General features: G+C 37.0%; 36 protein-coding genes and 4 long non-coding RNA genes across 80 annotated transcripts; 22 read left to right on the forward strand and 18 right to left on the reverse strand.

The window, feature by feature from the left end:
• Positions 1 to 10,940: 10,940 nt before the first annotated feature.
• On the reverse strand, positions 10,941 to 15,877 carry LOC105684265 (protein charybde-like). The gene is made up of 4 exons (XM_012397492.3): positions 15,612 to 15,877; positions 14,614 to 14,797; positions 14,331 to 14,486; positions 10,941 to 14,173 (listed from the first exon to the last, which is right to left on the reverse strand). The coding sequence occupies exons 1-4, from the start codon at positions 15,658 to 15,660 to the stop codon at positions 14,083 to 14,085; spliced, it is 480 nt and encodes a 159-aa protein (XP_012252915.1). The 5' UTR covers positions 15,661 to 15,877; the 3' UTR covers positions 10,941 to 14,082.
• A 4,844-nt stretch (positions 15,878 to 20,721) lies between these two features.
• On the forward strand, positions 20,722 to 25,245 carry LOC105684244 (general vesicular transport factor p115). 2 transcript variants are annotated; one of them, XM_048654398.1, is made up of 12 exons: positions 20,722 to 20,882; positions 21,090 to 21,318; positions 21,401 to 21,657; positions 21,747 to 21,948; positions 22,065 to 22,216; positions 22,322 to 22,512; positions 22,620 to 22,792; positions 22,877 to 23,304; positions 23,388 to 23,568; positions 23,652 to 23,839; positions 23,930 to 24,209; positions 24,280 to 25,245. In XM_048654398.1, the coding sequence occupies exons 1-12, from the start codon at positions 20,805 to 20,807 to the stop codon at positions 24,282 to 24,284; spliced, it is 2,364 nt and encodes a 787-aa protein (XP_048510355.1). In that variant the 5' UTR covers positions 20,722 to 20,804; the 3' UTR covers positions 24,285 to 25,245. The 2 variants fall into 2 exon arrangements, with proteins under 2 accessions (XP_048510355.1, XP_012252874.2); XM_012397451.3 differs by having other exon boundaries at positions 23,930 to 24,205.
• Positions 24,817 to 28,937, reverse strand: LOC105684245 (NADH-ubiquinone oxidoreductase 75 kDa subunit, mitochondrial). 2 transcript variants are annotated; one of them, XM_012397452.3, is made up of 10 exons: positions 28,712 to 28,937; positions 28,294 to 28,461; positions 27,885 to 27,992; positions 27,415 to 27,780; positions 27,078 to 27,299; positions 26,825 to 26,960; positions 26,406 to 26,758; positions 26,074 to 26,259; positions 25,467 to 25,967; positions 24,817 to 25,386 (listed from the first exon to the last, which is right to left on the reverse strand). In XM_012397452.3, the coding sequence occupies exons 2-10, from the start codon at positions 28,456 to 28,458 to the stop codon at positions 25,240 to 25,242; spliced, it is 2,184 nt and encodes a 727-aa protein (XP_012252875.2). In that variant the 5' UTR covers positions 28,459 to 28,461; positions 28,712 to 28,937; the 3' UTR covers positions 24,817 to 25,239. The 2 variants fall into 2 exon arrangements, with proteins under 2 accessions (XP_012252875.2, XP_012252876.2); XM_012397453.3 differs by lacking the exon at positions 28,712 to 28,937 and adding an exon at positions 28,547 to 28,696.
• Positions 28,938 to 29,135: 198 nt separating this feature from the next.
• Positions 29,136 to 30,697, forward strand: LOC105684246 (elongation factor 1-beta'). Its single transcript, XM_020851309.2, has 3 exons — positions 29,136 to 29,431; positions 29,979 to 30,412; positions 30,494 to 30,697. The coding sequence occupies exons 1-3, from the start codon at positions 29,352 to 29,354 to the stop codon at positions 30,646 to 30,648; spliced, it is 669 nt and encodes a 222-aa protein (XP_020706968.1). The 5' UTR covers positions 29,136 to 29,351; the 3' UTR covers positions 30,649 to 30,697.
• A 999-nt stretch (positions 30,698 to 31,696) lies between these two features.
• On the forward strand, positions 31,697 to 49,937 carry LOC105684227 (histone acetyltransferase KAT6B). 4 transcript variants are annotated; one of them, XM_048654389.1, is made up of 6 exons: positions 31,697 to 31,792; positions 34,897 to 35,661; positions 40,271 to 40,743; positions 41,012 to 42,537; positions 43,959 to 44,341; positions 44,479 to 49,937. In XM_048654389.1, the coding sequence occupies exons 2-6, from the start codon at positions 35,110 to 35,112 to the stop codon at positions 48,853 to 48,855; spliced, it is 7,311 nt and encodes a 2,436-aa protein (XP_048510346.1). In that variant the 5' UTR covers positions 31,697 to 31,792; positions 34,897 to 35,109; the 3' UTR covers positions 48,856 to 49,937. The 4 variants fall into 4 exon arrangements, with proteins under 4 accessions (XP_048510346.1, XP_048510347.1, XP_048510345.1 ...); XM_048654390.1 differs by lacking the exon at positions 31,697 to 31,792 and adding an exon at positions 31,853 to 31,873; XM_048654388.1 differs by lacking the exon at positions 31,697 to 31,792 and adding an exon at positions 31,916 to 32,373.
• A 1,058-nt stretch (positions 49,938 to 50,995) lies between these two features.
• Positions 50,996 to 52,558, reverse strand: LOC105684224 (group XIIA secretory phospholipase A2). 2 transcript variants are annotated; one of them, XM_048654417.1, is made up of 4 exons: positions 52,419 to 52,558; positions 52,012 to 52,324; positions 51,806 to 51,873; positions 50,996 to 51,616 (listed from the first exon to the last, which is right to left on the reverse strand). In XM_048654417.1, exons 2-4 carry the CDS (start codon positions 52,244 to 52,246, stop codon positions 51,326 to 51,328), a joined length of 594 nt encoding a protein of 197 aa, XP_048510374.1. In that variant the 5' UTR covers positions 52,247 to 52,324; positions 52,419 to 52,558; the 3' UTR covers positions 50,996 to 51,325. The 2 variants fall into 2 exon arrangements, with proteins under 2 accessions (XP_048510374.1, XP_012252841.2); XM_012397418.3 differs by having other exon boundaries at positions 52,012 to 52,537.
• A 124-nt stretch (positions 52,559 to 52,682) lies between these two features.
• On the reverse strand, positions 52,683 to 53,924 carry LOC105684226 (glutaredoxin-C4-like). 2 transcript variants are annotated; one of them, XM_012397421.4, is made up of 3 exons: positions 53,771 to 53,924; positions 53,128 to 53,246; positions 52,683 to 53,013 (listed from the first exon to the last, which is right to left on the reverse strand). In XM_012397421.4, exons 2-3 carry the CDS (start codon positions 53,224 to 53,226, stop codon positions 52,816 to 52,818), a joined length of 297 nt encoding a protein of 98 aa, XP_012252844.2. In that variant the 5' UTR covers positions 53,227 to 53,246; positions 53,771 to 53,924; the 3' UTR covers positions 52,683 to 52,815. The 2 variants fall into 2 exon arrangements, with proteins under 2 accessions (XP_012252844.2, XP_012252843.2); XM_012397420.4 differs by having other exon boundaries at positions 53,128 to 53,265; positions 53,771 to 53,914.
• A 317-nt stretch (positions 53,925 to 54,241) lies between these two features.
• LOC105684222 (Golgi-specific brefeldin A-resistance guanine nucleotide exchange factor 1) lies at positions 54,242 to 62,080 on the forward strand. 3 transcript variants are annotated; one of them, XM_012397409.3, is made up of 16 exons: positions 54,242 to 54,549; positions 55,001 to 55,199; positions 55,332 to 55,559; positions 55,621 to 55,727; positions 55,837 to 56,329; positions 56,416 to 56,819; positions 56,943 to 57,120; positions 57,215 to 57,330; positions 57,491 to 57,679; positions 57,775 to 58,110; positions 58,195 to 58,403; positions 58,466 to 58,711; positions 58,789 to 59,287; positions 59,386 to 61,527; positions 61,659 to 61,765; positions 61,842 to 62,080. In XM_012397409.3, exons 1-15 carry the CDS (start codon positions 54,433 to 54,435, stop codon positions 61,758 to 61,760), a joined length of 5,565 nt encoding a protein of 1,854 aa, XP_012252832.2. In that variant the 5' UTR covers positions 54,242 to 54,432; the 3' UTR covers positions 61,761 to 61,765; positions 61,842 to 62,080. The 3 variants fall into 3 exon arrangements, with proteins under 3 accessions (XP_012252832.2, XP_012252836.2, XP_012252835.2); XM_012397413.3 differs by having other exon boundaries at positions 54,245 to 54,549; positions 55,837 to 55,968; positions 56,032 to 56,329; positions 61,659 to 62,080; XM_012397412.4 differs by having other exon boundaries at positions 54,246 to 54,549; positions 56,419 to 56,819; positions 61,659 to 62,080.
• On the reverse strand, positions 61,871 to 66,101 carry LOC105684223 (zinc finger CCHC domain-containing protein 24-like). Of its 3 annotated transcripts, none has more exons than XM_012397416.3 (4): positions 65,627 to 66,101; positions 64,453 to 64,698; positions 63,334 to 63,498; positions 61,871 to 62,927 (listed from the first exon to the last, which is right to left on the reverse strand). In XM_012397416.3, exons 1-4 carry the CDS (start codon positions 65,849 to 65,851, stop codon positions 62,814 to 62,816), a joined length of 750 nt encoding a protein of 249 aa, XP_012252839.2. In that variant the 5' UTR covers positions 65,852 to 66,101; the 3' UTR covers positions 61,871 to 62,813. The 3 variants fall into 3 exon arrangements, with proteins under 3 accessions (XP_012252839.2, XP_012252838.2, XP_048510373.1); XM_012397415.3 differs by having other exon boundaries at positions 63,262 to 63,498; positions 65,627 to 66,098; XM_048654416.1 differs by lacking the exon at positions 65,627 to 66,101 and adding an exon at positions 65,111 to 65,246 and having other exon boundaries at positions 63,262 to 63,498.
• A 1,495-nt stretch (positions 66,102 to 67,596) lies between these two features.
• Positions 67,597 to 73,098, forward strand: LOC105684217 (cyclin-dependent kinase-like 1). Of its 4 annotated transcripts, none has more exons than XM_048654406.1 (9): positions 67,597 to 67,738; positions 67,835 to 68,033; positions 68,117 to 68,182; positions 68,696 to 69,366; positions 69,500 to 69,694; positions 70,360 to 70,651; positions 70,739 to 71,120; positions 71,191 to 72,605; positions 73,072 to 73,098. In XM_048654406.1, exons 4-8 carry the CDS (start codon positions 69,154 to 69,156, stop codon positions 71,504 to 71,506), a joined length of 1,398 nt encoding a protein of 465 aa, XP_048510363.1. In that variant the 5' UTR covers positions 67,597 to 67,738; positions 67,835 to 68,033; positions 68,117 to 68,182; positions 68,696 to 69,153; the 3' UTR covers positions 71,507 to 72,605; positions 73,072 to 73,098. The 4 variants fall into 4 exon arrangements, with proteins under 4 accessions (XP_048510363.1, XP_020706973.2, XP_048510362.1 ...); XM_020851314.2 differs by lacking the exon at positions 68,117 to 68,182 and having other exon boundaries at positions 68,226 to 68,845; positions 69,017 to 69,366; XM_048654405.1 differs by lacking the exon at positions 68,117 to 68,182 and adding an exon at positions 68,226 to 68,270.
• Positions 72,464 to 76,139, forward strand: LOC105684252 (bifunctional methylenetetrahydrofolate dehydrogenase/cyclohydrolase, mitochondrial). Its single transcript, XM_012397467.3, has 5 exons — positions 72,464 to 72,605; positions 72,898 to 72,988; positions 73,072 to 73,256; positions 73,363 to 73,731; positions 75,508 to 76,139. The coding sequence occupies exons 2-5, from the start codon at positions 72,915 to 72,917 to the stop codon at positions 75,855 to 75,857; spliced, it is 978 nt and encodes a 325-aa protein (XP_012252890.1). The 5' UTR covers positions 72,464 to 72,605; positions 72,898 to 72,914; the 3' UTR covers positions 75,858 to 76,139.
• A 46-nt stretch (positions 76,140 to 76,185) lies between these two features.
• On the forward strand, positions 76,186 to 77,751 carry LOC105684251 (glyoxylate reductase/hydroxypyruvate reductase). Its single transcript, XM_012397465.3, has 4 exons — positions 76,186 to 76,520; positions 76,593 to 76,913; positions 76,996 to 77,453; positions 77,535 to 77,751. Exons 1-4 carry the CDS (start codon positions 76,330 to 76,332, stop codon positions 77,654 to 77,656), a joined length of 1,092 nt encoding a protein of 363 aa, XP_012252888.2. The 5' UTR covers positions 76,186 to 76,329; the 3' UTR covers positions 77,657 to 77,751.
• A 124-nt stretch (positions 77,752 to 77,875) lies between these two features.
• On the forward strand, positions 77,876 to 79,556 carry LOC105684253 (thioredoxin domain-containing protein 15). The gene is made up of 4 exons (XM_012397468.3): positions 77,876 to 78,150; positions 78,332 to 78,606; positions 78,694 to 78,920; positions 79,005 to 79,556. Exons 1-4 carry the CDS (start codon positions 78,126 to 78,128, stop codon positions 79,363 to 79,365), a joined length of 888 nt encoding a protein of 295 aa, XP_012252891.2. The 5' UTR covers positions 77,876 to 78,125; the 3' UTR covers positions 79,366 to 79,556.
• A 646-nt stretch (positions 79,557 to 80,202) lies between these two features.
• Positions 80,203 to 84,530, forward strand: LOC105684254 (zinc finger protein 557). Of its 2 annotated transcripts, none has more exons than XM_012397469.3 (7): positions 80,203 to 80,460; positions 80,554 to 80,656; positions 80,755 to 81,104; positions 81,353 to 81,715; positions 81,798 to 82,152; positions 82,301 to 82,599; positions 82,692 to 84,530. In XM_012397469.3, exons 1-7 carry the CDS (start codon positions 80,260 to 80,262, stop codon positions 83,241 to 83,243), a joined length of 2,223 nt encoding a protein of 740 aa, XP_012252892.1. In that variant the 5' UTR covers positions 80,203 to 80,259; the 3' UTR covers positions 83,244 to 84,530. The 2 variants fall into 2 exon arrangements, with proteins under 2 accessions (XP_012252892.1, XP_012252893.1); XM_012397470.3 differs by having other exon boundaries at positions 80,755 to 81,089.
• Positions 84,531 to 84,546: 16 nt separating this feature from the next.
• Positions 84,547 to 86,657, forward strand: LOC105684211 (neuropeptide Y receptor type 2). 3 transcript variants are annotated; one of them, XM_012397395.3, is made up of 5 exons: positions 84,547 to 84,907; positions 85,017 to 85,420; positions 85,565 to 85,790; positions 85,914 to 86,116; positions 86,223 to 86,657. In XM_012397395.3, the coding sequence occupies exons 1-5, from the start codon at positions 84,554 to 84,556 to the stop codon at positions 86,524 to 86,526; spliced, it is 1,491 nt and encodes a 496-aa protein (XP_012252818.3). In that variant the 5' UTR covers positions 84,547 to 84,553; the 3' UTR covers positions 86,527 to 86,657. The 3 variants fall into 3 exon arrangements, with proteins under 3 accessions (XP_012252818.3, XP_048510360.1, XP_048510359.1); XM_048654403.1 differs by having other exon boundaries at positions 86,324 to 86,499; XM_048654402.1 differs by having other exon boundaries at positions 84,690 to 84,912.
• Positions 86,658 to 87,283: 626 nt separating this feature from the next.
• Positions 87,284 to 92,361, forward strand: LOC125500710. The gene is made up of 4 exons (XR_007278152.1): positions 87,284 to 87,904; positions 88,315 to 88,396; positions 88,507 to 88,611; positions 88,697 to 92,361. It is a non-coding gene; the product is annotated as an uncharacterized LOC125500710 (long non-coding RNA).
• A 10-nt stretch (positions 92,362 to 92,371) lies between these two features.
• LOC110116899 lies at positions 92,372 to 107,843 on the forward strand. The gene is made up of 4 exons (XR_007278149.1): positions 92,372 to 92,527; positions 92,655 to 92,806; positions 107,253 to 107,415; positions 107,638 to 107,843. It is a non-coding gene; the product is annotated as an uncharacterized LOC110116899 (long non-coding RNA).
• On the reverse strand, positions 93,116 to 97,629 carry LOC125500707. The gene is made up of 5 exons (XM_048654408.1): positions 97,313 to 97,629; positions 95,737 to 96,086; positions 94,744 to 95,304; positions 94,340 to 94,667; positions 93,116 to 94,255 (listed from the first exon to the last, which is right to left on the reverse strand). The coding sequence occupies exons 2-5, from the start codon at positions 95,935 to 95,937 to the stop codon at positions 94,131 to 94,133; spliced, it is 1,215 nt and encodes a 404-aa protein (XP_048510365.1). The 5' UTR covers positions 95,938 to 96,086; positions 97,313 to 97,629; the 3' UTR covers positions 93,116 to 94,130.
• Positions 98,016 to 105,390, reverse strand: LOC105684240 (protocadherin alpha-2). Of its 2 annotated transcripts, XM_012397443.4 has the most exons (17): positions 104,908 to 105,390; positions 103,835 to 104,088; positions 103,686 to 103,745; positions 103,233 to 103,547; positions 102,952 to 103,086; positions 102,750 to 102,846; positions 102,553 to 102,668; positions 102,331 to 102,460; positions 102,056 to 102,250; positions 101,671 to 101,967; positions 101,265 to 101,608; positions 100,680 to 101,173; positions 100,400 to 100,591; positions 100,222 to 100,299; positions 99,795 to 99,839; positions 99,452 to 99,616; positions 98,016 to 99,253 (listed from the first exon to the last, which is right to left on the reverse strand). In XM_012397443.4, the coding sequence occupies exons 1-17, from the start codon at positions 104,978 to 104,980 to the stop codon at positions 99,172 to 99,174; spliced, it is 3,072 nt and encodes a 1,023-aa protein (XP_012252866.2). In that variant the 5' UTR covers positions 104,981 to 105,390; the 3' UTR covers positions 98,016 to 99,171. The 2 variants fall into 2 exon arrangements, with proteins under 2 accessions (XP_012252866.2, XP_012252867.2); XM_012397444.4 differs by lacking the exon at positions 99,452 to 99,616 and having other exon boundaries at positions 104,908 to 105,386.
• Positions 105,643 to 109,292, reverse strand: LOC112694789 (H/ACA ribonucleoprotein complex subunit 4). Its single transcript, XM_025745941.2, has 8 exons — positions 109,151 to 109,292; positions 108,690 to 108,814; positions 108,231 to 108,563; positions 107,701 to 108,111; positions 107,465 to 107,585; positions 107,077 to 107,303; positions 106,639 to 106,860; positions 105,643 to 106,517 (listed from the first exon to the last, which is right to left on the reverse strand). Exons 1-8 carry the CDS (start codon positions 109,164 to 109,166, stop codon positions 106,443 to 106,445), a joined length of 1,530 nt encoding a protein of 509 aa, XP_025601726.1. The 5' UTR covers positions 109,167 to 109,292; the 3' UTR covers positions 105,643 to 106,442.
• Positions 107,982 to 116,227, forward strand: LOC105684241. 5 transcript variants are annotated; one of them, XM_048654396.1, is made up of 12 exons: positions 107,982 to 108,123; positions 108,290 to 108,537; positions 108,656 to 108,851; positions 108,971 to 109,626; positions 109,743 to 110,034; positions 110,358 to 110,631; positions 110,710 to 110,903; positions 110,993 to 111,472; positions 111,587 to 111,724; positions 111,868 to 112,237; positions 112,355 to 112,548; positions 115,347 to 116,227. In XM_048654396.1, exons 5-12 carry the CDS (start codon positions 109,759 to 109,761, stop codon positions 116,052 to 116,054), a joined length of 2,634 nt encoding a protein of 877 aa, XP_048510353.1. In that variant the 5' UTR covers positions 107,982 to 108,123; positions 108,290 to 108,537; positions 108,656 to 108,851; positions 108,971 to 109,626; positions 109,743 to 109,758; the 3' UTR covers positions 116,055 to 116,227. The 5 variants fall into 5 exon arrangements, with proteins under 5 accessions (XP_048510353.1, XP_048510354.1, XP_048510352.1 ...); XM_048654397.1 differs by having other exon boundaries at positions 108,974 to 109,626; XM_048654395.1 differs by having other exon boundaries at positions 108,621 to 109,626.
• Positions 116,228 to 117,992: 1,765 nt separating this feature from the next.
• On the forward strand, positions 117,993 to 119,389 carry LOC105684212 (zinc finger protein 239-like). Its single transcript, XM_048653738.1, has 5 exons — positions 117,993 to 117,999; positions 118,136 to 118,306; positions 118,416 to 118,585; positions 118,662 to 118,827; positions 118,930 to 119,389. Exons 1-5 carry the CDS (start codon positions 117,993 to 117,995, stop codon positions 119,175 to 119,177), a joined length of 762 nt encoding a protein of 253 aa, XP_048509695.1. The 3' UTR covers positions 119,178 to 119,389.
• Positions 119,232 to 122,638, reverse strand: LOC105684213 (pseudouridylate synthase 7 homolog). Its single transcript, XM_020851310.3, has 5 exons — positions 122,198 to 122,638; positions 121,578 to 122,084; positions 120,120 to 121,503; positions 119,849 to 120,000; positions 119,232 to 119,747 (listed from the first exon to the last, which is right to left on the reverse strand). Exons 1-5 carry the CDS (start codon positions 122,409 to 122,411, stop codon positions 119,254 to 119,256), a joined length of 2,751 nt encoding a protein of 916 aa, XP_020706969.2. The 5' UTR covers positions 122,412 to 122,638; the 3' UTR covers positions 119,232 to 119,253.
• Positions 122,639 to 122,773: 135 nt separating this feature from the next.
• Positions 122,774 to 131,515, reverse strand: LOC105684219 (X-linked retinitis pigmentosa GTPase regulator-like). 2 transcript variants are annotated; one of them, XM_048654400.1, is made up of 13 exons: positions 131,497 to 131,515; positions 130,676 to 131,440; positions 129,427 to 129,552; positions 126,568 to 126,660; positions 126,388 to 126,450; positions 125,661 to 125,984; positions 125,291 to 125,443; positions 124,989 to 125,153; positions 124,743 to 124,864; positions 124,586 to 124,666; positions 123,507 to 124,500; positions 123,361 to 123,452; positions 122,774 to 123,248 (listed from the first exon to the last, which is right to left on the reverse strand). In XM_048654400.1, the coding sequence occupies exons 2-13, from the start codon at positions 130,704 to 130,706 to the stop codon at positions 123,225 to 123,227; spliced, it is 2,268 nt and encodes a 755-aa protein (XP_048510357.1). In that variant the 5' UTR covers positions 130,707 to 131,440; positions 131,497 to 131,515; the 3' UTR covers positions 122,774 to 123,224. The 2 variants fall into 2 exon arrangements, with proteins under 2 accessions (XP_048510357.1, XP_048510356.1); XM_048654399.1 differs by lacking the exon at positions 131,497 to 131,515 and having other exon boundaries at positions 130,676 to 130,873; positions 131,224 to 131,484.
• An 875-nt stretch (positions 131,516 to 132,390) lies between these two features.
• Positions 132,391 to 155,806, reverse strand: LOC105684243 (carbonic anhydrase 2). 2 transcript variants are annotated; one of them, XM_012397450.3, is made up of 8 exons: positions 155,382 to 155,806; positions 144,778 to 144,978; positions 142,987 to 143,108; positions 140,998 to 141,093; positions 136,900 to 137,014; positions 136,452 to 136,547; positions 135,942 to 136,123; positions 132,391 to 135,131 (listed from the first exon to the last, which is right to left on the reverse strand). In XM_012397450.3, exons 1-8 carry the CDS (start codon positions 155,419 to 155,421, stop codon positions 135,063 to 135,065), a joined length of 921 nt encoding a protein of 306 aa, XP_012252873.1. In that variant the 5' UTR covers positions 155,422 to 155,806; the 3' UTR covers positions 132,391 to 135,062. The 2 variants fall into 2 exon arrangements, with proteins under 2 accessions (XP_012252873.1, XP_012252872.1); XM_012397449.3 differs by lacking the exon at positions 136,452 to 136,547 and having other exon boundaries at positions 155,382 to 155,805.
• LOC125500709 lies at positions 139,798 to 144,258 on the forward strand. Its single transcript, XR_007278151.1, has 3 exons — positions 139,798 to 140,060; positions 140,939 to 141,164; positions 144,026 to 144,258. It is a non-coding gene; the product is annotated as an uncharacterized LOC125500709 (long non-coding RNA).
• LOC105684260 (ubiquitin-like modifier-activating enzyme 5) lies at positions 152,267 to 163,203 on the forward strand. 3 transcript variants are annotated; one of them, XM_048654410.1, is made up of 9 exons: positions 152,267 to 153,117; positions 153,221 to 153,373; positions 158,097 to 158,195; positions 158,270 to 158,385; positions 161,563 to 161,698; positions 161,788 to 161,984; positions 162,068 to 162,254; positions 162,341 to 162,677; positions 162,846 to 163,203. In XM_048654410.1, the coding sequence occupies exons 5-9, from the start codon at positions 161,570 to 161,572 to the stop codon at positions 163,028 to 163,030; spliced, it is 1,035 nt and encodes a 344-aa protein (XP_048510367.1). In that variant the 5' UTR covers positions 152,267 to 153,117; positions 153,221 to 153,373; positions 158,097 to 158,195; positions 158,270 to 158,385; positions 161,563 to 161,569; the 3' UTR covers positions 163,031 to 163,203. The 3 variants fall into 3 exon arrangements, with proteins under 3 accessions (XP_048510367.1, XP_048510366.1, XP_012252908.2); XM_048654409.1 differs by lacking the exon at positions 152,267 to 153,117 and having other exon boundaries at positions 153,127 to 153,373; XM_012397485.4 differs by lacking the exons at positions 152,267 to 153,117; positions 153,221 to 153,373; positions 158,097 to 158,195; positions 158,270 to 158,385 and adding an exon at positions 161,041 to 161,308.
• Positions 163,122 to 164,808, reverse strand: LOC105684259 (actin-related protein 6). Its single transcript, XM_012397483.4, has 3 exons — positions 164,572 to 164,808; positions 163,421 to 164,392; positions 163,122 to 163,307 (listed from the first exon to the last, which is right to left on the reverse strand). Exons 1-3 carry the CDS (start codon positions 164,745 to 164,747, stop codon positions 163,178 to 163,180), a joined length of 1,278 nt encoding a protein of 425 aa, XP_012252906.2. The 5' UTR covers positions 164,748 to 164,808; the 3' UTR covers positions 163,122 to 163,177.
• A 3,325-nt stretch (positions 164,809 to 168,133) lies between these two features.
• LOC105684250 (casein kinase II subunit alpha) lies at positions 168,134 to 175,918 on the reverse strand. Of its 3 annotated transcripts, XM_048654414.1 has the most exons (9): positions 175,731 to 175,918; positions 175,395 to 175,475; positions 173,746 to 173,983; positions 173,361 to 173,472; positions 172,966 to 173,178; positions 172,562 to 172,756; positions 172,100 to 172,451; positions 171,760 to 171,853; positions 168,134 to 170,576 (listed from the first exon to the last, which is right to left on the reverse strand). In XM_048654414.1, the coding sequence occupies exons 3-8, from the start codon at positions 173,838 to 173,840 to the stop codon at positions 171,768 to 171,770; spliced, it is 1,053 nt and encodes a 350-aa protein (XP_048510371.1). In that variant the 5' UTR covers positions 173,841 to 173,983; positions 175,395 to 175,475; positions 175,731 to 175,918; the 3' UTR covers positions 168,134 to 170,576; positions 171,760 to 171,767. The 3 variants fall into 3 exon arrangements, with proteins under 3 accessions (XP_048510371.1, XP_012252886.1, XP_012252884.1); XM_012397463.4 differs by lacking the exon at positions 175,395 to 175,475 and having other exon boundaries at positions 173,746 to 173,955; XM_012397461.4 differs by lacking the exon at positions 175,395 to 175,475.
• On the forward strand, positions 171,145 to 171,853 carry LOC125500708. Its single transcript, XR_007278150.1, has 3 exons — positions 171,145 to 171,428; positions 171,521 to 171,547; positions 171,625 to 171,853. It is a non-coding gene; the product is annotated as an uncharacterized LOC125500708 (long non-coding RNA).
• A 322-nt stretch (positions 175,919 to 176,240) lies between the features above and the next one.
• On the forward strand, positions 176,241 to 184,189 carry LOC105684214. 3 transcript variants are annotated; one of them, XM_012397399.4, is made up of 5 exons: positions 176,241 to 176,769; positions 177,094 to 177,277; positions 177,528 to 177,721; positions 179,751 to 179,960; positions 180,077 to 184,189. In XM_012397399.4, exons 1-5 carry the CDS (start codon positions 176,601 to 176,603, stop codon positions 183,094 to 183,096), a joined length of 3,777 nt encoding a protein of 1,258 aa, XP_012252822.2. In that variant the 5' UTR covers positions 176,241 to 176,600; the 3' UTR covers positions 183,097 to 184,189. The 3 variants fall into 3 exon arrangements, with proteins under 3 accessions (XP_012252822.2, XP_020706970.2, XP_048510351.1); XM_020851311.3 differs by having other exon boundaries at positions 176,725 to 176,845; XM_048654394.1 differs by lacking the exons at positions 176,241 to 176,769; positions 177,528 to 177,721 and having other exon boundaries at positions 177,146 to 177,277.
• LOC105684238 (carbohydrate sulfotransferase 11-like) lies at positions 176,931 to 180,465 on the reverse strand. Of its 4 annotated transcripts, XM_048654411.1 has the most exons (5): positions 180,327 to 180,459; positions 179,148 to 179,514; positions 178,654 to 178,973; positions 178,400 to 178,583; positions 176,931 to 178,316 (listed from the first exon to the last, which is right to left on the reverse strand). In XM_048654411.1, the coding sequence occupies exons 2-5, from the start codon at positions 179,190 to 179,192 to the stop codon at positions 177,774 to 177,776; spliced, it is 1,092 nt and encodes a 363-aa protein (XP_048510368.1). In that variant the 5' UTR covers positions 179,193 to 179,514; positions 180,327 to 180,459; the 3' UTR covers positions 176,931 to 177,773. The 4 variants fall into 4 exon arrangements, with proteins under 4 accessions (XP_048510368.1, XP_048510370.1, XP_048510369.1 ...); XM_048654413.1 differs by lacking the exon at positions 179,148 to 179,514 and having other exon boundaries at positions 180,327 to 180,465; XM_048654412.1 differs by lacking the exon at positions 180,327 to 180,459 and having other exon boundaries at positions 179,169 to 179,743.
• LOC105684236 (solute carrier family 2, facilitated glucose transporter member 10-like) lies at positions 183,636 to 188,301 on the reverse strand. Of its 2 annotated transcripts, XM_020851312.3 has the most exons (7): positions 188,027 to 188,301; positions 187,632 to 187,699; positions 187,129 to 187,543; positions 186,481 to 187,032; positions 185,987 to 186,348; positions 185,680 to 185,908; positions 183,636 to 185,567 (listed from the first exon to the last, which is right to left on the reverse strand). In XM_020851312.3, the coding sequence occupies exons 3-7, from the start codon at positions 187,472 to 187,474 to the stop codon at positions 185,320 to 185,322; spliced, it is 1,737 nt and encodes a 578-aa protein (XP_020706971.2). In that variant the 5' UTR covers positions 187,475 to 187,543; positions 187,632 to 187,699; positions 188,027 to 188,301; the 3' UTR covers positions 183,636 to 185,319. The 2 variants fall into 2 exon arrangements, with proteins under 2 accessions (XP_020706971.2, XP_012252859.2); XM_012397436.4 differs by lacking the exon at positions 187,632 to 187,699.
• A 28-nt stretch (positions 188,302 to 188,329) lies between these two features.
• On the forward strand, positions 188,330 to 191,877 carry LOC105684237 (minor histocompatibility antigen H13). Its single transcript, XM_012397439.4, has 6 exons — positions 188,330 to 188,670; positions 188,953 to 189,063; positions 189,158 to 189,240; positions 189,301 to 189,475; positions 189,538 to 190,031; positions 190,105 to 191,877. The coding sequence occupies exons 1-6, from the start codon at positions 188,479 to 188,481 to the stop codon at positions 190,175 to 190,177; spliced, it is 1,128 nt and encodes a 375-aa protein (XP_012252862.2). The 5' UTR covers positions 188,330 to 188,478; the 3' UTR covers positions 190,178 to 191,877.
• Positions 191,868 to 193,077, reverse strand: LOC105684239 (proteasome subunit beta type-2). Its single transcript, XM_012397441.4, has 3 exons — positions 192,855 to 193,077; positions 192,206 to 192,562; positions 191,868 to 192,129 (listed from the first exon to the last, which is right to left on the reverse strand). Exons 1-3 carry the CDS (start codon positions 192,943 to 192,945, stop codon positions 191,954 to 191,956), a joined length of 624 nt encoding a protein of 207 aa, XP_012252864.1. The 5' UTR covers positions 192,946 to 193,077; the 3' UTR covers positions 191,868 to 191,953.
• Positions 193,078 to 193,101: 24 nt separating this feature from the next.
• Positions 193,102 to 203,089, forward strand: LOC105684257 (microtubule-associated protein RP/EB family member 1). 6 transcript variants are annotated; one of them, XM_012397481.4, is made up of 8 exons: positions 193,225 to 193,456; positions 194,096 to 194,378; positions 195,882 to 196,113; positions 196,608 to 196,664; positions 197,405 to 197,490; positions 197,614 to 197,769; positions 198,644 to 198,734; positions 200,775 to 203,089. In XM_012397481.4, exons 2-7 carry the CDS (start codon positions 194,112 to 194,114, stop codon positions 198,683 to 198,685), a joined length of 840 nt encoding a protein of 279 aa, XP_012252904.1. In that variant the 5' UTR covers positions 193,225 to 193,456; positions 194,096 to 194,111; the 3' UTR covers positions 198,686 to 198,734; positions 200,775 to 203,089. The 6 variants fall into 6 exon arrangements, with proteins under 6 accessions (XP_012252902.1, XP_012252904.1, XP_012252900.1 ...); XM_012397479.4 differs by lacking the exons at positions 193,225 to 193,456; positions 198,644 to 198,734 and adding an exon at positions 193,102 to 193,218; XM_012397477.3 differs by lacking the exon at positions 198,644 to 198,734.
• Positions 203,090 to 203,734: 645 nt separating this feature from the next.
• Positions 203,735 to 209,720, forward strand: LOC105684247 (transmembrane protein 214-A). Its single transcript, XM_012397457.4, has 9 exons — positions 203,735 to 204,002; positions 204,377 to 204,585; positions 204,701 to 205,384; positions 205,548 to 205,758; positions 205,832 to 205,974; positions 207,428 to 207,551; positions 207,676 to 207,941; positions 208,046 to 208,158; positions 208,362 to 209,720. Exons 1-9 carry the CDS (start codon positions 203,876 to 203,878, stop codon positions 208,486 to 208,488), a joined length of 2,004 nt encoding a protein of 667 aa, XP_012252880.2. The 5' UTR covers positions 203,735 to 203,875; the 3' UTR covers positions 208,489 to 209,720.
• On the reverse strand, positions 209,691 to 212,302 carry LOC105684249 (deoxyribonuclease TATDN1). The gene is made up of 5 exons (XM_012397459.3): positions 212,155 to 212,302; positions 211,524 to 211,703; positions 210,990 to 211,383; positions 210,671 to 210,874; positions 209,691 to 210,598 (listed from the first exon to the last, which is right to left on the reverse strand). The coding sequence occupies exons 1-5, from the start codon at positions 212,192 to 212,194 to the stop codon at positions 210,493 to 210,495; spliced, it is 924 nt and encodes a 307-aa protein (XP_012252882.1). The 5' UTR covers positions 212,195 to 212,302; the 3' UTR covers positions 209,691 to 210,492.
• Positions 212,303 to 212,738: 436 nt separating this feature from the next.
• Positions 212,739 to 215,313, reverse strand: LOC105684248 (dolichyl-diphosphooligosaccharide--protein glycosyltransferase subunit 1). Its single transcript, XM_012397458.4, has one exon. It carries the CDS (start codon positions 215,201 to 215,203, stop codon positions 213,389 to 213,391), a length of 1,815 nt encoding a protein of 604 aa, XP_012252881.2. The 5' UTR covers positions 215,204 to 215,313; the 3' UTR covers positions 212,739 to 213,388.
• A 79-nt stretch (positions 215,314 to 215,392) lies between these two features.
• LOC105684262 (ATP-dependent RNA helicase DHX30-like) lies at positions 215,393 to 222,283 on the forward strand. 2 transcript variants are annotated; one of them, XM_012397489.3, is made up of 12 exons: positions 215,393 to 215,688; positions 215,808 to 215,970; positions 216,150 to 216,787; positions 216,886 to 217,274; positions 217,388 to 217,674; positions 218,925 to 219,920; positions 220,060 to 220,401; positions 220,751 to 220,995; positions 221,123 to 221,339; positions 221,489 to 221,678; positions 221,802 to 221,884; positions 221,983 to 222,283. In XM_012397489.3, the coding sequence occupies exons 1-12, from the start codon at positions 215,544 to 215,546 to the stop codon at positions 222,197 to 222,199; spliced, it is 3,912 nt and encodes a 1,303-aa protein (XP_012252912.2). In that variant the 5' UTR covers positions 215,393 to 215,543; the 3' UTR covers positions 222,200 to 222,283. The 2 variants fall into 2 exon arrangements, with proteins under 2 accessions (XP_012252912.2, XP_048510350.1); XM_048654393.1 differs by lacking the exons at positions 215,393 to 215,688; positions 215,808 to 215,970 and having other exon boundaries at positions 216,178 to 216,319; positions 216,402 to 216,787.
• Positions 222,284 to 222,538: the final 255 nt, after the last annotated feature.

Here is a 222,538-nt window from a genome sequence, read left to right on the forward strand (position 1 = left end):
AAAAAATTGATTTTTTAGTCTATATTATTGTAGTTTGAGCTCAGGAATCTGAATTTGGAAGAAAAATTGATCTATCTTCAAAAATGACCGAATTATCCCCATTTTTTTGCATTTTTTGGTACAAATTTGAGGATATCTCGAAGGGAAAAAATCGTAGCTCAATTTGGACGACGGATTCGTGTTCCTGAGGTCAAAATACATAAGAAAAGTGCCATACGATCGATTTTTAAAAATAAAAAATTTTGGTCAAAATTTGAAAAAATCGTAAGGGGTACCCCTTGGAAAAATCTCAAATTTTGGCCAAAAATTTTTATTTTTTAAAATCGATCGTATGGCACTTTTCTTATGTATTTTGACCTCAGGAACACGAATCCGTCGTCCAAATTGAGCTACGATTTTTTCCCTTCGAGATATCTTCATTTTTCTGCTCCAAAAAGCGAAAAATCGACGATAACTCGATCAATATCATAGATAGATCATTTTGACTTCCAGATTCGGGTCCCTGGGGTCAAAATACACAAGAATAGCATATAAAATAAAAAAAAAATTTTTGGTCCAAAATCGACAAAATTCCAAGGGTACACCCCTTTGGATTTTTCCAATTTTTGAGCCAAACATGAAGTACCTATTATAAAAATCGATTGCAGGACACTTTTCATACGTAATTTGACCTCAGGAACACGAATCCGATAGTTAAATTGAGCTACGATTTTTTCCCATCGAGATATCTCAATTTTTCTGCTCCAAAAAGTGAAAAATTGGCGATAACTCGATCATTTCGGCAGGTGGATCAATTTGGCTCGCAGATTCGGTTCACTCCGCTCGAAATATACCAGAATCCACTCGGGCCAACGATTCGAATTTGCGGTCCGAAAATTAAAAAAAAAAATCAATGGCAATGCTATAGTTATACCATGGTATTCATTGCAAGAGATAACTTTAAACAAGCGAGTTGTTTGTCTTCTTCTGTTCATTGTATCAAGTGGTATATTCCTGGACGTATCACTCGAGCTTTTAGTCCACATATGTTTCCAGTTCCGAAGTACATTATATGTATCTGCGATGTTCCGCGAAACGTTGTAGAATTGCAATAGCGAGTAATTCTCGTTTACCAAACGCTCGTAACTAATGGGAGTACACGGTGAGTTTACTTGAGACAATTCCAGCCCTGTCTAGAATTCTAGAACACATAGTTTCGCACAACTCAAGTTATAACTCATCCCATACTTTACCCTACATCCCTCTCTCTACGTCTCTACATAGGTATACGCGAATACAACAAACAAACAAACGTTTATTGACGCACATTTAAACACCCACCGCAGCACAACCACATTTCCATGTAGTTTCCTGCACAACTACCACCGTTGTAATATCTGCGGTACTCAACTGTATAACTAATAAATTTCCCCTTATAAATCCTACGGGTTTCCGGAAAATGAGACAAAATAATTCTCACCGATGAATTACTCTTCCATCCCTGCAAACGTACACGTGGAGCGACGCATTATGATAATAGGAAAATGCAAACTCGTAACCAAATTTCGATGAACAAGCCCAGGTGTTCTTCTGTTACCTAAATATACGCACAGGTATTCGTTATATGTGCTTTACAACCTGTCGTCCATATTTACAAGTTAATGGCATTACTGTTCCATTATTGTTGCGGGACCATAATTTTTTTTTTCAACCTTCAATTTATGCGACTTCGTTCAATTAACTGTGAATATAATCGTCGAAGGAAAGCGTGGACGTCGCGGCCCTTCGAATGGAGAGAATTTATTTGACTACCTGCCACCTTCGATGCTTCGGCAAGTACAAAAAAAAAAGCACAAAATTCATCCCCAACACGTGTTCGGGATAAGCATGATCTTTTGTCAAATTTATTAGCAAGGATTCATCCGGCTTTGAAGAAACTAAGATATTCGGAGAAAATGACATCGACTAGTTGCTACCCAGTGGGAGAATGTATCCTCGTGATGTTATACCTGTAAGATACGCGGTTAAATTTCCACCTGAAAGCACAACGAAATCGCGTGTGCCTCCGCATTTAATTAACCGCTCTACTTACCTGGAGCAGTACATCTGCATCTGTCTGACTGACCGTCCGTTTTAAAAGTTCCGACAAAATACAGTCGCACATATTTTTCTATTCGAAGGTTGAATTTATCTTGTTTAACGTGTAAATAAATTTACAGATAAACACTCCCCATACAAATGTTACAAAAATATATAAGCGCAATTTAAAATAGACGAGTAAGGTGATCTTGAGATTAGATTTCGATTCAATATTAGTACATGCATCAATAATATAAGAACAAGCGATCGAGCGATAAATTTTATTTATAGAATTAAGCTTTGACTCGGTATCGAGAGCTGGTCGACCGAACAAATAAAAAATGGAAAGGAAAAAATATTAAATCGAAGACTGTGGTACTTGACGAGCTTTTTTTATTAATAAAAAGCTATCGGAAAGCGTACCTCGGATACACAAGTATCGCGCACTCAAAACTTTTATCGTTCTTTATTTTTCGTTTTCCAATTGGGATTTATGAAACGAACAATGATTCGTCGATTTTTTTCTTCCGTTCTCAAGAAAGCGAATGAATTTTTTCATCTGCTTTGCGAGCTCCTTCTGCCACGTGTACTCGCTTTGGGGGAGAGCGGCGAAGGAAAGGGGTTGTCGTATACGTATCTCATTTTCCGTAAATAATTTTCAACCAGATATCGATCTTGATAAGTATCCAGTGTCAGTTGAGAAGATGTACAGGCGAACCGTATCGTGCGACGTTCTATACCTCGCAACAACAAAAAAAAAAAAAAAAAAAACAAGAAAAAGAATCAAATGACGAAGGCCATCGTCGTCGAGCGCTGAGACATTTTCTTCGATATATCGATCCCGTGTCATCCATATTCCAAATTCTTATCTTTACATGCAGACATTTTCTCATTCATTTCTATCATTCGAGAACAGAAAAAACGAAAGAAAAAATAAATATATATATATATATATATATATATATATTATTAATTCAACGGCTGCAACTCGTTCCAACGAAAAAATGGAAGAAAAAGAATAAAGGACCAAATAAAATGCCTATGAAGGAGAATTGATTTTCAGCACGAATCACGTTCCGATACGAAGAGAGAAAGAAGAAAAGAGAAGGCAAAGAGAAAAATCGTGGCCTGTTACGTAGGTTTATTCATATTCGCCCGGAGACCACCAAAGAGGGTGTTATGAAAGCGTTATTATACGTTCCCCGTACGTGCGTACACTTAATCAGAATATAATATACAGAAATTTAATCGTCCCGATATACATAAATACGGTATAGTATATTTATTATACACGTTTCTTATCAATGAAGTTCTATGGGGTGTTACGACCTTCTGCAGACTTTAACGCGTCGATTTAATTTGTTTGTTAGAGATAAGTAGTTAATAAGTTTCTATTGTTTCTTATCGCTGTTAAACAACCTCATATTCCATGTATACGGTGCATAAGTTTAACTATGCGCGCATGTACAATAGGTACATTATACATATATGTATATACCGAAAGCCACGTCGCTGATTTCTTCTTCTCCACGCGACAATTCATTCGTTCACGCAGACACGCGCGGTTCGAGGTACGTGATATGTATTTCGTACTTTTATATACTCATCGTTTTTCACATATGTGTGCACTACATTTTATTTATATATATATATTATATACATATTCCCTCGATTTTTCATTCGCTACAGAGGCTCCGCACATCGGGCCACAGACGTTGTCTTTAATAAATACACCCCATGTACATACGTAGGTATACATATGTGTATATATATATATATATATATATATATATATATATATATATATATATATATTCACTCGAAGCTCAGAATAAAGTCGGCGACTCATTGTCAGAAGCCTCCAAGAGAGTTGCTGCTGCTGGCGAGTCAAAAAGCGAGTCACGATCAACGAACGCGACTCGTGCACACCGCGAGGGGGTAAGACGCGCCTTCGCTACAGAATCTTTTTCTTTCTTTTCGTCATTTTATTTTTTTGCATCTTTCAGATCTCTTCCTCGCTTCTTCTTTTATTTTCTTCATCCTCCTCCTTCGTTTTTTTTTTTTATTCTTACTCTTCGTTCTCGCTTCTTTATTTCCATCTCACTCGCTCGCGGGTCCGATTTTTCTTGGGCCTCGGGTCCCGCGAGAGCGTCAGCTGTTCCAAATTATCTCAAGCAGAAACTTCGCTTTCCAAACGACCATGGCGAACTGGTCATTCTCGAGTCTAAGGTCAGTACGGACTCTGGATAAAAATTAAGTCAGTCTCCGTGCCCATTATCCACATCGTCATTGTTGGTTGTTTGCTAATGGTTTTTCTAACGTCAAAATTCTCATCGTCTCAATTACAACTGTTGTACGCTAAGGAGAGAAAACTTTGGATTTTTAATTGTAACTCCGATCGAAAGATACGATTATTACAGCTGGTAGAGTACAGTGGAACATGTATCGAGAAGCGACAGCGACAAAACGTCTCGTAAATCGACTTCTATACGGAGTAGCTGACTCATTCGGCTGTTTGCGTAACGCAAATATATATATATATACATATATTTGTATCTATGCGCGTGTATTTCGCATGCACGTATCATACCTTACACCTTGTGCGCTACCCAGTCGTATCTTACACGTACGTATTTATACTTGCAACTTCGCGGTATATTCGCACGTGTACCGCGAACCTGCCCTCTCGTATCTTCTAGAAAACTTTGCGAATATATGACGGCGTACACATGTATTCCAGTGCACACAAAATGTTACATATTTATCTAAGATCGAATGGAGATATACGCGTGCAAAGATTATTACGAAGTTTTAGAGGAGTAATTTGTTTATTTCATAGATCGTTGTGTACACAGATGTAATTGGAAGCTTACGCAATTTTCATTTTTCTTTAATTTTTTTCGGTTTCTTTTTCTACAGAAATAACAAAATTAAACGGATATAATTGGCATCCGATACTGCAACGTGTTACGAAGTTACTTCCTATATCGATCGAACATCGTCTAGGGCGGGTATAACATACCTTATGGTATAATGCATTATTAGCAATTATTTCTTCCATCAATCGAATCGTTCGGAATAACGTAGGTACGTACGTACGTATAGCTACGTGCGGCGTACGTGCAGATTGCAGAATAATGTTACCTATCACGGAAGGGGAACGGATTGCGAACGTATTTTATAGGTATTCTTTTTTGCAAATTTTTTTTCTTTCTTTCCTTCCACTTTTCAGACGCTCCGTATACCCGGGTGTATCACATTGGCGCATCGTGTACGTACATAGGTAGATAATACATATATGTATTTCTGAATGAGGAGCGTTGACTGCCGTGGCCGTGACCCATATCCGCATGTGAGGCTCATCTCCATAGTCGGTATAAGACCGGGAAAGGATAAAAGTAAGCTCCGAAGAACGTCGCTGAGATTTACTCAGGTATACGGGAGTAAATTTCATGTGTGCGACGTATGTACGAAGCATGTACATGTACGAGAGTGCACGTTCGTTGCTTTTATTTCGTGACGTTATATTATTCGATGATCGGTTGAAAAGTCTGCACGAGACGCGTGCCCCGCGGTGTCGATATTATACGTACGTACGTTTACATTTACATTTTCGATAGAGGTATTGCGCGCGCGTCTACGTACGTACGTATGAAATATGAAATGAAACTAGAAAATTTTCAATGCTCCCGGAACTAGGTGTGTTTCTTATTATTTCCTGCATCAATTTCCTACCGTAACTCGCGTATAGGTGGTATACATTATTGTATGTATATACTTTTTCTCAACGACCGAAGAACGACGGACCAAACCTTCGTCTCAACTCCCGTAACGTGTATATATACTTTTGCCCTATAGGTATACATATTATTCACGTTTCACAGTATAAAATAGACTTTCGAATTGGCTTCGTAAAATAAATTAAACAACCGAGCGAACGAACCGAGAGAGCGAGCTGTACACGCCGGCGATTAGGGATGCTGTTTTATACACGGAGAGCTTGGTGTAGAGCTCGCGCGCTCAAGAGACGTATATTATTTAAACCGAGGAATATATAATATAAGGTTTATCGCTTACAGAAACGCGATCTTAATACTTCGTCCAATTTTATTTGATTTTATTTTTATTTTCATAATCATCGGTTTCTTTCTCCTATTTTTTTTTTTTTTCTTTTCTCTCCATTTCCATTCTATGGTTCGCTTTGGTTAACTGCAACGGCTTTTACCGACTCGTATGGGTACACCGGCGGATAGAACGGGATAGAATAGAAAAATAGATGAAAAGAAAAAAAACGAAAAAAACGAACTTTTCGCTATTAGTTTCGCACAGTGAATTTACTGCATATCGTAGTCGTTCCTCTGCAGTCAAAACATCGCCATTATCTTTATGGATTATACGTTCTTTACCGATAACTATCGAGGCCTTCGTATATTATATGTTACGTATACGTATGTATATTGTTGAAAAAACATTCTACCCGGGACCTCGCCAACGTTTAACTTTATTCAAGAAAAATACGTAGGAAATAGTCAAATATAGAGGGAAGAAATAAAAAAGAGATAATGAAAATGGGGGAGGAATTATACAAACGGTGAACTCGCGCCAAGGGATTTAGATAAATTTACGGTCGATTTGCGACTGTATACAGGATATTTGTTTCGCACACTCGCTTGCAACATTATATATCACGCGGTTTGGGTACATACATCGATGTACTCGCGGCGTACATAGCCATGATTGCACTTTATTTATACACACGTGTTTGAACGGACAGAAATATCTATGGGACTAATAATAACCGTGTAATTCTGTACCGAGAGATGCTTATACATATATCGAAAGTATGTATATTTATTCGGTTGTTTATTCAACGTACAGATACATACCTTTGACAATTGCATGTACATAAATATGTGATAAATATCGTACCCCGCCGCCGGTTCTCTGATCTTTGGCAAATTGAACCAAAATTTGTTATCGTTTTGTTTATCAGAAGTATACACGGATTGAAAAATTTTCCACTCACCGCAACGCGATTATTTACTTACCTTTTTTTTTGTTTTTTTTTTTTTCAATATACATCCATGTGCATTTACATGTTTTATTTTTACATGAAATTTTGTAATACGTACCAATATCGGGGAGAGTTATTTTTTTTTTTTGTTTTTTTTTCAATTTAATTACCTGTAGATTATGGATGGATCGATAAGATTATGAGTGTTCGATGTTTCCTGTTTTCGTTCCTCTCACCTTCTCCCGGGTTATCGTCGTCGTCTAAGATTTCTGGAGATAGAAAATTATACCTGAAATCAGTCATTATTCAATCAAGATTCTTTCATAGAATCGTTTGTTGAAACGATGTTTTATTTTCGAACGATAACCACCGACGATTAACGGCTGTATCCGTGCACACGAGAGCTTTATCTGTCCAGCGCCAAGAGAATGAACTCCAAAGTTCTTCGGATGAGAAACTCTCGCAATAATCGATTTCTTTCGTTGTTCTTCCCACACGGTGAATGTATCATTCCCTCCTCAATTTAATCGCGCCGTATGAACGTTGCGAGAATAAAATTATCGGAGCTTTTATCACATCGTTTCAAATTATTTCGACAGGTAGGCAAGCAATTTGTTTGTAAATTTTATCGACCGACGATAAAATGAGGAAATCTTGCACCTTTCTATTACAAAGAAAAAAAAAAAAGCAAATTAAATTCACGCACCGTATGTGTACGTCTGGACGATTAATTAAAAATTCTCCACGCTTTCACGATGCGGAGACTATTAAAAAAGCGCAGCTCCGTTCTGCTGCATATTGTCTTCGATGTGTATTTTTATTTTTTTTTATTGTCTTACACGCTTCTCGTATTCGGATGTTACAATTACACGCCAGACGATGTTCAACCGTAAGTGACGAAAGAAACCGAGTAGATTCGTCTACGTAAATATGAATCACTTAATCATTGTGGCGATAAAAATTTTATCGATCAACTCGTAGGTATCTCACTTGTTAGGTCTACGTCTAGAAGCGTGTGTTGCAAATTGTTGCGTGACGCGAGTGAGATATTTATTGATAAATATAATACTCGAAGATTCGATTTGACCGAAAAGACAATTTTTATTTTTTTTTTTTTTCTTCCTTCTCTTTTGGCTTGCACTATTTTTTCCGATGTGCCAAAAGCTGCGGCACTCGCACGTTCGTCGTACCAGGTATACCTATACGTTCACGTTAAATAACGTTGTGTGGAAAAATCTACGCACGCGTACGTATAAATGGCAAAATTTAAAATGGTATTTTACTCGTGACATCAGTCAGATGTCAGAGTGTGGCCCCAACTGTTAGAAGTTGAAGGTATACCCGGTACTGGTTTAGAGATACTGTATACCTGGCCATACCATTTTCGTTCCGAGTACCTGTTTTCGTGACAGTCGCTCCATCAATCACTCGACAAAGATATAATTAATGATACGATTAAAAAGTTGAAAAACAGACTTTTCAACCTCGACTACGGGTTATTAGGTACGTACAAACTCTTTTCGACCATTTGAAATACACTCGATTCATTTGAACTACGTGCGCGTGTACCTGTTGGGATATTATTCCACCGCGGATAACTCGAGCGTAGTTTTTGTTCTTGAAATCTGCGTGAATTTCCGACGGATCGTGAACTAATTAGTGACTCGAGGATGAACTTTGGCGTTTCTTTCATCAATCTCACTTAAGTTTTATTATATGAGAAACTTGAAACTCTCAGCGCGAAATATTGATCTGGAATACGGCGCGGGGTATACGGGAGACTCCTTTTCCAGCCAATTGAGACGTATCCTGCAACGGTTTTACTGCGGGATTTCGATTTCCGTCTTACCAACCTTTTTCCGGTTTTATACATATATGTACGTAGATTTCAAAGCTCATTCCAGAGGAGATTGCAAGAATATGCGCGGGGCTTATGCCGAGCAATCAAAGGGAATTCGCACGCGAGATTTTATATATCCATTCTCGACTCCGACCCCCTTCGTTCCGTTTAATACTTATACCTGCGTTTGCGGATTAGATTTTGTAAAATTTTTACACATCGAGTAGAGATTTCCGGTTTCCGGTTCACTGAGAACAATAGGTCACCGTCCAAGTTTTGCATTGTCTCCGAGTACGGAATATCCCTTCGGGCCTTGGAGGTTTCGATCGCGATTTTACAACTCGGTAATCTCCATTGTGTACACAATATTTCCCCCCATCCCTACCCCATCTTCCCTTCCCCTAACGTTACCTTCAGCTTCGCACTCCGGTAGATCCACACCTATGTAGATATTACGGGTGTATAGTTATACATGGTTATAAATATGGTTAGGGGTGGTCCACAATCAGAAAACCCCAGGGGCAAGGATTTTATATGGATATACAATTTATATTTATGTACCGGGTGTCGAAAAGGAGGCAGTCAATTTTTGGAACGTTTTTTTTTTTTATGAAATTCATTCCGAGGGGAGTATGTATAATTTGCAAAAAAGGAGAAGAAAAATTCGGTAGGAAAAGTTTGGAGAAACGTTTTTGTTCCGCAAACTTTGATTCGATCGTGAAATCGCTTTTTTAGCTTTTTTCATTCTCTCTCGCGGCGGATCTATTCGTAGTTACGATGCGAACTGGGATGGATCGTGATAAATATGAGTTGAAAAATTCGGGGAGAGCAACGTCGAGTGAGATGACGTTACGCGTTGTACCCACTTCGTGAAACAAAATGAAAAATGAATGTACGTGTTGTACGTATATCCTACGTGTTTAACGTACATACATTTTGTTTTACACGTATCGCGTTTACAACCAGAGCTATTCGGCGAGGTGGTAAGTTAAAAGGGTCTCGGAGGACGTAAACGCAGAAAAGCTATAAATTCGAATGAATTTCAAATATTAAAAAGCCCCAGGCGAATGCAGATCAGAAAAGATTGTTGTAACTATAGCATGTATGAAGTCAAATGACATTAATACAGTTTCATATATATACATACCTGTACTAAATCAAAGTTACACGTGCAAGCAGCGGCAAACAAACTAAATTATTCAAATATATTCAAACCGTAGGTTCGTGCGCCTGTGTAAAATTATTTCAATAAGGTTACGCCGTATCATTTTTATAAAATGAAACCATTTTCTATAGCAATAATACTTTCATCCCGAGCAGACCTTATAGGTTTTTTTTTTTTAATCGTTCACTCGGATAATGAGCAGAAAATATGCATGAAACCACCATGAGAAACGGTGAAGTTTGTGGGGCCGGTCCCTCAAATTCATGGTCAGTGAATCATTGGAGAAACTTTCTGGCAACGCGATGCACCGCGGAGAGGGACGATTCTCCTCTTTCCTTTCTCTCTTTATTTTTTTCAAAGGTGAACGAATTACAAAGAAGACGAATAAAGAGCCGTACGACGCGTACGACGAGATTCAAAAAGTTAATGCACTCGAACTATTGCAAGCCTAATTTATGCGCAACAATTATTTTTAGACTCGCGGGTACAAGTTACAAGAGGCTCATCAATTATGCAATACAAAACCCCGTCGTAACTTTTACAATGTACACTTATACGCGTGTACATAGGAATAAGTAGGTGTATATGTGTATGTATAATACGCGGTCATACCTATGCATTATTTATAGAAGCTAATGTGACAGGTTATCTTTCATTGTTAAAGGTGCATGACTGTTAACGCAATGCACGGTATATAGGATAATTCAAATTATGATGAACTGCACATTGCGAGTACATTGCGAACGTATATGTACATATTTATATAATAATCACCGATATTTATGCATCCGCACTGAAGGGGAGTGTGAGTTATGGTAGGATAAGGGGGAGGATCGAACGAGAAGAATAATTTTTAAACAAAATTATTATTAAACTTTGTTTTTTTATTATTATTTTTTTGTCACTCCTACTGTAAATATTACAAATTAGAAATAACATCACATATATATAATATATAGTATAATAGTACTAAATACGAAAGATATTGCGAAGAGTCAAGTGATACTAGACCTATATAATATTGTTTATAGAAAATTGGATGCGATCGGATAACACCGAATCGAATTTTTTTTTTTTTCTTTTTCTCTTTTTTCTTTTTACCGGTTCGAACCGATGACAACATTCATTTAAATATTAGATATTACATATTCTATTTAATTTGTGGCCCGCGTTAGCTCTACTTATTCATTTTTCCTTTTTCTCTCTCTCTCCCTCTCTATCGCTCTTCAAACGTTTATTCATTTTACATTGATATACGCGTGAGATCGTGTTGTCTCTTTGGTGTTTTCCCGAAATATTTCTCAATCATCCCCCCATAGACTGAGAGGATTTCATGAGAATTATACTTCATTAAAACACCTCTAACTTATGATGTGACTTTTGCTCAAATTTCTTCACTCAGAAACTGAGGAACAGAAAAATTTTGGTGAAGATATTACAATACTGTCATGAACTTTTTTCTTTTTATTATTCTAGTACCAATACTTTTGACATATTCATTAGAACTAAATTTGAACAAATAAAAAACGAAAGAAAAGTAAAAAAGCTATATTGAATTGAAGAAAAAAAAAAAAAAAATTAATAAGAACGATGAAATAAAATACAAAAAAAAATTATCATGTATTAACATAAGTTAGAAGTGCGATTGTAAAATTGATATTCTATACTTTTCGTTAATATTAAATGATTTATCGAAAAATACGGAATTCACTTCATCTCTTCTTTTTATTTTTCTTCATATAAACTTATTGAAGAGCCTGCAATGCAAACCGACAGAAGTTTCGATCGTCTGAAAGAAGATATCCAACAAGTGATCTTTGCGCTAGATCAGGTTCTGTCCGATTTTAATATCCGTAAATCTTACCGAAGGTTTTAGGGATATACGTCGAACTTTTTAATTTATTATGAACCGATCGAATATATGACCACGCAAAGATCCAATGTGCGGGACACTCAAATTTATCGTAACAAATTCTGATTTCGCTTCTTTTTTTACTTGCGTGCTATGCAGATTATAAATACTTTATCGTAATATCGTTGTGTGAAAAATTAAATATTTTACATATAGATTTATACATTACATATATGTGTGCACATATGTATATTTATATAATATATATATGTATACATATATGAATGGGTTATCTGTGCTCTCATATATACGTATATATTCCATAGAATTTGTATTTTTTATTATTTCTTTTTCTTATTTTATTTCATAGAACTTTTTTTGTATTTTTCTTTTCTTTTTTTTTTTTTGTTGCTTTCAACTCACTAGAGAACATACAGCGGCGCTTATTTCCGAATTCAAGATGAAAATTGATGATTGAAATTTCATTTTTTTCTTTGCCTGAACGGGAGGAGTTCGGATTGACACCTCGGTGTGTTCTCTGTCAGTATAAAAATATATATAGACGATAGCATTTCTAAACGCTATTTCTTTATAATCATAGTAATGATATAAGATCACATGTATTGAAATTCGAAGGCCATCGGTCTGATCTGATCAATGTTAACAAACCAAATCGACGGGGCACCGCGATGGCCAACTGCTAGAATCATGTACGGGAAATCGGTAAACAAAAATCTCTTAATCGTTATTGAGAAATTTTTCTATGCAATTCATGGATTTCAAAATAATCGTTGCTGTTGATCGAATGAAATTTAAGAGGTCGTGAAATTCTGTACGTAATTAAACCCGAGAATATCTTTTTTTCTTTTAAAGCCGCACATTCATCGCGCAGCTCCGAGAAAGTAGACAAAAAATGGACTTAAAACTTATATTAATCACACTTGCTTTTTTTTAATATCACAATACCACCAGCGGGTCGGTATCAACTTTTCCCAACGGCAGATAATATATGTAAAAAAATCCGAGATTATCGTAGTGATAAGTATAAAAAAAATTGAAAAAAAAAACGAAAATGATTGATTGATTGAACAAAAAAACCATCTAAAGCATTCATTCGTTCGTTCGTTTGTTCGCTCGCTCGATCGAACACCTCGAAATTGTTTTTGACACTGGTTCGTTTTACTGAATCCACAGGTACGGTTTTAAAAACTACGCTAAGAACAGCTGTCTACACATCTAATTGAAGAAAAATAAAAAATTAAATTAAAAAAAAAAAAAAAAGAAAGAAACCGTTAATTAAATGGAGAAAATTTAATGAAAACTCTTAACGACCAACGTGTATCAGAAAAAAAGAAATCCGACAAGTCGAGAAAATTATTGAAATTTGGATGTCAGTAATTAATATGCGCGAGATAGCGGATGCTGGGATTTTTAGCAGCCGTAAAAATATTTTTTTTTCCAATAGAATGAACGATAGATATCATGGTCCACGACCTGCACTTGAAGTAACTAAACCTAGCCTACTTACACGACTAAATATATATATATATATAATAAAACATCACTTTTACACTACATATCACGTGAAATTTGTTAAAAGTCTTTAAATGATGCATCTTCTAAACGAAGACATTAAATCTCTTCTCAGAAGAGCTGCGCTACTACTATAATTTGTTTTCTCTATCACAATATTATATTCCTAATATTAGATTAAATATGTTTCCCCATACCATTGCAGTGGATCATCATTATCATTATCTCCAACGTTATCATTATCAGAAACTACTGATAATACACATCTTTATACAACGTGTTTTGCGGTGTTGACAGACGGTTATCTTTTTAACCCTTACGAAAATATCATATTAAGACGAGTTTCAAAATGTTTATACCGTCAAACTCCAGCTGCAGTCTCCTTCCTCTCTCTGTTCACTCTTCTCCCCCCTTTGTTTATGGATCCATCGTTCTTCTCTGCCTGGATTTGTATGCTGCCCGTGATGGTGAGAAAATCTTCCAATGGTTAGACGTGCATGCGTGGGCTGCCTCAAATAGGCCACCGACTGGCGCGCGTTAAGTTTGTAATCCATTGTTGATCCTGCTCACTCAGAGTAGTTGTTCATTTTACTCAATCCAAACGCTGCGTGATTGAACGCTCAATGATCTTGCTGGTACGATCGGTACAGCTTCTTCTTCTCCAAAGTGAAATCCCTGCTGATCATTATTGTTCCACCTCGGGTCAAGTTTCTGTAATCACAAAAAAGAATATCTTCGATTAGGAATATGATCAATAATCTCAACAATTCGGCCTCTATCTTCAGAATCATGGAATCCTGATTCTTCAATTTTTTTCGACATCTTTTTTTCGCAAAAAAATAGTGAACGATTTCAAAAAAATACTTACTTAAGAAATTGTGGCAATAAGATGTGCCACGACGTGTGATCTTGTTTGAGAGTAAGATAAAGCTCGAATGTAGAAACTGCACTTGGATCGCATTGGACTCTGGAGAGCCTTCGGCAAAGACTGTCTGTCTCAAAGCTTATGAATAGTGTACAGCCTCTGTAACAAAAAAAAAAAGCAAATTCATTAGTTAAAGTATTGATGTAATTGTAGACTATGAAGGGGTGGGGCAATGACAGGTCACAATTGGGGTGAAAAAATTTTTTTAAACTGGGAAAATAATTACCTAAGACCACAGGGTTCGTTCTCTGCCATAGCTAGTACATCCTCAGCAATTCGGGGAAGAAGATCTGCAGGTAGCAAAACTTCACCACAAGCAAGCTGAGCATGTTTAGCTGCCCTGAGTTCGACTTCCAACCGTCGTGCCAAAGCTTGGCAAGCACCGTCTAATTCTTCGGTTGCATATCCAGCTGCAATGAAAGAATTAAAAAATTTCGTTAGAAATAATTAATCGTGATTGTCTTCAGATGAAGTTGAATACTGACGGTGATGTCCGATAAATCAAACGAAATAATTAAATAAGATAGAAAAAGAGGTTTGATCTCGCGGAACAAAGACTATTGACCAGGCTTTTCAATTCGTTAATCAAAAATATCGAAAATTAACGCAAGTATATTTGAAAAACTTCTGAGATGATGGCTATTGTATCTTCGCATCATTACGAGGGGGTAAATTCTGTCTTTTTTTCCGAAATATTTCCAAGTTTTTACAAAATCATTTCAAACTTTTGCTCTGACCTCAAGGAATTAATACCAAAAACTGGTTCCCAAGCATCAATTGGTAAATACCAATAAGTTATTTACAAATATAGGCCGGTTCGCCGGGACACAAGAAGGTCAAAGTAGCATGATGCAACCAACTCACGAGTGTACACAGAAAAGCAATATAAACACTTTATCAGCGAGTTGAATACTAAAAATCAGATAATTTTGCCGAATCCGGGTAGAGTTTAGAGAAAATCGTTAAAGACTGCGCGAGAAAATACCCGATCAAGTTCATGTACCACAGCTGATCCCGGAGATCAGCTGGTGCCGGCCGGCGAACAAGGGATCCTATGCTAAAAAGCGTCAAAAAGAAAAATATCCGGTAATTTCTGTTTCAGGCAAGTTTGAAGATTAATGCATAATATCGATATTTATGCCCGGAAAAATTTTACACGAATAAAAATCCAACGGATAGAATATTTGTTTTTCGGATATATTGAAAATCGTCGTTATAACGTACCTCTATTGTTGCTGAAATTCACATTTACGGGACACGGTAGCACCTCCATTATTAATGAATTAAAAAATATATCTTTTATATACACTTTTATAAAAGAAAATCCACTATTAATCGGTAGACTACCGATAAACTATGTAAATGTAGTACGTGGTGTGATCTTGGTACGTTAAAACGGAACAAAAGATTACGTTATATGAGCCGGTGAAGCTTTAAAGAAGCTACACGACCACCACTCCACTCGTCCTTCAAACAACTGATTCGCCGGCACAGATGACGCGGTTTATATACCAGTGGTGCCCCCTCTTCCGTTCCCCACCAAATCGCCTAGCAACACCGGCTACGTGATGTCGCGCTCGCCTCGCACTTACTTCCCTTCGAGAAACGTCGGACCATTCCGGTTTAACTCGGGCTAACAGGGAGGCTCACCCATGCCCATCGCCCTACTAGTTTTCTGAAACAAACCAACCAACCTACCTACCTCCATGCCCTTTCATTTTGTGCGTACGATCAATTTCAATTCTCATTTTATCAGGCTACGAACTTATCTACTAACCATATCACTTGCTCCTTTTCTAGGAACATGTTTCACAGATCACGAACGATTTCAAACCGCGATCTAGGTTTCCGACTACAACAGAAAATGTATCACAAAGAACACCTCAGGTGAGATACGCTAACTCGAGCCCCTCTGAGACACCTGAAAAGTGACGATGTATAATCATTTTGCCTCTACTCCGCATGTCGCATAAGCTTGGCTGTTTCTTTGTCTGATGTACCCGATGCGTTCCACATAGACACACCATAAGTCTGGTAATATGGTCTACACCATATGTATACATAGATCTAACATAAGTATATACATAGTATACACATATGTATACCGGTATAACACCCTGCGCGCGCTCGATGGTTGAAATTGCTGGTGCAATAACGATTTAGGATTACCTACTATCCAAGTTTCTTTTTCATCATCCTTTTGCGAATATTGCTGTAGCTGACGATGATTGTTTCGTAGCAGGTTTGTTGGTAAAAATAACATGAAATCGTATCTGGTGATCCGAAGAGAAGAAGAGGAGAAAAAAAATGGACAAAAAATACATAAGAACAGAAAAAAGATCATCTTCATTTATCAAGAAATTCATTCCACGTACAACGAACGCGCCGATTATTTATGTACATTATAATTTATAATGCAGCTGTGTTCGCGATACAACACCTTATATATTTTCACGCATTATAATATGTGTGTTCGGTGATTGCGGACTATTTCATTGTTCGTGCAAACCGACGTGAATATACGTGGTATATATAAGTATAGGTACATATATACAGCATTATGTACAGCACTGCACGTATGTAACTTCTATTATATACATGCGGTGCTGTGCAAATGGGCATTATGTACAGTAAATACTTATGTATGCCGGTATAACAGCAACAGCTGTACATATAGGTACATAGGTATATATCGGTAGTATATAGTTATATACATAGGTTTACGGTCGGGTCTTTCGATTCAATGTCGATTCTGACTAATCGCGACTCCGCGATATACAAATATGCGTATGTAGGTATAACATACGTGTACGTATGTAACGTGGAGCATGCACAAGTCACACCATCACCATCGGAACTACCACTTGTACAATTGAAAATTGCTAAGTTTCGTTTAACATACGAATCGATGCGCTGTCATCATGTTGATATAGACGCTTATTACCATACAGGTATATCTCGTATCGATCAGCACATACTAATGCGGGGAGGCCATATATTTGTTTGTTTGAAACTTTCAAAAAATTCTTACTTTTGGAATCGGACTCCGGTGATAAACATGTGAATCTGTAAAATTGATGTACCTCGCATATCTCGCTCTGCTAGAATCCCAAAAATTCGAACCGAGTCTATTAAACCTATAGCTTGAAAATATTTTACAAGAGATTTCAGATGAAGAATCTACAGCTTCTGGGCTTTCAAACACTCTCCCTCCCAGGAAGTTCTCGGTCGTATTCGGCAACAAGATCAGACCGGTCTCAGCATGCGGTGATCTCGTTTGTGCTCGCAACACTCCTCTGTGAGTGGCGACCGGGTCTTAAGACTCGCTCAAGATATAATAACAATGATAATACCGATTTAATATATCGCCTCGTAGAAATATAATATAAAATATCTTATACGAGTGTGTAACACGCATCTCTATGGGATTAGAATTTTGAATGTTTTCCAGCGATGAAGATTTCGATTACGAAACTACGGTATGTAGGTATACATGCGTAGCCACCATTTGCGTTGTATAACATGCGTGTATAATAAATTTCAAGTAAAGTTAATTACGTCGTTGATATGATAAATATATCCACCATAAGATCTCTAATCTCCTGGCGGTTATATTGATTTTCTTTTGTCCACATAAAAACCTTGGCCTTTCATTGTATGCGTGTCGTTTGAGAATATTCATATACGAATAACAAAAGTGATCGTTATTTAAACAATTGTTAATCAAAGATGATGGCCATATCCACACTCATCGCGGTACACATCGCGTGATTACACCATGCATGTACGATTTCCCCCTATTTCTTCATAAGTATTCGTCATTCATACATAGGCAATATCTTCTTTCATCCGTAGTAAATAGTTCTTAACTATTACAGGTCTAGATTTTCCTTGTTTTTTATAAGCAACCCGCAGACAAAGAGGCAAGCGTAGATAAAGGATGAAATAAAATTGACGAAAAAACGTACGACAAAGCGCGAATACTCACTATGTGTATGTCATCCAGGTCGCAAATTAGACCCTGGTTTTGCGTAAGATTTATCAAATAGCAAAGTAGAAAAAAATTCATCCAACTTATGCGATAAGCTCGATGCCCAGGAGTCCTGTTTCTTATTCCAGTCGTTTTATCATTGCGTCAGATTTTGCTAATTTTCACTAAAGCTAAGGTCACACCGAACCGTGAGTCACGCTGGGATATAACGCTATAGGATATGTCACAATAATTTTTTGATAATCATCGGAAGCGGCGGTTTCATATTTCTGGAACGTCTGCTCATACTGACAATCATGATGACGTATTATAAACCTAATCATATCAACACTACGTGTACGTTTATAGAGATATACATATGATACACCTTATATGTATACACATATGCGAACGCGTATATCTACACAAATTACATAGGTCGTTTATTTCTCGTTAAGAATCTACTGGAACGTGTTATAACAGAATCGATTGTAACGATAACGTATACATATATGTATGTATTTACAGGTATATACATATATACAAACAGCTGCTCGGCGAAATGTAGATATTTTGAAAGGAAGGCGAAGAACCCACCGCATTTGGGGGTTTCGTTCCCAGCCCATAGGGTCCATAGCTGCAGGTAGATATCCATTTTTTTAGAGTCGAGAGGTCAGATATAGTCAAAAGCAAGGTGAGGTCAGTGACTGTCCGGAATGATGCAATGGTATCAATGGGGTCAAACTTTCGGAATATAACGAGAACCCCACCGGTAGGCGGTAACTGTAATACTTCTCTATCATAGATGGTTCTGGTTTTTTTTAGAATCACCAACGGCACCGCGGATTGCGCTTACACAGACTAGTATACGTATGTTGTCTATATGACATTCGCTATCAAGAGTTTGTTTTAAAATTAATTACTATTTTATTCTGTCAAGTGTGACCGGGCTGACTGTAAGAAGCTTTCATGCAGATATTCGCCTTGACAAGTATAAATAACAATTTTAGCGCAGCGGCTTATATTATAACAAGGTTGATTAATTCATCGTTTTGCGGGGACATTAGCATAGTTATAAAATAGGTAAATCGTGTGTATTAGTGTGTATTTGTGGCAGCAAAAGCTACACCGACCCCCAAAAATTTGAAATAGGTGTTACGGTATAGAGTATGTAATATGGATAGTTGAACACACTAGAGCTACCGAATTAGCATACACTTTTTTTTACATTTTGGCGGAACCTTGTCTGCAGAAATAATAGGAAGACTCGATATTATTAGTAGCCTGAAGATTTCGGAAGACACGTAACAGATTGAACAAAAAATCTGTGGTACTGGTAAAAATAATATTCATGAGCTCAATCGGTAGTCGCTCGAATAACTTATAATGATTGAAAAAACAAATATATTAACGACCATATAGTTTCTCATCTGAAATAAAAATACAATTCAGGTTTTTCGGATTAAATAATTTACTGCAGAGTATAATTAACTAGAAAATCTTATAAAATTAAATTATACAGGCGATGACAACTGCTGTTACTGTCAGTAATATCGTTTCTCGCATTGCATATACTACTCTGTGTTATACGCTATAGGCATGATAAATTCTCACAGTATTTTGAAAAGGTCCTATGAGATCTGAACAATCATTTAGAATTTCAACATTACACATATAGCTGACAAATGTTAGTTTGCTGACTGATATTTATCTGCGTGTCACAATCATTCGCAAGGCATGATTCGTCTCACGCGTTCAGATAAAAGCGTCTATCGTAACTGATGAATAAAGAATCATTTGTAAAACGATGCAAGTCTTAATGCATGTTTGTTAAACATATTTTACAGTGGGTTCGATTTCTCTGCTGCGAAACGAATCCAAAGAATGGAAATTAGGAGCCAAACTTGGGAGCTTCGAATATTCGCAAGCTGTGAACGGAATTATGCATCAGCTGTGTGCTTTCAAAAACAGCTGGGGGTGCAGCTGATGAGCCGGGAATGCATTTTTCGCGGACTGCTAGCGACATCTTTTGAAAGTTGTTAAATGTTATATAAATTGTTGGTAAGAATAAACTTTGTTTACCTTACCCTGTAGGTTGCTTATCTTCTTATGATAATGCTTTGTAAAAGAATTTCGGCACTTTCGAATCTTTTAATTCTGTCGATAAAGAGCAGGTGCTCTTGACTCCAGACGGTCATTCATTAATTTGCCAAGATTATTTTATTTTCTTCTATGATCAAAGAAGTGCGAACAGCGGTTCTCATTGACAGCTATCAGCTGTCATTCACAACAAACACATGGCGCGGCATCTATCTGTCATGTAGACAGTAAAAGCAAATTTTGCAGTCGAAATTGTCCACTACTATTCATTATCTGAAAGACAGTCTTTCAAAATGTCTGTGCTGTGTGACGTGTAGTTTACTTTGAACTACCAAACCTCCTTGAAGATGGAATATTTCAAAAGTGGGCTGAAATCTGTACTCGGTGCCCCGCCGCCTGAGAATCAACCTACTGGGGCTGATACAGTGAGTTTTATGTTCAGATCTTTGCATTAGTTACTCTAATAAACGTCCAGACAATATGTGTTATCAACATGTCACAGCTTTTCATTTAGGATTACGTCCTCGTTACTTCAGAAACTTTGCAGTTCCTGTACTGTATGCGCGACTTTGTTGCAATAAAAAAGATAAATTTATATCGACATCCAAGTGTCATTTCCTTTTCCACAATAGGTAGAACGCCTGGTGGATCGTTTACAATCGTCAAGTTTATTGGATGACAGAAGAGATGCATGCCGTGCTTTAAAAGCACTGTCACGACCATATCGAGTAGAAGTCGGAACCCAGGCTATGGATCCACTCAGACAAGTCCTTGAAATGGATAGAACTGATTGTGAGATCGTTGGACTGGCTTTGGAAACTCTATGTAACATAACAAACCCTGAAACATTTGACGCAGAAGGTAAGAGACCGGGGAGCGAACTTGTTCAAATGAGATTTGTTATGATGCAACTGAATGTCACTTTGTAATTTTATTTCTGCAGTTGAAAAATATGGGCCAAAAAACAAAATTGGAGAGCAATTCACTGAAATATTTATAAAGCAGCCAGACAGCGTTAGTCAGGCATTAGCATTTCTAGAAGAATTTGACTTCAGAGTTAGATGGCCTGCTCTGAAGCTCATGACACACTTATTAGCAAATAGACCAAAAGACATTCAAGATATAATTCTCGTTAGTCCAATGGGAGTTTCAAAATTAATGGACCTTCTCAGTGACAACAGAGAAGTTATACGCAATGATGTATGTGCAATTGTTATTTCTGGTGTTGAGTATACTGGAAGCATGCCTTTTTATCACTAATAATACCAGCCGCACTGCGTTTATTGTAGGTTTTATTATTGCTAATTCAATTGACCAAAGGCAATGCTAATATTCAAAAAATTGTGGCTTTCGAGAATGCATTTGATCGGATTTTTGATGTTATATCACAAGAGGGTTCAGCTGATGGTGGCATCGTTGTTGAGGATTGCTTAGTTCTCATGTTGAACTTGTTGAGAGGCAATATCAGCAATCAAAACTTTTTTAAGGAAGGTGAGATTTTGTAAGGGTCTTCGACATAATCAAATGATTATAAAACTATCTTTAATAAATTTTGCATCACATCTGATATTCAACTAGGCTTTCTATTTACTCTCATTATTCGATAGGTAGCTACATTCAGAGGCTAACACCAATGTTTGAATTACCACCAGAAGTTGATGAAAATCCTCTGGGTGGGTGGAGTTCACAAAAAGTTTGCAATGTGCACTGTATGGTGCAAGTGGTCAGAGCACTTGTTGCACCTGGTGGTCCAGCACAGGTAATTTAATGTAACTATTAATCAAAGAGTTACCTCAAAATTGTCCAACTTGTTGAGATCGTATCAAGATAATTAAATTACTGGAAAAATTTATCATTTCTTGAGGCGACAGCAGCTTGTCAACGAACAATGAGGGGATGTGGGTTATTGCAAGCCTTATGTGATATATTAATGGCAAGCGGAGTTCCTGCTGATGTTCTAACTGAAACCATTAACGCAGTTGCTGAAGTGATCAGGGGTAATGCAAGCAACCAAGAATTCCTAGCTGGTTTAATGGCACCTAGTAGCCCTCCAAGGTTCGTTTTTTTTTTTTTTTATCAATTAGCTAAAAGAGTGAAAGTGATGAACTCAGTTTTTGATTTGAGCTATGTAATTTATAAAAATTAAATTTCCTTACCTACAGGCCAGCAATAGTTATATTGCTTATGTCAATGGTGAATGAGAAACAACCATTCGTTCTACGTTGCTCTGTTCTCTATTGTTTTCAATGTTTTTTGTATAAAAACGAAGTAGGACAGACACACCTTATCCAGACCCTTTTGCCACAGGGTAATGAAGCACCAGCTCTCACAACTGGTAAGAGAGATCAAAATCACATCCTAATATTGATCTTTCTCTACTTTTTACGTTTGCAAATCATATATCCCCAATTTTTAACAGGTCAGTTATTGTGCGGTGGTCTATTTTCGTCGGATCCATTATCAAACTGGTTTTCCGCAGTCGCTCTGTCTCATGCATTGATCAACAACTCCACTCAAAAAGAGCAGTTGCTGAGGGTACTACTGGCAACAAATATTGGCAAACCTCCGGTTACATTAATGCAACAATGTGTGATGCTTCTCCAACAAGGCAACAAACCTCAGTGTAAACTGGGACTTTTGATATTGCTTTGTAGATGGGTTTCGTATTGCCCGACTGCTGTGAAAGCTTTTTTGACCATGGAATCATCAGTTGCTTACTTGACAGCACTCCTGTCAGCTCAAGAAAATACAGATGATCTACAAGAAACTATACTTCAAAGCATGTGCGCCTTGTTACTAGGTTTATGTGTACATTTTAATGACGACAGTGTGCCTAACTATACAAAAGTAGGTTTCTCACAATAAATACTTATAACAAATAGCCACAGACAACAAGTACCTCCGGGAACCTCACGATATATTTCTTGCAGGAAAAATTATGCCATTTGATAGAGAATCGACTTGGACTAGACCGATTTCAAGATGCGATTGGTGGAATAGCCAGACATGAAATTTATTCTAGAACTCTCAAACATCCTCAACCTTCAGCAAAAGATCCAGCTGATTTACTTTTGGATCATGAGTTTTGCAGATTACTGAAAATATTAGAAGGTAATAACTGATATGGTCCTTGCAAGGACCACTCTCCCTGAGCGATTTTTTGAAATTTTTGTAATTTTTTATGATCAAAATAGGTGTTATAGTAAAGTCTGTTCTTGATGAGAGCAATCCTCAAGAGGGTAAAGATACGATGACAACGTTATCACCGGCAGATTCTGCTCTTGTATCGCAATATAAAGAACTCATTAGAGACCAAGATGCACAAATTCACGCGCTCACTCAAGCAAATGAAACTTTAACGAAGGAAAAGCGTGATTTGGAGGTATGTATCAAAACAAATTCAAAAATACAATTACCAAATTTCATGATGAAAAACTATAAATTAATGTATTGAATCCACACGCCATTATAGTCTCAAGTGAACGAACTGCAATCAACTATCAGTCATTTAAAAGATCAGAATCTCGTTCTGCGTGCCGCCCAAATAAATTCAACAGAAACTAAAGAACAGGCACCAGCTGTTAACGATACAGATTCTAGCTATAGTGAAATTCAAAAACGATTAGCAGAGACAACAGCAGAACTTGAAAAATTGAAAATTGATCAGGAGGATTTGTTAGTACTTTTACTTGATCAAGACACCAGGCTTGTACAATATAAAGAAAAACTGTTGGGATATGGTGAAAAAGTAAGTTAGAGTTGCTGTGAGTTTTTGATTTCAGATGGGGTGAAGACTTGTACCTATTTTGCATTGTTTTCTAGATTGAATCGGACGAAAGTTCAGGAGAACTTGATGCTAATGAACAACCCGAGTCTAGTAACTAGCACTATTACTAATTGTTGAGTTTGGTCGGCGGAATAAATTAACAATCTACAATATCATACCATCACTTTCCCCAATCAACATATCTAGATTTAAGGATGCATCAACCGGAGTATCCCACATCACATGCAGTTTGTAAATAGTAACATGAGCACATGCATTCATATTTGTATAATTTGATGAAGTGGATATGAGGATGTAAGCACAGTAAAATAAGCTGGAGACACAGCTTGCTGTGTTTCTGTATAGTCTTGTATAAACAATTAAACAAATTTTCTCAACAAACGTTGGTCACTTTAGCCAAATAGTGAGATTTAAATTATGTTGTTACAGAAAACATTCCAGTATAGAGCTGTTCTATTGTCTTCCACGATAACTTCTCAAAAATTCGTCTTGACCTCTGTGCCATCCTCGGATTTTCCCGAATATCGCATAAGATTTATAAATTGTTAAGACTTATGATTAAAAAACAGAACTTCATGTTGTTTATTAAATTTAATTAACCTCGAGCTTTACAACAATACTTCACAATTATTCAGTACAAGCTTTATGTTCCAAGATCTTAGTCTCACCTCGGTGTAACTGAAATAGTACAAGTTCGAGCGAAAAAATAAATCCTGGATGTATTTAAGCGTTGACTGTCAATGAGTCAACGATACAGGGTTGTATTGAATTGTAACATTGTAAAGAGTAATAATTTATTGACCTATGATAAAATTATCGCCGCTAGTAGGATGACTGGTGTAGAATTCTGTTACAATGAATTGTGTTACGTTTTTCATTCATAGGTCTTATAAGTCCCAGATGCAGTTTATACTAATAATAATAAGACAATTCTATTTAAGTGTTTTTATTATAACAGAATCCTATACTATGTACATAAATAAATGAAGTCAACTCTATAATTGCGCCTGACGTTGTTTTAGAACGGCTTGCACACATTTAGCCATCGTTGGTGATGCCCGTGATACTACATCCGTCATGAAAAAATCATCGAGTACTTTCTGTTTGACTTCAAGTGGCTCTGACGTAAAACTTCCAGATTTCTATAAACAATCAAGTAATATTAGCATTGGTTTTTACACCATCGACGTTTTGCATCTACGGTAAATAACATTTGACATACCTTTGACAATTCTAGAGCCTGTGCAAAGAAGTTTGCAGGTTCAATATCTCCGTACCTAACCAGGTGTGGGGCTACCTGCTCTAGTCTATTACGAACAGCATAGATATCATCATAGGGGAGTCGAGCTCCAATAAACTCTGACAGCGCTCTGATGATCTTCCAATCCGGACGCGCCATGCCTGGCGGGGTTACCGCGGTTAACGTCTCTTGAGCTCGTCCTTCTGTGTTCACGTAACTGGCTTTCTTTTCTGTGTAAGCAGCTCCAGGCAAAACAATATCTGCAATACTAGCTCCTTGATCACCGTGACTTCCAAGATAAATGATTACAGTATTTGGAAAATCTTCTCTTTTCAGATTAGAATCATCTGCTCCCAATAGGAAAAGAACCTCTGGCTTTTGATCCTTTACTTCTGCTAGACTAGATCCATAGCCAAGATCTAAGGCAGCAACTTGCGATGCGTTCGTGTGAAGTACGTTCAACACTTTCCAATCTTCCGGGGCCTGTGACATGTTTACAAAATTAATATTAATTGAATAAGGATTTCCTGTAACTAAAATAACATAGGGAACTTAAAAATCCAGAAAAACTAGGTCTCAACACACATACCTGAACGGTTTTCCCCAAGGCAGCAGCCAATGCCTGTGATTCAGCCAGGATCTTACCACCATCGCTACGACCTAGTTGCTCGGCTCCCAGGATGATAAGAGGTGCCTTGGAGTTTTTGAGGGTTGCGCAAAATGGATGTGTGCCACTTTTCAGCTGTGAGATGACTTCTGCTGAATCTCCAAGGTGCTGGAATCAATGATAGGATTTAATAAGGTACCGAATCTAGTAACGTAACGTAATGCTTGGTATGTGTCGGCCATAATAATAAGTGGCGAATTAGAGAAAATTAATCTAATGAATCAATGTGAAAGTTTGCCATAGATTTTACATACCTCATATTCATATGTCAAATCCACCTGTGGTCCGATCAGGGCTATGGTTTGTTCACGGTGGAGATAACTTTTCCTAAGACGGGTGTTCACCAATGGTGCCTCGAATCTCGGATTTGTACCAATCAGTACAACAACATCAGCTTCCTCAATACCAGCAATGCCATTGTTAAGCAAGTAGCTACTCCTAAGATCGATCCCTGCACCGTCTTTTGGAAAAGTTTGTTCTGTTGCCAAGGTCTCACTGCCAAGTTTATTCAGCAAGTCCTTCAATGAAATTAAAGCCTCAGCATCGGCAAGTTTTCCAGCTATTCCAGCAATCTTGTCTCCACTAGCTTTTTGTAGAGCGTTGCTTGCTATTTTTCATAAGGAATTCAAAAACTTGCAATTAAATTCATAGACTCTGCTTGCTCTTTACTCACCAGCAATTAGTGCATCTTCCCATTCGATAGGCTGTAACTTGCCATCTATTTTTGACATAGGAGTAAGGAGACGCTGGCGCTTCAGACCATCACAAGCAAAGCGAGACTTATCTGATATCCACTCTTCATTAATTTCCTGCAGTAACGCAATGGTTTCACAAAAGACAAACATAGGTATAGTAGTGATAGATGCTCACATTAAAACTGCCAACTTCAATAATGATTCGGTAACGAATTTACAACTACTGCGTACCTCATTCAGTCGCGGCAAAACACGGAGAACTTCGCCACTTCTCGTTGATACAACAATGTTGGAGCCTACGGCATCCAAGACATCAATACTATCTATGCGACGAGTTTCCCAAGGACGTGCCGTAAAAGCATACGGCTTGCTGGTCAAAGCTCCAACAGGGCATAAGTCAATAATATTTCCAGACAGCTCAGATAGGAACATTTTCTCGACGTAGGTGCCAACCTATAATTTTATTTCCAATACGCTTGTATTAATTATAAATATTGGAACCATAGAAAGGACATGAAATTTCATCAAAGTGTTGTTTACCTGCTCATGAGATAAAAAGAAAATCTACCTGCATATCAGAGCCACGACCGGTAGTTCCTAGATCATCAACACCAGCAACTTCAGAAGCAAAACGAATGCACCGAGTACAGTGAATGCATCGGGTCATGACTGTCTTAATCAAAGGGCCGACGTCTTTGTCCTCAACAGCCCTCTTTCCACTGAAGTTAATATCAACAAAACGACTTCTGTCGTTACCAAACGCCATACTCTGATCTTGTAGATCACATTCACCACCCTGATCACAAATGGGGCAATCCAATGGATGATTCACTAATAGAAATTCCATAACACCTTCACGAGCCTTACGTGTCAAGTCTGAGTTAGTTTTTACTCGCCAGCCCTTCATAACTGGCATTGCACAAGCAGCTACAGGCTGAAATAGTGAGTGTTATTGTAGATGTAGAGTAAATTGGTCAACATTGCTGATTTGAGGATCACCTCAAATTTACTTATTCATTGATTGAACGATAATCTCACCTTGATTTGCTTCTCAATTTCAACCAAGCACATTCTACAATTTCCAGCTACCGCAAGACGCTCATGGTAACAAAACCGAGGAATCTCAACCCCAACTTTAGCAGCAGCCTAGGAAAATAGAGAATGCAAATGATCCAGGTGTCAAAAAGTAGGCAAAGCACTGTTATGTAAGAGAGAGCCAACAACTACCCCAATTACTAATTACGTGCCAAAATATCTGTCAGCTCAATGGATATTTGACAGAAGGCTGTACACATGAAATATTTGCATAACATTGAAATAAGGTGAGCTAAGATAATTATAATAAGTTTACCTCCAGGAAAAAATAGAACAAAATTAAATTTTTGTTTAGGTAATCACAAGGAAATTATAAACAAGTGTAGAAGAAAAATCATAAAATTATCTGTACCTGAAGAACTGTAGTTCCAGGATCAACGAGGACAGGGATGTCATCAATGAAAACCTCGATCTGTTCAGGTGGGGCTTGGAGCTTAGCTGCTGTGGTGTGGAGTGCAGCGCTTCCAAGCCTGCATCCTGACAGACCGGCTGCCTTTATTAATGGAAGCCTCAACATCTTCTAAAAATTAATTAATGAATTATCTGAATTTTCGTTATATAATAAATACCATTTGGTTGCAAAGGCATTGAGCTGATACGTTAACCTAATTTCAGATGCTGTTTCGACTGGACTAAAAGTCAATTGCGGATTGAGAAATTACACGTTGGATGATAAATCACCACGGTCTAATTATTGAATGGGATTTTAGACAGCAATAACTAATAATCAGTAGGGAAATGACAAAAGGAAAACAATCAGCTGCACTTACGAGAAACGTAGCCCCTTGCCTTTAGGTGTCGGGACTGTCGCCTCACAGTAGACAGCGTAAAATCATTAAGGGCAAAATTATCGAAAGGATTTGGAATGATCTATAGGGCAAAGAGGTAAAATTTATTTATAGTAATCAATAAACGGCGAAGTTAAAGACTTATAAACTAGATGTAGACTTATAGACATAAATATGAAATTAACTGCGCAAAATAAAAATTATAGAGCCAAGGTACAGAAGTCGATTGAGGACTTGCGATTGATCGCTAATTCGTTTATGGTTGCGTGGATGCGCATCATTTGAAAGGTACCGGTTTGGCTGTATTTACTAATTGAAAATTAGATTTGTGGTTTAAGTAATTAGATCGATGTTTGAAATTTTTCATTCAATAATTCTTTGAGTGCATTGAAAATTTGTATGCAAGAACCAGGGACAAGAACGGACAACCTACGCTATCCAACCTCGAACGGATCGTAACCCGATTGGTAGAGCTTTGCCGGAAATGCATGACGTATAAGTCTTCGTCGCTTGGTCAGATGAGACTTTTTCGGCTCGTAGCTCTCTCTTCCGGCGAGTAGACTAGAGGGGCCGACTGCCGACAATTTTCGTACAATATTTATTAAATAAATACGCGCTCACAATGGCCATTGGTGACCTCAAGACTGAAGAGGGGTTGAAGGAGTTGAACCGTTACCTAGCTGACCGTAGCTACATCGAAGGGTGAGCATATTTTAATAGTTTTCTTTATACTTTTCAATACACGTGTTCCACTTGTCGGCATGTTGAGACAACCTATCTTCTCCATCTCAACTTCCAATTTATCGCGAAATATCTCTTGTTTTGCAATCTGCATTTCTACAAATGTCATGTAACGTCGTCTGCCATTTGTTTACGCAACTGTCAAGCATTTAATCCTATTAAAGGGCTAGCCTTTTAAGAGTCATGTCTGATTCTCGGCCGGTATTGTCAAACTGATTGGAATTCACTAGTCGCGAAATTCTTTTTTATCTTGCCGGATTCATGCTTCCAAAATAGATTCCTTCCTAACTCCTCATCTGACAGGTTCATCCCATCTCATGCAAGTATGTGATGAGTCATGTCATATATGTAGTCCTATTTGATTATATATGTATAACGGTGATCACGTTTTATAGTCAGAGGTAAACGAAAATTTTACTGCTAGTAATCCTGGCGCACCATATGTTTACGCGTCTTTCGATAAGCTACTTTCCAGACATTTCATGTCAATGTTTCAACTTATTGATAGATGGCAACCTTCGCAAGAAGACGTTTATGTATTTGAAGCGTTGGGAAAAGCTCCGCCAGCATCACATCCTCATGTCCTGAGGTGGTTCAATCACATCAAGTCCCACGATCTTAAGTCTCTTCCAGGCGTGAAAAAAGCACCCGCTATTTTGGGTGATATTAAGGCAGCTGCTCCTGCCAAAGCTGCTCAACCTGCCAACAACGATGACGACGACGTAGATTTGTTTGGATCCGACGAAGAAGAAGATGCAGAAGCAGCAAAAATTAGAGAAGAGAGAGTGAAGGCGTATGCCGCTAAGAAATCTAACAAACCCGCTCTCATTGCCAAATCTAGCATTATCTTGGACGTCAAGCCATGGGACGACGAAACAGATATGAAAAACATGGAAAAACATGTGAGATTGATTGAAATGGATGGTCTTGTCTGGGGTGCTTGTAAGTTATCTAGTTTTATACAAACTAATATTTATTGAACTATCGTGTATCTGTGTTGACTAAAATAATTTATATTTGTAGCTAAACTCGTACCAGTGGGATATGGAATCCATAAGCTACAGATCATGTGTGTCGTAGAAGACGACAAAGTTTCTGTTGATTTGTTAGTTGAGAAAATCCAGGAATTCGAGGACTTTGTACAGTCCGTCGACATTGCAGCCTTCAACAAAATCTAAATTTCGTCGATTCTTTCAATATCGAATTAATAAATATTAATTGTTTGTACATGCAAATCCTCAATTTATAAACCCAGTGAATTCCATACTCCATGCTCATTCAGTTTATACTGAACATTGAACGTATCATTTATTTAATTTCATTCAATATCATTCGACTCACAAATTCCCATCTTCATTTATCAAATTATTGATCCAAATTTTTGAAAATGAAAGCGATTGAATTGTATTTAATCACATCATTATAATTGCCTATAATTATTCCAACAGAAATATTCATTTCAGAAGCATAATAATAGTTGTGACAAAAATGGTTTTCTACAATTCTGTGAATGTGTGTAGCTGTATGGGCATCATATTATTGATTTAGAGTATACAAGCATCAACTACTAGTGATATGACGCAGGACAATATCCACCAACGATGTTGTCTATATGTATATGCAGTGGTATCCTCTAAAAGTATCAGCCACTCGATTCCATTTGAAAAATTCTAGGGCAATCAGATCTGGCTTTTACATTACTTGCAACATCGAAAAATATTATTCTCAACAGAGAATATTGCTATAAAAAAACATAGGATACATATCGCTCTGACTTGGCTAGAATAAATTACAAGAACGGTAACCCTCTATGATAAGTTTTTTATTCTTCATTCAATTATTAAATAGGAATTAAGTTTTTAAAATTTTTACACCTTTTACTTCGTTTGCCTTGGGTTAGAATAACTGGTAACAAATATCTATTCCTACTCCTATAGGATTAAAGCATTAAAGTTCGTTGACCCCTGTGCTTCGCAATTCCCGATGTTATACTATACATTCGAGTCATATTAGCTATTATGGTAAGTTGATAAACGCTCCAAATAAACCTTTCTCTACCTACATATTCCATTCTCCAGTAGTTATAATCTGTCGGAGGAGAAGGGATCTGAGGGATCATCGGGACGCCAGGAGAATCTGGGATTCATGGTGGGGGATTTGTTACGACTTGCGCAGGCTGGTGGCGTTCGTGTTGAGTTGAGAACAGCGAACAGTTTACCCTGAGGGGTTCGGGGAGACAGGCGAATGATCAATGATGATTTGAATAAGCGTATGGACTGATTGAATAACAGCTGGAAACGGACAAGGAAAATCGGACTGATTGTGAGTTGAACATTTGTTCCTGTGTCAAATTCTCGAACTGCGACTGCATAAAAGCGCCGACGTGTTTTTATAAAATTACAAGTACGTTATTATTTATTATTTATGTGATTTCTATGAGGGCATCATAAAGTATAGAAAGCTTGACACCAGTATGCGCCAATTATTTGATAGAGACTACTCTTAACAGATGTTGTTGACATCGGATTACAGTTATCATTATCAAATCATGATAATATGTAACCATTAAGTGTTGAGATCATTTTTTTTTCTTATTATTCAAGTTTATGGCATAGCGCGGTAAAATGCCCAGTTTCGAATTTGACGCGTGTGACGTTATAAAATACCAGTCGAGTCGCATAACCTCCTGGTTGGCCGATCGGTTTCTAGTTTCTCCTAACCGGCGCAGAGGGATCCCCTCCCGTTTGCGCAGTAATACATCAGCCATCTTTGTCAAGTGGTAACCTTTGTTGATTTGTGAAATGTGACGCTGTTTTATTAAATAATTAGTGTTTGTGATATCGTGCTTATAAAGTTACAGTGAATCAATAACTATTGGATTACACATGGACCGTATGTGACAGGTAATATCTTACGATATTAATCTACAAATTATGAAAAACGTAACATTTGTTTCCGACGCATACAGGACAGCGGGGATAGCTAGCTCTGCCCGTACGCAAAGTGTCCACGTTTAGTTTTGAAACGCTTAGGAGACTTTCGTCATAATTTCCCTGGCAAATTATACGACTTGATAAAAGTGGAAAGTACAGATATAACGCAGGAAACGTCTGATCTCCAATAACCGCTGAAATATTTGTTTCAAACTAGCTCGAAACATAAATTTTACCATTATGCCCAAGATGGCTGCCCGTCGGGCTTCGAGAATGTTGTTCACATGCTCAACTACATTGGTAATTGCATTGTTAAACATTTCCGACATCGTCGAGCGGTCACTTTGCCAGTTGAGGCGCAAATTTTGTACACCTTGGAATAATTTTTCAGCCTTCGAACCCTTCGGAACTAGACTCATCAAAATCTTCTCCTTTTGGTAAGCGACGGATGGCGGTTGGTCGTCCCGGTCAGGTTGGGCTGCCTTGCGGCAGCTGCACCTTCGGTGAGAGCCTGAGAGGGGCCAAACACCCGGCCTGTCTTACCGGACGGACGCAGAGACAGATAGATATACAGGCAGGCAGGCAGGCAGGCAGACAGACGGACAGACGTTCAGCCAGTATTTTATTTTACTTAATAAGCTAAGCGTACACAAGGTACGCGACGTGGATCAATTTATTGTCGTTTGGGTATGCTAGTGCGGTTTTGCGCGCTGAGTCCTAGGTCAAGGTGCATCTCGTATTTGTTGGATAGTTAATTCCATAGTTAACTAATTTGCATTTATCCTTGTGATTGGTTAAGCCGAACGTTATGTAATATATCGAGTATTATTAGAGATTTTGATACTGGCAATCCAGCAGGTGTCCATAATTTATCATATACAACATCGGGGTAAGAACATTTATAAGGTCCATGACTAACCCGATTAACGAAAAAAAAATCGTACTCATAGTTCAAAAGTTATGAATCAATTGAATTTATTTTCTCCCATTTTTATTCGTTCGTTTCAACAAATTTACTGACAGTTTGGCGTTCACGCTTTTGGCGGGAAAGTTTAGCGCCAGATCAATCACCTCGGTATCGTAATCATCTTGCGATAACGTTGTTTAATTATTAATTACGTATCGCCCCACCGTGGCACCACCGAACGAAGCAGATTATGTTAAAAATGTTATCAAATATTTTATTAATATCTACCGGTGATTGAACAATTTGTTAAACGTTCCGAAACTGGCTTCTAGACAAAGTAAATGTCAGTTGCGATGGCAACGTCGTTACTTAACACATGTTTTACATCCACTCATGCGCCCGATAATGACATAATCAGGAATAATTAAGCACGTTCAGATATAAAATAATCTAAGCGAGGACTGCAGTATGTAATAATCAAGACATCCGAATTAGTTAACAAATCAAAACTTCCTATGTCAGGTTGTTCGTTGATGATCAATTTTCTCTATGAGCTGATCAAAATTTTCTTCAACGACATTCATCGTCTGCCTGTGCATCGTTACATCTGTCGATTGGCGTGTTAAAATATTATAAATAAGTTACGCAAAAGTTGGTCGTCACGAACACGTAGATTGGTCAACTCGAATTAGTATGGAACTCGTGGAAACCATTTTCCTTTATCGAACGAAGAGATTTACGAGCGGGATGAATTAGCAAGAATCTTCGCATCACAAATTATTTGTGCTTCAGATTGATTAGTCTCTAGGACAAGCCGAGTGGCGGACGTAAAATGATACGCCGGATGTGATCATAATTTCTCAGCTGCAAGTATACATAACATTTAATCGAATGTGTTGACTCTTCCTATCCAATTAATATTTTGGGCGCGGTAAATCTAGAAGGTATATTCCCCCGCGAACATAATATATGGTGTATAAATTCTTTGTTTATAATATCTGCGACTGAATCGATGCTGTGCTAATTGAAATTCCGTCTCTCTATCGCTCATGCAATTCGAAACGAGTTATTTAAATCCAATCTTTAACAACTATCTTAACGCGGAATACGCCCATGTATTAGTACGCAGAGAAACTTTGTTATGTATTATTATAGCGCGTAAAATTTTATGTATATTCCGTATTCTCGCAACTATACATATGCGTAAATATAGTGGCTACCTCGCCACACGACGTTATTACGGCGCACCAAAAAAATCGATCAATGTCACGTTACTGCAGGTCGTTGAAAACTACGTATGTACTATCGAGTTGTAACGCCGGCTAAAATCTCAAATACTTCACTTTCACGTACAACTAATCAAAAATAATCCTCGATCACGTCGTGGCATATCACTGTTTTTATCATTTCAAATTTAGGAAATCTCATACAAACGCACGCACGTGCTACCGGGGTCCTCGTGTGTTACTCTGTCGTTGAATAACTAAAGAGTGAAAAATAAACCGGTCCGGAAAGAATCTGACCACAACTACGATTATAGTTTCAATGTTTCAAGATACTAAATATTCCTAATTGTTTTCTTGCAGCGTGCAGAGAGAAGAGTGCGCGGTGATCACGTTACTAATCAAATCGACGGGCCAACGTCGTCGTCATCGTCGTCGAAGTTGAGCAGGTCGTTCGAGGTGGGACTCGCGAAACAGAATGTGAAATGTGAATGTTATTGAGTGAATGCGGGACCCTGACTCGAGAGTCGAGTCAAGTGATTCGCGAGGCATTCGCGACTCACAATCAGTTCAGAGATGGGGGAGACCGAGTCCGCTGACACTTGGTCGGCGTGGTTTCTGGACGCAATACGGAAAATTCGAAGCCAGAAACAGCGGCCAAGTGTCGAGCGGATTTGTCACGCTATACGCCAGCACCACAATTACCACGAAGAAGAAATTGGCGAACACCTTGAGGTCGCGGTTAAACGCGGCGATGTCCTCAAGGTGTTTAACAAGGGACAATCCTCGTACAAAGATCCGGGTGGTCTGCAGTCGAGACCTCTCAAGGTTTCAAAGTCGACGGACCTCAGCAAGGTCTTCGGAAAGGCGGTACGCGAACTTGGAGAACGGGAAGGCTCGACCCTGAAGAACATCGAAAAGTACATCAGGCAGAGCCACACCGTCGAAGAAGATGGAGACGGAGATCTTAGAACGGCTCTGAGATTGTCGGCAAAACGTGCCGTTGACCGGGGCTTCGTCTTGCAGGACGGGAGGCTGTTCCGGCAACCGGACAGACCGCCGAACACGGGGAAAAGACTCAGCGAATCAGCAGCGCACAATTCCTCATCGGATTCGAGTCCGACAAAAGTGAGTATAATCTCCTCCTTATGGTACCGCCTGTGCTTCGTTGAAATAATATTTATCACATAACGAAACCTGAACACGAATCAAACGTTACGTTTACTTTTCAGTCGAAAAAATACCGAATTCTTCTCATCACCATTTGTCTTATTCAACCGCGGAATTATCCGTCAGCAAACCGCTGGTTCGTTCCCCGGTTAATTTATTCAGTCACATCGCTCATGTACTGGGTATAATATGTGTGAAAGTCAATTCACGAATGTAAGAATATCGTGAGCTTGCAGTGGAAGAAAATTTATGAGTTGTACCTATTACGCAATTAAACATGTTGCCACACTCGTATATGCGATACAATGATAAAACGCGCGACTTTAGTCTCAACACGTTTCCCGCTAAAATATTCAAGCTAATAGAAATGAAAAATTCATGTGCATAAACATGAAAAGAATTGCAACTGCAAACTTTTATTCTCTTTCCTTTGAACTAACCAAAGCTCGAATTTAAAAAATATAAACGCCATCTTTACGCACGCTATCATCATAACAAGAGTTGTGTAGATTTGTTGAATAATTGCCCGATTCATTAGCGAACGCACTGACTGTATCATTGACAATCGGGTTCAAGAACCAGGAAATATATCTTATCGTTAAACAGATACCCTGCAACTGTACACTTTGCCGTTTATTTTTATAGGAGCGCACGCTTCGAATTCAAGTTAAGTGTGTTTCTCGTCACTCGCCTCTGACTAACAGAGAAGAAATTTTCAAAAGAGTTTACCCTTTCTTTTCTATCGGTTTTAATTTATTGTACTCTGAAGAATTTTGATTCTTGGGCGATAACCTGTGGACAATTGCGATAAACCAGACTACACAATGTCATAGTTGAATTTATTGTTGAACTTTTTAAAGTTCTCGTCTACTTCCACTCTATATCTCACAATGACGTCATAAATATCTATCCAAGGAATATGCCGAGTATACATAGCTATATCCTATACTCCTACAATATAACATAGATGTTACGTACGCCGATCTCTTCAACTCACGATCGTATTTCAAGCCATTAAATTGCTCCACACCACAATAGTTCAACTACCGTTGTCCAGCCAGCACAGTTTGCTTTCTATCGTGATTTTGTTGCAGGTCATATAGAGAGACAAAACGTAAAACTAAGGAAATAATTACGTGGTATGCATTATTCATTACCGTCGCGGTGCAACGATCGACAAATATTCAGAAAATTGATTACCTTGTCTGTATTGGAAAAAAATTTTGATCAAATTTTCTCTGATTTGACACCCCTAATAGATCAATGAATAAGATCTATTTTATTATTTTTTTTTCAATTAAGAAGTTTTAATCTTCGGTCCTATACAAGGTGAACGTCTCAGAGAGTCACATTATAACAGGTTGTATTCTTGGCTCGTTGTAAGCTAACGATACGGACAAGTGATCACCCCAGTGGCTGGTCGCTCTTGCACCTTCCGTTAGCCTTCTTTTGATCCTATCGCGTTTCTTTTGAGTGTAGAACGAAGCGATAGAGGGATAATTCTGTCTTTATCTATAGTTATAATTTATATTCTTGCTAGGGGGAAATGTAGCGTAGTTACAGCAGCAGCAGCAGCAGCTTGTCTGCAAACGCGGTGGGGACTTGGGAATTCTATAAAATAGACCTAGAGCACAAGCTATATACACCTATAAAACTTACGAGGTTTAGTTAGGTGGGTATACATAACTTGTTCCGCGTATGTGCACGCAGCCATGACGAGCTACCAAATTGACCGGATTATGTGGCTTCTTTAAACATACTTGTATAGAGAATCAGTGTGGATATTATACTAAGTACTTCGGAATACCTACTTATAGCATTCAGGTTAAACGCCGTTTCGTCTCGTAACTCTTGCAGCATTGAATAATAATCTCGAGAAGTATTCAGTTTGCAGAGGACCTAGTTTGCGGTACATACATGTTGAGAAGATCGACGAATAATTTTCAATCTAATTATCATTCTGTAAAACATGCCCGTTACACGCAATGTATGTAAGAAAAAATTAACTCTCCCGATAAATTTTTAGGAAAATAATTATGTTCACTTCCTAATTATATACGTGGACGGTGATCAATGATATTACGAAAAAGGAACAAATTTATGCAGGACTTATAAGGAACCTGTAATAGATTTTTCAGATACACTTTTATTTAATTATGCGCTGGAGTAGTATATCTGGATACTATATGAATAAAATATCGTTTCTCCGTCTGCACTGGCAGATGAAAACTAATTTGTCCTCCTTTAATCGTTAGCCATGTTAATTTGATCTCGGATGTTTTTATTCCCATTCTTTTTGTTCAATTTTTTTCAACCAGATCCTCATTAGCGAGACTTACATTTCAGAAAAATTATTCCAACGAGAGATAACGAATTTGTATGTACGTGTAGACCACGCCTTCTGACACTGAAATATTACTCGATAATTCCCATGGGATGTCTTTTATGCACATGCACTTCCCTTGCTACTTAATTAATACAAACGAATGCCGATGTAACGATTCCGTCCCCATTTCTTGCTTGTACGTTAAAAAGCCGGGCATCGTAAATTGATTAGTTCAAGAGTTTCTCATTATTTTTTCTCTTCACTCGCGTTACAATTACATGTAAGGCGGATGCTCTTAGCTCGATAGCTTAGGATTTATTTTTCAAAAGTCTCTGGATATTAGATTAAGTTGTAGGGCACGATTATTTAGAATCAACGTTGCATATAGTGTCGAAAATTTTAATGCCTCGACGAAACAACGCGACACAGAAAAATGATGGGTGTGCCCCGGACAGCTTCCGCGTGATCGATTACCTCCAGCAGTCCGATATTACGTATAGAAAATAACACGCGCCATGTAGTCTATCTCGTGATCAATTAGAGACCCTTGAGGATTTTAACGACTTTACACAGACCTATACTCTGAAACTCATTGTCACATTAATCTCATTCTCCTTTGCGTGTTTAAAGAGAAATAAATCGTTCTCGTTTTGTGCTTTTTGAAGACATAATCAGAAGTGTGAGGCCGATGGCTACAGGGACGAATATGATATCTGGATGATGTCTTGAGCAGAATTATAGCATTGTTTTCGCTATACTAGCTTTTATCGTCAAAAGGTTTTTAACGTTATCTCAAAACCTTTCTCGACGTTAATCCTTTCTCATTCAATTTATCATAGTTTTTTCTTCATCCGACATTTGAAATACGTGATTTCTCAACAACTGCAGTTTGCATTCGAGATATAGGCTGCACGATGAAAATGCTGAACGAGTTCAAACTACGTGTAAACCACATGGTGGAAAATAACCCGTCTAGATACGTGTTACAATATTGCTGTTAATTATTATCATTATTTTTTCCTTGTATATTTTAAAGTCGACTTAAGATCGGAGTCACATTGAGTCACGCCGACTGCCCACGCCTCGATGGGCCAGGGGTATCTCGGCCGACTTCCGGTCCCTCATTTACATATCATTCCCTTTATTGATCCGTACACTTGCAAACAACACACCATTTTTTTTCTTTTTATTATTTCTCTTTAATCCCCCTTTATCTTGTGTCTTATTAATGTATTTTTTTCCTATTTTTGTACCCACGTTTCACTCAGGTTATACACTGTTCTGAGCCAGTCTAGAAACATTTCAGATGTACATTTCATTCATTGAATTAACACTTTTCTTCAAACACTTCTCTTCGATGTGGTAATTATATGGAAATCGAAACATTGAATATTTTTTTTCTTCATTTTTTTTCCAAGTACATTTTTGTCACTACTCATGTGTACGCGTGAGAATTACGACCAGATTGTATGTACTGTAATTCGTGAGCGAGGAAAGTGGATCCGGATTGATCGAGACTCGGCCAACGAGCCTCTTTTCCTTTTTTGTTCCTGATCATATGCCCTATGGTTTCTCATAGCTACAGAGATGCAACAAGTAGAAAAATTTAAATTCGAATTAACTGGGAACCTATCATAACTACGTTTGTTTAAAGGTAACATACTGCACTTGTGTATGTATCAAGTATCACCCCGAGATTGGCCAGCTTCGATCAAATTCGACTACCGACTTTTCTATCAAAAGGAGATATTATCCTTCTTCCTTTTCTAATCAGTTCTATAGCGCCAATAAGTATATGGAGAAATTAAATACATACATACGTCGGAAAAGCGTCATACGATCGATTTTAAGGATTCTTAATTTTTGGCCCAAAAATAATTATTGTTATTCATCAGGGTTTGTAGCTAAAATAAGATTTACAGAAATGTACATTGAAATACTTTTCCTAATACATGATGTGATTGCTGTCGTTATGGGGGAGTGAAAGCGGTTACTATCGTATGAAACTTTAACTTGCTTATGTGTGCGATACTTGATATCTACAATAATTAAATAGCTCCAAGCAAAAATTTTAAGTCTGGGCAGTAATTTATTCAAATCTTGATCGGACTGATTTTTTAAGGAAATGTAATGTGAACAGTTTCACTGTTTGCTGAATTTCAGAAGACTCATAGACAATACTGATTAGTCTGTCCACCCTCATCAAGTTTATTAATTCGATTTGGTATCACTTTTTTGCAGCCCCCAGCACCTCTGCCAATCTGTAAAGAATGTCTGGGAACTACGACAGCTGGAAACAACAACAACAGTAAACGTAATGCCGCAGAGAAGTTGAGCAGATGTAGTGTATGTGGTGCAGCGCTTCACAATTCGTGTGCTCCCTCAGAACTGTCTATTCTTGTGGACAGAGGTACGACGTGGTGCTGTGATGATTGTTCTCCTACATGTGCTGGCTGCAAATTGGAACAAGAGTCTCAGAATTACTTAGTGAAATGTGCTGGGTGCATCAAGTGCTATCACCCAACGTGTTTAGAGCCTGCTTTGGACAAAAAAAATAAAGCGCCCTGGAGGTGTCGACATTGCCAAACCGCGCACGCACCTAATGCACCAAAAGAAGACAGTAAAAAACATAAAACACAGGACACATCTACTCCTGGATCAGGGACACCTACGAGTACAAGGAAAAAACTCAGCAAGATCCGTGAGAATAGAAAGTGCGTTTGGATTTTAATTCACAAATTTACGTCTATCATATAACAACGCTAAGATTCACTTTGCTTCAAGTCGATTACTATTAATGCATAATTCAGTTAGAAAATTGATTTTAATATCCAGTCACTCAGTTTGGCTGATTAGAAGTACAGAGTCACGCCTACCGTTATCGACTAGTAGAATAGTTTTCGAAACTACAAAACAAATTTGAGTTGAAGATTTTCTCGCAATTTGAACTATTAACATCTCAAGGATTTGGTTGAATTACAGATTAGGAGTGTCACGGAAGAGCTTGGCAAGTGCGACACCAGCGAAGAAGAATACTACGGTTGCAGCTCTGGTGGAGAGCTGCTCGGACGGTAATGCGGGTGTTGTCTCTCCCTGTCAACCAACCCAAAATCCTTCTCCATTACCACAACCCCCCACCCCACTCGCAGGCCAGGGTAGGCTGCTTGAAGAAAAGAACGACAGGATCTCTAAAGAGAAGCAAAAGTTCTTTAGATCAAGCGCGTTCAATGCGGATCACAATAAGCTGAAGCGGGTGGGGGGCGGTGATAAGTCTAGGTCCTCTCAAAGTCTAAGTCCTAAATCATCTCAAAGCAACGTTGCCCCTAAAAAAGTCACTCCTCATAGAAGGGTGCCACCAGTGTCTAGCAGCAGCGGCAGCGAGGTTAGCGAAAGCGATAGTTCTGACGATACAGATAGTTCGGATGACCAGGATAACGACGATGCCGAAGGTAGTACGAGTAGTTCGAGTGAATCTAGCAATTCATCTTCCTCGGAAGATGAGGAGGAAGAACAAGAAGAACCCCCTAAATCGTCAGGGCCCTTCTCTTGCGATCTGAACGAGGATAAACCTTGGGGCTTTGCTGCAGCTGCTGCTAAACTAAATGTAGAATCACCATTCTTTAGCAACATCACAAATACCTTTGGCGCGTCACTGCCCAAACTCGATTTGAGTAGTAAGCCTACTTTTGGATTGAATATACAACCAGCTGCAAGTCCCTTGGAAAGCAAAAAGAAACAAAAAACTAGCCATGAAAATTCTAGTTTTGCTGCATCCGACAGTAAAATCAAACCGGGTGTAAGTCAATTGAAGGGTCTGTTTGATGGTCTTAGCCACTTCTTTTCAGCACCGACAAATAGTAGGGCACGATCGGGTGCTCAGGCTCCAAATTATGCGCCTGATAGAAGAAAAAGACCTATTACCGAAGAGCGAACCATGGTCAATGTCAAATCGACTAAAATTTCAAAAGGGAGCCAGAAATGTAAGCATGATGAGCCAACAGCAAATGTCGGCAAAACTGAAAAGAGAAAGACTGAAAAGGTGGCAGAAACCCTTAGAGTACCTAGACCTGGTATATTTACACCTTCTGACGAAAGCTGCTTTCGGTCGGATTCGCAAGATTCACAAGACTCACAAGATTTTCAAAAACCGCTTAAAATGACACCCTCGAATTTAGTGAAAACTGCAGTTAATAGCAAGCGACACGAACAAGATAGGAAGAAACTATTGAAAGGTGTCGATGAGTCACGATACGTAAAATATGGGGACATGGTATCACCTTGTTCATCACCCTCCGGGTTAACCAGGAACGAGCAGCACTCTCGAAAGAAACAACTGATTACGGAGGCCACCCAGACTCGCCACCCTGAGCCCGCTATCTTGAAACATACCCCAGGCAGCAATCCTAGCCCAAAATCAAATCCAAAACCCAACCTTCGAGCCTGTACTAGCGCCACCACCACCAACACCACCACGACACCCCGCGCGACACCCTGCTCCACCAAGACGGGTAAGAGTCCAACCTGCCCATTCACAATCCAAACCTGAAAAATGCACCCATTCGCGACTTCCCTTAATCTAATCCTCGCTCACCACCGTGGATGTGTTGGCGGTGTGGTGTGGTGTGATGTATGCGTGTGTATGTGTGTCTGATATTTTTTAGGATAACGTGATTGTTCTAGGGTTGAATTAAATGAATTTTCAAGAAATTCTCTTTCTCACGTTGGTAACAACCTGAGTCATTCCAAATTTTCAATAACTGAATCTGTACTGACTTTCTCCAATCGAACAATCATGTTTTTGCAAATGCTTAACAAATCCATGGTGTAATCTGAGCAGAGGTGTATGTATTGGAATTAATTAAAAAATAGTACACAACTTTATTGACAATCTTACGATACATGAGATCTTTTGGGAAAGTAAAATTTGCAAATTATAATATTATATACCTCTTATCACTTTACACCATGAGGAAACCTTCCATATTCACTGCACGTTATACTCTATTATTCTTGGCACTTGGTCTCATTGTTACATTTTTTTGATTTGTTTTGTAGACAGTATAGCATGTCTTTAGATACATGAGCTTCCATTGAAAACAGTCTTTAGCTAATTTCATGTGCAAATATTCGAGTGACATTGAGTATGATTTGACCTTCATTCACTAAACTCTCTATAAGCAACATGCTTCATCAATTGACACAGTGATCCAAAGTGTAATAAGTATATCAATAGGAGACAATAAAATAAGAAACAAGACAAGTAATTGCTTTAACTTAGCACTGCCGTAGTGTGCAAGCTATGTATCTTTCCTGGTGATGTAAGAAACTCCCATCACATCCCCTTCCTCATAACATGGCAACCATTAATCCTGCTTCCAAATAAAAGGCACTGGGTGGCAGCTCACTCATTACTACTACCATCACCCATTCTTCATCAATGGGGCTATCTGCGGTTGCTGATATGTGTCAGGCGTAATTTACCACTCCTCAGTAATATCCCTTTGCTCAGAACCCTTAGTACTCGACACACTGCCAACACGTTCCCAACTTCCAAAAGCTTAGCTTTGTTACTCACAATTAACACCTATTATGATTATTTGCACCATTTTTTTTTGAATTTTTAATATTCTGATTTCTACAATGATGTGTTTGTTTCATTGTGTTGCATATATTTTGAGCAGTGCATAAGACTTTTCCTAAATTCACTAGTATGGAAAAATTAAAAGATTCAATTCATCCTCTTGATAATACACCATTGCTTGTAAAAAAATCTTTTATGACTACTTGCAACTCAAGTGATTAAGACTTGAGTGGAAATTTACTATCAATGAAAACTAATTACACATCGTTTGGAAGTTTTATAAATTGATGCGAAAAATTATTTTTTTGTTTAGCGTATTTAACAACAAAAATCATTCATGTTTTGCAGATGAACCTATCACAATTCAGACACTACCCCCTGGTGTTACACAAAAAGATGTGGATCTGTTCAAAGAGGCTAGAGAACGAGCTAACACTTTGACTGTGACATCTGATGAAACTACCGAATTATTAGTGAGTCCTGGTGGTACAGGACCTGGAGCTGGTAGCCGCAATCCTGCAGCAATCGTTTTTGGTAGATATGAAGTAGAAACCTGGTATTCCAGTCCATTTCCTCAAGAATATGCAAGATTACCAAAGCTATTCTTCTGTGAATTCTGCTTGAAATATACGAAAAGTAGGGCAGTACTAGATAGGCATATGGACAAATGCCAATGGAGACACCCACCTGCTACTGAAATCTACCGATGTAATGGCTTATCTGTATTTGAGGTAAGTCCTAATTTTATTCTCTGATTTCTAATCAAAATTATCATGGAATTGAGATCTCCAATGAATCTCTTATAGATTTCCTACACAACATATGTTTCGGATTCAGCTCATGAAATTGTGTTTTGCTTCTGTTGCAGATCGACGGTAACGTTAACAAAATCTACTGTCAAAATCTATGTCTACTGGCCAAGCTATTTCTAGACCATAAGACGCTCTATTATGATGTTGAACCATTTCTATTTTATGCAGTCACAAAGAATGACAAGTACGGTTGTCATTTAGTAGGATATTTCAGCAAGGAGAAGCATTGTCCGGCGCAAAGGTACAATGTTTCATGTATAATGACTCTACCCCAGTATCAGAGACAAGGATTTGGCCGATTTCTAATCGAGTTTAGTTACCTTTTATCTAAAGTGGAGGGCATTCCTGGTACACCTGAGAAACCATTATCCGATTTGGGAAGGGTATCTTATCATTCTTTTTGGAAGAGCGTTGTGTTAGAATATTTAGATTCGCACAGAGAGAATAAAGATATTAAATTAGGTGATATCACAAAAGAAACTGGAGTTTCAGCTCATGATATTGCCATGGCAATGCAGCTTCTTGGTTTTATTAGATCAGTTCATGCACCAAAAGAGGATAAACCAAAGGTTGTGATAGCAGTTGATTGGCATAAGGTTGATGTGCATATGGCCAAGGTCCGCAAAAGTTCGCGAATAAGTTTGGATCCAGAATGCTTAAGGTGGATTCCACTACTCAGTCAAATTCCTAACCCATACCAAAGTCCTGAAGAAGGTGGAGAAACTGGTTCAGAAGGTTCACCAATACTGGAGCATAAGCCTATGCCAACCATTGTGGAAAAAATTCAGAGGGTGAAGATAAAGAAAAAACCAAGAGGCAGGAAATCTGGCCATCGGAAATCGTCTCCTCTGAAACCAAAGTCGCCCCAGAAAGCATCTCATCAAAAAGTGAAAGATAAGGACAAAATTTTAGCAAAAGACAATCGGAAGGTTATTGAATCTGAAAATCTCAAGACCAATATGGAAGTGGATAGTAAAGAAATTACCGCGACACCAAATAGTACCAAGAATTTCACTGCAGTGAAAACTACTCCCGTAACTAGTACCCCTAAGATTACCCCGATATCAACGTCCAGAAGACGGATCAGAACCTCTAAAACTGTTGTAGTTGACACCCCAGTTTCAACTCCTTCGAGAAAACGAAAACATTCCGAAAAGACTGAACCTGAAGAAAAAGAAGAAAAGCTTGTGAGTATTAGAAAACGAACTCGCGAATCGATCAGAGAAAAAGAAAAGGAGAAAGAAAAGGAAAATGAAAAGGAAAAGGAAAAGGAAAAAGAGAAGGAGAAAGAAAAGGAGAAAGAAAGGGAAAAAGAAAAGGAAAAAGAAAAGGAAAAGGAAAGGGAACAGGAAAGAGAAAGAGAAAGACAAAAAGAAAAAGAAAGGGAAAGAATGAGGGAAATGGAAATGGAAAAGGAGAAACAGAAGGAGAAAGAGAAAGCAAAAGAAAAGGAAAAGGAAACGGAAAAGCAACTTTTCCTAGAGGAGGAAACTATCTCAGAAGCTCCGAAAAGTCCTCCCAAATCCATGACTCCACCTTCTCCTGTACCTACTACAAGGCCTACGAAGAAACAAAGTAAATTGGATGACATCCTATTGAAGGTGACTAGTAGGCAAACAAAAAATCTCCAAGCAAAGCAAGCCAGAGAAAGAAAGGCTCTGGAAGACGCCCAGTGTAATGGAAAAGAAGAGATCAAAGATTTGAAATGCCCACCATTGTCAAGGCGTAGTAGAGCCAAGGCTCCATCAGCTGAAACTCTAAAGATGCCAGAGTTGAAACCTGAGGCACCCACTAAGGGTAGAACAGAAAGCCCTGTAGTCCCACCTCCTTCTTTATCACCTCCTCCCGAAGAAGTACAAACTAGGACAACCAGTAAACAAATGACAATTCCTGAAATGTTCCCATCGAGACCAACCATCACAAAGGATGATAAAAGAGATCAGATTGAGACACCAATAGTTACAGATCAGACAGAAAGTGAAATACCGACCGGAAGTCCAGGTGAATATGAAGGGGGCGACGAAGATGAGGGGGAAGAGGAAGAACCTCCTCCAAAGCCAAAAACGATTCTGCAACAACCTCCTCTGACACCACCAAGTCCAGTGAAAGAAAAAATCGACAAGCCTGAGAAAGTCATTGAGAAGGAATGTCCAAAGGATAAAGCCACTAAAGAAAAGGAAAAGATCAGTCCAAGAAAAACGGAACCAGAGCGTTCTATTACAGAAGAGCGCATTGATCAACCCAAAGAGTTTATAAAAAATTCGGAAGTTTGTGCCAAAATTCCAGAAGTTATTGCTCCAATTCAAACTGTATCACCAATTAAAGAAAAACTTCCGGAAAAAGTTGAAAGAATAGATCAAGAACAATCTATTCCTCAACAGCATAATATGTGGGAAAAGCCTAAAGATCTTAAGGATAGTTTGTCGCAAACCAAAGTGGATGCCCCTCCCCTTGAAAAGAGGGATGTACCACCAAGTAATATTGTGATGATGGAAACAGAGCCATCCACACCTCAGGAGAAAATGGTGCCTACCACTGAGCAGGATACAACACATCTGCAAGCACATCAAGAAGAAAAACAGCATTCCCCAGATAGTGGCAAAACTACTCCACACTTGGAAAATCCTGGATCTGTTAAAAGAACACCTCCATCCCAGCCTGACCTACCTTCAATGGGTGTTTATACTCCAGATTCTACAACTAATTCTGTACATTCATTGCACTATGGACAATGCGACCTGGATGTCAGCCAGCTCGGTTTAGAATCTCCGACATCGATAGCTAGCGATTTAGCATCACAGAACAGTGTAGAAAGACCTCCAAGCGCTTTACCATCTATGCCTCCGTCCGCTCCAACTTCTATGTCAGCTTCTGTGCAGATCACAGCACCTCCGGTTTTGATAAATATTCCACCACAAGTGCATTACTCTGATTGTTCAATGCCTCAACATACACCACCAGCACATGTGGCGATACATCCTATGCATCAACCTCACACACCACAACCATTGCAGCAGCCACGCACGCCTCAATCACATACTCCACAAAGTATTCCAACGCAAAGTCCCCAACCAATTCCACAAAGTCATACACCACAACCTCTTTCTCACACACCACAGCCAATACCTCAGTCTCATACGCCGCTAAGTATACCCATACAAAGTCCACAGCCTATGCCACAGAGTCACACTCCTCAACCACTTCCAATACCACAGTCACACACACCCCAACCGATGCAGTTGTCTCTGGGTAGTCAACAACAGGCTCAGAATCAAAGCATGGCTCACAGCCAATCACAACAGCAACAGCAATCAGCACACCAACAACAATCTCAGACTCATGGTAGCAAAAGAGCAAGTGGATCACAGACGCATAGATCGAGATCTACTCAACAAAGATCTCATCGAGCCACTCCACCAACTTCCCACTCTCAAAGTTCTCAACATTCGTCAACACATGTCAGTCATAATACAATTGCCCATACGCATGGTGCACATCTACCACCTCAGTATCAGCAGTCTTCCATGACCGTACCACCTATGCCTCATCCACACTCTCATACACATGCAGCACATTCTCATAACATGGCTGTTATTTCGCAAGGAAATTATATGGCTGTGGCTTCACAAGCGTTTCCTACGCAGAATACATACGTTATTCAACATCGTGGTAGCCGATCTGGTGCTCCAACACCTTGCACAACGGCCACGAATTTTTACATTCAAACAAGTGCAATGCCACCTCACTCGCACACACCTGCTCCACCATCATTGACAGGATCCAGTAATCATCAAACAACGAACTCTTGTAGTTTAGCGAAGTTACAACAATTGACAAATGGCTTAGAGATGATACCTCCAACTCCTCCACCAGCTATGAATTTAACTCCACCTCCACCGATTCCTCACACTATGACACCGCCACAGACTTCGCGACAGCTACCTACACCCCCTCAGGTACCCCTGGGTTATGCTAAAAACTATTATAATGTAAATACTGCACCCCCTGGTACTCCTGGTCCATCAAGCAGATCTGCTTCAAGACCATCAGCAAATGCAAACATGACATCTTTGAGTCAACCCTATGCAAGTGAAAGTCTTTATCGACAGCCATTGGACCCAAGTAGTACTTGCCCACAAATGCAGAGTGCTGCTTCTCGTGTTAGTCCTAATGTTGCATTAAATCCAAATTTAATGGCAGCGCAGTATGGCTATAGAGTTACTCAACCAACGACCGGTTACATGAACCAAGCTGCACAGCTTGGTGGGTTTATGAATCAGGCGAGTCAGTTACCAGTAGGCGTGGTGAACGTGCCTGCACCGTATTCTCAAGACCCGCACCAACAGAACTCAGCAGCTGTATACACGACGTATCATGGCTACATAAATGGGGGCCTTATGCAACCCCTTAATGGCACAATGAGACCACGTTAGCCTTGATTTTTGACTTCTAACATTTTGTTGTTATAAAGAGCCTGTCCCTACAGAAACAGTATCAAATATGTTGTGATAATCAAAGTTGAAGATAGATTAAATGCCTAGACTTGATTCCGGATTGTCAGCTTGGAAATTTTAATAGATTTAAACTCACATAGACAACCCACTGTCTCATTCGGATTGACTTTATAGGCGTGTTGAAATAGATTTTTTTGCATAATCATGATTCGTGAGGCTTTAAAGAGTAGTTGATATTCACGGATGAAATTAGTGTAATTGTTTATCTATCAACTTGGAGTATCACATGATTCGCCGAGGGAGACCCCACGACAGAGTGAATGCCTATTTTAATTAGGGCATTTTTCTCAAGGTGTTACGTTTGTGTATCATAATATTTATATATACTTATGAATAATATTCTGTTTGATATTATCGATTGTTGAGCATTGTTGTTTACGTTTCGGGGCACACTGTACTTCATGTATCATAAACTACTTATTATTATTAACACTACACACCATTAGACACACATAATTATATTTTATTCTTATCACACACTCACTCACAATCGCTATCGTATGTAATTTCATTAATTAATATCGCGAGGGCACACTAGTTCCGAAAGGATTGTGACTGTATAGTTAGGGCTATTCTGCAAATCGTCATAGCCTGCTATAGAAATTATTTTTTGTATTATTGTGAAAAGTCTATTTCATATTTTAAACTTTGAATGTGTGGTGCTTGTCCATATGTTTTAAATTTGTATTATTTCCATTGATACTTTGCAGAACAGCTCGACAAATGTATTTATAATATACATTCAAGTTAATTTTTTCAGACAACGGACAGCGAAAGCAAATCGCTAATGTTAGTTTAACTTTAAGTAATAAGGAAGGTCTTTAAAATATAGTGTAAAGATACATCAATATTTATTGTACATAGATATAAAAAATACTAACAAATAAAACTAAAATCGTAAATAGTTTACACAGAGTATTTCATGTATTAGTTCTCAAGTTCTTCGTGACTTGCTCCATGATCAAAATGAATGAATATATGCCCTGGTTATTTAGTTTTAATTTTGTATTCAAATTATTGTCAAACCATCATTCTCGAAGATCTACTTGGATCATTGAAGATGGTATCCAAGTCATGCAGCATTAGAAATAACACGTTTCCTCGTATAAAAATAGTTCAAAATCAAGGGTAGATAATGATGATGTACTGAAAGGAGCTGGGAAAAAAGATATTCGTGAAATGACCACTCTGGTGAACAAATCAAGTAATTTTTTTACAAGATTATTCTTCACACATGTGTTACAACATAAGAGATTTCACAGATATTTTAGTTCAAAAATGAATTTCAGATGATATGGTGACATTATTTAAACTTGTGGCATTTTCGCTTATGTTTTCTTGCTTCCTTTCGTTTTCGTTCAGCTTCAGCCATTACAATGTATTTTTTTCTTTGATTAATGGACATTTGACACCATAATTTTCCAGCTTTACGGGCAACCTGGACCACTGGCATTTTGGGTCTCTTCATGTGCATTCGCAAGAAGAAGAGAATAAAAGGGTTGCTAGATCGGCCGCGCTTTGATTTACCACAACGCCCACGTTTCTTGATTTTCTTCATGCACCTACGACCACGTTTTTTTAACTGGTTTTCATCTGCCCTAAAAACAGAAACCGTAAAAGATGTTTTTCTGTGGGCAAATGTATTCACCTTACCCATGAGGACCTTTTTTGTCAACTTTGCATGGTGATGATGTATTACAACCCATTTTTGTTCCTTTTTTCATGAATTTGTGGGACCATTGGAAACAGGTATGCTTTACTCTATAATTTTTTTCTGACTTGCAGAAATTTGTAGGACTATAAAATTTGGTTTTGACTTTCGGATTACAAAAGCGTTTTTCTCTTTTTTAATTCAACAAAAGAAAAAAAAACATTTGCTATATCCTGTTTCCATGAAAAGAGATTTCTTCTTTCTCTGTCAACACGACCATCGTTCAAACATTTCGGTAGTACAACGAAATTGAAAGTATAAATAATTTTTTTGACTGTGCCTACAGAAATCTTTCAATACAGATGCAGTACGATAAATTATTACGTCATTAATAATCGATACCATTAATAAGGTTTGATAAAAAACTTCTATTTTTTCACAGACTTACATAAAAATAGTTTATCATGTACAGGTACAATAAGTACAGTTATTGAAAATGATGAACACCATCAAAAACTTGGCTTACAACCCTTGGATATTGCTTACATACTCCTGTTTGTTGTAAAAGACAATTAATAATGACATGGTCAATACTCTGATCTCATAATTGTCATAATTAGTCTCCAGTCTTAATACAGTTTATACAAATTTCTATGCTTTAATTACTACAAATATCCTCGCAATTAAATTGGTTACCTAATGCAAATTTACTCAAACAGTTCATACATTTTCCTTTGGTTATTTGTATCTAGAATTCCATTTTTCATTGCAATAGCACGCTTGCTTCTGAGAATCAAGAAAACTTTTACATCCAAACGTTGTGGTGCCAGCAAAATACAGTTTTGCTGCAGCTCTGCAAGCTCTCATTACATTTATACTGGTTGATTCCAAGGTATCACAATACTTGTACAGACATCGTTTGAAATCCAAATCGCATTTTTCTTTGTCAGAGTTGCAAGTATCGTAGCAGATGTCATGGTTGTCACAGCAAATCTTGATCTCATCATTGGTAAAAAATTCTTGAAATTGCTGAAATAGGGCATTGCTTTTAGTTCTTCATTTACATATACAAAACAATAGAGATTAATTCTCCTGAAATAACTTCAGCTTCTACTGTGATTTCAGATTCTGAACCAATATTGGAAATTATCCAGCTGTGATGCATTGAGTAGTAGGAAAAATTTAGTCCATGGGTAGATAAATATTGGAGTCAGTTACCTCTAATCCCATTGCTCCGCATCCATTGCTCTTTGGTTTGTGATTCCAATTTGGCTTTGGTAATGCACCTGCAATATGTGGCGAGAGAAGTATACTATATTTTGTTTTGTCTATATTTGATCTCCGATGAACTAACAGTTCAGCAGGTTAGGGCTGTTGAGAGTTCAGGTGAGATTAAAAGTTATTATAGGATTGTTAAAGTTTACCTCCAGGGCATCGGTAAATGCATGAATCCTCGGCTGCAGCATCAATGACTTCATGAACATCTCTGAATTTTTTGGCAACAGTCACAGCATTTTGAAAAAAATCACCAAATATGCTTTCAGCAGATAAAACTGCGTCCCGAATATTTCCCAATAAATCAGCTCCATAGCCCGACCAAGCGTAAGCTAAGAATGTGACAGCATAGACAAGAATCTTTCTGTACTTTGAGAAACGCATTATTGCGAATTGCCGCGTATGCAAACTTGTTGTAAACTGAATCAAAATCGATTCTAAACGTTTACTCAGTTGCCAGAACTGAAAAGATATTTTTAGTCCACAATTGTCTAAACGTGGAAATTATGGATAAGTGCATATTTTTCATACTGATACCAAAGTATGTGTGACACACCTTTCCTGATCTGTCAGAATTTTTTTAATATACCCTTGATACATTGTATGTGAAGCTTATGACGCTTATCGTTATGATTACGCGATTAATATCAATATGCCACATCTGCTAATCCGGACTTGGTATCCTTGATGAGCAATGCTCTATCTTTATTAGCTTAATCTTAGTCATAAAGTTATATAAGAAAACTTGATTCCAACATAAGAAAAGTAATTGAAATTTAATTTGAAGCAATGTTGTGGTCATTGATCAAGTGGACTTCAATAACAAATTATAATATTTTCCTTTATTAGGGTTCACAAAAATTGAATTTACACATCGAAATTGCTAGAAATATTGAATATTGGTGATCTTTAAGCGTAAAAATTTGTGAATTGCAGCATAGAACATTTCCAAGTTAAAGTTTCTTCACAAGTTCTCCACTTTCGAACAATTGCTTAACGTCACTACCTCCACCTATGAATTCCCCCTTCACAAAAACCCTGGGTACAGTTTTTGCCCCAGTAATTTCTCCTAGAATTGCCTGAATTTCATCAGCATCATCCCGATTATCAAGTTCAACTGCTGTATACTTCTGTTTGAGCTTGTCAAATACCTATAAAAACATATGAAATAACATTTCAAATATCTACAGATCAGAAATTTTAAATCATATTATGCACATAATTGAAGATTATGGACACAAAATAAATTCCAAAATTCTATTTACCTGTTTAGCCATTGTACAATAGGGGCAGTATGTCTTAGAGAAAATCACAACAGTGTCAGAGCCGATGAGTTCTTTAACAAATTCTCGTGTCACTGGCATAATTTGCTGTTTGCTGGAACCTAAACCCATTGCATTGAGCTAAAGAAATTTTAAATGTCAACTTTCACCTCTACTTATGGTTACATATTTAATCACATCTTTGCTCTCATACAATAAACAGCATAAAAAAAACATTTACGGATCAATATTTGAGGCACCTAAATCATCAAGTAATTCGTCATACATGTAGTCTGGACTATCAATACTCATATCATCGAAGTCTTCCATTCTATTTGGTATAATATCTGAGAATATTTGGGTCTACGTGGGATGTACAACACATGTAAATTATTGCTGTATAGTTTTTAACTTAAATCATTTGATAGATATCAATAATTATATTGCAAAAAATGTCCACTAAAAATATTTAAACGCTATACTATTCCCAAAATCCAAATGCAACCATGAGGTTGACAAATGGTTTTCTTTTGTCAATGGTTTCAATGTACTGAAATTTAAATAATTTTGATAAAAGAAAATCACCCACCATTATTAAATTGAAACATTGCTATCTACAACTGTCTACAACAATTACGATTCTTACCTGTTATACTGAACTTGACGTTAAGACCTCTTAATAAACGGCAAAGAATTTTAGAGTATGAAAATAAGACAGCTCCTGTAGTTCTGAAAACGTGAAGTATTAGTGATATTGCTAGGAATTATTGACCATATGATTGAAAGACTTGATGGTTGGTGAAATCGCGAAGTGCGAGGTAAAGGGGTATGCTAGCTTTATCACTGGCGCTGGTGCTAGAGCTTTTCTATTTTGTCACCCAACAATTTGCCAGCTGCCAATAATCATCTCCTGCATCCAAGATTTTCATGCACAATATTAGTCGCTCTTTAATTGTGCGAACGGTGAATGAAGCTAGAAAGATTCTGCAAAATGTGTAGTTCCAAATATACACCTGGCAAGGATATATCCCCATGGAGATTAAATGACAGTAACTAAATATAAAACATTGTTGTCTTCGATTTGTAATTTTTTTTTTACTTCTTCCATTGGAGAAAAGGTGGCGTGCTGGTCAATGACATCATGGCATCAATATTGACACGTAATGATCGAGGTATTTCTACATGATAGTCGCTTGGTCCACGGTATCGTGTTGGAAGTCTTGACGGTCTTGACGTTTGGCAATATTTTATCGAGCTGTGTGAGAGGATTCTGTGAAAAATGATGTAAATTCAAGTATAAAATCAAAGATGAGTATCGGTAAGATGGCCTGTCCTGGAGGCGGCCTGTACGTTGTCGAGGGTGAAGTCAGCCTGCTTATGACAGCTATGCGCCGAGGTGCCCGATGGTCTTCACATTCTCATCAGGTTAGACAGATCACATCAGCTGGTCTACTTTTTCAAAAATTTTCGGTCCCTGGAATATTTGACTGCTTCACATGGCAATAAAAGTTATTATCTTCATTCTGAATAGACAACAATGCACCGTCATTGGAAACTCAATCATGAAAATTTTAGCTAAAGTCACAATATTTTTGCCAAACGATGAGCAGTTTTATTTTATCCCTCACACCAGATGATCTAAATCAATCACAGCTGACTTAGATTATAGAGAATACAAAGAGAATTTTTTGTCTAATTCTTTGATACTAAAGCAGATTTAAAATGTCCAATTTTGACTTGTCCAATCAAGTTTGGTGATATGAAATCTATACCTCTCATGCTTTAGAGGATCTGAGTAAACTTGAATTTTGATTTGACCCAGAAATAATTTATTGTTGATATGACTTTGTTTACACTACAAATTGACTTAACACAGGATGAAGATCAGGATACACTAATGAAAGGATTAGCATCTTTGAAGGAAGCGCTGAATGATGCAGACAATCTAGCTCAGCTAGAACCTGGTGTATTTTTAGCCCCATTTCTTGAAGTCATCAGATCTGAGGAAACAACTGGCCCTGTCACTAGTCTAGCACTATCGGCAGTTAACAAGATTATCTCATATGGCCTCATTGGTAAGCATGTGATATGAGCACATATCGTCTGCATTGATCAAGGATATCCTTGTGTTGTACAGCAATTCAGACTCTTCAATGATCAAAGAGCTGTATTACGTAGGATATGGGTTTAAATTATGGTAATCGTAGATCCTGACCATGGTGCAGTTGCTTCCTGCGTTGAGTCTGTTGCTGATGCTGTTACTCATGCAAGATTTGTGGGAACAGATGCATCAGGAGATGGGGTAGTTCTCATGCGAATTTTGCAAGTCCTCAGAGGTCTTATGTTGGCTCCTGCCGGTAACTTTCTCTCAAATGAGAGTGTATGTGAAATTATGCTCAGCTGCTTCAGGATATGCTTCGAAACAAGACTCAGTGGTAAATTTTGATTTCATATCGTTGCATAATTTTTATTGACAAAGGCTCCACATAATTTCAGAGCTGCTGCGACGGACTGCAGAGCACTGTTTGAGGGACATGGTACAGCATTTGTTCACCCGACTACCACAATTTGTAGATGATACAAGAGTCCTTTTAAATATGAAAGTTAGTATTTAAGTAATGATTATCATTCCCATCTATTTATTCTGACACCAAAACTGAAGATTCTCAATCAACATTGGCTAATTGCTTCATTCATTTTATCTGGCACCAGAAAATGAGAACCAATGGCATGGAAAATACTCGCACTAAGAACAGAAAAAATAAGACCTATGCCAAACAAAAATCGAAATTAACTCCTGATGACGATGAAAGTGAAACTCAACTTCTTAGTCCTGTTGAAAGAGTGAGAGCTGGTCATTTAGCAACTACGCCTGTTACACCGAGTAGTAATATCGTTGACATGCAGGGATCGCTAGATCGTGGTACTCCAGACCGTGCAGATGAAGAAAAAAATGAGAACAAAGATAATTCCAGTAAAACTGAAGAGCCAGATAAAAGTCAAATAATTACAGAGGCTAAGGAACAAGATAAAGCAAACGATCCGACCAAAAATGAAGAATCTGGTAAAGTTGAAAATAAAGAAAGCTTAGAAACCGGAAAAAGATTACCAAACGATGCAGTGATCCATAGTGAAGATAAAATAGAAAAGCCCACTGAGTTGGAGCATAAACTTTCATCCCCACAGAATCAAAGTGATACAGAGGGTAAATTTAATTGATGATTACTTTCGTTAATCCTCTAATTGCATAACTATCTACTACATACTAATTCTACTGATCCCTGGTTTTAGCAGTAAACTCAATTGAGGAAGAAAACAAAACTTTGAATTTAGTACAATCTCCAACTGGAAGCATAGAAGATTTGTCGGTAGACGATAATGGTAATACCAATAGAGAAGCAGGATTGCCAAAGATAAAGGTTGAAGCTGATCCCCCAGAAGAGTACGTAAATACTCAAGGAGTGAGATTTACGCCTCTTCAGCAATTGGCACCGTATGGATCTCTGTGCGTTCGGGAGCTCTTTAGATTTTTAGTTTCCCTTTGCAGCCCTCTTGATAAGCAGAACACTGAAGTTATGATGCACTTAGGGCTCAGCTTGCTTCAGGTAGCGCTGGAGGTCTCCGCGGATGCTCTTGCTAATTTTCCGTCTCTACTGTCGCTTGTTAAAGACGACCTGTGCAGAAATTTGATTCTGGTAATTCAGCACTCATATATGTATTATTATTCAAGAATCGTCTTCCGTGATTACATCATCCAACCTTAGCTGAGTATTAATTTTATACTAATTTTTATTGACATTTGATATATGTTTAATCAGTTACTAGGTTCAGACAGGCTGTCAATCCTTGCAGCAGATCTTCAAGTCTCATTTTTATTATTCGAATCACTACGAGAGTATCTGAAATTTCAAATGGAGTATTATTTCATGAAATTGATGGAGCTGGTTAATTCAGATTCGAATAGGATAACGTATGAACAACGCGAATTAGCATTAGGTATGTATATTTGGCAGGTAATAATGCCTTTGAAAATATTACTGACTTTCTTTTGAGAGTAAGCTCATGATCTCAAACATGATTGTGCTTGCAGAAGCAATAGTAAGATTGTGGAGAATACCTGGTTTGCCAGCAGAATTATATCTAAATTTTGACTGTGGTCTGTACTCTACAAATCTCTATGAAGATCTCACGAAACTACTTTCAAAGGTACATTTGATCACTCATTAAATCAGCGACATACTTGTCGATCATAAACGTTTTACTCCTCACCGCATTAGTCCCATCTGAACCAACCAAAGCTGAATCTTTGACAGAATAAAATTACATCACTTGATTAATTTTTTATTAATCTAACATTTTATTTTAGAATGCCTCAGCACTATCTGCTGGCATCCACAGTATGCAGTTAATATCCCTAGATGCTCTAATAATGTTGATTGAAGGAATAGAGTCTCGATGTAAAGGAGTAGAGGAACAGAGAAAAGCTCCAAGACATCCACCATCACATAATTTACCCAATAGAGAAGAATTATTGGCTACTAAGGCTAACAAAAGAGTAAGTCAGATCACCACCAGCTTATGTCAATATGTTATCAATTTATCCTAGATGAAAGTAATTGTTATATATCACACAAATAATTTGATCTACAGTGGCTGGTTCTCGGGACTGAGCAATTCAACGAAAAACCAAGGTCTGGAATTAATATCTTGTCAGAACGTGGCTTATTAGGAGGTACACCAGGGCACCCAGACCCACAGATGATCGCAAAGTTGTTGAGAGAAAATCCAGGTCTGGATAAAAAAGAAATAGGAGAATATATTAGTAGACGAGACAACAGAGCGGTTTTAGAGTGCTTTGTGAAAAGTTTTGATCTTCGACAAACACGTGTTGACCAAGCATTACGGCTCTATCTAGAATCGTTTAGATTACCAGGTGAAGCGCCGCTCATATCCCTGCTGCTGGAACATTTTGCTGAACATTGGCACGTAGGTATCACACAGTCAAATTGATGGTGAAAAGTTTTATCATCATTTCCTGTCATGCCGTTATAAGTTGACGCAATTTTGCAGACCAGTAATGGAGAACCATTTGCATCTGCGGACGCAGCATTTACATTAGCCTATGCCGTAATTATGTTGAATGTTGATCAACACAATTATAATGTGAAACGTCAGAATAATCCCATGACACCAGAAGAGTTCAAAAAAAACTTGAAAAAAGTCAATGGTGGTGCTGATTTTGACCAAGACATGTTGGATGAAATGTACACCGCTATCAAGTGAGTGTTGCAAGATTTAATTGTACCCATTCATTGTGACTGATATAATTTATTGTATACAGAAACGAAGAAATAGTCATGCCAGCTGAACAAACTGGATTAGTAAGAGAAAACTATTTATGGAAAGTGTTATTACGTCGAGGTGCTGGGCCAGAAAGTAATTATTTGAGAGTTGGACGAGGAGGAGAACTTGTAGACAGAGATTTGGCAATACATGCTTGGGCACCAGTTGTCACCGCTTTGTGTAGGGCTTACGACAAGGCCCCTGATAGACCATTACAACGCAGAGTCGCTCGAGCCTTTCTGAGGTGAGTTGACAGCGTCTTCTCGTTTTTCTTTTTTAAAACCTGATCACGGTAACAGAGAACGTTTTTGAAATTTATAGGTGTGCCTCGATCAGCGCCCACTACGGAATGAGTAGTGATTTAGATACTTTGGTAGTTAGCCTGTGTAAATTTACAGGTCTTGCTACAGGTGGTGAACTTGAACAGCTTGTTCTGCAATTAGGGGGTAGTGGCCGTAGCCAATTGGCTGCACGAACATTATTTGAGGTCACTCATCGACACGGAGATGCACTTAGAGCATCCTGGAGAAATGTAGTAGATTGTTTGCAAGCAGTGTACAGAGCTAGGCTACTACCAAGGATTCTTACAGAAGGAGAAGACTTTCTTGATGTTTCGGGAAAAGTATCCCTTATTCGTGAACCTGCTACCCCCAGAGCACCCCCTGCTGAACAGAGTATTTTATCTAGTTTATATTCATATATCGCGCTGGATGCACCTCGAGTTCCACATCCAGCTGAGGCTACAGCTCGAAGAAGAGCAACTCAATGTGTTACAGACTGCCGACTTGAATTGATTATCGCCGAAAGCAAATTCCTACAGGTAAACAGGTTGCCATTGATGACTTAAAAAATACTGTCCTCGTGTAGCTAGAAAATTATATCTCAGATCTTCAATATTCCCTCCTTGTTTGCTGCTAGGTGGAGTCACTTCGGTCCCTAGTAGGAGCCCTGGTTGCAGCAAACCCCCAAGATGAGGATCTTTCGGTGTTTCTATTAGAACTTCTACTTAAAGTTACGATTCAAAATCGCGATAGAGTAATGTGTATCTGGCCGATTGTTCAAGCGCATATCGAAGGGCTTTTAACTACAGCAGCTCGGGAAAATCACGCTTACCTTCTGGAAAGAGTTGCAGTTGGAATGTTGAGATTAGCTATCCGGCTGTTACGTGGAGAAGAATTAGCTGGTGCTGTCTTACCACCGTTGACACCATTGACCCATCTACCCTCAGCGACTACTGCAACCTTGGCAAGGCAACTTGCATATGGATTATTCGAACTTTTAAAAACAGGTGCTGCAAACATTCATACGACAGAAGATTGGAAAGTTGTGTTTAGCCTATTGGAATGTGCTGGTGCTGGAGCATTAGCTCCCAAACATTCGAATACCGTTTTAGACGATGTACCAAGCAGGACGTCGGTTTTAGATCCAAGACCTGTTAGTCCAGTGCCAGAATGGGTATTGGTCTCTCCAACTGGTACAGAAGCACCTCTGCCAGTCACTGCGGATATAATTATTTTGGACCGAGATCTACACGATCATGATCCAGCTGCACTTGTTAAATGTTGTGAAAGCCTTGCATTTCTAGTAAGAGATGTTGCTCATGTGACACCGTTCAACTTTGAATTGTGTGTACGATGTGTCAGAACTTTTGCAGAGGCTGTATTAATTGGTGCTGGAAAGCGCCACAGAGCCCAGAGTACACAGGAAGAACCGGCTGGGTATCAACAAACGCCCATTCAATTGCTCGATTTAATGCACACACTGCATACTAGAACAGCGCAAGTATTTCGGTGGTGGGCTGAAGAGGGAGGTGCTGCTGAGGGAGTTTCTTTGTGGCCTCAGGGGTGGCGACCGTTGCTGCAGGGAATAGCGAGACTGTGTTGTGATGCGCGAAGGTCTGTCCGAACATCTGCTGTAACTTACCTGCAGAGAGCTTTGTTAGCTCATGATTTAGCTCAATTAGCCGCGGCGGAATGGTCGCAATGTCTGGAACATGTTTTATTTCCATTGTTGGCTCAGCTTTTGGGTCCAATAGCCCCAAACGACCCCATTGGGGTAGAAGAAACCAGAGTTCGAGCTGCAACCTTGCTTTCAAAAGTATTCCTGCATCACTTAACTCCGTTGCTGACACTGCCTGGATTTTTACCGATATGGCTCACTGTTCTAGATTTACTAAAAGCATATATGCATGCTGATAATAGTGAATTGTTATTTGAAGCTATTCCTGAGTCGTTGAAGAATATGTTACTTGTAATGGCATCGGCGGGAGTATTAGCTTCAAGTTCGAATTTGTGGTTACCAACGTGGCGAGCAATTGATACTTTCCTTCCCAATTTGAAGATTGAATTATTCCCAGAGCCAGCGCCACAACCACCTCAACATTCTAAGCCACAAGTTGTGACTCTAGTCGGCCATCAGCAACCTTCATTTCCAAGTCCGATTGCACCTCAACCAGAAATGTCTTCTCCAACGCATTCTCCACCCCAATCTGAACCAATCAGAGAAATTCCAGTTACCGATGCGCAAGTAGCTCCTGCATCGCCAATCACAATTAAATCAAATTCCGCAACGACAATGCCAATTCCAGTATCAGTGCAATCTCTCGCGCTTGAGAACAAGGAACCTCAACAAGTCATTACGCTCGTTAATCAACCAGCTCCAAGCGTAGCTAGCCCTGTAGCTGTCCAACCAATGGCCCAGCAGGTATTCGAACTTCCTCGTGGATTAAATCAAGAAACAAAATTCGAAGATGAAGAACAGCCACAAGTTGATTTTGAACAACAAAGTCACCAAAAAATTCATCAACATCCAACAACGGATATAGAACAGCCATATCCTGCACCGCAGCCGGCGGAATTCGATAACGATAAATCTCTTGGAGAAAATGACCAACATAAGCTTGTTAAACAGCAGAATGAAGCGCAAATTTTTGTGGTTCAACCGCCACAACCACAGCACCAATATTTGCATCTACACCAACAACAAGCGCATCAACAACAGCTCCAGTATCCGGGGGTGGCTAGTCCAGTTCATCAAGTACATCTGTCTTCTTCTCCGGTCGTAAGTATATCGTGATTGCCGAAATAAAAAAAACTTTATCACAGGTATATCGATAATGGAATACCGAGTGTTAACAGGTGATTCTGTATATACTCAAATTATTTCAAGGTGAAATATATATCTGATTTCAGATGACTACTGAGGGAACCTCGTCGGCTACTGTCTTTAACTCTGCAGCATATTTCTCAGAAGATCCGGCGGCGGACCGACTTTTCGCAGTCACCACGCCGTGACAACTGTACATTCTTTATGTATATTGTATCATATAAATTTTATTCTTAAGTTTTATCAAACTCCTTATTAAAAATTTACAGGTATGAAAAAAAATGAAACGAACAGGCACTCCAGTATCTTTGGCTTGTATGTTTGGTACAGCGATATAATAATAACAATATTAATTATACAATAATAATTCTTTGTATATAAAGTTCTCTTTGTCATGGCACCTGGTGAGTAAATAATTATACAGAATATGATTATAACATATACAACCTGAAATATATATAAATATATATGTATAAAATATTGAATAATACGAATTTATACAGATTAAGTGACCCGCGGACTGGACCCAGTTTATACAGAACACATAAATCCGCGGGATATAGGCTTCATTTCACCGGTCTCACCTCTGGTATGAATTTTATAATTTAAAATAATGAATTTTTCTTTGAGATTCCGATCTGGATCCACAAATAGGAAGAGATATAGGTGTGTTGGTAAATATGTTTTTCTGCAAATCATTGAAAATGTAGGCGCATATAACGTAATTCCTTTCTATCTGATACGATCCAGTCAAACGTAAATAGCTTGGCGAAGCACCTTGCCTCCTCTCAGGAGTTCCTATGGTTCTCTAAACTTAGCCAGGCTACAAATAGCGCGAGAAACAACAAATATAAGATCAACCGCCCCTTCGCACCATGTTTAAGTTAGGCGTGGATTTATAACTTATATCAGTAAAAGGGACAGATAACTTTCATTGGTGCGATAGAACGGTTTCTGTTTTGCATTCTTCGAACAAACGATCTACGATTACAAACTTAGCTTTGACTTTTTTCCCATTATAAACAACTCAACTTCCAACTCGTAAATTTGAATATTCTGATGAAATAAATCTTCGGACTTATTTTCATAAAACTTATAGAGTAATTTTGGCTTTTTTTTCGAAAACTCTAAAGTTATTATGACATTAAGTTACTTATCCTTCGTAAGTATCGCAACCCATCGTTTAAGTACACGATCGTTAAAGTACGAATATAAGGCGTGTGTAGAATAACGCAATTTATTTATTGCACACGTCTGCAATAATATCCTAATGTCTTGCATTTTTCGCAGAGATGTTGCGGGTGTACTTTGCTTTGATCGGATACGTCCAAGCCATCTGGTTTTTCCAGCGGGCGCTGAAAATAAAATGATTATTATTTATTTGTTTATTTGTCTCGGTTTCAATCATCACAGGCCTTGATCTTCATAGATGAATGTCCCAAAATGTTTCCCTTTATTTTCTCATTAAAAAAAAGAATTTCCGAATTTTAACGTTATTTATATCAGGTCCAAATTTAGTATTCCTCGAACTTTCATTCGGGCATGCATCACTTACGTTGAAATCTAAAGAAATCAATTGCGATCATTCCAGTTAATCTTATAATATTTATGATTGAAGCGTGTTAATTATAATAACGATACTAATAATAATTATTATTATAAGTTGAATGGGGATGTTTCGAAACTTACATATAGGGAGGGCGAGGGTGAGAGCAGCACGTGAGACGGGGATGTAGCTGCAGATGCGACCCCAAGACTCACCTGCTTGTGTGGATAGACGTTAATGTGACACTTGATGCATTCCTGCCCCATATTCGCCCAACTGTTGCCTGACATCCATTTGCGTTTACATTTCGGGCATTTGTACTCCCCGAAGCATCTCTTCTTACCCTGGTAGGGCGTTAAACCCTCGCCCTTCGGACGCGCCTGAAACACAATTGGTTGCGGTTAAATGATATGATTATACAGAATCTTGGGAGAAAATATAACGAATCACGGTCACAGTTGTTTTTCCTAAAATTGGTGAGGCGTGAAAAATAGAACTTGGCTCGGAAACGACGAGTTGTTTTAATCTAGCTCAATCGAATCTGGGAGATATCAATGTTATAGGTATACCTATACCACAGCTGGTAAATTTGGCATTCGAAAAGCGACGTCTTGTTAAAGCCGATCATATAGTACGGGGTCATACAAATCTGGAAACAATTTCAGAAAAACTCTACGTATCCCACAAGCGTGAGCAAGACATAAAAATTTACACGGTTGTTCAAATAATTACGACGCGGCAAGGGTTTTAAAAAATTCCAATTGAAATTCTTATTTTCCTTGATACACTCTTCTGATACTGAGCCGCGATATACACAGCTGTACATTATATGGGCCAGCCGAGCCTTTTTCATGTACGCTAAACATATCCGATTGTACTAATACATTTAGTCCGTCGAAATGGATAGAATGTCGCACAATACTCTGGTATAAACGGTAATTTAGAGTTAAGTTTGTGGATGTAAAATTCTGAAGAATATATACATATATGATGGCTCATCTATAGAAGTCTAAATAAACGCGTGCAGGGTATTATATGCGTGATGTAATATAGGGTCAACGTTTTACTTTCAACTTGTAAAAGGTTCGGGATGCACGCGTGGAGCGAATCATCTCACATCATTTAGTAATTGATCGCGAGATATTTCACCCAATTATAAATGTAATTTTGAAAGAATAATAATGACGTAATATATGTACATACCGCTGTTATATACTTGACGTGGATCTTATTCTTTAAACAATTACAATATTTCAAGCATACAGAAAAACCCCATCGCATATATGAAATTCAAATGTGCGAGTTACAAGATGCAGAAATTATTTTAAATTTACCTGAGGGCAGTCTTTGATGTAATGACCTTTTTTAAAGCACAAGTGACATAAATATGTTGAAGGTGGTCGTTTTGTGGGCTTTCGTTCCAAGAGACCAAGTTCCGTAAAGTGTTCCGCTAAGTCTCCTATACTGTCTGCCAAGCTTCCTGGTCCTATGGGTGCCACTGGACTTACATTGTTCTGGTGCAAGTAAGTCTGAGACGAAGCTGTTGGAAAATTTCCCCATACCGCTGGAAGAAGTTTGTTCTGAAAGTAAAGGGAAAATTATCCGTGCAATTATAATTAGCTCGGGATTACTATAGCTGGTAGCATTGATAGCGGTTTGTAAAAATGCTGAACCAGCCGAAACTGAATGATATTTTTTAATTCAGAGCTCATTCAATGACAATTGATAAACCCCAATGATGCAGAATTATTGGCAAGGTATTAGATTCGCATTATCGAAGAATCAAATTTATGCCCCATCAACTGATTAGAGGACGAAAAAGAAATTCAAAGAAATGATGATGGAAACGCGCGTGTCAACCACAATAAAAAGATACAATATAATAATAATCTGTGTCGTGGGAGATGATCTCACCTCCTGTCTTTTTATTGTAAAGACGAGATGAATATATTCCTCTGCGCGATTGGTATGTACTCGACATAAAATACATACCCATAGTACGTACATCTAGAGTCGTACGCTTCTGGGAGGCAGTTTGTTTACATTGTAAACGTATACAGAAGAATCAAAAGATGTACAAATCGAAGAAGTTAAAAGGGCTTGCTTTGTGTGCAGGACGAGCAAAGAAATCGTATACTGGATGACGTTGCGTTGGGAACATTTGCGAGTTTGCATGCTTACTCGAGCCAAGAATTCAGGAGTTTGCCCAACTTATTTTTACCACCTTTATCCCAGTCTACTGCTTCGGATTTGTACGAGAGACTAAATTTCGTTCAAACTGTAAGAGTTCATTTACAACGAATTCTAACTCGGACCCGTAATTTTCCACTGCAGGACGTACGGCAGATCATTCAAAGAGAATTTGGACCAGAAATCAAATATTCGGGAGATTGGCAATCAACTGTTACAGATGACAAATTTACACCGTGTAAACGAAGTAAAAAAAAATGAAGAGAATAAAAAGAGAAAAGGAAGAAGATTCGAAAAAAGAGATGAAACATATCTTACGCTTCTTGTCTGATCTGGAGGTTGAGGAGGATTCTGATCGGCGATGGCTAGGTAAACCCAGTTTAGAAGATGTGGAGGGTAGTGAGATTGTTGGGATGTAACCTGGGACTGAGTACCGATATTTCCTAGGCCAAGGCCGACGCCAACAGCACCGACGCCGTTCGCCTCCTGCAATTGTGGATGCTGCAAGTGTTGTAAGGGTGGTCGGGGGTGGCATGTGGCCATTTTTCTTCAGCCGATCAAGACCGAGGTGATCGGCACCGCTGACTGATTAAATTCAAATCCTTGTATTCACTTTTGAGCATTTCCTCTGCAGACCATGTGAAAATGCACCAAAGATGAAGGAGGATGTTTTTCCGGGTCGTTTTGAGTTATTATAAAAATTAAAATTCGAACAAAAAAGTGCACCAAAAATCAAAATTTTAATTTGACGATCCACACCACACAACTCACTACCCAAAGAACGCGCACCCGACAGGGCCGGGAGCGGAATGATCGCGTTGCTCTCAGAAACACGCAGCTTGTTCACACATATTCACGCGTTGAACTCACACGTGGATACCATACATCGTCGGCAATTCGTGCGTGCCCTATATGTTCTTATTACTCTACACAAAATGCTGCAGTAAAGCATCGTCAACGAAAGTTACAAGCTACGTTTGAACCGCCATAAGAAACCGCACTTTGACCCCCACATCTCGGGTCTTTGCCAAGTCCCTATTGCAAGGCAATGTACTCCAAAAAGTCCAACCACTTGCCAGATTCCACTGCAACTCAATTGTAAGTCAGGCCGCGCTGACCCATTTTTAGCAGATTCAATTGCAACGTGATTCGTAAAAAAGGAATACCATCCGATAACGCAAACTATAATAAATAATTCGCAGATTGAATGCAATGAAGAGAAGCATAAATTTGAAAGAGGATGCATGGGATGAAGAAATCCTCTCACGGTACAACGTTGTGAACGGACAAATTAAGTCCGGGGATTTCTTTTTTCGTTTTTTTTTTACGGGTAGGCTCTGTAGCTTGACTTTAATGTGAGAGCAAGCAAAGCAAAGATCCCCGCCATGTGGTGCGTCTATTTCAGTGCATGCTCACCGACAGGCAGACATACCATCGAAAACCCTCTGCAGCAGCTTAACCGTTCAACGATTCCTGACATTGCTTGCTTGCTTGCGGACAGAATTCCCCGTTTTCGAAACGCGAGCCCCTTAAAACTGAACTACAGCACATTACGTTTGTATGGATATACGCATAATCCCTGCACTGTCTTCGATGCTTTGAATCAACGTGTCTCTGAAGGTCCAGATGTTTTCACCCAGCTTTCTAAGCTCTAGTTTTTTCACATGATGACTTATAGAAAACTAGGGAAAAATGTAGTACGCTGCTCAAGCGGCCGCGTTTTACCGAAGTATTATCCTGCAGGGTAAAAGGATTTTACAGCAAAGGGATAAAATCAACCCTTTCTTTTTCTCGTCCGCAAGAAGCGAAAGAGCAATTAATTATAGTTAAGTGAGAAATAAAGGAGTACGATCCCTGAACAAAAGTGCCCAGAAAGATTACTCTACCTACACTCCCTTGGTATAGTGATGCAACAACCATTCAATTGAACTTGATTGATTGTTTGTTGCGATATACAAACGCCTCGGCATTTCCAACGGTCATTCTTCTATTATTATTTTTTTATTATTTCTATCATGATTGTTAGCTTTATTAAAACGAGAGTGTGTATAAATATGTACTTTTTTTTTTATCCATTTTCATAAATCGATGAAGCAATTATATCTATAAATATTTATGAACATAGGTATACGTGATCAATGGTGGATTCGGCTATACTGCAGCGGGGATCTCACGAAGTGGCTTCCGAAGATCAATTCATTTTAATTGTATCTCATTTGAAAAAAGCCCTTCTTACCTCATACCCATATCATTATGTCTATGTGGGAAGTCGTCTTCAACTGTGAAACGAGAAAAACACTCAGATCCGGGCTTCATATGTAGTAGTCTCATTGTATAATAGAAAACGCAGATGATCATCATCCACACTTGTCTAGATTTCTACTGCTAGAGATCTCACTTTGCGTTGAGCGTATTTAAATCTGAAAAATGGTGCGTTATTGGTATATTATACGGGATGTAAAAATGAGAAAGAGAAATACGATGTTGCCGAAAATAAATCATGTTAAAGTCAATCATTTTTTACAGCTATGGGAATAAAATTAATGGTATCATGCAAGGGATGGAGGACGTAGTCGTAGGTCGCGACTTAATTCCTGTGTCAGCCGGTGAGCTCGAAAAGTCTTGGTACAACCTTTCTCTGCGACCGCGTTTAATCGGACAACCCTCATCCCCTATTCCTGCCAGTTCAGGAATAAATTCGCAATCATTATACCAAAGAATCCCGGTAAATGGCTCTCCGTAATCTATTAAAATACGATCAATTCTTTTTTCTTACAAATATAAAATTGCAAATTGTCCTTCGTTCAGTTTCCAATAATGTAACGAGGAAGGGAATCGGAAGCTGCCGCAACTTTTATAGATAATTTCCGCCAGGTATTCTTTTATGTTTTCTGATTTTATTTTCGTCTTTTTTCAGCCCTTGCGTTCCGATCAACGATCGTGATAGCAGCCGTTGAGAGGGGTTTGTTAATTAACAGTAAAATCGATAGTTATCGAAGGAAGTTGCATGGCATTTGTCGTGTATACCAAACCAACATCGACAGAGCAAGCTTGGGGACCTCCTTCTCCACTCTATTCCCTATATCCTATACTCTAACTAACCTGTTTACAATCGATAAATTTATTTTGGTGACGTGCGCGTGACTCTGGCTGGCCCCTTATTCTCCGGTGAAAGAAGAAGTCAAAGTTCACCCCTGACCGGATCGGCAGAGTTCCGCGGGTAGAATTCGACTAACACTTTCAAAAGTTGACTATAGTCAGACAACTCCTCCAGCACGAGTTGAGAATTGCGACCTTTAAACTTTTACTTATAATTTCTGACCTTGACAAACTTACTTCTCACCCCTACATTGGGGGTATTATTTACACTATAATACAATTTTGCAGGTGATGTGAATTCCGCGCGGTTAGTGTCTACCGATACTTCCAGAGAAACGAAACTCTACGTGAATACAATTTGTGTTGAACATTGTGCCTAATCAATTGTGAATAAATATTTTATCACCGTTGATTAATCCAATTGACCTAACGGTACGGGTGCGTACACGTGTTTTTCCCCCCAACGAAATTTCCTACGACTTGGTGTTCGTTTCTATTTGGCTAAAAATAACATGAAAGTCTCCAAGAATGGGGATTGTTAAAAATAATTCGCAGATGAATATTCTTTTTATTGAATTTTGCGGATTAATTCAACCGTAAATTTTCTAGATGTAAAAATGTAGCGAGCGAGCATTGCCTTTGAAATGTAAGACTTTTTGAAGCTCGAGTGTAACACTTTACCGGTGAAAATATGAGTAGAAAATACGAACGCATTTCTGATCACGCCTCCCACGAGAAATTTTGAGATGTCCAATTGTAAGTCGAACATCCTCACAAGAATTACGAGCGGAATGGAAAAGTACGAAAGTTTGGAAGTCGTTGGCGAAGGGAGCTATGGCGTCGTTATGAAATGCAGACATCGAGATACCGGACAGATTGTGGCGATAAAAAAGTTTCTGGAGACCGAAGAGGATGTCCATGTGCGAAAAATGGCTCTGCGAGAAATTCGTATGCTCAAGGTATAAACGTTTACAGAAAAAATTTTAATTTTTGAGAATATTTATTCAATTATTCTATTCAGACCCCAAAATGATATAATTACAGAATTGATGTATTGAAAAAAATTTATTCTCAATTCGAATTATCTTGTAGAAACTGCGTCATGAAAATCTAGTGAACATGATCGAAGTATTTCGTCGCCGGAAGCGGTTTTACCTGGTTTTTGAATACTTGGACCATACTTTACTCGACGAATTAGAAGCGGTCGGTACCGGCCTCGGAGTAGATGTTTCTCGACGTCACATTTTTCAGGTTCTTCGAGGACTGAACTATTGTCACATGAACCACGTAAGTCTCAAATTATCTCCACACCCTGTGCTGTTTGATTATGTCTGCAATATTTTATAAACTCGTACTGGCCGCATGAAGTCGGACAAAAATTATTTGACGGTCCCACAGAAGCTGCAGTTTTATATAATGATGCATAAGAAGCATCAAATTATGTTCATGAGCCAACTGCATTAGAAGCTGATGCGACTGTAAAAATAAACAGGTTTATTTGTATCGTGGGTTGGTTTACATTTCCATCCCACGCCATTAAACAAACTAGGCAGTGAAGCTGAGATGAGTTGAGATGTTTTCACCTTAAATCCAACCGGGCGATTTAACACGTGGGGTTCACATTTGAACTTACACACATCTGAGTCGTGACAAAGACGGACTTGTATTTTATTCATATAAGTATACGTTACAACACTGCGATATAGGTATATGCAGGCTCGAACATAAAGCCTTCGTTGTGATCAAGTGATACAGAAATGCTTGGAAGAGCTAGCTATTCCGTGAAAATAAATTATACGTAATATACAGTCGATGGATCATATAGCTGATACATTACGATCCCCCCATACAACAGACGATTGTGATGTTCTTCGTCATCGCGAACCACAAGAATATATGCGAATCAATTTTATCTTATTCATGTATGCAGCGTTTATTACAATTCATTTTAGATAATGCACCGAGATGTTAAGCCTGAAAATGTCCTGGTATCACCAAACGGGATAGTAAAACTCTGCGATTTCGGTTTCGCTCGAATGTTGTCTGGACCAAATGAATCATGTACGGATTATGTGGCGACCAGGTGGTACCGAGCTCCTGAACTACTTGTCGGCGATTCTCGTTATGGTAAGGGTGTCGACGTTTGGGCTGTCGGCTGTCTTTATGCAGAAGCTATAAGCGGAGATCCATTATTCCCAGGGGACAGCGACATTGACCAACTTTATCAGATTATGAAACTCCTAGGTGAACATATGTGTTGAATAAATATTTATGCCTTCTATAAAATGAAAACTCTTCAAAGTATATCGATAATTTAATAATTTTTTACAGGCAATCTTTGTCCAAAGCATCAAACAATCATGGCACGCAGTAATAACATGCGTGGAATAAAACGAGTGACAACGGATATCGGTATGATCGGTAGTATTCGATCTCTCCGATCAGTTTTTCCATCATGGCCAACAACCACGATAGATTTCTTGGCGCAGTGTCTGAGAATGGATCCCGAAACGCGTTCGAGTTGCACCACATTACTAGATCATCCCTTATTTACTCAGGATCATTTCTCTGAACGTTTTTTATCTGAACTGCAACATATCATAGCAAAAGAAATGATGGAATCTCCTTTTACTCAACAACGGCTTGAGTCTCGGAGGCTCAGTGCCATGCTACCCGAAAGACCAGCCAGAATTTGTTACAGTAGCAACGGAAGGTACGCGCAGAATTGATATTTTATGCATTTTTTTTCTGTATAATTTGATTCATAAGCAACTTTCATATAGATGGCAAATGACGTTGATACGTGGTGGAGGGACATGTAACGCTATGTGTCAACCGGAAATGGAACAAGCAAGGGAATCTGTAGCCTCGATTGAAAGACCACCACTTCTGACGATTAATCGGACAAAAGAGCCTTGCCATTTTGGGCCAGTTTCTGTAATTCCGAATACGACATATATACGGCGACTTGAAAACCGGGGTATCCTGGTTCCGAAAACAAAGGGATGTTCTCTGCCAGCTTTAGCTTCGAGGGAGTCCAGTCATGCTAAGGAAAATACGAAAAGGAAAAGAGTTGATCTTCCGCATGTGGACCGCTGACGCCACTAACACAGCAATCTGCGATTGTTTTATATAATTTTTTTGATTTGTACCGATGTCGTATATTGCATTCGCTAAAGTCTTAACGATGCTTTGGACAGCTGGAATCTATCGACTGGTGACTTTCCGTGAACTGATACGTACACCAGCGTTTTATCTACGTTTAATTTATTAGAAGTGCTGAAAAGATGAACGACATTCTCGCTTATGAAATAGAGACTGCTGCTATTTGGGATGAAAGCAGTATGCAGGCCATGTAGACTCTTGAGGATTTAGGTATTTATACATCATACCTAGGTAGCTATGGTAAAATTTTCAATCAAGTTCTTCTTAGCTGGAAGTTTTATGCAATCTGGAAATAATGTTGCTGGATAACGGATTTATTAGTAATTCCATTATTTTTATCATGCCTATTTTAATTAAACATCGACAGAGTTATAATGTAAATCTTTGCAGCAACCCATAGCAAGTGCAAATGATACTGTATTATCTATACAGAATAATATAGACATGAAATTAATATAATGCTACTGTATGAATGAATTGTTCATTGAGTTTCAGATATGTATAAAATTTCAACGAGATATATTCATTGAACATATTTTTTACAGCTCATTCCAAGCGAAACGATGTATTCTGAAATCTTTCCCCTCTTTATTATTTTGTTACATCGATAATTACGAGGATGGTTATAAATTTTCAGCTTCTCAACGAACGACTAATGACCCAAATATGGTAATACTTTAATATGAGAACCACAGGATTTATTGTATAATAAGTATCCCCTGTTTATATGTAGAAATAACATTTATTCCATTCTGTCGCATCGATTTAACATTTCAAATCGCGACGCCCTGCCTTGTACAGGCCTCTCGCGGCATCCGATGCAACTCCGTTGATCAGCTGGTCTTTAAAACCGTCTGCATTTTTCGCATGTACATACTTTCGAATGCAGTACGATACAATACGGTATATTGTGGTATATGCAGAAATTATGAATCCATTCTACAGGAGCCAAACCGGTCCTGACCACTGATATGTATAATACAAAGTGGTCCTGACATAGTCCATATGTTAGGATAACTGTGCTTCAATTGAGGTAAGTAGCAACAAAACGTCAAATTTCACTCTGTAAGTTAAATAACACATGTGCTTATATTGTTAGAAATTGATTGAAAACGATACTTCATTCTATAGTTTATGTGTCTTTAAATCTTCAGGCTGTCACGTTACAGCATAATTGCAGTTGTGTACTTGGAAACACGACCTGTGGTGTGCTATTTCATTACACTATGTATGGAAATATTTCGCAGAATCCTTTATCACTTAATATCATATTACGATCATGCAACCAGTTATCACTAAGCAAACGTTTTACTATCTATTCATAGGAGCTTCTGGTGCTAAGATGTTGCGTCGTTGGGTCGTCTCATTCATTAATCCGTCACATACTAATCGGACTTTTCATACGTCAAAACTACTGTATGTTCAGGTGTTCTGAAATGTGAAATTATAACAATGTGTTACACTTAGTTATGGTCTAATTTGTACTGTCTTGTTTGTAGAAGGACAGCACAGATTATCGATGGCAAGAAAATAGCTGGAGACATCCTGAACGAAGTAAAACAGTCTGTCGAATCTTGGGTTCAAGCTGGAAACCGTAGGCCAAAATTGGTGGCAATACTTGTTGGACATAATCCAGCTAGCAAAACCTATGTGAGCAATAAGGTCAAAGCTGCTAAATCAGTTGGTGGGTACATAATGTAATTATTGCATGAATAAAAAATGTGCGCTGTTTTAATTATTATTGAATCAAAGATTAGAGGAAAAATAAATAATATAGAAATTCTTTTCAGGTATAGACAGCGAGACTATATTGTGTTCGACAGATATTACACAAGTTTCATTAGTAGAAAGGATTCAATCTTACAATACAGACCCGTCAATTGATGGCATTTTAGTACAATTGCCTTTGCCAAAAGGCCTTGATGAAAAGAAGATTTGCCACAGTATCTCACCATCAAAAGATGTTGATGGATTTCACTCGGAAAATATAGGAAACTTGAGTTCAGACAAAAGTGGTATAATACCGGCAACAGCTTTAGGTGTAAGAGAATTGATAGTCAGAACTAAAATAGATACTTTTGGTAAAAATGCTGTCGTCATTGGAAGATCTAAGCATGTGGGTTTACCGATTGCCTTGTTACTCCACGCAGACGGCAATGGTATTAAATTTTAAATCACGTGATAAAGAATTTATATTTGTTTTTTGATGACCTACACTAGAGTGGGTTGGAAATTTTTTTTTTTTTTTCTTAGCATGGAGGATTGTTTTTTACTCGTTCACTGTTCAAAATTTTTTTCCTATTATTTTTGTAATTCAAGGATAAAATCAAGAAATGACATGCTCTTTTTTGACTTAAAATGCATGCGTCGAAATATTCGAATTTCTCGGTCTACGAGGGAGCCCGAGCTTAGTTGGAGTCAGGTAGCCACGGGCGCGGGGGTTTGTTGTGGGGCGTCACCTCTGCTCGGCCTCGAAGGTGACGTCTCACAACAAAGCGCTACACTGCTGGCTACCTGACTCCAGCAAAGCTCGGGCTTTCTCGTAGACCGAGAAATTCGAATATTTCGACGCATGCATGGATTGCGATGAATCAAAGTGGGTTTACGACTAAAACCAATCGATATGTCTTGTAATTTTTCTGCTCCCAACAGCAAATAATTGATGATTACTTGATCGATTGCATGAGTAGATGATTTTGGCTTTCAGATTTGGATTCCTGAGCTGATTATAGGTGAGATTACTCTTGAAAAACCAAACAAAAATTCGATTTTTGAGCGAAAAATAAATCATTGTTTTAATTGGGTTTAATATGCTTTTCTGACGTATTTTGACCTCAGGAATCCAAATCTGGAAGAAAAATTGATCCATCTCTAAAATTGACCGAGTTATCGCCAATTTTCAGCTTTTTGGGGTCAAAAATAAAAAATTGATTTTATAGTCTATCTGAATGTAATTTGAGCTCAGAAATCCGAATCTGAAAGAAAAATTAATCTATCTTGAAAAATGACCGAGTTATCCTCATTTTTTCGTATTTTTTGGTACAAATTTGAGGATATCTCGAAGGGAAAAAATCGTAGCTCAATTTGGCTTTCGGATTCGTGTTCCTGAGGTCAAAATACATAAGAAAAGTGCCATACGATCAATTTTAAAAAATAAAAATTTTTGGCCAAAATTTGAAAAAATCGTAAGGGGTACCCCTTGGAAAAATCTCAAATTTTGGCCAAAAATTTTTATTTTTTAAAATTGATCGTATGGCACTTTTCTTATGTATTTTGACCTCAGGAACACGAATCCGTTGTCCAAATTAAGCTAGGATTTTTTCCCTTCGAGATATCCTGAAATTTGTACCAAAAAATACGAAAAAATGAGGATAACTCGGTCATTTTTCAAGATAGATTAATTTTTCTTTCAGATTCGGATTTCTGAGCTCAAATTACATTCAGATAGACTATAAAATCAATTTTTTATTTTTGACCCCAAAAAGCTGAAAATTGGCGATAACTCGGTCAATTTTAGAGATGGATCAATTTTTCTTCCAGATTTGGATTCCTGAGGTCAAAATACGTCAGAAAAGCATATTAAACCCAATTAAAACAATGATTTATTTTTCGCTCAAAAATCGAATTTTTGTTTGGTTTTTCAAGAGTAATCTCACGTATAATCAACTCAGGAATCCAAATCTGAAAGCCAAAATCATCTACTCATGCAATCGATCGAGTAATCATTAGGTGGAAAATTTTTTTTTGCTGGAAGTATCCCACTTGATTAATTATTTATTCAAAAAACGAGTGGGCTACCTCAAAATATTAAGTAAAAAATTTCTTCCACATTTGAAAAATTTTCTATTTTTATCAGGTACAAATTCTGCCCCCATGCTAAGAAAATAAAAAAAAATTTTTTTCAATTCACCCTCACCTACACTTGCCTTTTGCAGGTGAAACTGGTGCTTTGGATATGACCACTACAATATGCCATCGACACACCTCTCACATGGACTTGCAAAAGTTTACATTATTAGCTGATGTATTGGTAGCAGCGGCAGGTGTGCCTGGGTTGATAACAAAAGAAATGGTGAAGCCTGGAGCATGTGTTATAGATGTAGGAATAACTAGAGTTAAAGACGCTCAGGGAAAATTTAAATTAACCGGTGATGTCGACTTCAATGGAGTCAAAGAAATTGCTGGATTCATTACACCTGTCCCAGGTGGAGTTGGACCAATGACTGTGGCTATTCTGATGAAAAATACTCTTTTCGCGGCTCAGCACAATCCAAAACGCACATAATACTGAGTGTAAAACTAGAAGTTTGCACCAGTAATGTCAATGTGAAGATAGATATTCATAACTTTTTAGAGTATCGAACGTGAGGAACAGCAGAGTTTTAATGAGTATGTTTTATTAGCACTTTCTATGTGCAGCATATCTAAATAGATTATATCTCTTGTATTATTTCTGACAGTATACTTACACTTACGCGAAAAAATTGAAAAATTACCATATAGTTATTAATTAGTTTATCAGATAATATTTATCAGCAATACACGTTAAAATTGTAATCACGCAAAACATCTCATATTTAACTTCACTCCTCCCACATCCACAAATATAAATAATGCAAATATTCTTCATAAGCATTAGCTGATTCGAAATTTTCGATTACTCGATTTTACTTTCTAGTGATGTTTCAGTCAATGCAAGCTGTCTTTTGGTTTGAGGACCACTGGTTCTATCTACTTGAGGTCAAGTCACTGATGAGATGCGGAATCTTACAGTGTTGTTGCTCAAAGCCAAGAAATATACAGTAATCAATTCTCACAGGACTAATTTTAAAAGACTCAAATCAACACTCTCTTATACCGTTGAAAACGATTTGGGGAATATGTCACCAAAAGTTCTTGTCACCCGGTCCGACATACCTACTGTAGGGTTAGAGCTTCTGAAAAAAAGGTTAGTATATGAGCACAGGTCTTCCTTGTCCCTGATAGAAACATGTGCAACTTTTGTATTGTTAAATCACAGCTGTACTGTAATTGTTTGGGATAAAGCAGCACCTATTCCACGAGATATGCTGTTGGAAAAAATTGCTGGGGTCGATGGGCTTTTTTGTATGCTGACAGATAGAATAGATGAGGAGGTTTTGACTACAGCTGGACCACAGCTTAAAGTAGTTGCTACAATGTCTGTTGGGTTTGATCATTTAGACCTCAAGGCTTTGAAAGAGCGGAACATAAAAGTTGGATATACCCCTGGAGTGCTCACTGATGCTACTGCAGAATTAACTGTGGCCCTATTATTGGCAACCTCTAGAAGACTGTTGGAATCAAATAGGGCCATACTTAGGTACTCTATAGTCAAATGTATTTAAGCTGTATACATACCCTGTCTTACAAAAATTTTCAATTTTTAATCAAGTCTTTTAAAGAGGTGAGTGGCAGTCCTGGGCACCAACCTGGATGTGTGGACCAGGCTTGAGTGATTCTACTGTGGGTATAGTTGGACTTGGTCGTATAGGGATTCAAGTAGCCAAGTGCCTCAAGAGTTTCAACGTTGCAAATATTGTTTATACAAGCAGAACTGAGAAAAAGGAAGCAGAAGAATTCGGTGGGCGAAAAGTTTTGATAGATGAATTAGTTGCAGTCAGTGATTTTGTGGTAGTCACATGTGCCCTTACACCAGAGACACAAGGATTATTCAATAAACAGATGTTTGAAAAGATGAAGAAAACAGCCATATTCATAAACAGCAGTCGAGGTCCAATTGTAGATCAACCAGCATTGATAGAGGCTTTGAAAAATGGAGCAATAAGAGCAGCTGGTCTTGACGTTATGACTCCTGAGCCTATACCTTTGGATAGTGAGCTTTTGAAATTGGATAACTGTGGTATGACATGAGCCCAGTAAATAATTGTCCATCTTTCAATGTATGTTCTGTGACAAAAATTTAATTTTCAAATTCTTTCAGTTGTTCTACCACACATAGGAAGTGCAACCATTGAAACAAGGGCTGAAATGGCCAAAGTAACAGCACTCAATATCTTGGCTGTGCTTGAGAATAAACCAATGCCCTTGCCCCTTGATTGGTAGTTCTTGAGTATAGGGTGCATCTAACCAAGCTACATCTATGATGTATTTCATCATCAATATTGTACAGTGAATAAAGTTGTATAATCAAATTACGATATTGGACTTACAATTAGTCTCCCTTTCTGTGTGTAGATTTAAAAATGCACTGATTAAAATCTAGCGCGCCTGAAGGCCTAGAAAAAAATTCACTGCTCCGAAGTACAAGTTGCGCACCACTGCGCGTAAGTACGTAAATACATGATTTTACATATCGTATGTCAGCATGTTTTAGACAATAAGCGTAAAGCACAAACAAAACTATATTTCCTACGTTGTGATAGTGGCACAAAGAATTCAGAGAGTGTTGAAGATGGATAGTAGCATGCCTTAATGAAGTCCATTCAAGTTCCAGTCATTCAAAGTTGTACTTTACTATCGAGGCAACGGATACTTTTTAGGTTATCAGCAAAAACTGTTTATCTTCAATAAAATGCATAAATTTATATTTATATTAGGTAAGTAATCGTTCATTATATTTCTTTATTAAATGAAATCTATAATTAACACATTGAAAATCTAATGGAAATACAACTAAGGCTTCTGTCAAACATCTTTATTGTATAAAATGATCTTGTGGGTGGTATTCAATCGACAATCTTAATAAACCTGTCAATTTATTATTATCATTATCAACAGGTGTTATATGTGTTGCTGCAGTAGCTCAGGAAATCTCCAATGAGCCTGAAGTCTCAGAGGTAGCTTTAGAGTCAGAAGTTGAGACGATTGTAACTGAAAGTCTTGTACCAGAAGAAGAGGAAAATAATAAGACAGTAGTAGATGAAAATGGACAGAATCTTGTAACCGTATCAAGCGAGATGGATGAGGGGAAAGCAAATGCCACGACTAAGTCAGAAACTCAAAGTGCCATTAAAGTGAACTGTCTGATGAACAAGGAATATGGGCCAGTTGAGGTATAATTATCCCATGAAAATTTTTTACATCGTTCTGCATGACATATAATGAGTATCACTCAAATATTAAAAGAAATTTACTTCTAGTTGGTAAATGCTAGCCGACTAATGGAATTATTAATTCTCGAGCCTGGGCCAGGCAATAAAACTAGAACAGCAAAGGAAGGAAGACAAGTGCCCGGTACTTGTATACTTGTACTTTTTTATGCTAGTTGGTGCATTTTCAGCAGCCAAACAGCACCCCATTTCAATGCTATGGCTAGATTTTTTCCAAACATGAAAATGGTCGCTATTGATGCCATCAAATATCAAAGGTTAGCCTTGGATCATTAGAATCTCCTTTGCATGTTCTTATGAACTCAATATCCTGAAACGCATAATGATATTTTATCTTGCAGTTTCAATACACAATATGGTATTGTTGGCGTTCCAACATTGATGCTTATACACAATGGCAAACCAATATCAAAGTTCAATGGTACTGAGTATAATGTAGTTAAATTTGCTAGATTCATCATATATTTGACAAATCTTCCACTGGGTCCAGCTGAGCAACTCTATGTTAAATCTACGGATTATGCAGGCCCTGTTCCAAGTACGCCTTCGGATGAGACTGATTATTTTCTCATATTTTCATGGACATTTATAGTTGCATGTTCGTTGTACTTCACGTCAAAGAGTCGATGGTGGCGGCAGTTTGTTGAGTTAGTGCAAAATACATGGCGTGAAAGTGCAGCTCAACATGAACACGCCGATTAGATCAGACCTTTATCTAAGAATCCAAATAGTGTATGATATGATAATTGGTGTAACGCTTAGAAGATTATCCAACTAGTTCTGCAGAAGGGGAGGGAGGGAGGGAACATTTCTAAGATTTCAAGATCATCTGCAATACAATATTTATTATTATCTATGTATTGATACGTTTCTTTAAAATGAGATTGGTTATATATTTATTGAATTTCAATATCGTGGAAATTGTGGTGGTTCTCATTTGCGTTGGTGCGCCGCGTCTAACATACTTGTTTAAAAGCAGCGCCCCACCCAACTTCTGAAAGTAGTACTACACAAGTCGTCTCGAACATCATCAAAAACACTTATCATTAAGACAGCACTTTATTGTGGTCTAAAACGCACACAATGAAGAAATAATATAAATTGTGAGATCCGTATCAAAATACTTATCTCGGATTTCTGATGATATAGATTAGAGGCGAATCATTAAAAAATTGTCATTTGACTAGAACGGTTTCGTTATATCTCGCAGAGCAATGGCAGACTTCGCAGTTCACTTATCATTTCCCTAACTTCAGGATTGTTGTGCGCGGCATTTGTTTGTGCTGAAGTTCGTCTCCTATGAAGAAATTTCTATCGCTGCGATAAATCGGCAATTTAAATTCATTAAAAAAATAACCATCCCTAATTGATTGTTTTCAAATAATTACTATTTCATATTCAACAACATGACTCAATTCATTACATTGATACACTCACAATATAACACTGATTTTTTAATATTTTAACGACACGTTGGGCTTCTTTCAAAGAAGTACACAACCAAATATTCACCAACTTTTCATTAGGTTAAGCAAATCGGGCGCGTTAGGTTAGAAAAAATCACCCCTCTTCTTTGGCTGAAAACCTCAGGAAGATATGGGATCATTGAGCCTGGTTTGCCCGATGTGCTGCGGTGAAACTTTTAACAGCCCGCAGTCCTTGAAGTATCATTTATTAAGCATTACTGACAATTTGTATTGTCCAAGTTGTTCGCAACGTTTTGATTCTGTTCTGGCTTTGATTCAACATTTGGATCGATGCGGACAGTCTCCGGAGCCAGAAACGGAAGTTTTTATGGTAAGTATAATAGTGAGCAAATTATTCTACCATGGAAAACAAAACTGCATAGTTGTAAGTCTTAATTCAATTTTATTTAAATAATAATTATAGGAGGCAAACGTTCAACAAATTAACCATAGTTTCTTGGCTGCTGTTAACAACAAAGATATCATGATCGTTGGAGAGACAAGATCTATTGAAGTTGGTGATAACGGTCAGAATAATGTTCAGTACATCTACAAACTGATTTTCATGCTTTATCCATAAGAGTGAGGCATGATTTCCACAATATGTCATTTTGTTATATTTTAGGAGAAATAAATGTAATCCGTAAAATGGAGGCTGAGGAAGGACAAGTTAGCCCTGTACCACCTGTATCGGAGGATGGAAGAGATTTTTCAGTCTTAGACGATAGTTTGGAACATAGAGCTCCAAGTCCAGAGCCACTGGTAGAACTTACCGCTATGGATGCTGACCACACAGTGACAGATAAAAATATCCTCACAATTTTACCTGGGAGTCCAGAACTTCTAGATAATGAAGATAGCAATTTAATGGATACTCCTCATACGCTTATGGAAGGTGTTGATGATGTTGACGACCTGAGTGAAGCAAGACTTCTTCAAGTGAAGCAAGAACTCTGCGAGGTAAAACTTGAAGAGGTAACACGTCAATTTTTATTCTCAAAGCATGTCAATTGTGACTGCTTTACTGACTTCCCTGTCACCTGAGCTCTCCGTTTTATTGGTAATGCATGCTTAAATTTTTCGAGTAATCCTGGTATCCTGGACTGAATAACAATGATATCAACACAATAATCCATTATTCTGCTTGTGATTATTTGGTCCTCTTGTATTTCTCTACCATGTAAATTCGTGTCATTAATGTAGAATTGTTTTTCCTTTTTTAGTTAGAAGCTGAGGCATTATATAGCTGTAGTAGTTGTGGAATGAGTTTCAACTCTGTTCTGGAGCATATCAAACAATTCCATGATGGACAAGAAGTTGTCTTAGAGATGGCAGAGCAACAGTTAGACGATTTACCGACACCTGCCTCAGTTAGTCCTCCTGAGGAGCAAACTTCGGTAATATCCAATCGACAACGTCAAATGATGAATACTTTACGAACTGAGGAATGTGTCGACAGCGAAGGTCGATTATATACAAGAAAAGTTGTACAAATAGAAAGATTCTGGGATCGACCAACAGCATCGCTTCAACCTGCCAAAGCACCAATGATTGAAAAATTTTTCTCCAATGTGGAAGGCCTGAAGGTCAGAAATGAATTTGTTTTATAAATATTTTACCTCCATGTTTAATAACTTGACCGTTCTCTGATCACTAATAATCCTTCAGGTTAGGGACAAGAATTCGCCGACAGGACCTACCCGGATGTACCGATGCAACCAGTGCCTTGAACATTTTGCAAAGTTGGGAGATTTTCGAGTTCATGTCTGCCTCCATGGCAATAATCAATGCAGCCATTGTGACCAAGCATTCGCAACTGCCAGGGCGTTACAACTACATATGAAGGTACACGATAACGAAACTGATGGGATGCAGCGTATGTTTGTCTGTTCTACATGTGGCACCGAGTTCTCGTCTCATAAAAGTCTACGGTTACATTCGCGAATGCATGCACCAGTGAGGGCTAGGCATGTTGACGCTCCCGAAGGCACTCACAGTGCCACCTTTACTTGCCCTGAATGTGGTATGGTTATTGAATTTCATTTAAGTGTGCAGTCTTATGCCATATTTTGCTTGCTATCTAAATATGAGGTGTAGGCGGTAACTAGTATTTGGGTTGTCCCATTGTTAGTTCTATTTGATTTTAATCTCATGTTGACATGGACTTACAGGAAAGACTTTATCTGAGTCATACCGAGTAGCACATATGGCTCTGCATTCGGGTGGTTCGGTAACCTGTACCGTGTGTAATCGTAAATTCGATTCCGCGGATAGTTTGGCGATGCATGCGGCAGTACATATGGAACCAAGTCATTCTCACTCACCGACTCCCCCACGAGGTGAAGGCAGTGATAGCGTAGATGCTCAGAAGCCTTATCAGTGCCAGCATTGTGGTCGTCGCTTTGCTAGACCCCATGAAAAAGTCAAGCATGAGCGTATACACACCGGTGAAAAACCGCACGCCTGTGAAGTGAGTGAAAAGCACTATAAAGAATAATATTAGCTCAGGAAAGTCAAGTTGCAAATTATATACATAATTTAATAAAATCCACGTTTTCGTAGGTATGTGGAAAGACTTTTCGAGTCTCTTATTGTCTGACTTTACACATGCGAACTCACACTGGAGTTCGTCCATATGTCTGTCAGCATTGCGGCAAAAGATTCAAAGCGTCTTCTGTGTACAATCACCACTTGCTTACTCATGGAGAAGAAAGAGCATACACATGTCCGTACTGTCCAAAAACTTTCAAGACTCGAGTCCAACTCGCTGGGCATAAAAATAGCCACACTAAACCGTTCAGGTGCACTGAATGTTCCAGACCATTTGCCTCATTATATGCGGCACGTGCGCACATACAAACTCATAAGAAAGACAATAATCTTAAATACAGTTGCTATATATGTGGGGCTTCATATGGTAGAGCTTTTGCTTTAAAAGATCATTTGAAACAGCATGGTCAGGACGTGTTAGCCCCTCCTGAACCTGCTAGGGAAGAAGAAGTTCCTGAAGGAGAAGATTTCTTGCTCGCCGAAGAGGAAGTTGAGGAAGACGAGCTAGTAATCCCTTCTCCTTTGCCACCGGCCAATTCTTCTGATGTGGAAGAATCGGATTAAAAAAGGTGTGTGGTAGCTATTATCAAGTTCGTTTACGTTTTCTTTGTCTTTATTACCAGATAATACCTGACGTGCTGCATAGTGATGTGCACCTTTCTAGCAAACGTCAAAAAGTTTTTGTCTATATAATGTAACAAAAACTTTTATCTACGTAACTCTGGTAGATAATTCAATACTAGGGTTTCTATCTGCATGTGTACTTCCGATACTATCTGGTCACAAAAGAGATAAAAAAATCTCACATTGCTGAGTTGATGTTTCGATTTCGTCATAAAATAATTGATGTAATGTGATAAAGTTCTGTTGTTGACAAAGATGTTTTGCAATTTCATCATTCGAAATGGCTAACTCTTTATAAACTGAGTTATTTCCTGCTGTTTGATCATTACTACAGCGCTATGCATTGCTGATTGGTCATGTATCTATTCGAACGGAATTCTTTCTTTGGGTTAACTGTTTTTTTCTATGTTGCTACATCATTTGACATCGAGATTATATAATCGAATCATTACTCAAATTGAGCGATTCTCGTTATATGATTTGCGTTTGTCACACATAAAAAAAAATTAATTAACATTTTTTCATTTTAAATTTCGGATGCTTGATGCATTTTTAACACGCATTTGATGAAAATAACCCAGATTGAACGACACTACTAATAATCGTACTTTGATAGTTTGAGTTGCATAAGATTTGCAATGGATTACTAAGTCAAAATTTGAGGATAAGTGAAATAATTGACCTACATTAGTAGGACTGACTGATTATCGCATAATCTTGAGTACAAAAAGTACATAATTCTAAAGTAGTGCAATAGTAGGAATTAAAAGATATTATTTATTATAAATAACAACCTGCTGTTGTTGCGATATTAATTTAATTATTTAAAAGATTTTCGATTTATCAGGGGAAAGGACAAGCTGTATAATTCAGAGTAAATATACTGTGTACATGTATCAATATACATATATCTGTAGTTATGTAAATACATGTATGCTGAACATAAAGTACCTTAGTGTACCCACTAATCCGCCAAACGAAATACTCTAGTAGTATTACCACTTGAAGTGACACTTAAATAATTAAGTAAACAAAAAAGGTGTAACCTGTGAAGTTCAATATAGATAAATATACTTTGTTGGAAGTTTGACACTATTCTTGACACAGTAAATTGAACAAATGACTTTGAATATTCTATTCTACGGAGTTTCTATGCCGTTCAATTATTGTTACTTGATTACAGTGTGCTACTGTAAATGAGAAATAAAAAGGTTTTTAAGATTTGTATATCCAGAGGAAATTTCTGAAAGATGACTGTATTGCAGGGTGATGATAGATTATCGTATCATTTTGTATATACGTTGTCAAATAAATCATGTCTGATGATGATGAGCCTGATATGCACCTTTCAACTAGCATATCTAGTGCAGTGCAAACAATCGCTCTATCAATGGCTGATGTGCCACCTGCTGCAATATAATAGATTCCCCTATATTATAATACACAACTACTCTGTCTGCCGCTTACCTGGAAGAACATTGAACTGTGATTGCGCTGTTGTGATAAATTTGGAGACTGTAAAATGCGGAATAGTACAGTGCCTTGGTTTCATGAACGATCGAATTTTGAAGATCAAGGAATTGCCAGTGAAAAAAACAGCAATTGTAAGGTGTGAGTTATTAATTATTGTTGAAATTATTTGCGAAACATTGATCTCATTTTTGTTATCATTTTGTTATGCTACATTGAGAATTTAAATTCAAAAACTTCCAGAACATTGACACGTCACAGGTATTTTTTCCTAACGAGATTTGGGTGGTTCGACCAGCTTGGGAAGTCACCATCAAAGTAGTGACCCTCATCCCCATCGTGCTTTTGGGACTGCTAGGCAATAGCAGTCTGGCATATATTATTATACGAACACGGTCTTTGCATACAACAACGAATCTTTATATTGCAAACATGGCATTAGCTGATTTGGGAGCATTATTATTCTGCCCGTGGATGCTTCTTTCAGTTGACCTGTTCCAAAATTACATCTTTGGAACTATAGGTTGTCATATGGATGGATTCCTAACACATTCACTAACACTGGTTACTGTGTTCAGTTTAAGTATTGTGAGCTATGACCGGGTATCTGTTATCGTGCTAAGCTGTTATGGAAAGCTATCTAAAAGGTAACAGTTCATTTTGAATATTACAGTTCATTATATAGCTGCATATCAGCTACCTTGAATAAACTCCATGATTATTATATCACACTATGATGTTTATCTGTGACCTACATTGACTTGAAAGTATGATCTATTTATTGTTTAAAGGGTAGTTTGTATATTAGCGGGTGCTACTTGGGTAACAGGACTGGCTATTGCAGCACCCTTAGCATTTGTTCGTGATTACAGAACAAGACAGTGGGTTGATTTCTTGGAATCTTATTGTACTGAAAACCACTTATATTTTATACCCTATTGGGATATTTTTGTCGGTGTTAGTGTATGGGCTCCACTGGCTATTATGGCTGTATGCTATTCTGCTATTCTCATTAAAGTGGGTATTTGCATTTTATTAGGTTTTTCTATGTTTTTAGCTGAGTCCTTTGAAGGGGATGAGAAATTCTATTAAACATTAAAACACAATTGAGATTATTCTAATGGTTTTCTAATATTTCAGCTGGGTAGACATGAAAAACTTGTTACGAAGAGCAACAATCCAATTCCAGTCAAGTACAGAAGTAGAGTATCGCGAATATTAGCTCTAGTAGTATTGGTATTCGTAATATGCAGAGTACCATTTACAGTTCTTGTTCTACAACGGGCACAACTCTTGCAGCAGCCGGCCAAGCAGCATCAAGCAGATGCAATTTATGAGTTATGGTAAAAATGTTTCAAAATTCCTTCTCACACTTCTCTGATTACTTTCTACCGAGTCCATGCCATCGCAAATAATAAATGACTTGACTGATTTTATTTATCAATATAGGTACGTCAGTCGCTATTTAGTGATTCTCAATGCTGCAGTAAATCCCGTATTATATGGTTGCACAAGTGGATCATTGAGGAAAGCCCTAGCTTCATTTTCAGGTACAGCTTGGATATTCCGTATCAAAAAAATTAAAGGTGTGCAGAAATCTACTGTTCTCCAAAATACACCTGATCCAGTTGGAATTTTAGAACCTTATGCTCTTTGCTCACAACCAGATCATAATCAGAGCCATGAACAGCAAGCACTTCCCAATATTTCGTCGAAAATTAGTGCGCTCTCCTATGATGCGATATACGTATAGGTATCTCTCCTGGGCCTGAGTTTAATTATAGAAAAACATAGCTTGATTGTACTGGCACCAGAAAAAAAAAAGAAAGAAACAAGAAGAAAGATGATTTAGAATAAATAGAATGATACCGTTTTAAATATTAATTCTGTGATCCCGCTTTTACCAATGCTCATTAGAGCGCTTGCGCTGCACGCCATTTACTTGTCATTTGAATCGTCAGGTTGATCTTCACGTAACCTGTTTGAATTTAACTGCACTAGAGATATTCCAAACTTAAAATAATCAATTGAAGAATCCCACCTTATTTACGTGTATAAAGCTACTAAATTAAACGTATTAAAAATACGGAAGCCCGTTGGGGATATCTAACTGACTAGAGACTCTTTACCTACAGTCAGGAAAGGGTCTGGTCTCAACTGCATAAGCACCGATCGCTTCATTAGCGCCCTATTTCCCCGATGGCGCCAATGTACATCATCGACATACGGCGCTCGTTGCCATTTGCTTGTCGTACTTCGAATCGTCTAGTTGATCTCCGCATAAGTTGTGAATTTAACTGTCCCTATGATTGAAGAATTCTGAAACTTGGGATAATCTACTGAGATATCATAACTCATGTAAGTGCATAACGCTGCTAAATTAAACGCATCAAAAATGATGATACATCGTATCAAAGTCAGTAAAAGTCGCAAGCTCCAGCGCGCCTTCACGTTGCCCCTGATTGGTGCGGCCATATTGTAATATTAATACCAAGCTTTTGCGCGGCGACGCCATTCCTACGTTGAATTTTGAGAAGTCTAGTTGTTCTCCGTATCTCGCTGTGAATTTGACTGTACCTGAAAATACCGAATCTCGATTCTTGTCATGAATAACCAAAGGATTCTGCCTCAATCCCGTGTATAACGCCGCTGAATTAAACGCATGAAAAATGGCGGTATCTCGTATTTGTCGGTGCAAAGTCGCGTGATCCAGCGCGCCGCTACGCGGCCCCTGATTGGCCCGCTTAGTAGAACGAGGGAGCTAGTATCAGTACGGAGCGCTTCCCCACGACGCCAGTTCAACATTAAACTTCGGACTATCTGCTTCGTCTCCGCTAAATTCGTTGCTAATTCTAATCATGCGCTGTAATATCAGATCTTAAAACCAGTGACAAATGGGCACACAGTGACTTAAACAATCCTATCTCATCTGGGTGTAAAATTGGCTTAATAAAACTTGTAACAGTGGCGATGCAGGACGCAACAAGTCGAACCGGTAGCCATTGTGAATCATTTTTGAATTCTTGTCGCAACTCGAGTATCTCCGCCGTGTACTTAAAGTGCATAATCAGTGCATACAGATAGCTGGAAGCATTAGCACCAGATCTCCACTCTTCCGGCTACATGAATTAGTGAGTTTTGATCTTATTAATTTTTTCTCAATTTCTTTGCATCGGAATTGTATGCCGCTAGAGGTCGGGCGCCCTTGACTCGACTTGTTACGATTGGTTCACCCGTTCAAACTGCTTCAAAACAAAAACTAGCGCGTCGCGTAAATATTTTGAATTGGGGTTAACATTCTTTTGTTTCTAACCGTTCGTTTTCATATTTGTTGGCGTCTGTGGTGCAGTTGTTTTCGCTTATTCGGAGTTTACTGCGCATTAGTGGACCGAATAGAGTAGAAAATATTAATTTTTGCTCAGTTCCTTGCGGTAATTAGAAGACCGGGCATAAATACGACGGCGGTATATGCGACTTTTATTCTACTGACTAATTTGATTTAGAACCGCAGTATTTATATGTTTTTTATTATGCATTACAGAACCCAGAGTCCGCAGGACACAGCAGGGAAAAATCTCAAAGCTACCTAACCTGTTCAGTAGACTTCGGAAAGAAAAATGCAGGTGAGTCTAAAATTTGATCGTTTTTAAACTAATTGTTACGGAATTCCTTGATTCGTGTTGCTTGTGTATGTAAAGTGAGTTATAACGAAAGTTTCAACATTTTGTTTTAGATAATACTGTTCTCGCTGGGTGATCTCGGTAATTGGAATTTTCCGAAAGAATCCGATAGTTAGTCCAACCGGATGTCTAATATTCGCAAGACACAGGAAAAATTGGTGAGTTTGATAGTTGAATATTTTTATCTCATTTTTTCAAAATTTTGAAAATCTTTATTCTGATTTTTGAAATTCGTTATTACAGACAATCGTTTCTACTGCATCCGATGTAGTCACCTCGTCCATAGCTGATCATCGATCATCCACATAAAGTGGAAAATCTTGGTAATTAAAATTTTCCACAACTATTTATTTCCTTTGATTCACAAATTTTTGATCCTCATTATTCATGGTTTTTTCCTTGCCATTTTGTAGCATCGTTCTTCGTGGGAGCATCTCATCCATACAACGTTTCAACCTACTACACAGCTATAGCCATCAGGGAGGCAGAGACATCCAGGTAAAATCCAAGACCCCCAAGACCTGGGAACCGGCTAGGGTCCGGTCTTGGTGCTGGCAGCGATGGTGAGTCCCAGCACTCAAAGTTCCTCGACTTCTTTGCCAGCTCACACGATGGTGAACGCTGGCATCGGGTCGTTGTATTTTATATTGTGTCATTCCTCTGTTCCCTTTTTGTAACATGGCGTGGCGGTACCCTGAATTGCAATTTTATTAGATCAGGTAATTGTAGGGTTGGTTGCTGTTGAGCATAGCGCACGTGCACCCTTTAGCGTCAAACATATAAAACTCTTCCTTGAAATTAATCAGTCAAAAAGCCAATGAATGATTAAGTCAGTCAGTCAGTTTATTAATTAGTCAATCAGTTATTTGAGCCATCAGTCAACTATTAGTTCATCGAATATGAACTATTCAGATAAATCACATCTTAGATAAATTTAAGTGCAAGAGTGTGCAGCTCATAGGCAACGGTAAAGGCCGTCGTTCAATCGACTCTCGCGTTTTATAAATTTTCTATAATTTTCGGTGACCGATCTCGTTTGCGTCGATCACTGATCGGTATTAAAATTTTGTCGTGCGAATGATGGTCATTACCATAGATTCAGCTTTTTCAGGTACATCAGGAATTGACTTGGATAGCTTCCGCGAAAAGTCAGAATTCATTTAGTCTCAATTTAATGATCAGCCATCAGCTGAATCAATTTTGAATTTGATCTCTATATTTGCTTATCTATTTGCATGTTTAAAATTTCAATTCTTTCAACTCAATTGTGATCAAACTTGAACCCGTCTTTAGGTACCGATAAGTAAATTCACTAGAACTATAACAGGATGTCTAATCATTTCAGGAATTTTCTTCCCTTACACACAATTTTCAGCCCATAACTTTTTCTTGCTTAATGAATATTATATGAGATTAATTAATCTCATTTTCTTACTGATGATATTTACTCAAGAGTAAATTTACTAAATTCATTTAAAGATCATTGATGTTTTTTAAATTTCGGCCAGATAGCAAACACACCTTTTCTCAAAATTTAAATAAATTACGGCTTCGGCCGGGGCATGGGCAGCCTTTATATTTCTACACACACAACAGGTCAACAGTAAGTTTTTTGAACGAGATACCACGGCAATGAATGTGAGATGTGAGTGAGACGAAATTCTCGGTGCGCCGGCGCAAGTATGAATTGGGGTTTTCGTCAGTAAAATCATTTCTTGGATAATTATAGGTGAAAGGCAGGTATAGGTAAATTCATGCATCGCGAGGGCATTTATAAGCAGTGTGTATGTGAATAATAGTTTTAACCGTTGGGTGGGATGTGGGCTCCACAAAATGGGTAGGCAAGAGATCGGAAGCGCAACTTTTCTTTCCACAGCAATTCCAAGTGATCAATTGAGTAGAGTTTATCAAATTCCGTTAATTAATTTTATGTAACATTTAACTCCATATTTTTCAAATAATTCTTTTCATGCGGTCTTTTAGGTCTCTTTGCTGAGATCTGATAGACCCTTTTCCTTCCCAACTAAATAAATTAAATTAGATTGAGGTTTTCTTTCTTCCCTGTAATATTTGGGGTCACTTGGAATGGGCAAAATGCGTCCGCCTTGCTCTCCGTACCAGCCGTGGTGCATGGAAGCGAGGTGGACGTTGAGCTCGAAGACTTCGCGTCGAAGAGGATCGCCGACCGCCACGCCAAAAATTTGTATACCTTTCCCCTTTCCTCTCCCCAATGCTAATTGGAATAGGAGGATGCGATTAAAAATTGCATTTCTTCGATTTCCATTAGCATGAATATTCCAACTCCGACGCTGCTCGCGCGGGTATAGCGCGAGGACGAGGAATCGCATGTTATGTATTAGTATATGTATGTATTTCATTTTTTGTATGCGTGACTTGCCATCTTGCAAGGCGCATTAAAAACTTGACTTGAGAGATTTTTTTTCAGGGATTTAAAGTGAAATAAAAACCCAAGTTTCGTCGCTGCTGCTCGTATGCGCGCGAACTTGGCGCTTAAAACATTCATTGCAACGCTTTATGCGTTTTAAACCCAACAACCGAAAAATTGTAAGGAATCAAGTACTATCGCACCTTTTTGTGCGTGGTACTTGACTTCCACGGGACTATTTGTCAGATACTAATCAACATTTTACCTTCCAGATTAATAAATTTTCTTACAGGTCCTAATCATTACTTTTTGTTTTCAGTTCCATTACTAATGAAAATTTTCTTACAGATGTTAGGTTTTAGTCTTTACTTTTATTGTTAATCAGATCTTATTCACAGGCTGTCCCTGGCTACTAATATGCAGTTTGCTTTCTGATTTCAGGGATCCGAAGTCTCGGAAAACTCTCCAAGTTTTTTTACAGATCCTGGATGTCATCGTACTAATCAAGTGTTGTTCGCAGGCTGTCCCTGGCTACTAATATGCAGTTTGCTTTCTGATTTCAGGATCCGAAGTCTCGGAAAACTCTCCAAGTTTTCTTACAGATCCTGGATGTCATCGTACTAATCAAATTTTGTTCGCAGGCTGTCCCTGGCTACTAATATGCAGTTTGCTTTCTGATTTCAGGAATCAGCACCTCGTATACCTTCTACTTCAATATCTAATTTGGGAAATCGGACGGATCGTCATCGCCTCAAAGGGTTCATAACATTTTAAATTTCTGTTTCAGTAATCAGAAGAATACTTCTCGGATTGTGGAGGTCGTGGCGTACATCAGGATCCAGAAATTTTGGCAGCTGAAATTATTTTACCTAGCAACGATCATTTTTTATCTTTACAGAAACTTTCTCTCTATATGCTAATGATATGTTTGTTACACTTGTTTGTATGTTTCAGATCTCGAGTTTAATCAATTAATTGACAAATGATTTCTCTCTTTTCAGCAATGGTACCGTTGCAACCCATATATTTCTTACTGTTTTATGCTATTGATTATTTGTTTGATAATGATGTTTACTTATAAGATGATTGAGAATGATGATGTTTATGTATTTGTCTGTTGTGTTTCGTGTTTCATGTCATTTATGTAGTGTTTCATGTACGTACATGTTTTGTGTGTAACTTTGTGTAATTGACTTGCGCAAGTTTTAATTGGCCATATATCCATAAGATTTTTATTCATGCAATGTTCGTCTATCTGTGTCATTCATAATGCAAATGCCATGTCTAAATTTAAGACCACTGTGTATTACCACGTCTTTATTATGATATAAAGTATTTGTTATATCTTTTTTTTTTCTATTTGTATGTTCCAGATTTTTCTTTGCCACATGCGGGAAGCTGAGCTGCTAGTGGTTTGCATAGGGCTCTCGGCACAGTATGTAGAATATATAATGTATTACATATTCTACAAACTGTACTTTTGGCGATCGTTCCACTTGGGAAAAAAATCGAAACGAGCCGAGGACGCTACCTCATTTAAGGTGGTTTGGAAACGCGTCATTTCAGGTGGTTCTAATTGCTGATACTATGCCTCTAAAAATTGGATCTCATTACAGAAATAAATTTTTTTACTCAGGTGTAATGTAGCAATGTATATTCAATCTTCACATAATTAAATTATCATGCAGGTGTGTTGGAACATGAAGCAAAAAGTCACCAATTGATTCATACAACTGCGACTCTTACACAAGGATTGTTCCAGAGGACGATCTTTTTTTTTTTCAATTATCTGTGAAAACTTTTCTGATTTTCCAGAAGTGGAGTCAATCATTTATTCACCGTCACACAGAGTTAACGTATAACAGTAGGAGCTGTATGCGTATATCTCTGCTCTCATCACCGCTGCACCGCCGAAAAGTGGCGCCGCTTTATGAACAACGACTGGAGCAACCAACGAGAGCGACGAGGTGAGGCAACAAAGTGGTAATTATTAAACATAAATCAAAGAAAGATTATGTGGATGAAACCTGAGCTCGATGAAAAATTTCACGTCTATCATACCTACGTGATAGTTGGTGATGAGGCTATCGTTCAACTTCTCGAATGGATTCTTCAATGATTGTCTAAATGATGAACAGCCTCGCCTAGGCAGCTGTAGAGGTATGACTTTTATTCATGCTTCCCTGATTTAATTTATCGAACCGATAAAATCGCGTAATGTTATATGATGTTGCCACGGAAAATATGACTCGTTGATAAACCACATTATGAAGATCTATCATATGTGTTGATTTTATTAATATCTATATTTCGTTACACATATCTGCAAATTTTGAACGACACCGCAAAATTAAAAATTCGACAAACGTATATACAAATGACTTGACCAACAATAAAATACATGTACAACATTTTTATTATACAACGTTAATATGGCACTACCGACATTGGACGGAGTACTAAAATAGATTCATTATGGAAACTCCAGCTGAAAGTGATTGTCAACTGCCCAATGATAGTTTCTTATATTTTAGAATAATGACGCTTTTCAATCAAAACTCTGCCGATAACTAATTGATTCTTGGCAAAATCTTCTCTTTTCAACCAAATCAAGTATAGCTTCATTGTGTATATTCAAATTCTTTTCCTCTTAGACTTGATAAACAAAAACGAAGATACAGATTACTTTGACTCAGAATGGACAAAATAACTCCGTCAGTGGATGAATGAAATACCATGCGACCTAAATTCGGTTAGCCACCGTGCGAGTAAAAAGGATGAAATTTTTTTGTGATTATCGTTATATCATCAAAACTTTTTTACCTTGTGCGTTTTTATAGTAGAATTATGCTCGTTCGTGATTCGTGTGAATCAAAGCCACGCAAAGCAGAGCCCGCCCATTATATGATACAAAAATATTTACATTTTACATGAATTGATTATAAAAAGGAACTATAATGTAATGAATATATTAGGTACCTAAAGTTCGTCGACTTACAATTATGTTGCGGAATTCTTTAGATTTCTAAAAACGATGATAACGGCTCTAACAATAAGTGCGGTTGAGTATAAGCGTGATGGGGTAGGACATTTAATATTCAACATTTTAGGGTGACTATACGAGTGATTCTTTAAAATACTTTGAGCGATCTCATAAATTTGATACATAGATAACGAATATCATGTACAATAAAATCAGGATCAGTATAGCTGCCGCAGATCGAGTCAAGTTTTAAAAAGTAAAAACAGTCAGTGGACGTAAAAAAAACATCTTATTTAATTTCTCTTGATTCATTCGAACGGTTGCCACTTGGTAATTTGTTGTCCGGGTTTAGCTAACGCCTGTTTCCATTGTTCACCATATGACCCTTCCACATCTGGACCAATTACGAAATGCCCAATCGCAGTCTTTTTTCCTGTAATAAAGAATAACAACGAATTATTCAGTTGATATAAATTCTCGTAACATACACTACCAAATTGAAAAGCATCGGGATTACCAATTTTGTTTTTGGAAACGAATTTTACAACGAAACTGATGTCTTTCCCTTGCGGATTTTTCGCCACAACCCTGGCCATGTCCGGTGGAAAACTGATAGAAATTGTCGGTGAAAATCTATCGCTTTTCCAAAAATGCGTGACAATACCGCCGTCAACGACGGACATTTTTATGTACAGTTGACCCTTCAATGCTTCGTGTTCGTGCATTGTTTGCAAAGAACATCTCAGTTTTATTAATGACAACACCAGATTGCCTCCAGTTTCATCTTCCTTCTCACTTTTTTCTTGGCATAATGATATCTCTACTTGACCTTTCTTGCTCTCTCGCTGAAAAATATATTCCACAAGTTTTGATCGATTTCAAAAATGTATCGCATTGCGAGATGAAAAAAATAATATTCACCCTCTCTTCTGCCCCGGAAATTCCACTGCTTATCGGTTTTAATGGCCACCAGACTTCTCCCGTAGATACATCACTAGGATTTTTTGGTTTGACCGGTTTAGATACAAAGGAGGATGGGTCTAATTTCACTGTAGCCGCGCCGAGGGTTCGTCTTTTGTCGAAAATTCTTTCCCTCGCGGTTTTCTGTTGACCGGACTTTTCCTTGTCACCAGGCTTACCAAAAAATTGTGTCAAAAGACTGTTATTTTTTGAAGATTCCTGAACTGACGAAGCGCCTTTCGTAACCTGACTGTTTTTCCCCTTCTTCGATGATTCCCCTTTCTTCTTCTCATTTTCACTATCTTTTTTTTCCGTTGCTATCAGAGGTTTGTCTTCTAGAACTGCGTAAACCGTAGCGACGATAAATTTCGATCCGTTAATTTCTTCCTCGGTAATTTTTGTTTTGCCAAATTTTGATTTTGTTTCCTTCGATAGGGGGAAGGTGAATTCTTCGTTCCAATTCGGCCATGACTCGTTCTTTGGAGTTGTCTCGAACTTTTCCTTCCCTGGGAGAAGTTTAACCTGAGTAATTAACGAAATTGTTTAATGAAAAAAAAAAATACAATCGTTGTAAATTCAAAGTTATAATACATCAATCACGCAGCCGATATATGTTTCGAAATTTGATCCATAATATAATTGATTTGTCACGTCGTACTCATTTATCGTTAAGTACAATTCTCAAAGTACTAGCTTGTTACTTGTTAAACTTAATTTTCTTTTGATTATAAATTGTAACCATGTCAACGTTCGATCGATACAGTCTGTACACTCCAGCGTATGTATGTACGAGTATCAAATTCGATAACAATAATTGGTTCTTTAAAAAAAAATTTAAACTAGTTCAAAGGGAACACACAGGCGATGATCTCATCACAGAGTGGTTTAAATTCATCTATTGTATATCTGACGACAGTCCAAATTTCTATAGTTTTTGATGATAAAATTTTTTACCTTAACAACGTAACTGTTGACTCTGGTGAACCCGAAGTTCTGAGGCAAGTGCCTCGCCCCTATAACGGTAACATATAGGGCCTTCGAAGCTGGAGAGTGCACTATTTTGATTCCAATTTCCGGTTCTAAATTGGCAGTGCGATTCAACGTTGTATTTTTAAGGCTAGTATCTATGAACGATTTGATTCGAGCTATAGCCATTTTAATATTCAAGGTCGTTATTTTTTAAAACTTATAGTATTTAGCCCTTGTCGGGTATTTTCGTGAAAAGTTATATCCTCATCGAGATAACACACATCTATAATCGTCTTTAGCGATAAGAGATATTATTCTTCGTCCCCGCAAGTGATCTGAAAAAAAAAATATTTCATCGTGACTTTATTTGTCGTTGGAAATCCTAGTGAATTCATTGTCAGAGCCGGCGAAAAAATGACATAATTATTATACTCTATAGTTCGACGTTACCTCGTTTAATAACCGATGAATAATTGCAAAGCTAGGCACGTTCGAAGACTACTAGTATACCATATCTGTACCTACGAGTTACCGTACGGCACCCATCGTGTAATGGAATTAAAGACCGTTTCATGTCTATAGATATAGCATGCATCGTATACATTTTATCTACGTGTACTGTACGTATTCCGCCTATACCGAGCTCTCCGGTCCATTATGGTATGTTACTTAACTATCTATGAAGATTAAGAATTCTCAACCTGTGCCAAGGAAATCTATCGACCACATACACTTGCATAATGATAACGATCTGTTGAAAACCTCAAGGCATGAGACCAAGAACAGAAAAGGTTTTGCTTATTATTGCAATATATCCGATGCATATCTACGACTTGATAGCACCGACAATATTCCAGACAAGATTTTCATCGTGTATGAAACAGTTAATTATACGTATACGTTCAAATGTGTTTGATCAAAATTTTAACTACGCTGGACTCAACGAGCGATCTTTTTTCGAAGTATGCAGCTGCAGGTGAAGAGATCGGTTTCAGTTGTCAGCTGTTGTATGGACCGGTTTGGTGAAAAGATTTTCTAGTCTATTTTCCCAACAACATGTTTTCAAACGATTCCCTTTCTGACTAGATTCCGAGTACGAGATGTTTGCGTTTTAAAAACATGAAAAGAATCTTTCGCAAGTTCTACATCGAGGATTGAGAAAATTGAACTACTTCAAGACGGAGACGCGCATAATTTAAAAAATTGAATCTGGCCCGGAAGGAAAGCGGAAAAAATAAATTAAAAAAATCACGCGTGCAGTCAACGCTGTCAATAACACGTGGCGATCGGTGTTGAAAATATGTGAATGTCATAAACCGGCTGGAAGTAATTATAGAAACCAACACTTTGCCAATACTGTAGAATCGACTGCCATGCAGCGGTCGATGTTTCATGCGCTATGATCAGATCATTAATTTAAATGATAGCTCGCGGTTTTCTTTAAAATTTATCCGCAAAATACAACGTCGAAAGAAATTCCCGCCTAAAATTAAATAGATCATTGTCCATACTTCATTGTACGTTCGTCGAAGATATTAATCTTGAAATTACAATCACACACCTGTCGATTGAAAGGTGATTGTAGTCCCGATCCGAAGAGTTACTAAGGCGTAGATTGTTATCGAGATATATCGTATCAAGTTATTCAGTGAAAAAAAAACCAAACAGAGAATCCAACGTTCGTCGAGTACATATTTGAAACTTATTTTTGATGCAGCTTGTTATAAAGTTTTGACACCATTTCACCGCGTCGTTTATCACTCTAACGTCACATAATCACTAAACTGACAACCACGATTGAAGTAATTGTCGTTCTTTTACTTGGCCTGAAACAAGGTATGCAATCGCCCGACGCGTGGGTAGGCTTTATAAAGAATGAGGCAAGGCAAGGCTACGCAAAATCACACGACACAGTGCGATCCCTTGCGCGCGCGCACCAGAGATCAGATCGAGCAACTCCGCTTTAGTAAAGTGATGTAGCATCTGGTGTAACGACCAAATGTACACACAATGAATGTTGTCCCAAACCTGATCGGGGTCCCTCCAAGCTCCAAAAATCCAAAGCAAAGAATTTTGATCCGTCTTTGAGCGTCGAGTCGATCCCTATTGAAGTCCTGTAGGATCTATTGAATATCTTCAGCATTCTTTCTTAATCTGATTAGATATTCCACACAATCTCGCAAATTCCATTATTATGATCCTTTAGAATACTGCGTGTATAGAAATCCCCATAATTAGTTCGGTTTTCCAATAATTATACATGGTTATTACTCATTTCGTGTTTATTTCATTCCTAAGATGATCGTTAGACCACTTTATGATTATGTACGAGTTATCATTAGATATTCTGCTTATAATTCATGTTCATATCCGAGCATACTTGATTACGTTTGTCTTCCGTTTTACATATCGATTGGATTAATTTTTACAGGGTTGCGCAGGTAGAAATACTTGTGCATGTGTTAGGAATAAACTTTCGTTCAAGCACGTGATATTATATCGATTAGTTTTTCTAAAGTATTCTAAACGCGCGTCAACAGCCATCCTCTGTTATATTTACCACGTTCTCCAACGTCTCTACAAATGGAAGTCACAGTATACGTATACGTTAAATATAATGTAAGATGCAGCTATCGTACAATAGCATTCATAAGTCTCCCAAGGTCCCAACATCAGCTGCCGCTTCTCAAATATCGAACAATGCCTTCTGCACTTCTTCGCCTGGGACTTGTTTTTATGGCTATAATTTATCAGCCTTCAATTTCTATTCCCTGTACTTATGATCGTCAGAGATAATCTGCAGAAATTCACTTTGAACCATGAGGTTAGCGATATACAAACTTCTTACAAAAATTAAATTCTTCTTGCAAACTCAATTAAATCGGCAATGATGAGAAATCGAGAACTATCGCGAGATAGCACGGAAGTCCCGATTAGGTATGAGTATAATGGATGAATATATGCAATCGACAGCGCAAGGGTAAGATGATCGTGAATGGCGTTACCCTTGCTGCACGGGGGACCTTGTCCTTTGCTCTTCCTTGTTTTTTTTTCTTTCGTTCTTCATTCAACCAACATGCAGGAATGCGTAGCACTCGCATTGCATTGCCAATGAATTTGAGTTGCGTCGCAATCGGTCTTCATTTCGTTCTTTTCGGATCTTAATTGCGTTTAGCAGCATTATTAAACATTGCAATAATTTATTTATAAATTTCACGTATCGATGGTACCACACGACCTTCTGATATATTCGGCGTCACTTCTGCAGTCAAAGCAGTCCGTTTTTGTTAATTTTCTATGAGTATACTAAAAATATTCGAACGTAGGCTACAGCTGTAGGTACACTTATAGTTAAATTATTATTTCATCTTCAATATTTTTAGGTATTATATTTGACTTTTAATATCCTTGGCTCAGTCGTTAGAGCCTGTCAACTTCGATTTCTTCTACGGTGTTCTTGAACGCCACCGATTTTCTCTTTGAATTTTCACTCGCCCCTAAGCTGAAAAATAATGTGTTTCGTGATTAACAAGCAGCTCTTATACAAGCTGTTGAAAAATTATCCCCGCGGAATATTTTTATGCTGCAGCATATATGTATACTAACGAGAACGCGAAATGCAGACATTTGTAACAATAAAAAGCTGAGAGGGCTCTACGGTTACGATGTAAATTCTCAATTTTGTAATTCTTTAACTTACTCTGACATGCTTTGGGTTCGTGAAATATTAAAAAAATCATCATCATTGCTGTCTTTCAGAACACTGAAGGACTTACGACCGTAATTGGAGTCTAAATTCTCTACCGATGATGGTATCTTCTGTTTATCAATCCAAGCAGCATTCGCCGAATCTGTAGACTCCGATCTTTATATTTGAAGAATTAAAATGAATATAACTTCTACTCAATATTTTCATGTCTCGAATATTTTAGAGTTCAAACAGGGGCTGCTCCTCAAATTAGAGGACTAAATAAAATCTACACGATCAAATCGGAGGTGCTTAGGATCGCAAAAATTGTCAAATTATCAGTGCTGATACATACCGTTCGTGTGCATCGGCCAAGGTTATCGTTTTCGGGGGGTTATTTCTGTGAAAAGAAAAAGAAAAAACATAATGCAGTTGAAATTCATGCCATCAAATCAAATTACGATCAAAGTACAACACTTTACATCTTTGGCGAGTAAACGTAAATTATTGCATTGCAGAATTAATTAACTGCAGGTAATTGCGGTAATCAGTACATCGTATCTGAAGAACACTCAGCTAGTCTGGCCTTGAATACATGAATATTGTTTGTTCGTAACCTCGTTGGTAACGTTAGGAGTTTGGGTAAATTTTATGAAAAGTCGTGGTCAGGTCTTTGAGCGAATTGAGAGAAACAATCGTTCACCACCTCATAGATCATATCGAAGCCATGATGTACACGTAAACATACTAATCAATTCTAAAAGCTCGTTCGCCGCACTTACTCGTTACTGCCGTTCGAATTACGATTTTCAAAGTATTCATAAGTCACATCAGATTCGACTGACGTTGCCTTGGGAGGTCTGAAATGTTGAAATTTTGTAAATTTTGAATGTACATGAAATTGAGTCAATCAACATTTTCTTTTCGTTTTTTTAACGAGATTATTATTTCAAATCCTACCTGCAAAATAAAACGTAGACAACGATTGAAACGATTATGAACAATATCAGAACCACGGACAGGACGATTATAGCCGCCCAGTATCCCCGGGTATTTACTTCCATTGGATAATCTTCAATCTTTGAATTCACAATCGCCTCAAATGTTGCCGCGTCAGCGACCGTCCAGTTGAGGCTAGCATGTTCTAGGGACCTGGAAACGATTTTAGTCTATTATTAATTACATCACCGTCGAGAACTCGCGTGGATAACTTATGAATAGTTAACTTCGTAACACGCACGAGAGTAGAGTTTTACTGTCCAATAGAATGTTGTCTTCAAGACCGTAAAGAACGAGTCGAAGCAGCGTGTTCGGTCTAACGTCCCTCTTTGCTTCGCGGGTAATAAATATCGAATGTAAATGCGGAGGGTCTCCAACAGTTGCATTCGGAGCATCGCTAGCCGAAACAACGGCTGATCCGATCGACCTGACCTCAAGTCCCGTGTTTGTACCGATCTCGTTGACGATTGCATTGGTATCTTCGAGGACACCACCGTCAACGAATAGGACCACTACGTTTGTGGCTTCCAACATTCGCATAGTAATATCTTTGGGCGTTTCATGTTTACCATCGGTAGCAATAACCGTGAATGTCAAATCATTCCTAACGTATACTCCCTTTTGTATGTAAAGAGTGCCACTTTCACTTTGGATGTAAAAAATATCGGCAGGATCGTTTGCCATTCGTAAGGTATAGGTAACGATACCATTGTCACCAATATCAGCGTCAGTTGCCTGGAAAAAAGACGTTCAAAAAAATTCTGTACCGATGAGAATAACGTAGTGAGTGAAATATACTTCGGGAGGATAGTTGTAAAAAACTCACCGAAAACTCGTAAACGTAAGGAACGTTAATGATTTGTGCCAGAGCATGACCCGGAAACGCGATACACGAAGGAGTTTCCGAGCTCCAAACAGGAGCGTTATCGTTGATGTCATTGATTATGACTATCAGAGTTGTTCTCGTACGTATGTATTGAATATTTTCAGTCAGAATCGCATTTTTCGTACTTCTATTCGGAATAGTTGTTTTGAAATCCGTTGTGTTTTCGTTTAGACAACTAGCATCAATGACGACACGGACTTGAGCTATTGACGTTTCGCTGAAGTAGGAAGCCTCTCGATCAATTGCAACCGCGTTTAGGTGATTCCCACTTATGGAGAATAAATCTGTAATATTAAAAATTATCCGTTGTAATTTGATAATGTTGAAATCGGTCATCATAAATCACCTTCGTTGGGTGTTTGCGAATATATTGTGTATTCGCAACCATTGTCATCTATAGGGATGATATTTTCGTGAGGTGATTCTTCATCGAGTTCGATAATCCGAAGAGCATAATCGAAGACGGATTCACCGTTGCAATCCGTTAGCGTACTGATAACGAGAACGACAGTTGTCGCCGTACTAAGTTCCAACTCTTCGATTTTCGCTGTGATCTGGAACGTGTAGGTAGCTGGACTAATAGCAGCTGTGACTTGCACTTCCGCTGTTATCGTGTCAATCGTAATCTTGGATGCAAGTCCCGCTGTAAGGGGAATCAATACCCAGATTAGTCTTTATCAGACTGGGAAACAAGTCTTCAATAATATAACAAACTCGATGAATGTTATTACCGTCGTCAATAACCACATCGTACAAAATTGTTCCTTCAGCATTTGTCGCGACCGCCGTTTGCTTCATCAAAATTCCAGTATACGTAGATTCCTTATCAAATCTGTAAATATTACTGGGGAAAAGCAAAGTAGCAGTTGTTGGTAGTGGTGCTGGTGTAGTTTCATTGCAAACACACTCCGGAAGTGAGGGTGTGACTGGAATATAAAATACAAAAAACCATTCATAGATTGATGGCGAAAAACTCTCGGGGTCTAAAATATAGACTTGGCATCACCTTCGGTTGCGACTTCCGGACAATCCGCGGGCGTTGAGCATTCTTCTGGGCACGGAATGTCCGAAAGTATTCCAGGCAAAGTAACGTGCAAGATAGTAACTCCAGGATCCGATGCACCCGATCTTGTTGCCTGGAATTAGTTACGTTTATTAATCATGACAACAAATTGCCACGCGATATTTTCGCAACTGCTGAACATAATTTTTAACTGATTTTACTCACGGTCAGAGTCAAGATTGAAAATTTTTGAGCCAGAAATTCTTCAGATACATTTTGTAGCGTTACAGTTACGGACTCATAGTCTTCGCTCATCGTTAATAGAAAGTTGTTTTCGTTACCTGCAATTATAAAACAATGGAGACGTTATTTAGTTCGTCGATCATTTGCAAAGTTATTCAGATTAGTCGAATTAAACTTACTGCCAATATTGTCAGTGATATCGAATATCACCGTACTGGCGGCTCCTTGACTCAAGCTTATGTCGCCTTGGTCAAAAGAAAGGACAATGCCTTTTGCCTGAACGAACAAAATTTGACAATGCGTCATTATTCGTAAGTGTAAGTAATCATGTCCTAAATCTGTTGCGTAAGATTTCGATTTCTTAATGATTAATCAACATACCTCTTCGATCGTGAGATTAGACTGATCAGTGATGTAAACAGGATGAGCAAAGATCGGACTATTTGGGGTAGAGTTTGCTTCATCCACACCGATAGTAATAGATGTTTTAGACGTCAAAGGAGGAGTACCGATATCCTAAAGCGAACAAGATTCATGAAAAAGGGGAAATATGATTCAAATTCGGAATCATCGCGTCAAATATTAATGTACTAGACAAAAAATAACTAGAGTATACGTCAAATTAGATTACTGCGATTATCTGAAATTAATATCCCGCTCACCGTTGCAAATATGTCGAAAGTAATCTTGCCAGTGAGCCTCAGGAGGGTGGTCGTCAATAACTCGGCAAAATGTAATTTGGTATCACTCGCATCTTGGGACAACCAGTAAGCCGAAAATCCATCGGCAACTGGATCGGATGAATTCAGAGTAAAACTGATATTCCCATTCGTAAGATCAATATCTCTGGCTGATATATCTCCGAATAGTTCGATGGGAAAATTTGCCGGGAAGGGCATCGGCAATTCATATATGTAAGGGGTTCCTTGGAACTCTGGATAATGATTATTGGTATCAGTTATCGGCTGATTAATTTCCTAGAAATTGAATGAAAGGGTGACCAGATCAAATTGAAAGAATTTCACAACGGCACAAAAAATTTGTCAGTAAACATTGTACATTATATGTATATTACATTATTATACATACAGTATATGTATATTATATCAACTCACCAACAACCTGTTATCCGTCGTGCAAACAAATGTTACCGTTATTCGTATAGACGGTGCAATCTAGAAGATCAAGAAAGTAAATTATTTTAAAACTTATGAAGAACTTGATTCAACACATCGACGATAGAAAAAAAACCTTGTATAAATACCTCTAGCTGTTCATAGTTCGTGAAAGAATCTGTTAGGGTCAGAACAAAGCGATTGTCCACCAGAGTAGGTTGCATGAAAGTCGATTTACTTGCACTGGTTATTTGAATAGAACTGATGCGTGTGATAGAAGTAGCAGTCATATTTAGGAGAATGGTACCCGGCTCGGTAACGTCTGATATATCAGGCAACACCAATCCAAACTCCCAATAACTCGATTGCAATTCGGTCTCATCATCGTAGGACAGCGAGCAAGCTGATAAAAAATTAGTAGCCTTTTCAAGGTTGAAATAAAATGATAGTCGAGTGGTTTGTTGCAACTAGAAAAGCTACTGTAACTATCTTTAGATCCATCTTTAGTCGAGGGAAGAAATCGCTCATCATCTTCTATGAGCAATATTTAGAAAATTAGCTCTAGATATTTTGCGTGATAGAAATAAAACCCGGAACAATTATCGTGAGAAACTGTGGAAGAAATCAACTGTCAAAATGAGGATATCGAAATTATTCACAATTGTGAATCGCCACGATCCGTACGATCATACAGACTGGTGGGCATCATAATCGTAATTAGTCACTATAAATGACTTCTAATGTTACTGACTATCCCCGCGTCACGGTTGTATAATTAATTCTTATCTAATCTGTCATTGAAATCGATAACTGTATTTTGGCACTCATTTGTAGGCAATTTTTTATTTTAAATTCAAACGAAAACAACCACGAACACGGTATAACATCAAATTTGAACCATCGGTCCAGCGATTTCATTTTTTAATATATTGGCTCTTTTCCACGTTCTTGATACGAGCGCTGTTGCTTTTCCTATTTCTTGAGAGGTGGATGAGGGTGATTCCGATTTCCGACAAACTACATGCATTTTTAGTCGAACCGCATGTTTTAGACGTTCTGGTATTCAAATTACGATTCCGCTTTTCTCGAGCTAGCTTGACTGCTCATTATTTTTTTTTTTTTGTACTTCTAAGCTGACCAAACTAACCCATGTATAGGAACTGATATGTACTTGAGAAAAAATAGAAGAGCAGACAAAGAAACGAATAAGTATTTTGCTTACTGGCCTGTCCGTTGGCCCCGTAGTAAAAATTCGCGCACAGTGCAAAAACGGACATCCCGTAAAGGATATTCATTGCACCCACGTGAATTACGTCACCTGTCACTGAGGTATTTTTTTCTGAGAAAAGCACCACCTTCCAAACTTTGCTTTTATGAGGTATTCCGATCGAACTGACGTACTAAGTCTATTACAAACAGCCATCTCCGTATCTCGATATCAATACTGATAAAGTCTTTGTCGTAGGTACCCGATAAAAATTGATTTTGATAAACAGGATTGCGACTTTGACTTTGTACATTAGTGTGGGTCTCTTTCTAGGTACTTTTCTAATACGCTCTTTACAAGGTTCAAGCCTACAACACAAGCATACAGCTATCAATATATCAGGTGCAAATGATAACGCTTTTTCTACGTTTAAGTATGCATAAGATATTCGTGCAAGACATCAAGATGTCTGTCATACCAATGACAAGAACGGACAGTCATCCAAATTTTTTATAAAAGCAAATTCGTGTTCAAATCTTAATTGTAAGCTACTCTGATATCATGGTTTTTATTGTTATTATGCTCGATTTACGAACTACGCGATAAATTACCAGTGTTATTTTTGAATTTTTTTTTTAAATTGTCGACTCAAAATTTCTCTGCTTGGGACTCATTTCCTTCATGCGTCAAAAATCACGCGCTGATTCACTAGAAACGTACAAAGACTTCATTAACTTATAAGAGCAAGGATAGAAGATAACGATTTTGAGTTTTATTTAAAATGATAATTTTTTTTTGTTTAAAACCCTTGCGGATTAGCCGACTCTACAATAACATTATATACAGTTCTTATGCTGTAAAAAGTAATAGGAAACAAGATGATCGTACATGTATGAATCACATGATATACAGTAATATGTTCTGAGTTCAAGAATACGTGATTTGTACTGTCAGGATGTGTGACTTGTTGAATTCCATTTTGTCGTTACGAACTATGAATTTGAAGTTCAATGCCAGCTCCTAAATTTTCCAACTAAACCTATAGCAAGGGCAACGAACTGCACAAATGTTACTCTAAACTTTATTGGAATTACCCACTGAACATAGTAGGGTTGGAGTTCGATAAGTTTGACAATCCATAACTGTATGAATATTATTATAGTATGTATTTTGATATAAATGGTTATCAACGAGATATTTACGTAATGTAAAAACAGTTTGTGATCTCGAGCGCAACGAATTCGGCGCTTTTTAACCATCGTGTTATCATTTACTGTAAAAAAAATTTTTACGTTCATCTCCAAAAGTATATCACCTGATCGACGAACGTTCTTTTAAGAAAATGTTTCACCCTATGCATGTCCATACCTCCATATAATTTGCTTAGATAGAGCTTTTTGAAATTTGATAGATTCTTGATAAAAATATAAAATACTCTTTCTTGCAATCAAATGCATGGGTTTTTTTTTTCTTTCATTTGACACAGAGTAATATTTTCAAATGACTATTAGATATAGGTGCAGCGTATTTTTTGTGGTATGTGTAGGGGTCTAGTCACTGGGTGGTGCTTCCTGATTCTTGTCTTTTTTCTTCTTCTTTTTCTTCTCTTTCTTCACTTGGGAATCCTTTGCAAAAAAAAAATATTAAATCAATTGTTAATTTGCAGTAATATTGGGTTTGGCAAATCGTCAGTTTCAATTTTATAATTTATGACTCATACGAGGTATAGCATAAGCGCGCACTCACTTCAGCAGTTGCATCTGTTGCTGCTGCCACTTCTGTTTCAACATTTTCTTCTGACTCGTCCTTTACCTTCTTTTTTTTCTTATCTTTTTTATGCTTCTTTTTTTCTTTTGGTGATGCGGTTTCCGGGTCGTTATTATCATCAACAGCTGTTGTATCTAGCGAGGTTTCAGTAGTATCTAGCTTTCGTTTTCTGCTAGCATCTTCAACTCCATTTGTGTCAGTCTAATAAGGGTAAAAAGAACATGTATATTCATGTGGACAGGTATATGTTGAATATCGAATAACTTGAATAATGTATTTTTTAAATTTAGTCAACAGTTAGTGACGTACAGTGCAACATGTAAACAATGATGGTGCACATAAAACATCGTTCATTAGCCTTGAAAAGTATTGCGATAAAAATAATCACCTGGATATGTATGGAATATAGTCGCTTACCTTGGAATAGTCAACGTAACTTGTAAGCCAGTCTGAAGGAGTTTGTTCGTTTGGCTTTCCATGTTTATCCAATTTACCTTCCTTAATCATACGTTTTTTAATCGAAGCTTTAGGGCCAAGTCCCCATTTTCTGGGGTATGCATCTCTTTCCATAATCACTCTCTTGATTTTTGCAGCAACACCATGATCGCACGCAGACAGCGTTGGAGACGTCATAAGAGCGATGGCTATGAATAAAAAAGGATAAAACACTCGTTAACGACTGAAAATGTCGCCACAAAAAATTTGGTGCAGATTCCGAAAAAATTAGTATGAAATACCAACACAATTTCACTGCAGGTAATTGAGGAACAATTTTGTGTTATTTATGAAACAAGATACTACATACCAAGAGCAATAGCTTCCCCTTTGCTAGTAACGATCACAATCTCTTCATTCAACTCAATTCCATCATCATATAATAGGACACCAGGTACCATTATTTTTGCCCCATAACATATAGCATTTACCTAAAAAATATCATGAACATAAACAACTCTTTCTGACTCACTTGATTTTTAGAAACTTCAATAATGAAGTTAAAGACTAATGGAACATAAATTGTGATTGAAAAGAACTACGTACAGCGCTATCCTTCAGGATAATTCTTTTGTGATTAACAAGAAGAGCTTCCAAGGGTTTGATGACTCTACGCAAATAAGTCTCATCACCATGATTCTCATAAAGCCACTGAGCATCGAGTATGTCGTGCATTGTTACCATTCCGTCTTGTTCAGATTGAACACCAGACCTTGATCGGCGTAGTTCTTCCATTTGGCAACCGGTAGTTAAAAACAAACCTAAGTGGACACACATTGTTCTGATGTATGAACCTGCTTCACAGTCAACTCTAAATACTCCCATGTTCCGTTCATCGTCATAATCTAGGAGAACACTGTCGTAAACTGTTCTAACACGCAGTTGACGCTTGACAGCTGATATTAATGGTGGCCTCTGGAATAGCGCTCCACGCAATTTTTCAAGACCTTGTTTCACCTGGTTATAGAGGTAAACTGTTAATCAGAATTCATGAAAATTCTGATGGTATTATATTTAGTAAGTTTAGCCATGTACTTCAATTTTTCAAACACGATATTTAATCATGGTATGCTTACCTTCAGAACATTCTCAACAGCAGAATGTAATTTGAATACTGCAATGTATTGTTTTCCAGCTGATTGTTGTGACTTAACAAGACGTGTTGCTCGGTCTATACACACGATCAGGCATCCTGTTACCTTGGGGTCCAAAGTACCAGAGTGTCCTGTCTTATCAACTTTTAAAATACGCTTGATCCAAGCAACAACTTCGTGTGAAGAGGGATTTGATGGTTTATCCAAGTTAATACACCCTGATTTAATATATTCAGATAGATTGCGGTGAAGAGGCGTCGAACCACATGTTAACGGAGTAAAAGTTTTGGTACGTGTCAATAATTTGTCAAAATTCTAAAATCAGAATAATTTTTATTACAAACACTACACATTATTTCCAAATTTTCTAAGACATAAAGGTGATCTAGTACTCGAGTCTATTGTAGGAAGACATATCAACTTGGTAAAAAACAAACATACCTTAAACAACAATGGCCAATCGCTGACCTCCAATTTGACCGGTGCAGTAGATGGTTCGACTTGACATTTCATTGCCACTTGAAGTTCTCCAAGGGTCTTGTTTTTGTCCTTCTGTTTGCCATTTTCTGTTTAAATGGAGAGAGGTGGAATATAACCTTATCAGTAAGCTTTTCATTTTATATTATAAAACATTTATTGTGACAGAATGAGATTAGAGTAATAATTATGGTTGTCTGGAATGTATAAGTTGTTGGAAAATATCGTGTTGAATGTATTTAAAGTAGATTCGAGAGTGTAAAAATCTGAGAGAGCACGTGTCGCCGCAAGATGTCTGCTCCATGATCATAACAGAAAACAGACGATTTAAGATACAATAAAAAGTATGGTGGGTACAGTGGATGAGGATGTATTTGTTTGCAATACATAAATTATATTGTGAAATTAAGTTCAACAATATTTACCTGTTTCTGCCATCATAAAATCACTCACAGCACGTGCATAGGCTGGTTAATTTTCGGCAAGCTTCGAACGAAAGACGCTAACTACAAAGAAGCCACGAGAGCAGCGTGTGGTCCGTTGTATCCCATGGTTGCGATGGCGCAAAGTAATCTCGTTCGTAAAAAAACTACACTAGATAGAGCTATCTACAACTTCTTAAGGATCTCTACCTGAATGGTTGGTCCATGGTTGTTGATCTCACACCAAAAAAGATACCTTCAGATTCGTTGGATAATGGGATTCCCCAAGTTTGCAATACAACATCCCTACCCCCTTTTCGAGAATGCCCCGTTGATGATTAAGTTTTCCCTTTTTTCGTTCACTGGAGCTGGGGAACCCCACATCATTCATTCGGTCTTTCAAGCACCCAGTCTGACTGCTTCATATTTTCTCGAGTACTGTGTGTTAGAGCTGAGCCATTTTCAAGATTATTCAACGAGTAAGTACTTATGTTATTCATCTTAAACCCAAGTGCACAGTACGCTCGATGCTTTAACAGAAAAATCGAGTCTCTTCTGCCAAACTGTGTTACCTAATTACCTATTTACATTTTAGGTTATTTTTTGGCAAAATGAGTCATCAACCAAAAAGAAATACCTCATTGCAATCAAATTATGGAACACAAAACTTTCATAAGAATTCTCAACGTGGGCGTGGTGCTTTCACATTTGGTAGGAATAACTCTGAGAGACTCACATCTTCCAATCCTGAGTCCATTCCAGAAGTTAATGCTGCCAATTCTAATCCATGTAGCTCAGATTTTGAGTTCAACAAATCACTTGACAATTCATCTGAACTTGGACCAAGCTCAGTTAAAACTCAATCAGGCACATTTCTATCCTCCACAGTAAGTTTTTGCTTTTTTTGAAACAGTATTAGAAATAACACACCCCACCTATTGTTGAACCGTAAAGTAAAAATCTTGGGGCCTTGATTTTTTATGGGGGCTATTTGCCCATGATATTGTAATCATATTCATCTTTTTTGCTACAAGGCATTCATATTTGAAAATGGTCTTTATTTCACTTTTTGATGTTATGAAACACTTGATTAATTTTTGCAAGCTGACCACTGTTGTTTCAGCAAAGCTTGACAAAGGTGATATTTAACAGTTTAGAATTTTACTTAGTAATGCATACCATGGTAGTTATATCTACTTTTTTCCAACAGAATGATGGAATTGACAAAAAATCATGGGACGAGAAGCCAAAAGAATCATGCATTAAAGAGATCGATGATGACTTGTTCAGCGCGCCCGATCATGTTTGTCTGGTTCATTGTGTTGCTGCAGATTTCAGAATGGGCTCAGGAATTTCCGTAATGTTTCGAAATAAGTTCCAGTCTGTTGGAAAATTATTGGATCAGAGAGTAAAACCAGGTGGCGTAGCTCACATACAAAACAAGAGACACATTTTCTATCTGGTCACTAAAGAATTAAGCTCTGGTAAGTTTTTCAGCTGAATCACAAGCCAAATTTACATTCGATGGCTCATCACGATATTGAATGATACTCGGATTTCAGAAAAACCTACGAAAAGAACAATGAAATCGAGTTTAGACGAGCTATACAAAAAGTGTCGAAGCTTTCGTATTACCGAACTCGCAATGCCTAAAATCGGCTGTGGTCGCGACGGGCTTATTTGGGATAATGTGAAAGAGATGCTAGAACAGATTTTTATAGACGATTTCACTATAACAGTCTATAGTATAGAAGATGTAAGTTTGTTCTTGATATAATTAATCTATTCTGACAAAAGTATATACTAGCAGCATGGCATGAGTTATAGTACTGTTCTGTTTTTCAGAAATCTATTGATACACCGACCTATGGTTACAAGTCACGAGTTGAAAATCATTTCTCGTTCTTAAAGGATGTACCATCAGAAACAGGCCTATTGTACATTGCTAATTTAAAGTCAGAAGTATCAGCAGAGATGAAGTCCCTACATGAAAGGCACAAATTTTTACATTTGTTAGATAAAAAGCGTAACAAGCTTGGCAAAGTTGAGTTTACTAGAGTTGGTTATGAAATATTTTATGGTCTCTTCTGCAAAAAATCTGAAACCAGTCTACTAAAATATGAGTTCTTAGAAAACGCTATTGACCACTTGAAATATCTTCACGAAAGAACGAAAAATTCGTTTAAATATTATGCCATACAAGCGTTTAAAGAAAAAGGAGATCCTTACGTAATGGAAAAGATTGACACATTATTTAGGAATTCTCAAATTTCTGCTACATTCTGTATTTGCTGGCCACCTTTCCTCGAACGTCCAGTAGCTCAGGTATGACACGCCACGTAAAAGAAAAAATTGCTATTATCCGGCATTAATTTATTCAAATACATTTAAATGAATTGAAACGGTGAAAACATTATCTCTGTCTATTATAAACCACAGGACATGAGTGACGTGGACAACAATTACGAGAAATTGCCCATGGAAATCGAAAATACTAAAGAAACAAGAGTTGCGATCAGACAGGAGAGTACCTCTAACACCGCTATTGTAGACGATTGGAACCCTGATAATTCTTTAGTGAGTTGAATAATAATGCCTTGAACTTTTGCATATTTTTTTAATGATAGTTTAGTCTTTACTTTCTTGATTTTTGTAATAATTTTAATCTATGAGTTTATTTGTAAATACATTGAGAATGACGGTTATATCTTATATGATAGGAGGACATTTCTAGTGCTGCCATGGCTAAGAACGCTTGTGTCGAAAATGAGAGAAGACAAAGCAAAATTAAAAAAGATGCTGAAAGAATAGCTGAACAAGGAGAAAAACAAATCAGTAAAACTCCTCTCAGGCCTCAATCATGCGTCACAGAATACAATGGTGATTTATTTGATGCTGAAAAGACAGTTTGTCTGGCTCATTGCGTCGGTGCCGATTTTCGAATGGGTTCAGGGATTGCAGTACTTTTCAGACAACGCTTTGGCAAAGTTGAAGAATTACTCCAACAGGGAGTATACCCGGGAGGTGTAGCCCATATCAAACACGAGGAGAGAGATATTTTTTATTTGGTGACCAAAATGGAAAGTACTGGTGAGAATGTGTTCGAACATTCAATGAAAGATGTTTTTATACCTAATGATTAGACGAAACTGAATTTTTTTTTTTACCATTATACCGAAAAATACTGATATGTCCGTTCAAATCTAGGCAAACCAACATATGATACGTTGGAGAGAAGTTTACATGCACTGCATAAGAAATGCAAAGAATTAAATGTCACTGAGCTGGCTATGCCTCGAATTGGATGCGGGCTTGACAGACTTGATTGGAAGATCGTGAAAAATAAATTAGAAAAAATATTTGCGGATGGTTTCACCATAAGGGTTTATAATTTGGAGAGAGTAAGTTTGAATTTATTCATTTTGTGGAGCGTCTATGGCTTCATTTTAGCACTTTATCCATCTTGCTGCTCTAACAATAATAATATAGAACCACTCATCTAAATATTGTCGAAATGTCAGTGCATTGATGTGGTTTTGCATGTTATGCGGGTTATCATTATTTTTTCATTATCAGATGTTGGATTCATGAATGGATTCAGCAGCATCTCTACATTTATTATTGGCTAGTTTCCTTGTGTCATTGGATCAGAACGACTGTTGGTACTTTAATAATTTCATACAGAGTTGTTGGAATCCACAGATGTGAATGTATATGAACTTGAGTTCGTTGGACTTTTTCTGGCTTCAAGTTTGCAACATTTGTCATATGTGAATAGTTCCCTTCGATTTTTAAGATTTCAAGTTACATTTGATGAATGCATTGCCCTTCTTACTTTTGCTTTGATTCCAACTTATTTTGGCTCCTCACAAGATTTCTGTACTCCACAGAATTTTAATCCATTTGTTTTTTTTTTTGTTTTTTTTTTCTCTATGTGATTGCCTGCGTGTGCGCAGACTGCAATTTACAACAATTTCAGTACTGGACGCTTTGGCATGCGCAAGAACCTGAAACGACTGAACAACAAAAAAAAAAAAGGAAAGCAAATAAACATTCGAAGAAAAGTGCCAAAATTGGACACAAGAAAAAGTCAAGAAAAAAAAAATAGTCATACCCTTCATCGCTATTTTGAGTCAATGTAAAATAATTGTTTCAAATCGTCAGGCGCCTAATGCCATTCATATTAGCCGTTCATATCGAACCAATTCTTTAGAAGCTGTCAATATCAACTATGCTTGGTATTCAAAAAATATGACCTGTAGACATTTTTTTCAATTTGTGCTTTTAAACTGTCGAACTTTCGCATGTTCGGGCGAAATTCCTTAACTATCTACAATTTTGACACGGATAGTATGAATGAGTATTAATAATCGATGCAATAGTTGAACAGAAGATAAACAAGCCACCAAATTAGGAAATTTCATAATGTGATAGAGATAAGTAGAAGTGACTCATATTCTTTCAATAGTTCAGTAAACAAACATTTATTTGTAAGTCGTCATAATTGAAAATTGATTTCTTCTCCAAGAATGATTTTTTGAGATATTTCTTATTTCAGAATTATGAAGAAACACCAAAATCTAGACCAAATACATTCATCAAAATCGAAATTTTACATCTCAAGGACCTTAAGCATAAGCTGGAATACCTGTACATTGGATGTGCAGATGACTCCATAACCGAGGAAATGGAAACTATAAATGAGAAATCTCCGTTTTTGATGCGGTTACGTAAAGACAAACCAAAGCTTGGTAGTATCGTTATGACAGAAGCATACCCTAAAACGATGGTGATAGGTTTAATTTGTAAACAATCTCCTAAAGACAAGGTCAATTTTTTGTATCTGAAAATGGCACTCAGAGCCTTGAAAAAAGAAAAACAAAAACAGGGTCATTGTCATTTTGCGATACAAGCCTTCGAGGATAAACAAGTTGAAATACTTATGCTGAAACTTATGACAATGTTAAAATGGTCGTACATCGATTCTGAAATATGGTTTTGTTTTCCACCTAATTTGGAACACTTGAAGCCTTCATCAAGCTCCATTTAGTCTGGTTGATATTAATGTGAAACTTTCTACATTTATTAATATGGACTAGCCCCCTAGAATCTTTCATGAAATGACCACTTCTACTCGCTTGAGTGTATTTTAAATACTGCCAAAATTAATTGCCCCTAAAATGCATTTCTTTCTAGTAATTGACTATTCGCAATCTATTTTGGGGAACATTGGGTTTTAGATATATAAACTTTTATGAGACTCAGTGGTTTCCAATTTTATACACGTTTTTGGCATATTTTACCGCGATAGGATGGTTACCTTGATAAAGTTCACATTCGTATCAATTGGATGCATCAGAAATTTTTTCAATATTTGTACTATATTTATCTATTAGTTGTTAATAATTGAAACCTGATTCTTCATGAATATTTCGTATTTACAAAATTTATACCATTAGTTAGGTGTGCGTGTTCTTGAAAGCATTGGCTTTGGCACTTAGATCAAGTACCAGCATCAAGACTGCACGATCAGAGTGACGGATAATTTTGTACGGGAAATCCGAATTCTTGAGTTTGTTGTAAGATGATTCACATAGGTATGGAAAGTGTCGAAAATATTTGATTTCCAAGCAAATATACCTATATTTATAATTTCATGCGTTTTATGGAAATTTGAGCTATTCAAATTTAATTATATTATTAGTTTTTATCAATCAATATGAGTTTTTAAGTCACGGTCCTTGGCTTGAATTACATACCTTCATTTATCCACTAACGCTTGTGCATTGTGACCAATCGAATTGTGTAATCATGTATCTCACAATGTTTTGAGTTATGAATAAAATATTACTAAACGATTACAAGATATTTTGATAGTTTCAATTACTTTACGTCATACCATTTTTTCAATGGCGAGTCCGTGAGTTGTTTTGGGCTCAATGTTCCTATTCTGTCGATTTCGAATATCATCGACGATTTGTTTAGTAAATGTCGTAATTTATCCGGACATGAATGTAGAAAACGATTTTGATAGAACGTATTGTTGTAAACGGTAATTCAAGTTTATCTCTAGGTAATCAAGATGAATCACAGATTTTTAACAGGACAGAACTTAACTATACCTTGCTCAATTCAATATGTATTCATTGATTTGTAGTAGTTGAGATTTTTGATAGTTTCTTTTGTGATTTGATTTCAGCCGTGGGAACGGTATAGTAACATGTATCTTTCAACGGGACAAAGATCAGATTCACGGGATGATAATCTGTACCAACCGCCTCATAGGCGGTTGCTAGATTCTCAACAGTCGTGGACTTCCAACAAGCAAGGGATGATGCAGATCTTACAGAACGAAAGAAAAATACATCAGGATCGTGAAGCACAGCTACGTGCTCAAATATACGAATTGGAAACGCAGGTAGCCAATCTGAAATTGGATAAAGAGAATTTAGAAAAAAAAGTTGAATCGCTAGAAAAAGTAGTGGTTGAACCCAGTCTACTGGAATACCTTAATCCGTTGGGTCGAGGATATGGTAACCCATTCAACAGTAGTAACTTCAGCCCCGCTTGTCCTGGTATGACTCCTGTTTTAATGCCACGATATGTAGGCCCGCATATTTTGTCGACCAATTATAACAACAATCCCGGAGTGATTACAAACGCTGCCAATGCTACATTCGGCTTGCCGATGCACCAGTTTCAAAAATTTAGTGATTCTGCAATTCTATCTACTGTTCCCCCTCGGATAAACCCACCCTTCTTCGTGCAGACTGATAAACAGTCGACAGTTTTTCATCAGCGCAACGAGGCGATAAGACATTGTCTTAATGAACATACAAACGAAGAACAGGCTGATTCGAGTGAAACCAAAAGACTTAAGAAAGAGCCATCTCAGGTGGGAGAGTGATTACTTCAAGATATTGGGGATCTATTATATTATTATAGTAATTCATTTTCTACAAGAAGGCCGAATTATCAGTTGAGTAAGTTCGGAATATCGGTTGATTATTATACGTAATTATTATTGTATTAATTGTGATCTGACAACTTTTCCTGTATACAATACAAAAAATAAGTGTAGAATTAGTTTTTATTCATTTTTTACTGTTTTAGTTACTGTCTCGTTTTATCCAGTCTTTATGCAATAAAAAAAAACAGTCAATCGGCTACTTCATATGACTAATATATCGTTAATGTGGGTATATTCTAAATATCCAGTAAATTTTACGGAATTTCAAGCCCTGAAAATCGATCAGCTACAATAATACGATATTATACGTTGCAGGGTCGCACAATATCCTCTATTACCTGCAGGAACGATTTGTAAAGATCCCAACCACTCAATAGCGTTAATATCCTCCGCGTGACAAATGAGCATACGACGCCACAGGACGTCCGGCGTCCCGATGCCACGCGCCTCTTCAACGACCAAAGAGATATGTCGACCAAAATCAACGTATGTCTATATCAAGCTTCTCTTCGTATTCAAAGTGCCGCGTACGAATAAAAAGACAAATATGTACCTAAAGAGACCGTATAGATATTTTGCTATTCATATGATCAGCGACAACAATATTCTGGTAAGTTTTAATGAAACATTCCCTCTCACTGTGAGAGATCTCTGCATATCCGCTACAGTGTATCATGAATGAAGAGGAACGGTTTTTAATGATATTATCGCGAGGTCCCACTTTTGGGAATAATATTTTATCCTGGTGGTGGCATATAATAAAAGAAAATAATAACTGTTTAGTCATTCCTATGAGGAGGGTGGAGGGTCGCTGACACGCCAGGTAATTACCCTGGTACAAAGACAGGCGCTGCAGTGTTCTGAATTCTGTGGTAGCGAACGATATTGGAGTTATTAGAACTGTTTCTATGAAGCTTGCAGACAACGTTATATGTGGGTGACTCTTGCTTTATAACAATACCTACCCCTGAGCTGTACGCGTATTGTTACATGTATGTATAAAGTCGGATATACATATCGTTGAACATTGTAAAGTTACTGGTACCGTCTGGTACATCCATCAAGAATATACGCTTTTCTATTATATGTTACATGTGCGATTTGGCATGGACGTGATCGCCTTACCTTTCAGCAGTTGGATCGGTTCAATGCTAGTTTCCGATTTGTTATAATCGACGCAATTTTTCTCATTTATTCGTTAAAAATTTTCTTCGATATCACAAAATTATGCTACCACAAAATTTTTGTTATAATTAGGTACCGAAATCTCGGAGATGCTGAAATGGAGGAGAAAATGGTTGCGGAGATGGAAAAATCGGAAACTTGAGCATTAGAAACTGTACGAATAATATCAATAGCTAACAAACTAGGACGTCCTTTAACTCGGAAAAGGTGGTACGGATGTGAGGTGTGATGATAAGCAATATTTCTCTGTAATTTTTCTCGTCAAATGTTACTCAATAACTCACTATGTGATGGATACCTATACCTATCCTATCCAAATAAGTTGAGGGGGTGTTCGTGGATGTTTTCAGGGTTTGTACGACACCATTGCGAAGTGTTAAAAAAAGTAAAAAAAATAATCGGATACTCCGCCTCCGCGAAGAAAACGCCGCCCCCGCCGACATGCGCCTCAGCACCCTTATCTCGCATTTTATTTTATTTCTTGCTTTAAACCTTCATCATTTATTGCAATCATACAATTGGAGTGCAGGATCGGTTAAGGTTTTTTCACCTGCAGTCAATCGCAAAGGTTCAAGTACTAAGAACACCGCGGAAAAGTATAATATTATACATACAGTTGCAAAAATGAATTGATGTTTATTTATTTTTTGATCGGGTATCGCGTTAATAATTACTTTGAAAGTTGACGTGATGTCAGGTGAGCTTATTTTTAATAACAGAATAAATTTGAATTTTATTACAATCTTGGTGGATTTTTTGGACGCACTTCAATGATTTTATCATGTTATAACCGATTGTGAGATGAATGATTGAAGTTATGGTACTTGATATTTGAATAGATCATCAAGACGCGCCCCTTGATTTGAGTTGCAACGGGTCATCCAAATTGGGAACTCGTTGCCTAACACAGTCTATCAGGTGTCCCCGAAAACTACCCTGTCCGACTTGTGGAAAGCATTTCGATCGTCCATCGCTTTTGAAACGTCATCTTCGTACGCACACAGGTAAATCATTTTTAAAACTTGATCGTAATCAATCTACTGATTTCCGTATGTGTCGGGCATTGTGGGCATAATTTTAGAAGTTTCCGTACTAACGCGGTTCAATTTTCAGGTGAAAAGCCACACGGTTGTTCAGTTTGCGGTAAAAAATTTAGTACAAGTAGTTCCTTGAACACACATGCCAGAATTCACACCGGAGAACGACCGCACGAGTGTCCAATTTGTGGGAAACGGTTTACTGCCTCCTCGAATTTGTATTATCATCGAATGACTCATTACAAGGTCATCCATTTTGTATAAAGTTGAGATTTTACATTAGAATGAAATTCGACAACTATCAGGCTGCTTGTCATTTTAGGAAAAGCCTCATAAGTGCAATGAATGTGGGCGCTCCTTCCCAACACCCGGAGATTTAAGAGCTCATGGATATTCGCATACTGGCGATTGGCCGCTTCGGTGTCCAATTTGTGCTAGAGGATTTTGCAAACCAGCTGCACTTCACCATCATGTACAGCTCCACAGTGGTATTAGCGATTGTATTATCACTCATTATGACCAGATTTTAATCTTGTGACAATGAACGGATGAAGAAAAGTTTACACAAATGCGTGTAATTTTTGTTTCAGGGGGCAGACCCTATTACTGCAAATTGTGCAACAAGAAATTTTCCGTAACAAGTAACTTACGTGCTCACGAACAAACGCATTATTCGGAAACTGTTACTATCATTTCTCCGACGCACGAAAATAATTCACGAAACGAAAATGCTTCTATTAATAATTTGACAAACGGAACAAGAGGTCAACAGGCGCAACAAATTTCCAACCCAATTATTCCATGGAATCCGTGGCTTCCGTTACATTATTTAAAGTAAACCAAACGCGACATAAATGCCCTGAAGATGTAGTCAGTATCAAAAACAAGTAGGTTACAAGATTTTTACAAGTTTATTAAGACTTAGTTGTACATACAGTGAGATCAGAGATTATTGGGTCTTTTTCTTTGATTGTATCGTTGTTTTCGCCGTCTTCGGTAGTATCCATTTCTTCTGTTTCTGTTCCATTTTTTTGTTCTTCAGCTGTAGTCGCGGTAACTTGTTCAGGTTTGACGACATCGATTGCCGGTTTTGTCTTCGCCGCCGCTACATTATCTTCAACTTCTTCTGCGTTAATAGGTTCAACCACACGGATTTTATTCATCTCTGTTTCATTACTCTCAAAGTTAGCTACTTCATCTTTTATATCTTTAGTTTCTTCAGGTATGTCTTTCTCTTCATCCTCTAACTCTGTTCTCTTTTCCTCTTCCTCTTGAGCCTTGTTTGCAGCAGATTGAGCAGCCTGCGTTTGCGGCGATGTGTCACATTTCAAGATCTCACGCAACGCCATTGTTGCGTACGTACTTGATTTTAGTGACATCTCAATAATGATTGCCTTGTACTTGCCCTCTAAAACCCATGGGAGGATATGGAGATATGTGTATGTAACGTAAATATGTAATTCAAAAGTAATATGTCAGTAAAAGTATATCGAAACAATTCATAATTACCTGGGTCATCTTTTGGTTGTGGAAGGCCTCTCATTTCATCAAGATCACAAAGGATCAGCTCGTCGTTTCTATCATTGTAGTGCATAACTCGCCAGGTCATATCGGATGGGATTTCCAACATTTTTCGGTAAGCTCCCCCCAAACTGTATTTTCTATAATCAAATTTGCATACATTGTTCCCGAAATTGTAAAAACAAAGTTCCTGAATAACGGTGGTTCATGCTACTGTGATTCATTCGAGCTCATATTCATTAATCTAAATATAGTTTACCGGTTTTTTTGTCTGAGATCTGTTGTTAAGCCATCCTTGGCAAGGATCTCTTCAAACCACGGCTTGGCATACGTCGGGTAAGTGACCCTCCATCCAGGTTGCGGCATAATAACATCAGCAATTGTATAATTAGGCAAGTCTTCTTCTGTCAGAATTCTTACAGGTGGAAGACTGCGTAAATCTTCTTTGTCTAGCGCTGCTGTGTTTTGATCTTTCTTTACATTGTTTGTAAGTTCTTTGGCAATGGTTTCTATTTTGACAGCATTAATGTTGTTCTCGTTATCAATGACTGCAGGTTCAATATCTACTTCTGCCACAGCATTTAGTATTTGTACATCATTGGCAATCTCCGTTTCCATTTGTGCATCTTCGGCCGCAGTTTTGGTTTGCTTTTCTTTGTCATTTTCAATTTCTTTATTTTCTGTTATTATCACTTGTTTCTTGTCTACTAATTCACCATCGTCTTTGAGACCTGCAGCTTCATTTGGGATCACATCCTTCTTGATATTTGCGTTATCTTCTTCATTATCCTGACCATATTCTAATCTTTCGGTATCTCCTGTGCTATTTGGATTCTCATAAACCAGATCACCGACTACAGGTTTTCGGCCCAATTCTCTGATTCTTTTAGAAACCATCATATTCCAAATTAAACTTTGGTAGGCATGAATATACATCAGACTGGTGTTTCTAGGAACCGAGTCTAAGGCTCCCTGAGGATTGTGTTCTCCACAAACATGGAGACCCCAGAGAAGTTTTGCCTCAATTTTATCGGGTCTGCCGATACGTTGGTATGCGGCATGAGCGTCTTTAGTTGTTTGGTAAATCTTTCTAGCCTCAAAAAGATCTTTTTGCTGTTCACCAGGTCGAGGTTTTAGAATCAAATTGATCGCTTCATCCCATTTGCCCTGCAGTAGAGTTTTACCAATTTCATGTGTTGGAATGACAGCTACTGTTCCAAACCTTTGGAGACCGTAATAGTTTATAAACCCATTGTCCCTTAGTGTGGTCATAGCTTTTTCAATTTCTTCATCAGATCCAGTGACGCTTCTCAATGCAATCCTAAATCGGTTTCCGCTTAGCATTCCAAGTTTGAGTGGCTCATCAGAGAACTTGAAATTCCCAACAAAAGCACCTCTGACTGATCTACCCGCTGCAGCAATATCAACAGGATTAATCTTCTTCAAACTAACCCACTGTGTGGTTCTAGCCCTCCGATCTTTGGTCCCTGCATAATTGAACATGTTAGGTTTCACCCTTAGGCTTATTGCCAGTTGATTCAGAGCATCCATGGTATCCAAATTTACTTTATGTAACAGGAAATGACAATAATCTCCACCACGACGGCTCCAATCGACTCTCTGATCTCGGCGAAACTCGAGTCCTGTAATTAATCATATAATTTATCCTACCATTTCTTTTCCAAATTACATACATATTTTGACTCAGTTATCTTACCACTAAGCTTCCGTTTATTAGCTTTAGCAACTACAATGACTTTTGTTTCTCCACGTTCAGCAGTCTGACTAATAGTATTCGGTATCTTCTTAGCCAGAGTATGAATTGCTCGTCGCTCGTCTTTACTCATATTTGTGACATCGATTTCCACCGAGGAAACCGAACTGTCGGTTTCGATCAGGGTTTCCAACTGTTCCCAGACAGTTGAGGGAATTCCTTTCTTCAGATCTTCCATGTTTTCAAGCTCTACTGGTTCTGGAGGTATGGTTTGGTTTGTGAGCTTGGCAATTTTACCATCCAAAGTTATTTCATTGACATGAAAATCGGCATATCTTTCCTTAACAATACCAGAGAATCCTTTGTGGTCTCCGACAAATTCTGTTACTCCTGTATCAACTTCTTTCAGCCGATTTCCAACTTCCATTTTAGCTCTTTTCCCATCATTGTCTTCATTTCTTTGGTTTCTTTTGTATCCTCCTCTTCTGTTCTGGTTTCCTCCCCGAAATCCTGAAGTCAAAATTCGGATGTGAAATTGGAATTACAACTCATGATTAATTAGTCCATCTGGGTCAAGTCATTAGCAGAATTGTAATTAAAAAAAACTTGGGATTTGCACTTACCTCCACCCCGATACCCACGATGCCCTCCACCTCCACGTCGACCCCAACCATCGCCACCACCTCCGTAATATCCACCCCTGGAAAAAGAGCGATTCCCACTTCCATTGGCATAACGATCATCGCCCCTGAAATAACCACTTCTTCCTCCACTGACAGAATTATTTCCATCACGGTTACCGCTACCGACACGTTTATTGTCTTCCCGTCCTGACATAATTCTTTTTATATAATTTTATCAATTTTATCAACTTTAAGTACTCACTACATCACAGTTCTATCCCAGATGATTTTCTTTACTTTGTACGACTAAGTCTGCATTTACTGATTAATCTAGGGGAGTTATTTTATTGCCTTTTCAATACCGTATCAATACACGAATGGAGAACGGTGACCAAGGTTATGTTTTATAACGTGTTCTATGCTATTCTCACCGGGTCGTGTTCTGTGTCATCTTGTCAATTCAGTTTGAATAATACCCGCGAAGCGAGGGGATGCCGGAAGTGGAACGTCCGTGTAATTTCGAATCGAAATGTCGTCCTATTCCAAGCGCGTTGACTTTCAATGATTGAAAACTCCTCATTTTTCAATCTTTATTTATTTGTATATTATGTATAGAGGTATGTATAATATTATATTCAATACAATGTTAAATTACACTAACAATAAGAACAGCCTTAAATAACTTATCTAATCCTTTACACTTCTATAATATTTTTCATTATAGCATTTATAAGAATAACTAGAATTGCCTATACATGTAAAATGATGGTCATCACTTTTGTAAAATTTTGATTCCGTTCAACTTGGTCCCGATCCCGAATCTTGTATAATTTATCATTGACTGAAGAAATGTAAATGGGTCGGTAATGGTCTAAGAAACTGAAAATTTGTTTCTTGCTCTTCACTTTCCCGTTCTACCACATCGAATTCCATAAGGCTAGCTGGCTGTCTTGGATATTCATCGTCAACGAATTTATAAAAAAATATAACAAAATATGACGTGAAGTCTAATGGAAAGTCTTCACAGTTACAGCACGGTGCACGTTCTCGACTGCAAATGTATAAATTGTACTTGTTATTCTTCAGGAATCTCAAATTGAGCCAAAAGTTGAATAGTTATCCGGAAATGTCTGATAATCGATTGAATTTACCAGTATTCGTACCTTTACTTTCGAATTTGAAGCACTAGAATTGCCTTTTACGCCATTTTGATCAGCTTGTGGTTTTTTTCCTTTGAATAGTTTCGATATTTTACCTGAAACATTGAATAATCAGAAATAAACAATTATTTGATTCAATAGGACCTTACCTGTTCTTGGTGCTGGAGATTGCACGACATCGGAATCATCCTGTGTCATTTCCATTTCTGCTTTTTCCTGTCCTTTTACATCCTCTGTCTCTTTTGCTTTATTTATTTCCGTCTCCTCTTGTTTAACCTTGTCAATTTCATGTCCCTCATTTTTCAAAGACAAACTTTCTAAACTCTTTCGTGTCGTCGGTTTTTTAGCAATATCACTTTCAGCTTGTCCGATACCATCTTCAATTTCGAAGGGATTTGTAGAATTATCAGATCCTTCTCTACCCGTTTTTTCTGCGCTTTTGGCGGAATCGTTTGACCCCGCGGATTTTGAAGCTGATAAAATTCTCTCTCCATCAATTACAGAATTGGAAAGCCCTGATTTTTGTCTGGGTGGTTTTGGCGGAGGAATCGGATGCTCATAGTTAGGTGATTCCGGCTTTTGAATTTTTGAGAGACTGTTAAGTGAGGATTTTCGTTTGCTATCGATCGATCGATTACTATGAGCTGAAATTGTAGAATTTAGACTGCTCGCCGATTGTTTTCTATTCATTTCTTTAGCGTTGTCAACCGCCCCACCATCCGAATCTCCGTGAATTTTATCACCCCCTGTTTCCTCCGTTTCATTCGCGAGCTCGTCTAGCAATTCTTCGGTCTTCTTTCCCTCTTCCATGTAGTCCGCTAGTTTTTTTGGAAATTCTGGCTTTTCTACGTGACCAATCGCCTCCTTCATACTTCCCATTATATCCCCGGCAGTCTTTTTCACCACTTCCACGTCTTGTTTCACAGTATCGGTTACATTTTTCACCATCCCTTCGACATTGTTCTGTAATTCCTCCTTGGCACTCATCACTGCGTCTTTTACGTTATCCCGCGTTTCCGCTAAGCCATTTTCCACTGACTTCATAGCGCTATCGATTACATTTTTCTCCGGTAAAAGATCTCCAAGTTTTCCAAGTCCTGGGATTTTTAACGGTGGCAATGAATTTTTCCTTGACACAGAGTCCTGGAATGGAATAGTTATTTAGCTACATTCAAACCACCGTAATACTGCAACTATCTAATCAGTTCTTAAATTGTGTCCAACTCACCGAGTGCACAGCAGCAGAGTCTTCGTCGGTATCTTCACGCCGTTTGCCAACGAGAATTGTGTGACACCCACCGCATGACACCTAAGAGTTGAAATAAAAATTCAATTCATACAAGAAAGAAACGTGTATCTATAATGTTACAAGGACTATTTCGTACATCTGTCACGATCAGTTCCTCGTATTTCACGGCATGTGTAATCTCGTGAACGTTATTTTCATTTTCCTCGAGACCAAGTTTTCCATGTCTTCCATCGCCACACATGAACAACTTTCCAGACTCTACAATAAAAAGAAAGAGAAATAGTTGAAAAAATTTATCATAACTTTTGTCCATTATATGACATTTAGACTTTTGGACTTTTCCAGTTCTTTCGATCATTTTTCCTTTTTTCGTGTGTAATACCTGTAACTATGGCCGTATGACTTTCTCCGGCAGCAATTTGCGTGATAACTTCTCCACTGGTGTCACCCCGAGGTAGAAGTTTCGGCGTTTGTACTTCTGTGACGCTCACTCCCATTCCTAATTGTCCGCTGACGTTGCTTCCAAAACAGTAAAGAGCCCCCGTCTCTGAAATTAGCAAGTGAAACCGCGTTATTACGCTGTTGTTTTTTCAACTTATTTCGATGTCGATGTACAAGGTGACCATGAAATAAGCTGCACACTAAATTCAATGATGATGTCCGAAAATATTTTGCATTATTTACCGGTCAAAACTAAACTGTGATGTCCACCGCAAGCGATCTTCGCAGCTGGACCCGGAAGCTGCAACTGTTTAGGAGCTGCTTGAGTAGAGAAGTTGACAACAATTCCTAGTTTGCCGCTTTCAGCTTCACCGCATACGTATATTAGGCCGCTTTCTTAAAAATAATCAAATTAACCAGTTAAACAAAAAAACAAAAAGAAATAAAGATAGAGAAAACTCAGTTGGATAGGCACATCAGTGGCGAAATGAGAAAATAACTGAAACTGCTCGCGAAGATTAACCGCAAAATATCCACTATTAAATAAACCAGTTCAGCCAGCTATGAATTCGAATCACATATTGATCAAGAAATTCATAACGATTTTTCTAACCGGTCAAAAATGCTGAATGATAATATCCCGTGCTGATCGCTCTCACAGGCTCTGGAATCGGTACTTTCGTTGGCTTATTGACTAGTCCAGTTGTTCCAGGCAGCCCTAATTGTCCTTCGAGATTGCTACCCCAAGCAATCACCCCTCCGTCGCTAATTAACGCCATGGAATGATGAGAACCCGCGGCGATTTGCAAGATTCTCGGACCAGCCAATCCGCAGTCATAAACCAGAACAGGTGAACTTGAACTGTCCCCAGCGGCGAGTCCGCCGCGACCCAACTGCCCTTCCTGATCGCTTCCACAGGCAAATATTTTTTGCCCACCTGTGATGCGAAAATGAAATTTTCTTCTCTATCTTATTTGAAATATCTTCATTATTTGGAAAGGGATCGACGTTTTCGACTGGGAAGTTAGGTATTTCACTTTCGTTTGAGACGGTGACAACCGATGCTACGTATGATAAATTTTATGAAAGGGTTGAAGTTGTGGCGTACGAGTCTGGTATATGAAAAGGACATATAGAGCTATCTTTCATTTCTAATGAACTTTGAGAATCGATACGATTAAACTATACGACATGGCTGTGTGTAATTCGAAGGGGTAATTCGTTCAATAACTTATGTGACTCGAAGAATTGAGTGGTCATTGACCTTCGCTTGGGTGTATCGTATATATTATATCGAATGGAGCAGTTGAGATCAGGTTGGATAAAAGTGTCACGCTTACCTGTGCATATCAAAGTGTGAGCGCGTCCACACGCGACGTTCGTTATTTTTTCTGGTTTCAGAACTGAAATTAAACGAATTGCAAATTTGATATTTTTTTCCGTTAATGCGATAGTCGAATGATCATTAAATCTTATTTTTGATATCGTCATAATTACCGTCGTTATTTTAGGAAACTCACTTTTCACGCAGGATGGTTTGCTCACGTGATTCTTGTGCCCAAGCCCCAGCTGACCCCAATCATTACTTCCAAATACGAAGAGTCTACCACTTTCTGAAAGATTTCAATCAAACAATATCAGGTAAGATTTTTTCTCTACTTCTCTCCATCGTGTTTCCATAATAATTATCATCTTTATCTTACAAGGTTATATGGATTAAAAGAACGATTCGGATTTTTGAGGTCACGGTCTGCGACATGGCCTCGCCACGCTTATTGTTGCAGAAAAGGTGCTAGTTTTTTTCTTCAGCTAGCCTAACGAATGAGGGTAATAAACGCTTTTTTCTATAAGAATTTATAAGTACCTATATGTCGGTATAAGTCAACTTGGGTCACTTTTCTAATCGACTTATGTTAATTTACTCCTACACAGCCACTTTTGAGTTACTTAACTCAAATGTCGTTGCAATGCAGCTGAATATGAGTATAATTTTTATCGCGCAAGGTTCTGATTGAGTAAAAAATGAAGAATTACCCTTAACAAATTGAAATGCTTCGAGCAATGAAGTTAAAAATGCATCCATTTTTAACGATGTCAATCTCCTAGCGGTTCATGGTGAACATGGGGGTGTCTATACAGAAAATTTTCAACATGTGCAGCATACCCCCTATATCTACCTACACATAATATTTGCATTATTGATTCTCTGGCTTATATAACTATAACTGGACAGTGGGCATTTGGCTCACGTGTGTACCGCTGTGTGAACAGTGCAGTAGTTATAGAAAAGATATGTATAACGCTATACCATATCTATGGGTATAAGCTTCATGTTACAGTTATATGCCTAGGTAGTCACCTCGGCCACGTGGGGATGATAGTTTGCACTGCGTTGCACGCTGCAGAAATTATATAAAATCGGAGTATAGCTTCGATCCTCAACTTCATACACACGGGGTATTCCCAATCGAATTTTGTAAAAAGTGAAATGAACAAATTACGATACGTTAAAAAACGTTTTTCGTATTTTGCGAATAGGAATCACGTTGACATGGAATGCACCACATATACGTGAAACATCCGAGTCACCTGTATTCCCCGACGAATCGGCAGTGCTCTTTGCTCTTTCTCTCCGAGGAATATCCATCCTGATGGACGTGCAGGGAAGGTTGGGTAAGGACTTTGCTACTGTACGGGGTCATGTAAGGACCTTTTCACAATTTACAGCTTGTATCCAGGATCGGACTCTGGCAAGATTGCGTGAAACGATAAGAACAGGCGTAGGCGTAGACTTTGCCAAAGCGGTATATATGCTAATGTTATAATATATCCTTGCCAATTGTATATCAACGTACATTTTCAAGAACCTCACCACGCGCCGGTTATTCTCGGAGCCTAATATACTCTTGGATTCTTATTAGTCCTTCGCTCTCTCCATGACCTCACGAATGTCCGCGATGTCGTGCGAGAAAAATGTATAACCAGTGAGTTATTTTTAAACACCGTCTTGAATTTATTTAAGATTTTTTTATTATGTTGTTTCATTATATTTTTTTATTTATTCTGTTTCATTATTCCTCGTCGTGACTTTTCATAAATCCAAACAACTTTGCCCGCCTTCTTATCTGACTCGCAGTGCGCTGTTCGCCTCCCTTATAATACTTAATTATACAAACTAGTGGGATCTCACTTCTTTCTTTCTTTCATTTTTTATTTTCAATGTGCGATAAGTCTGGATATACCTTGCAGAATTCTGCATACGATATTCACGTATTTTATGAAGATTAATAATGATATCCTGTTTTTGCAAAAATTTTCTCGAACGGCGTGCTCCGTAATTCGTGATATGAAAACGCCGTTAGGTCGCTGATTGTTGTCTGTCGGTTGTGACGTGACATTTTCTATTTCCTTCCATCAAACCCCTGTTTCTGTTATCGAATCGTGTTTTCCCGTCAGTCGGAGAAAGCAGCCAGATAAAACAATCCGTGGTGAATTATAATGCCATTCAAATTGCGGACTGACGATCAATCCTTCGGCTAGCTTCGCATAATCGTAGAGTTACATTATACATAAATCGCAAAGATCAGGCATACATATAGTTGTAACCGCTATTGCAAGTTTCAAGTAGAATATTAGTGAGAAGTCAACATTGTAAACTTGATAACAGACGACCACGTGGATAGCTGGTAGTGAAGCAGCTGCGGCATAAAGTCGTTCACATATTGATTTTAACATAAATCATGCAGGTTACATAGAATATTACGCTCGTGTGTATTTTACACATATCGGAAGGTAGGGATGATTGGACCACCAGGTAAATTGAACCGTTACACAGAAAAGTATGTGGCGAGTGATGCACTTTCCACGGAGTGGTCCAATTCACCCGGTGGACCAATCATCCCTTGTACTTCCCTTCGTCGCACCTAAAATTAAGTTAGTTAATCTTTTTTTTTTTGTCGTGATCTGTAATTTTATGCGAGAAGTATCGCCACGGTGTGAGATCTCATTTATGTACCTTTTGATTGCGTCTTCTTTCGTAAGATTCTTCACGATAGTTTTGATCTATCAAACCTGTACGAGCTCCTCCAGCATTTATTACATTAGGGTCGAAGTTCGTGAGGAAATTTTGCAAAAGTGAATCATTCACACGAGATGGTATATCTTGGACAATATAGGTATACCTTATACGCGTAGTATAACTTTATACCACGAGCATTATACATATACCTGCATAGTGAAAACATGGGCAAGGGCAACTAGGTGCTGCGTGCGCGGTAATCTAAGGCGTCGTTAATAAAGCGTTTCGAGTTGCCTGTGCTTTCGCAGGATTCTTAACAACATCCGAGCGAAGGTTTGGAAAAATTCATAGGGGTACTCACGACAAACTACAGCGGAATGTTCATCCCCGCAGACAATGCTCACTACAGGGTCTTGCCGGATAAAAAAATGCGAGGCGAAATTATCGGCGAATCTACTTCGTCCGATCGTAAATACTGCACCGCTATCTGAAATTGAAATAAGTTCGGAATTAGAATGTTGTGCAGCAATTATTATACGGGGAAATTTGTACAACTTTTTTATTCCTATGTGTTTTAAGTTTTAGAATTTTGACAGCGTTATCACATCCCTCAATATTTCAAGTTTCGACTATCAATTACATAGTTTATTAGCACGGTAGCTACGATAACATTGATTTAACACTCAAAAATTAAACACATGTGAGTCCCCTTGGTTGTTTTTTATGTTATCGGGAAAAATTGACGGACAGTCTGCGCTAATCTATCCATATAAATGTGCGGTTCTTGAATTGATGACGCAATTATGTTCGGAAAATATTATAATACATTGGCAATGAGTATATTCCATCATTTCGGAGCTCAAGGGTAAATATGAGATAATTATTTGGCTCACAAGATGATTAACTATTCGAAACTTTTATTAGTTTTACAAAAAATGCCGTCGAATTTTTTGAATAATGGGATTCATAGCACTCATGTATGCGTTGGTTCTATGTTCTCGTGAAAACTAGATATATAATATCAATATGATATAAGTTTATATGCGCGAACTTTGAAATTCGCGGCCAGAGAAGCTTTTTAGGAACTTCGCGAATTGAATCTTATACCCACTACGTGATTTATTTTCATGAGTTTAGAAGAGTTGATGCAGTTATCTAATTCAAAGTTTTCGGATTAGGAATCCGAGAAAACATATTTTTTCATTTTGCAAGTGTGGAATGTTTCAAATTTTATTAGAGATCAGATTGAAGTTCACGGTGTCTAGTTCGAACCTTGTAAATCAAATTGGAGAGTGTATTGTTTTCACAAATTGAGAAAATTTAACAATCGATCGGTTTCCACTTTGGAACGAATAAAAATTCGTTCCAAAGTGGAATGTCCTCTGTCTTTGCAAAAGCTGAATCTATTAATCTATTTACTTATTCAAGATGTAATTGTTACGCTGCCGACCGGCAATGTCGGTCATTTGAAATGATTATCAAACTTACTTAGCGGGTTTAGAAAAATCGAAATTTCAAACGTTGAGAGTGACAAAAATAAGAAACTCCTTGAAACCAATTAAAAACTGCGAAAAAGTGCGTTTTATACTGGAGAATTCGCGATAACTTACCGGGTATGTTGTCTATATCTGGCAGACCCATGTTTGTGCCTTGTATCGCGCAACCCGACTGACATTTGTATTTTGTGAAAACACCAACACCGTGTCGCTTGGCAACGGGAAATCAATTTAAAATAATTCACAATTCCGTATGTTCCGCAGTCCGAACAATCACGAAGTTCCAATTTTCCTAGCAGAGTTCGCCACTACCTAGGATTAGAAATGGATTAGAAAAACTCCAAGGAGTCATGGGAAATCGCCATTCGCCGCCGCGGTAAAATGTAATTAGTTAAGAAAATCTGCCATCATATAAAATCGCTTAGCATTCTGGGTAGCGGTGAATCAAATGTCTCCAACACTTTCTGCAGTTTGAATTCTACTAAGGTTCTTTTCCTACGCAAAATTAAGAAAAAAAAGGCGACTCGCTGATGAAATTGAAAATTTCACACCGGCGTTCGAGATGCCTCCGTAAATAGAATGAAACCTGCATACTTTTCGTTGTCATCTTTTCACGAGTTACCGTAACATTTAATCATGTATAAAATGGTGGCGTAGATTACCGAGAGGTAAAGAAAAACCGGCAACGCGTCTATCGACGACAGACCGCGTCGATAGTTTTCTATGATTTGTCTATTGTTTGTCTTTTTATCATAGTTTCGTTTGCCTATATTTTTTTTTCTTTTTTTTTCACCGCAGTCCGCTTTCGCGTATAGCCTTGATTCTCTCCAATACGACCCTGCAGAGGCCATGAACACCGTACAGAGTTACACGAACGACCTGCAACAACCGGTATTATGAGTCTGATGCTCGTGACTTGGTTAGTTGCCTGTTACCTGTTGCCTCCGCTTCAGCGAATTGCACATCTATATTTGTATTTTATGTTTAAATCGCTTTACATTCCACCTACGTATATGGCTGATATAACTACCTATATGTACGATAATTTTTATAGCCGTAGCAGACCAAGCGATAGTTTATATTGCGCATAAAAAAACAACGCGATAAATGTGATGATCACACGTCTGATCTCCTGTAGTGTACGAGAAAAACTTTTGGTACATTTTTCTTTCATTTTTCATTATAAATAGATTTTAGATTCAGTCCGTGGTTCCTCTCGTATAATCATCAATGATATACGACGTACATGTGACGCACTTCCTTTATTTCATGTTAATAAATCAGAATTCCTCCATAATTACTTCCTCCGCACATAAACTTCGTTGCACAAATACTATTCCAGTATGCCATACGCGGTGATGCGACAGACAAACTAGCGTCTCTCAGCTGACAATAAAAAAAGAAAAAGAAAACCCTATACAATTGATAATTGTAGAAGTTTTTTTTTTTTTTATGGATTGTCTATTTATTTACATACATACCAAGTATGTGCACACGTGTATAACATATGCACAAGAATGCGTGATCATAAATCACACGAAGAATTATATTAGTATATGCAGCATGCGCGCAGTTTGGTTTCGGAGAATAGATAATATGCATTATTTTTTCTGCCTCTACTACTAATACGTAACACAGGTGAAAAAGTTTTTTTATTGTCATTTTTTTATCTCTCCTTCCTTTTTTGAACTTGAGGGAAAAATAAGGAGGCAATGGAAAGTTGCACGAAAAAAAAAAATAGAAAAAGAACAGCAAGTCTATGTACGTCTTATATAACTAAATTCTGATTGGTATTCAAAACACTAAAATATATCCAGCGACTTCATGAATGATGTATACGAGTGTTTATTATATATTTTCACTATCACAGTTGCAAGGCATAAACCCAACCAAAGTCTTCTATAGATGGGTATCAGTTGAGGACTAAATGCACAAGGTTGTCTTTTTCTGTGCTTTTTTTTCTCTTCTCTTCTCCGTTCTTCTCACATAACAATGACTCACATTTTTATCTACTGGTACAACATCCATCAATGAATAATGTAGGTGCAAGTGTATTGGTTTTTTTTTTGCAATTAATTTTTTTTATTATCATTTATTGGTTTTATTACTTGTTTTAATTAATTTTTTTGGCTGCACTTATGGAATGAAAACAGCTGCCGCAATGTATGCCACGAGAACGTGTCGATCACGCGGTTCTATTTTTAATGCATAGAAATTCAGAATAGATGATTTTTCTTTTTTCCCAGTTTTTTCAAGATTGCACGAAAGTTTACTCCTCTCCGGGTTGAAAAGGATTAGATGTAAGTTTCATTTCAAAGCACAGCCGGGCTGTTGTTATCATTATTCTAATTTTAATGGTAAAGTATTAATATATATTGCAATATGCAAAAATGTGTAATATTTATAAAAAATTCGCATCAGAAATTGTCAAATGAAAAATTTGATAATTCGTGACACAAATATTGAAATAATATATAATTTGTTCAGAATAATATTTATATGCATAAACATTAATTAGAATCTGACGGTAATACTAAAGCAAAGATCATAATGTCACATCAGTATATGTATAATGCGTCACAATATAAGTTGAATATAAAACGAAAAATTTGCAAGTGAATTTTCATCAAACATAGGAAATCGCGCGTTCAAATTTTCTCATGTAATCATAATTATAGGTCAGAAATATGAAATTTGGTGAAGTCGTAAAATATAAGAATATAATATAGGTATGTGGGTATTATTATGATATATATATATAGATTATTTTTATCGCTACTGCATAAATACACAAAGTCACAAACACCTATAGGTAATAACGTAATATGATATAACAAAATGATTATACATTTATATATGTGTGTGTCATATTATATTTATATATTTATATAGGTATGTATAGGTATGTTTCGTTGAATATCATCATAGCACAGTTAATTTATTCAAGTGGTTTCCAACTGTGTTCAAATGTTGAAAATTCAAATATTACAGCACGATCTATAATAATCCAAAATGCTCGTATTCCAAAATTCATGGATAGGTTATTAAAAAATCGTCTGTATGAGAATGATTTCAGAAAAAAATCGGTCAATATTAAAACCGACGTGTATAAAAATCCGATGGTGATATCAAAATTTTTTAAAATTCGTTTTGACGATAAATCTGAATAATTTCAATTATTTTCAGTAAAAAGTTGTATAATCCAAATATTATTATCGAAACAATTGTCAACTGTTTCGTAATTGAAGTCGCTTACACATATTATTTATTTTAGTAACTCGCAACCATGGTTTTATTCTATTTTAATTTTATTCTTTTTTTCTAATGTTTCGAATTCCATTTTCATCATTTTTTTTAACCTTATCTCAAACGTATTACATTTAATTTCTCTAAGTAGGCACAGACATCAGCCTATCAGATCTGACAATATGAATAACATCAAGGACAATGTTCCTATAGCGATAAAATGCCCACGGAAAATCTTTACACGAAAAAAAAGAAAATAAAAAATGACCACGATATCTTATCGTTAGTTCATTTTACTTTTCTTTCTCGTTATCGTTATGTCGTTTTCGAGTGAAACAATTAATGATAATCAATTATTCAATGGAACCAAATGGAAATTTGTCATTAGATTGAACATTTCATATAACTTCATGCGGTTGATTCACTAAAAACATTTCGGGCCCTATCTCCAGCTTTGTGTAAATAACATTGAAACGATTCCTTCCAAAAGAGGTATCTAAGGTATATAATATGTGTACATCAGTATAGGTATGCCAGCTAAACAGATAACTACACGAATTAGATATACATACGCACATACATAATGTATTGGAAATAGAATGATTGTTCTTCTATTCTTGAGACAGGATTTTCTGATCTCTTTATTTTATTTTTCAAATTAAGATTTTTTTTTCTCAAAATTTTCATCGCTCAAGGTAAATCGTTCGTCTAATTTCGTCTCATCTTACTTTTAACAACAACCATGTACTATGAATATAAGTACATTGATTCGTTTCGAATCCAGTTGCTACTACACAAATTAAAAAAAAATTTTATTATAATTTTCGTCTTTTTGATCCGTCAAAAGAAATATCAAATCCTATATAATAATTGGAACTCAGGCCGCGCTAAAATTGCTAATGCAGAAAATAATCGACGTTCTTATTTTTGGTTTTATCTTTCTAACTGCAGTTCGATGGATCGTGATACCATGTCCAACTTCATTTTCTGTTTATTTGTTTACTTATTTAATCTATTTTTTCAGATCAATTTTTGGAATGAGATTTGCACGCGACCTAGGAACCAACTTCGCATCCCTCTCCCCCTCTCCTCCTTCCCCCTTCCCCCTTCCCCCTTCCCCCTTCTTCATCCTCCCCTCGATGGCCGGCAAAGCACATCGTGAATACTCTTGCGCGTTGTAATTGCACATCCAGACAACATCACGGGTGTTTGAAATCCCCAAATCTTCTCTCCGAGGTGAAATGTCAACAACTTCTTAAAAGCTGCCACATTCACGGAGGACGCGATTGCCGAGAGGCAGTGGCGGACGGAAGTTGTTGATGACCTATAGACAGAAGGAGAGAAAAAAGAACAGGTGTTTAAAAAATCAAGTACATGGTTTGCTTATTAGCAGCCAGTTTTATTTTCTTGAATCTTTCCGAATTTACTTCGTCGAGTCTAATGCTTTGATTAATTGCAGGATATTTTGTAATTGTTATCGAACACGGCGATGGAATCGTTATTTAGAACCGGTATTTATTGTTGTATAGCGAGTTAATTATTATCGACAGTTGTAATCCAAAGTAGTCTAATTGGTTTATTTCTCTTGGCAGTAATTGCACCAAGTCATCATGTGGTTTCAATTAATCGCATCAGGCTATCGCTTCTTTCTCATTTTCAAGGTACGTTTCATGTGTTAAACGAATTCATGCGTAGTTGTAGTCAAATCAACTGAATTTACAATGCATTATAATTATGAAAGTTGATTAGAAGCCAAACCGCAAAATGATATCGTAAATCAAGAGCCGGATTCGTACAACTGAAAGTCAACTGAAATTCAATCGTCAGTTGGGAATAAATTATTTCTTCTTTCTTTCTTTCTAATTCCTATAAGCGATTCTAATTTATGATGTATCATGTCGCACGTCCACATATTTTCATTTTTCTACAAGTACGTAAGCGTGTAACACGGTAAACTTAAAATCTAATCTATTCAACGCGTCGTTTTCAAGTCTGGGAACGTTACAAATTGGATCCAATGTTTTTCTGACCTTGCAAAAATTCCTTCGATCCATTTTCCGATAATTAAAACGATTTTTTCGAAAATTACGCTGTTGATGTTACCGATATTATCATCAGATATCATTATACTTACAGCTCCGTGATTCTCGTGACACGGACATTCCTCGTCACGTGTGAACTTTCTAAGATTACGGAAGATGTTCAATTGATGGTGAGATACCTCGATGTACTTTTTGAACAATATCCAAGTAACACTTTCATTGCACGGTGGTGTTGTTAGCGAACCCAAATATGTCCAATACCCGTTGTCGTCGGCTACAAGTATAATTAGGAAATTGGTAAAGAAAATATCGTCAAATGGGTGAGCAAAGTTGGTGAATTTAGAAAAATTATTTTCACTAATTAACCGCACTAATCAATCTACGACTACCTAAATATGTATGCGGGAGTATCAAGCGGGGTTCGATATTAGGCGCAACAGCGACAGAAAGCTTTTCTTTTTATTAGGTAAGTTGAGACGTCGAGCCGTTTCGCAATGTAGTACAGTCATTACATGTATACGAAAGAAAGGCTTAGAGAGGAAAATGAACATAATGACTGTACACTGATGAAGATATTTGAACTCGGGCAAGTTTTGACTCACCTTGATCGTTGTGTTTGCTATCGTGACGAATTATTCGATCAGCCCAACGCATGCAAGGATTTATACATCTCAGAGCACCTGCTCGACCACTGCGGACTATTCGAGCACAATACGGGACACCACATACATCGGAGCACAATTGTTAGTAGGTAATTAAAATGGCTACGATGAAAGTTTAGCGCTACGAATTAAGGGGGTAACTATAAACTGGTTATTTCTATTTGTTTTTGCAACCAGCGTTTGCGAAAACAGTTTACCAAGTTACAGACGCTGCATTAGCATATCATGGGGTTAAGTTTCAAGCAGATTTATTTTATTAGTGGTATTAAAAAGGTATAAGTATAGAAGGAAAAATACGCGTTGCAATAATTTCGTTGAGAAATTAAAGGTAAAAATAAAAATGAGTCGAATAACGCATGATGCAAGTTATATCTACGAATAGACTTACCAGGCAACAGCTTGCTAGGGTCGATGTTTTCCGTTATTTCGACGATCTCGTCTCGGTGAGAAACGTAGGGCAAAAGACGAGCGATCTTGTCCATTTCCTCGTGAGTTTTTCCCACCTGAAACAAATGTTACAACAATTTTATTGATTATTTATTTTCACCTCTGTAATTCGTCGAGTAGAATGTTTCGAGAGTGAATTCTCAACACGTGACGATATTGGAGATTGAAGATTAGTGTCGGGCAAATATGCGTCGGTTAAATTACTTTCAGTGGACTTAAAATTGCACATAATATTTGCGGAAGATCTTATTGTGCGTAAACTAAATGATGTCCCATTATATTATGAGCGTTCGCGAGTATATCATCCCTGTATGGTTAAGCACTTTAATGCGGTATTCATTTACGTTGAATCTTATCAAACGATCCGTCGTAATTACGCATGATAAACAAGAGTCACGTGCAGTTCTTGTTTACGGACGTAAATATAACTTTTACAACTCCTGTGTGTGTACATAAAAAAGATTTCAAACGCGTGCAATGTGCGACGTGAAGCGATGCACTTCCCTGCATAAAAGATAATCGCAGTGCTTCGCTGAGACGCTGAGACCAAAGAAATTCGCGAGTGATCGAGAATTTCCTTTCTTATTTTCGATTAATATTTTATTTTCGCCTGCGCCTGGCGTGAGCGGATTATTACGGAGAATTCTTTTTAAGAAAATAATCAAGTTTTCATATCGATTTATGAACATACAGTCTACCCATATTTTTCGCAGAAATACCGAGAGCGAACAAACCGCGATCGAGATCAAAATTCCAAGCAACTGCTGATTATGTTGGTCGCACACCAAGGTCGCAAAGAGCACGTGAGTCTTATAAACTCACATACGACGAAACGAATTCAGTCTTTGTCGATAATTCGCATGTACCGTATAGGAGTATGAGAAGACGAAAATGAAACTATGTGGGATATAAAATTACACCAATATATGAGCAAGAATAGGGTGATCAAAGGCCGGGGATTAGATTGTGTAAAAAGCGGCATAGCCAAGTGATATTGATTGGAATGATCGTAGCGATGATTGGTTTGCCATTACGTATATCGCCTTTGGGCCGCTCGCAGTCGATTCTTTGATCTAATGGTGAATCTAAATCCTTTTTCCTTTCGTTTTTGGTAGGTAATTTTTTCGTTATTTCTATCGGTTTCAAGCTTCCAGCGATAATCAGCCAAGAATGTCTTTCGACAGCGACAATTTACATCACTTGCGAACATTATATGAACTTCAGTCCGTATGATATCTAGATACCTTAGAAAGTATATTCTAAATTTGACTATCGTTATTTATTCGACCAAGGTACGACCCTGATGAAGGTTCGTTAGCCCGATTTACGCATGTGCATGACCGTGAAAAAGTTTCTTCCAACATTACACTTTATTATACGAAGAGATAAGCCGAGCTGATAGAATGTTTCTATATCAAGCGATGATGCGGCTGATTATTATTTAAAAATTTGAAGTCAAAGTCAGAGCGAGGGTCCTGCTCAAAAAAATTCCCATCAAAACTCCAAACGCGAGTTGAAATAGGACGAACCTTGTACAATTGATCGAGTTATCGCCAATTAATTGATCCAAAACGTGGATATCTCGAAGGGAATTAATTATTTATTCAAAAAACAAGTGGGCTACCTCGAAATATCAAGTAAAAAATTTTTTCCACCTAATGATTAATCGATCGATTGCATGAGTAGATGATTTTGGCTTGCAGATTTGGATTCCTGACCTGATTAGATGTCAGATTATCCTTAAAAAGCCCCAAAAAAAAATCGATTTTTTGGTCAAAAGCAAAGTAGTTTGAACATTGATTGTATTACACTTTTCTGGCGTATTTTGACCTCAGGAATCCAAATCTCGAAGAAAAATTGATCCATCTCTAAAATTCACCGAGTTATCGCCAATTTTCAGCTTCTCGGGGTCAAAAATAAAAAATTTATTTTATAGTCTATTTTAATGTAATTTGAGCTCAGGAATCCGAATGTGAAAGAAAAATTGATCTATCTATGAAATTTATCGAGTTATCCCCATTTTTTCGCATTTTTTGGCATAAATTTGAGGATATCTCGAAGGGGAAAAATCGTAGCTCAATTTGGACAACGGATTCGTGTTCCTGAGGTCAAAATACGTAAGAAAAGTGCCATACGATCGATTTTAAAAAATAAAAATTTTTGGCCAAAATTTGAGATTTTTCCAAGGGGTACCCCTTACGATTTTTTCAAATTTTGGCCAAAAATTTTTATTTTTTAAAATTGATCGTATGGCACTTTTCTTATGTATTTTGACCTCAGAAACACGAATCCGAAAGCCAAATTGAGCTACGATTTTTTCCCTTCGAGATATCCTCAAATTTGTACCAAAAAATGCGAAAAAATGGGGATAACTCGGTCATTTTTGCAGATAGACCAATTTTTCTTTCGAATTCGGATTCCTGAGCTCAAGTAACATTAATATAGACTATAAAATCAATTTTTTATTTTTGACCCCGAAAAGCTGAAAATTGGCGATAACTCGGTGAATTTTAGAGATGGATCAATTTTTCTTCGAGATTTGGATTCCTGAGGTCAAAATACGTCAGAAAAGTGTAATACAATCAATTTTCAAACTACTTTGCTTTTGACCAAAAAATCGATTTTTTTTTGGGCTTTTTAAGGATAATCTGACATCTAATCAGGTCAGGAATCCAAATCTGCAAGCCAAAATCATCTACTCATGCAATCGATCAAGTAATCATCAATTATTCGCTGTTGGGAGCAGAAAAATCATAAGTCACATCGATTGGTTTTAGTCGTAGACCAACTATGATTCGTCGCAATCCATGCATGGGTCAAAATATTCGTATTTCTCAGTTCACCAGCAAACCTGAGCTTTGCTGGAGTTAGCGTAGCCAGCAGCGAAGCGCTTTGTTGTGAGACGTCACCTTCGGGGCTGAGCAGAGGTGACTCCCCACAACAAACCGCGCGCCCGTGGCCATCTGAGTCCATGAGGTATGAAGGAAAACAATCAGATTCAGAATGAACTGAAATTTCGAATGACGTGTGCAGGCAGAATAACGTGCGGAAGAGTCTTGAATATAAAATCTTGAAAAATCAGTCTCCGGAATAATTCATGGGGTGAGCATCATTAAATTTGAAAACAAAATGTGACGGTAGACCAAAAATTTGTAAACATGTTACATAAGTGATGAATAGCTCCTCGTATGTGACAGCTTGCTTACGCAAGGATCTAGAGAAAATTTTCTTGAACCAACAGTAACGTGAATTGTTTATCCTACGAAACACCGTTATTTCATTTATCTACTTGGAAAGATACCACGAAGTTATATAAATTTTTCCATCATCGTTGCTGGACAAATTAAATTTCACATGCAACTCGTGAAATATTACAATTCAATCGTCTACGATACAGGAAAATTTCCATTTATATCCAAAAATTATCCTCATCGCATGCAGCTCAACGAAAATTTGAAATAAGGTGAACGTATTACCATGGGTATATTTATATCTATGGTATTACATGAAAAAAAAGTAATACTTTCGAGTCGAATTTCGATTATCATCTACTTTGAATTTCCAACAATTTCAGATTTATTAAATTTTCATACGTTTAATTAAAGTTTGGGTCATCAGACAATAAACTGCATCATATTCAAATGTAGTACATGTAAATGGAATTAAAAAAAAATGGTGACTATAACAATATGAGACAGAATGTTCATGAACGACGATGCATGTGAAACACTGATTTGGATTCTGTATGCAGGATTATTACCTCTCGACTCGATAAAAACTTTGAATAGTTTCCTTGTAGGTAAATAAGCGTATGTATATAGGTATACACATATATACCTAGGTGCTGAAGTATTGTAAATTTATTACGTAAAAGTTTCGTAGCGTGCTCCGCAGAAGCTTTCGAAGACTCAAAAGAACGTTACCGAATACCTCAATCCTTTTTACCCTTGAAATTATTATTTTTTCTTCACTCTTTTCAGTTCAGTTTCTACAAGGGAATCACATGAGGAAAAAGTGAGAAAAAAACAAGTCATTTTACCTTGAGAAAAACTCCCAGTACAGCCAAACCGTCGGGTGCTTTGGCAGCGTCAGCGAAAGTCTTGTACTTGGAGGTGTTCCAGTGAACGAGATGAAGCTGGAAAGAGAAAAAGAAAAAAAAAAAAAATAAGATGACGATGTTATTTGAGGCGGTAAAATTTTGGTGAGGTAAGAATCTAATTTACACCGTCGTTCGCGGGATGTAATTGCGTTAATCGTCGTAGAACTTATAGTCGGAATAATACGTCGACCTATAATTACGGGGTGCGTTTTATTTGATCCACTTGAGTAGCTGAAGCAAATGTTTGTTCGGTGAAAAAACTCTAGAATTAATAGGCAGGTGATGTAATTATTGATTCCATTTGCCGATCTTCGGTCAATTATGAGACTCGAATGACGTAACATCATTGTAACGCATTGTCGAGTGGTAACAGAAGTTATAGAATATCGAGACCGACATCGTCAATTATATTTCCCTGGATAGTTATAAACACGATATGACAATCGGACGGGAGTATTTTCAATTCGCCAATTAAACGAAATGGCTGTTAAGTGGAGGTGATAAATTTCAGAAAACTTGAATCCACAAAATTCACAAAACGAGACTGCATATTATGAAAATTTTATTGGAATCGAGTCTAGAGATACTCAAATAAATCCCAGCGCAATGCTTTTTAATCCTAGGTCGTTTGGATTCAAAGTTTTTGTAGTACAGTTAAAATAATCTCCAGCAAAAATTCCGATGAATTAATCTACTTTGATTAATCTCATACGTAATTCGACTCGACAGCTTCGTGTTATAACAGCTTGAAGAATTTCACACTTTATCGGTCTAGCATTCGATGAATGATTGCTTCGGTCGTTCTCTGAAACCATGGTGACGCAGTAGCTTCTCAAAAGTTCTTTGCCAAATGCCGAATTGACTCAACGTCCGATCAAACATTTGTTTAATTACAAGCATACCCTATTTTGTCTCTTATCAGTTCCTACAGGATTCCAATTCGAATAAAAAGAAATATCCTATTACGCTGCAAGTTCACCGAGATAACTGAACTCCACATTCTCGGATCGCAGTAATAACGATGTAATTTGTTTTTTTTTCTCCTTTTTGAATACGGCGGTAATGTAATTTAATATATTATACGCGTTGCTATAATGTCCATAGATATCACACGTAATATGCATGCCTATACAGTGGGCGTCGCGTCAGAGCTGACTCTCGTTATTTTTACAGCAAACAATTCGTGTTGGCTGTTCTCTGTTTACATTTGAGGTTTAACGCTTGTTTTACCCTTGAAAAAGTTCACCACGTGCTGACACCTGTCAGCTGTCTCGTGGCCAGAATAAAAAATTCAAATAATAATTCAGCTAATTAAACCTAAAAATCTTCGCTCAATCGTCATATCATTTTCTCATGCCAAAATATATTTTCCTTCTTCATGTTTTTTTGGCAGCCAATCGGGACCAGATGTTCCACTTTCTAATATACCTGAATAGCTAGACTGGAAGCGGAAAATAATTTTTCTCGAAAAAATATAAGAAAAAAAAAAAAAAAAAAAACCACTAAAACAGACAAAAATTTCTAATCGTTACGATCAATTACCCAATTCGTTCGGTATTTTCTCAGGCTGATTTATTCCGTCCGTTTTATTTGTTTTTATATAGGCGACAATTTATATCTCTCAATACACGAATAATACTTATCTAGTTAACGCAAGGGGGACTGCTCTCATCATCACTATAAACAATATAGTAGCGAAGTATGATTCACTTTTAACTCACATGACTAAATTACTACTCAACTCTCATAAACGGCGTTAAACTCTCCATTAATTTAAACGTCTCTGTGTGCGTAGAGCCGCGCGAACGTTCGTATTTCAATCCTACGATACACAACGACGAACGACGTAAACTATTGGGAATTTTTTTCGAAAAATACACTAATTATACTATCGTGTTTTGAAACGGGACAAATATCGGTCTGCAATACCTCGCCTGCGAATGCTTGACCGTCGACGGTATGTTCCGAACCCCTTGAATCCGAACATCCCCAATGGCAATGATATTGCTCCAGTTTGTAGACGTCATCCATCAAAGGTCCTCCGCTCAAAACTGCACAGCGATACCGGAAACAGAAAAATTCAATGTTACATAGACGCCGCTGACGCAATACGATGGTGAGGAATCACGCAGAAAAAAAAAGAACGAAATTTTTCTTCTATTTTTCAATGGAATCATAGAATTTCGAAACCAGGTGACACGATTTGTAGCACTACATCGTATAATTTCGAAGAAAATGTGCATGTGTAGCGGCGCACGAGAGTCACGCGATGTAATTAATACGTCACAGGATACGCTCTATTGAAGTACACGTTTCACGAGTCGGACGTATCGCCGCATATATCGCGATAGATCATATCAAATTATATACCTATATGTGCAATCAGGACGTAGTGCGATTATCAATGAGCGCGTGTATCGTCATTTGGGGGCAGAATTTGCATTAATTTAAATTTGAACAATAATTTATGAAAAACATGTATGGGGTCGAAGTCCGTTTGCTCAAATTTACTCTCTACGTATATTCAAGTGCAAAAACGTTTTGAAAATTTTCAAAGAAGACCTCGCACGCCTCAACACCTCTGACGATTATTTATTCGCAATAGAATTTTCAAAGTCAAACTTCTTTTTTTCTCTTGCTTCAAACGATGAGTCGCTGGTCGTAAAAACTGACGAAAATAAGATAACGGTCTAGTGAATTGACGAGTAAAAAATAGATCTTCGATCGGAATGTTCTAGTTCGTTTTTTTTTCTTTTAGAGAATTCAGAAATTCGTACGAAGTTGAAAAGATCTGATTTTTTTTCATCGTTTCAAAATTTGCAGATATAATCATTGACGACGAAAAAATCGTTGATCAAGGGTTTTGAATCGCGAGGTATATTCGAAAGGGTGAATTTATTACGTACGTCTCAACTGAATGATAAATCGTTCGGATTAATAGAAAAGAAATTTATAAATCTCTTTACAGAGGAGTTGTTGGATAAGCTATGAACTCGGTCGAAAACAACCTGCAGATGCTAGGCGTATCAAGGCACGTCCTGGATCAGCCTGCACCGCATAACATGACTCCTCGAGGTACGACCTCGTTCGTGATTTGCCCCCGGGGCGTTCAAGAGTTGAGCCGATCGTGGGGCGAAAGAGGCTATACGGGACGAGTTTAACTCGGTTGTGCAGCGGTGGCATGATGATTGTTGGTAAACTGTATGCATATGTTCGTATACACGAGTGTACACAAATAGCGAACGCGAATTTTCCCACTGCAAACGACCTCGCTGAACGCTTAAAATTTATTATTAACTTTATAGAAAACTCTCACGACGCATGATAACGCTGATCAACGGTTCATTTGATCAATTCCTTTGCGGTATAATAATTGAAAAGATAAAAACTAATTTCTCAACGAGGTACAGCAAAGCTTGCATGAATATCGCGAACACGTATTCGGAATGGCAAAAACGAACGAACTTAATCCGCGTTTGTAGAGTCACATGATCGAGTCCCCGTTGTCACAATATAATAAAAAGCCTGGAAAAATAATCCCTTCGCGTGTTTGCGCAAGGGGTATAATCTCCGGCATGAAGTCGTTTACGGTATTCATTTCTATTTTTTTTTTTTTTTCTCTACATTTTTTCCTCTACTCCCGTCGTTAATCGAATTAGGTGATGTTATAGCATCTCTCGGAGCGTACACCGCGAGAGTGAGAGGTAAAGGAAGACTCACATGTGCCATCGCCGTCGGTATCAACTCGCCAACAATAACCTGGGTTAACCAACTTCCTCGATGCTGTAGCCGGGTAACGCCAACTCAATGGTTTGCTACTTAGAGCCTCGTGATCGGATTTTGCGCGAAACGTTTCGATGTTCACCGGGCTCTGCCTTGAACCCGCCGCCATCGGGTATCTCTCCACCCATGTGCTGGGCCCTGAAAAAGGTCGTAACAAAAATCCAACAATTAATAATCATCGTCTGGTGAGAAACACAGTTTTCGCATCAGGGGTGTGAAAAAAAAAGGCATGAACAGAAATCGATCGCGACGCGTTTGGAACGCGGTTCGTCCGTGACGTAGGGAATGATTTTTTAAGACTTTTCGCATGAGGTGTGACACGTTGCTCCTCGGTGACGTGCGTTCACGTGACAAATATGGATGTTTACATGTTAATAATCTGTTATGTGTCATCCGAACTGTCTCCCGGAAAGTTAATTGTCAAATGTGAACTATGTACGCGATATCTTATCATAATTTACATCTGATGACGGATATTTTTTCATTCGTACAACCGTAAAACAATCACTCGTAATGCGGATCACGCGGAAGGCGCTAAAATTTTGCGAACGTTTCGCAATTCAGAAGGAGATGCGATATACCAAACGAAATTATACGTATAATACGTAATTATTTAGGTATTTCTCAAATTTCTTAGTCAATTCGCCTGAGAGTAATAAGAAAAAAAAAAAAAAACTTTTTTTTTTTAAACAATACGAACTATATAGAGACGTACGTACATTTATACTTATAATATTGTCAATAATATATTTCCGTGGTACATTTATACTACGAATTGAAAGCCATTGGAAAATTATGAAGCGGAAATATTTTACATTACGGTAAAATCGGTCAGGGCTAATATCCATAGAGTATCAGAGGTCATTCGGAATAAATTTACATTGTTACTCGGATGTATGACGGCGTGTAAAAGTAAGAAAACAAAAAGGTGGACGATCGGGATTTTCCCTGGGTTTATAAATGATTCGCATAATCAAATTTGCGAAAAAGTTCGCGGCTTTACGCGTCTGCGTATATTGTACACGTGTACGAGCCGCTGTAACTTATTTCCACGGATCGCGGCGAATACCTATTTTTCAATCGAAATGGAAAAAAGAGTAGGCGAAAGAAAAAAAATTCAAGTGACGAACGTTCGGATGTTGAATTATTTTTTTTACACGGCACACTATCCTCGGCTGATAACGTGTAATTATTGTACATTATCGTTGCTAGATAGGACATTTGTCTGCATGCAACCTCGACCTTGACGATGGGGAGAAAGTATCTATTTCACGGTCTATCGAAGTGCACATTTATCCCAATTGTACAACGACCAAGGAGGGGTATATATGCAGAAAAATTGTACAACCGGAAATAGTCCTTTTTTTCCTCAAGTTTTATTTATTCAAACGATACGAAGTGGGTCGCGTCAATGTTACAATGGATTTTTGACCCGTAGCTTTCAAGGTGCGCGTACGGTAAGGTCCTTGTATTTTAACCGAGGCTTTCGAGGACCGGTGCGACATTGACAAATAAATAATCACGAAATTATCGAGTGGAGTCGCTCATTCGGTTCATCGTCTAAATAAATATTTATGTATGAACAAATAAACAAATAAATAAATGAATAAACCGAAACACTCGAATTTGCGGCTCGTTTCAGCTGCGTAAGAGTGCGAGTAATGACGTTAGAAACGCGGATTGATTTACAACCGATGCAAAAGCTGTAAACATTATCGCGACAAACTGCGTTCGCCGTTAAAACCTTCGGAACGAGATATAAACGAGAACAAATGAGCTCGATTGGGCCCTCAACCACTACTTCCGGCTCTTCATTATATACGAAGTTTGCTATCGCCACCAGTAGACTGCAAATTAATATGCGAATTTGCTATGCCGCTAAAACACTGACCTCGTTGAGGTAGTTAAAAACGAAGGTGCACTAGATGTTGGATTGAAAAAGTCTAATGCGATTATGACGTTGCAAAATTTGGCAAATCTCATAAAATGTCATAATTACTGTACGACAAGTGATCGAAGAAAGCCACAATCTCTACCGCAATATAAAAATTGATTTCGTTCTCCCATTTTTAATTCACGATTTGAAAAATGATCTCTGAAGAGGTTTACGGTTTGTTGGTAATACGGTTAATTATTCGGATATGTATTTTCCGTCGATCCGCATCATCTCATCACATCGGTTGTGTTTGAACTAATTATTATTGCTCAATGCCACGCACGTGCAACGTGGGGTCGCGGAACCACCTGTTGCCGAAGATCCTTGTAACCCGGTATAAACATACAGCAGACAATAACTCGCATCGCTATCGAAATTGTATTAACAAAAGTATACTTCATTCAAATAATGCATGAGCTGCTGCACGAAGCAACGTATGTGGTACACATGCGCCTTGTCTCCGTACAACAATTATAGTAACACTGTTTTGTTCTAATTAAAAAAAAACGCCATCATAATTCATTCGATATTCTTTCCAGCTTGATTGTCTCTATAACGTGTGGAGCTTTTACGTTTTTATTAAAAGAAACTAAAGAGGTCGTTTCGGGGGCGAGTGGAACACATGTACTATCATAATGCGTATGAAACATTGACGATATGACGACATTTCTCTTTGTTACGTTTTGCTCGATTGTTTTTACTACGCTTTTTTCTCAATCCTATATTCAATTTATTCAACTCCATCCGTACGATAAATGTCGTGAAATTTAACGAATCATTTTATGTTTACCGTGCAAAACATCAAATCAAAAAAATTAGGTAAAAAATGAAATAAAGATCCGTGGAGACCAACTAGAAGGCGGATATCGGTAGATATGCCTAGTCATGAAAAACTTTGACATTATTGAGTATACGGGCGCCTGGTTAGGCACTATAATACGTATAATGTAACGAATTCAGGTGTAGAGTGGGAGACAAGTCGCTAATTATCGGCTAATACCGATAATAGCCGAAATTAGGCCTGTGGGTGACAATACAAGAATCTCTCTCTTCTTCCAGGGCTGTCGTGACGACCAGGTACTTATAATTTAAGGCCATACGCAGTATAAGTCAAGTTTTGGCACATTTTAATATTTTAGATAAGGGAGAGAGAGATTTCATCGTAAAAACCTAATCGAACATTTAGAGAAATAGAAAATCAATAACATTTAGATTGAACAATTGTTTTAAGATCAATGCGTAAATGATGAGCGCGCGATTGATGCTCATAAATTCCATTTAGGTTAATTAATCGCTTGGATCCCGACCGTTTTTTGCGAAAAGGAATAAAAAGGGAAAGACGAATAAAAAAGAAACTCATACGAAAGGCAATAAGAACGGAAAGAAATGGGATCACGGTCAAGTGTACGAGGAATATTGTCAGGCTTCTATTATGGCTAGCCAATGAAATTCCCCCTTTTAAAAAAATGGCGTCTGATCGCCTCTAATCCATTTTGCCCTCGTTAAACCGCTGCAGTGTTAATCGCACGAGTTGTTGATCGTTATATATATTTATTATGAAACGCATGGAAAAGCGAGGAATTCCCTCACATCGTTATGTATGTACACGTTATTCGTGTACCTTACAATGTCACATGGCGCGGAACTCTTGAAAAATTTCCTTTTCACGAAAATTGAGTGGTTGATTTACGAAATCGGATAAATCCGGTGGTCGCCGGTTTCACGGAAAGAATTACTTAAGTACTGGAATACCCGGTTCATCCATTGCGCGTATACCCTATAATATTCGTAGCGTCGTTAATCGGCATGAGAATCGCTGTCATATTATATCACGTGTATCAAGACTTGCGTATCGTGTTGTAAGATGTGATCAAATCTTCGTTGAATAGTTATCATCTGCATGCTCGTGAATCATGCGATGCGTTTAATATCATACTATACGTATACCATTATACACGTACTTACGAAGACGATGAATTGCAGCGACAATTGGTTCAATGTCATTGATGACTTCGACATCGGGTATAATCTTTCGCGTCCACCGTTATCTGCATCGCTGATAGTTTTTATTAATGGATCGCACTTTCTGACATTACTATTCATTGATTGTATCAGCGACACCTATAACTTGTTTGAAAATTGTATTTTTCGTCTTTTCTTTTTCCTTTTGAGCAGAGAGAGAGAGAGAGAGAGAGAGAGAGATCTGAATTACGCGAGTTGGGGTCCTCGTCTTTCCACTTGCGACGATTAGCTGGGTTTACGTACTTCTCCGCTAAGATGCGACTTCTTTAAAGTTCTGTTCATTGGTCTCATCTCGTTTATGAATAAATATAGTTAATGCGAAAGTAATGACTTTTGGTGCTCGGTAATAGTTTTTTTCCGTTTTTTTTTTTGTTTTTTTCAATCCTCAATTTTTTTTCGTGCGAATGCTAAACAGAATCGTGCGTCAAACACGCGATTTCAAATTACGGCGGATCGCCTATTTCTTGATTTTTTTTTCTGACATAATCAAAGTTGTTACCAGGTGATTCGTATATACACATGATACAACTGTTGAGTCTGATGCGAAATAACAATAATTTTGTAATCCGATGCTCAATCAACGATACCCGTATAAAGTTTTTTAAAATTGCTAATACGAATATGAAGATTTGAAACGCGAATCTACTGAATATTGATCATCTTTTCTAAAAATATAGCAGTGGCAACCGCGAAACCTCTTCGACGTTCACAAATCGGCATCTACTCCCTCATATCGCTGATTAATTTATCCATTATCCAACCGACAGTCCAAAAATCTTATATGGATTAGGATTTCGATGTATTATAGATAAATAAAAACGACTTGAAAGCGCGTCTTCCAGTAGAATTGTATTACTTGACTCAATAGTTAACGATTTTTTTGCTCGAAAAATATAAACTTTTAGGATAAGCATTAAAGAATTCATAAATTCATATGTTGGTGGTTGTTACCTCGGTGTTTGTTTCAACGGTGTTAACGATTTTATTGTTATTCTTATTTCAGATAATATCAAACTTCCCGTGACTAATGAGCTGTTTTTACCAACACTGGATCAAGCGGAAATTTAGTGTGTGGCAACAGGAGGCCGGGCGTTTGAATGATCATTTTTTTTTTTGAAGAAGAAGAAGAAGTCCCACGCATCGCGTACATGAGGTATTGGAGACAGTGTGGTTCCCAAATTGAGTGAGGAACCCGCAAGTTTTGACGCAGACGCGCTTGTATAAACGATTCAAAGCATCATGATCAGCTCCAATTGTAAGTTACGTACAAAAAAAAACTCACACTCCTATACATATTTACATAAATTTATCAACAACGTTTCGATTTTCCTTATGCTGCTTTTTAATCAATTCATACATAAAATTATTATTCATGGACGAGTTTTAACTTATGCATAAGGTAAAACGGTCGTCGCAACCGTAACATCCCATCCATCGTGTATAAGTAGGTACGACGATCTCACACTCGCACACTTCCGGCGTCACGTGACTTCCTGCGATTAGTTGATACGCCACACCCCACAGGTTGACATTTAATCGGATAGAGAAAAAAAAAAAAAATAGATTGAAAAAAAATATATATCATTGATACGGGGTCATAGGCTACACATAAGCGAATAAATGTATGTATATATATGTATACGCGAAGATGCTATACGTATACATATGTAAGAACGTAGCGATTCTTGACAAGCTGAGACGCAGAACTAGTTATCGTTGATTTTATTTATAGATAGAAGGCGTGTAAGCATAGGTAACGCGGGAAAAATTTTTCCTCCCCACAAAACCAAGTCGAGACAAAACGGCTGCTCTTCGAACTTCTTCTTCTCTTTTTTTGGATTCACTGTGCACAATATCTGGAGAGATAAAGAACGTCGAAGAATTCTTCTACCGTGCCTATATCGGTCTGCATTTAGAGAATTATATCGCGAACGACTCGGGTTCACCTTTCTCGCATACGGTTCTACGACACGCCTATATTAGTTTGAAAGAATCGATAAGAATTTCTACTTTACTAGCGAAATCAATTCTATGCTATCTCCTTTCCCGTGCTCGCATATACGTATGCGTAGTACCAGACACATTAAACCAATTATAGTATGCACACTAACTCACGATACAGTTCTGTCCATGTGTAAAATATTGCCTCTGCAAGGAAAACTATGAAAAAAAAAACGCTTGAGCCGCTAGATCGGGAGAAGTTTACGAAATCGTTGTATGGAATCGAGAAATCGGTTTGGTGAAGAGAAAAAAAAACCTCGATATTCGAAAATAAACAAAGGGATGAAATATAAAACTGAGCTTTGTCTCTTTGGGGGCCAATATATTTGGCAGGAACGTATAGAAATCTTATTGTTAGTACAATTCAGTCTTAACGAACTAGGGACTAGCTCCGAACGATTTATTGAGTCAGAGTGCATGTGGTTTGTCGAGGTTTTATTCTCTTCTGAAAAATTGAAAGGTGTTGGAATAAAGAATGAGACGCTGATTACAAGTAGAGTAGACTGTAGGTAAGATTTTAAGTTTATCGATGCACCGACGTCAAATGCGGGGAATTAATTTTTCGACAATAATTTTCAGTTTCAGCCACGTTCTACTTGTTGGATAGAATTTTTTCGTCTGTTTATCCTTCGAAGAATCGCCGGTTCTTATGCGGTACGACGTGAAAGCTGAAGAAGAATCGGAGGGAGGAGGAAAAAGAGATCGGTAGTGGTGGTAGTGGTTCGGCGTTTGGCTGGATCACCTTGTGCGTATATACACACACTTTGAAAATGCCTCGGTGTTCACAGATACGAATCGAACGGACAAACAGTTAAGGTATGGAACCGGCCCATCGACTCACAGGTGAATTCAGGTATAGACGAAGTGAACACTACCTAATAGTGTACGTCTACCTACGGCAGTAATTCTCATGACGTAGGTTTTCTTTATTATCGTGTAAATTTAAATTTTCAAACCTGTAATACTCGCAATATTTCGACGGATCCACCGACATAATTGCAGTTGCAAAATTCAGTGGCATTTATTTATTGGGCCGCCTGAAGTTCGGGTGAGCGAAAACCGCCAGCGTTTCTCAAATTGAATTATGAGAAAAACGTCTCGTTGATTCGGTCCGGGTTTCCATCGTCACGATTTTAAGATGATCAACGTATTGCTCCAGATATTCTCGAGTGCAGCTGCGTTTCGAGACGTGTGCGGTACTCGAGAGGAAACGATGAGGAATTCGTTGACCTCTGCATTATGGAGAACTACCCAACGCTGTTGCACATGACGCCCATTGGGAGGAAAGGCAAAAGAAAGAAGAAGAAACCCCTCGTGGCAGATGTTCGCAATTGAATTCAAGTACGGAATATTTATTTACGAAATAACAGTAAAACCGAGTTTATTGAATTTTCGTAAATGTGTAAATTGTAATTGAGTTCCGCGAATGAAAATCGGTACCGAAACAGTCGGACCTTGAGCACCACTGGAGGAAACAAGGCACCTGAGGGTACCTTATACGACGCTGCGAAGATCGGTGAAAGCAAAAAGTTTCTGCTATAGTGGTGAATGACCGATGATGACTGAGTTACCAGTGTAACCAAGTATACCGTCCTATTGGCGGACGGGGGCTCTACTCGAAAAATTACCGATTTCGCCGATTGTAAGTGCCAATGGAAATAGGCGAGGCTACTCCGACTGCAGGCTCGGCGTCGTCGCGTCGTCGTAGGTAAACTTGAACGCGTGACGCAGCACGTGACAAACATAGAATTTATATATATCCATGTTCACCTACTACTACGACCGACAACTAATCCATGTAAGCGAGTTACGCGACGATGACACCGATGTGTGGGCGTTAAACGTCCTCTGAGATGAAAAACCGGATTGTTAGAATCGAGAAAATGTATATTTGGGAATAATAATTAACGTACGACGAGGTCTCGATTAAAATCTGATCGACTAACCGCAAGAGTTGTCTCAATGACGAAGACTTCCTCTCAATGGTCTAGACCGAGTTTTAACACTGACACAACATTTAAATTCGAAACGAAAGGAGCAACGTGTTCTCTTCTGTTCTATACACATGCATCGATTGGAGATTAAACACGAATATACATTCTGTTTCATGTTCAACGATTACTGTGCGGCAGTTCCTGAACGACGTATACACGAGCGATGAATAATGAGGAAAACAAGACAAGATTTTCGGATTCAAATCTCGTCATGAATTACTCGAATGACGAAAGTTGAGAAAGGCCAGTTCTTCGCAAATAGCCGAAGGTGGTGTCATCCTTCAATTTTCGTTGCTACGAAGTACACGTGTACGAGCAGCTACGGTAACTACCTATGTCCTAAGTTTATTCTAGTTCGGCGTGTAATCTGATAGTTTCTTTTTCTTTTTCTTTTTGTTTTGTTTTCACGGTACAATATGTACAACAGGTTAATTAAACGCCCTAGGAGTTTTTTCTACTAAGTCTGCACCCATTGTAAACGGGGTTGATAACATTCACCGTTCGCCTGCGGCCAGATATACGTCGTCACCAATCGGAACGATCGATTGACGAACATCATTTGGGATCCCAAACTTACAAGGTAACATGTACATACGTAGCATCATCTTTATGGCTGCAAAAAAAAATTCCTATCAAAGATGCGTGCAGCAAACGCTTTTACGATCACCGCTGCAGACACGCCGATCGTTATTCTGGTTATCAATTAAAGTACCTATACAATTCAGCGTGCATCCGCAATTATATTGAAGGTCTTTTAGAAGCTAATGTTCCTGCAAAATACGATAATAGACAACTGAATACACACTGTTCGTTTTCCTCGGTTCTTCTGAGGTTTTTTTTTTTTTTTTTTTGCTATCTTTTTTCTTTAGGACGATGGTTACGTTGCGAAAGGGGGTTGATATTATACGATTTGCGGAGAACGAAAGTAGAACTGTGACCGGTCGTTTCCAACAATAACTTATAACCTCCTTACGATGCAATGTCTACAGGTGCATCGTCCGACCCCAAAGAAAAGTATTGATTTTAGGGGTTGCACCCTCGTTGGATATATTTCCCCAAGTAAGGACTTTGCCACGAGCTACTCGTTGATACGGCCGGACAAAAACTGTTGACACTAAATCTTGAATCTCATTCCTATTTTTTTTTTTTTTTTTGGTTTTTTTTTTTTTTTTGTATACGGTAATATCGTTTTCGGTTAATATCTGTCTAATCGCGATACACTTTCACCCTATCTTTTTTAATTAGCATTATCAAACAGCTCGTACTATATTCATGTTAGGAACACCTTCCTAATCAACGTCCGAACCGCACCTATATATCTGTATTAAACTCATCAACTTCATTATAGGTCGGTATATACGTATATGTATATACGTATACCTATTATCCGAAATATGTAATTAGTTTTCAAATTACTTCGCGATATTTATAGTTTACAGTTCACGTACTAGTAAATACTTCTCATCCTCGTTGAATTTTAACTTCCACGAGGAGAATATAAATAAATTATGATCCCATTTTGATGAACCCTTTTAATGAGGTCGCAATTTTGTAGTGTGGCAACATCAGCAGCATTCCTATAGTATTTTCGAAATGATCCTATTTCACGGTCTGCTGAATGAAAAATCAATTTTTTGTGTCATGTTACTCATTGTCAGACGAATCGAAGAATAACTTTGTGACGTATCACGTTCAAACATACATTTCTTTGCTGAATTTCTTTCAAGAAATGCGGATTTTTCATTAATGAGTAATGACGCGGTTATCAGCGGGCACCGTGATTAAAATTTCTACTCATGTGTGGAGAATGTAATTCTTATATCAGGCACGCTTATCGGCAAAAATAGCGAATGAAGAACAAAAAAAAAAAAAAAAAACGAAATGAGGGTGAATATCATAAGCGGTATTCACTATTGCGTAAATATTGATCGGCCTCTGAACTCGTCTTTCACGTAATTCAACGCTGCACTATTTGTATATACGTACGTAGATTTAATATAGATATACCTATAGTAGTGAGCGTAGAGGAAATGCGTGCGATAGTTATTTTAAATACGCATTTGAATGAAAAAGTTTGTTTGAAAAACGTCTCGTCATTCGCAGCAAATTAATTGGATAAAAATTCGTATAGATATTTGTAATTATTTTCAATTATTCGACGCCAAGTTCTCGACTGTTTTCGAAACCCGCCATTTTGAAAGCAATGACTATCGCACGTGTGTTTCTCTTTTCGTCTTTCAATACTACGGGAAATGCCACTATGGCGACAGCTACTAAATTCTTAATTCGAAGTAGAAATAATATGGATAGCGGGGAAATTTGATTTTTTACGGTATTTATTATACCGATGGTACAATGAAAATGAATTACTAACAATAAGTTGAAAATTAGAATAAAAAATTACAATTCTACAATCCAGGCAGGATGTAAACATTGCCTCGTGTTCCTGAACGTGGCAACCCTGAGTTGACGTTTTTTTTATTCCCCCTACAGATGAGATCCCTGCGGGTGCATGTGTAGTTGCATTTTAAACAAAGTCGAAAGCATATGGAGAGATGAAAGATAGAGAGAAATAAAAGAAGACATACCATTGACGGTTGAGTATCCCCATTCTTTTATGCCGGCCATCGTGGGGAGGTTTAAGGGAAATTGAGGTCTGCGAAGTTAAGGTCCGAGTATAGCCTGCTCCCGGACGTTTTGTACACTTAGACTCCCCTGTTTCTAAATCGAACTCGCGTCCAGCGTCTTCTGGGTCTCCAAATCGCTCCAAGTAAACAGCAAACGTTCACCAGAATGAACTTTGAGGTCGCTTTGCAGACAAAAAACAAGCGAATGCTGCACAATTTCAAATACTGAATAGAATCGCGCGCGTCGCTCTTAAAAATTCGCTAAAAAATCGTTTCAAACAAGCGATATCAATTTTTTATTTGAAAGAACCAAGTTAGTGGCGTTTTATTCAGCTATAGACAACGAAGGTTGTGCTTCCATACGGTTTAGGCAGATGTGTAAAGCCGGCCGGATCCGTACGATGGTTTATAAACCACGTGGTCACGTGACCTAGAGCGGGATACCAATGCGCGTGCGTTGGTAAATATTTACACGTGCATTCGCCCCCACCCTATCGCTCTGCCTCAGGATAATTTTTTATACGTTTTTTTATTTTTTATTTTTATTTTTTTTTTTTTGTTGTAACATACTTGCATAGACGCTTCGTGCGATGTCTACCCATACATGTTCGAATTCTGATGCATGCACATGCTGCTGATCATGTACTGCAACGAACAAGTTATATTCTAACGGTACGTTAGTTGCTTCGTAAAAAATGGAAGTCTCAGAATTTAACTGGGAGAGTGTACATCGGATGCATTCTGTACGTGGTTGATAATGTGTAAGTTAATATGCAGCTAGTTGTTCGGTAATTTCAATTTGCAGCGAGGAAGATAACAAGTTATTATTATAGAGAGTATAACATGATTAGAGGCAAGGAATAAAGAATGAATAATGAAAAAAGTTTGACCGATTGCAGAATAAAATATGAAATTATTCATACATGGAAACTGCATGGTTGTTTTCCTTCCGATGAGATCCGATCGAAGTTCCGGTATGTTGCAGCTATTGAAATTTTTTTTTAATCAGAATTAGAATCGTAATGCGAGCGTCAATAGAGGCTTACACTTCTCGAATTATTTTTATACAGTTAATCTGATTATTAGCGGTAAATTAAATTACTCAGATATTAATTGCTCTTTATATTGTTATATTTATAGTAAGTAGGTAACCGATCCTGATTTCGAACTCATTACAATTTTCAAGGAAACGATTATTATCGTTGGACAACGACTGCATTTTATGCTGAAATACTCGCGCAAGTATTTCTAGTGTAAATAAAGGTGATATAGTTCGTCTTCAAGTTCTCTGTGTAAAACTACTAAATTCTTTACCACTAGGCTTTACCGTAGGTATGTACGTACGTACGTACGTACGGTCACTATTGGAATTGCGAAGTGAAAACATTTACCATCTGATTTTTTTCTAGTTTCTTTTTACCTGCAGTTTTCGGTGTACAATATCAGTTTAGCTGAAATTACAATTATTTATAGATCACAAAAAATGGACGTTTCTGTTTTAAGGTTGTCAGTCACGACCGCAAGGTTCGTACAACTCGCGAAATTTTTTTTCCGTTATAATATTTGGCGTGACAGAGTAATAAAATAATAACGGAACGAATCGGACGTAAATATCTTGTCCAAGTCCCATCGATTATTATACAGTGCAGAATATTTTTAACATATTTCAATATGCATCGCCATTGTTAAGCTTAAATTAGAAACTACGCTCGTCTAATTCCGGCGAGTATTATTATCCTAGCATTAAAAGACGTACGCCCGTTTACACCTTATTAGTTACGCGGTAACTTATTATCGTCAGAACCGTACCTGGAGTTCATAGCTGTAGGTACAACATCTTTGCAGAATGAGTTGAGGAAAAACCGCTAGTCTATTAAATACGCAACGCACATTCCTCGAATCACTTTATTAATATATTTTTGCCTCCTATGTATAACGTAGAAACGGAAAAATTAGAAAAAAAAAAAAAATAAACATTTACCAATATTGTATGAAATGTGTGGAAATTATGAAGCGTAAAGCGGGAGACTTGAACGCTGGTATAGGTATGCACTGTGTGAATTTGGTAAGAAAAATGAAAAGCGGTAATATCGTGAGAAAAAATTTGTCAATTTTGCCCTTGAAATTCAGCATGTCTTTATATTATACCTAGTACAAATTTGAATTGCATAAAATTCTATTGGAATATAATGTTTGTTTCTCAGTCTATTTATAATAATATGTCGTGAGAATTGTAACCCAAACATTGAGTGCATCGCTTGGTGAATTTATAGCGTTTCGAATTATTTTCACATTACATTTGTATATGCGAAAACCCATGCGACGCAAATATCTAATTGAAAAAGTGTAGGTGCATGAACGCAGCGGTTCGTTACTCATCACGTAGGAGTTTTGTGCATCTGATGTTGGCAGATATAGTTATTATAACGAGTGGGCGTAATTAGAAGCCGTTTTGCTCGAAACTAGTTTCATAACAAACTTCAATATTCATCAACCGTCACATCCTCCATCAACTTTGATTACACGATGACAATTCAACTTGCGGTCAATAATTGAAACTGATTGTGAGATCGAATTTTCGCGGTTGAATGGGAGGGAGAAATTAATATGAGATAATAAAGGAACCGAAATAAAAAAAAATATGTACACATATTCTCAACGTCAATTGTATTTCAGCCCCTCAGGGTGTGAGGGACTGACCTCGATAAGACGATTTCCAGGGCTCGTTTCAGACGCGGATCTGCATTCATATTTCTTTACGTGCTAATATGGATGGTAAAACGTTTGTTTCGTATTTCCCGATCCCAAATTCCAAAATTCGGATTCTGTATATTTTTTCGGTATTTCAGGCATTAATGGAAAAGTGATGAAAGTTTTCGGGGAGAAAAAATATCCAGATCTGCACGCACCGCACCAATTACAGTATCGGAAACGATAGCAAAAATGCCGACACGGAAGATTAGAGGTAAAAATATCACATTCACTCGTCACAATAATCAGTCTCCAGACAACTGTTTGTTTGAATGTTTCGCTACCTTCTGATGATAATCAAGCAACGAAATGATGATAACTTTTATATTTGACCCAAATTTAAAAATCCAATTTATTGGAATTGATTCGCCAAATATATCGGTCTTGTCTTAATTTCATTATATTCCCGAATAGCGTATGCTAATATAATAATTCAATATTTGAAGAGGATTTAAACATTTCGAATTACTATTTACCTGTTATATTTTCACAATCAAATCCGCCATCCTAATTTCATTATTCATAAAATTATGGGCAAGAGATTTTCATTGCTTGCAAGCCCGGATCTAATCGCATCATGAGCTGAAATGTCACCACACGCTAATTGGTAAAAAAAAAGTTATTAAAAAGTTGCGAAATGAAAAATTCATACCAACTCGATCTGAATATCCACTGCTATTATTAATTCCCAATGCGATAAGAAATGAGGGAAATATAAATATGAGAAATTACAAAAATGCGATAACCCTAAACTCGGATTGTGCACAAATCAGGAATTATATGATGAAGATTCAGAATTTCATAATTCCGCAGTTTTACGCGTGCAGCTTAAAAAATAATGTAATCTATACATGATCGTCGATTATACAAAAGGTCCTGCATTCGTGCAAAGAAAAGAAAATGATATATACGTCACATTTTTCACTCAAATTACCCCGAATTACTATCAGTTTATACATTTGTAATCACGGGTCTCATTGACTCATTAAAATTTTGAGGAAACTTAAAGAAAAAGTCATGTGCCATAGATATCATGTGCTTGTTAACATTTGCCAAGTATAGTGAATACCCATTCTAACAACAGCTTACGGCATGTGACAAGGCATATTTGTTGAGCTTAAATATCGCGTAATTACGAAACAACCCGTTTTACCATCTTGTCTAGTTGAAGTATCGAATCATTTCATTATCATCACGTGAGAGTGGATGTATCGTATTTTTACATGTACCTTAATTATAATATTGGAATACAATCTGAATGATCGAGTTTCGAAACACTGCCAACGCGCATAAGCCGAATGCGACCTGATAATCATATAAATATCGTATGAATTATTAAATAAATAACATCGCGACTGGTTTTCTTTCCGCCAATCGTGGACCGAAAATATAATAGGTGTACATAATTAAGAACAAGTTTTGTTGATAAGTGTGCTGCAACTATAATACCGCAGTGCACTATCGTTTATTCTTCACGGCTCCTTTTATCATACTAATTACGATGATGCTACAGATGTCTGCTGTTCTTGATGCAGTACAATCGACATTCAAAAAAATTGAACAATGTTTTTTTATGATCGCGGGACAGCTAATTATTTACAATAAAACTGCAAGGTCTGCTAGTTTGAAATTCACGCGTCAGCGACGAGGTCTGCAATTTATTCTTACAAGACAAAATAACGCAACATTGGCGTTTGATTTTTATTCTTATTTTTATTTTGATGCTGATAATTCAGCAGCTTAAAAAAATTATATATATGTTTCCAAAAGAGAGAAAATCTGTAAAATTATTGGACGATTGACACATTTTTGAATCGAATTTGGTGTAACCATTAGGTATAAATATAATTATTAATGAATTTTTGACACCTCTCTTAATTACGGTATGTTGAGACTGTATAGCTTATTGATAGAATAAATACAAACATAGACGTAACTGTATAAAACATATACAATACGCAGATGTCGCGTACTCCATTTACGTCACTGATAACAAATGTATTTTCTACATCGAAGAATTATAACTGTACGTGTGAAAACGTTAACTTATAGTGGTAGATCTGTACGTTCATTTTTATCACGAAGCATTCGAGCAAGAAATAAATTTATGTACATTTTGCGACAAAAAAACTTTCCAACAATTACACAAATATGAACGTGACCGTTAATTCAATGGATACATAGACGATATGCAAATTACGAGCCATATTGATGGACGGCTCTTAAAATTAGTAATTTTGTTTCGAAATTACATTATTTTTACCCTCATTTCAGTAGAGGGAAAAATGGTCTGTTCATGTATAAGAATAAAAATTAACACAGGCACTTTTCTCTAGGTTTCCATTATTGTTTGGATCAAAGCCACATAAATAAGTTTTGTGTTTTTGATTCTTATACAAACGGTATGAAAATTGAAAAGAAATTTGAGAGTTTTATTGACAGTGGAAAATTCTATTGAAGTAGTTATACACACGTGCAGTATGCAATTCTTTAAGTTGTCATAATTTGAATACTCATTTGCAAAAACCAGGGATTTCGAGTGATTTTATATGAAATGTAATCTATTCAGCAATGATAGATCTTTTATCAGAATGTGGATTCGAACGATTGATCATTTATTCATGCTAGAATCTAATTTATAATTGAATTTCACGTTGGCCGGTCGAAAGTGATTAGGATCCTCAATTTCACGCCTGAAATATAAAAAACGTGCAAAATCACAGTGAAACTTACTCGTGATATGTCTGTCATTTTGTTAAAAAAATTCCAAACTTTTTGAACGGATCCTCATTTAGAACTCAATTCGCGCTGAATCGTTACGTTGAAGCGCCTACGACATCTGTAGACGTCTGGTCAAAACATGAATGTTACATTACGCACGTGACGTGGAAAGGGCTGCGTGGTATTTACTTTGACAAGGGATATTTGACAGCTGTTAGGGAGTGCGAATCAGTGGATTGATTATCATTGATTTTGAAAACAGAGAAATAAGAGAAGATGAGTACAATCGAACAGTTGAAATCCAAAATTGAGGAATTGGAGCTCGAATTAGCAAATGAAAAACTTAAAAATGCTGGACCTGTCCGGCAGAAAATCGCCGAAATGTCCAGTGAAGTTGTTGACTCAAATCCATACAGGTAATGCAGAAAAAATGTTGAACTAACATCAAATTGATAGGAACATTAGAAGACATTCTCTGTCGATTGTACACTGCAGAAAAATATTTCTTCTCCAAACAATTGGAGCTATAATTATTTCACAACAATGATGAAAATATGCTCATCGAAACAGAGAAAAAAACAAATGTCATAATCCAGAAAATTATTCATGAAAACCTCACATTATCCCGTGTTCTGTGTATCCATAAATAATACAATATGTTTTTTCATAGTCGACTTATGGCCCTCAAGCGCATGGGCATTGTGAACAATTATGAAAAAATTCGGGATTTGACTGTGGCCGTTGTAGGAGTTGGAGGTGTAGGGAGTGTAACAGCAGAAATGCTTACACGATGTGGTATTGGGAAGGTACATTGAATTGAAAGAATTTGCATCCAAAAATTTCAAAAGAGATGTCAAGTCAAAATGCTCACAGTTAGTTTGTATTTATGTTACAGCTAGTCCTATTTGATTATGACAAAGTTGAACTAGCGAATATGAATAGGCTATTTTTTCAACCACATCAAGCTGGTTTGAGTAAAGTTGATGCAGCTGCAAAAACATTGCAAGCTATAAACCCAGATGTTGAAATTGAGACTCACAACTATAACATCACTACCGTTGACAATTTTCAACACTTCATGGATACTATCAGGTACATAAAGAAATAAATTGGATAGAAGCCTTCAGATTGAAAGGTTCAGCTCTAATAACTACTATGTGACTCAAATTTGACAGTACCTCAAGCCTGAAAAATGGAGCAGTCGATCTGGTCCTCAGCTGTGTTGATAACTTTGAGGCACGAATGGCAATAAATACAGCATGCAACGAACTCAATCAAAAATGGTTTGAAAGTGGTGTATCAGAAAATGCTGTCTCAGGACATATTCAATTTATAATACCTGGGGAGTCTGCCTGCTTTGGTGTATGTATAAATTTTGTATTGCTATCATCTAGTGATACGTGATGAAATTTGCTGAGGCTTCCAATTCGTTTGGGTCATGGTTTCAGTGTGCCCCTCCACTAGTTGTGGCTGCCAATATAGATGAGAAGACTTTAAAACGGGATGGAGTCTGTGCAGCGTCTTTGCCTACAACAATGGGAATAGTTGCTGGCTTCCTAGTTCAAAATACTTTGAAATATTTATTGAACTTTGGTACTACTTCTTTTTATCTGGGCTACAACGCCATGTCAGATTTTTTCCCAACATTGGCATTGAAACCCAATCCGCACTGCGATGATAGATACTGTCGTCAAAGGCAACAAGAATTTCGAGCAAAACCTAAAGAAATTGTTGTAGAAAAAGTAGAGGTAGATGACACACCCTTGCACGAAGATAACGAATGGGGTAACTATTTCATGATATTCTTTCATTATTCCCAATGATTCATCAGATTTCTACTGTAATTATTCTCTAATGTATGCCTACTCTACATATTTTCTCAATTATAACTATCCAGTTTAATAGTCCAGGCAATGTGACTATACGAGCAAAATTCCTATTTTTTTCTACTAGGTATATCGCTCATCGATGAAACAGTGCCAGATGTAACAGAAGACACATTGATAAGAACAGATGTTGGAGTAAGGCAAGCCTATTCCTTGCCAGTACGAACCAATGAAACAGAACCTGCAACCACAGTAAGTGAATCTAGTGGTCCGAGTCTTGAAGAACTAATGGCACAGATGAAGTCGATTTGAGTTCATTAAATTATTGGGATGATTGATTCGTCATTTGGAATCATTCAAGAGAATTTTATATTATGGTGAACAATGATTTTGCAGGCGTTAGTTTCTGTACAGATGTTCAAGTTTTTATTATGAAAATTATCATTGTATACAATTGACTTATACATCAAATCTTTCATAGCAGAGTGATTGACCTTCTTCTTCGTACTCTTCCCGAGTAACCACCATATTACAAAATATTGGATCCTGTGTAATCACCTTACCACCTTCCCACGCATAAGTAATTGGGCTGAAATAGTGCAAAAATTATTTGAGTTACTATAGTTTGGAATGTGGATACACCAGAGGTAGTAGCAGATCTCACTGATGATCTGTGGTAAGTGATTGAATTTCCAGACTTACTTCTCTGGCAATATAACATTCACTTTGCATTCTGAGGGTGCAAGACTTCTGACTTCTTTTAAAACTCTTTCTCTGAATCCTGCAAACTTGGCATTACCCCCAGTCAAGACTACGTTCATGAAGAGATGAGGCCATGTTTCCTCGTCACAAGCTTTCACTGAATTGACAATTGCTTCAGGTATTCCCATTTGTTGTATACCAACATCTGATGGATGAAACAGAATTTCTGGGATAGCGAATCTTTCGTTGTTCAAACGTAAAGTCTGCTGTTCTCCAGAAACTTCTGGTTTCCTCAGGAAACCTCTTCTCAATGTAGTGTAATCAGGGAGAACATAATCTCTAGCGATGGAATTATTTTCAAGTTTTTGTTTAGCCTCTTCCATATCCTTATAAAAATCCTGTGATACGAAGCAGGAATCTTCTTTAGCTTGGTTAACCACATAAGTTTCATCCATTACGTGTAATTGGCGATAAGAAATTATCTCTTTCAGATGATTGGTTAATAATTTTCCACCTACATCTATCCTTCTAATAGCTTCCTTAACTTTAACGCCATTTACATAAGGTACCACATGAGTGAAGCTGTATCCACTATCGACTACAAGACAGCATTTACTGTTTGGATTTTTATGCCTGTAGTTGTAGCAAGATAATCCTGTAGCATTAATTCTTAACAAACTTTGACACTCATACTCTTCAAAAAATATTTCAGTCATTGCTTCTTGGACTGATGGAAAGTTGAATAACGGTTCGGTTACCACAGTGGGCATCTGACTAAGATTGGCCGGACAACATTCTTTTGAGAGAATATAATCCCAAACAGTTTTCTGAATATCCCAATTAATCAGATACCCTTTTTGAAATGGCAAAATATAAAATAAGCCGGATGCATCGCGGCATTCTTCTATTTGATTACCAACAAAAGGCCTTCGTCGCTCACTCTTTGCTTTCATAATGCAGTTCGGAACCAGTCTAGATAAATAAAAATAATATTATCGAACTGCGATTTGTTCAAATTACATTTTTTATCGAATGAAATCATATCAAATCACTAAATGAGATTAACTTTCCCGCTATTTTCTATTTTATAGATTCAAAAAACTGTTGATTCTAACCAATAATTTTATTAACCGAACTGCAATTCCACTTACTTCGGAGAATCATTGGAGAGACCGACCTTTGCAACAAATGCACCATTGTCCAATATATATGCTGTGTTACTCATTCTTATAACTTTATTGATAAGACAATAAAACGCAAAATATTGAATGTTTCCGTTTTGACAGTTATAAGAGCGTCGTGTATTTTCATTTCGATAGACGATCATTCACGATTACGAAAGAATGGCGGCGATATCGGTCATCTTCAATTCAAAAATGACTAGTATTTTACTCGCGCAAAGTGCCGCATGCGTTAACTGAAGATTTTTATCTCATAATTTGTACTCACTTTTCGCATTGGGAGTCACCAGTTTCGAATAAGCACAATTATATCAGTATAGGATCGAATGACAAAATTACCTATAATTATTATCGAATAGTAATGTGAAGACTTGTATAAGAAAGAAATTGAGAATTCCGGACTCTAGTAATACAAATGTTTACAATTGTTTATTTCACCTCTCTTTTATATCATTTTATATAACAATACGATGGTTTTTATCTCGAACAGTTTTCTTTCATAGATCGGACATTGTTTTAATCGAATTCCCATTATTCTCTATATTACTATTATATTTCTTATCGTTTATTATTAATAATATGTGTAGTTATTTTACCCCTGTTTCCTTAGCATAGGAAACTTTATTTTGCTCCATATCCCAGATGTATGACTGCTGCAGATGATAGCTTCATTATACAATATTCGTTTTATCATAGAGATTGTTATAGAAATATTATAAGATATTTATGGCAGAATCCAGTCATTTTCCAAAGAGCATTATACATGATATCCCCGTTAACGCATAGACTTATCATTACCATGAACAAACCCTTGGTTAGCTTACTTTGTTTTATTGTCTACGCTAGGGCAGCATTTCACAACTGCAGGGCTCCTAATGTCTTGCATTTCTTCCCAACGAATTTCAATCATCAACGAATTGCTCTCGATATACTTTGATGCAAAATTGTTTTTTGTAATCACAACTACTTGTAATCTAAAAGCCTTTCCCCTTTACCACTTACATACCATTAATGTCATTAATCTCGACTAATGCCACATGAAATGGAATACTTTGTAAAAGTACTTAGCATGCTGCATCTTCCAAGTCGAGAAACGCTGCTCTAGGGAACATTTTGATATTATAATATTAAGCAAGATGACTCGATGAATAATGAGCATAAGTAACATAAGTCGAGTCCCACTGCCTTCTACGCACGACCATGGCATTTGAATTGAATACGTGTTTACATCAGGTAGCCTGTTAGTTCTCGAGTTACTCATGGAATTTTGTAAAACTGATCAATGATATCTAATATTATTGGACAATCTTTCACTATTATTCCCAAAGATCTATAATTTTTCTGAAAAGTGGAGTTGAACGATTTTGATTGGAAATGCCTTGCAATTTACCAAAGTATCATTGCACTGATAAAGAAATTTAGAAAATATATTATAAAAGTTCGTGAATGTAGCAAGTTGCCACATTTCATTCATAGGAACGTTTTTCCATAAACAAGTAATGTTATTTCTGTGAACGTTCAACATTCGACAGATCAAAGGTATACATATCCTGTCTTCTGCTTGTGTCAATGGTTTTAACATTACATCACAAATCTAATATGCAGTTTAACAATTGAAACAACATTTGGTTTCGAACGGAATCAGCGAACAACTTTATGGAATATATATATGAATTCGCACACCCAAAAATATCAACAATCATTGAAACGTCTGAATATCATAATCGTCCATTATTAATATTTCAAACTTACAATTAATACCTATACTATGGATGATTTTTCAAATAAAAGTTACCAGCTTTTTTTTTATAATTGCCACGTTTGATAACGCAATCTCAATTGAATGATCAGATGTTTCCCCAAACCATCCATAATACAGGGCAGCAATGAGCAAAAATTTAACCGATAAGTAAACAAATGTTTTTTTTATAGAAACAAAATTGTATTTTGTCTTTGTAATCCTATACATTATCGTTAGTTTAGTATTATTACAATTTTGGACATAAAAATGCTGTATTTGTTGTATGCGTGTCTATTTTCCTGGTTCAGTTGGAAAATATTTTGTTATTCTTTACTTACTTAAAGTTTTAATTTTTCAACAAACTGGAGATTAGTTGCGGGATAGATTATGATGGTTGAAGAATTATATGTAGCATACGTACAAAATGCTACCGATAATATGACTTGTGTAAAACTGTACGGGCCTTGGGAACATAGTTAGTTATTGTCTTAAAGCTAAAGTTGAGAAAATGACGTAAAACTTGTTTCGCGTTTGAAAAATTAAATACATGTAGTATTTACATTTTATAAAACATTTTTTGATCACCGAATACAATGCAATGGCGTGAAAATGTTTCGCTATGATAATAGCTTATGTGAGTGTAATTTATGATTTATGCTTGATCTATACAAGGCCCGTATGTCGCTTTTATGATGTATCAAAGATAACATAACTAAATCTTAATGCTGCGGTAGTAAAATTAAAAAAAATTAACTTTTATTTGCATTTATCATTATCAATATCATTATTTTTATCATTATTATTAATATTAATATTATTATTTTGACTCTTTAATGAATGCAATAATTTAATAACTTGTGACAGTTCATCGATATTTATACTGAAATTATACTTCCAACTAATTTTTGCTTTCACAATTCTCATTAAATTTAGAATGACACACGACAAAAGATTTTTCTTGAACTCTTGTTGTTGGATATTTTTTTTAAATTCATTTTTGTTAACAAAGTCAATGACGCTGAAAACTTTGATTATTAATCGTAAATGTTTATTATTTGTTTCGATAAATATGCGATAAACATAAACAACTCATACCGACTTTTCTCATCAATATTGATTCATTTATTCAATTTTTAATTATCTTTCATCTAATTGAAAAGAAATTAATTACTACTCACTTTTTTCTAGAAAACTAAACTAGATTATTGTAAACTTAACATATGAACAGAGGGTTGGGGGAAACGAATAGCCGCACACAATTTTTGCCATTCTAATCATTATCGATGCTAAGGTGGTGCAGAGTTAAACAGAAAAATGACACCATTCTTTGAGAAACAAATAAATGGTAATGATTTTTTACTTAATATTAACTCTTCACTCTATAATGATGGATAATAAAGTATAAGGAGCTCCCTATGGTATTGACAAAGGTTTGCAAACGTGAAAATTTACCAATGAACGACACGAAATTTATAAATGGGCTATCTGTGAAGATTATTATTTGCATAACGAAAAACAGGTAAATTCAATGGATGCTATAAAACCTGACATTCGGAATTGTTTATGGGACGTAAAAATATGCACATCTGGCAAAATATGCTGGCAAAAATAGTGTGCCACTTTAGGAAAGATTATTACTTTTGCTGTACTCGAATAGAAAAAAAATTAAATATAGTTTCATTTGTTAGGGCATTTCTCAACCATACTTTCTTTTGAGGTGACGAGATTTCGATTATCATTAGGAATTTTTAACGTTGAAATTACATCACGACTAAGCGTCAATCACTTGGATACACCCTAAATATTTTATTCATGAAACCATCGAATTGAACAGCTACGTCATAAAATAATGTAAAGAAAACCGTATACGTTTATATTAATTCATCATCTTATCATTGTTATTATCATTTGTTTTCGTTAGTTTTTTCTTTGCAAAATAAAAAATATAGTAAATATCATACACTATCCAACATATGATTTTGCTTAGGAGAATTTTATAGCTCCATGATGTATGGAAACTGCAAACACATAGTTACTTAGACAAACAGTACATCAGCACCTATAAAAATGAAACAGGTGCAGGTTCCAGATAAAATTTGACGTATACAAACATCTTTACAAATCCTTAAGACATAATTATGCAATGTGAATAGATGATCGATTCGATTTTTCAGTGCTGGTACCCAAAATTCATTATTGAACAAAAAATAATGGGAGCAAGTGTAGTTTGGGTAATTTACACCTTTGTTATTTCAAATGTGTCGCGTAGTAATCGTGATAAAATATTAAATTAGTGTGGTAACCAGCCTTGTATTGAACATACTTATGAAATAGTTACATTTTTATTAGAAATTTAATATTTTCTCTAAGTACCACTTCAGGGCAGGTCAACACACTTCTTACACAATCATTATTTAGGTATACAATTTAATCCTGCAATTACCAGCCGGACCTATGAATCAAAATAAACGTACTCGCTAAATAGCTGCTGCACAAGCTAATAGTTGCAGGATTATTTTACTAAAGTGAATTATCAATGTCGTTGAAGTTATTCGCTATCATCATTTATTTTGCACATTAGATTTGCCTTCATCACCGGAAAGGACAATGCTGAGCTATTGATAAACAGAAATATATGCTGTCACATTTCGGATTTATTTGCAGAAATTTTTTGCAACACTGATACCAGTGGCAGACTTTGTTCATAGGATTTGGGGGCATGCTTGAAATTTACAGTTAGCTTTGATCATTGTAGCTATAAGATATTGTATTACTATAGCATGTACGACGTTTGTCCAAAGCCTGTCGTTGGTATTAATCTGTGACAGTGATAGGGAATTATCTGTGCATTTTCAGTCCACGAAACATTAATTCAGAAGTATAATAATATAATATGAATATTAAGGTACTGTTTTCACCTAATGCAGACTCTGACAGCTGATGACGTATAGTGCGTGATACGAGCACAATATTCTTTCCATTACTCATAGGTTGATTCCATTTTGGTGCGATTTTATATTCAAAATTACTTTCTTTGAATAATGTTAACTATATCCACTAAATTAACTATAAAAGGACTGTACATTATTAAATCTCAGTAACTTTGAATATTGCCTAACATAAACTTTTTCATCGTTTTGTTCTAACTTTTTCACAGCTTATTTCAGCATTAATTTCAACGAAAGAGTGAAATGTTCAAGATACTACTGTACATTTATGACATTTCATGTTCATTAGAAAATTTCATTAGCACAGTGATGTTACGTACAATCACATGAGGTTCTAGTGTAAGTCACAATGAAGTATCTACCGACATGAATTAATTATAATTATAACGACTGTGTAACATGCGACATAATTTATTAACGTATAGATTTCAACCAACTGTACAATGTAAAGAATGTCTAACGAATTTTCTTGCACGATGTCCAGAAAGTTTTTAAGTTAAATTCGATGATAATTACTATGTTGGATGCAGGTGAATACATTTTACAAAAAAATTTTGGCTATAACAAACATTTTATTCAGCTATTATTGTGGTATCAGATATAAATGAACATTTTTGTCGTCGTTAAATATACTAATTTGAATGACCTATTATCGCTATCGGTGTATCCATAAATATGAACAATCTGTGAAAAAATCAGGACCTAACTATGCATGTGTTTTGGCGACGTAATTTTTGATCAGTGGTTTTAAAACGAGCCAAAAAAACAGCCCGCACACCAGTATCATAACTAAATAAATACCCAATAGAGTTAACAATTGGTTAGAATTAATTTCATTGAAACGGCTAGTTTTCGATAATAAAAAGCCGCAAATTCATTCTATGATTATTTTCGTTATTTCAGATATTTCAATACGGCCAAAGCTTGATAAACCGTGTGGTGTCTGAAGAGCAAAGTTTGCGCTATTGATGTTCAGCAAACGACTAGTCTTTATTTTCGATGACTCAATCGATTGGTTTCCTTCGGACTGAATTCTAGTAGTGCGCAAAGGTATGACGTTGACAATACTGTGTATCTGATGTTGTTTTGTGTTTAGAAGTAGCTTGGGGGTTGTTGGAAAATTTGGGGATGTTATGGTTATATAAGCTGGGGTGTCGGCTGAGGGGGTGAGGGCTCTTCTAGAGGGCCCCCTTCCCCGCCTTCGACCCCGTCCCCGACCCCTAGCCCAGCTGACCCGGAAACGGCAACTGGTACCGGCATACTGCCCACTGCCACGCTGTGGTCATCTGCAACAAACCGATTGCTGAGCGACCATTTTCTAACAATGCAATTTGTAACTTTGATCAATTATCATTAGGTGAAAGAATTTTTATTTTGTCTTGATTCTTGAAAAATAGTGTTACGACTCCATTAAATATACCAGAAGACACACAAAGATATAATACGAAGGATAAATAGAATCTATAAGCATGATTGTGGTGGGCTTCGTTTCCTTAGTTATTTATTTTCTGCTATTTTGGTATCAGATCTGACACACATGTTACAACTGTATATGGATATGCATGATGCACCAAATGATGGACTTTTAATGATTCCAAACTAGTTTATCATTTTTGGAACTCAAATTACAAAATTGCTAGCAAAGTCGCATCAATTAAAACAGTGATGGAGTTGAAACAATAAGTTCCAATTATTCATATATATTGTTAGAGACATTAATTTCAATCGCCAGACTAAGGAGAATGTTTTCTGGGTCCAGCTCATAATTCTGACTTGGTAGTATAATTTTAATACCGCTAATATCCTCGAGTGTTAAATATTTAATAAAAGCTATTCAAACGTCAACTACGTCTGTCCACAAAAGGATTCAACTAGCTGTGAGGGTAGATTAGATCTTATAGATTGTTTTAGGGTTGATAGAAAGAAAATGTGTAAATATCGTGAACATAAGCGTCAACTTGAGTTATTTAATAACGGAAAATATGTTGCTCTGATGAATGTTCACAGATTAGCCGGGTTGGAATTGATGAACTTCTACTGAACCATTTTTAAAAATCCAATAGTGTTACTGACTTTAATTCAATAGGAATGCTGCTAGTAAACAACATAATATTTGATCAGCTTATCATTTTCCATTGGTAAGATCCTAATAATTTGATGTCAGCTCCAAATAGTGCTATATATTTCAATAAAATTGTAGAGACAATTGAAAGAATAATACTTGTTACAGAGTGAAAGGATTTCACAGAAAATATTGGTAAGTCTATATTTATTATGTACAATTCTTGGATAATACTTGAATGAGATGGAAATCATGTTATATTGTTTTTTTAGGTAAGTATAAAGTATCGTGGCGGTTGAACAGGTAATGTAACAGTGATCAAGTAATAGATAAATAGACTCTGTTTTAATATGTATAGTACTAATTAGTGAAGATCGTAATAAATTAAGACGATGGAGAGACATTACCTGGGCCGCTACTCAACTACAGGCAGTGAGCCCGTCATGGGAGTAGGTGACGACGAGACCATGGTAAGCCGACCTTGTTCCTTTACTATGGGATCTGTAAGATAGAATAACAAAACGCATTTTTAACTCGGATTTTGTAACGTTTCATTTCTGAAAATTAATAATGCGTTAGATATTTCGGCTTTATGCTACAAATTGATTCCATTTGTCATGATTCTATGTACGAGTAAGCCTATGGTCACTGAGTATCCAAACCTCTAGTAATTCGTATAGTCATTGAGAATCGAAGCGATTTATTTCACCGTTTGAGTTCGATTAGATAGTTTGGAGTGTGACTTACAAAAATATGGATGGTCCATTGCTTCGCGCGCAGTGAGTCTCCCGTAGTGGTCATAGCGTAGAAGTTTATCAAGGAAATCAAGGCTTTCGGGAGAAACAAGATGCTGGTTTTCCGAATGGACAAAACGTTCCCAACGCTTGCGCGAGTGGCGACCTAAGATATCGTTGAAACGAGGATCTAATTCGATGTGATACTTGTCCAGGTACTCAAAAAGCTCCTCAGTTCCTAGAACTTTCGCGATTCTCACTAGCTGATCATAGTTATCATGTCCGTGGAAAAATGGTTCTTTTCTGAATATCATACTCGCCAGCATGCAACCAAGCGACCACATATCTAGTGAGTAGTCATACATCTGAAACAAATAGTGAACCGATATATTCAAAGATTGAACAAAAAAATATTGGTTCATTATCCTACTAGTCAATATGCAACTGATCAAGTATTTTGCAAAATTCAACTGACCTGATAGTCGACTAGTAGCTCCGGGCCTTTAAAATAGCGGGACGCTACACGTACATTGTACTCCTGTCCTGGATGATAAAACTCTGCTAAACCCCAATCAATCAGCCGCAGCTTTCGATTGTCATGATCGATCATAACGTTGTGCGGCTTTACATCTCTGTGCATTATTCCCATACTATGGCAATAGTCCAAAGCCTGAAAGTAGTAACGCACAGTTTAATTAAAAAATTAAAGTGACTGACCAATATCATATAAATTTTACACTTTAACTTAACCACAAGCTTGCAACTGGCAGATGGTGAAATATTCAATTCGGAATGATATAAAAATTATCTATCTGTAGTGATTATCGAATGAACCAGTTTAGGCTGGCATACTATGGTAAGCTAGAAGAGAAAAAATACCTTTAATAATTCGTAGAGGTAGTATCGGATGTCGAAATCCGTAAGCGTCTGGTAGAGCTGTTTGAAGTCAGTGTTATTCACATGTTCAAATATCAATGCCGGCGTCCTTGATACTGGGTCTTTGACAACTGCCTGTAGTGTGATAATATTGGTCCCACCTCTCAGGTTTTCCAGAATTTTGATCTCTCTCTTTATCTTCTTCTTTTTTACTGGCTGAAAGTATAAATTTTATAAAACAGTGCTTCCATCATATGTGATAAACAAAGAGAGCAACATAGGTAACTAATGCAGGTATGAACCATGTTGAAAACCCCAGATTTCTGAGTTTTCCACTACATAAGTGTACATACATAAAATATTATTTTGTCAAAGATTGAAGTTTTTGATACTCATACCTTTAATATTTTGACGACACACTTTTCATTATTTGTGACATTGATGGCTTCAAATACTTCACTGTATTTCCCCCGGCCCAGTTTTCTGACTAATTGGTAATCATCTTGCTGACTGTAATTTGAAAATGCGTCTGAATATATGAATGGATCTCCATTAGAATGAAAACCAGTTTGTTGTTTGTTTGGTACTTTGCCGGGCTGCATCAATTTAATTTGAACAATAGCAAATACCCGCCCTAATTAACAAGTTTAAAATTTCATCAAAAAACTTGTGTTTAGTCCTTTAGATTGTCACTATTGGTATCATTACTATTGGTATTACTATTATTAAAATGGTTATTATGAATTATTCGGCTCTAATTTTGTAATAAAGAAAAACACACACCCCCAGTCAACAACGTAGGACTCGTAGTCCCAGTACTCGCGAGGCTTGTGTGAATTGATGTCCGAGTAGACTCGCGCTCTGCTTGGCAGCGCCATTGTCACAAGATCTCTGACGTCTTCGTTACCGTTCTTAACTAAGCTAATTGCGCTGCCTCCGTCGCTCAGCCAAAACCTTCGACTACTAACTACGCTGCATCCACCGCTCACCCAGCTACCAACATATGAATGCAGGAGTAATCCTGTGAAATTAAATTACATTATTGAATCATGATGGTACTACTGATCAACAATAGTAGCAGCACCATCAAAATAAATATGGGATAAATAAGAGGTGTTCCTAGTCTTTAATATCTACAATGAATCTGATCCAAATTTTTTATCAACACATAGTTGTAGATGGATGCAATGAAAAACTGTTACTTCGAACAGAGCCACAAATGAAAATATCTTGTTATCCGTCGATTAAATATTATAAATTATTGTCCAAACCTGAAATATTCAATCTAAGCACTAGACAAACATTTATTCGAACTAGAATAACATACTTAGTTGGTCAATGGTTACTTATTTAGCTGTTTACATAAACCATACAATATTTACAAAGCCATGCAGTACATTTGATGATCTTACAGATGTTACGAGTTATTCGTTTTATAACTGGTCAGAATGGAAAAGTAATTAGTTTTTTACGAATCAGTATGACAATGTGTTCAGCTTGTAAGTGAAGTTGAAAAATTTTGATTGAAGGATTACATAGGCTCTTCAGTACAGATAAACCACGTGCACACAACGTCAGTACCTATAACTGCCGAAAGCAAAAGCAACGAGCTGCGCCGGCCCATCGTCCGATAGACGAGCAATCAAATGATGTGGTCAAGCATCAATAGCCAATAACTGAGAATATAAATAGACTTTTATGCATAAGATCATTCAGAGTGAAATTACGTACAACAAAAGATGATATCGAATCGCTTACCTAAAATAAATACAAGAGTGATATTCTTAAATATAAGTTTATCATGCAATTTTATCAGCATTGTTTTACAGAAATCTTATGTTACTAATTCTTGGTCGCAGAGTCAAATACATGCCACTGATCATAAGACATGCTATGAACTCACTAGAAATTCGTACAGCTATGGGTGGTTTGACGTACATTCAAAAGATAATAGGCCAACAACACTAATTTTTAAATAACTTTAGTCTGACAGAATTTCAAATCAATCATTTTTTTGCTATTCCATAACATTGATTGTGAAATGGACGCATTGAACACAAATCTCATGGATGTTGCGAAACTCAAATTTCATTAATAGAATGATGTATTTCCGGTAAAGTAAGAAAGAAGCATACCCAAAAAATGTCTTATTAATTACATTGCACCAAAGTCTTAGGAATTAGTACTTCTGAATCATCGCTACCACTGATATTGCAGAGCAATAGAACCGATGATAGTAAGGTTAAGAATGGGTGTGCTATTCTGTTAGCTTATCAAGTAAAAATGCGTATGTGAATCAGTCATGAATGGCTTGTAAAGTGTGGTTAGTTGAGAAAAAAAAGAAAAAAATTGAGCACAAAATAGTGGGGAAAACAATAGCCAAAAATGAAATAGAGAAAATAATAAAACGTGATAAATAAAAGCGAAGTTACCTGAAAATGAAAGAAGTGTTACGAGGAAATTGAAGAGAACATCACTCGTATATTGATTGAAGCAGAAGTATTTGGTTTATCCTAGATCACAGGAAAACGCATGGATATGAAAAAAATTAAAGCGCGGGCGATGTTTCCTCGTAGCTCCAGCCCAACGATAGACAAGGATTATTTTTTTTTTTCTTTGAGACTGGGAACTGTTCACGACGTGAACGAGGTCCAAGATGCTACACACTGCACAGCACGCACACACGCAGACAAATCGTGCACACAATCATGATAGAAAAATCACACGCCAGCATTCGGGTGGTTAATGTGGGCTCATTTTCGACTCACCTAAAGCATTCCGGATCCGAATCCTTATCAATTTGTCCACGGTGGGCCTCCAAATTTCGTCACGGGCCCACTAAACTTTTTTACGGGGCACCTGGAGCCACGCAAACTCGTGAAACTTGGGATTTTTGCGGGCGGCCGGCTTCTCAAACGAGCGAGGTCCAAGATGGCGGCCGGCAACCCGCCGTGAACTATACCAACAACACAGATCAGCGCGTTACCAAAATTAACCAAAAATTCGAAGTTGATTCGACCTCACTTCCACAAGCCTACGGATGGTGTCACTACCCTTGGCGGTTAACTTCAAGGGCCGGGGTGTATTAAAATCGAGGATTTATTGTACGAATTTTCAGTGTCAAATCCGAGCAGAAATTACCTGTATTTAAGTCGGCATTTATTAGTGCAGTGAAAGACTGTGACCTCATATCGAATCAATCGTGATTAAAATTATGAGGATTAATCAAGTACGTTAAAGTAGCCAGTTAGCATTGTTGCTCATTGTTGCAGTGCAATAATGCGATTGATTGCGCCATGCGATATGTTTACCTGGCGAAGTAGCGTGCGATTTTCAAAATTTATGGTATTGTATTGTGAAAAATTGAGGAGCAATCATGCTTCTTTCGCAGTTGATACGTATACGTTGAAATTTATTTGTAGAATACCAACAATGAGGGTTTTTAGAACAATATGATCATGTATCTGCAAATGAACAACCTCCTGAATGAATGTTGTAGGTAGTTAACGAAAGATCAATTTTGAACGATCTCACCCGTCACAAGTATAAAGACTGTACCATGTAAAGTCCACGAGAACTTTGATTTGTTATACCAGTTCAAAACTTGTCGAATACACCCCTGACGCTTGTCGGGGAAGATGGCGGTTGCAGAGTCAAAACCGGTCGGTGCTTTGTGCAATGAAATATCAAAAACGGAAGACACAACAATCGATTCACAATGTAAACCTGTCAATTACAATTTCAAAGTGTTGGACGTTATTTTGTGCGTCTTCTCAATCGGCACTTTCCTCGCAGATATCGTAACAGGTGACATACGAAACACTCCTCAGTCTACCACCCCCACTGCCCTAACCTAACTCCCACCATAATAATACGAAATCAGGTATGAATCCTGAGAGGCAGGGAAGGCCCTTATTTTTCAACCTTTCATTACCCTTAGAATTATCGAGGAAAAGTTCGAATTTAAATATTTGAAAATTATTCGAATTTTAATTAGCACAAGTATCACATGATGAACCTATTTACAATTTAACGAATTGTCTTTGTTAATTACCATTTTTTAACTCTTCAGTAAATACAGTTTTTAATCTTACAATTACTTTGATTAATTTGTTCTTGAACTTAATTCAGATGGCTTAGTTGTCAACGATTACCTATCTATTGGATATTCAGGATGGGCATACTTTACACTAATATTTATGCTGCTTCCTGCAATGATTGTGCAGCTATTCAGCTTGAGATGGCATCACAGCGACGGATCTCTGAATTATACTCATTGGATATCACATTTCATACTCATGGGTATTGTTCACAGGTAAAACGGCTAATTTCATACATTTTTAAAACACAATATTTGCTATTTGAACTGATCTGTGCTTCGATAACAGACACAAGCACCTATAGACTTGACTTTCAAGCGCTAATGATGAATTAGAGCTTATTGGCTGTAACTTAGTATTCACAAAAGATTTTTTAGTCATTGTATTATTTTAATACATTTGCACTATTGCATATGGCGTTGTCTTGGCATGCTGTGAAACTTTTTATTTTTACTGTTTATTCAGATACTTAGTCTTATTGCACGCAGCGATACGATCTTTGAAAACTGGCCAATCAAAGAGCGAGAAAGACTGGGTGCTCAGACAGCAGAGTGATATATGCATGCTTCATTTGTTTGAATCATTTATGGAAGCTGCTCCACAAATTTTACTCCAACTATATGTAATGGTTGTACTTCAACGAGCTTTATTTTGGACAAGTAAGTATCTCGTGATTCTATTGAATTGACAGCAATACCATGTTTGTTCTCTTCAAGGCTGCTTTGTGGTCAAGCCGTAATAATCTGCAGGGGAATAATTGAATAATTTGAAATCCTTCTCATATACTTGATGCACTTTTTTTATGAGTAACTCTGGCACGTTTTTGAAATATTTCCTACTGGTCATGGCTGTTGTGGGACCACGTGGATTAACGTGTCTGACATCACCTCTTGTGTGCAAGTATTTATTCAGTCCTAGTTCTTGAATTAAAAAGTCTTCGTCTCTTTTGAATGTTTCAAACTTGAGGATGTAATCATATTTGAGTTCACATGGTCTGCAGGTTTGAGTATATGGAGCCCAATGCTCGTCAAAATATTTTTCTTCAACGATGAATCTCAAAAATTCTGTAAAACTAGGCTCTATCCTGGTGTCAAGACTAGCATTTTTATGACGATACCGTTGCGTAATGTGACGTCCAAATTTCTTGTAGTAATACTCTCTACCATCGATATTTTCCAACTTATCCCTGTAAGCTGACAAAATACGTTCGAATGGATGACGCACAATTAAAAACTTCTTTGTTCGTTTGATTTTCTGAAAATGAGAATATGTCTTGGTTCAAGTTTGAGCTAATTGTAACCAAATGAGAATCGATATTTCCTCTATTCTTTACAAACCTCAAGCATTGTTTCAACGTCATAATTTGGGAATGCCTGTCTAGCTATAATGTTGACTTGGAGTATATTGCGCCTAATCAAGTCTACAGTTAAATCAGAGAAGGTTCTACCTAACACAGCAAAGTGTTCCATCCATGTAGAACTACCAACCTTATATATTGGGCACCATGATAGTCCATGATTTCTAAAAATGGAAGTAAACATTAGTTATTGAACATCAATGGTAAGAATAGATGTGAGGTATATTCACGTACGTGTCAATAATCAGTTTAGACATAGCTGTATGAAAGGAAGATGTTTCATTTTCAATTATTTGACAGATATCATCGACCCTTTTTCTTCTAATCTCCAGCTCAGTCTTTAGTTCACTCATTTTCATGGACGTCATGTTATTATCAGGATAGTCATTTAGATTCACTTTACTTTGGACAGGAATTGACTCTGTAAATTGTTTTAGCCGTACAAAATCCGGTACTGCTACAGGCTCCGGTAACTGCTTGATCAATGGACTTCTTCCAACAATTGTTAGAGCTGCTAAGCCCAATATGCATATTGTTATCCACCGAGCATGTCTCTATACAATTGGAAAAAAAAAATTTTCTGATAAAACAAAACTTTCCTTGAATTCAGACTGTAGAAACCAATAACTGATGATATTAGCTTCCTACAGGATGTTTGATATTTTATTCTTCTTCTAGTATGTGCAAAGAATGCTCAAAATGAAGTGCATGTTAATCATGACACCCACCTGTAAATTCAATAAACTCACTGTCCTCATTGTTGCACTCTGCATTGTTCACTCTTAGGAAGAATTTTTTTTTCAATTGAATTCACAATCTAAGTTTTGAACAAACGTAAATCGAGAGCCGAAATTCACTTATATTCAATCGTTCAACAATTAGTTATTATATAAATATATGATTGACCCAATTTTCAAAAATTTTTTAAAGTTTGCTGTTCAAAGTAGAAGCCGTTTGGAAAGATGATATTACCGCTGCCAAGTTTTCAGGGGCACTGGTTTGGTTTTGAACGCATTTGAGATGCAAGATAGTTTCATCTCCGTGCTTGTAACGAAAGTTGAGTGGGAGGATACATGTGATTATTTTACAGCTTATCTGAAACGACACCATCGCAGCCGATTTTTGTATGTTAGATAAGGAAAGGCTTAGAGAAACAAAGGGGATGTCCGGGATGATAAAATTTGAATGAATGTAGCATCGGTACATTGCATTTATCTTTGGACTAGAAGTACAGTAGATGCCTGAGAAACGTACATGCAGATTCTATCCTATCCCAAAATATAAATGCAGTGCCAGAATCTTCATGATTTCAAAAAACTTGACTATTATAGGTATTTCAGCCGCTGCTTCCTTGTGCTCTTTAGCATGGGCAATAGCCGCTTATACAAGAGCTATGCGCAGAGCGCGGCCAGATAAATGTAACGCTGCATGGCCCAGTCTGACACTCCAAGCATTATGGAGAGGTGGAATGCTGACTTCGAGAATTGCCGCTTTAGTTTTGGCAGCTGTTTGCATCAGAGAATGGATATTCCTACTACTTGGTAATATTTTCGAAAGTTCTAGTGTCTATAAATTGACCAAAGTATTTGGATGTCAATTAGCATGTTTAGCAATCTCTTCCGATCTGTGGCACTGAGATTGGAAATTTATTTTACAGGTATTCATTGGCTAGGAATGACGATATGGGTAGTTCTCCAAAATACAGATTTTTGTCCAACAAGATGGGAAGAACGAATCTACAACTGCGTAATTGGTATAATATACTGTTTTGATTTTTTTAATTTATGCGAAGGACGATCTCGTTATCGAGCTCTGGCTTTTTATGGGATAACAGTGATTCAAAATATTGTCTTTTTGTCAATCTACCTCGCATATTTTAGAGGATCGTTAAAAACTATTGTTCTTACGGTATCGACGATCATGATAATCGGTGGAACAATAATCGGATTGACAAGTATGCTTCTCTATTATGGTAAATTCCATCCGACTGGGCCAATCAAATTTTGTGATAGTACAAACAATGATCTTGAGACTGCGTCGGAAAAAACAATAGACAAATCGGGAACACTTAGGTCTCTTAAGCATCGTTGGCATGCATCTGCTTTATCACTACAACACTCAGTTGACTTATCACAAGTTACAACGGTATCTGATGATATAACTGCTGATAAAAAATCATTGCTTACAAATATAGTTCAAAGTTCCGAGTTTGTTGAAGAGGGCATTGTGAACCAGAGCTGTGAAATCACAGATGAAGCTGAGACGGTTGTGAAAGTCATTATGGAAAACTCGACTGTAAGTGACATGAATAATTCGAATTCACAGAATTATGTAACCCATTTACAAAATTCGTCAAATTGTTCAAATACTCAGAATATAGCAAATGAAATACTTCATTCACAAATGTCTGGGAACCATCAAAATTTCATCCGTCCAAATCTATCACATTCTAACAATATGGATAGTATAGAGGATGATTATGTAGAGTGTAATAATATAGAGACGTTGCGTCGACAGAAGCGTAGAGGTATATGTTCTCCAGTTGAATTAGGTTTGGAAACAGATGATTCTAAACCTGATGATCTGAACTCTAGTTTGCAATCGCAAAAACGACGTGGAATTTGTTCTTCGGCTCAATTAGGGCTGGAATTAGTTACTGATGAAGATAATTATGTAGAAAAAAAGTTCAAATTTGAAAAACGAAGACCAATGATGGCCACCGAATCCGAAATAGATTTTAGTTTGAACAGTTTTGAAGAAATTTCTTCAACAATGGACTCCACTTCCAAAGATCCATTGGATATTCCTGACAGCATAAAGGATCGAGAGAGATTAGATACGCCTGTGATATCAGAGACTGACAAAATATCCGAGAGTGATAAAATTTCAGAAGAAATTTCTCAAAAAGAGGACACTATGAGCCATGTTACTTCGGTTCATGATTATGAGAATGTATGTCCCTTGGGAATCGCAAGACCTCCGTGGTGCATACGTAGCTGGAAAGGATACACTGATATAGAAACATATATTCACGATGATAGCGTAGTTAGAGATAGACGCAGAGATACATTGACCAGTTCAGCTACTGGCACTACATTTAGTTCGGAATTTTCGGATCCTACATGCATAAGTCCTGCTTCGAGAAAAGTGCTCAAACGTTCAAGGCAAGACGATTATTTAGACACATTGGTCTATGATCTAGAAGATTGGGAATCGAATATTACCTCTAACGAAGAAGTATCGACATCAACTTTGTCAGACATCGACGAAGAAGAAGCTAACTTGTTTGTTGCAAAACCGATTGTTATCGACGATAAAGGTGGGATGTTTGCATTGGATACAATTTTAGAAGAACGCGAAGACTCTGTTTCCAGCTCCGATACCGGCATTGATTTGAGACGAGCCAAAAATTGTTCGGTTAGTACATTAGTTGCAACGATTGATGAAATACGAAAATTCACTGCAGAAAATTCGCCCAGGCACGTTTACCATCGGACAGAAAGTCAATGGGAGGACTTGGATCCAAAGATGTTGATAAAAAAAGTACAACTAGCCAAAGTTCTATTCTCAAATGATTTAAATAAGTTTTCTCCTTGCAAAAACATGCCACATTCGTCATTATTGGATTCATCATTGATATTTAATAGCAACAGAGAAATTGAGGCAATGAAAGAAATGACCAAATGTTACTCAACAGGATCTATCAGAAGAACGCCACTGATAAATGCCATTTTATCAGACTCCCCGATATTAGGACCCAAGGCAAAAATACAGAAGTACAACAGCATTGCAGACAATTTGAATTTTGCAAATGTTGAAGAGCACAACGTTTATGTGGAGATGCGACCACTGATTCCCGAAAAATCAAACGAAGTTCGTAAGCTGGTTCCCAACGTGACATTATCCACCCTAAGTCAAAATAATTTGCGATCCGAGGTAGAGAATTTTAGAAACATGACTCTAGAGATTAAAAGTGTTGACGAGAACTTCAGTTCACATGAATCATCAGCTGTTATACAATGTTCAGAAAATTATGAATCACCATCGGTCGCATTTTCACGAGCAACTACTTCACAAAATGAAATGTTATGTGACAGTGAATCGCCAAAAACATCCCCAAAAAAACCAAAATCAATAACAGCAGGTGCGAATTCCAATTTTTCCTACCCGATAGGATTACACGCGTCATATGAAAAACGTAGACGAAATGTTAATCGTCCGAGAAGAAAATTTTCCCTTTTGAGAGAAAGGTTTGAACCTAAGTCTGAAAGATTGATATATACCGTAACGCCACAAAACAGGAATTCAGAACTGTTGAGCGAACCAAGAACAATGTTGTACGTTGATCAATCCAAATTAAATGCTTGCGACAAACAAATGTCGATTATTTTGAACGATAAATTGAATGCCGAAGAATTTACGGCTTCTTACGACAAAGAAAACCTAACACCCGCAGTGACTAGTCGAATAAGTCATTGGAATAGTTTTATAAGTGAACATAATTCCTCCAATACAGACAGGCTTGAAAACAAGGATACTGCCTTGAATAGTCTTCCAAATTTAAAGGAGAAACGAAGTATTTTTTTGAAACAAGTTCTTTCTCCGCCGAAATTTCAAAACTGGGGTAAAAAACGAACGTTCAGTCCAAATGCCAAAATTGTCCCTAAAGCACTTTGAGGGTAAATTGCAGATATTATTCTTCTAAGAGGATTTTTCATGTGTGTATTTTGATCTCATGGCCAGTAAGTAGATGTAAGAAAGTCTTCCAAGTTTATTACACAGAATGAATATCTAATACTGCCGCTATTGCTAACTTATGAGTAAGCATATAAAATATATCAATCTGTCCACAAACGAGACTGAACACATTCCAAGGACTTGAGTTGTGAGTATACAACTGACGCAATAAAGTTTATATTATTGCAACGTCTTTAGTAAATTGACGTTGAGATTCCAAGCAACTTTTCTCTCTTGATTATACGTTCAAGTCGATCACATGAAATTCATATTGATTGATAACCAAAATGATGTTCCTCTGAAAATTATCTCAGTCAAAGTTGAGCCAAGCAAAAATTTGAACGAGATCTGACGTAATAATTAGAACTTAATCTATGTATTGTATATATCTGTCTGACAATGTTCATTGATACTTTACTAGTATACATTGTAAATATTATTTCATATGATTAAGGATCAGGTAAATAAAAATGCGGATGTGAATCGTCACGCATAAATACTTAAAGACGATATATTGTTTCTCACATAAAGTGATGTTACGTTGGTATACAGTAAAGTATTACAGCTAATAATATAGTTTTTCAAGTTTTTTTTTATATATACAACTATAGCATATAGTTTATGATATAGATAGAGTAATAAATAAAAATAGAGTGTAAAATAAATGATGTATGAATGAAGAGACTACATTAGTGAATAGCAACATTCGGAGATATTAAAACCGAGTTTATTCGGTTTAGTAGATGCGAAAGTTTTGTTACTATTATTCCTAACGAAATACTCTTGAACAATGACAATCAACTACCACTAGTTTGTAACAAGGTATGCAAACTAAAATATTCCTGCCGACTTACTTGCCGCTTGGGTAATATGAATCTGACTTTTATTATTTTGTATACAAATTAAATATTATTTTATACGTTCTCAATTTAGCGTAGGATAATCAAACTGTCAGACTTATAAACTGCCTACCTAAAAATTTTAAGTATTGCATTGATTCTGTGATGAATAAATATTTTTCTACGTATCGTAATTTTCTCTAATAGTAATTTGACACCAACTCGTTTATCCAGTTCAGATGATCATGTTTTATTCACGTTGACTGTAGTGAAGTAAGATCTTGAATAGAGAAACAATGACAATCATTCGTAGTAAACCGAATTCTTTTCATTCATGGTACTCGAAAATCTGATTGGAAAAATTCGAATTATTCTCGAAAGAAGGATGATATAGAATATACAGCTGCCAAAATTATGCGTATGTAAAAAGTGCAGTAAGTGCGATTCAAAACATATCAACAATTGTACAACTTTCAGATTATTTTCAAAAAGGAACAAACATGATCATCGTAATTAGTCAATTTTATACCTAACATCTTAATTTTAATCACAGTCCCACAATATGTCACCTACTGTATTATTCGCTATACATACATTACGTTATTGTGTTGGAAATCAATCCTCAATTAATTATGATTAAAGTAACATCGGTAATACAAATACCTCTATTTACCAAATACTGTTGAGTGAATTGACGAATGGTTGTCGGATGTAATGACATGAAAAGATTGTAATTCTTATGAGTACTTCGTTGTTAAATCGTAAATCTGGTAAAAAACAAGAAAAAAAAAATAGCAGTACAAAGATGAAACATTAGTTAAAGTTTGAATAGAATATCTTTCCTTCTATTCAGTTTGCTTACGTATCGAAATTGAATGTATGTAATCACAGTAGAACTATGATTCGCACAGTTAGTTTACTCGTAATGATTATCATTTCGTTGTCTCTGAATATATGTATGTATATTTTCTTTTGAAATATCATTCCAAAGGGGCGTTAGTCAGAAATTACAAATACGTTTAACAGTGCGTTCATTTCTAATCGAAATGACCAAACTAAAATTATTAAAGAATACAGTTAGATACTGAAGCTAGAAAAGCTAAGAAAAATAATGATGTACGGGTGAATATTCCTGACCAGTATTACTTAATATCTAGTATTTTAAAAATGCATTCGACTTTCATTTGTTTAATGTTGAAAGATCATAAATATTTCGATTTCAATTTATGTCGTCATCAATAACATCCAATGTATCCAATTCATCGCTAATTTTTTTCGTAATAGCTTCCAATTCTACATCGTTTTGATCTGTCTTTAGTCACTCTCAAATGAGTGTGCTCTGACCATTGACAGTATTATCGCTGTATTTTTTTATCCAATCAATATGACAGACGATAGGTAAACTGCAGAGATTGTTACACACACGAGTAGATAGCGACATTTTCCGTAATTCCTGTGCAATTTGATGTAATGATTTTCCTTTAGTTTCAGGAATTAGCAAGAAAACATAGAATATGGTGACGAGGCACATGAAACTATATAATAAATAGGAGCCTGCCAGTGTCATAGATTCTGAAATCAAATTGAAATAACGAGAAATTAGTAACTTCATCCAATTGGAAGCTAACACCGACTTATTTATCAATTTGTTAACATGCAAGGAACTAAATTCTATGAAACTTACTTATCATTTTAGTAACCAATTCCGTAGCCACTATATTTGAGATCCAGAGGACAACTATTGAGAAACTGACACATTTTCCTCTGACAGTTGCTGGAAATACCTCGCTCAATGTTAAAAATGAAACAGGACCCAAGCCCAATGCGTAAGCGGCTTCATAAACCAATAAAGTTATGACTGCCAATATACGTAAGCCACCATTCAGTCCTTCAGATGTGACTATATTTTGAGTCTGAAATGAAAAAAAAAAAAAAGGTATCGTGTTTTGAAAGTTTCATTTATAGCCTAATGCTGAAAGGTTGAATATTACCTCGCAAGATGCCTTAACTTGTGTCCATGTTTCAGGACTGGGGGCTATGATAGCCAATGGCGTTGGTAGAAGAGGGAAGGGTGGTGGTGATCCAATGGGTATGTTATTTCCATTCCGCATATTATCATTGCCCATGTTAACGTTGATTGTATTGATACAATTAGAATTGATACTGGCCAGTGTGTCATCACCTCTGTCAAACGTCGCAAGTAGTGACAGTAGGGAGACAGCTGTCATGCAAATTGTTGCAGATGTAATCAAAGCGGTTCGACGACCGCATCTTTCAACAACTACCAATGAAAGTATTGTACTAAATACTTTAACAATTCCGAGTGCTACCAGTGCAGTTGTTGGTGCCACATCTGCAAAAACATGTTAAATAGAATAATTGGATAAGATCTGTTGAAATTTTTTCAAGCAAGTTTATGCTCCCCAGTAATGAATCCACAGTAAGTTGAAATTGTTAGTATGTTAGAATTTAATTTCATACTCACTGGAGCAAATTCCCAGCAACGCAAATAACCTCGGCGCATAGAACAAAACCTGACGTCTTCCTGTCCCTTGTTGAAGAATCAACATACCAGCCATAATGAAAAACATCTCTAACACATTATTCCATGGATTCTTTGCTGTTTTTCTTGCTACATGTTGAGTGCGTTGCAATAATAAAAATGGCGGAGATCTTTGCAAAAAGATTATTGTGATAGCACAAGTTACTAGTGCTGGTATAGCTGTTATACCCATTGCAATTCTCCACTGATAATCTGTGCTCTTATTAGCACCAGCTATTACCGCAAACAACAAGCCTGCTGCTGTGCCAAATTGGTGAAGCGTAATGTTGTACCCCCGTTTGTTAGACTCGGATACTTCAGACATGTAAATACATTGTGCAATAGCTGACACTGTTCCGGTATAACCAGATATTATACGAGCACATAACAGAAGAGTATAATGATTTGCCAGTGCCGACAGCAAAGAACCAAACGTCAGGAGTACTAAGGTAAAAATCATTGTCCATCGACGACCAAAACTGTCTATCAGAATCCCTGAAAATAGAAACAAAGTCAGTTTATATTGCTCCCCTTATTGATAAATTTGTAACTAATCCTTGACATAAGTTCAAGTTACATTGTGAAACTTACCACCTGTCAATGCACCCAAAAGGGCTCCAACAAACCAGACATTGATGACAGTTTCTTGCTCAAAACAACTCAGATTAAATTCTTCTTTTATTGCAGAAGCAGTTGGTTTTGCAATTCCCATGTCATATCCAAAAGATACACCAGCTAATACAGCGACTATTGACACAAGAAGATCTTGATTTCTGGATGTCAAAGGGGTCAAATTATCCTTCTGTTTAGGAATAGGTTTCCGCAGGTTTTTCACTGGTATACATTGATAATCATCAGTTGCAGGTTTGTTCTCAGGTATTTCTGTGGCTTGATTGCCACCATTCAACAATATTGCTGTATCTTCCTCGTCACTCATTTTTATAACTGTGCTGTTGTGCAGTCAGATTTATGCTCTCAAAGCAATTACAAAATCCACTGCGGTCAACTAGAATGTAATATCAAGTTTATGCTTATATCTATGATTGGAATGCTAGAGCTAATTGGTAGATGAAAATGAAATAGAATTCTCTCACTCTATTTAGTTTTTTGATTGTATTCAAGCATGATCTTCAATCTACAGCCTTGCTATCACCTGCAGCTGCTACATTTAATTTACTTAGTTCAGGTGTGGCATGGAGGATCAAAGCAAACATGTCAGTTTTCCAAAAAGTAATGCATTGATAAATTATCTTTCGTTGGACAAATGAATTTAAAAAATACAAGTGACACTATCATCAACAACGCCGAATAGAAAATGCAAATTCACCCCAGAAAAACAGAATGCCAGCGTAAGATGTATTTGTGTGCAGTTATGTATGTTGTTGGTATACTTCTAACATTTCTTTGTAAAGAATCTTATAGAGTTCATTAATTACATAACAACCTATTGAGTGTCGAGCTATGTAACAATTGTTAGAATACCACTTACAATTGATTGCGGCGTCGAATGATCAGTTTTGTTTACAACATTTTTTGACATTTGAGTTATGAAGGCTACTACTCGTGGTCGGCCATTTGCAAAGCCTCTTAACGGAAACAGTTTGACAGCTGTCAAACCAGCCAAGAGAAAAAAGAATCGACAAATATTCAACTGAAATTTAAAAGACTGATTATTTTGATTTTTCAACCCTCAAATAGCTTGTTATATCTGTAATCACATCATGTGGTCGTTTTAACACTCGACACTTGACCCAACGAAACAGTTTTGGATTTGAGGCCTGCGCAATCGCTGTCGCGGTTCACACGGCGGTGACGGCGGTCTGCCGAATAGCTAGCAGACGTGGGGCAGTGTGATAAGAGCGCGAAGTAAACCACACGACGGATAGCATACAGAAGTGGATATCGTACGTACGGTACACAGTATACAGATAGGAAGTCAAGATGGCAGACGTAGCCGAAGAAATCGTGGGTCAGGCAGTTGAGAATTTAACAGAAAATGCAAACACAATTAGAACACGAATACCCTCTACTCCTGAAGGAATGGCAATCGCCTATGGCAGTCTCGTTGTTATGGCTATTCTTCCAATTTTCTTTGGAAGTTACAGATCCGTAAAGCACCATAAGGAGCAGCAGGTCACACACAATTTTCAACATATTTTTGCCAATAACTTTTTCCATAGACGTCAACATATCTAACTAGTGAACAATTATTTTTATCTTCCATTCAATTAACATGATAAATTACCCCTGCCCAGTGAAGTTTAAAAAAAATGTGTCATATTACTCCTACCATTATCACTCACTTGAAACACAAACTTAGAACATATTTTTTGTATTATTTTTCTCTCGCATCAATGAAAATTACTTATTTTTACTTTAAATAATTAAATTTCTATTTTTCAATCATGCCCACAGAAACAATTTGCAGAAAGTGGTGAAAAGCCAGAGACCATGACTCAGAAGGATGCTGCGATGTTTCCTTTCATCGCAAGCGGAGCTCTAGTAGGACTTTATATCTTTTTTCAGGTGGGAAACAAGATATTAACACTTTTGACCAATAAATAATCTCACATTTTTTCAATAAACGCTAATGCTAATTGCATTATTTAATTGTTTGCAGGTATTTTCCAAAGAGTACATCAATTTGCTATTGACGGGGTATTTCTTCTTCCTTGGAGTCTTGGCTCTCTGCCATCTCATGAGGTGAATATTACTTGATACTTGGTATTTCCTCTAATAATTCATATACTTTTTATGTTTTAGTCCTCTAATTTCATCTTTGGTACCAGCTGCGATACCAAAGACTCAATATCATATTCATTTCACACAAGGTGACGAAGATAACGCAGAAGACTTAATATACTACAAATTCAATCTCCATGATATTGTTTGTCTAATCTGCTGTTCTGTCGTGGGTGCTTGGTACTTGCTAAAAAAGGTGAGAATATTTAGTTAAACATTTCAAACATTTTAGCTTATTGTTATTCTGTTTCTTTTCAGCACTGGATTGCAAACAATCTCTTCGGAATTGCATTTGCTATAAATGGAGTAGAACTTCTACATTTAAATAATGTTGTAACTGGCTGTATTCTGTTGTGTGGACTGTTTGTTTATGATATTTTCTGGGTATTTGGTACCAATGTAATGGTGACAGTTGCCAAATCTTTCGAGGCGCCAATCAAACTTGTTTTTCCACAAGATTTGCTTGAAAAGGGACTTGGAGGATCTAATTTTGCCATGCTGGGCTTGGGTGACATCGTCGTACCAGGAATATTCATTGCACTGTTACTTCGGTTTGACCATAGTTTAAGTAGAAAATCAAATACGTACTTCTATGCCACATTCTTTGCATATTTTATGGGACTATTGGCCACAATGTTAGTCATGCATTTATTTAAACACGCGCAACCTGCATTGCTATACTTGGTACCTGCGTGTTTAGGAACACCATTGTTGCTTGCTCTGGTTAAAGGAGACCTCAAGGCGCTTTTTTCGTAAGTATTTCTATTGCTAAATTGAATAACACAATACGAGATATCTGATAGTTTCACTATAATGTGGTTACAGGTACGAAGATCATCCATCAGAGGCTGTAAATGTCGCTGGAGATACACAGGCAGAAATTAAGAAAGATAAATAAAATCTTCCTGGGAAGCAAAGTATCACTGTAACTCGTGGAACGTTCAACTGTCGTCAGTGATCTGCTACACCACTATTGCCATGTGTATAATGAGTTGAATCACAACCGAGCATATGGCAAGTATCATGACAATGATAAAGGTCTTCTACACAAAGAAGGCCAATAACATCTGATGTAGATATACTAGGGATTCCAAAATTCTATATTATCATATGAATAGCAAATTCCCCTCCTCTCACATTTTGCCTCAGTAAGATTATTTGTGTTATCCCAAACACACCGAATACAGCACATGCGTTGATCCATATGATTTTTTTTTCATTTCTTTCTTTCAACTCTGAACAACAATGGCACACAAGCATATTATATTTATTAAAATTGAACCTCGTATTACCTGAAGCACCATTATATAGCGTGGTGAAAACGAATCATGCTAGAGGGAGGTTGATACATCTTAAGAATCAATACCAGTAGTACTTTTGAGCGGAGCTAATTTGGTTGTGAATGGAATAATGATATTTTTTTTCGAGTCACTTATGTTCAGGGACAACTCAGTTTCTTCACATTACATTGCGTCCCCAACTGGGCAAATCCTGCCAGACACATGAGTGACTTTTGAAGCATTGTAACCAAGGGAACCTTACAATGGACTTTTTTCCACGTAGTCAAAGTCTTCTATTTTAAATTATTCGTACATCCAGGTATGAGTGTATACATAAGAGTTTTACTAACACGAGCCACTTCCTGCAGTTCTGAATTTGTGTAAGAAGGATATCTCAACGTTTTCAACTGGCAATCAGCTTTGATAGCAAAAATATCCAACCTAAGGTATTTGTAAAAAATATACAATTTTCCACTAGATAATTCGAATAAAATGTGAAAATTGGTAGAATATTCAACAAACACTTCTAAGACATTTATACATCACTGCCAGAAAAATGGGTATCATCAAATATATTGCAAGTCTCTTTAGTGTTGATGGATAAGTTCTGTGTGAATGGTGTTCAAAATCGTTGATATACCAAGTAAACGGATATTATACAAAATTCTTATGACCTTGACATGTGCGTGAGTTCTTGAGTTGATATTCACAAACAGTATCTCATTCACGAAATATTTTATAATTTTATAGACCAATGAATCTTACAGACATTTTTTGAAGGAGTATAAGTGAAAATAACGTAGAGGTACTGTCTGATTAAATATTTTTGCAAGACATTATTGCCACATCGTCGGTGATATATTTTATGTGAATTATATTTCCCTGTTTGTTTGCCACGTATTTATCAGTCAAGTATAGAAGACTTAAAAATTGCGCACATGTTTTACAAAAATTAATTCTTCCACGTTGTGTTAAGGAGAATTTATATTATATTCAAGAGTATTTCTTTTTTTTCTGATTAGAAAAAAAAATCTAAGAGAGAATATTTGAAAAAAACTACTGTACTGTAACTATGCATAAACGGTCTTAGCATAATAAATTAATTCTGATTATACACTAGATTTAAGCAACGAGAAAATGATGAAAGTTATAGTATATATCATCTTTATTTTCTCATTCAATAGACATATGGGTAATACGTAACCACTTCTACCTTGAAGTGGTGTAATCCCTCAGAACTTTTGAGAAATTTTGGGATTTGGAAAGCTTGGGTGTTTACAATACATACATAATGAAATAAAACACTGCTTTTCATTGATTTCACAATATTTTTATTTTTAGTTGACTTGAAGATCGAATATTAAGTATAGAAAAATTGACACGGCAGTATTATTTCAGGCTTTAGCAGCTTCTTCAATGGCTAGATTTTGAGCCGTAATTGTTTCCAAATCCGTGATTCCTGTTCTTGAAATTTTTTGAACCTTGAAGTTAGGTAAGTTTACAAACAGCCGTTTATGGATTTCCCTCACACACTTCTTCATTAGTTCATAGGCTTCTGGTTCAGATAGGTCTGCGAACAAATCATTCTTTTATTATCTAATTTTCAGATCCAAAAACCAAGAAAGGAAGAAGAAATGCATCGTTACCGAGATTGTGGTATCTGTCCATAATTGCCAAAGAGAAAAATCCACCGTAGCCATGAGCAGCGTAAGGCACTTTCACACAGGATGCTAAGTAATCAATAAAATATAATTCTGGTCCAGTTTCATCGTCATATCCTGCCATCAATAAATTGACAAAATATGGAGTTCTGGTACGCAGGTAATCAGCTAAATTCCTTCGTGTAAAACTAGCTGCAGCTTTGGGTGACAATTCATAGCCATTTCTCATCTTGTAGAGTTGAATATTTTTCCCAATAAATTCAGCAAATTGCGTGGTATCTCCTGACTCTCCGGATACTGCCATCACAAGTTTGTCAGATATCTTGTGAATCTTTTGTTCATCTAAAAATAAAGTTTATTTTATAGGAAAGCAATACAAACGGATTTTGGAAACAAGAATAAATTAATTTTCGCAGGGACAATGCAAAAAACTGCTCTTGATTGAGATAGAAGTTTCTATTCGACTATCATGTGCGATTCACATAATGATAATGAAAAGCCATAACCGATTAACACGTTTCAAATATAATTCAACGGGAAAATTGAATTTTCAAATTATCAGGAAAGATTTAAATTCAATAACTGAGATTAGAAATGTTTACCAAAGGTTATGATAGTTTTTCCAATACATTACCACTTTTCATAACCATGATTGATTGGGCATTTGTCATGTCCGCAGCAACGAGAACGAAATCTTTGAACTGTATTCCAATTAAGCACTCCATTTTTCCAGCGGTGTACGATAAACGTGAAGCTAAGACAAACAGGTAGAACGAATAATTATTGAAAAACGCCTGTCACCCTATTGTCGGTGACTCGGGAAGTTGACCAGTTGAAGGAATCCGACGACATATTCATTGCAATTGTTGCCAACATACATTTTTTTCAATTTGAAAAAATATCCCTACAAATGGCTGCGTCGCTGCGATTTTCCGCCATTTGACAGTTGACAAAAAAATTCCGGTATCGCGTATCGCGCGCGATTTGCTGATTTTTAGGTAAAAAATACGCAATATTTAAGAATTTTGTAGACTTGGGGGTAAAATTCAGATCTTTTATACGTCATTCGAGGCAATTATATCCCAAATAAATAACAATATTAGTGATACATTTGATAATCCTGAAAAAGAAACCGTTATAAACTTCCATGGTACCCGTATTTGAACATCCGAGTGCACATTTGTCATCTGTGTGTTGAACCACTCCCGTTTGCTCGGTTACCAAGAATTCGCTCAGGTATTTTACCCGCTATCATAAAATTGCTGCTATATCTGCGAGCGCTTGTATATCTCAGTAATTGAATCGATATCTATAGATAATTCCCTTACTGGAAACGTTAATCGGAAGTATATTGTACGTCAATAAAATGTCCGGATTATGTTTGCCGATTGCCGCGTGCCAATGAGGCAAATAGACAAAATTCAATGCGGGTCATCCTGCTAAAATTATCCGTGAAATCCTTTTATTTCACCGTGGAACATTAAATTCCTATGTTTTCGGTGTTGGATAATTGACACTTCTATGTGATAGTGATATTCAACAATTTGTATTCTCAGGGTCTTTGACTTTTCTAGATAGTAGATCATGCCTTTCAAGAACTGTTATTGGTGAAACACGTAATTCATTATACACCATTAATTTTGCATGTACGTGGGTTGAAAAGAATCTAGTAAATACAATAAATCCAATGAAAATGTCGCTTCTGATGATCATTTATGATTTTTCTAAGTTATTCAGCTTTTAAAAATGAATCAATTCAGAGGATATATCGTAACTTCCATTGGCATACGTGATCATGCCGATTTTTTTTTTTGTATCCATACGAATTGACTTTAAATTGTGGATAAAATATTCATTATTTGGATATCTGACTAGATAAATAGCTGCAAACATGGCGGTCAACGTCTATGCCACAAATGTGACGAGCGATAACCTCAGTCGACACGATATGTTGGCTTGGGTCAATGACTGCCTCTCATCCTCGTTCAGCAAGATAGAAGAATTATGTACCGGAGCCGCCTACTGTCAGTTCATGGATATGTTATTCCCTGGCAGCGTACCTTTGAAACGAGTGAAGTTCAAAACTGTTCTGGAACACGAATACATACAGAATTTCAAAATACTCCAAGGAGGATTCAAGAAAATGAACGTTGACAAGGTAACAGACAATGTCAAGGAACTAAGTATCTATACTATACTATTGTGTCATATGAGCAAATATCACATCAATGTGCACCTCTGAACATTCTGCAGACTGTAACTCGTCCATAGTCCTGTATTCTTTCGTTTCAACCCTCTTGTTTGTCAAAGTTAATGTACTTATAAAAGGCAAATGGGTAAATAGGTAATACCTGTGGACAAGCTGATAAAAGGCCGTTTCCAAGACAACTTTGAATTTCTGCAATGGTTCAAGAAATTCTTTGACGCAAACTATGATGGTCGAGAGTATGATGGCTATGAAGCCCGTGGATGTATTCCACTTGGTTCAGGTGTTGATGGTACTCATAACTTGTCCAATCCTCAATTGGTACCATTGCCTTCTCATCCAAAACAGCCACAGATGCAACAAAAGCATATTCAACAACGTAACGCTTTACCCAAACAACAGTCGGGTACTTGAAAAAATTATTGCTTTAAGTTGTTTGTATTTACTGAGTATGGCATGAATTCATTGTTGTTTGAAAAATTTTAGCTTTTCATTTGAACTGCAGGCGAAATATCATATCCTATATTTACAAGCAATTCAGATCATGTGACATTTATTGCCAATCACATAGTTTAGTAGCTTTGTTAAAGTAAAAACGAGACCAAACACCTTTTTCGTTTGAATATCGCAGAATTATTGTGGCTGGTATCACTTAGTACTTTCCTCTATATTTATTTTTTCATTTTTCAGTACAAATTGCACGGCATGCGATCAATACTATCATGTAATATTTGAGCCTCATATTATTTTTTATAATTTCAGATAGCCAGCAACATTACTTGCACATTTCTTTATTTTGTATTCGTGGTATTACATTTCATGCCAGTCACATGGTTCTATGGTAACAAAGCTTACCTAGGTCTGCTAGGTATTTTTATCTAACTAAAAATACATCCAAGTAGGGGGTATACATATGTACAAATACTATTCGAGTACCATAAATTATAGCAGACCCATTTCAACTTACTTGAAACCCACGATGCAGGATCTCAGTCAACTTATCATCCATCAATTATTTAGAAATTGATAAATGGTACAAATAAGATTAGCAGATGCTAAGAAGAGTTAATTTTATTTTATACCTCGACATATCCTGCTACTTCTATGGAATCTATTGATTTCTTATTGGCTGCAAGCGTTATCAAAAATTATTGCAGCCCCATATACCTATGGTCTAGTCAGTACCCTTTTACAGTTTTATCAGCCTTAATGACAACAGATTTCAGATTTATTGAATAATTATCTCCAGATATTTTTTAACGACTACAAAACTCATAGCAGTTTCTGAATGATTGGTAAACGTGTTATACTTATTCAAACGTGTGTAACTGATTGTTACAGAGTACCAATTCCATACGTTAATTTCTTTGTTCTAATTTTTCATTATAGGTTTTTTTTATTTCCGTTTAATCAGGATTCGATTCATATTTTTGGTTGCTACATGTATCGTTGCAGATTGTCCCTATCGATAGGCTTGTCAAAGGCAGATTCCAAGACAACTTTGAGTTTCTACAATGGTTCAAGAAATTCTTTGACGCGAACTACTCGGGCACAGAACCTTATGACGCCCTATTAATGAGGGGAAACGAAGCAATGGGTGGTGGTGGAAGTACCGCACCTAGAGGGTCTGGTTTGATAAAGCGTCATACCCCTCGTGAAGCTCCGCCCAAGCCCATTGGCCGAGCCGGTATTTTTATTTTTGTTTTATACTTAAATGACACATGCAATCAAATAACTATATCTCATCACCGGTTCTATCAAATTCTTTCTATCTTGACACATCAACAAATAACTACTCTCTGTCAATCGATTCGAACTGCTCCATATTCAAATATAATTAATTGATGAGATTCACTGGTACAAGTTTTTTTTTATTTGTAGGTCATCGTTCATTTTTGTACATGTTATGAATTATAATGTTCTTGGATTTTTTTTTCTCTTTTTTTTTCTTTTAGTTGATACGACGATTTATTCCTACGTGTAATCTTGTATTATATTCAGGTTTAGGATCCCCTGATCGAATATAACATATTTTACGTACATGATCATATGTAAATATTCAAACACGTGAATTTTGAGGAACAAGAGTAGAATTAAAAACTCTGTGTTGTTTGTTGCTATTCATCATTTTATCACTTAGTTATCATACATGGGACTAACATAACATGACATTCGTCCTAGGTGAGGGACCTCCGTCTCCCCTTCAAGCGCCTACTTCGAAGCCAGTAGGCAAAGCTAGTAATTATCATTTTCTTACTTATTACTCCTTTGTCTACGAGTGATGGTATCTGTTTATATTGTGTTACCCAGAAATCACATACGCTGCTTACGCTATAAATGAACATGCAATCTCAACTGTATGAAAAAAGTTGTTGGTGGAAGGAAAATTTATTTAACAATTTAATATGCCCTGTCATGGTTTTTCAAAGCAAATTACTACCGAGTATACCTAGTGTTAACTTCATGAAAAGAATAAATAGATAAAACGGGATTTGTTGGTTCACATACTATTTCCATTGAACTGTAATTTCATACAGCCGTTGCAGCATGGTTCATTGCATGTCTTTTGCTTATCATCAGCATTTTGTTTTCATGTAGCAATTAGGTTGTAGGTAGGTGTTTCTTGAGTTTAGTCTTAATATGAAAATTGAAAATGTTGCATGATCAAACCATATTCCATGTACATGTATGTACATAACAAAAAATCTTTTTTCTGATGCCGAATAAGACAATTCACTTTTAGAGTTTCTTAATTCTAATACCGTGAAATCTTCCAATATATTATTCAATCACATAGCTATGATTTAAAAGTGCATTGAAACTTCACTTGTTCAATGTAGGCATAAATTTTACAATTCGATCTTGTATAGTTTTCTGAAACTGTAATCCAGCTTTTACTAATTCAAATACATTTTCATTTATCTTTTGTTCGACATGAAATTAGAAAAATTTAATACAATAGTTTCTATCCTTGTCAGTGCCCAAAGTCCAACGTCCAGCGCCAAAGCCAGCCGCTGTTGGTAGTCGCGGTGACTCTGGGAAAATTGAAGAGCTTAGTGCACAGGTAACCGACTCATTAGTCCTTTGCAAGTCCAGAAAATGATTTTATATTAATCTCAGGCTCATAAAAATCACTTGGGTTTCAGATAAAAATCATTTATTGATTTTCATTATTTCAATTTTATAGATGATGGAGCTCAAGATAACTGTTGATGGTTTGGAGAAGGAAAGAGATTTCTACTTTGGTAAATTACGAGATATTGAAGTTATGTGTCAGGATTGTGACAATGGTGAGCCTCCGCAAATTGTTCAGAAGATCTTGGACGTTCTCTATGCCACCGAGGTAAATATTATTTCACATTTATTTCTTGAAGAATTAGTTCCACATAGTGGAAAATTATATTTTTATTTTGCATAAAGTATGACAAACTTGTATACTTATCTGATTGGCAAAACCTCTTATTCTTATTTAACACCAATACTTTATATTACATACATTCTGTCCCCCTGCAATGCTTCCAAAATTTATATTTACTAAACTATTCTAGAATAATCGTAACGAGATTTTAAATTTATTTGGACTGAATTGATTTAGATTCAATCACCACATCGTGTTTAATGAGAGAATGTGACCATTCTACTCTGTTTCTGCGCCCTTCTATTTAAATCATAAAAAATTTTCATGACCATGCTTATAAAATTGCACAAACGTACCAGTCTATTCCTAAGTTACTTATGAAATAATAGAAGTATATTTTCATCAAATATGGTTAGCATTATACTATATGGAGCATATCAGTGATTCAAAAATCATTTTTAAATCCATGCGATTCTGTGTATAGTATAATCATGCCTAGTCCACATTATTTTATCATCAGAATTGACAACGGAGTTATCTTGTATTAGAATGAAAGTTTGTACAGTTATCTTATTAATGTCCCCTTCAATGATTTATTTCGTTGAATAAGTAACTAACTCCAGCGTGCCATACTCATTAATCTTTTGGAATTAATGAATTTTAGTCACACGAGATTATCTCAATGTTGCTATTTTTGAGTTTCTACATTTCCCTAGTGGCATGAACAAAATTCCTTGTCAACCGAAATACATATACTCACTAAGATCAGCGTCACAAAATTGTGAACTCGGGCCAAATATGCTGAGGCATTCAGAGAGGTAGTCTCAGAGAAGAGACCCTGACACTCTAATGATTTCAGGATAATGGGAATGGCCAGGAGGACGAAGAAGAGACCTATTAGCATCTCTTCTTGGTTATGTTTCATTTCCATAGCAGGTCACTTACTTAAGGTAAAATTTTCTAAGGTAGACGCCCGCTGTCTGTCAGTAGCTCTCCGTTCGTTGGGCGCCTTGGATTAACTACTATGATTTGTTGGACATTTATTCCAGCAATAGCATGATCAAAAACAAGAATGCACAACAATGCAAACTTTATACCTGATCAATGCAACGTTGAGTCCAATTACCAGTAATCAGGCTTTTATGGGCTTAAAGTATGTACACCTGGAGAGGTTGATTGTGACTCTCTCGTTCTTAAGTTTTGTACAGCGAAGGGGATTGCAATCTACTCACCAGGCAAACATTCAAAAAAGTTATGCTACAATGGTGTGCAGTCTTTGCAAGAATAATGAGTGTGCTGGATGCCACAGTTGTGTGTCAATTGTATAGCTGAATGAATTTTTTGAGCCAAATTTCAGCTCTTCTGTTTCCAAAAGGCGTTATTTAAAAACTTTCTTATTCGTCCTACCGCACTTCAATTGTTACTGCACTCAGAACGCCTCCCAAATTCAAAAGCGCTGAAAATGCGATATGGAGAATTTGCTCAGACTTACAGGTGAACTTAACTATTTCAATGTTTAGCTCTTTAATATTACAAAATCTATTCCATACTGTTCAATATGATAGTGATTATTTAAAATTATTCGATCATCTACGCTCATGCATTGATTTTGATCAGATGACATCCAGCACACTTACCCAGAATATATAAGTGTAACGATTTAGCTCAACCGTAACATAGCCTGGTATGAAATCGACTACAATCTATACACATGTCAGATGTGAGGCGCCAAATAATTAATCAATCAGCCTAGTCCGTAAATATTTGACTAATGAGCTGTTACGGATGGAGTAAAGTTATCACTTTTTGGTATATATTGTTTTTGTCTCCAGGGGAATTAGAGGTTGAGGTTTATTGATAACTTGAACAATAATACACTGTATTTTAAGCCATGAATAAATTTAAGGGATAGTTGGTTAAACACTCTTGTATAAGCTCTGATATCATTAGTATCTTTTCAGCACCCCACAGGTGCCTACGTTTCTTGTATTATATATGAAATCGATCATTCAAACCTGTCAGTGATTTGTGTTTCTGATCCAGTGCTTGTACATACCTTCCAAAAATATCCTTTATGTATAACACCATGCTTAATCACGCTGTTACACAAATTCTTATCATTTCTATTGATTAACCATAGTTTCGTCCGACTCTTGTTTGTTCAGCTCAAAATGTTGGATAGGGTATTTATCTTCACCCCTTTGTATATAATTCCCTTTTAGCAGGCTGGTAGTTTGGGATAAAGTATTGTAATTCATGTTGTTGAAGTGAGTAGGTTGTGTTCAATTGGTTTTTACCTACTTGGATTGCAGTATTTGACGCCGCAATTTATAAAATCATTCAGTACGTGGTGACTTTGTTTTGCTGTTCAACTGGTCGGGCAGTTCTTGATTTGACAGTTCAATAAACGAGATATATAATAACTACCAATTTGAGTGTTTACTTCAAGTTTAGTTCATTCATTTTTTTTCAATCTTTTATTTGTTGCCCCACAAACATGAAAAGTTTGTTGCCACCATATTCGTTCAGGACTTTGTCTTAATGTGATTTATATTTTGAGTTTCATCATTATGAAATGAACACATAGGTAGTAATAAAAGCATAAGCAAAGTTTATACCAACTAACACTAGAAAGAATAAATCACAATTCCAACGTAATTCTAGTCAGAAAAAATGTAAGCCAGAGGCTTTCAATGATTCTTTAAGATTCTTGCCATAATTGTGTTATTGTTATATTTTTCTTTAATGCAGAGCCTTTCAGCCTTCTTAAATGCATCTCACTTTCATAAACCCAATTATTTGATACAACTCAAACAGAAATGATCACAGGGATCAATCGATGCTTTTCAGTCAACAAAAATTTTTTCATCTCGCTATCGACTAAACGGTTTTATTGATCCACTTAATTTTTTTTTTCTATTGTTTCTTTAAAATAATTCGAGAGGACAGGTACATTGTTCAAAATATTGACGGATTTTTTATTATTTCAGGATGGTTTTGCCCCGCCTGAAGAAGAGGATGGTGATGCGTTGGCACCTGGGGACGAGGAGGAATACTAGCCTCGCTTGTAAGATCAGAATATTACTAAGTGAAATGCGTTTTTGTTTATCTAGTTCACGAGCCAGTACCGCTACCTGTCACGTCAGTACACTACCCTGCATATTTTTTAAGCATCAAGTTGTTTCAATATCACTTGATATTAAATGTTTGTATGTATACTGCATTTGAATTATCGTCATATGCATTTTTTCAAACAAGTTTTGCTCGTATGTTAATATGGAACTATAATCCACAATCCATTCACTCAATCGCTCAGTCGCCCTTTGGATGAACTTAAATAATCTTCTGTCATTAGTTTCTTCTTATTTCTATAACTTGAAAACACCACATGTTTTAACTTTTTTCTTTCATCGTTGTTTTTTCTTTGATTTTCCCCGAATCATTGAAGATTATGCTTTCACACTTTACAGTTCTGCATTGATATCTTAATGCCTTTAGTTCTATGTATACACATATGTACATATATATGTGTGTACATATGCATAATTGTATTATTCTGAAAACTAAATTTCCAGCGACGTTGACATAAAAATCATTGCAAAGCTATGTTATTGAATGGACAAAGGATTTTAAGCAAATGAAAAAACATGCGTAAAGCAAAGAGCAAAACGGTCGAAGGTTTGGAAGACAGCAAGCAAAACAGCAAATCGATACTCGATTCACGTGGATTATTATTTCATGAAAGAGACTAAGATCTTTACCGAAACTCTTCTGTCTCGTTGTTTGACATTGGATACAGTCAATTTTTTATCAATTCGCCTACAGTAAACTAAATTAATGTGTACGACCCAAACTTGATTCTATTTTCATTCACCTTTGAACAAATTCGTAATTTTCAACAAAAGAAATCATTGTAATTGTTTTAGCCTTGCGTCAGTTTTTCTTTGTTACTATATCGTTATCGTTTTTTGGACAAGATGGATCTATAAAAAACTTCATTTGGTTGGAAATATAGAGATTTTATAATTAGCTCCAACTTGTCCTATAACGGTCTCAGTTGACTATTTTTAACACGTAGGTTCACACGTCAATGTGCAACAGTTTACCCCAGTACGTGGTTCTGTGAGAAAAAAAAATATAATTAAAAAAATTTTCACACCTTTTTATTAATTCGCGTTTCTTCAATTGAACATTTTAGCTTCTAATATTAAACACAGTGTGTAAAAAACAATTGAAACATTTTTTGAGCGACTTTCAATTTGATCGTATGATTTGATCTGAGTATTTAGCAATGAATCAGGTCTCATAACAGGGGCACTCAGAACTTAGTCTCTGTATCAAAGTGCCATCAAGCCTAAAAATCGAGACGTTAAAATACGGTGATGTTTATCATCCGATCTAGTTCAATGTCATCTATAAGTTGTAACGCACTTTGATGATAGAGGACATCGAAATCGTAAATATAACAAAAAAACAATAAAGGTTTAAGCTCAACAAATGCATGAGAAATTGTCTTATGCACAAAGAAATAGGGAAATGTAATAATATCACGTTGCAAACATTTCTAATGTTTTATAGAATCAATCATTATGTGCGGAGTTGAATGGTTCTTTGATCATAGGATTCTGAGATAATATAATTATATTACTATCGTCTGATTAGGGTTAATTCTCTTTGATATTAAGTATCCATAATTAATTTTAACTCTGCGAGAAATATATTGGCTTCAGCTATATTTCATCGCAATTTATCATTATGATATTAGCGAAATTAATTCAAAATTACAATTTGAAAATATTCAATGAAGTCATGTTGGGTTGTGAACGCTTGTGTGGTTTATAATTGAATATTCAGCATAAATGTTCATATTTTTAATACATTCATCAAAATTACTTGTGTCGTGGTTTTATATTTTATCCCTGTGCGTTAATTCTGCTAATAAAATTCGTGCTGTGATTCAAATTGAAGAGAAAAAATCGGGCCAAATCATTAGGTACATGATTTTTTTTTGTCAAAAATGATCATATTACTACTATTACTAGACTTGAAAGGAGCTTACAAGAATCTTGCAGCTTAATGTTAAAATTGAGTGGCAATACAATTATGAAAGTGCGCTTTGCAATTACATTCGCACACGCCTGAATATCGCTATCAACTAATAAGATAATGGTACGCATTTCTGTACCCATCCATAACTTGACCTCTGCAATGATTCATAATGATGTTGGACAACCAACGTTAAAAGTAAAATGATGTTCAAAAATTGGAACAATAAAACCTGAATAAAGTTTGTTGAAATGTTGGACCCACGGATGTATTATAAAATGTTTACCACCGTTGATGTTTTCGAAAAATAATCTCCCAATTAATAACTACATGTTATGATCGATTTATAAATTTAGTTGAAGGATAAGTCTGTTCAAAATTTTATGTGGTACGACTAATTTCACACAAAAGATATCTGCTACTTATCATGAAGAAATCAATTTGGAGAGATAATTTTCAGCTTCTAGCGTTATGATCGAAGAACGTATACATTAATTTCAATAATAATGCAGCAAAGAGATGAGTAAAGGAAATGAGAATTATTTTCAATTTAATTGCTTGAGAAATTTCTTAAATGCAATTGCATGAGAATTTTCTTAAATGCAATTACTTTTATCGCATGATGAGATGCTTGTTCACAATTATATATTGTGATTCTCAGTATCTATATTTGAATCTAATAGGAAATGGAATTCTGAAAAAAGTAACAATTTGCAATACGACTCATGTCATGGGTGCAACGTAACTTTTGGCCACTTTTGGTATACTAGATTACGCCGTAGTATGGATAAGCGGAGATTTAAAAAAAGTTGATGTGTTGGCGGTTTTCGGTGGTTGCGTGGCAGAGCAAGATGTGCGCAAACGCAGCGAGATATTTTCTGCTTCGGCGTCCACGTCCACGTACCGCCCGCTACCGCCACCACCGATGCTATTTGTCAAGTTTAAGCCTAGTCAATTGTCATTTGATGTGTTTGACTGTCGTTTGACATAAGTGCCTTCGTCTTCGGTTTGTTACATTTTATTTCTTGATTATCTTTAACCTAAAATGTCGTACGGTGCTTGGGAAGTTGTCGGTAAGAACAAGAAAGAAAAGTCTATCGGAAAACCAGCGAAGTTGTCTAAAGCTGAGAAGAAAAAGTTTATGGAAACCGCGCCGAAACTTGAAGATTTCCGTAAGTTGGTGTTAGATGGTACCTAACCTACTTTTGTAAACAGATGTTTTACTTTCACTGAAATATCATCAGAAATCTACCATTCATTCACACAAACAGACCTCCGATGAGGATTCTTCATAAATAGTTCATACCAGTTTCATTTATTTTCATTCTCACAGACATTTGCTAACTTAAATTTTACACAAAATTTCACACGTCTGATATCTATGACCTCCCCAAACTGTGTTTCGTTGAAGAAAAAATTAATCATCTTGATATTTTTGATAGTTAAATATTTTGCGCAATTACTTATTGATATAGCGATATTTTTCCAACTGTTGTTTGACCGCCTTGTTTCAAAACTCCAGCTTGCAAATTTGATGATTTTTCAGTTCCACTAGACCAGGTCAAGACACTTTTTAATTCCTTGGACAGTAACAAGGAAAATAAAAAACCAGTTAAGGAGAAAGAGAAAAAGACTAAGGAAAATGAAGAGAAAAAAAAGCAACAAAAACAAAAGCAGCAACAACAGCAAATAGATAAAAAAAAATCAGAGCCTAAAGAGAAACCTCCAAAGTCTATTGAAGGTGCATTGAATGCGGTATGGTGCTTTCTTCTAACTACAATCAGAGAAATATTGTCCCAAGTTCAATTTCATTTGCATCCAATGTCCAGTCTCATTTGATTAAATGATGTTGCATTTTCTTCATACCCAGATTTCCATTGAAGAGCTGAAAAATATTCTAGCTGCAAACCAAGCTAGATTTCCAGATGCACCTCTTGTATGGCTCAAAGATATTTTGGCATATTTATGCGTGAAAATTCCAATTGAATCAAATGATCCAACATTTGGGAGCAAGTCTGTTGATTATCCTTTATGTGCTGTTCCCAACACAATTCGTTCCGTATTGGAAAGTGCTATTAATCAAGCCGGAAGCAAAACTGTTCAAATCTTCTATGAGAATATATTAACTGCAATGGCCAATGATATGGTTAAAGGAACACCAGTGGTCGGACACAAAATATTCTCCCAATTTCTGGCATTCCAAAATCCTGAAACTGTGGTTTCAAATATTGTCAAGTTAATCACCCTGAGAAACTCTTACCAGAATAGAAAACCGATTGGTTTGTCTTTACTGTGGGCCATGGCGCAAGGAGGTCAAAAAAATTTAAATATTGGTTTGAAGATATGGCATGAAGTAATGGCGCCTATGTTGGAAATGAAGAATTATGCTAGCTACGTAATACAGATTTTAGAACGATTCGTATTTTTACACAACTCGTCGTCTAGCTTGAACTCTGAATTATACCTAAGTATTATCGATGATGTGTATAGTGGTAAATACAACATACCAACTAGCATAGAAAAGGATCTCAGTGGTCCTCTCAACAAGCTAAGGGTAGGTTTGCTTTTTATTCAAAATTTTGAGTCTTGTTTTTCACCTAAATTTCCATAGAAAAATACTTCTCTAAATGACTGATTTCTATCTCATTGACGCATTGCATCTGTTTCATCACAACATCGCATCAGTATCTATAAATATGATTTATGATCCTTTTCAGATTATAACTTTCAGAAATAAAGATACTAGGTATCAAGTGCTGTTTCAAACTTTAATGAAAAAGCTGACGTTTGCTACACCTGCAAATTACAAAGCAGAAATTTTGACAGCACTTGTGTCTTGTCTAAGTGCTGATGTACAGTGTTACAGTACCTGGCGATCAAACTACACAAAATATTTGTACCAATCGAGTCTCCTGCTGAAACATCTCAGTAAATATCCTACTTTGCTCTTGATTCATTTCGCAATGTAGGCTCTGCATACTATTGTTTATTTTTATCGTAGATACAAACTGGGCACAAATTTCTTCAGCTATAAAAGTAAAACTTCTCCGGGATACAGTTCTGACTTTTTATGTGACAAACGAGGAATTAGGAAAGGCCAAAAGAAAAGAGGAACATCTCAATTCATGTGTGAAGGAATGCAAGGTTAGTCGCTCTGATTGAAACTTTGAAGTGTCAAAATTCATGTTGTACCATGTGTTCTACTGCTAAAATTGTACCGACTGTAATCATTCCATAGAGCTTTCAAAACATCCTTATCCGAATCCATGGCGCTATTGACAGTCGAATTTCATTCAAGTTTCCAACAACGCGGCGTCAGGGTATTGATTCATGCGCCAAACAGATGCGCAGTATTCGTTTAGTTCATTTTCTGCCTGACAACGCGACTTTCCCTACCATATATTTTGTCGTTAGAACCTGCGCGACGAAACCCTAGCCACGGCTGTTTATTCAAGTACTAAAAGTGCAATCGATCGATCGGTTCTACCGTTATCTTGTAGAAGGTGATTTACATTTTGACAATTCATATATCATAATAAAACGTATTTAAAAACCAGGCGGAGCTTTGACAGTTACGCAGCATCATCACGCGCATAGCTAACTGACTACCGTGTTATTTCTTCGATACTTTCATTCGATCTCTTCAAAATTCTTTCGTCGAAATTTGACGACAGTCTTGAGCAAAGCTACGCTACGTATTTGAAATTGTTTGAGAGTAAACAATTTTTTATCGAATAATTCGGTCTAGGTGAGTTAATGACTCACTTTCTGTATATTTCGACCCTGGGCTACTGGTCGGCCAACTTTCAAATATCTCTACCTACCTGTACTAAACGAACCAAAATCAATTAAATTTCTTGATTATATCTTGTTATTTTCCGGTATAAATTGCATCGCTCATATTGCGCCGGAAAAGTTATGGTTTTGCCTGCCATATATTATGAACTGTTAAGAAAATACACATAAGATTTTTGTTGACAAAAATTCACCTTGTGACTCTTAATAACAATTTACCATGGCATTGACGTCATGACATTACAAATAATTTGTCAATTTAAAGTAACTTTCTGATTCAAGCAACGGTGTTTTGAAATACAGTGCTTGGACAAAACACGAAATCTTTCTAATATAACACCAGACACCTTTAGTCATTTGTGTCTTTTTTTTTTGGCAATGACATCATTTAATTAATTATCTCAAAGTTTAGAACTGATAGTCAGATCACTACCAGCTCGTCTCAAAAGTCCCGTTATCATGCATACCTAATTAACATTCAGTAGTAATAAAACTATTCCATAAAAATTTTGATCATCTCAGACTTAATTCTATCCAATTCCGGCAAAAAAATATGAATCTAAAATTATGCATGTATACCACAGTTATTTTTATGTGGACTCGGCATCTGTTGCAACAACCTATTTATTAGATTCGTTGCATAAAAATGTACATCATACAGTGGTTTTGTGTCATAATTTAATGAGTTGTGAAATATTTGCCAATAAGTAAGGCTAAATACCTGAGTCATGTGATATTACACTTTACTCACAGATGTTTGGGTCTTTTTGCAATCACTATGTAGTAAAATATTTGTTGACAGACTTTGCTTGAGAAGATGACGGCATCAAAGAGTTGGTTCCCTTGGAAAAAAGGAAGTGTACTGCTTTTGCTTTTGATTGGTTCAATTTTGGCACTCGATACACAGAAACATGGCTCATTCCAAGGTATTTTATATTGCATTATTCAAAACTACATCCTTATTAAAGGAATCTACATATCCATTACTTTTAGCAACTCAACTATTTATTGTAAAGGAGTTTGCAGATCTGTATTACCAAATTTTTTCAGCTTCCAGTACTAACAGCTTCCTAACAGAGAGCGGTATCTCAGCTTATGGAGAGCATGCTTGGAGTAGAGTTAAGTTATATTCTTCCAAGAGTTTGGAATTCCTCGAAGCTAGTGCTCCAGAATATTATAAAGCAGTCGTCGACTTTTCAACACCCTACATTAAATTGGCAGGAGATTTGTGCCTTATAGGAAAGAATGCGTCTCTCAAATTTTACTATAATTTTATAGCGTATGCACATCAAAAAGGGCCCGTTGTTGTGGCAACAGTAAGTATTACTCATATTTGCCTGCGTTTAAATTTCCTGTATGGAATTATTTGAGGAACAACATTTGAGAAACTGGTTACTTTAGCTAACTTTTTCTTTGACAGATCAATCATTATGCACCAGGTCTCTTGGATAACATACAAAAACAGAGCGTTATAGCGGTAGAAGCCATAAAATCATATTCTGCACTAGCCAGTGATCAAGCCAACATTCTTGTGTAAGTATTCAACATCATAATATAAATTTGGTATTCATGGCATTGGTAGATTCTAAATACTAGGATGTAGTGTTTTGGTGACCCTGACTCTTGCCATTGTGTATAAAATCAATAGAATTGATTGCTTTGAAAGGGTATTAGGAAACTTTACAGTGATGAACGCCTGGTCTACATTGTAACTGATATATTGTTTGAAATTACAGTGGACATTTGAACTCCGAAAACTTACGAAAATATACATCACAAGCCATCAATACGACGCAGACTTTTGCAAGTCAAACTTACAACTGGGTGTATGAAAAGGTTCAAACGTTGTCCAAAGTTCACTGAATTCCGAAGGTAAAGAGTGCATTGTCAATAAATAAAAAAAATTCCATTCCCATTTAAAATACTGTTTTGGTCATCCAAATGCAGTAGGGATCAGCATTTATGTTCGGATGGAAAGTGCGAGAAAATATATATGATTTGAAAAGCTGACGATATAAGCAATTTTAATATAAGGTCTCTTATAAAAAGATTTGCTTCATTTTTTTTTTGTTAAAATTTCACTGGTGTAAGGTGTGCCGAATTAATCTTTAATTTTAAATAAGTATTGAATAGATTAAACTCTGTGCTATTTATCGGATGCTAAATTTGCAACATCTTGAGTCATTGATATTTATGGCACACCTTATTCATGGTCTCTGTCGACTTAGAGATTTGTATTTTGAGGGATTTCTCATAGTTGATGATCAAGAACTTATAAATTTGTAAGCTGTGATTAAAAAACCGAAGAATACGGATGAGTGAAAGCCAGAGGTGGAGTGTTTAAAACGAATCGAAGTAACTTGCAAGTTAGTGACGAATCTGTAGATTCATTTTCACATTGGAATTCCAGTAAGTTCAGGGGGATGGACTGTTGACTTTTCTATGAATATGTTGCAGCGGTGATTATCAAATTAACTCAGTAAGTAAATAATGTTTGATGAGTTGAAAGAACAAAACAAACAACACAGAACAAAATCAACCTTTAGAGAGTATTGAATTGAATATTGTCGACAGCATTGATTCCTTTATCTAGAGCTGCTATGGGCTGTTCTAGTGTATGATGTATTTCCATTTATAATGATTCGTTTGGTTCTTCCTATGACCTTTTTTTTTAATGAATAAATCTTTAGAATTTGATTGATGTTTATAATTGAATATCATTCTAGAATGATGTTAAAGATTGTATAATAATGAATAAGCAGCGTAGTACTGAAGTGGTGCGTACAAAAAAAAAAAATTATAATAATTTAGTAAGGGTATCTCAGAAGTTTCAATCCTCGTAAAAAATAACAAAAAAAAAAAAAAACAAATAGATCTTCATACATCACATATTCAGATACAATCTTCTGTTCATCTGTCATTTGGTGAATGTATTCCTTGGATATTGTGAGCATTTTTTCATGAGTTGAATCATCCATCATTTAAGATTCAAGTTGAGGTTCCCTTCGATATTGAATTTAGAGAACAGACTTAGAGAGCAGTGATGTATTAAGTTTAGACGTAAATAAATAAAATAAGTTACGTTTATTACCATACAAATTGATCTTTTAAATTTTTTTCTTATTTGAAAAAACAAGTAGCCTTAATCTATATAACTACTGTCCTGACACGTTACTTTCAATCCTCTGGATCGGTTCAAGCCACTTTTTAATATTACATACATGTACTCATTCGCGTAAATTCTGATAATCTAGTAATCATCACGACACTGTTCTACAGCAAAAATGCAATCGTGAAATATAAATATGGCATTAAGCTGAGCGGTGGGTATTTTTTATTTGGCTTCAATTCACTTGCGAAGATATTATAGTAAACGCATCAAACGTTCACGTTGATTTAACTGTAAGTATAAATTATTAATTTCATTTTGCAATGAATATTTGCAGGCGTTTTATCAATCTTTTCGCAGATCAATTTGATAGATGATATTCATGAAGAGCGCAACGTTCTATTGTATTAGACACAAATAATACGAATATTTTCATGCAGAGATAAGTTTCGATGTGACAATTGTTACCTAGTTATTTATTTGTAATTTCAAATTATAAATTGCATGGCAGTAATATTATTAATTATGCAAGGCATGGAGATTCGACTCTGATATTTAGTTTCAAACAAAGTTATACTAGTTTCTTCAACCACTTTCCAGATTACACATGCAGATTATGTTCATAACGTTGCTATGAATTGAAAATTCCAAAAGCCTGATAAATGTTCAATGCAAAAAGACTTAGTTTATATTCCTAATAGTAAATTATTGAGTGTGATACATTCACACTTATCAATAAATATTCGTAAATTACAGAGTTACAACTCGTGGGGAAAGAATAGCTTCATTGTATTTTTGTATATTTGGTTGCACAAATATTCTTCTTCCTCGTCCCGAACACGAGCCAATATCTCCAAAATTTGTCTGCACACAACAAAAGAAAATATTTATTTGGTTTGCACATGGATGGGAATGTTTCATGACGAAATTACTTACACAATATTACAGGGTTCATTACGCCCCTTCACCATCTGGTCTGGTTGCCACTTTTCTTTCTTTAGTGAAGGAAAAGTTGTAATAATATGTTTAGCTGCCGCATGCGTTGGTCTGACTTCGCACCACGGGCAATCAGTTTCTATCATCAGTCTATCCGAAGGAATTGTAGTCACAGCAAAAAGATTATCCTCGGTTTTGAGGGAACTGCAACGTCATGAAACATTGTAGCGGACTGAATTCGCGAACTTATTTAAAAATAAGTAAAATCAATAACTTCTATATGAAAGTATTTAGTACAATATTTTGAGTTATAACCTACCATCCGTTAATTCCTATATAAAGCCCCATTTGTAATATAGAATTTGCATCCTCTGGGTTGCCATCAAAGGAATGTACAACACCACTGGTTAGTTTATCTTTATGCTTCCTCAAAATTTGCACAAAATCTTCAGAAGCATTTCGGCAATGTAAGAACATAGGAAGCTTGAGTGTCGAGCACATACTCAGTTGCATTTCAAAGTATTTCTTCTGTGTATCTTTGGGACAATAATGTAATCGATCATAATCTAATCCCATTTCTCCAATTGCCACTATTTTATCCTTGTTTTCTGCCGCTAGATCAGTCAGCGATTTTAAGTATAGTTCGGGATCTCCAGATTCTTCAAACTCAATGCATCGTGTTGGATGACAACCCACAGTGGAAAACAATCTATCTGTAATTTGTATGATGAGTAATATACCTTTTAGTTTATCAAAAAAATGTGTAACAACACAGGTATGTAGTACCTAAGATGCTTAGAAGAGTATCACTTGAATGTGTTTATCATAATTCAAACAACAACTTAATACGTACCATCGGTCCTTGCTAATTCTAGTGCCTTTTTGCTCTCTTCAATATTTCCAGCAGTGATTATGATTTTGGAAATATTATTGGACCAACTCCGTTCTAAGACTTTATCTAAATCAGGCTCATGTTTCTGAGACCCATTATATATACCCTGATACATAGGATCAGTTAAATTGGCCCCAATGTCTGTAACGCATTAAAAATAACGTGACTGGTACTTTATTAATACATTTACAGATAAATAATGAAGTTGATCGAAACTAAAAATACGTATTATCATCTGATCGTTCGATCGTGAGTTTTGATCCCGTTTGGTGTTTGATCAGAAATATAAACAAATTTGTCTACTAGAAAATGACAAATTGAGTGGGAGGGAATTGGTCGGTATATTCGCATATTTCTGTCTGTAATGAGAAATAATAATGCAAAGTATAATAAAATTCGAGGATTTTAATTCCTCCAGGTAAATAACTATAGTTTCAGAATATTTACAATGTTTAAATAACTGAAACGAATCGTAAAATATGAACTTTGTCATCTGCTATGATAGCTGTCATAACCTTTTTCGGAATTGAAATACAATAATGTTATGCTTGTAAATAGTTATTCAAATTGATTGAAGTATCATAATATTTACCGATGAATTTCCTTAAATTCGTCATAGTCGCCCTGAGCATGAAATTATATTGTGCAAATCTTACAAAAAACTTTTATTTGAGGTTAGCGACCACCTTCGATTTCGCAGGTGGCATTTGCCGAGGCATACGCGTTAACATGCAGCTCTGCCGACAACTTCGAAACTCAATATGAACGCTGCGACACGCGCAGCAATCCCATTGGTGACCATTTCAAAATCTAATAAAAAAATGTTTCAACTGTACTTACCGGCGATTACTGTTAAAAGTATATTTAATTCATCCCGAGTATTCAAAAAAAATTTCATCATGCTTCTTAATATCTCCTGCAGTATTTAAGCAGCATTTCGTTGCTATTAATGATGTATTATTTCACGCTACATTATGTGAATTCACACTGGTCTATTTATTTGCTGCAAGACCATGAATGGAGCCAGCATAGAAATGAATGAATGATAGTAGTAATGTACGAAAAGAATTGTTCGTTCAAGTATCTAATTCGATTCCCTTGCCACTGGATGAAGGTTTTTGTTGTACTAAAATGAGGGAGGAGTACTTTGCCAAATATAGTAATATAAGACAGAAGTGTAAATCATCGGTTTATTATCACTTAAAATGATTGACAGTGGTGTGTTTTTGACATGGATTCTCATTCTCATTTTTTTTTAGTTGTCATCTTGTAAAGTCAATGTTAAAGGCAATGAACCGACTAGACTACAAAAAACACTTCACTATGCTCCTTACAATTAATTTTGTGTTGTATTTGTGATATCAAATTCATTCAAATCATGGTAATGAACGTTATCACACATAGCATTGAACTTGATAGCTCCATTGGCCATTTCTAAAGTTTTACATGCAGAATCATTTCTGTGTGACACTTACTGTATCATGAAAAATATGGAGCACTAAAAAACATGTGTTTGTTATAAGGAAAGTTGATTTGAAATATTCATACAAGTTAGCACTTCCTATGCTTAGGCAACAACTGGTTGAACAGATAATTATGATCTTTGTTTGCAGTATGCATTCATCAGAGCTTAAATAATTAATACCAATAAATATCAGGCTGGTGATACATAAGTAACAACATCCCATTTTATTTTCAGTAGTATCATGTTTCTGGTACAATTATAAAAAGATGGTTAAAGTAAAGATCATTCTTTCCAATCTAATTTCCAAGTAGGTAACTTTTGGAAATTGTTAATGGAATAAATGTTGTTCTTATTCCTAAATCTATTGCAATGACTTCACTATCGCATTTATTTTCTCCACAGTTTCTTCTTTCTTTTCGATGATTCCAGATTCTGTTTCAACAAATGCCTGTCTGCCAATTTTCCCAGGAATCAGTTTATCGAAATATAACGTCTGTTGCAGATTATATAAATCTTTCAAGGACTTGTCCAACTTCTGCAAATCTTGGATTCGCTCATATACATCTCCAGGTTCTCCTTTCAGCTTTTGGCTCAATTCAGTAATGGTATTTGTTGCAGTCTTGTATTCCTGATTAATACTCTTCACAGCTGCTTGGAATGTATTGGTATTTTTGTTTGCTTTCAGATCAGCTAATTGGTCATCCAAATCGTTGTAAGAATTAACTCTGCGATCTTGGGCAGCCAATATCTTCTCACATTGTCCAGCAATTCTCAACTTGCTCTCAGATGCTTCGTCCTTATTGATTGAAAAGTCCAAACGAACGTAAATGATGACTAGAAGGAATAAGAGGTACAGGGCAACAACAACTAGCAGCGGTTCCTGCAGCATCAGAAGCCTTGGAAATGTGTACCGTAGTTGAAAATCTTGAATATGGTTTTCAACCAAATTATTCTTTGTGAGTGTTATAACTGGTCGACCTTTAGTATCTAAGTATGTGTGATGTAGAGTATCTGGCAGGCGAGTTACACTGTAGGGAGTGTTCAATTTTACACTGTGGGCTCCCTCCGGAAGTATAATTTTTGTGATTAATTCCTCTATTATCATGTCGTCAAAAACATGATCCAACAACCTCATTCTGAGCAGATATTCATCTCCAGAGTTGAAAAGATACTCATAGCTTGGAACATTGTATCCAATGACATAGTGAGTCTTCCAACCACCGAACAGGGGGAATCGTGGCCTGAGATTCAATTCAACTGCATCTTTCCTTATTCTCATATGCGACGTAGAAATGTTGCCAATCTCATCTCTGTAATACACATCTGAAGCAGCAGCTGGGAGAATGGTGTTGAAATTCTGCACGCTGGATTGCCCGGATTTAGATTCTCTTGCATATTCATATCTGGAAAAGGAGCCTTTGAGTAGAGCCCCTGTATGATACAAGTCTATAGTTTCTTCAATGGCAATATTGCCCCAATGCGATATCTCGATGACTCGTTCTAATCTCTTAATTGTCAGGAATTTGTTGTTGTTTTCAAAATGTACCACTAGATCTTCGATTGTAAATGGAGCAACTTTATCATAGGGTCCATATGTTATTGTGGCATCGTTTTGGCTCACTGGTTTGAATTTAGTGTAGTTTTCCACATTGCGTGATGGCAAGGTTATGATGGTGGTCTGCTTCGTAACTGTATAAGGGGAGAAAAGATGAACATTGCCGAAGTAACGGACAAGTTGCTTCTCTTTCTGCGTGATTTCTTTCGGATGAGGAATCAGCTCGTGGCTCGATACTGTTTCGATTTCGACAACCAACGAACGCCCAGGGCTAAGCACATCCTTCAACTCGACTTTATAGAAAAATTTGTCAGAATGGCCAGGTACACTGGTTTCTGAAATCTTAAGCTGATTTCGGCTGGTATCTCGCGTTTGAGCAGCAATGTAGCTCAAATTCTCTTTGTGTTTTTGTTCAATTGCGAATATGAAATTTTTAATAGCACTTTTCCCGTTGTTTTCTAGAGTGATTTTATTAACAATTTTCGTGAGTTGCGACTGTAGGTCGATACTCCTCTCCGCATTTTTTATGGTCAAATCTGTATTTATACTGTCAAAGTTTGTAGAAACTATACAGCTTACCGACAGCAATATTATGAAGCCACAAATTATACCCTGAGCCATATTTTGGCTGGAAAATCAATCCTGATGCGAAAATAACTTTCAGTTGCCGACAACTGTCGACGTGCACAGACGTGGCCCACGCGTTGACGCCGGGTAGCTGGCGCTCCTTCAGCTTGTCTGAAAAACTACCGTAAGCGCAGCCAATAATTTAATACATGTGATGACCGCAGTGTCATGTTCTTTCAACCATTGAATTCTCAACATTCTCTCAACCGGTGTAATATCTAGTGTAATGTACGTAACTAAAGACTTTATTAGCGCATGGCCGGCGCGTGGTGGCATTGAATAAAGAGTCGACTTGTTTCATTTCACGTCAATTCGTTCTTTACCACAATCTAAAATGTTGTCAATTGCAAGAGATACATTAAAAAAGTCCAGGAATGTTTCTTTGTACACAAAATCGTTCAGTTATACTCCTTCACTTAGTACGAGATTCAAAAAACCCAGCAATGAATCCGAAAATCAAGAACCCCTTGTGTTACGCGGTTCGTATATAATAAAACGAGGTTATATTAATTTATGAGTTTCATGCAATTTTCAGTGTCTCTTACATTCTATGAGGATGTTTTTTTATGACAACTCTATCTTTTAAATTACCCTACAGAAAACAATCAGTTGAATGATCACACCACAACTGCTGACGTGAGAGAACTAGAATTTCCATTACAAAACTCATCAGAGGCATCACATCATCAAGTGATATGCAGTGACCAAAATTCTTCAAATCTAAGTTCAAATCCCTCTGTTGATCTGCCCAGTCTGCAAAGGTATGCGTTGTTCAATGTAATTCATTTTTTTCAAATTTAGAAAGTAGAACAATAAGTAACAAGAATGTTTTAATATGTGTTTGACCTTTGAACATGTTTCTAAAGGTTCATTTTTGAAAAGTATACAAATAGCCAAGATTAGTAAGTACTCATACATCTTTTTATTTTTCTGTTTGCAGCCTAGATTGTAGATGTATACCAATTGCAGAGCATGAAACTGTGCTACCCAAGATGATGCACTATCTCAAACCCATACATCGGGATAGGATCCATCCCAGTTTGAAGGATTGCGTAGTATTTTCGAATTCAATAGTGAACACAATCAGAAAGTTTGATCGACACAAACAATGTGGGTTACATCAAAAGGACATTCAAGGCACAGATCTATTATTGATTAAAACTAAAAACAGTCCTCTGATAACACGTTCTAGCGGATTACACACCACGGCTGTATCATCAATTTTTACAACTACACCAAGTAGGGTATCTCTGAGTAGTAGAATGTACAGAAGATTAAAAGGCAAAAAGTCATTGACACAAACTGAATATGATGACATTAATGGTCAATTTGAAGTTTTTGAACCTGAACTGAACCATACTATTCAAGTACCCAAAAGTGGTTTAGATTCAAGTCAAACTAGGACATTTGAAGACCATGATGACCCATTTGCTGCTGATGATTTTCTTAACACAATGGACCATTCATCTGCAAAGACTGAAATGAAGATTGGACGAAAGCACTCACAAAGAAAGTCTCAAAATGTGGGTGCTGCAGAAATGTCAAATACTCCAACCAGTGTTACATTTAATCATGAAAGTGAGTGTCACTATTTTCGAAGAATTGGCTTTTTTTTATTACAATTAAATTCGGTTAAAAGTTTGTATTCGATTTTTACCTCTTTTCTTTGCTTACAGAAATGGAAAAACAATATCCTGATGCTAGACAAGTCTTGAATAAAGTTTGTACCATTGTTAGCACAGAATTAAAAAATGAGAAGTACATGATCAACGCGAGTTACGAAAAGATTGATCATAAGAAAAACTCCTATTGGCAATGCACCTACAATATGCTATGGCCAAACGAAATGAATATCTCAGCTACTGGGAAAAATAAATCTGCTGCTGCTAATGTAGCTGCTCTCAAATGTTTACATTATCTACAAAGTATTGGTAAACTGCGAAATGGAATACCAATACTTTACAACCCAGAGCAAGTTAGCGAAATCCTGAATAAATCAGAAATAATACGAATTGAACCCAAAGTGGTTGCTAGTATAAATGCACTTCTGCAGAATTATAATCAGGTAATGTACAACTCATCTTACCATTTTATACGCTTTATATCATGTTGTGCCATCGATTCTGGTATTTGGCTATTTGTATGATTTCTAGAGACTCATACATCCTTTTATTCTAGCATATAGCGCCAATACTAGCTCCAACTAATTCAATAACTGGACTAAATGAAATAGATGAAAGAATCATTGGAGTAAAAGATAATCCTGAAGATATCCATGGTGGAAATCTATTACCACCAATAAATGAAATGGCGTTGTCATCACATCGTTTACATGATCCACTCCGAGAAACACCTTTAAAGAAGTATAGCCCAGATATTTTGAATCAGCGGAATGTGGATCTGTTTCAGAGTCTCGAAAGCCAGCGATTCGAGAGGAAAACTAAACTGCCTATCATTGATTACAGGTGAACAAAAACTGATTACTCAATGGGAAAATCGATACGAAAGAGGCGCTTCTAATATTATTTTTATGTTTGATAATTTGACCGTAATGGCATTTACGCTATTTTTTGATTATCTCATCAGTGGATTAATGACCACTCAAACAAAAGTTGCGCGCGCACATGACTCCCATCCACGTGGCTTTTAATCGGCCTTCGCCTTAGCCTCGCGATTGAAGGCATGTAGCATTAGCACCGGGCTGGCCTTGCCTGGGTCTACAACCTCTTTGAAAATTGACTTATCACCATTTTATAATATCACGCATCTTCACTTCTGATAGGAACATGTGTAACTTGTAGAATTTGAAGCATCTTCGTAAAGACCTTGACCCACAAAATGCCACTTGAACATGCATTATCTAGTTGGATGCCCACATTTTTAGCTTTTAGTGACCCTGACTAGTCTGATACTCTGCGAACTAGGAAGCATGTGCCACTTGAGCCTTCTCGTTGGCCTTGGTTAGCGCTGGCGGCCGTCAAGCGACGATAAAATACGACTAACGACCTCGAAGCTACAAGCTGACCGTGATTTTTGCGATACGCGGCCTCGAATCCTCATTTTTCAAACATTTGCGCTGATTACGATTAGGGAGTCGGGCAATTGTCCTTGGCATTCATTGTAGTCGAACTTATATTTTATCAAGATCGAATCCAAGCCATCTGATTTTCTAAACCTCAGCCGCTACTTCATACATTTTTTAAATTTATTAATTTTTTTTGGGAATATCCATTAATCGTAACATTGTAGTATCATTGATCTAAGTTAAAGCAAAACCAATCTAAAAATTTTTCTGATCAAGCGTTTAATATATGACGTATTACTTCAGCGAATTTTGATTTTCGACCGTTCGTAGCTACGTATCGGTTATTCGTATGACGTCTAATTCTGTCAGTTATAATTAAAGTCGGGAGATGTGACGTAATTTGACGGAAATGTAGGAGCTGACGATTCCGTATGACGTATGCCTACAATGACGCCTCGATTATTCGAATACGTATTTTTAAACCATTGCCATTGTAGAGTTTTTACTTAATACAAGCATGAGATGACACATGAGCGTTTGATGAATATTAGTGTTACTCTGACTTGGAAAATATTTAACATTCATTTACCTTTATTTAGGAATTGTTTTTAGTTCTGATTGAATTATGTAATACCGGAGTCGATATTTGACACAAGTTGTGTAATCGACAAATATCTGTCCATTACTTAGGGAGGATATCCTAAGCCAATTAGATGATGAACGTGTCTTGTTGATCAAAGGTGAACCAGGATGTGGAAAAAGTACGCAGGTTCCACAATTTATACTGGACGATTTTATTAAAAAAGGAAATGGAACAGGCTGCAACATAATTATCACCCAACCACGTAGAATCTCTGCAATCTCCTTAGCCAAACGGGTGGCTCAAGAGAGAGATGAAGAGCTAGGAAAATCGATTGGTTACCAAGTTAGATTGCAGAATGTTTTACCAGATGGTCCCAGTGGTGGAATACTGTTCTGCTCTTCGGGAATACTTTTACGAAAAATGCAACATAATCCCAATTTGCTTGGTTGTTCACACGTCGTTCTGGATGAAGCTCACGAACGGGATTTGAATACAGATGTACTGCTGGTCCTACTGTCTAGAGCCCTTAAAAAAAATCCAGACCTAAAACTTATCATAATGTCTGCCACACTAAACGCAGAATTGTTTGAACGTTATTTTAACTGCAACACAATAAGCATACCTGGTTTCACATATCCAGTAAAAATGCACTTTTTGGAGGACATTTTACGACTTCGCATCAGCGGCATAAATAATTCATCTATGTCCATACCGAATCCTGTTGTGAACTCTGAAGAAATGGCACATTTAATCGAATGGATTTCGTACAATAAACCACCGGGGGCTATATTGTGTTTCTTGCCAGGGTGGTCTGAAATATTGAGAATGAAACGAATTTTGGAAGAAACCTTACCCCAGAAATCTCACATAATCTTACCTGTGCACTCGCGATTGCCCTACTCGCAACAGAGTTTGATTTTCAATAGAACAGATGGAGTCAGAAAGATAATACTTGCGACAAATATTGCTGAAACTAGTATAACTATAGACGATGTCGTATATGTTGTGGACTCTTGCGCGCACAAAGAAGTCAGGCTGCAAGAAGATTCTGGTATGTCTAGTATCGACAACCAATGGGTTTCTCAGGGTAATATAAACCAAAGGTAATTAAACAACTGACGTTTTTCCATAAGTAAATTATCTTTTGAACTTTAATTTCAGTTGAATACCCAATATATTTTTTCCAATAGTTTTTTTTTTTTTTTTTTTCTCCTAAATGGCTTTATTATTTTTGTTTTTTAGAAAAGGGAGAGCTGGTCGAGTACAGCCCGGTGAAAGTTTCCATTTCATTACCAAGGACAAATATGAATCGCTTGACGAGTTTCCAACTCCAGAAATTATGCGAGCTGAACTTCAGAAAGCTGTTCTAGACTGCAAAACTTACACATCTGAGAAAGTGGCGGAATTTTTTTCAGAGATGCCTGAACCACCCAGAATGTCAGCTGTGCAGCTCGCTGTTGATGAATTGAAAGATCTCGGTGCCCTAGACGAAAATGAGGATTTGACAGCACTAGGAAAACGAATATCATTATTTTCCATAGATCCAAGACTGAGTAAAGTAATGGTTTACTCAGTAATCTTCCAGTATGTATTGTTCATTCTGCCGATTTACAGCTTGAGAACACAATTATGAATTCAACAAATAGTTTCTAGGCTTAGTCTAAAATGAAAATGAAAGTGAAATCTTGGTAATATCTATAACGTTATGAGAGTGAGTGAGAGAGAGTCGCACCAGGTTCAGGGTTGAAAGGAAGAGTGAAAGTGTCCTACTGACATAATAAGTGGGCCACCTCCTGATCTGGTAACATCATTTTAGTATACATTGGGTTGCTGAAAGTAATAGTGATATTACCGTTTCATCTATAACTTTCTTTCTACGTTTGTACACATACATTTGAGCTTTCAATTTGACTGGTTTACACTTTAATTCCAGATGTGTCAGTCCGATCGTCACGCTCGCATCGTTTCTGGCTTCAGATTTTGAGATATTTTCTGACAGACTGTACGACAAAGGACCAATAAGAAAAATAAAACAAAATTTTCAACCTGCGAGCGATCATCTGGCCCTTTCATGGCTCTATGAGCAGTGGAACTCATATGCTACTCGGAACCCGAGAAAAGGTATCCAGTTTTGTAACGATGCACAGATTGAATCCAATAAAATGATGCTACTAAAGAGTGAGTACAGAAAATTTATCGATCTAATTTTTATAGTTTCACTATTAATGGTATATGTATTGAATCTGATGAATTAGTATGGTGAAATTGTGTAATTCTGAATTGTTTCTGTACATTATCATTCTAGAACTGAGGAGCTTATACGGTGAACATTTATCTCAGTGTCGTATGCTGAGACCCCATGATCCTTGGGATGATCTCAATTCGTCGATAAATAATTACGCTCGCCACGACGAGTTTGTACAAGGCGTTCTCCTAGCTGGACTAGATAGAGTACTGCACAAGAAAAATGCTGAGCTTAAAAACGGAAGACTTAAGACTGTTCAAAATGTTATGCAGATGCAGTGAGTAATATCATATGGTGAAAATTATACCTTTTTACTTTTCCATGAAAGAGACCTGTTCTTTAAATTTTGTTCTCTTTGTTCTTTATTTTATTACCTTATAACAACGTTTCGATAAAAAATTCAATGCGATGATATTCTGCTTACAGAGATGGCCGCAGAGCTACCCTGACACCCGATAGTGTAAATTATAACAGACGAAAGTGGCCAAGTCGGTATCTCACCTACCAGCGTCACGTCCACAGTTCAGAAAGACGAACCACCCTGATCCGAGAAAGCAGTCTTGTCAGCCCTCTGACGGTACTGTTATTTTGTGAGGGAGATATTACACAATATAACGTGAGTTATTTTCGTTTATTTGCGACCGGGTGTTAAAAAAACAACAGCTTTGTAGTTGAGTGCTATGGTCGTTGTGCTTCTAAGTTTGTTCTCACTGAAAATTAATCCAATCGAACATTTCAGCAACAGAAAAACGGAATTGAAACAAACAATGTTGTTCTGACATTCCAGAAGAAAAAGAATGTCAAGCTGATTCTTGATTCGGAGTAAGAATCTGTTTTCTCACTATTTTGTCGTTATAACTATTGTAAGCTAGCTGCTCCATACCTATTGATCTTTTATTGATTTTCCTTTTAATTTACAGAACTGCCCAGGTCTTGCTGCAGCTCAAAAAAGTATTGCAGAATGTTATTCGCTACTACATTGAAAATCAAGGCTTGGCTGAAAATCATGCACATACAAGAGAAATTGAGATCTTCAAAAGAAATCTAATCGCATTAATGAGCAATATGTTGGTCGACTCTGATGAGGAGATTAGTTATTTCGAAGACGAAAATGATTTGAACGTTGCGAAAGATTAGTAGTTGTAGTTACACTTGTCACTTTATTAGTAAATTTTTGACATCCATGTAAATATAGAATAAATGCGATGTAATACATTCTAGAAAATCTTGATGTGATAATCTCTTTTTAAGTGTAGTTTCGCGTGAACCACCTCATCAATTGTATTGTATCAGTAGAAACCATATGGAGAAGCGGCGAATCTGGGCTTCCGCAGATATTTACCAGGATTTCAACGATGTAATTTTTAACATACACTGCCAAGCTCCCTTGGAGTAGCTATGACATCCGAGGACTTGGAAATAGCGATCTTCCAGAAACATCCGATTAGCCCGCAAATGATGAACAGAAATTCGTCG

The sequence above is a fragment of the Athalia rosae genome, chromosome 4 (assembly GCF_917208135.1).
Source record: "Athalia rosae chromosome 4, iyAthRosa1.1, whole genome shotgun sequence".
NCBI lineage: Eukaryota > Metazoa > Arthropoda > Insecta > Hymenoptera > Athaliidae > Athalia > Athalia rosae.

What these genes read in the sequence shown, in the direction of transcription:
- LOC105684265 (XM_012397492.3), bottom strand. Translation starts at nt 15,660, where the DNA reads ATGGAGGTGCTACCGTGTCCCGTAAATGTGAATTTCAGCAACAATAGA. An exon ending in GAATTTCAGCAACAATAGAG is followed by an intron (nt 14,798 to 15,611) that starts GTACGTTATAAC and finishes CTTTCATTGCAG; the next exon opens with CTGGATATGCAACCGAAGAA. An exon ending in TTATTGCCACAATTTCTTAA is followed by an intron (nt 14,174 to 14,330) that starts GTAAGTATTTTT and finishes TTGTGATTACAG; the next exon opens with AAACTTGACCCGAGGTGGAA.
- LOC105684244 (XM_012397451.3), top strand. Translation starts at nt 20,805, where the DNA reads ATGGAATATTTCAAAAGTGGGCTGAAATCTGTACTCGGTGCCCCGCCG. An exon ending in GAGAAGTTATACGCAATGAT is followed by an intron (nt 21,658 to 21,746) that starts GTATGTGCAATT and finishes CGTTTATTGTAG; the next exon opens with GTTTTATTATTGCTAATTCA. An exon ending in GTGTGCCTAACTATACAAAA is followed by an intron (nt 23,305 to 23,387) that starts GTAGGTTTCTCA and finishes TATTTCTTGCAG; the next exon opens with GAAAAATTATGCCATTTGAT.
- LOC105684245 (XM_012397452.3), bottom strand. Translation starts at nt 28,458, where the DNA reads ATGTTGAGGCTTCCATTAATAAAGGCAGCCGGTCTGTCAGGATGCAGG. An exon ending in GGAAGATGCACTAATTGCTG is followed by an intron (nt 26,759 to 26,824) that starts GTGAGTAAAGAG and finishes TATGAAAAATAG; the next exon opens with CAAGCAACGCTCTACAAAAA. An exon ending in AGGCTCTAGAATTGTCAAAG is followed by an intron (nt 25,387 to 25,466) that starts GTATGTCAAATG and finishes GATTGTTTATAG; the next exon opens with AAATCTGGAAGTTTTACGTC.
- LOC105684246 (XM_020851309.2), top strand. Translation starts at nt 29,352, where the DNA reads ATGGCCATTGGTGACCTCAAGACTGAAGAGGGGTTGAAGGAGTTGAAC. An exon ending in GACCGTAGCTACATCGAAGG is followed by an intron (nt 29,432 to 29,978) that starts GTGAGCATATTT and finishes ACTTATTGATAG; the next exon opens with ATGGCAACCTTCGCAAGAAG. An exon ending in TGGTCTTGTCTGGGGTGCTT is followed by an intron (nt 30,413 to 30,493) that starts GTAAGTTATCTA and finishes TTATATTTGTAG; the next exon opens with CTAAACTCGTACCAGTGGGA.
- LOC105684227 (XM_048654389.1), top strand. Translation starts at nt 35,110, where the DNA reads ATGGGGGAGACCGAGTCCGCTGACACTTGGTCGGCGTGGTTTCTGGAC. An exon ending in CGGATTCGAGTCCGACAAAA is followed by an intron (nt 35,662 to 40,270) that starts GTGAGTATAATC and finishes ACTTTTTTGCAG; the next exon opens with CCCCCAGCACCTCTGCCAAT. An exon ending in ATGGCTTATCTGTATTTGAG is followed by an intron (nt 44,342 to 44,478) that starts GTAAGTCCTAAT and finishes CTTCTGTTGCAG; the next exon opens with ATCGACGGTAACGTTAACAA.
- LOC105684224 (XM_048654417.1), bottom strand. Translation starts at nt 52,246, where the DNA reads ATGCGTTTCTCAAAGTACAGAAAGATTCTTGTCTATGCTGTCACATTC. An exon ending in CATTTACCGATGCCCTGGAG is followed by an intron (nt 51,874 to 52,011) that starts GTAAACTTTAAC and finishes CACATATTGCAG; the next exon opens with GTGCATTACCAAAGCCAAAT. An exon ending in GCGGAGCAATGGGATTAGAG is followed by an intron (nt 51,617 to 51,805) that starts GTAACTGACTCC and finishes GCCCTATTTCAG; the next exon opens with CAATTTCAAGAATTTTTTAC.
- LOC105684226 (XM_012397420.4), bottom strand. Translation starts at nt 53,256, where the DNA reads ATGGGTTTAGGTTCCAGCAAACAGCAAATTATGCCAGTGACACGAGAA. An exon ending in ATTGTACAATGGCTAAACAG is followed by an intron (nt 53,014 to 53,127) that starts GTAAATAGAATT and finishes ATGTTTTTATAG; the next exon opens with GTATTTGACAAGCTCAAACA.
- LOC105684222 (XM_012397409.3), top strand. Translation starts at nt 54,433, where the DNA reads ATGAGTATCGGTAAGATGGCCTGTCCTGGAGGCGGCCTGTACGTTGTC. An exon ending in GAATCAAAGTGATACAGAGG is followed by an intron (nt 56,330 to 56,415) that starts GTAAATTTAATT and finishes CCCTGGTTTTAG; the next exon opens with CAGTAAACTCAATTGAGGAA. An exon ending in GTCGCTCGAGCCTTTCTGAG is followed by an intron (nt 58,712 to 58,788) that starts GTGAGTTGACAG and finishes TGAAATTTATAG; the next exon opens with GTGTGCCTCGATCAGCGCCC.
- LOC105684223 (XM_012397415.3), bottom strand. Translation starts at nt 65,851, where the DNA reads ATGGCCACATGCCACCCCCGACCACCCTTACAACACTTGCAGCATCCA. An exon ending in CTCCAGATCAGACAAGAAGC is followed by an intron (nt 64,699 to 65,626) that starts GTAAGATATGTT and finishes CTTTACTTTCAG; the next exon opens with AACAAACTTCTTCCAGCGGT. An exon ending in CACCCTCGCCCTCCCTATAT is followed by an intron (nt 62,928 to 63,261) that starts GTAAGTTTCGAA and finishes TTTTATTTTCAG; the next exon opens with CGCCCGCTGGAAAAACCAGA.
- LOC105684217 (XM_048654406.1), top strand. Translation starts at nt 69,154, where the DNA reads ATGTCCAATTGTAAGTCGAACATCCTCACAAGAATTACGAGCGGAATG. An exon ending in ACTATTGTCACATGAACCAC is followed by an intron (nt 69,695 to 70,359) that starts GTAAGTCTCAAA and finishes AATTCATTTTAG; the next exon opens with ATAATGCACCGAGATGTTAA. An exon ending in TCAGATTATGAAACTCCTAG is followed by an intron (nt 70,652 to 70,738) that starts GTGAACATATGT and finishes AATTTTTTACAG; the next exon opens with GCAATCTTTGTCCAAAGCAT.
- LOC105684252 (XM_012397467.3), top strand. Translation starts at nt 72,915, where the DNA reads ATGTTGCGTCGTTGGGTCGTCTCATTCATTAATCCGTCACATACTAAT. An exon ending in TTTCATACGTCAAAACTACT is followed by an intron (nt 72,989 to 73,071) that starts GTATGTTCAGGT and finishes TCTTGTTTGTAG; the next exon opens with AAGGACAGCACAGATTATCG. An exon ending in ACTCCACGCAGACGGCAATG is followed by an intron (nt 73,732 to 75,507) that starts GTATTAAATTTT and finishes TGCCTTTTGCAG; the next exon opens with GTGAAACTGGTGCTTTGGAT.
- LOC105684251 (XM_012397465.3), top strand. Translation starts at nt 76,330, where the DNA reads ATGCGGAATCTTACAGTGTTGTTGCTCAAAGCCAAGAAATATACAGTA. An exon ending in TTAGAGCTTCTGAAAAAAAG is followed by an intron (nt 76,521 to 76,592) that starts GTTAGTATATGA and finishes GTTAAATCACAG; the next exon opens with CTGTACTGTAATTGTTTGGG. An exon ending in TTTGAAATTGGATAACTGTG is followed by an intron (nt 77,454 to 77,534) that starts GTATGACATGAG and finishes AAATTCTTTCAG; the next exon opens with TTGTTCTACCACACATAGGA.
- LOC105684253 (XM_012397468.3), top strand. Translation starts at nt 78,126, where the DNA reads ATGCATAAATTTATATTTATATTAG. An exon ending in TAAATTTATATTTATATTAG is followed by an intron (nt 78,151 to 78,331) that starts GTAAGTAATCGT and finishes CATTATCAACAG; the next exon opens with GTGTTATATGTGTTGCTGCA. An exon ending in AGGAATATGGGCCAGTTGAG is followed by an intron (nt 78,607 to 78,693) that starts GTATAATTATCC and finishes ATTTACTTCTAG; the next exon opens with TTGGTAAATGCTAGCCGACT.
- LOC105684254 (XM_012397469.3), top strand. Translation starts at nt 80,260, where the DNA reads ATGGGATCATTGAGCCTGGTTTGCCCGATGTGCTGCGGTGAAACTTTT. An exon ending in TATTGAAGTTGGTGATAACG is followed by an intron (nt 80,657 to 80,754) that starts GTCAGAATAATG and finishes GTTATATTTTAG; the next exon opens with GAGAAATAAATGTAATCCGT. An exon ending in AAAAACCGCACGCCTGTGAA is followed by an intron (nt 82,600 to 82,691) that starts GTGAGTGAAAAG and finishes ACGTTTTCGTAG; the next exon opens with GTATGTGGAAAGACTTTTCG.
- LOC105684211 (XM_012397395.3), top strand. Translation starts at nt 84,554, where the DNA reads ATGACTGTATTGCAGGGTGATGATAGATTATCGTATCATTTTGTATAT. An exon ending in CAGTGAAAAAAACAGCAATT is followed by an intron (nt 84,908 to 85,016) that starts GTAAGGTGTGAG and finishes AAAAACTTCCAG; the next exon opens with AACATTGACACGTCACAGGT. An exon ending in GATGCAATTTATGAGTTATG is followed by an intron (nt 86,117 to 86,222) that starts GTAAAAATGTTT and finishes TTATCAATATAG; the next exon opens with GTACGTCAGTCGCTATTTAG.
- LOC125500707 (XM_048654408.1), bottom strand. Translation starts at nt 95,937, where the DNA reads ATGGCTATAGCTCGAATCAAATCGTTCATAGATACTAGCCTTAAAAAT. An exon ending in TTTCCGGGGCAGAAGAGAGG is followed by an intron (nt 94,668 to 94,743) that starts GTGAATATTATT and finishes TATATTTTTCAG; the next exon opens with CGAGAGAGCAAGAAAGGTCA. An exon ending in CGTTTCCAAAAACAAAATTG is followed by an intron (nt 94,256 to 94,339) that starts GTAATCCCGATG and finishes TCTTTATTACAG; the next exon opens with GAAAAAAGACTGCGATTGGG.
- LOC105684240 (XM_012397443.4), bottom strand. Translation starts at nt 104,980, where the DNA reads ATGAATATCCTTTACGGGATGTCCGTTTTTGCACTGTGCGCGAATTTT. An exon ending in CTAATCTCACGATCGAAGAG is followed by an intron (nt 102,847 to 102,951) that starts GTATGTTGATTA and finishes TTGTTCGTTCAG; the next exon opens with GCAAAAGGCATTGTCCTTTC. An exon ending in TCCGGAAGTCGCAACCGAAG is followed by an intron (nt 102,251 to 102,330) that starts GTGATGCCAAGT and finishes TTTATATTCCAG; the next exon opens with TCACACCCTCACTTCCGGAG.
- LOC112694789 (XM_025745941.2), bottom strand. An exon ending in TTATCCTGAAGGATAGCGCT is followed by an intron (nt 107,586 to 107,700) that starts GTACGTAGTTCT and finishes GATATTTTTTAG; the next exon opens with GTAAATGCTATATGTTATGG. An exon ending in AGGGGAAGCTATTGCTCTTG is followed by an intron (nt 107,304 to 107,464) that starts GTATGTAGTATC and finishes TTTTATTCATAG; the next exon opens with CCATCGCTCTTATGACGTCT.
- LOC105684241 (XM_048654395.1), top strand. Translation starts at nt 109,759, where the DNA reads ATGAGTCATCAACCAAAAAGAAATACCTCATTGCAATCAAATTATGGA. An exon ending in GGAACCCTGATAATTCTTTA is followed by an intron (nt 111,725 to 111,867) that starts GTGAGTTGAATA and finishes CTTATATGATAG; the next exon opens with GAGGACATTTCTAGTGCTGC. An exon ending in GACCAAAATGGAAAGTACTG is followed by an intron (nt 112,238 to 112,354) that starts GTGAGAATGTGT and finishes GTTCAAATCTAG; the next exon opens with GCAAACCAACATATGATACG.
- LOC105684212 (XM_048653738.1), top strand. An exon ending in TCATCTTCGTACGCACACAG is followed by an intron (nt 118,307 to 118,415) that starts GTAAATCATTTT and finishes TTCAATTTTCAG; the next exon opens with GTGAAAAGCCACACGGTTGT. An exon ending in TCATGTACAGCTCCACAGTG is followed by an intron (nt 118,828 to 118,929) that starts GTATTAGCGATT and finishes TTTTTGTTTCAG; the next exon opens with GGGGCAGACCCTATTACTGC.
- LOC105684213 (XM_020851310.3), bottom strand. Translation starts at nt 122,411, where the DNA reads ATGTCAGGACGGGAAGACAATAAACGTGTCGGTAGCGGTAACCGTGAT. An exon ending in TAATAAACGGAAGCTTAGTG is followed by an intron (nt 121,504 to 121,577) that starts GTAAGATAACTG and finishes GATTAATTACAG; the next exon opens with GACTCGAGTTTCGCCGAGAT. An exon ending in GATCTCAGACAAAAAAACCG is followed by an intron (nt 120,001 to 120,119) that starts GTAAACTATATT and finishes ATTTGATTATAG; the next exon opens with AAAATACAGTTTGGGGGGAG.
- LOC105684219 (XM_048654400.1), bottom strand. Translation starts at nt 130,706, where the DNA reads ATGGGTCTGCCAGATATAGACAACATACCCG. An exon ending in TCATTCAGCATTTTTGACCG is followed by an intron (nt 125,444 to 125,660) that starts GTTAGAAAAATC and finishes ATTATTTTTAAG; the next exon opens with AAAGCGGCCTAATATACGTA. An exon ending in ATCTCCAGCACCAAGAACAG is followed by an intron (nt 123,453 to 123,506) that starts GTAAGGTCCTAT and finishes TCAATGTTTCAG; the next exon opens with GTAAAATATCGAAACTATTC.
- LOC105684243 (XM_012397450.3), bottom strand. Translation starts at nt 155,421, where the DNA reads ATGGCCGGCATAAAAGAATGGGGATACTCAACCGTCAATG. An exon ending in TACCGACGGCGATGGCACAT is followed by an intron (nt 143,109 to 144,777) that starts GTGAGTCTTCCT and finishes ATCGCTGTGCAG; the next exon opens with TTTTGAGCGGAGGACCTTTG. An exon ending in TAGCAAACACAACGATCAAG is followed by an intron (nt 136,124 to 136,451) that starts GTGAGTCAAAAC and finishes TTATACTTGTAG; the next exon opens with CCGACGACAACGGGTATTGG.
- LOC105684260 (XM_012397485.4), top strand. Translation starts at nt 161,169, where the DNA reads ATGAGTACAATCGAACAGTTGAAATCCAAAATTGAGGAATTGGAGCTC. An exon ending in CACGATGTGGTATTGGGAAG is followed by an intron (nt 161,699 to 161,787) that starts GTACATTGAATT and finishes TTTATGTTACAG; the next exon opens with CTAGTCCTATTTGATTATGA. An exon ending in GCACGAAGATAACGAATGGG is followed by an intron (nt 162,678 to 162,845) that starts GTAACTATTTCA and finishes TTTTTCTACTAG; the next exon opens with GTATATCGCTCATCGATGAA.
- LOC105684259 (XM_012397483.4), bottom strand. Translation starts at nt 164,747, where the DNA reads ATGATCGTCTATCGAAATGAAAATACACGACGCTCTTATAACTGTCAA. An exon ending in CTCTCCAATGATTCTCCGAA is followed by an intron (nt 164,393 to 164,571) that starts GTAAGTGGAATT and finishes TTATTTATCTAG; the next exon opens with ACTGGTTCCGAACTGCATTA. An exon ending in AATGTTATATTGCCAGAGAA is followed by an intron (nt 163,308 to 163,420) that starts GTAAGTCTGGAA and finishes GCACTATTTCAG; the next exon opens with CCCAATTACTTATGCGTGGG.
- LOC105684250 (XM_012397463.4), bottom strand. Translation starts at nt 173,840, where the DNA reads ATGGCGCTGCCAAGCAGAGCGCGAGTCTACTCGGACATCAATTCACAC. An exon ending in ACCTCTACGAATTATTAAAG is followed by an intron (nt 172,757 to 172,965) that starts GTATTTTTTCTC and finishes TACTACTTTCAG; the next exon opens with GCTTTGGACTATTGCCATAG. An exon ending in AGCTACTAGTCGACTATCAG is followed by an intron (nt 172,452 to 172,561) that starts GTCAGTTGAATT and finishes TATTTGTTTCAG; the next exon opens with ATGTATGACTACTCACTAGA.
- LOC105684214 (XM_012397399.4), top strand. Translation starts at nt 176,601, where the DNA reads ATGGCGGTTGCAGAGTCAAAACCGGTCGGTGCTTTGTGCAATGAAATA. An exon ending in CCTCGCAGATATCGTAACAG is followed by an intron (nt 176,770 to 177,093) that starts GTGACATACGAA and finishes AACTTAATTCAG; the next exon opens with ATGGCTTAGTTGTCAACGAT. An exon ending in ATGGATATTCCTACTACTTG is followed by an intron (nt 179,961 to 180,076) that starts GTAATATTTTCG and finishes TTTATTTTACAG; the next exon opens with GTATTCATTGGCTAGGAATG.
- LOC105684238 (XM_048654411.1), bottom strand. Translation starts at nt 179,192, where the DNA reads ATGCAGAGTGCAACAATGAGGACAGTGAGTTTATTGAATTTACAG. An exon ending in TGAGTTTATTGAATTTACAG is followed by an intron (nt 178,974 to 179,147) that starts GTGGGTGTCATG and finishes CCAATTGTATAG; the next exon opens with AGACATGCTCGGTGGATAAC. An exon ending in ACGTTGAAACAATGCTTGAG is followed by an intron (nt 178,317 to 178,399) that starts GTTTGTAAAGAA and finishes TCTCATTTTCAG; the next exon opens with AAAATCAAACGAACAAAGAA.
- LOC105684236 (XM_012397436.4), bottom strand. Translation starts at nt 187,474, where the DNA reads ATGAGTGACGAGGAAGATACAGCAATATTGTTGAATGGTGGCAATCAA. An exon ending in TTTGGGTGCATTGACAGGTG is followed by an intron (nt 187,033 to 187,128) that starts GTAAGTTTCACA and finishes TTCTATTTTCAG; the next exon opens with GGATTCTGATAGACAGTTTT. An exon ending in ATTGGTTACTAAAATGATAA is followed by an intron (nt 185,568 to 185,679) that starts GTAAGTTTCATA and finishes ATTTGATTTCAG; the next exon opens with AATCTATGACACTGGCAGGC.
- LOC105684237 (XM_012397439.4), top strand. Translation starts at nt 188,479, where the DNA reads ATGGCAGACGTAGCCGAAGAAATCGTGGGTCAGGCAGTTGAGAATTTA. An exon ending in AGCACCATAAGGAGCAGCAG is followed by an intron (nt 188,671 to 188,952) that starts GTCACACACAAT and finishes TCATGCCCACAG; the next exon opens with AAACAATTTGCAGAAAGTGG. An exon ending in CTTGGTACTTGCTAAAAAAG is followed by an intron (nt 189,476 to 189,537) that starts GTGAGAATATTT and finishes GTTTCTTTTCAG; the next exon opens with CACTGGATTGCAAACAATCT.
- LOC105684239 (XM_012397441.4), bottom strand. Translation starts at nt 192,945, where the DNA reads ATGGAGTGCTTAATTGGAATACAGTTCAAAGATTTCGTTCTCGTTGCT. An exon ending in AATCATGGTTATGAAAAGTG is followed by an intron (nt 192,563 to 192,854) that starts GTAATGTATTGG and finishes CTTTATTTTTAG; the next exon opens with ATGAACAAAAGATTCACAAG. An exon ending in GGACAGATACCACAATCTCG is followed by an intron (nt 192,130 to 192,205) that starts GTAACGATGCAT and finishes ATTTGTTCGCAG; the next exon opens with ACCTATCTGAACCAGAAGCC.
- LOC105684257 (XM_012397479.4), top strand. Translation starts at nt 194,112, where the DNA reads ATGGCGGTCAACGTCTATGCCACAAATGTGACGAGCGATAACCTCAGT. An exon ending in CAAGCCCATTGGCCGAGCCG is followed by an intron (nt 196,114 to 196,607) that starts GTATTTTTATTT and finishes CATTCGTCCTAG; the next exon opens with GTGAGGGACCTCCGTCTCCC. An exon ending in TTGAAGAGCTTAGTGCACAG is followed by an intron (nt 197,491 to 197,613) that starts GTAACCGACTCA and finishes TCAATTTTATAG; the next exon opens with ATGATGGAGCTCAAGATAAC.
- LOC105684247 (XM_012397457.4), top strand. Translation starts at nt 203,876, where the DNA reads ATGTCGTACGGTGCTTGGGAAGTTGTCGGTAAGAACAAGAAAGAAAAG. An exon ending in CATGTGTGAAGGAATGCAAG is followed by an intron (nt 205,975 to 207,427) that starts GTTAGTCGCTCT and finishes ATTTGTTGACAG; the next exon opens with ACTTTGCTTGAGAAGATGAC. An exon ending in GATCAAGCCAACATTCTTGT is followed by an intron (nt 208,159 to 208,361) that starts GTAAGTATTCAA and finishes TTGAAATTACAG; the next exon opens with TGGACATTTGAACTCCGAAA.
- LOC105684249 (XM_012397459.3), bottom strand. Translation starts at nt 212,194, where the DNA reads ATGCTCAGGGCGACTATGACGAATTTAAGGAAATTCATCG. An exon ending in AGAATTAGCAAGGACCGATG is followed by an intron (nt 211,384 to 211,523) that starts GTACGTATTAAG and finishes TACAAATTACAG; the next exon opens with ATAGATTGTTTTCCACTGTG. An exon ending in TATATAGGAATTAACGGATG is followed by an intron (nt 210,875 to 210,989) that starts GTAGGTTATAAC and finishes ATGACGTTGCAG; the next exon opens with TTCCCTCAAAACCGAGGATA.
- LOC105684248 (XM_012397458.4), bottom strand. Translation starts at nt 215,203, where the DNA reads ATGGCTCAGGGTATAATTTGTGGCTTCATAATATTGCTGTCGGTAAGC.
- LOC105684262 (XM_012397489.3), top strand. Translation starts at nt 215,544, where the DNA reads ATGTTGTCAATTGCAAGAGATACATTAAAAAAGTCCAGGAATGTTTCT. An exon ending in TTCTGCAGAATTATAATCAG is followed by an intron (nt 217,275 to 217,387) that starts GTAATGTACAAC and finishes CTTTTATTCTAG; the next exon opens with CATATAGCGCCAATACTAGC. An exon ending in CTGCCTATCATTGATTACAG is followed by an intron (nt 217,675 to 218,924) that starts GTGAACAAAAAC and finishes TCCATTACTTAG; the next exon opens with GGAGGATATCCTAAGCCAAT.